The following is a 288,358-nucleotide window of genomic DNA, read 5'->3' on the forward strand; positions in this document are numbered from 1 at the left end:
AGCTGCTTCTTCCCCCAGAGCCTACAGTTGTTTGTAGAATGCAACTCATCCAAGAACCCATACTACCCACGACTTCACGGAATTGTGCTCCTCTGCTTCCATGATGCTAATGCAGCCACTACAGGGAACCCACGTCTAGCTGCTACCCAGATGCCACAGGAGCCTACTGTTATGAGAAAGGGTACAACAATCTGCCGGTGCCACCACTGCCTGAGCTAGAAGATTGTTTCTGTCTTCCTTTAGCTTTCCCATCTCTTGCATATGGCCACAGTTGACAGAACTCTAAACAAAAACCCTGCTGCCAAGAGGGTCTGAAGAAACTTCTAGGTTTCCCAGCCCCTGCGATAAAGGTGTGGGTGTGATGCTGAACACATCACAGTATCTGGAACATGGCATTATAAACATAGCTTATAAAAGGAATATAGTGATTAAAGCTCTTGCCATAGTTCTGTCCAGACTGGAATTTTAGGGTGGAGGCATTTCTGTCTTATGCTTTAGATATTTGATACAGTAAAAACTCTTTTGAACCAGTATCTAGAACTAGTTATGCTTTTGGAGAACTAAGTGATCTTAGGCAACTTTCAGCTTTAGTTTTCTTACTAGTATATTAGAAAAGCTGTGTGACTTGGCAGTCTTTCAAAGATACAGAGGTGGAAGGATCTTTAAGGCTTATCAGGGAAAAAAATTATGTGTACTTATAAATGTGTTTGTGTATAAATGTACTGATACATGCATAGTATATTGTGTGACAAAAAGAATACTGTATTTTGTGAAAAAAAATTTTTTTTTTTTTTTTTTTGCGGGGTTGGCGCTTCCCTGGTGGTGCAGTGGTTGAGAGTCCGCCTGCCGATGCAGAGGGCACGGGTTCGTGCCCCGGTCCAGGAAGATCCCACATTCCGCGGAGCGGCTAGGCCCGTGGGCCATGGCCGCTGGGCCTGCGCGTCCGGAGCCTGTGCTCCGCAACGGGAGAGGCCACAACAGTGAGAGGCCCGCATACCACAAAAAAAAAAAAAATTTTTTTTGCCACAATAGTGACTGTATTATTTTGGTAGAATACTGGTTAAAAGTTGAAATACAGCTCCGCTAACGTTTATTAGGCATAGGAACTGTGCCGAGAACTAGGAACACAAAGATGCATATTATACACCCCAATTCAGTAAATATTTATTAAATATCCATCCACTAGGTACTAGGTCTACCAAGATGAATAAGGCCAGATTTTTTTTCCTGTGAGGGCCTCATAATCCATAGGGAAAGACTGGTAAGCAAGTGATCACAAAATTTTGATTTGTGTTGATAAGAAATTGGAAGTAGGACCAAAAAATTGAATGGTGGAATTTTAATTGACAATGAGAAACTTGGACTTTACTTAAAATTACTCAAGAAGATGCCATTTCTAGGGGGGAAAATATTGGTTCTTGAATGAAAAACATCTCAGGCAGTTAGAATCGAGGGTTTTTTGGTTTTTAAATGTATGGAAAATACTCACTTTGGGAAATACTGAAAAGTATTTTGAAAAAGATATATAATCTCACCACAAAGACAGTCACTGATAACATTTTTATGTATTCCTTTCTAATCCAAGGACATATATATATATATATATATTTTTTTTTTAATGGAAATAAAACCCCCAAAGGGAGGCCTTGGAAGTCACAACGCATGACAGATTGCATGTAAGTTAGAAGGAATAAAAAAAGGAAAGAAGGATCCATTTGGGTGAGGTATTTCACACTTCAGAATACACACCTGAACTCAGTATCATTTTCCTAATTCTCATTCCCCCACTTTTACTTGCCCTGTTTAGGAATGGCACCACCATCTTCCCATTCTCCCAATCAAAAACATCCAGCCACTGTCAGGAGTAATCCTAACAATCAAATTTGATCATTCCTTTGATCGAAATCCTTCAATTGCTTCTATTAGACTTTGAGATCAAGTGTCACTTTCCTATTTCAGTATATATGGGCCCTTCACTATCTAGCTCCCACCCACCTCACTAGCTTGACCTGCCCTCCACACAACTCTCCACTCTAGCTTCATTAAAATGTTTGTAGTTCCACTTAGGTATGGTGGTAGTCTCCAATCATCAGTGTTTTTCTACATGCTCTTTATCTAAAACACCATTACCCACCTCCACGTTTTCTCTGTTTAATTTCTTCTCAAAAACTCAAGGGTTGCCTTTCAAGATGCTGCAATCTATTCTATTCCCCCACTGCCCCATACATGTATCTCTAACATAGCATTTGTCATGCTGTTCTGGAATTATAAGTGTATTTTTATTCACCTCATCCAAGAGCTCCTTGAGGATGTGGACTGTGTCTTGATGATCTTGAGGCTCCCACTTCTATCACAGTACCCAACATACAGTAGATGTTATAAATATTGATTGAAGGAAGCAGTGTAAATTGGTAGATAAAAGGGCTGGTGAGTTTTTTCATTAGTGATCTTCAGGAAACACATTTAGGAATTGTAGCGAATATTGGTTAGTTGCTACCCAACAGCCATCCCCTCTTCTTTTTTGTTATCAAAACTCAAGTTTCCATGTGGCAGTGCACCCCAGGGCATGTAACTTGATAGATGGAAAGCAGTCATGGCATCCCATATTCCCCTCTGCCAATAATACAACTGGGTTGGGCATGATGGGGCATAGAGGGAAGCTGTGGAAGTTTCAGGGAGAGGTCTTCTTCCTTAAAAGGAGAAACAGTCACTTTTTTTTTCTTTCTCTCTTCTCCCTTCCTGCTATGTTTACTGTTCTGTAAGGGATGTGAAGCCTGGAGCTGGGGCAGCTGTTCTGTAATGATAAGGCAGCAAGCTTGAAAACAAAAATAACATGCTGAGAAGTGTGGAGGGAGAATGGTGGAGAGTCTAGGTCTTTGATGAGATCATTGAGCCACATCATTTCTAAACTGCCTGTTGCATACAGACTTCTTTTTATATAAGATAATTAAAATGGCTTCATTGTTTAAGCCACTATGTGGTTGATTGGTGGCCCTAATAAAAAGATATATCTATGTCCGAACCCCTAGAAACTGTGCATGTGACCTTCTTTGGGAAAAAGATCTTTGCAGATGTAATTAGTTAAGGATCTTAAGATGAGATCATCCTGGATTATCTGGGTGGGCCCTAAGTCTGATGACAAGTGTCCTGTAAGAGATACACAGAGGAGAGGAGAAAATGGACACAACGAAAACAATGTGAAGACAGAAGCAGAGATTAGAATTATGCAATGACCAGCCAAGGAACATCTGGAGCCACCAGAAGTTGGACGAGGCAAGGAGGGATTCTCTACAGCCTCCAGAGGGAGAACGGCCCTGCTGACAACTTGCTTTTGAACATTTGACCACCAGAACTGTGAGAAAATTAATTTCTGTTGTTGTAGGCCACCCAGTTTGTGCTAATTTGTTATAGCAGCCTCAGGAAGTAATACAAACCGTAAGTCAATTCTTCTGTTGGTTGCAGGCAAAGATATCTTAATTAATGTAAGGATTTTTAAAAAATTTCAAACTAACCGTATGAAATAATTGGTAATAATTGATACTGGTAGTAATTCAGGAAAAGATCCTAGAGTCCCTGAAAATTCTTTCCATAGGACTTAAAACTAAGATTGTTACAAACGTTCAGGTATCCCAGGGGTCAGGGGTTAAGAAGACACTGTCACACCTTTATATAAAACCGTGGGGCATACCTATTAAAACCAAATAAAACATAGTAATTCCTCTGGGATTCCATTCCAAAGAAATAACCAAGTGCACAAGGATAGATAATAGATAGATGTAGATATAGTTACTGCAGTAAACATCTGTATAACAAAAATTTGGTGACTGCACTAACTAATCATTTTTAACAGATGTTCTCTTTTCTGTTGGATTGGCCAAAAAGTTCGTTCGGTTTTAAGTAAAAATATGTTTCACTGTCACCCAGAATTTTATTGAACAATGTATTCATTAACCGAATGAACTTTTTGGCCAACCCAATAATTAACTATTAGGAGAGTGGATAAACAAACAGTGATACTCTCTGCCACAAAATACTATGTGATCTTTTATTTATTTTTTCCCAGGTTTATTGAGATATGATTGACATATAACATAGGTAAGTTTAAGGTGTACAACGTGATTTGATCATGTATATATTACAAAATGATTATCATAATAATGTTAGTTAACATCTTCATCCTCTCACATAATTACCTTTTGTGTGTGTGTGTGGTGATAACTTCTAAAATCTACTTTCTTAACAACTTCCAAGTATATGATACAGTATTGTTAATTATAATCACCATGCTATACATTAGATCTCCAGAACATACTCATCTTGTAGCTGGAAGTTTATACCCATTGACCAACATCTCCCCATTTCTCCCACCTCTAGCCTCTGGCAACCATCGTTCTACACTCTATTTCTTTGAGTTCAGCTTTTTTAGATTCCACATATAAGTGAGAACATACAGTACCTGTCTTTCTCTGTCTGACTTATTTCACTAGCATAACTCCCTCAAAATCCATCCATGTTGTTGCAAAAGGCAGGATTTCCTTCTCTTTTGTGGCTGAATAATATTCTTGTATGTGTGTGTGTGTGTGTGTGTGTGTGTGTGTGTCTCATATTTTTCTTTATCCATTCATTCATCAATGGACGCTTAGCTTGTTTCCATGTTTTGTACTATGTGATCTTTTAAAAGTGGAAAATCAGTGTGGAAGTTATCTATAATTTATTTTTGAGAGAGAAAAAGGAAGATGCAGAATAGAACGTATACCATGACCTCCTATGTGTAAAAATAGACCTAAAATTCGTATATGCACAGGATGAAAGGTCAAGAAGGCCTAAAATTGTTAACATTTCTAGGAAGTGGGAGTGCAAAGGAAGACACACACTTTTGTACTTGCATTTTGCTTTTTTTTAAATAAATGTGCATTGCTTTTATGATTAAGTAAAACCATTGAGTATCAACACCTAGAACATTGTGGGTGATCTCCAATTTAGGAAGGACACTGGGGAAAAGCTGTAGAATTAAAGCCTGGAGAAAAGCAATTAGGAGAACAATAGAGCAAGAAAAACAGCTTTACGATGAACGATGAACGGTCTAAGGGCCTTCTTCAGCCAAGACGGGTGTGAACCCAATCTCAAAGTTATGAACATTATGACAGTAAATATAAAATTTACTAAAGCCCAAAATATTGGAATAAGAGGAATACTTTTTGAAGGGAAAACACAGTATGGGTTCTGTTTGGGAAGTACTACTTGGCACAATGAAAAATTAACTTATATAATTAATTTAGATCTGGTTGCCAACAAATAGACTTAACAAAGCTTTCAGCAAATTGACAGATGACAGATCCTTCAATAGCAACCAAGAAAGGACTCCATATGCCTAACATGTGATGATGATTGTAAGAGGTAACTATGTGCTGGACATTTATTTATTTGGGCATTTTATATATGTTATTTACGTAGTCTTCATAATTCCCTGTAAAGTAGATGTTATCAATGCTTAAGGTAGTAGGAAACTGGTTAAGCTCACATTAAGTAACTTGTCCCAGGTGATATTGGTAGGAATTGGCAGATCCAGGATTTAAGGATATCTCTAACTGACTTCACTTCACTTTCCCTTACACCACTGTCCCTCAGGGAGTAATGACTGATAGCAGGAATGAAAATTATGCCTTCCTTAAGACCATTTTTGGTAACAATATCCAAGGTTAGATTTATTCCTGGTCAAGCTCAATATGGGAATTTTTTGTTCCTGTTTTTAAATATAGTCAAAAGAGATTGGGATTTGAGGTAGCTTCAAAAATACGTATACTTTGAAAAATAAAAATAAACGTTTAAACATCAGGAAAAGAATTAAAAAATCAAGACCAGGAAGAATTTCAGAATGAAGATATGCAAACTATCAGATCTTACATAATTAAAGTTGCAAAATTGAAATTACTAGGGGCCAAAGCAAAAAGAGTTAACAATTACTTGATTCATGTTGTCCTTAAGAAGAAACACATTAGTTTCAAGTATAAGGAAAGCTTTGCTTTTCCTGGCACTTATTCTCTAAGAAATTAACCATGTGTGTTTCAATTTAGAGGATCACTTCCTCTAAGAAGTCTTCCCTGATGACCTCTTCCCTCCACATTTGGTACCACTACTATGGCTTGCCATTGTATCACTGGTAAGATCCCTACAAGACTGTAAGCTCTTTGAGGGCAAAGACTGTGATTAGCTTACCCTTGTATCCTCGGTACATGTTCTGTTGCCTGGCACATGGCAGTATTCAGTATTCGTTGAATAACTGGATTCATGAGGCCTTGTGTTGTGGAGTAGGAGAGTCTAGTTCCCATTCTAACAGTGCCTTGAGTTATGATCCAAGCTGCAAGTGGTACCAGAGTTCTTTTTTTAATTATTAAAAAGAAATACAATATTATATTAGTTTCAGGTGTACAACATATTCAATATTTTTATACATTATGAAATGATCACCACAATAAGTCTAGTTACTATCTGTCACCATACAGAGTTATTATAATATTATTGACTACATTCCCTATGCTGTACATTATATCCCTATGACTTATTTATTTTAAAGCTGGAAGATTGTACCTCTTAAATCCTTTCACCTATTTCTTTCCATCCCACCCCACCCCCAGCAACGACTGGTATGTTCTCTGTATCTATGAGTCTTTCTATTTTGTTTTGTTTGTTCATTTGTTTCTCTTTCTAGATTACACGTGTAAGTGAAATCATGGTATTTCTCTTTCTCTGACTTATTTCACTGAGCATAATACTCTCTAGGTGGGACAGAGTTTTCCTTAGAAAATAGTTTGGGATTTGTTCTAGGACATGAAATTTCATGTCTTCATGACATCAACAGTTAAAGCCTGTTTAAAATTATTTTCCCCTACAAAATGTTCAAAATGACCTCAGTAGCTGCTCTCTGAAGTCATAGAAAATTCTCAGTCATGCACACGTGGAACATGGCTTTTTTTTTGTTTTTTGGCCAGTCCCGCAGCATGTGGGATCTTAGTTCCCCGATTGAACCTTCAGCCCCTGCATTGGGAGCGTGGAGTCTTAACCACTGGAGCACCAGGCAAGTCCCAGAACATGGCTTCCTGTTGAACCCAGCTGAACCTGCTTATCAATCTTAGTATTATTTAAAGCAGGACAACCAGGCAATCACGTGCCTTCTAATATGATCCATATGAAAGTGACAGTACTACTAATGAGGTATTCTTGCTCCCCAAAAAGTTGAGTCTGAACGTTTCTAAAGCTAATTTCCATTGTAGGAAATAGAGGAGATAATGGAACACAACGAGGAAGCAACAAATCCAGAATGTGGGAAATTCTACAGAACAACTGAGCTGGTCTCTGCAATCAAGTCAATGGCATGAGAAAAGAGAGGTGAGGGAGAAGAGACTGCTCTAGATTAAAAGAGGCTTAAGAACAACCAAATGCAATTTACATTTAAAAATATGGGGCTTCCCTGGTGGCGCAGTGGTTGAGAGTCCGCCTGCCGATGCAGGGGACACGGGTTCGTGCCCTGGTCCGGGAAGATCCCACATGCCGCGGAGCGGCTGGGCCCGTGAGCCATGGCCGCTGAGCCTGCGTGTCCGGAGCCTGTGCTCCGCAACGGGAGAGGCCACAACAGTGAGAGGCCCGCGTACCGCAAAAAAAAAAAAAATATATATATATATATATATATATGATTTCAACAAACCAACTGTAAAAAGATAACTTTGATACAATTAGGAAAATCTCAATAAGATCTGGGTATTAGATGACACCAGAGAATTATTATAAGATTCTCAGTTTGGGTTCTTCCCGACGCTGAGAAAAGATTCAAAGGCAAGTAGCATATACAAGAGGGGAACTCAGGAAACACTGGAAGAGGAGAAGGAAGTGAGATGGGGAAGGCATGGAAGCTAATAAAAGCTGTGCTGTTAAGCAAATTAACCCCTGTGGGCAAATGGAAATTAATCTCACTGATGTGCTTTGGGAAATAACTTAGAATATACCTCAGAGCTAATCTCCACCTCCCAGGCCAAGGGAGCTGAGGCAAATTATACACTGATTCCTATCAGACCTTGGTTGAATGCTGCTCCCACAGTGGAGGGAAGGAGGGCCCTGGACCTTCTGGCCTGCTCTGTGCAGGCAGAGTGGGCTCCAGGGGTGAGAGAAAGTCCTCAGCCAAGCACGTACGCCGAAGTGGGAAGGACCAAGATGTTATGGGAGAAAGCTCCAACACCATGTGCTGCAATGCGATGAGAGCACAGTGGTCGTGTGAAAGCATGTCCTTTCTTTAAAAATAGACTGAAGTATGTGAGAGTGAAATGATGTCTGAGATTTCCCTTAAAATACTTTAGCAGTGAAGAAAATAAAAGGGACAGATGAAACAAATATGGTAAAACTTGATAATTATTTAAATCAGTGATGGGTATATGGGAGTTAATACTAACTTCTGTGTTAACTCCTGTGTATGCGAGAATTTTTTGGAATAAAAACATTTTTTAAAATAAATTTATTTATTTTATTTATTTTTATTTTTGGCTGCATTGGGTCTTCATTGCTGCGTGCAGACTCTCTCCAGTTGCGGCGAGCGGGGGCCACCCGTCGTTGCGGTGTGTGGGCTTCTCATTGTGGAGCACGGGCTCTAGGTTCGTGGGCTCAGTAGTTGTGGCTCACGGGCTCTAGAGTGCATGCTCAGTAGTTGTAGCACACGGGCTTCGTTGCTCTGCGGCATGTGGGATCTTCCCGGACCCGGGCACGAACCCGTGTCCCCTGCATTGGCAGGTGGACTCTCAACCACTGCGCCACCAGGGAAGCCCTATACTGTTTTTCATAGCATTGAAAATATGAACTATTGAGGAATAAATTTGACAAAAGATGTTGAAAACCTGTACACTGTTAAGGACAAAACATTACTAAGAGAAATTAAGGAAGATCTAAATAAATGGAAGATATATTCATGGATCAGAGGACTCAATATTGTTAAGATGTCAATTCTCCCCCTATAGATTCAATACAATCCCAATTATTAAAAAAGGTCAGCAGAATTTTGTGTAGAAATTGACAAGTTGATTCCAAAATGTATATGAAGATGAAAAGAATCTAAAACAGTCAAAACAACTTTGGAAAAGAATAAAGTTGTAGGACTTACACTATCTGATTTTAAGACTTATAGAGCTATAGACATCAAAGTGATATGGTATTGGTGTAAAGATAGATAATAGAGCAGAGTAGAGAGTTTGGAATTAGAGCCACACATACATGGTCAATTGATTTTTCATAAATGAGTGATGCAAATCCATGAGGAAAGGACACTATTTTCAACAAATGCTACAACAATTGGATAGAGCCATATGTAACAGAATGAATCTCACACTATATACACCCTATATACCCTTATCTCACACTATATACAAAAATTAACTCAAAATGAAGCATAGACTTAAATGTAAGAGCCAACACTTTAAAATTTCTAGGAGAAAACATATAAGAAAATCTTTATGGCCTTGGGTTTGGCAAAGATTTCTTGAATAGGATGCAAAAAGCATGAAAGAAAAAAATCCATTTTGTTCATTATCTACTGTTTTGTAACAAATTACCTCAGATCTCAGTGGCTTAAAACAACATACATTATAACCTTTGTGAGTCAGGAATCCAGGCATAACATAGCTGGGCCCTCTGCTCAGAGTCTTTCACAAGGCTACAATGAAATTGTTATTGGACCTGTGGTCTCATCTGAAGTCTCAGCTGGGTAGGGGTCTACTTTCAAGCTCACTCATGTGGTTGTTGGCAGGATTCAGTTTCACAAGGGTTGTTGAGAGAGCCTTAGTTTCCTGCTGACTATTGGCCAGAGGTCACCCTTGATTTTGCCAGGTGGGCCTTTTAATACAGCAGCTCACAACAGGACAGCTTGCTTCATCAGATGAAGGATGAAAGAAGAGCCAGAGAGAGGATATAAGCGAGAACAAGTCACAGACTTTTGTAGCATAATCTTGGAAGTGACATTTCATCACTTTTGCCAAAGGCTTTTCATTGGAAACAAATCACTAGGTCCAGCTCACACTCAAGGGGGGGAGATTACACAAGGGCATAAATGCCAGAAGGTGGGATCATTAGATGCCATTTCAGAAGCTGCTTACCATAAACAACAAATTGGACTTCATAAAAATTAAACCTTTTGTTCTTTAAAGACACTTTTATGGGGTGGAAAAAGATGTTTGCAAGACATATATCCAAAAAAGAACTGGTATTTAGAATATATAAAGAACTCATACAACCCAATAATAATAAGAAAAATGATCCAGTTTTTTTTTAATGGGCAAAAAATTTAAGTGGTTACTTCACCAAAGAAGATATATGAGTGGCAAATAAATACATAACATGATGCTCAACATTGTTATTCACCAGGGAAATGAAAATTAAAACTCCAATGAGATACCAGCGCATATCCACTAGAATGTTCAAATTAAAAAGACTGATTATTCTAAGTATTGGTGATCATGTGATGCAACTGGACCTGTCATACACTGCTAGTGGAAACTTAATATGGTACAATCTCTTTTTACAACAGTATGGAAGTTGTTAAAAAGTTAACTGTAAACCTACTATATAACCTAGCCATTACATTTTATTACATAATTTTTATATTGCTGCTGTAACAAATTACCACAACCTTAGTGACTGAAAGCAACCTAAGTTTATTATCTTACAGTTTTGGAGGTCAGAAGTCCAAAATCCATTTCACTGAGCTAAAGTCAAGGTGTTGGCAGAGCTGGTTTGTTCTGGAAGATCTAGGGGAGAATCAGTTTCCAGCTTCTAGAGGCTGCCTGCGTTCCTCGGCTCATAGTCCCATCCTCCATCTTCAAAGCCAGGAGCACAGCATTTTCCAGTCTCTCTCTCTGTTCCTCTACTCCATTGTCACTTCACCTTCTGTCTGACTCTCTCTCTACCGCCTCCCTCTCGTAAGAATGCTTGTGATTACATTGGGCCAACTTGGATAATCAGGATAATCTCCCATCTCAAGATTCTTAACTATCACATTTGCAAAGTACCTTTTGCCATATAAGGTAACATATTCACAGGTTCTGAGTATTAGGACATGGACATCTTTGGTGGGTCATTATCCAGCCTAGCAAACGCTACTAAAATAATCATTCCCCTAAAATGAAAGCATATATTCACACAAATACTTTTGTACAATTGTTCATAGTATATTTATTTGTAATATTTACAAATAATTAATTTGTAAAACAAAAAATAACCCAAATGTCCATCTAAGTGAACGGATAAAACAATTGTGCTATGTCCGTACAATGGAACACTACTCAACAATAAAAAGGAATTAACTATTTATACAGCAATAACATAGATGAATTCAAAATAATTATACTGAGCAGAAGGAGGCAGACAGTAAAGAGTATGTATATCATAATTCCATTCACATAAAATTCTAGGAAACACAAATTTATCTATAATGAACAGAAGCAAACCAGTGACTGCCTAGGGACAGAGCTGGATTGGGGGAAGAAGTTTTGGATTACAAAGGGTCACATGGCACTTTTGGGGACAATGGATATATTCATTATGTTGATTGTTATGATTATTTAATGACCATATATATATATATATACATGTCCCTTTAAAAATGTACAGTGTTATATGTCAGTTATACCTCAATAAAGCTTTTAATACAAACAAAAAATGATTAGTTCTATTTGGATTAAATATAACAAGGCATTGGGGCATTGCTGGAAGATGAAACTATTCCTCTTGACTACTCAGGAATAAAACCGAATTTGATAAAGAGAGGGGTGATAGAATAAATGTAGCCAAAACTTCCTCTTTTTCATTTTTCGCTTCACTTTTTGTTTTTCCATAGAAGTTGTTGAAATCTACCAGAAAGATTGCTAGTTATCTTAAAGATTCTTTCAGAGAGCTCTGTCTAGGGAAAAGCTTCTTTGCTTTCAAAAATATCTAGTTAATACTTGAGGCTCAAAAATGCTTATTCTCACCTAGAATTCTTTACTTTTCTTTTTTTAGTTGTAGAGTTCATCATAGTGCATATTTCTCTGTTTGGATTTTCATGGCAACAGGAATATATATCGTGTTGCTGCCTGATATTTGCCGTACCAAGTGGGCTGTAGTCTGTAAGGACTCTAAAGTATGGCCAAGAGAAAGAATTAAAAAAAATTAGAGTCGTTAACTTCTTACACAAAGTAATGGAAAATTCTGTTATATTTCAGATTTAACACTCCTAAATGAATGTCATATTTACATCACGTCCTAATATTTACATGTCCTAATATTATACTTAATATTTACATAAAATCCAAATACTTATCTAATATTTGCAGATGATAAATTCAACAGAAGAGCAGTCCTGCAAATTGTAGCCAAAGTCAAGTTTCTTTTGCTCACCACAGGGACAGATTGTTTGCTTCTGTGTAGTGAAGCATTCTTGCCGTTAGGTGGCAGGCAAAACCAAGGTAATGATTAAACTCCCCTATCTATGTTTAATAATGATTTGCAATTTGTTATTCAGTGGATATGTTTCTGAAAAGTTCTGTGAAATTTGAAAGACATTGTAAATGATCCAACATTTTTTGAAACCAGAGTTGTTTTACAAGGCAAATAAGTGTCCCTAAGAGATCAGTTTTTTTTAAAAATAAACTTTCTAAAAATTGAAGTATCACATATAGGAAATGCCCAGATCTAAGTACTGCCAGTTTGAAGTATCGCTACAAAGTGAAAACACCTGTATAAGCATCACCCAGATAAAATGAAAGAACATTACCAGCACCTCAGAAGACCCACCTGTGTTCCCTCCCAATCATTACCCTCCTCCTTCTCTCCAGAGATAAACAATATCCAGACTTCCAACATTATAATTTAGATTTTCCTGTTTTGAGAAATTATACAAATGTAACTGTATTTTATATTCTTTGTGTCTGGCTTCTTTCATTCAATAATTTTTTGTTACTTTTACTTGTTGATATATTTCATTCTTTTTCTTTGTGGTAATATATTTTATTATATGAATGTAGCTCTATTTATCCATTCTACTACAGAAGGAAATTTGGGTTGTTTCCAGTATTTAGCTATTACAAATAATTGCTGCTATGTACATACTTGTACATGCCTTTTGTTGCACATATGAATGTATTACTTTTGAGTATATATCTAGAAGTAGAATTATTGGGTCATATAGTATGTGATATCTGATTGTTCCACATTTTCACCAACACTTGGTATTATCAATCTTTTTAATTCTAGCCATTCTGATAGACATATAGCAATCTTTCATTGGGGGGTTTAATATGCATATCTCTGATATCTAATAAGGTTAAATACTTTTTAATATATTTATAGACTACTTGAATATTTTCTTATGTGAAGTGCTGATTCAGGTATTTTGCCAATTTTCTATCATGTGTTCTATTTATTGTTTTGTAGTTCTTTACATAGTCTAGATATGAGTCTTTTGTTGGGCATTTGTATTGCTAAATATTCCCTCATTCTAGGCTTTTCATTGTCTTAAAAGAACTTTTTGATAAATTTTAATATACCCTAATTCATCACTTTTTCCTTTATGGTTAGTGCATTTTGTATCCTGTTTAAAAAATTTCCACCTATACCAAGTCATGAAGATGATCTCATATGGTATTTTCTAGAAGCTTCATTATATTAATTTTCACAGAGCTAAAGTCTACCTGGAATTGAATTTTTTGTATATCATATGAGGTAGGGGTCAGATTTATTTTTTCCATATGGGTATTTTGTTGATGTAAGACCATTTGTGAAAGAGGCTGTAGCTTTTCTACTCTGCAGTGCCAACATGGATGTTTTACGTTCAGATTTTTTTAAGCTGTATCAGGTTTGTGTAAAGTAGAGTACGTCCATATTTAACAAAGTTCATCATTTGGTAGAGCTTTTCTGGGGAAAAAATGCCATTAAAATCCTTTAATATGTAGACAGTTTCACGGCTTTGACAAAACCTGAACACATTTGATTACAATAGGGTGTAGTTTCATCATTATCCAAAATGTATCACATTTTCTGGGGAGTTTAAAACTCTCCTTTCTTGGGGGAATTTAAAGTAAAGGGTAAACAAACAACTTTCTTGAAGTGAAGCAGATTATATAGGCTTAAAAATGATCCTGTTGGCACTTTAAAATCAATTAATCAACCTCAAAGCTTGTATTAAACATCCTTATTACTGACCTGATGCAAACCTTTGAAGATGTTACCATCAAGTTGGGGAAACAAGAACACATTCAACCATTAGAAAACAAACAGAATAAAATAAATAATATAAAAACAATAATATAAAATCAAGTGTTTTCATTCCTACCTCTTCACAGTAGGCTTGGTAAAGAAGAAGAAAACAAACCAACCTTGAATCCTGTCCCCAAATGTTTAAAAAACAAGACTGTGTGATTTTAAACAAGAGGTATTATATTCTAACATTATTTCTGTACTTTATAATTTTTTTCTTGAATGTAGATTAACTCATTTACGTTTTTTGAAGTTTATGATTGTATATTTTCACAGATGGCCTTATCTGGCTCTTTCTATTTAAGCCTTGTCAAATTATCTCTTGTACTTAAATATGTTTAAATGTGTTATTTTAATTCAGTATATATCTGCACATATACTTCCTCAGGAAAGCAACAGTAGAAAAAGATAACATGTTTAGATTAGAAATTTGGGAGTCATAGTTGAATTGACTTTCTCCCTACTTAAAAATAATCAGCCTTAAGCTGGCCTCATTTTTTTGTTTTTTGTTTTTTTTTTTGTGCGGTTCATAAGCACTTAACTCACCTCAGCTGATCTTTTGCCAGGAATGTGGAGGTCATGGTTGCTTTCATGGTCTTTCTGAATTCCCTTCATTAATTTTTAAAGTTTCTTTTAATCTGGATTTCTGAACAAGTTTTAAAACGGTAACAAACTGATGCCATTTTACATGCAATTTCAAAAAAATTCTAATTTATTGGTAATTTGAAAGCAAATAAATTAAGAATGAGATAACAGGTATTCGACATAAAAGAATCTAAAAATCAATGCTGGAAATATGACTTACCTTTATCTATAGTCAACTTTTTTTTTTTTTTTTTTGTGGTACGCGGGCCTCTCACTGTTGTGGCCCCTCCCGTTGCGGAGCACAGGCTCCGGACGCGCAGGCTCAGCGGCCATGGCTCACGGGCCCAGCCGCTCCGCGGCATGTGGGATCTTCCTGGACCAGGGCACAAATCCGTGTCCCCTGCATCAGCAGGCGCACTCTCAACCACTGCGCCACCAGGGAAGCCCCATCCTGCGCTCTTTTAACCAACGAAATATTTAGGATCCATCAAGGGAAAATTTGGACCACTGTCTTCCAAAGAATCAATGAAATATGACCTCAGAAATTAAATTTGGAGGCTGAAGAAGGATTTCTAAGAATGCCCAGGACTACTGTCAATAGAAGAATACCAGACACTATTTTCTACGACACAGGTTCATAATAACATCCAGAGTTGTTTTTGTAAATGAACCAAATGCATTGCATACATTGTGGGGCAGTCATGTAATTTGTGGCCTTCATTTCCTCTGGATACAATGGACCTAAAATAGAACACTAAGAAAAGGGAATAAAAATTAATTTTTTCTCAGATTTTATGTTTGCCAATTTTGCTGAAATGGAGAGAAGCATGGGTAAAGAAGAGACACCATTTCTTTAGGCTGATTTCAGGAGAATGACCCAAGTACTGCTCTAGCACACTCAGGTGGGAGCAGTTTTCTCTTTGCAGATTTAATCCTGAAAACTGTAGTCATTCGCTGAACATTGAAGGACATCTGCTGAGTAGTGGGTAGGATGAAGTTGTCAAAGTTCAGAAAGAGCCAAAGTAAAACCAATGAATCACTGAAGTAGTAATTAGTAAAAGTTTATTGTGCACACACCAAAAAAACAGCCTGCAAACCAGGAGCACTCAAACCAAAACATGGAATGAGGCTCAGCGGTATATTATTATAAAGCAGTTTATATAGTGAGAAAACAATACTATTTGTTCTTTGCAGTGGTTCGTTATAATATTAAAATTTTCAGTGGTAACGTCATATCAACCTTGGGAAACAGTTCAAGTTTTGCTTATGATTTCCAGAGGCATAAGCAAGAAATGACCCAGGTCGGCTTAGTCTCCCCCAAACAAGCTAAATTAAGCTTAATTTCTATGCCAAACTGATTTTGTCTGCTAGGAATTTTCAAGGCTGGTCTCCTTTTGTTTTAACAAGGTAGATTGTGAACAGGTGGGGCTGTCTCCCGACCCAGGCTGGTAGAATTCCTATGATTCCTGAACACTAAGAAGAGTTTCCAGGAGTGGCAGATTCTTGCTAAGCCTGGCCCCACCCACTAGAAGTGCAGAAAAGGCAGGTTACTTAATAGAGGGGTAAGCAACTCCTCAATTACTCCATGGTGTACTCCAGTGGCCCAAAACATTAATCTGGAGTCTGCTCTTTGGAGCCTTCAAATTAAACATCGAGCTGTTTCCTGTCTTACCACCCCAGAGTGTGGACGGGTTTGACTCACCCCCTGTCAGTTCTACACAGATACCCTCCAGCATAGCTAAAGTGAGTCATTCATGGTCTGGGTCTTTCTTGGGAAATACAGGGAATGGTATGTGTGTGAGTGTGGAGTGTGTATATTTGCCTTTTTTTGGGCAAATTCCATAGAATAGTGTATGTGTGTGATTTCGATGTATAATCAAAATACTTTGGGGAGTTAAAAAAAGAAAAAAAGAACCACAGACATACACAAACATTATGGCCCAACCACTGGAAATTTAGAAATTCTGACCTAATAGGCCTAGAGGCCTAGGCACTGTTGTTATTTTTGTAGTTTTAAATAGATAACATGTGGACAATATAATAAAATTAAATGGTACAAAAAAGTAATACTGAAAAGTAAGACATCTTTTTACCCCTGTCTCCAAATTCCCCTCTCCAGAGGGAACCACTACCTTCAGTTTCTTGTGTGTCCTTCCAGAGGTATTCTCTGCATATATATGCATATTTAAAAATTCCTCCCTTTAAACAAAAATGATAGCATCCTCTAACCACTGTTCTCAACCTTGTCAGGCACAAAATTTTTAATAAACTCTCCAAGAGATTTTGAAGCAAATTCTTCGTTAAGAGCGACTGAAAAAAGCTATGCTTTTGTTCCTCAGAAAAAGCTATAGACACATTTATTTAAAATCTTTTACATCCAATTTCAAGTGTTTACTGATTTCCTCAAACCCATGGTCTAAATTCATCTGGTGAAAAGTCCCTGACCTAGGGTGTTCAAGATCAGCCTGAGTACTTAGCATTGACAGATAAAGTACAGGATGCCCAGTTAACTCTGAATTTCAGATAGAAAACAAATAATTTTTTACTATAAGTATGTCCCATGTAATATTTGCAATATCTGAAACAAATTTAACTGGGAGTCCTGTATTTTTATTTGCTAAATAAGGCAACTCCACAGAAAATTTTGATCCACTGGAAGCTATTTCAACTAATTCTCTCTAGAATGTCCTGTATTAGAGATGACCTAGCTTATAATTATAGGACCAGGCTCTTCAGGCTAAAGCCAAATACTCAGAGTTTAACCAGAAATTGGATAGCTGTTGGCTTATTTCGAAATACATGGCTTTAACTTGCTGTTTTACCTAATAAGATACAACTGTATTATACAATAAAGTGATCACTGAAATAAAAATACCTTGAATTTACATATAGTAGATTATTTTACTTTCGAAGAACTTAAAATATCTAAGGTCTGAGCTATTTTGGTCCTTAAAATGAGCATTAAAATCTTAGCTAATTGGGTTTGGATAAGGATGAAGAGAACCAGCCTAGAGGTAAGTTTTTGTTGTTGTTGTTGTTTTTAAGTGTAACTGACATACAACATTATATTAGTTTCAGGTGTACAACATAATTTGACATTTGTATACATTGTGAAATGATCACCACAATGTCTCATTAGAGGTAACTTTTCCTTATTAATTATTTAAATCATTTTTATTATCAACAAAAGTAATATTAAGCATCGACTTACTATTACTTGATTAAGCATGGGTAGTATAAAATCCTGACATGGAGGATGCAAAATTGTGATTTATGACTTTTAAAGTAAATCAATAACATATTAATAAAAATAATAAATATCAAATGACAAAGACTTACAAATGTTAGAATCCTAATATGAAGACAGTAGAAACAAGGGTTACCATAATGGGTATGATTCTGTTACACAGGAAATGAAGAAAAAATTATAATCTGGTTAGATCCTGAGTATTCCAAATACATCTGAATGGACTCAGTAAAATTAAATTTTATTATTCCATTTTGGAATTGTTCTCACTTAGTAGCTAATAATATATTTTCATTTCCTTCACTGTTAATCTGCATAGGATTTCGACAGTGGTGTGCTGATGTTTAGCAATTAGTTCTCCAAGGGAAAAACCAACCCTGATTTATAATATTTGCCAATTTCCATGGGGTCAGCACTCTCACCATGACAGATGCTAATCTAACATTTTTAACAACCTGTTTGCAAAATTCCTGAAAACTTAACAGTGGCTCTTAAGAGCCTGTAAAAGCTGGTTGTATTTCTATAAGTGCATGTGATACACCTGATTGGATTTCATAAAAAGAAAATAGAGAACTAGGTGTTCTTTTTGTTAACTGATGTGCATATCTTGAAATTTTGTCAACAAGCCCCTCACTCAAAAGAACCCTACAACAGCAACAGCAAGAAAAGGAGCACTTTAAGAATTTAATCAGTGGAAATTTTGGATGGGTTTGCGAAGGTTTAATAAACACCTGAAGAAATCTGCTACTTTTGTTCTATCAGGTCTCCTGGCTCTAAGGAGAATTTAACTTAAATAAATACCTAAATGCTTTTAGAGTTACAAAGTTCCATAACGACCAGTGGGAAAAAAACAATCATCATAGAAAACCGGAAATGAGTTACCCCTTTAAGCAAATCTATTCCGTTTGATTTATGTGGAATTTTCTTTTACTTTTACTTTTTGCCAAGTTTCATTAGAGCTGTTATATAAAATGCTTTAACTGGATTCAATAACGGAGAGCAGAATCCCCAAAGACAAAACAGTAGGTGGTTTTCTTTCTTTCTTTCTTTTCAGTGAGCCACCTTAAAGTATGCTCTTGACGTTTTGAATGTCTTCCTATTCTTGGTTAGGAAAGCTGTTAGTGCAGAAAGTAGTGGTAACTGTTAACTAGCCAGTACCATTCTTCATTTGGCTGTGTGGATCAGTATTCTAGTATGATCCCATTCCTGGTGTGGTGCTCCATTTGAAGCATTAAAACAGAGGTGCCAAGTACCCTGCCTTGATATTCTTCCTAAAGGTAATTTTAGCTTGATTGTTCTGGCCATCCTATGTAGGTAATAATCCTATTTGTGGACACTGCCTCCATAGTTTTATTTTTAAGACATATTTTTAAGATATTTAAATGACAAGAAAGGAATTGCCATTGTTTATGCCAGAGATTGTTTCCTTTCAATGGTGGAAATTATGTATGATTGGTAACCATTTGTGGATGGGACATTGATGCACATATGCATAGGAATGTTCTCTATGCTCCAAATATTAAGTTGATCTAAAGCTTTGTTTTTTCTTTGGAAACACTTTTCAAAAAAGTGTTTAAGACATTACTAACTTTATACATGGAATAAACTTTTGCAAAAATTTAATTTTGACAAGAGATTGATTTATGGTTGGAGGTTGATACATTTGGACAAGTAAATTACTCTATATTCCAGAACGTAGCAGTGAACAACTGTGTTTCACAATTTGACTTAATAAGGAAATTCATGCCAGGAATTTTTTTATTGAGGTATACTTGATGTGCAATATTACATAAGTTTCAGGTGTATGACATTGTGATTCACAATTTTTAAAGGTTACATTCCATTTATACTTATTATAAATATTGGTTATATTTTCTATGCTGTACTATATATCCTTGTAGCTTATTTATTTTATACATAGTAGTTTTTACCTCTTAATCCCCTACCCCTACCTTGCTCCTCTCCCTTTCCCTCTCTCCACTGGTAACCACTAGTTTTCTATATCTGTAAGTCTGTTTCTTTTTTGTAATATTCACTAGTTTGTTTTACTTTTCAGATTCCACATATAAGTGATAAAACAGAATTTGTCTCTCTCTGTCTGACTTACTTCACTTAACACAGTACCCTCCAAGGCCATCCGTGTTGTTGCAAATGGCAAAATTTCAGTATTTTTTTATGGCTGAGTAGTATTCCATTGTGACATATATATGTGTGTGTATATATATATATATATATATATATATGTATATGTTTATCTGTATCTATATCTGCTATGAACATTGGAGTGCATGTATCTTTTCAAATTAGTGTTTTTGTTTTTTTTGGATATTTACCCAGGAGTGGAATTGCTGGGTCATCTGTTAGTTCTATTTTTAGGTTTTTTTTTTTTAAATTTATTTCTTTTTGGCTGCGTTGGGTCTTTGTTGCTGCGCATGGGCTTTCTCTAGTCGTGGCGAGCAGGGGCTACTCTTTGCTGTGGTGCGCAGCCTTCTCATTGCAGTGGCTCCTCTTGTTGTGGAGCACAGGCTCTAGGCGCGCAGCCTTCAGTAGTTGTGGCACATGGCTCAGTAGTTGTGGCTCGTGGGCTTTAGAGCACAGGCTCAGTAGCTGTGGTGCATGGGCTTAGTTGCTCCACGGCATGTGGGATCTTCCTGGACCAGTGCTCGAACCCATGTCCCCTGCACTGGCAGATTCCCAACCCCTGCACTGGCAGATTCCCAACCACTGTGCCACCAGGGAAGCCCTAGTTTTATTTTTTTGAGAAACCTCCATACTGTTTCCCACAGTAGCTGCACCAATTTACATTCCCACTAACAGTGTGTGAGGGTCCCCTTTTCTCCACATCCTCACCAACATCTGTTATTTGTGTTCTTTTTGATGATAGCCATTCTGACAGATGTGAGATGATATTTCACTATGGCTTTAATTTGCATTTTCTGATGATTAACGATGTTGAACACCTTTTCATGTGCCTGTTGGCCATCTGTATGTCTTTCATGCCAGGAAAAATTGAAACTAAAAAGAGCATTAGCTAAATATTTATTACATAAAGAATTATAAAAAGGGCTTACATTTGAATTAATACATGATAAAAATATGCAAAAGAAAATGCAACACTTTAATGGCTTATCATGGAGTAGAGTTCAAGTATATGCCTGAGGATAAAATGCATTAAATGAAAGTTATTTTTCATAATTAATAAAAAGACAGTATAATACTTTTTAAAATTGCAATAAGCTTGTGTAATTTGAGCTCCTTCAAGTTTACTTGGTATAGTGGCTCCATTGTAAAAATATATAGAGAAAGTTAGAAGAATATTATTTCCTCGATTCCTTCTTAGTGTTGATTACCTTATAAAATATGTAATTTGAAACAGAAACTATGTGGTGATGGATTGCCAAAATAGGTCAAGTAGCAAAAAGATACAAGATAATTGGTTGGACAGAATTTTATCACTTGATGCAAAATATGATTTGGGGGTAGTATCTGGAATGTATTAATAATAGATTGCTGTTATACCAAAGAGATTTTGCTTTCAAGATGCTAAAAGTTATGTTTTACCTTTTTTAGAGATAAAAATGATGTGTTTGAACTGCTCACAAAATACCTTGTCATGGGTCCATAAAGAATAAATCTTATATACAAAAATAATTTAGTACCCAATGTATTCTGATTATGTTAAAAATCAGCAGCCTTATAAACTGCCATGCTGATAATATATATTTGTGTATGTGACTATATATGTGTGTGGAAAACACCTCTGATGTTTGTTAGCTAAAATGCCCCTATACTATTTTAGAGATTTGTTATGAAAAGGAACACTCTGAAATCTGATTGATCTTCATTATTTTCATAACAAAATATAACACAAAACATATATATTTTTTGTGATAGTTTCCACTTTTAATAAGTTTTGCTTAAAGAGTTTGTTGAAGTAAATAGTGAATTTCAGTATCATGAAATAATTTTGTAAGTTAAATAATTATTTGGGGATTCTCAATTTAAGTTGCTTATATTAATTATATTTAAATTTATGATAATGTAGACTAACAGAATTTTTTTCTGAATTTGATGCCCCCAAACCTAACTTTTTGAAGAGAAATTAATTGTTCTAAGTGTGGAGTTCTGTTCAGAAATTTTGGAAGAAGAAAATGCTCATCTAGGAGATAAAACTTTATGTTCAATTGGGGAATTGTGTAAACAGTATGGTTGAGGATAATCTTTACTGTGAATGGTAGATTATTTTACTTTGAAATGGAAAGCACAATTTTTTTTAAAGGGGTAGGAGAGGTAGATAGTAGTATAAGGTGACATAAATAACCTTGAAGGAAATAGAAAAATGTTGGAAAGAGAAAGTGTTTAGTCAATGCTTAACAGCCTTTTCAGTGCATAGCACATGAGCATTTAAATATTGGTGACAACCCACTTGGAAGAGGTATTTGTATCCTGGAGCTGGACTCAGAACTGCAGCAAACAATTTAGCAAGAGTCGTGGCTGGAAGGTCAGGAGGGCTCAGGATATTTGCCTCAAGGCCAAGAGGAAGTACAGCTAGGCAGGGACAAGGATTAAAGCGGAAGAGATTGGGGCACCTGAGCAGGCCCTATAATGGGGGGGAGTTTCGAATGCTGACTAGCCGGTTGGGAGAACTTAAGACACAGCTGTCAAGACACACTGAGGAGTACTTTACTACTAGTAACTGGACTGAACTCTGTGTGTGTGTATGTGTGTGTGGTGTTTCGGAGACAAGCAATTAACGCTCAAGCATAGGTTAGGGAGTTGCTAAGCGTACTTGATGTCTTAATAGCAACAAGTCAAACTTGCCGACTGCAGTTAATGATTATTCAGAGAGGCCAGGAAGTAACTCCACAGAGAAACAAGGAAATGGTGGACCTGCATCCAAGGTTCCGATATTCTGAGTGAGAGATATCTGAAGTTCGGAAGAGGCTCTTTGCACTACCGGTTAGGAATCTGCCTCCCATCCAACACCTCCACGCACGAGGTGCCCATTCCAGAAAGGGGGCAAGCTCAGTTCTCCTTTCCCTTTAGGTGACAGCTCGGGTCACATTTGTGCATGTTTTTCATCTCCTGTCATGGCAACATTCCCAAATGAATGCCGAAATATCTGCCTCTTTTTATGATTTCCTGACAGGACTTACAAAATTAAAATGTTTTGTTAAAAACAGAATCGGGCAAGTTGCCTTCTCCTTTGACGCTCTACACGTTTCGGTGATTCCCAAGATCACTTTAACCATTAAGACTTTTTTTTCTTATAAATAGACTACAACTCTTCACAATCTAAACCCAAGGATTTGGATGAGGTTTCTTTATCTGGGTTTCTCCCAAGTGGAGGAGGCAAGAGGCAGGAAGGAGTTGCCTCATTTAAGGGGCTCAGGGTAGAGAAGGGCTGTGGGCGACTTTTCCTTCCCTCCCTTTCCTTCTTGGAGGCAGATATTCGAATGACGGCGGCGGTGGGATAGTCCTAGCCAGGAGGTATGAGAAGCAAGAGACTGGACGCGAGGGAAGAGCCGAAACCCTTCGGCGAGCGGACCCTACCAACCTCCGCCAGGCGAGAGCGGGTCCGCCCCAATCCCAGGGTGCATCGCGCCCAGCCCCCTCCCCTCTCCGCGTCCCGCCTCCCCGCAGCCCGGGCCCCCTCCCCGCAGGCTTCGGGAGGCGGGGACGCGGCGTCGGCGGCTTCTACAGTCGCGTCTTTCTCCCTCACTGGGGAAACCGGCGGTGGCGGCACCTTCGGAGGCTGAGCAGCTGAGCCGCGAGCCCGCCAGTGGGAGGTCGGACAGACTGACTGCAGAGCCGACAGACGGACGGACAGCGGGGCAGCCAGACGGCTCGAGTCGCCTCGAGTTCCGCCATGAGCTGGGGCACGGAGCTTTGGGTGAGTCCGGGAGAGGGGCGCCCAGTGCGAACCCCGGCCCCGGAGGGGCTCGGGCTGGGCAGGCGCCGCTGGCCGTTGGCGGCCAGAGCGCGTCGGGCCATCCCCGGCGCTGGTGTTGGCGGAGGGTGGGGGTCCCGCTCCTCTTTGTGTGCAGACCCTTCTTCCCTCTCGGCCGGGACTTGAGAGGCTGCTGGTCCGCGCTCCCGTCGTTGCCGCGGCGGTGGGGCTGAGGGCAGAGGCTTGGACGGCTGGGGGAGCGGCCCGCGGGCTGCCGCGTCCGCCGCCATCCTCTCCTGTCCCCTCTCCCTCCTCCGCCTTCACTTTCCGGACGCCTGGCTCCGTGCCGGGCCGCGCTTCTCTGCCTTTGTATCTCCCCTCCCGTAGGCGGGGGAGGGGGCCCATTGTCCCGAAGGGGCGCTGTTGGCGGGCGGGGAGGGGGCTCGCCGCGGCCCCTCGCCCTGGCAAGGGTCCCCGGGGCGAGGGCGTCGCCGGGCTGGGGCGACGCGGGGAGCCGCGAGGCACCGCCCGCCGCCCTCGCCCCAGGTAGGGGGAGCCGGGAGGCTTTGTTCCGAGCCCGGCCTCCGGCCAGCCAGGCCCAACCCACACGCCCATTTCCCTCTCCTTGTCTCCGTTCTCTGACCGGGGTAGCTTCGGGGACTCCGGCTGGGCCACCCTTGGCTGCTGCCTTGGGCCGGGGGGTTGGCATTTGGGATCTGAATTAAATTGAGTGATCGATAGGGAAGCCAATTTTGCCAAAAGGAGCGTATGGCTTCCCGATTGCTTTACTTCCCTTTCCGTTGTCCATTATTCTCACTCCTTCTCCCGCTTTTCTTTCTCTTTTCTCCTTGCTTGTCTTGGGCGCTGAAGGCTCCAGACAATGACCGGTCTCTGGCCAGGTGCGGGTGGACTGTAATAGGTCGGAGAATTCTCTCGCGACGCCTCCACAGAAGGGTGGAGGTGTGGAGGGCAGTGATTTCTCAGGTGCTGCCGAGGGACGGGGAGCTGGGGGCGCTGTCCCGAGAGCCGCCTCATTTCAGCCACTCCTCTTTTTATCCCACCTGTGTATGTTTTCCGTGCCTTTTGTTAACCAGGATCTCGTGAAATCACTGCAGAGAAAAGAGGAGAAAGAACTTTTTCGTCTCCAGGCATACAGTTAGGGTGGCAGTGAAGGCATATCGGTTAATTGATCAGCCTTCATTGGGCACAGTGTTTTATGTTGTTTTTCACATTTTATTCACAGATTGGGAATCTTAGAATTGAAAGAGACTTTAGAGTTCGTCTAGTTGAACACCTCCTTAGCAAGCCCAGGAATCTGCAGCGTTCTGGACAAGTGTTTGCCCAGTCTGTAAACACACCACCCAAGAGAAAATATCTAGGAGCCTCTCCATTACGTTCTTAGATAGCATTAATTGTTCTTGTATTGGGGGGGATTGTATAGTAAATTATGTGAGCTTTAATCTTTTACTTTGGTTAGATTCTCAGGCATTATTGATCTCTTCCCTTTGATTTAGTACATTCTCTAATTGATTATAGTATTTCCTAATTAAAGGAGATGGATATATTTCATTTTCCATTTTTATAATTAGAAAATATTTTTATTTTTACATACTTGTATGATCCATGTTTCAGAGGGAGCAAAAATATAAGCAGAATACTTTTAAAAAGTACAAATAATAAAACAGTGGAGGAATATTATTTAGGTGTAACTCTTAATTTAGATCGGAAAAAATTGCTTTGTATCACACTGTAGAAAAGCAGTTTTAAGGAGGAACAAAATATTTTAGTGAAGACTAAAATGTGATTTTTAAAGCTTTAAAAAAATTTTAATTTAAGAATATAATACAATCAGAAGCAATTACCCATCTCCTGTAGTTTGGTTATTTACGTTCAGCATTTGAGTAGTTTTTCAGCAATTTAAAAAGGTAAACCATAGAAGAGATGGGAATTTCTGTTCTAACTAAAAATTGTTTCGTATCCTTTTGAAAATTATGAAAAATTTTAAAATTAATTTTTCTCGTAAAACTTAATATATCTCCATCTTTTAAATTTTTTTTAGTGGTTTGAGGATTTGAGGGAAACATTTATTAGGAATTAAATAATGTGGAATCAGCTAATATCAGTTGGATGCTTACACCTTACATAAGTAGAAGTTGGTGTAGAGAGGACTATTGTTGGGACCAGAAGAGACCTTAGAAAAATTTGACTAGATTTCCTATTTTTTACTAATCTCAGTTTTGAAAAAGGATATTGTGTTTCCAGTAGATTGTAACAGACACCTGAACTGTGCTCTTGCCATTGAGAAATTTGAGGTTGGGAAAATTATCTTGAAAATTTGAATTTAGAAACCAGTTCTTATATTATTTTCATGTGTAGGATCACCTTACTGTCCCAGAGTTAAACTTTATTGATAACATGTTACAAAAAAAATTATGATAAAATGCAGTTATGCACTCAAACTTAAGTTTATTTCTTATAATACTCATTGGCATTTATTGCTATCTGTCTTATGTTAAACTTGAGAATAAAGTAAAAAAATTAAAACCACTCTAATAGTGACTCTGGGGGACAGAACTGATAGTGATAGGCTAAATTGGTTGTGTCAGACTTTTGTTTGTGTAGTTGTGAGGGGATATGAATCAACTGGTAATAAATTTGAACTGTGCTTTAAGGGATTTCTTGTGTTCCGAATGAGCATTTAAGCAAAGTAGTGAATATATGCTAGAGACTCAGTTCTGGGTAATATAATGCAAAGAGGTGACAGCGTCTTCATTTCTTCAGGATGCATTGTTTATTGTGTTGAATTCTTTATTACCATAGGAAGAATGGTTGGATTAAGAAGTCTAAATATGAATTAATGATTTTGCAAAGCATAGATTTTGTAATTATTAGCTCTTTTTACAAATAAGGAAATTAGAGATTGGAGAAGTCCTATGTTTAGTCAGTAAGTTTTATTTATTAGGAGATAGGCTTTTAGTTTTTTGAGGAGCCAGTTAAAGTTCAATGGAAAAAAAAATCAGTGTATGTATGGACTGCGAGTGTATAGATAGGAAAGAAAATGGCTGAGCACATCACATTCAAATCATGATTTATTAAAAAATTCCCCTCCCTTACCCCCGCCGGGAAATGAGGGGACTAGTCTGGAAATTAGGAAGTAGGTTCAAATGTCTGACTTAATTTATAGGAAACATATAAACCTTTTTTATGCCTTAGTTTCCTGGTCTATGATTTTTGGTCCTTAGTTTTCAGAGTGTATAATTTAAAAGCCATTGCTATTTTCATCATACTTTTTAGCTAGGTGCATTTGACAAAGCTCATGATATCTTTTTGGAAGAAACTGAAAAGTGTGCATTGCATGATAGATTCAGTGGATTCTTTATTTTACACTCCTAGTCTTAACCCTTTAATTTAATGCTTCTTTATCTTTTTTCTCTATGTAGCACTTCTATTTTAACACTTATATTGTAAATGTACTAGACTTTTTGAGTCCTTGAGTGTAGGGACTGGGTTAATCTTTTTGTTTTCTCTAATACAGTGCCTATTGCTGATCCTACATGTTTTCGCCCAATTGAATTAGTAGTTCATTGCATTACCCAGAGTACTGATTACTGATTAATAATTGCATCCTTGAGGAAGTTTTTATGGTTCTGAAGGCCTTCGTAGGTGATGATAAATTAGTGGTCTAGTTAACAATTCAAGAAGGTTTTAACAATCTGAAGCCAAAATGATGAAGTTAAGTTTTAGTATTTTGGTTAACAACTTTTACAGATTGGGGAAGAACTGACCTCTAAAGGTAGTTGTTGTGAGTTTACCTGATAGGCTGATGATGTGACTGCCACAATAGCCAATGAATGGTAACTCATCTTGCCATGGTGATCATTTTGAAATGTTTAGAAATATCGAATCACTATGTTGTGTAACAGGAACTAACAGTGTTGTAGGTCAGTTATAGTTCAAAAACAAGCTCATGGCGAGATTAGATTTGTCGTCGGGGGAGGGTAGGGAGGAGGGGGAAATAGATGAAGACAGCCCAAAGGTATAAACTTCCAGTTATAAGTAAGTACTGGGGATGTAATGTACAAGGTGGTAAATACAGTTAACACTGTTGTATGTTATATATGAAAGTTGTTAAGAGAGTGGATCCTAAGAATTCTCATCCCAAAGGAGAAAAAGGTTTTTTAGTTCTTTAATTTTGTATTTGTATGAGATGATGGATATTCACTGAACTTATTGTGGTAATCATTTTATGATGCATGTTAAGTCAAATCATTGTGCTGTACCTTAAACTTATACAGTGCTGCATGCCAGTTATATCTCAATAAAACTGAAGGGGGGAAAAAACCCCAAATAGCTGATGAAATCTTAGGCCACATGTAGATTTTTCTAGAACAAAGGAATTTGGTCCCATTGTAATCTGTAGTGGTTAGACCAAATCTTAGTTTTACTTAAGATTTTTTTAGAAGGTGCTTATCTAGAGGAGTTCGACAAAGAGAACCCCTTATCATGAGTTGAATTGTTTTTTTCAAAGGCCATGAAACTAGTGTAGGAATTTGGTTTAAAAAATGAAATAATTATTGAGTGTCTATTATGGGGAAGCACTGTGTGATGTATGGTAAGATTTATTAAGGCTTATAATGTCAGACCTGCTGTGAAAAATCTTAGAGTCATTTTGAGGTGATATTACTTTCCTAACTCTAGAATATTCCCTTACATTGATATCACTGTTCAGAATATCCTTTGTTGACCAGTTCCTTCCCACCCCTTCTTCCTTCCAGAGTACACATTCTGGATATTATCTTTCTTATGGGACTACCACCTTATATTTATTTCTTATATATTCAAATCTTTGGAAAATAGTAATGGTATAAATATTTATATCTTACATCCTTTTTTTTGGGTAGAAATTGTTGTGTTCAACACTGTATTACAGATATTGTTGTTACTAGTTAAGGAGGGTGACAGGCAATCAAGACACCCATTTATGCCACCATTTTGCCCTGACGATGATAAGGTGGAAGCTGGAGAGCTGCCTGTAACCAGTATCTCCTCTTCATCGCTAATTCTTTAAACCACTCATTTCTACTTCTCTTCCCTGCCTTTTATCTTAAAAAATGCACTCTCTTCTTCCCCCAATCTATAAAATACAGGTTTGGCTAGAAACTTAAAAGCCTGTTTTGCCTACTTTTCCTTATCAGCTCCTGTTTGCAGTCAGGAAATAGGACAAGAGAATAATAATGGTTTGTAATTATGGAACATCTTCTATGTGCACCTACCAGTGGTATCTTATTTAATAATCTTCAACTTTAAGCATTTTCATCTCAATAGCAAAAAACAAAAAATTCTTTTTTGGGGAACATAGTCATGTGCGTATTAAAAATGAGTAGGAAAATATTATGTAAAGGTTTTGTTTTATAGGAAGCAAAAACTTTTTCCATATATTAGCAATTTTTTAAGTTCTTTTTTTTTTTTTTTTTTTTTTTGCGGTATGTGGGCCTCTCACTGTTGTGGCCTCTCCCGTTGTGGATCACAGGCTCCGGACGCGCAGGCTCAGCGGTCATGGCTTACGGGCCCAGCCGCTCCACAGTATGTGGGATCTTCCCGGACCGGGGCACGAACCTGTGTCCCCTGCATCGGCAGGCGGACTCTCAACCACTGTGCCACCAGGGAAGCCCTTTCTTAAGTTCTTGATCGAGAACTAATCATCAGACTTTTAACAATACCTTGTGAAATATGTGAAATATTAGTATATATTTGTTACATGTTGAAAAAACACAAATGTATAGAATCAGATTTTCCTATTTTTGGCACACCATTATTTTGTTGTTTCTAGAGCATAAAGTCATCTGTTTTATTCCTTTTGTATCCCTGTTGTATTCCTAATTTGTAGAAAAGGAATAGGCATATAATAAGCAGTGAAATATTTGTTGAATGAGGGAATCAATGAATTGTTAGAACTCTATCATCAAACTATGTTTTGAAAACTAAGGTTATTTTAATGTTTTTTTCCCCAACATGTATGTTTCATACCTTTCTTTAATCTTAGGGATCCTTTTTATAATCTGAAATTTAATTACTTCTGTCTTTTCATATGAAATGTTTCTCAATTTATTTAGGTGTTGAGTTCTCATCTCCTTAAATTATTTGAGTACAAATGATTATCTTATTTATAGCCTATTTTGTGGCCCTTTGGATTCTAAAAATGAAAACAGTGTTGTTATATGCTTTGACATTAGGGTTGTCATGTATAAATGATATAAATGTAAATGGTCTGAGACTTAATGAATTGGGAAAACATAAAAGATTGATTTTTCAGAGAGCACAAAAGTTACGGTGATTCTGAGAGATTTTTGAAAAATGTTAACGGATGAACCGGTTTGCAGGGCAGAAGTTGAGACACAGATGTAGAGAACAAAAGTATGGACACCAAGGGGGGAAAACAGCTGTGGGGTGAGGATGGTGGTGTGATGAATTGGGCGATTGGGATTGACATGTATACACTGATGTGTATAAAATTGATGACTAATAAGAACCTGCAGTATAAAAAAACAAACAAAAACACAACTAATACTAAACTTTCATTGGGTTATTTTAATGGAAATATGTTAATATAAATGTTTCAGACATTACATGAAATTTCTAAAAATCTTGTATGTTCTGGTATAATGTTATAAGTCATATTTTAGTTATTACTTTAAAATGTATATCTCAGAAATAACTAAAAAAAGATAAAAAAAATGTTAATGGTGGCTAGTTGAGATTTTTTTCCATTATAAATTATAAAAATCAAAATCATTGAAAATGCTATGGTAAATAGCAACCATTACTTTTGAATCATCTTCTAGACTTAGACCATGAACTAAATTAACATCCTTTACTATTTGCGAAAGCTGAATATAATTAGTATTTGTTAACTTATTTAATTTGAAAATTTTCTAAAATTTTAAAATAAAAAGCTTTTAAAATAAAAGCTTCATTAAATTATAACATTTAAAATAAAAGCTTCATTAAATTATAACATTCATACATTAAAGTGTACAGTTTTTATATGTACGTTAAGATTTGAAAAAATAAAATAAATGCACTCATTCATGTCACTCCCAACCAAGAGCAAGATATGGAAGTCTCTCTTACGCCATCCCCAGTAAATATCCCCCAAAGGCAATCAATCACTATTCTGAGTTGCATTGCCATTGATTAGTTTTGTAGGTTTTTTTAACCTCACAAAAATGATAATATGGTATGTACTTCATCTGACTTCTTCCATTTAATATGATCCCTTTGAGAATCATCCTTCTGTGGTTAGTTTGTAGTGTTTCATTGTATATGTAGGATTTGTATTTTCTTCTGCCATGTGCCTGGGGTCACTCCTAGTCTGGGACCACCTTAAAACAAGTTTAGGGCTTGAAATTCCCTCCTGTGGTTGTTGGATTTTGTTTTTGTCCCCATAGCTCTTGCAATGTTATCAAAACAAAAAATCCAAAATATCCTCAGGGCAAAAATAGGTGGTATATGCTTTTTTCCCTTTCTGGATTCTCATTTTTACTTCACTTGTGACTTTGTAATTCCTTATTGTCTTGGCTTGTTTTTTGGTGCTTTAAACTTTTTGGAATATATTTTATCCATATTTAAAAGTTCTTATCCAGTGGAATAGTGATAGTTGATCCAAATAATCTAGCCCGACACTACTGGAAACTGGAAATTCTTACGCTGAGATTTTCGTTTTTGCTATTATATTTTTAATTTCTAAGAGCTGCTTTTTGTTTGTTTTCTGAACATACTTTTTTTTTTTTTCCTTTGGCCATGCCGTGCAGCTTGTGGGATCTCAGTTCCCTGACCAGGGATTGAACCTGGGCCACGGCAGTGAAAGCACTGAATCCTAGCCACTAGACCACCAGGGAACTCCCCCCGCCTTTTGTTTTTATCATTAAATTATTATATAATTTAGACAGTAAATATGGTGTATTTTTGCTTCTTTCCAATAGAATACATTTGATCACTTTTTTTTTATACAGCAGGTTCTTATTAGTCATCAGTTTTATACACATCAGTGTATACATGTCAATCCCAATCGCCCAATTCATCACCCCCCCACTCCCACCCCCCCACGGCTTTCCCCCCTAGGTGTTCATACGTTTGTTCTCTACATCTGTGTCTCAATTTCTGCCCTGCAAACCGGTTCATCTGTACCATTTTTCTAGGTTCCACATATATGCGTTAATATATGATATTTGTTTTTCTCTTTCTGACTTACTTCACTCTGTATGACAGTCTCTAGATCCATCCATGTCTCAACAAATGACCCCATTTCGTTCCTTTTTATGGCTGAGTAATATTCCATTGTATATATGTACCACATCTTCTTTATCCATTCATCTGTCCATGGGCATTTAGGTTGCTTCCATGACCTGGCTATTGTGAATAGTGCTGCAGTAAACATTGGGGTGCCTGTGTCTTTCTGAATTGTAGTTTTCTTTGGGTATATGCCCAGTAGTGGGATTGCTGGATCATATGGTAATTCTATTTTTAGTTTTTAAAGGAATCTCCATACTGTTCTCCATAGTGACTGTATCAATTTACATTCCCACCAACAGTGCAAGAGGGTTCCTTTTTCTCCACACCCTCTCCAGCATTTGTTGTTTGTAGATTTTCTGATGAAGAACATTCTAACTGGTGTGAGGTGATACCTCATTGAACTATTGATTTGTATTTCTCAAATAATTAGTGATGTTGAGCAGCTTTTCATGTGCTTCTTGGCCATCTGTATGTCTTCTTTGGAGAAATGTCTATTTAGGTCTTCTGCCCATTTTTGGATTGGGTTATTTGTTTTTTTAATATTGAGCTGCCTGAGCTGTTTATATATTTTGGAGATTAATCCTTTGTCCCTTGATTCATTTGCAAATATATTCTCCCATTCTGAGTGTTGTCTTTTCGTCTTGTTTATGGTTTCTTTTGCTGTGCAAAAGCTTTGAAGTTTCATTAGGTCCCATATGTTTATTTTTGTTTTTATTTCAATTTCTCTAGGAAGTGGGTCAAAAAGGATCTTGCTATGATTAATATCAAAGAGTGTTCTTCCAATGTTTTCCTTTAAGAATTTTATAGTGTCTGGTCTTATATTTAGGTCTCTAATCCATTTTGAGTTGATTTTTGTGTATGGTGTTAAGGAGTGTTCTCATTTCATTGTTTTACATGTAGCTGTCTGGTTTTCCCAGCACCACTTATTGAAGAGACTGTCTTTCCTCCATTGTATATCCTTGCCTCCTTTGTCATAGATTAGTTGACCATAGGTGCGTGTTTTTACCTCTGGGCTTTCTATCTTGTTCCACTGATCTATGTTTCTGTTTCTGTGCCAGTACCATATTGTCTTGATCACTGTAGCTTTTAGGTATAGTCTGAAGACAGGGAGTCTGATTCCTCCAGCTCAGTTTTTTCCCCTCAAGACTGCTTTGGCTATTCGGGGTCTTTTGTATATCCATACAAATTTTAAGATTTTTTGTTCTAGTTCTGTAAAAAACGCCATTGGTAATTTGATAGGGATTGCATTGAATCTGTAGATTGCTTTAGGTAGTATAGTCATTTTCACAATATTGATTCTTCCAATCCAAGAACATGGTATATCTCTTCATCTGTTGGTATCATCTTTAATTTCTTTCATCAGTGTTTTATAGTTACTGCATACAGGTCGTCTCCCTAGGTTGGTTTATTCCTAGGTATTTTATTCTTTTTGTTGCAGTGGTAAATGGGAGTGTTTCCTTAATTTCTCTTTCGGGTTTTTCATCATTAGTCTATAGGAATGCAAGAGATTTCTGTGCATGAATTTTGTTTCCTGAAACTTTATCAAATTCATTGATTAGCTCTAGTAGTTTTCTAGTGGCATCTTTAGTATTCTCTATGTATAGTATCATGTCATCTGCAAACAGTGGCAGTTTTACTTCTTCTTTTCCAATTTGTATTCCTTTTATTTCTTTTCCTTCTCTGATTGCCGTGGCTAGGATTTCCAAAACTATGTTGAATAAGAGTGGTGAGAGTGGACATCCTTGTTCCTGATCTTAGAGGAAATGCTTTCAGTTTTTCACCGTTGAGAATGATGTTTGCTGTGAGTTTGTCATATATGGCCTTTATTATGTTGAGGTAGGTTCCCTGTATGCCCACTTTCTGGAGAGTTTTTATCATAAATGAGTGTTGAATTTTGTCGAAAGCTTTGCTGCATCTATGGAGATGATCATATGGTTTTCATTCTTCAATTTGTTAATATGGTGTATCACATTGATTGATTTGAGTATATTGAAGAATCCTTGCATCCCTAGGATAAATCCCACTGATTATGGTATATGATCCTTTTAATGTGTTGTTGGATTCTGTTTGCTAGTATTTTGTTGAGGATTTTTGCGTCTATATTCATCGGTGATATTGGTCTGTAATTTTTCTTTTTTTGTAGTATCTTTGTCTGGTTTTGGTATCAGGGTGATGGTGGCCTCATAGAATGGGTTTGGGAGTGTTCCTTCCTCTGCAATTTTTTGGAAGAGTTTGAGAAGGATGGGTGTTAGCTCTTCTCTAAATATTTGATAGAATTCACCTATGAAGCCAGCTGGTCCTGGACTTTTGTTTGTTGGAAGATTTTTCATCACAGTTTCAATTTCAGTGCTTGTGATTGGTCTTCATATTTTCTAATTCTTTCTGGTTCAGTCTTGTAAGGTTATATCTTTCTAAGAATGTGTCCATTTCTTCCAGGTTGTCCATTTTATTGGCATAGAGTTGCTTGTAGTAGTCTCTTAGGATGCTTTGTATTTCTGCAGTGTCTGTTGTAACGTCTCCTTTTTCATTTTTAATTTTATTGATTTGACTCCTCTCCCTCTTTTTCTTGATGAGTCTGGCTAATGGTTTATCAATTTTGTTTATCTTCTCAAAGAACCAGCTTTTAGTTTTATTGATCTTTGCTATTGTATTCTTTGTTTCTATTTCATTTATTTCTACCCAGATATTTATGATTTCTTTCCTTCTGCTAACTTTGAGTTTTGTTCATTCTTCTTTCTCTAGTTCCTTTAGGTGTAAGGTTAGATTATTTATTTGAGATTTTCCTTGTTTCTTGAGTTAGGCTGGTATAGCTGTAAACTTCCCTCTTAGAACTGCTTTTGCTGAATCCCATAGGTTTTGGATCGTCGTGTTTTCATTGTCATTTGTTTCTAGGTATTTTTTGATTTCCTCTTTGATTTCTTCAGTGATCTCTTGGTTATTTAGTAATGTAGTGTTTAGTCTCCATGTGTTTGTGTTTTTTACGTTTTTTTCCCCTGTAATTCATTTCTAATCTCATAGCGTTGTGGTCAGAAAAGATGCATGATACGATTTCAATTTTCTTAAATTTACTGAGGCTTCATTTGTGACCCAAGATGTGATCTATCCTGGAGAATGTTCCATGCACACTTGAGAAGAAAGTGTAAAAGCTCTTTTTGGATGGAATGTCCTGTAAACGTCAATTAAATCTATCTGGTCTATTGTGTCATTTAGAGCTCTGTTTCCTTATTAATTTTCTCTCTGGATGATCTGTCCATTGGTGTAAGTGAAGTGCTTAAGTCCCCTACTATTATTGTGTTACTGTGGATTTGCTCTTTTATAGCTGTTAGCAGTTGCCTTATGTATTGAGGTGCTTCTGTGTTGGGTGCATATATATTTATAATTGTTATAATCTTTTTCTTGGATTGAGCCCTTGATCATTATGTAGTGTCCTTCCTTGTCTCTTGTAATATTGTTTATTTTAAAGTCTATTTTATCTGATATGAGTATTCCTATTCCAGCTTTCCTTTGATTTCCATTTGCATGGAATATCTTTTTCCATCCCCTCACTTTCAGTCTGTATGTGTCCCTAGGTCTTAAGTGGGTTGCTTGTAGACGGTATATATATGGGTCTTGTTTTTGTATCCATTCAGTGAGCCTGTGTCTTTTGGTTGGAACATTTAATCCATTCACATTTAAGGTAATTATTGATATGTATGATCGTATAACCATTTTCTTAATTGTTTTGGGTTTGTTTTTGTAGGTGCTTTTCTTGTGTTTCCCACTTAGAGAAGTTCCTTTAGCATTTGTTGTAGAGCTGGTTTGCTGGTGCTGAATTCTCTTAGCTTTTGCTTGTCTGTAAAGGTTTTGATTTCTCCATCAAATCTGAATGAGATCCTTGCTAGGTAGCGTAATCTTGGTTGTAGGTTCTTCCCTTTCATCACTTTAAATATGTCATGCCACTCTCTTCTGGCTTGTAGAGTGTCTGCAGAGAAATCAGCTGTTAACCTTATGGGAGTTCCTTTGTATATTATTTGTCATTTTTCCCTTGCTGCTTTCAGTAATTTTTTTTTTCTTTAATTTTTGTCAATTTGATTACTATGTGTCTTGGCCTGTTTCTCCTTGCGTTTATCCTGCCTGGGACTCTCTGTGCTTCCTGGACTTGGATGGCTGTTTCGTTTCCCATGTTAGGGAAGTTTTAGACTATAATCTCTTCAAATATTGTTTTGGGTCCTTTCTCCCTCTCTTTGCCTACTGGGACCCCTATAATGCTAATGTTGGCGCATTTAATGTTGTCCCAGAGGTCTCTTAGGCTGTCTTCATTGCTTTTCATTCTTTTTTCTTTATTCTGTTCTGTGGCAGTGAGTTCCTCCATTCTGTCTTCCAGGTCACTTACCCGTTTTTCTGCCTCAGTTATTCTGCTGTTGATTCCTTCTAGTGTATTTTTCATTTCAGTTATTGTATTGTTCATCTCTGTTTGTTCCTTAATTCTTCTAGGTCTTTGTTAAACATTTCTTGCATCTTCTCGATCTTTGCCTCCATTGTTTTTTTGAGGTCCTGGATCATCTTCACTGTCATTCTGAATTCTTTTTCTGGAAGGTTGCCTGTCTCCACTTCATTTAGTTGTTTTTCTGGGTTTTATCTTGTTACTTCATCTGGTACAAAGTCCTCTGCCTTTCATTTTGCCTGTACTTCTGTGAGTGTGGTTTTCCTTCACAGCCTGCAAAATTGTAGTTCTTCTTGCTTCTGGTGTCTGCCATCTGGTGGATGAGGCTATCTAAGAGGCTTGTGCAAGCTTCCTAATGGGAGGGACTGGTGGTGGGTAGAGCTGAGTGTTGCTCTGATGGGCAGAGCTCAGTAAAACTTTAATCCACTTGTCTACTGATAGGTGGGGTCTGGGTCCCTCCCTGTTGGTTGTTTGGCCTGAGGTGACCCAACACTGGAGCCTACCCAGCTCTTTGGTGTGGCTAATGGTGACTCTGGGTGGGCTCCTGCCAAGGAGTACTTCCCAGAACTTCTGCTGCCAGTGTCCTTTTCCCCATGGTAAGCCACAGCCACCCACTGCCTCTGCAGGAGACCCTCCAACACTAGCAGGTAGGTATGGTTCAGTCTCCTATGGGGTCACTGCTCCTTCCCCTGGGTCACGATGCGCACACTACTTTGTGTGTGCCCTCCAAGATTGGAGGCTTGTTTCCCCCAGTCCTGTCAAAGTTCTGCAGTCAAATCCCGCTAGCCTTCAAAGTCTGCTTCTCTAGGAATTCCTCCTCCTGTTCCTGGACCCCCAGGTTGGGAAGCCTGACGTGGGGCTCAGAACCTTCACTCCAGTGGGTGGACTTTTGTGGTATAAGTGTTCTCCAGTTTGTGAGTCACCCACCCAGCCGTTATGGGATTTGATTTTCCTGTGATTGCGCCCCTCCTACAGTCTCATTGCTGGTTGTCCTCTGTCTTTGGATGTGGGGAATCTTTTTTGGTGTGTTCCAGTGTCTTCTTTTCGATGATTGTTTAGCAGTTGTCATTCTCGCAGGAGGGAGTGAGCGCACATCCTTCTACTCTGCCGTCTTGAATCAGCGTCCCCATGCATGACTTTCCATTTTATTTTATTTTTTAATTTAATTTGTTTTTATTTTTTAATAGAAGTACAATTGAGGTACAATATTACATAGGTCATAGGTGTACAATAAAATGATTCACAACTTTTAACGATTATATTCCATTTATAGTTATTATAAAGTATTGGTTGTATTCCCTGTGTTGTACAATATATGTTTTTTTAAAATTTATTTTTTATTTTTTACTTTTTAAAATTAATTAATTATTTTTGGCTGCATTGGGTCTTCGTTGCTGCATACGGGATTTCTCTAGTTGCGGCGAGCGGGGGATACTCTTCGTTGTGGTGAGCAGGTTTCTCATTGTAGTGGCTTTTCTTGTTGCGGAGCATGGGCTCTAGGCATGCGGGCTTCAGCAATTATGGCTCATGGGCTCTAGAGTTCAGGCTCAGTAGTTGTGGTGCCTGGCCTTAGCTGCTCCGTGGCATGTGGGATCTTCCCAGACCAGGGCTCAAACCCATGTCTCTTGCATTGGCAGGCGGATTCTTAACCACTGCACTAACAGGGATGTTCTCTTTTTTTTTTTTCAACATCTTTATTGGAGTATAGTTGCTTTACAATGGTGTGTTAGTTTCTGCTTTATAACAAAGTGAATCAGTTATACATATACATATGTCCCCATGTCTCTTCCCTCTTGCGTCTCCCTCCTTCCCACACTCTCTATCCCACGCCTCTAGTGGTCACAGACCACTGAGCTGATCTCCCTGTACTATGTGGCTGCTTCCCACTAGCTATCTGTTTTACGTTTGGTAGTGTATATATGTCTATGCCACTCTCTCACTTTGTCCCAGCTTACCCTTCCCCCTCCCCATATCCTCAACTCCATTCTCTAGTAGGTCTGTGTCTTTATTCCTGTCTTGCCCCTAGGTTCTTCATGACCATTTTTGTTTTTGTTTTTTTTTTAGATTCCATGTATATGTGTTAGCATACAGTATTTGTTTTTCTCTTTCTGACTTACTTCACTCTGTGTGACAGACTCTAAGTCCATCCACCCCACTACAAATAACTCAGTTTCGTTTCTTTTTATGGCTGAGTAGTATTCCATTGTTTATATGTGTCACATCTTCTTTATGCATTCATCTGTTGATGGACCCTTAGGTTGCTTCCGTGTCCTGTTTATTTTAAATAGAGCTGCAGTGAATATTGTGGTACGTGACTCTTCGTGAATTATGGTTTTCTCAGGGTATATACCCAGTAGTGGGATTGCTGGGTCGTATGGTAGTTCTATTTGTAGTTTTTTAAGGAACCTCCATACTGTTCTCCATAGTGACTGTATCAATTTACATTCCCACCAGCAGTGCAAGAGGGTTCCCTTTTTTCCACACCCTCTCCAGCGTTGATTGTTGGTAGATTTTTTGATGATGGGCATTCTGACCAGTGTGAGATGATATCTCATTGTATTTTTTTTTTTTCCCTCATTGTAGTTTTGATTTGCATTTCACTAATGATTAATGATGTTGAGCATTCTTTCATGTGTTTGTTGGCAATCTGTATATCTTCTCTGGAGAAATGTGTATTTAGATCTTGTGCCCATTTTTGGATTGGGTTGTTTGTTTTTTTGTTATTGAGCTGCATGAGCTGCTTGTAAATTTTGGAGATTAATCCTTTGTTAGTTGCTTCATTTGCAAATATTTTCTCCCATTCTGAGGGTTGTCTTTTTGTCTTGTTTATGATTTCCTTTGCTGTGCAAAAGATTTTAAGTTTCATTAGGTCCCATTTGTTTATTTTTGTTGTTATTTCCATTTCTCTAGGAGGTGGGTCAAAAAGGATCTTGCTGTGATTTATGTCATAGAGTGTTCTCCCTATGTTTTCTTCTAAGAGTCTGATATTGTCTGGCCTTACTTTTTTAGGTCTTTAATCCATTTTGAGTTTCTTTGTGTGTATGGTGTTAGGGAGTGTTCTAATTTCATTCTTTTACATGTAGCTGTCCAGTTTTCCCAGCACCACTTACTGAAGAGGCTGTCTTTTCTCCACTGTATATTCTTGCCTCCTTTATCAAAGATAAGGTAACTATATGTGTGTGGGTTTATCTCTGGGCTTCCTATCCTGTTCCATTGATCTGTATGTCTGTTTTTGTGCCAGTACCTTACTGTCTTGATTACTGTAGCTTTGTACTATAGTCTGAAGTCAGGGAGCCTGATTCCTCCAGCTCCGTTTTTATTTCTCTAGATTGCTTTGGGTATTCGGGGTCTTTCGTGTTTCCATACAAATTGTGAAAATTTTGTTTTTATTTCTGTGAAAAATGCCAGTGGTAGTTTGTTAGGGATTGCATTGAATCTGTAGATTGCCTTGGGTAGTATAGTCATTTGCGCAATGTTGATTCTTCTAGTCGAAGAACATGGTATATCTCTCCATCTATTTGTATCATCTTTTATTTCTTTCATCAGCATCTTATGATTTTCTTCATACAGGTCTTTTGTATCCTTAGGTAGGTTTATTCCTTGATATTTTATTCTTTTTGTTGCAGTGGTAAACGGGAGTTTTCTTAATTTCACTTTCAGATTTTTCATCATTAATGTATAGGAATGCAAGAGACAGCTGTGCATTCATTTTGTATCCCACTACTTCACCAAATTCATTGATTAACCTTAGTAGTTTTCTGGTAGCATGTTTAGAATTCTCTGTGTATAGTGTCATGTTATCTGCAGATAGTGACAGCTTTACTTCTTCTTTTCTGATTTAGATTCCTTTTATTTCTTTTTCTTCTCTGATTGCTGTGGCTAAAACTTACAAAACTATGTTGAATAATAGTGTTGAGAGTGGGCAACCTTGCCTTGTTCCTGATCTTGGTGGAAATAGTTTCAGTTTTTCACCATTGAGGATGATGTTGGCTGTGGCTTTGTCATATATGGCCTTTATTATGTTGAGGAAAGTTCCCTTTATGCTTTCTGGAGGGTTTTTATCATAAATGGGTGTTGAATTTTGTCGAAAGCTTTCTCTGCATCTTTTGAGATGATCATATGGTTTTTCTCCTTCAGTTTGCTAGTATGGTGTATCACATTGATTGATTTGTGTGTATTGAAGAATCCTTGCATTCTTGGGATAAACCCCACTTGATCATGGTGTATGATCCTTTTAATGTGTTATTGGATTCTGTTTGCTAGTATTTTGTTGAGGATTTTTGCATCTATGTTCATCAGTGATATTGGCCTGTTGTTTTCTTTCTTCGTGATGTCTTTGTCTGGTTTTGGTATCAGGGTGATGGTGGCCTCATAGAATGAGTTTGGGAGTGTTCCTCGCTCAGATACATTTTGGAAGAGTTTGAGAAGGATAGCTGTTAGCTCTTTTCTCAATGCTTGAAAGAATTCGCCTGTGAATCCATCTGGTCCTGGGCTTTTGTTTATTGGAAGATTTTTCATCACAGTTTTAATTTAAGTGCTTTTGATTGGTCTGTTCATATTTTCTGTTTCTTCCTTTTTCTGTCTCGGAGGGTTGTGCATTTCTAAGAATTTGTCCATTTCTTCCAGGTTGTCCATTTAATTGGCATATAGTTGCTTGTAGTAACCTCTCATGATTCTTTGTATTTCTTCAGTGTCAGTTGTTACCTCCCCTTTTTCATTTCTAATTCTATTGATTTGAGTCTTCTCCCTTTTTTTTCTTGATGAGTCTGGCTAATGGTTTATCAATTTTTTTTATGTTCTCAAAGAACCAGCTTTTAATTTTATTGATCTTTGCTATCATTTCCTTAATTTCTTTTTCATTTATTTCTGATCTGATCTTTATGATTTCTTTCCTTCTGCTAACTTTGGATTTTTTAATTCTTTCTCTAATTGCTTTAGATGTAAGGTTAGGTTGTTTATTTGAGATATTTCGTGTTTCTTAAGGTAGGATTGTATTGCTATAAACTTTCCTCTTAGAATTGTTTTTGCTGCATCCCATAGGTTTTGGGTTGTCCTGTTTTCATTGTTATTTGTTTCTAGGTATTTTTTGATTTCCTCTTTGATTTCTTCAGTGATCTCTTAGTTATTAAGTAGAGTATTGTTTAGCCTCCATGTGTTTTTATTTTTTACAGATTTTTCCCTGTAATTGATATCTAGTCTCATAGCGTTGTGGTCGGAAAATATACTTGATATGATTTCAGTTTTCTTAAATTTACCAAGGCTTGATTTGTGACCCACGATATGATCTCTCCTGGAGAATGTTCCCTGAGCACTTGAGAAGAATGTGTGTTCTTTTGTTTTTGGATTGAATGTCCTATAAATATTAATTAAGTCCATCTTGTTTAATGTATCATTTAAAGCTTGTGTTTCCTTATTTGCTTTTATTTTGGATGAGCTGTCCATTGGTGAAAGTGGGGTGTCTCCCACTATGATTGTGTTACTGTTGATTTCCCCTTTTATGGCTGTTAGTATTTGCCTTATGTATTCAGGTGCTCCTATGTTGGGTGCATAAATATTTACAATTGTTATACCTTCTTAATTGATCCCTTGATTATTATGTAGTGTCCTTTTTTGTCTTTTGTAATAGTCTTTTTTTTAAAGTCTATTTTATCTGGTATGAGAATTGCTACTCCAGCTTTCTTTTGGTTTCCATTTGCATGGAATATCTTTTTCCATCCCCTCACTTTCAGTCTGTACGTGTCCCTAGGTCTGTGGTGGGTTTCTGGTAGACAGCATATGTACGGGTCTTGTTTTTGTATCCTTTCAGCCAATCTGTGTCTTTTGGTTGGAGCATTTAATCCATTTATGTTTACAGTAATTATCGACATGTATGTTCCTATTACCATTTTCTTAATTGTTTTGGGTTTGTTATTTTAGGTCTTTTCCTTCTCTTGTGGTTCCTGCCTAGAGAAGTTCGTTTAGCATTTGTTGTAAAGTTGGTGTGGTGGTGCTGAATTCTTTTAGTTTTTGCTTGTTTATAAATGTTTTAATTTTTCCGTCAAATCTGAATGAGATCCTTGCTGTGTAGAGTGATCTTGTTTGTAGGCATTCTCCTTCATCACTTTAAATATATCCTGCCACTCTCTTCTGGCTTGCAGAATTTCTGCTGAACGACCAGCTGTTAACCTTATGGGGATTCCCTTGTGTGTTATTTGTTGTTTTTCCCTTGCTGCTTTAATAGTTTTTCTTTGCATTTAATTTTTGATAGTTTGATGAATATGTGTCTTGGCATATTTCTCCTTGGATTTATCCTGTATGGTACTCTCTTTTCTTCCTGGACTTGATTAACTATTTCCTTTCCCATATTAGGGAAGTTTTCAATTATAATCTCTTCAAATATTTTGTCAGTCCCTTTCTTTTTCTCTTCTTCTTCTGGGAGCCCTATAATTCGAATGTTGGTGCATTTAATGTTGTCCCAGAGGTCTGTGAGACTGTCCTCAGTTCTTTTCATTCATTTTTCTTTATTCTGCTCTGCAGTAGTTATTTCCACTATTTTATCTTCCAGGTCACTTATCCGTTCTTCTGCCTCAGTTATTCTGCTACTGATCCCTTCTAGAGAATTTTTACTTTCACTTATTATGTTGTTCATCACTGTTTGTTTGCTCTTTAGTTCTTTTTTTTTTTTTTTTGCAGTACGCGGCGTCTCACTGTTGTGGCCTCTCCCGTTGTGGAGCACAGGCTCCAGATGCACAGGCCCAGCGGCCATGGCTCACAGACCTAGCCACTCTGTGGCATGTGGGAACTTCCCGGACCGGGGCACAAACCCGTGTCCCCTGCATCGGCAGGCAGACTCTCAACCACTGCGCCACCAGGGAAGCCCTGCTCTTTAGTTCTTTTAGGTCCTTGTTAAACGTATCTTGTATTTTCTCCATTCTATTTCCAAGATTTTGGATCATCTTTACTATCATTATTCTGAATTCTTTTTCAGGTAGACTGCCTATTTCCTGTTCATTTGTTAGGTCTGGTGGGTTTTTGCCTTGCTCCTTCATCTGCTGTGTGTTTCTCTGTCTTCTCATTTTGCCTAACTTACTGTGTTTGGGGTCTCCTTTTCGCAGGCTGCAGTTTCATAGTTCCCGTTGTTTTTGGTGTCTGTCCCCAGTGGCTAAGGTTGGTTCAGTGGGTTGTGTAGGCTTTCTGGTGGAGGGTACTAGTGCCTGTGTTCTGGTGGATGAGGGTGGATCTTGTGTTTCTGGTGGGCAGGTCCACGACTGGTGGTGTGTTTTGGGGTGTCTGTGGCCTTATTATGATTTTAGGGAGTGTCTCTGTTAATGGACGGGGTTTTGTTCCTGTCTTGCCAGTTTGTTTGGTATAGGGTGTCCAGCACCGTAGCTTGTCGGTCGTTGAGTGGAGCTGTGTCTTGGCATTTAGATGGAGATCTCTGGGAGATTTTCGCTGTTTGATATTACGTGGAGCTCTGAGGTCTCTTGTGGACCAGTGTCCTGAACTTGGCTCTCCCACCTCAGAGGCAGAGCCCTGACTCCTGGCTGGAGCATCAGGAGCCTGTCATCCACACGGCTCAGAAAAGAGGGCAGAGAAAAAAGAAGGAAAGAAGAATATAAGATAAGATAAAATAATAAAATAGTTATTAAAATAATTATATTTTTTTAAAAAGTAATTGAAAAAAGAAAGAAGAGAGCAACAAAACCAAGAAAGAAATCCACCAATGATAACAAGTGCTAAAAACTATACTAAAAAACCAAAGCAAAACAAAAAAAAATGGACAGACAACGCTAGGGCAAATGGTAAAAGCAAAGCTACACAGACAAAATGTCACACAGAAGCATACACATACACACTCACAAAAAGAAAAAAAGGGAAAAAAAATATTATTGCTCCCAAAGTCCACCTTGTCAATTTGGGATGATTCGTTGTCTTTTTATGTATTCACAGATGCAGGGTACATCAAGTTGATTGTGGAGATTTAATCCGCTGCTTCTGAGGCTTCTGGGAGAAATTTCCGTTTCTCTTCTTTGTTTGCACAGCTCTTGGGGTTCACCTTTAGATTTGGACCCGCCTCTGTGTGTAGTTCTCCTGAGGGCATCTGTTCTTGGCTCAGATAGGACAGGGTTAAAGAAGCAGCTGATTCGGGGGCTCTGGCTCACTCAGGCCTAGGGGAGGGAGGGGTACGGATGCGGGGTGAGCCTGTGTTCTGTAGGAGTTGTTCCACATGTAGATGTATTTCTGATGTATTTGTGGGGAGGAAGGTGATCTCTAGGTCTTATTCTATCGCCATCTTGAAGCTCCGTACCATGCATGACTCTTTCTTTTTTTGGGTGGGAGTACGCGGGCCTCTCACTGTTGTGGCCTCTCCCGTTGCGGAGCACAGGCTCCGGACGCGCAGGCTCAGCGGCCATGGCTCACGGGCCCAGCCGCTTCGCGACATGTGGGATCTTCCCGGACCGGGGCACGAACCCGTGTCCCCTGCATCGGCAGGCGGACTCTCAACCACTGCGCCACCAGGGAACCCCCTGTGCATGACTTTGAATTCTGAATTTTATTACAGAATTTAGTTAATGTCCATAACTATGCTATTTTGACTTTTCTACAGTTCTGTTCGAAGAAGAGTAATAGCAATATTCTTTTTTAGTGATGCAAGGCTACAAATGCTGCACTGGTCCTTATTTACTCATTGTATTGTAGGTAGACTGTTAGTTGTTCTGTTAGTGAAAGCCACATCTTTGTTTTCTGTTTCTTAGTATTTTGACTCTATTCTAGATTGAGAACCTAGTTTTTTCTTATCTATCCTAATTGTTTCCGGGTTAAGTTGATCTCTTTCTACATTGAACTTCTGATAGTCCAGAGGTTATTGATTTATTTTGTGGATTTTTTACAGTGTATTGAACAACAGCAACAATAATTCTTATTTCAGCCAGCTGTTCATAATTTGGCCAGTTTGGCTTGGAGATTCTGATTCATTAAGTTCTGGGGGTGATGCATGGTCAGCCATCTGGAGTTCTGTAAGACTTTGTTGATGATTGTGGTTCTTACCAGGGCCGAGAAACATTGCTGTTAACTAGCAGTCCTTAAATCTGCATAACCATTAGGAGCATCTCGGGAATTTAAAGGCAGTAAGCAAAACAAACTCCCAAGCCCTACTCTAACCTCCTGTATCAGAATCTGGGAATGAAGCCCAGGAGTTTGTATTTTTGAAAAACACCCTAGGTGATTCTGATAATATCAGGATTTGAGAACCATTGCTTTACATGCTCTAAAATCTTTGTTTATGTTAAGCCAGGACGTTAGGAGACTCCTTTTACTTGGATTGCATCATATTCCCTTACTACTCCCATTATATTGCTTTCAGCAGTATTACTATGAATAATTGAATGATTATTGAATACTTAGTATATTTGAGGCAGTGTATCTTACTTTTGGGGGCTCAGAGAGGTTAAGTGTCCAGTCTAAAACTACTTCATAGTAAGTGGCAGAACTAGGATATGAATTCTGGTATTTGTATTCAGAACCTTCATTCTTTGCCATGAATATTACACTCACTACCTTTATCGAATTGCTTGGTTGAGAAGCCAACCATCAGTGTATGTGCAAAGAGGTTATTTTTGAAGGTCCTAATAATTTGCCAGTTTACCATAAGGACTTTGTTTAGAATATTGTCCACTGTGTTGTAATGTGTCCTCTATGAGACTCATGGGAGAAATTTCAAGTTTTTTTGTTGTATAGAAACTGTTTCCTATGACTATTTCGCATTTCCCATTTTGAACTTGCTACTAGAAAACTTACATTCAGATTTCTGGTTCACTGTCGGCAAGTGTAAAGGGTTTTTTGTTTGCATTCTGTTTACAAGTTCATTCTTGTTATCTTAAATTTCTGTCTCCTTCATTTTTTTCATCTCTTTTAAAATTATTTTATCTTGCTGTGTTATTTTTATAAGTCATTTTAAAGGAAAGTGTTAAGAAGTAATAAATTAATAAGTGATTTCAAGCCATTTTATATAATTCTGGCCAAATGTCTTTTTGAAAGAGTTGAATTTGGGGAAGGGAGGAACTGAGGATTTGGAACATATCTGTGTGTCAGGCATTCTGGTAGAGATGTTTTATTTTCATGCCAGCTCTATGAAGTAAGTGGTGGTATTCCCATTTTATAGAAGTTGAAACTAATAAGAAAGGTTAACCTTTGTCATGCAAAGCTAAAGGTTTGTGTGACTCCAAAGCCCTTTTTTTTTTTTTAAGTGCTTCTAATGGATCTAATTTACCCAACAACTTCTAAATACTGAGGGTCATTCATACATTCAACAAACATTTGTTGATGACTTACGGTGTAAGTCATCTTCAGCTTAGCATATCTTTGAATGGACATTGTATCAGGGCCCTGGTAGGAAATAGCACACTTGAAAGGGCTACATGGGAGAGTTTAATAAAGATATTAGTATTTATAAAGGTGTGAGCCTGGTCAGGGGAATCACGGTGGATGGTGCATTACCCTGGAGTTAGTAACAGTTGGGAGCTGTTATTACTTAGGTCTTCATGGGCAAGGAGAAGGAATAGTTACTAGACCCTTAACAGGAGCTGTAAGTTAAGACTGCCTGATAGGGTCTCTGGCCTTCAGTAGAGGAACATAGGAAATTTGTACTTACGTGGCAGGAAGAGAGTTGGAGGAATAAAAATCTTAACCTTATTTTCATCCTGCTTGTGCTTCCTATTGACTGAACCCAAGGAGAAGTTAGAGGGCAAGGAAACCCATTGATGCAGTCAACTGGGTCCATAGAAATATGAAAGGTAGAGTGTGGTTCTGGAGGGGGAAATAGTGAGGAGCACAGACATGGTCACTGCTCTGAAGGAGTGTGTACCATCCAGCAGGGAAGATAGGTATTGAGCAAATTGTTACAAGTGTGATGAGTGCTAAGTACAGAGTACTGTGGAAATGTATAATAGATGTACCTCGTCTGAAGAGTCAGAGGGCTTCTCTGTGGAATGTTCTTCACACATCCTGGTTCTTTTAAAACAATTCAAAAACCAAACAGATTCCTGGTACCCTCTTCCAGAGATTCTGATTTACTAGGTCTGCGGTGGGGTTGTGGAGTATGTTTTTTTAAAAAAAATCTTACCCAGGTGATTCTGTCAGTTATTTTTTAGAGTTACTGAGAGACCAGTTTGCCTGGGGCTTAGAGGTTTGGGCAGAGAGTGGTGTGAGATGAAGGTAGAAAGGTGATGGGCAGAGCCTTGAAGGCAATTCTTAAAAATTTTGGACTTTATTCTTAGATAGTAGGTAGACATTGGGGATTTTTTTCCCCAAGCTACCTTGCTAACTCTGTGTCTAGCTTCTTCTTCCTCTCTCCACAGCACTCTCATTCCCACACTTGGCTTTTTTTCTTAGATACCTGAACCTCTAATTTCTCAGTAGGAAATAGATATTAAGGAGACTGAAGAAATAAAGTTAAAATTAGTGAGAACAGTAGCACTGCTCTCTTCTGAGCCCTAGAATAGTAATTGCGTTCTAAAGCTTGTTAATTTCCAGTGGAGGCTAGAGCTGCGGCCATTTTGGGTTTTCTCAAGTGAGCAGAATGTGAAGTGACCTCTACCTATTTAAAATTTTTCTTTGTATCTAGAATCACAATACATATTAAAACCAAAAAACTATAACATCTGCAAAATAATACCTGCCATCAGGTGAGATTAAATGAAATGTATAAAGCACTCAGGGACTTCCCTGATGGCGCAGTTGTTAAGGACTTGCCTGCCAATGCAGGGGACACGGGTTCAATCCCTGGTCCGGGAAGATCCCACATGCCATGGAGCAACTAAACCTGTGCACCACAACTACTGAGCCTGTGCTCTAGAGCCCATGAGTCACAATTACTGAGCCCATGTGCCACAACTACTGAAGCCCACACACCTAGAGCCGGTGCTCCACAACAAGAGAAGCCACCGCAATGAGAAGCCTACATACCACAGCAAAGAGTAGCCCCTGCTAGCCACAACTAGAGAAAAGCCTGCGCAACGAAGACCCAACACAGCCAAAAAAAAGAGCCTGCCACACAATGCCTGGCACAGGTGTCAGTTATTATTCATTTATTTAATTGAACAAATGATTGAGTGTTGAGCTAAGCACATAATGTGAGCAAAAACAGGCATGGTGGAAAGGATAGCTATTAGGCAAATAGTCACCCAAAGCAGTAAGTACTATGACTGAAAGGAGCAACATTCTTTAAGGTGATAGTGACATAAAAACCTAACCTAGCACTAGGGAGGGCCTCCCTGTGGAAGAGATGTTGACAGAGATCTGAAAAATGATTAGGATCTAGTAGGCAACAAGTGTATGTGAGAGAGCAGAAGGGTGAGTTCAGATAGAGGCTGTAGCTGTGCAAAGGCCCTCAGACGTCAGGGCGTGTGGCCCTTTTCTCAAATGGGAGAAACAGGGCTTCCCTGGTGGTGCAGTGGTTGAGAGTGCGCCTGCCGATGCGGCGGACACGGGTTCGTGCCCCGGTCCGGGAAGATCCCACATGCCGCGGAGCGGCTGGGCCCGTGAGCCATGGCCGCTGAGCCTGCGCGTCCGGAGCCTGTGCTCCGCAACGGGAGAGGCCACAACAGTGAGAGGCCCGCGTACCGCAAAAAAAAAAAAAAAGAAAAAAAAAAAGGGGAGAAACAAAACAAAACAAAAACCTTCCAGAATGGCTAGAACAATAAGATACAGATAAAGATGTGGTTGAGGTTGATGAGGTAGACTGCCATTCACAGAGCACTTACATTGTTAGTTCATTTAATCCTTATAATCATTTAAGAATCACATGTCCATTCTACAGATGAGGAAACTGAGGCAGAGAGGTTAGGTGGTTTGTCAAAGGTGACACAGATAATAAATGGCAGAGTCTAGATTTGAATCCAGGTAGCTTGGCTCCAGAATCAGTGCTCTTAACAATTGTATTGTATGACATGATAACTTTTTGCATTTTGAAAAGATCACTGTAGCTACAATTGAAAAATGAATTAGAGGATGACTAGAAACTTGAAGAGACCAGTTAGAAACTACTAAAGTATTCCAAGAAAGGTAATTGTAATTGTAGCTTGGTGTAGCGTGATGATAGGGAAAATGCAGAGAAGTAGGTGGTTTACTGTTATACAAAGTGTGTCCTGGGTGAATAAATGAAAAATTAGCAGAAAAGTGAGTCTGAAACACATGTATAAATATGGCAATATGCTGCATTACTATATGTTTTTTATAAGCAATAATTGCTGAATTATCTGTTGGAATAAAAATTGTGAGGCAGATAAAACCCGTTTAGATTTACTTATGTTACTACCAACCAAGATTTGTATCTTAAAAATGTGAAAAGATGTTAATCTACAAAATAATAGGTTGTATGTATTCATTCTGTAAACTTCTTGGTGTACTTGAAGCTATAAAGCTCTTTCCGTTCTTATTAGGCCTTTAAGTACTCTTTCTTTTTTTTTTTTTTTTTTTTCTGCGGTACTCGGGCCTCTCACTGTTGTGGCCTCTCCTGTTGCAGAGCACAGGCTCCGGATGCGCAGGCTCAGCGGCCATGGCTCACGGGCCCAGCTGCTCTGCGGCACATGGGGTCTTCCCGGACCGGGGCACGAACCCATGTCCCCTGCCTCAGCAGGCGGACTCCCAAGCACTGCGCCACCAGGGAAGCCCTAAGTACTCTTTTAAAAAAAAAAAATTATTATTTGGTTTGGCTGCGTTGGATCTTAGTTGCTGTGTGTGCGGGCTTTCTCTAGTTGCAGCGAGTGGGGGCTGCTCTTTGTTGTGGTGTGCAGGCTTCTCATTGCCGTGGCTTCTCTTGTTGTGGCGCACGGACTTTAGGTGCGTAGGCTTTAGTAGTTGTAGCTTGCAGGCTCTAGAGCACAGGCTCAGTAGTTGTGGTGCAAGGGCTTAGTTGCTCCGCGGCATGTGGGATCTTCCCGGCCCAGGGCTCGAACCTGTGTCCCTTGCATTGGCAGGCGGATTCTTAATCACTGTGCTGCCAGGGAAGCCCTAAACCTTTAAATACTCTTAACACAAAAATAAATTACAGTACAAAGCTATTATTGCTTCTAAGATATGGGAGTAAAGGAAAAATGATCTAAATGTAAATATAAGTGAATTTAAAGGAAGAGATAACTCATTGTAAAATTGAGAATCATAGGCTTCCTGAGCAATAAAGGCAGATGGGCAGAAAAGAAATACTTTGGTCTAGTTTGAAAAATCCATATTTCTGTTTCAGACATCCATATACACCCATATCCTGCATTAATGCATTTTGTGGTTAAAACATTTTTATCCCAGAAAGCTGGAAGGTGTAATAAGACATTAACATCTATTTTTAATGTTCTACCTTTTGTTTCTTTATTCTAAACCTTTCTATAATTCTAAGTACCATATAGACACAGACTTCCTAATTATTTGTGAGAAACTTTATTTTTTAAAATGCCTATCTGTAACACACTCAAATTCACTTTGGTTCTAGAATAAGCAAAGTAAATGAATTAAGAATCCTTTGATTTAGGGATAAGCAGGGAAGAGATAGATGGGGGATATAAAATAGAATCTGAGGGAAGGGGACGGTGGCATCAGTCTAACAAGGATGTGAAGGCTGAGTACAGTCAGGAAGATATCTAGGTGGGGAGTAGTGGCAGTAACAGAGGGAGATTGGTTACGTATTAGGGATTATTTAAATGAGTAAATAAATATATTAAGGATAAAGGGAGCCAGGTTTTTCACTTTGCAGAAGGGAATTACAAATATTGAAAGGGAGTTGGTGGTGTTAGATTGGAATTGGAGGTAATTGGCGTGAACTCAAGGTTTTCAATATACTAAATAGATAAAGAGGTAAATGTGTGTATATGTCTGTATCTGTCTACCTGTGTGTATGTGTGTGTACATGTATTCAAGGTCTGTTCATTGAGAGGGCCTTGGAGTAGTGGTACACCTATAGCAATCAATGAAATTCAACTCTTGGCTTCTGAAAATCTTTTTCCAGTAAAAGGAACCAGAGTTCCTTGGAGAAATAGCTCTTTCCAGGGCTGGGACAGGGAAGGTAAAAGACGAGCCTGTGTTAGAAAGTGAGGAAGTGTTCAAAGAACGATGAGGATATGTCAAAAACAGATGTCAGGGCTTCCCTGGTGGCGCAGTGGTTGAGAGTCCGCCTGCCGATGCAGGGGACACGGGTTCGTGCCCCGGTCCGGGAAGATCCCACATGCCGCGGAGCAGCTGGGCCCGTGAACCATGGCCACTGAGCCTGCGCGTCCGGAGCCTGTGCTCCGCAACGGGAGAGGCCACAACAGTGAGAGGCCCGCATACTGCAAAAACAAAAAACAAAAAACAAAAAAACAGATGTCAGCTTAAAGGGGCTCCCACTGACCAAATATGGGACAATTTGAACATCAAAATAAATAATGATGGTTATGAATGATAGTCCATGGAGTAAAATAGGAACCCATGAGTTCATGCTGATATAAATAAATAAATGAATAAATTGAAAGTTTGATGAGGAGAAAATATTTCATAGTTTCAAAGTTAATTGCAAAGGTAAAAAGTAATTTTATACAGGAAAGCCCTGGCATTTATCCCCTTAATCAAGTGATCAGTTAGCATCACAAGTAATGGGACTAATTAAAGTCATTTGCCACCTGATTGGATGCAATGAGAAGGATACTCCATCATTTCCAGCCAAAGATGCATAATTTGAATGATAGGGAAAGATTAGATAAACTCAAATCAATGGTCATTCAATAAAATAACTGGCTCAGAACCTTCAAAAGTGTCAAAGTCATGAAAGATAAGGGAAGACTGAGGAACTGTTGTAGATAGAAGGAGATTAAAGGAACGTGACAATAATTGTAACATCTCGTTCTAGACTTGATCCTATTGTTGTAAAGGACATAGTTGGACCAGTTGAGAAAACTTGAATAGGGTCTGAGAGTTAGGTGGTAGTATTGTATCAGTGTTAATTTTCTGATTTTGATGTTTACATTTTTGTTATGTAGGAGAATGTGCTTGTTTGTAGAAAATACACAATAAAGCATTTGGGGGTGAGAAGAAGTAAGTGGGAAGTGTGAGAAGTAGAAACAGCAAGTACACAAAACAACTATTTGGAAGAATTGCTAAAAAAGGAAGTAGAGTAATGGAGCTATATGAGGGCTTGGAGTAAGGGACTTACTTGGTTTTTGTCTTTTTTTTTTTTAATGTGGATGATGTTACAGGATATATGTTTGGGAATGAGAAAGATGTAGAGGAAAGAGAAAATGATGATACAGGAGAGGGTATAATTTCAGAAGCAGTGTACTTAAGAAATGGTATGGGATCAGTGCACAAATGAAGGAATTGATCTTAGGAGCAGGGACCAGTGGAACAGAGAAGGCAGAGTACAGGCTGATAGTTTAATGATGCAAAGATGAGGTAATTATCTATAGTTATCTATAATTATATACCTATAATTATAGGTAATTATCAATTTTCCCAGTGAAAAAATGGAATCTAGATTAACAGCTGAGAATGAGGAAAGGAAAGATGGTACTGGAGGTTTCATGAGAAAGAAGTGGCAAATAGTCATTGTGAAGAGTAGGAGAGTGAACAGACCAGGAAAATATAATGGGATTGAAAGGTAACCTGAAGGCCCTCATGAGGTTTGTGATCAAAAATTTAAAGGTGACACCAAGCAGTACGAATGGCTGTTTTTCCTCCAGCAACATTTAGCTGACTGGATATGGTCATCTGGAGGAGCTAGATAACTGGATATTGTCTAGTTCCCAGGGTTGGGGTTTTATCAAAAGTACATCAAAGTGAGAGAAGGACAAAAGAGTTAAGGGTGCTTGCAAGGGAGTGATTATTATAAATGACTAAATGAGACTACTCACTACTGACCTCTCCCCCTTGATGTTATATCAGAATGGGGACTTATTTCTCATTGACTCACTTATTCTAAGACTCTCATGAAAAGAGGTAACTAGTTTGGCTCTTCCCAGCGGTTACTAACTAATCAGACTTCCTACAAAGTGCTAACTATATTAAGGTTACTTTTATTCAATTCATTATAGAATGCCTGGGAATCCAAATAATTATTTCCTCTGTTAAAAAACTGAGTAAAATTTAAAGATCTTGCTGGCTTTATTCAACGATTCATGAATCAGGCAGCATTCAGCCTAGAAGACAGAAAGGAGCTCCAAGGAGCTGTACAAAATGAGACTTTTATAGGTAGAAGGGAACGGGAAAAAGTAAGTTATACTAGGCAAAAAAGTGGATTGGTTATTGCAAAGTTACTTTCCTTAGGTGATGTCAGGGGTCTGTCAAGCAGATTATATAACTTGTGCTGATCAGGCAGTTCCTGATTGACTGGTTTAAGATTCCATTTCTGTGATAGTCTGAAACTGTAAGTGAAGTCTTGGTTTGGTGACTTGGGGCCTAGCATAAGGAACTCCATTTTGAGCTTGTTGTCTTGTTTTTAACACCCTCCCCTCTCATCTCTTTTATCTTGAGGCAGAAACATTAAATAGTACCTCTGGATGTCTTACAGTTTTGAAATTGTTTAATTCTAAGATTCTGTTTGCTCGTACCAAAAATACTCATCATGGAGGTCAAGTGTCTCCCTCACTAATGGTTCTCAACATTCAGTGCTCATTTCCAGTTCCAAGTTTTGGCTGCTATCATTCCTCTTTAGCATCTTACCCAGAATCTCATCACCCCCATTTTCATCCTTTAAAAAGTCTAACTTAAAACTTTTGGCTTCGTCTTATGTATGTGTCTTTTACATCTGTGAGGGCTCATAGAAGGCACAACTGCTTCTCTTACCTTCTCTTCCCACACAGGTCAGTTCTTCAGAGCATTCCTGTTCTTTTAAGTAGTTTAAAATAATGTCTGGGCTTTCAGTCTCTTCTAGAAGAAGGGTAGATTAGGGTTTTCCCACCATGGCTCCATAGACATTTGGGTTGGCTATTTCTTTGTTGAAGTGGAGGGGGAGCTGTGTATTCTAAGAGGTTTAGCAGCATCTTTGGCCTCTGTCCACTAGATACTAGTAACAGTTCCCCGTCTCTCCTCTCCCGGTTGTGACATCCAAAAATGTCTCCAGGCATTGCCAAATGTCCCTTGGGTGGGGAGGGGTCAAAATTGACCCCGGTTGAGAATTGTACTGTAGATTGATTGTTTTTTAACTAGTAAAAATTGTGTATCTATCAATTCTGGCATATATCTACCTGTATATAAACAGATTGGTCTTTAAATCTTAATGAAAATTTGGATACAAGCGTAATTTTTATGAATTTAAGTCATTTTAAGTGAACTGGATGAATATACCTCTAATATGATAGCAGGCCCAGATAGATTTTTACTGACTTGAAATGAGTGAAGACAATGTATTCTCAAGGAAATCTGCTAGGAGTTCCTTCTTAAAGCATTAAACCTGTCCATTTAGTTTTTGTAATTAAAAAAAATCTGAATTTCTTCAAAGAAAGTGTATACATACGCATATGTAATGACTGAGCAATAGTCTTTCTTAACTACCATGAATGAATCTTTTTCTGTGCTCAGTTAAAGCCACAAGATTGGTCAGCATCTAATACTAATATATTTGCTATTAGGAGATGAAGTTTCTCTGTAGTTTCTGTACTTTTATAGCTTCTATATTATACCTTGACATTAGCAAGAACAGAAAAGTAGGAGTCAGAAAAACAACTTGATTTGCTTATAATTAAAAAATTTGACAATATTTTTTCAAATGTTTGATAATATTCAAATACTAGTCTACAAATAGGAACTATTCTGGTTTTACAAAGACATGAAAATAAAAAAATCTGATATTTAGCTACAAAAAAATGAAAATCACTGGATGATTTAATTTATAATCTGTATCTATAGTTTCAAGGAAGGACAATCATTTTTCCTAAAAAATCTGTACCATGGAACAACACAAATCTCCTTTGGAAAATTGAAAGTCAAAAGGTTCTCAGATTAGTCAATGCTTTGCATTTTGGCATGCAGAACTTGTACAGATGTTCAAAGCCATGGCAGCTTGCATTTCCTACTATTAATTTTGTCTGGTAGCATGTTTAAGTTGACTTAGAGTTGGGGTACATGCCATCTTTTAAAAAAAGAATCTTTCAAAGTTTGTTTAAAATAAGATCAGGATTTTTGATGTATTGAAAGTTTGACACAACTTGTTTGTTACATCATTGAATATGTTATATGTTCATGAGAATTAAAAAAATTCTTATTCAGGTAAAAAAAAGTCTAAAGGTTCTGTAAAACTACAGTCAGTATTGATCGTTCCAAATTAGTGAAAGTAACTAACATATTGAACACTTATATACATGTATGGTTTACACATGTTCATTTACTTTTCATAAAAAACCCTACAAGGTAGGTTATTATTATTATCCCTTACTTTACAGATGAGTAAAGTTAGCCACAGAGATTAAGTAGTTTGAGAAAGATCCAAGAGTCAGTAAGAGGTGGAATTGGAATTCAGATTCAGATGGTCTGGCTTCAGGATCTGAACTCTAGACTACTCTGCTATTTTGTCTCCTGCAGACACTGCTGGTGGCAAATGTTCAATCCTGGATTAACCTTCATCTGCCAGCCAGATCTCCCCAAATAAACAGGTATATATAAGCTGAAAAATACACATTACTATAAATACCAGCTGAACAAAATATTTGGAAAGTAAATCTGCTATAAAAACTTAATGTTAACTGTGTTTCAGAGTCAAATATTAGGGACTTAAAAAAATCATAGACAATACTGTTTTCTTCTACAACTTTTGATAACTGAGAAAGAGCTGTGTGTATTACTTACTTTTGTTCTGAATGTTTCTTTCAACAAGGGCAAGGTTCCTATGCTGAAATCATGAGTGTGACATATTAACCTATCACCCTATCCTATTTTTAATTGTGTACATTTCCCAGAACCTCAAAATCATTTCTAGGCATGGAAGAAAAATAGCGTTTTTTTTTTTTTTTTGCGGTACGCGGGCGTCTCACTGTTGTGGCCTCTCCCATTGTGGAGCACAGGCTCCGGACGCGCAGGCTCAGCGGCCATGGCTCACGGGCCCAGACGCTCCGCGGCACTTGGGATCTTCCCGGACCGGGGCACGAACCCGTGTCCCCTGCATCGGCAGGTGAACTCTCAACCACTGTGCCACCAGGGAAGCCCCCCAAAAAATAGAGTTTTAAAAAATGTTTAAAAGTAAAAATTGACTTTATTCAACACATTTTTATTGAGCATTTACTATGCACAAACACTGTGTCAAATACTTTCTTAGCTAATCCTTATAGAGCTTTAAAATCACAGGGCTTAAAATAAATCACATTCTCCAAACCTGGGACTTACTGCAATAGTCAGTAACTCATGTAAGTAACAACACTCTATATATCATGGTGGTTCCAGTTAAAAACCTAGGTTTTTGCCTTAGTTTATTCCCAATATCTTGCTTGTGTTTAGTATTTTAATTCCCCTGGAGAACTGGCCTTACTACCCTTTCCTAGTCCCTGCCAACGTTCAAGCTCCTGGCATCCTTCTGTTCTTAGTAGACCTCACTCCTTGAAGTGAGATGTACTGTTCTTAGTAAATCTGCCAGATAAACAGGTACCTGAGTCCCAAGCACCACTCCACTTGATTTCTCAAAAGGATTTCTGTCTGGAACTTTTGTTGCCCAGATGGACTAGATTGGACATTCCTGTTACCAAGAATGCCTAAATCATACTTAAGTTTATATATACTGTGGACCAATGTCCCCAAACCCAACTATAGCTCAAAATTCCTGGACACCTTACCCCAGAGATTGATTCAGTAGGTCTGGGATGAGGCCCAAAATTCATTACCTTTAAAGCACCCTAGGTACTTCTTATTTGAGGATCAGTGTTAGGGAATCTTTGCTTTGGACTGTTGATTCTTAAATGCTGGTCCCATAACAAATGTTTCACTAATATTGCAAAAAATGAGAAAAATAAGTACTACATGGTGATTAAAAAAGTAAGCTATTAATCATAGTAATTTAAAGGACTGTCTTATTCTGAGATTATATCTTCTTTTAGGGGTTATTAAATTGTTTCTTTTATAAAATGATGGAGAGTAGAGGCACTAATTGATGTATTTTATTTGTTAAAGTAAACATGTTAAAACAGACACAAGGTTGACAATCTTTTGTCAGTCTCCAAAATCTAATATGAAATTATACTGGTCCATGAAATTCAAAAGTTCAGGAACCCCTTGCCTTAGACTACTCAACTGCCTGGTCAAGTAAGACACCCAGGCAGTTTCCCCAAGGGCCAATTTCGCCAGTTTCACTTGGCTGTTCACTCTTCATGCTTTCCACCCCAGATAGCCTGAGAATTATGCCCTATACTTTGTAACCTGGACACTTGGTTAAGTGTCTCTACTTTGGGGCATTCAAGTCTTCCAACTGTGGGAACTTCATGTTAAAAAATTAATGTATACAGGTCATTAGTTTTTTATTGATAACAATGGTAAACATTAGACTGTAAGTCAAATGAATATATGGTAAGTTTAAAAAGCAGTAATAGATAACCGACAAGGACCTACTGTAAAAAAACAATAACAAAAAACTACTACTGTAAAAACAACAAAACTACCTACTGTAAAAACAACAATAACAAAAAAAAGCAGTAAGAAGGCAATCAACTATATTCATAGAAAAGTGAGAGCCCCCCAATACTTTTCATAGGTTTAACTGTTATCAAGAATTACAGCATTATGTTTAGGGCCCAAATCCATGCTGCGATTTAGATGTTGCATCTTTCAGCTTTTATTTTAGCAATTTTATGAAAGAGAATATGCTTTTTCCAAGCCAGGTAGACACAAATATTACACAGAATTTAGCCATTCAGAAGTTCCTGGGGAGTGCTGAGATTTATGTAGCTATTTCCAAAAATCTCAGAAGTAATATTTCTTCTAATGGGGAGTTTAATTTTGGCTCAGGTTTTCTTTAATTCATGCAGTCACGATGACAGGAAAGGTGCTTGGTGATTCAGATAAATCCTGAGGTTTGCTTTCCAAAAGGCAGCCGTTGATTCATACATCAAAATTTGTAACTTTCCTAAATCTTTTTATTTTTCCTCCAGAGCACTGCAGTTCTTCACAGTTTATGATTTTACTGAACTCAGGACAGTTTACCAAGGAGAAATGAGTAAACCTCTAGTAGCCACTTGCTCCATGCACCAGCCTGAGTTTAAATACCTTGGACAAATCAATAACGCTTTTGTCTTTTTCCTGAAATGTCAAATGGAAAGACACTCTGTACCCCTCATAAATCACTTAACCTCTAGAACTCATTTCTCTATATATAAAATAAGGATAATACCACCAATGTCATAGAGTTGTGGGTGGAAGGTTAAATGAGATAATGCATATAAGATTCCTCCACACTTTGGGCACTGGAGTGTACTTCCCTTCAGGTGTCTTTATACTTTCTTACTGATGACCCTAGGGGCACTTTACAAGCTGGGTCTCTCAGGGCCTTTAAATTCTAAAACCTGCTAATTTAAGGAAGCAGCTTATTAAATCTCTTCAACAAGTTTCCACATAATAAAGTTTCCAGACTGTATTTCAAATCTTCCAATTAGCAAAAAAAAAAAAATCTTCCAATTAGCACAAGAGCAAATAATGCTTGTGAAAAAAAATCTTTTTTTTAAATCCATAATCTTGATCACTTCTTCCAATACATGATATTATTAATCTTACTTGTGTTACCATGGAAACCCTTCAGGTAAATGCTGCAGTGGAAGAGGTGCATAACTAACAAAGAGCTGAAACTTCCCTCCTTTTGTTGTAGGTGTCCCACTATATTGTGAAACAGACTTCTTAATTTCTTTATAAGCAGTTAGGCCTCAGAGGTCAGTGTTGCCCTTTTTTTTTTTTTCTTTTGGCTAAAAAATCTCAGGGAGCCATTTGTTGGGTACTACTCCCTGAATATTTTACTGAAAACATACTTCAGACCCAGTCTATCAATAGTCATTTGGCATTAACGCCATCAGAAAGGAAAACAGTATTGATACTTGAAATGTTTAAGAATATTTAAGAGGGAAAATTAAGGAAACTAATAGCCCATTAATTGGGGGATAAAATAACAGTAGTCCAAAATTTTAACCAATTTATGAGTCACACTTATAAGCATGTAATTAATTTAATTCCTATGCTAAAATGAAGGCATAGTAAAATTCAAGAGAAATTGAGGTTCAAAGAGACAATAGTTCTTTTTTTAATTTTTATTGAGGCAGCATTGATTTATAACATGTTTCATGTGTATAACACTATATTTCTACATTTGTATACCATGCATTGTGCTCACCACCCAAACCTTATTTTCCATTGTCACCATTCAGTTGACCCACTTTATCCTTTTCACCCTCCCCCCTTCCCCTCTGGTAACCACTACTCTGTTCTCTGTATCTACATTTTTTTTTTTAATATTTATTTTATTTTTTGGCTGTGTCGGGTCTTAGTTGCAGTACACAGGATCTTTGTTGCAGCACGTGGGCTTCTCTCTAGTTGTGGCGTGCTGGTTTTCTCTCGTTGTGGCACGTGGGCTCCAGAGCGTGTGGGCTCTGTAGCTTGTGGCACGCAGGCTCTCTAGATGAGGTGCGTGGGCTCAGTAGTTATGGCTCATGGGCTTAGTTGCCCTGCGACATGTGGAATCTTAGTTCCCTGACCAGGGATTGAACGAACGTCCCCTGCATTGGAAGGCAGATTCTTTACCACTGGACCACCTGGAAAGTCCCTCTACATATTTAATTTGTTTGGTTTGTTCCTTTATTTTGTTTTTGTTTGTTTATTAGTTTTTTATATTTCACAGATGAGTGAAATCTTATAGTATTTGTCGTTCTCTGTCTGACTTATTTCACTTAGCATAGTACCTCAAGATCCATCCATGTTGTTCCAGATGGCAAGATTTCATCTTTTTTTATGGTTGAGTAGTATTCCATTGTATATATATACCACATCTTCTTTATCTGTTCATCCATTGATGGGCAGTTAGGTTGTTTCCATATCTTGGCTATTGTAAATAATGCTGCAGTGAACAACATGGGGATGCAGATATCTTTTCGGATTAGTGTTTTTATATTCTTTGGATAAATACCCAGAGTGGGATAGCTGGAACATATGGTAGCTCTGTTCTTAATTTTTTTTTTTTTCTGTGTAGTTCTGACTCTAGAACATACTTCATTTTTAAGCACTTTTTTTTAAAAAAACATCTTTATTGGAGTATAATTGCTTTACAACGTTGTGTTAGTTTCTCTGTTCTTAATTTTTTGAGACATCTCCATACTGTGTCTTCGATAGTGGCTACACCAGTTTACGTTCATGAGGGTTGTCTTTTCTCTGTATCCTCACCAACACCTGTTATTTGTCTTTTTGTTAATAGTCGTTGTGACAGGGCTGAGATGATATTTCATAGTGGGTTTTTTTTTTCTCATTGTGGTTTTTATTTGCATTTCCCTAATCATGAATGATATTGAACATCGTTTTATGTGCCTGTTGGCCATCTGTATGTCTTCTTTGGAAAAATGTCTGTTTAGCTCCTCTGCCCATTTTTTAATCAGGTTGTTTGTATTTTTGTTGTTTAGTGTATAAGGTCTTTATATATTTGGATATTAACCCCTTAATTGGATATATCATTTGCAAATATCTTCTCCCATTCTGTAGGTTTTTTGCTTTTATTGATGGTTTCCTTTGCTGTGCGGAAACTTTTTAGTTTGATATAATCCCATTTGTTTATTTTTGCTTTTGTTTCCCTTGCCTGAGGAGACATATATAGAAAGATACTGCTTAGACTGATGTCAAAGGACATATTGCGTATGCTTTCTTCTAGAAATTTTATGGTTTCAGGTCTTAGGTTCAAGTCTTTAATCCATTTTGAGTTAATTTTTGTGTCTGGTGTGAGATAGTGATCTAGTTTCATTTTTTTGCATGTGGTTGTTCAGTTTTCCCAACACCATTTATTGAAGAGACTATCCTTTCTCCATTGTATGTTCTTTGCTCTTTTGTCGTACATTTATTGCTGTTACATGTGTGGGTTTATTGTTGGGCTGTCAGTTCTATTCCATTGATCTATGTATTTGTTTTTCTGCCAGTACCATGCTGTTTTGATTACTGTGGCTTTGTGGTATAGTTTGAAAGCAGGTGTGATACCTCCAGCTTTGTTCTTTTTTCTTAGGATTGCTTTTGCTATTCAGGGTCTTTTGTGGTTTCACATAAATTTTAGAATGCTTTGTTCTATTTCTGTGAAAAAATACCTTAAGGTTTTGATAGGGGTTGCACTGAATCTGTAGACTTGCTTTAGATAATAACATTTGACAATATTAATTCTTCCAAGCCATGGGCACAGACTGTTTTTCCATTTATTTGTGTTTTCTTCAATTTCTTTTAACAGTGTCTTATAGTTTTTTAGTGTACAGGTTTTTCATCTCCTTTGTTAAATTTATTCCTATGTATTTTATTCTTTTTGTTGAGGATTGTATTCTTAATTTCTCTTTCTGGTGGCTTATTGTTAGCATATAGAAATACAATACATTTTTGTATATTGATTTTGTATCCTGCAAGTTTATTGTATTCATTTATTATTTCTAATAGTTTTTTTTTTTGGTGGAGTTTTTAGGGTTTTCTATATATAAAACCATGTTATCTGCACATAGTAACACTTTTACTTCATCCTTTCCAATTGGAGGCCTTTTATTTATTTTATCTTACTTAATTGCTCTGGCTAGGACTTCCAATACTGTGTTTAATGGGAGTGGTGAGAGTGGGCATCCTTGTCTTGTTCCTGTTCTTAGAGGGATAACTTGGTTTTTTTTTTACCATTGATTATGATGTTACCTGTACGTTTGTCATATATGGCCTTTATTATGTTGAGGTATATCCCTTCTTACCCACTTTTTTCTTTTTATAAGTTTTTAAAAAAATTATTTATTTATGGCTGCGTTGGGTCTTCATTGCTGTATGCGGGCTTTCTCTAGTTGCAGTGAGTGGGTGCTACGCTTCTTTGTGGTGCACGGGCTTCTCATTGCAGTGGCTTCTTTTGTTGCAGAGTATGGGCTCTGGGCGCGTGACCTTCAGTAGTTGTGGCACATGGGTTCAGTAGTTGTGGCTTGTGGGCTCTAGAGTGCAGGCTCAGTACTTGTGGTGCATAGGTTTAGTTGCTCCGTGGCATGTGGGATCTTCCCTGAGTGGGGCTTGAACCTGTGTCCCCTGCATTGGCAGGTGGATTCTTAACCACCAGGGAAGTCCCCTTTCTTACCCACTTTATTGAGAGTTTTTATCATAAACGGGTGTTGCATCTTGTCAAATGCCTTTTCTGCATCTATTGAAATGCTCATATGACTTTTGTCTTTCCTTTTGTTAATGTGGCATATCGTGTTGATTGATTTGTGCATATTGAGTAATCCTTGTGTCCCTGGAATAAATCCCACTTGGTCATGGTGTATGGTCCTTTTAACATATTGTTGAATTCAGTTTGCTAATATTTTATTCAGGATTTTTGCATTCATGTTCATAGGGATATTGGCCTGTAATTTTCTGGTAGCATCCTTATCTAATTTTGGTATCATGGTAATGCTAGCCTCATTAAATGAGTTTAGAAGTGTTTCCTTCTCTTTAATTTTTTGGAATAGTTTGAGATGGTTGAGTATTAGATCTTCTTAGAATGTTTGATAGAATTCATCTGTGAAGCTGTTTTTTGGTTCTGGACTGTTTTTTGCGGGGAGCTTTTTGGTTACTGTTTCAACCTCTGTATTAGTGATTGGTCTATTCAGATTTTCTATTCCTGTCACTCTTGGAAGATTGTATGATTCTAGGGATTTGTTAATTTCTTCTAGATTGTCTAACTTGTTGGCGTCAGATTTTACTACTGAGCTGGAAATACAGCAAAAGTAACAGACTGCTGTCCATTTATAATAATACCTTTGTATTACATTTTTACAAATACAATTCTAATAGTCTCCTTTAAAAACTTACTTCATAGTTATAATATTTGTAAGTAATCTTTATGCAGTACAACGTTTACTCCAGTGCTGTTTTAGGAGTGAAAAAGAATCAGTCTTAACATGAATTTCTTTTAAAAAGTCTGAAATTATGTATTCATGCAAAGTACTATGCACAGTATTGGAAATGAAAGCTAGTAACAGCTACCCTACCTGCTCACAAGCTAGTTTTTGAGGTTGAAATAAAAATCACATAGAACTGATATGAAAAGAACAAAGTTGGCCATGTAAAATTAAAATAGTGTTATTAATAGTGCCTAATTTATGTTAATGTGCAAGCGAATTCACTTACTTGACCATTTCCCTTTACTCAGTGCCTCTCATCAATGTTATAATTACATTACATATAAGAAAGAATAAAGAACAGCTGTTATGTACATATTTTCTGAATATTCTTGCTTTTGCAGCTTAGATACTCTTCTGATTAATGTGGAATATTTTACTATCATATAAAAATCTGCTTTAATACTAACATTAGCTATTATATAACTTCTTAATTCTAAATATTAAGATTTTCCAGTACTACTTATGAAAATAAACCGTAAAATTTCTTTCTGGGCCAATTCAGCTTCTTCCAAAATATAATAGAGCATATATAGGTATAACTATATTGTGTCAGTATTTAGACCATAGTTATGCTAAGAGTAGCATGAGGTCACTCTTTGGAGTTATTGCCATGAATATGCCAACAACTGAGTATCTCTTTAGGTTAGATTAAAGCCAGGAAGTCCATTTGCTCTGTAAATAATAAATACAGTCTGAGAGCATTTACTTAACTAAGTGTACTGATTTGAAGGAGCAAAACAACTAAGTGTACTTAGTTGAAGGAGCAAATCAGGAAAAAGTAATTAAGACATTTGTATCTTTGATTCAGCTCTGTTACTCAGCTCTGTTACCTTGGGCAAATAGTTTAATCTCTAGGCTTCAGTTTCCTCATCTGTAAATAAAGAGTCTGATCTTTGAAGTTCCTTCTGGCCAGAGGGACCTATGATTAGATTTCACACTTACATTGCATTCCTGGGGTAGGTTAAGAGTCTCAAACAGAGGAAAGGGAAAGAGACTAGAGTAAAAAGGAAAATGAGCCTGAGGGAAAGAAAGCCAAGAAATCAAAGAGAGAAAATGCAAAGGGATGGTTAGCACTGTTCTAGAGATTTTCATGTTAAAAATACGAATGCATGTACGTAAAGACTGTCTCTACTCTTTTTTTTCAAATTGGGTTTTGATTTTTATTTTTACTTTTTAAAATTTTATTGAAGTATAGCTAATTTACAATGTTGTGTTAATTTCTGTTGTATAGCAAAGTGATATATATATATTTTTTCTTTTCCATATGGTTTATCTCAGGATATAGAATATAGTTCCATGTGCTGTACAGTAGGACCTTGTTGTTTATCCATCCTATATATTGAATGTTATAATTTGCAAGACTGTGTCTGCTCTTGACTCTCCGTTTTGCTAAACATATTCTCTGGTCTCAGTACAAAGGCTAATATGTCAGCTGCATTATTGGTGTGAGGGCAGAGGAAAAGTGGCAGGAAGTGGTCCAGGATAGTAGGTAGCAAGGACAACAATGAAAGTAGATGACCAGAGAATCTGAGCCAGGCCAAAAGAGTATAACATAAAGAAAACTAGATTTAAAGTTGTTTATCCCAAGCTGTAGTCCCTGCTTTACTCTTAAGTAGCCACTGAATTACCCTGGGCTCAAGTTTGAGATTTGGGAAGTAGTACTGAACATAGAGAGACTAATGTGAAACAGAAATGAAAATCTGTAGGATCCCCAAATTACAAAGAACTGTGAAATGAGAGGGACAGGTAGGAAGATGGATCATCAATATGGATGCCATTGTGTCATCAGAAATTGTATAATTAAACAAGGAAGATGTTAGATAATATACAGGTGTAAAGCTTGCGTCAGATCTTGCTTCGCACAACAGATATGTTCTAATAGTATGTAAATTTATTTTGGATCAGTGAAATCAGTTGTGCTAAGAATGCATACTATTTTAAAGGACTCCTTACAGAGAACAATTATACGGTAATTTTTTATAAACCCAGCACTCTTTATTCAGTTTGCTTGAAGACATAAAACGTGTATGTTTGTCCAGGTTCAGATGTACAAATCTGACCACATTTGTTAACATCACTACTGTATTTAATATTATTCTGGGAGTACCAGCCAATGAAATCAAAGAGAAATTGTGATTATTTGATTAATAACTCTTCTTCCCACTAAGTATATTTTTACTCACATTGTAGCCCTAGTGCCAAGCTCAACACTCATTCAGTTGTTGAATTAAATGAATGAATAATAATAGCCACCAGTTCTAAGCACTGTGTTGAATGCTTTATTTACATTTCATTTAATGTTCTCACTTTAGAGTCATGTAATTACTCCAGTTTTACAGCTTTGGCTCAGAGATCAAGAGCTAGTAGATGATACTGGGCTAGGTGGGAGATACAGAGAATTATAAAAAGATCCTGCATATAGAACTTATAGTCTACTAAAAGCTGAATAAATGCTTTAAGTGAACATAGAAAACATTAACATACTGTTTGTGCATAGTTATTGCAGTGTTGATATTTGGTCTGATATGCCATGTGCTTTTTTTTTTTAATTTTTGGCTGCGCTGGGTCTTTATTGTGGTGTGTAGGCTCTTCATTGTGGCGTGCGAGCTTCTCTAGTTGCGGTGCTTGGGCTCTCTAGTTGTGACGTGGGCTTAACTGCCCTGTGGCATGTGGGATCTTAGTTCCCTGACCAGGGATCGAACCCATGTCCCCTGCATTGGAAGGCGGATTCTTAACCACTGGACCACCAGGGAAGTCCCCCATGTGCTATTTTAATGCACTGATGTAGCACTATTTTTGCTGGTATTAATGCAGTTCTCTTGGAATCATTTACATCTTGAGATGTTCCCAGCTAGTTACATACTCTACATTAGAATTTCAGATTGAGCAAGGGTCAACTCCATAATTTTCAAGAGGAAGAAAAAATAATTGATAAAGCATAGCTCTGTAGCAAGAATAATTGTAATTTAATTCAAAGACTTTCTGAATAAGTAGAATATAAACATGAAAGCACTGAAAATGATATAGTAGCTGTTGGAACCTCCCATCTCTACATGAGGAAATTAAGGAGATAAAAACCAAACCAAAAATGCTTTTTTGAAGTAAAAGCTGTAGCTCCCTATCGGTAAAAAAGATTTTAGTCCCTTAAAAAAAAACAAAAAACTGTTAAAAAGATTTTCTTAAAAGTTATTCAGGTGAGACTATTTGAAGAATAAAGCATCAGAGGAAAATATGTAGTGTTAGCTTGTAGCTTTCTCCTCACTGCTCTCTTCACATAGAAAATGTATCAGCAGCTAGAAAACTTTGCATAAGAATATGCACAATAAAAATGATTGGATCTTTCCAATCATTGGATCTTTCTATCCAATCTATTGGATCTTTCACTGAAAGGTTATGTTAAAAAAAGGTCAAATGAAATTTCATTTTCATGTTTTATAATTAATGGTCAGCAGTGTATATATTTCGTTCATTTTAGAATATTTTATTACTTATGCTAGTTTATGTTAAAATAACCATGTATGTTTCACATTTTATAAATTTATGTTTGTAGTTGCCATTTTGTAATTAACTTTATATTTACAGAAATGTATTTATAATCTATATTTTAAATGCTTTAGTTTCACTTTTTTTTTAAAGGAGTTACTGGATTCCAAACACTTTAAAATACTGGGATTAAAACTGATGTTTTAATATTAAATGAAGTAAATGCCAAGATAAAGAAATACTGGTATTAAAATTAGTATTTTAGTATTAAATGAAATAAATACTGAAAATAATACTTTTGTAGTAGAAACTGTACATATTCATTGCATACATTCTGCATGTATTGTATATTTTGCAATAAAAAAGAAAAATATATAATTGAAAAAAGTACACTGCATAAACTATGCTTTATATTTGAGTATTCATAGAAAAGAGAACTCTAGTGAATTCAGTTATTTTAGAATATATGGAATAAAAATTTTAAAATTTTGTCACCTTTCTGAAAATATTGTATATCAAGCTTTATATGTGACCTGTATTTTAGAAATTTGTAGCTTAAAAATAACCGTTCAAATGCGACTTATCCAAGAACCACATCACTTGCTTTTTATGTGCTCACAGTAAAACTATTTCAGAAATTAACCAGATTTTTTGTTCTAATGAGGTGGCTACTTTTTAAAAAAGATTTCTCTATATTTAACTTAGAAGGGCATTTGCTAAGAGTAAGAAGAGTTCATGCTATTGCATCTCACAGCGTTTTTTTGTTTTGTTTTTGTTATTTTTGTTTGTTTTTTAGTTACTAATCCATCTTGTTCAGTAGAATTTGTAGATTGGCAACACAGGATTTCTGTATCATAAAATTTGGTTAACAAGGATATAGAGAATTTGGACAATAGCATACCTATTTTTGGTAGCCAGTTCTGTTATTTCTTGGAAAATGAACAGTATAGACCTAGGTGATACTTTCCATTTTGATCGTGGCTGATTTTAACAGAAGTTTTGAAAATTACTTCCTTTTCTTTTTTTCTGCTTTTGAGTATAGTTCCTTCTTCCTGGAATGCCTTCTTTTCCTGTTTCTAGGTGTCCATATCCTACCTATTTTCCAGGACCCAGTTTAAAATTCATCTGTTTGCCCATAGCTAACATCATACTCAGTGGTGAAAGATTGAAAGTTTTCCCTCTAAGAACAGGAACAACACAAGGATACCTGCTTTCATTACTTCTATTCAGCGTAGTATTGGGAGTTTGAGCCAGAGCAGTTATTCAAGAAAGGAAATAAAAGATATCCAGATCTGATCAGAATAAGTAAAATTATCTCTGTTCACACATTACATGATCTTATATGTAAGAATCACTAAATATTGCACAAAAAACTTTTAGAACTAATATAAACAAATTCATCAAAATTATAGGGTACAGAATCAGCACTCCCAGAGCAGTTGGATTTCTACACACTAACAATGAACAATTTGAAAGGAAATTAAGAAAACAATTCCATTTATAATAGCATCAAGAAGAATAAAATACCTAGGAATAAATAACCAAGGAGGTGGAAGAGTTATCCACCGAAAACAATAAAACATTGCTGAAAGAAATTAAACAAGACACAAATAAATAAAAGATGTCCCTGTATGTAGACTGGAAGACTTAATATTGTTAAGATGTCCATACTATCCAAAGCATTTTACAGATTCAATGCAATCTCTGTCAAAATCCCCATGAAATTTTTTGCAGAATAGAAAAATCAATTCTAAAATTCATATGATTTCTCAAGGGACACCAAATAGCCAAAATAATCTTGAAAAAGAACATAGTCGAAGATTTCACATTTACTGATTTTAAGGCTTATTACAAAGCTACAGTATGGTACTGGAATACAGACATAAAGACTGATGGAATGGAATAGAAAGTCCAGAATAAACCCTCACATGCATGGTCAAATTATTTTCAACAAAGGTGCCAACTCCATTCAGTGGGACCTTTTCAGCTGGGAAAACTGGATATCCACATACAAAAGAATACAGCATGTACAAAAATTAACTCAGAATGAACATGAATCAAGATCTAAATATAATAGAAGCTAAAATTCTTAAAGTCTTAGAAGAAAACATGGGAAAGTTTCATGACATTAGATTTGGCAGTGATTTCTTGAATGTGATACCAAAAGCACAGATAACAAAAGAGAAAATAGATAAATTGGACTTCATAAAACTTTTGTGCCTTAAAGAACACTATCAACATAGTGAAAAGGCAACCCACAGAATGGGAGAAAATATTTGCAAATTATATATATGAATAGGGATTAATATCCAGAATATATAAGTAACTCTTTCAAGTCAACAACAACAGAAAAACCTAAACAACCCTATAAGAAGTTGGCAAAGCAGTTGAATAGACATTTGTTCAAAGAAGATATACAATTGGCCAATAAGCACATGACAGGATATTCAGTGTTACTAATCATTAGGGAAATGAAAATCTAAACCACAGTGAGACATCACTTTACACCCATTCGGATGGCTGTATTAAAAAAAAAACAGAAAACGATTGTTGGCAAGAATGTGGAGAAATTGGAACCTTTGTGCACTGTGGATGGGAATATAAAATGTTCCAGCTGCTGGGGAAAAAACAATATGGTGGTTCCTCAAAAATTAACCATAGAATTACTGTATGATTCAGCAGTTTCATTTGGTATAGACCCAAAAGAATTGAAAGCAGGGTCTTGAAGTGATATTTGTACATCTTTGTTCATAGCAACATTATTCACAATACCTGGAAGGTAGAAGCAACACAAGTGTCTATTGACAGATGAAAAGATAAGCAAAATGGTACTATATACTTACAATAGAATATATTATTCAGCCTTAGAAAGGACATTGTGATTCGTGCTACCATTTGGAAGAACCTTGAGGACATTATGCTAAGTGAAATAACCCAGTCACGAAAGACAAATATCTGTATGATTTCACTTATATGAGGGGCCCAGAGTAGTCAGAATCATAGGGATAGAAAGTATAGAATGATGGTTGCCAGGAGCTGAAGGGAGGGGAGAAGGGGGAGTTATTGTTTAATAGGTACAGAGTTTCAGTTTTGTAAGATGAAAAGAGTTCTGGAGATTGATAGTGGTGATGGTTGTACAACAGTGTGAATGTACTTAATGCCACTGAACTGCACACCTGAAATAGTTAAGATGATAAATTTTATGTTATGTATATGTTATTACAATTTTAAAATGATACTGAAGGGAATCAGTAAAACATCTTCAGTTTAAAATTTTTTTAAAAAAGAAGAATGTCTTGGGCATTTGTTGACCTAATCGACCTAACTAATCAAATGCAGTAACTGTATAACAACACTGTGTTTAGAAATGTCTTTTTTCTTTGTGGCTTCATATTTGGAATTATATGTCCACTTAGTAACTATTTCTACTTTATAAAAGAGAAGATAACTTTGAATAACAAGTTTAATTTTTTGATTTCAGAGCTTTAGCTTATTTTTAATGAATTAAAAGATAACTTTACACACATGCAAATAGAACTCCAGTCTTGACATCAAATTCTTTTTTTAAAGCATATTCAATAAAACCCTGCCATAATGTGACAAGTGAGATCCAAAAATTTTAATCACATAAAAAGTAGTGTAAGGTTTGTGAAAATGTACTGAACTAGTGTAAAATTGTACTGAACTGACTTTTCACTGAAGTGAGAAGGTTCCAAATGATCTTGTGTTCAGTCACTTTGTACCTTACTCTGAAGGACTTTAGCTTGCTGTTTCTTGAGAACGAGAGCAGGGCAGAGGATAGGAAACAAATTATATTCTAATTTGTATAACCTGTCTCTAGAGGCTTTGCTTTTATTCAGTGATTTTTATGTTTGTTAGTCTTACTAGAAACATGATGTAAAAGTACGCTTTTGATTTTCAGAGACAAGGATTTTGTTCCCAGAGATTTAAATTTGTTGCATTTAAAGAAATTTCAGCTGTATTAATTTGGGTTCTCTGAGAAGCAACCTCCCAAATGGGATTTAACCTGCAAGAAATGCATGTGAGAGGAAATGGAGAGGGAGCCAAGTGAGACTGAGAGAGCCATAAGACCAGGATGCAAGTCTGACCCTAAAGGAGGAAGAGGTGGGGGAAGGAAGGAAGATTGAGTAGAAGTATCTTAGGCTGCAGTGAAGTTCTAAGGAGAGTTTGACAAAGTTGTCAAGGAGTTCTTGAGCCAAATTCATCTGTTGGAAGAGTCCTTGGTCTCCCTCAACCAGATCTTTCTTTATGCCTTCATATGCCACATATGCCTTCTTCATTATGTGGGAACAGCTGGTGGTGGGAAGCCTGGCAGCTGGTGCCCTGGTCAGCTAGATCCCTGTGGTTAGAAATCTGAGAGCAATATTCTCATTACCACAGCACCATCTTTTATAAGTTATTTTTTATTCTTTGTGTGGAATCTATTATGACCTGCTAAATCATTGCCTTTAAAAGACATGGCTCTATTAATTAAGGACATTTGGTATTCATTTATAAACCATACTTGGAGGAGAAGTTGAAGAATTGTAATATTTTTGTGTTGTCATATATATTATATATTTGTTTATATTTATATATTTGATGCTTATTGATTTAAATTATGAATGCAAAAGAGGGAGAGGTGCTCTTTTTTTCCCCTTCAAATCTCTAATACCTATTATATCCTTATTCTCAAGTAATGACCTTGCCTCCAATTTTACTGAAAAGGATAGAACTGATCACAAGAGAATTTTCCACAAGCTACTGCCACCAGGCTGCCTAAACCTGAGTCCATTTACTCTGCCTTCTCTCCTATTACTGCATGCTTTTAGCAAAGGTTAGTCTCTTCACTCATGCATGCATCTACCCTTACCTACTCAGTGCTCATTGCTCCAGTTCTTCTTTTTCTTCTATATTATCAGTTTTCCTTTCTTTGTATTATTTCTGTTAGCATATAATCATATTGTTTCTTCCATCTAAAATCCACCCACACTTAACCACACTTCTTTCTTTAGCTGTCATCCATATCTCTTCTCTCCTTAAAAGCAGATTTCAAAGTATGACCAGTCAGCAAGGTTATTTCTTTTTCTTTTTTTCACCTTTCTTCAGTGGGGTGTGAAAGGGTTGATCAATAGTTGAATATAAAACTAGGGTTGAAATTTGACAAAGTGAAAGGGGGCAAGGACAGTGAGGCTCTTTGCAAGGAGTGATTATAATGGTGGCTTATGGAATCCAAGCTGTGAAGATGGAAATGAAGACAGGAGTGGGGTGAGGAATAGTAATAATGTGTCAGGATCAATGGATTGAGGTCTTTAGCGGGGAGTGAAAATTATAGGCCTTGGGGTACTAGAGATACTGAGTTGACAGGGCCAGCTGAGGATGAGATTCTTGAAATTTATTGGGAGGAGAGGGGTGTGGCTAATGACAATGGAGATGACTATTGGAGTGAGTTCCTGAGGTAGCAGAGGAGAAAGTTTGTGGAGAGAAGTAAAAAATATGTAGAGGGATCTTGGAAGGATCACCTGGATAGATTTGAAGTCACTAAGAGCTTAATTTAAAATTTAATTTAAAAATTTAAGTAAAAATTAAAAGGTATCATGTGAATTTCTCAAATATATAAGTTTGTATCTTCTAAAAAAGAAAACAAAACCACAAAATAAATCCAAATAATTAAGTTGATTTTTTAAAAACTAAGAATATTCATCAGTTTACTTTGGGGGTAGATGTTGTTGACCCTCAATTGTAAATTGACTTGTCAGCACCATGAGACTTAAGCAAAAAGAAGAAATTTCCGCAGTCCCTTGTGAATCAAAGAATGAGAAAAGTCAGTTGTGTTAGATCTTAAAAATGTTTTTGGTAGTACTTTGGTGTTCAGAAGTACTGGAGAAACTTTGGCAGAAAATTGGAGCCATAGAGTAAGCCCAAACTAGGACAGCAAAGTCATTATTCTGCTTTTTAGTGAAGAAAGTTTTTTTAAACAGTTGTGACCCTTGGTGCTTTACTGAAAGCACTTTACTGGGACTTCATTTGGATGCAAGGCTGTGTCAAAGTAATTAGAGAAACAAGGATTGAATATTTAGTAGTGACTTCTAAAAAAATTACAATATTTTGTGATACATAAAATAGTTCTTTTTATTTAAACTACATTAAACATATCATCATATAGATAAAAGTAAGAAGATTGAGTAAATATAGAATTTATTACCACCCTTATTACTATTCAGTAGAATCTTGGAGCAACATATAATTCATTTGATTTATGCTGAATGGTGTGGACATTTAAGTTGGTGTTGATGCCAGCTTTAATTTAGTGTTTTCCTTTTGTTCCCAAATGAATAAGGTAAAATAACTTTAACCATTTTACAAAATTAAAAGACAGTGCCTGAAGGAAACAAGAGCTTTCTTGAGTTTAAATATGAAATGGTAACATTTAATCCCGGCCCACCTCTGATGGAGAGATACATTTCACAGAAGCTGTGGAAAGAATGAATGTTTTGGAAAAGGAAGTAAGGGGATGATTAAGGCAAGGAAATGGAAGAAGTTGGACTTGGCTATAGTAATCCAGAACAAATTCTAGAAATAAGAGCAGTGCTGAAAGTGGAAAGAATAGTGAAGTGAGGATAAGTTGCCTTTTTTGATGACTTAATATTCTTACTTATTTCTAATCCATAGGTGGTTTCAGAATAATGCTTAATTCTTTAGTTCGTCTTTCCCCAACATTTTCCATAGTCCAAAATATTTGCTGGCATGGAGCAGGGAGATGTGCGAAGGGATTGGAAGGTATTACCTTTGAAGGCCTAAATCCTTAGGATTCTGATTCTTATTTTTTTATTTAAGAGCTTTGTACTTTATTTCGTGGTAGTAGAAGTCATTCCTCCATCTCCAGCCATCTTCTGTCATGCTTCCAAGTTGTTTTACTCATTCATGGTAAGACCACTAAAGAAACGCTGAACGACTTCTTATCAGGAATGTTGTAGAGTGGTTATGGCATTCAGTGTGTGTTTGTATTAGACAGTTTCTAACTTTGAGATTTTTAATTTGTTCCTTTTATTGTAGCTCCCCAGTGATCAAAAAGTTTTTTTCAGTCTTATATTTCGCTCCTGGTGAAAGTAATGCATCATTTTAAATAACACTGTTTATAACAGTTATTCATTTGGATACTAAGAATGGCAGTGATTTAAAAACTGGCACTAAAAACTGGCAGTGATTTAAAAAGATTATCTAGTGCCATCCCATTTTGGTTGCTAGTCATCTATGAGTAAATCAGGTAAGCATTCTGGGCATCAGCTTCCATATTTATAAAATGAAGGGTCTGGGACCATTATTTACTAATAAACATTAATTACTATATACTTATTTATCAAATAATAGCATGTTGTAGTAGAAAGAAAATGAGATTGGAGTCAAAGGTTGATGTCCTTAATTTCAGAAACTTGGTTTTCTCATTTGTAAAATGCCTTATCAATAGAGTTTTGTAGGTGATATCTGGTAATATATGTGAAGACACTTTGTAAATTCAAAAGTATATATAAATAGAATGGTTATTCAATCAGGGAGTAAGTGCCTTGTATGTGCTAGGCTGTGTGTTGAAGTTCACTTTGTTACCTTTTCTGGTTTTAACATTTATTAAGTCATCGAATTCCATAAAAATACTAAAATCATTATGAACAAATGAAGCTATTTGTTTTTCTGCTTTTTTATTTTTAATTCTTTAAAATTTTATTGAAGTATAGTTGATTTACAATGTTGTGTTTAATTTCTGCTGTACAGCAAAGTGGCTCAGTTATGCATATATATATTTTTCATATTCTTTTCCATTATGGTTTATCATAGGATATTGAATATAGTTCCCTATGCTATACAGTAGGATCTTGTTGTTTATCCGTCCTATATATAGGATATATATATAGTTTGCATCTGCTAATTCCAGACTCCCCACCCTTCCCTCCTCCACCCCCCTCTCCCTTGGCAACCACAAGTCTGTTCTCTATATCTGTGAGTCTGTTTTTGTCTTATAGATATGTTCATTTGTGTCACATTTTAGATTCCACATATAAGTGATATCACATGGTATTTGTCTTTTTCTTTCTGATTTACTTCCTAGTATGATAATCTCTAGGTCCATCCATGTTGCTGCAAATGGCATTATTTCATTCTTTTTAATGGCTGAGTAGTATTCCATTGTGTGTATATACCACATCTTCTTATCCATTCACCTGTTGATGGATGTTCAGTTTGCTTCCATGTCTTAGCTAATGTGAATAGTGCTGCTATGAACATAGGGGTGCATGTCTCTTTTTGACTTATAGCTTTATCTGAATATATGCCCAGGAGTGGGATTGCTGGATCATATGGCAACTCTATTTTTAGTTTTTTGAGGAACCTCTGTACTATTTTCCATAGTGGCTGCACCAATTTACATTCCCACCAATAGTGTAGGAGGGTTCCCTTTTCTCCACACCCTCTCCAGCATTTATTTGTAGACTTTTTAATGAAGGCCATTCCGACTGGTGTGAGGTGGTACCTCATTGTAGTTTTGATTTACATTTCTCTAATAATTAACGATGTTGAGCTAATTTTCATGTGCCTATTGGCCATCTGTATGTCTTCAGAGAAATGTCTGTTTAGGTCTTCTGCCCATTTTTCAATTGGGTTGTTTGTTTTTTGTTATTGAACTGTAGGAGCTGTATAGAGGGAACATATCTCAATGTAATAAAAACTATTTATGACAAACCCATAGCCAATATAATACTCAATGGTGAAAAGCTGAAAGCCTTCCTACTAAAATCTAGAACAAGATAAGGATGCCCACTTTCACTGCTTCTCTTAAACATAGTATTGGAAGTCCTAGCCACAGCAGTCAGACAAGAGAAAGAAATAAAAGGTACTCAAATTGATAGGGAAGAGGTAAAATTGTCATTATACAAAGATGACATGATACTGTATATAGAAAACCCTAAAGACTCCACACAAAAACTACTAGAACTGATAAATGAATTCAACCAGGTAGCAGGATACAAGGTTAACATACAGAAATCGGTTGCATTTCTTCACACTAACAATGAAATATCAGAAAAGGAATGTAAACAAACAATCCCTTTTAAAATCACATTAAAAAAATAAAATAAAATACTTAGGAATAAACTTCACCAAGGAAGTGAAAGACTTATATGCTGAGAACTACAAAACATTCATAAAGGAAATTGAAGATGACTCAAAGAAATGGAAAGATATCCCATGCTCTTGGATTGGAAGAATTAATATTGTTCAAATGGCTGTACTACCTAAAGCAATCTACAGATTTAACGCAATACCTATCAAAATACCCATGACATTTGTCACAGAACTAGAACAAATAATCCTAAATTTTATGGAACCATAAAAGACCCAGAATTGCCAAAGCAACCCTGAAGAAAAAGAACAAAGCTGGAAGCATGATCCTCCCAGACTTAATACTACAAAGCTACAGTAATCAGAACAGGAGGGATGGATTGGGAGTTTGGGATTGACATATTCACACTGCTATATTTAAAATAGATAACCAACAAGGACCTACTATATAGCACAGGGAACTCTGCTCAATATCTGTAATAACCTGAATGGGAAAAGAATTTGAAAAAGAGTAGATACATGTATATGTATAACTGAGTGACTTTGCTGTACCCCTGAAACTAACACAACATTGTTAATCAACTATACTTCAGTATAAAATAAAAAGTAAAAAACAAAAAGTGTGGTATTGGTACAAAAACAGACATTTGGATCAGTGGAACAGAATAGAGAGCCCAGAAATAAATCCACACACCTATGGACAATTAAGCTTTGACAAAGGAGGGAAGACTATACAATGGGGAAAAGACAGTTCTCTTCAGCAAGTTGGACAGCCACATGTAAATCAATGAAGCTAGAACACACCCTCACACCATACACAAAAATAAACTCAAAAACATTACTACCATGTACGTCTTAAAACAAGACACCATAAAACTCCTAGAAGAGAACATAGGCAAAACATTTTCTGACATACATGGTTTGTAGCAGTGTTTTCTTAGGTCAGTCTCCCAAGGCAATAGAAATAAAAGCAAAAATAAACAAATGGGACCTAATGAAACTTATAAGCTTTTGCACATCAAAGGAAACCAGAAATAAAATGAAAAGACAGCCTACAGACTGGGAGAAAATATTTGCAAATGATGGGACCGACAAGGGCTTAATTTCCAAAATAAACAAATGATGCTATTTGAATGATTGTTTGGAAACTGGTATATAAAAATGAAAAGCAAACTTGTACTTTGTTATCGTACGTTGTGCCTTGGATTCAGAGTAATGAGACCAACTTTAGAGTGTTCCCCCCCCCGCCTTGGAATTTCAAAATTGGTCTGCTTTGAGTCCTGCTTAGAAAAATGTAAAATATCTAGTAAAGTTACAGAATTTAAAATGGACATTTGCTCACTGAATATTTTAACATTTCAAGCATGAATCTTGTTTGGATCTCTTACTATTTACTTTGCCTTTTTATTATTTATATGAATAGTGCTAAGTTAGTTTCTCTCCTCACTTCCTTTTAAGATATTAATCACTCTTGAATGTTTAGAGGTTGTCACACTTATGTTGTTTCTTAATGTATTGTAATTAAAACATCTAGTTGAAAACCCAGATATGTTGTTCAATGGGTTAAATAAAATTTATCTTAAAAAATGTTTCTTCTGTATTGAATGGTATGACATTAAATCTATATTTGACATAAAGTCTTATTTACGGTTTGTGGATTTACAATTTGAGGCAAAAAGTAATTTATAACAGGGCTATATAGTATGATAATATTTAAATTTTTCTATTTCAAGACTTCCATTTTTTAGAGGCACTTTTTTTTCAAGTCACATTTTCCCCCCAAATGTTTACAAAGCAGAGAACTTTGTTTCACTTGTATTCAAACATGTATATCTTGCTTTTATGCTGCCTTTTATTTATTTATTTTTAATTAATTAATTAATTTATTTTTGGCTGTGTTGGGTCTTCGTTGCTACACGTGGGCTTTCTCTAGTTGCGGTGAGTGGGAGCTTCTCATTGTGGTGGCTTCTCTTGTTGCGGAGCATGGGCTCTAGATGCACAGGCTTCAGTAGTTGTGGCTCACGGGCTCTAGAGTGCAGGCGCAGTAGTTGTGGTGCGCGGGCTTAATTGCTCCGCAGCATGTGGGATCTTCCCGGACCGGAGATCAAACCCGTGTCCCCTGCATTGGCAGGTGGATTCTTAACCTCTGCGCCACCAGGGAAGTCCTATTCTACCTTTTAATGCTGATTGCTATGCTTTTAGTTGGCTTTTATTGCGGATCTATTTACTGAAAAATATGTAAAGCTGTCAAATATAATTAACTTAACTATTGTGCTTCTCTAATATCTTCTGTTTGTTCAGTTCGCCAGTGATATTTTTGAACACTTTCAAAATCAACATTAAAAATTAAGAATTGTATCCAAAGAGATTTTATAGCTTGTAACTTAACCTTCACTAACTGAAAAATAAAATTTGACCGTACTTTCTCAGTATTCTGAATAGGTTAGCTTTTATATGTTTGTTATGGTGAGCAACTCTAAAAATACCTTTTAGAGAGTTAATATATAGATATAGCCCAAGGTTCTGTCCAGTTGAATTATAGTATGAGTGTTTTCAGTATTGGAGAAAATAGGAATGACATTAAAACATTTTAAATAGTCTGACACAGATCTCAGATACCAAATTCTTCTTTTTTTCTGCGGCATGTAGGATCTTAGTTTGCCCGACCAGGTATGGAACCTGCGCCCCCTGCAGTGGAAGCGGAGTCTTAACCGCTGGACCACCAGGGAAGTCCCCCAAATCCTTTAGATGATTTAATTTTTCTTTGGGAAACCTGAAAGAGCTTGAAATAGACTTAGGGGAATATGTAAATTTGGCTTAATGTATTCTAAATTTAATTTGGAAGGTGATTAACTTAAATAGAAAACTGGAATTCTATGTGGATACAACAGAAGGTAAAGATAACAGAAAAACAGTAAGACCATATCAGTAGGGTAAGGAGGACTTGATAAAGATCAGATGTTAATGCATACTTTAAAGCAGGAGTCTTCAAAGTAGAGCACAAGATGATCACTGAGAAAGGGAGAAAAGAGCTTAGAGCTTCTATTTATATGTTATCTAATATATAATAAACAGCACTTTACTTGTATTTTAAGTATGAATTGACACTGCAGTCTTGTCTGCTGACTCAACATTTTATACAAACAAACCATGGATTAAATAGAATAGTATAATGTGATCATAGGCAAATGGTAAGAAATGGCAAAACTGATGTTTCTCATGTTAATGTGTTTGAGAAAAAATATAAACAATGTTTATTAGAAAAGAAAATACAGTTGTTACCAAGTCCAAGCTCATGCTGTTCATCCCATGACAGACGACAGGCCCGTCAATCAAGAGGTGAATTGTTCGGGCAAGGAATAGTGATTCATTCAGGAAACCAGCAGACCGAGAAGATGGTGGACTAGTGTCCCAAAGAACCATCTTACCACAGTTAGAATTCAGGCTTCTTTTATACTAAAAGGGGAGGGACAGTGATTGGTTGCTGCAAACTTCTTGGTGCCGGATCCTTTGTTCTTGCAGCTATCTATGTAGGTCCAGTCACGATGTTCCTATAAACCTCCAACAGGATAAATGTTATTCTCTGTTTCTGCAACTTTTTATCTCTACATTGAATAGAAAATTGTCATACCTTGAAAGGTCAGACTGGCCTTGAGAATGGGCTATCCTGTATAATTCAGGTTATAAGCAACATTCTTAATTTGCAGTAAGAGCAATTGATAGAATACAAAGGTTAAAGTAAAAGAAATAGATCCAATATGGAGTCATATTTGTTCTTCCATATTACACAGTGGTTATATAATCATGTGGACTAGAGGTGGCCTCCCTCCCAGAGATTATTGAGAAGATTATTTGAAATATGGCCACTAATCTGTTCGTGTTCGTCATAAAACTTGCCCTGAATGTATTTTGTATCTTTTGATATCAGATAATGATAATGTGAAGCTATCATAATTATCGAGAGTTTGAAAAATAAGAATCCAGATTATGACGTCTGCATTTTTTTCCAGTTTGAGATATAATTGATATACAGCACTGTATAAGTTTAAGATATGCAGCATATTGATTTGACTTGTGATAATCATTTATGTAAGTCAAATCATCATCACAACAAGTTTAGTGAACATCCATCATCTCATACAGATATGAAATTAAAGAAATATAAAACACTTTTTCTTTGGGATGAGAACTCTTAGGATTTGTTCTTTTAACAATTTTCATATGTGCTACACAGCAGTGTTAATTATATTTGTCATGTTGTACATTATATTCCTTAGTAATTATCTTACAAGGGAATTTTGTACCTTTTGACTGCCTTCATTCAGTTCCCCCAACTCCCCCTCTGGTAACCACAAATCTGATCTCTTTTTCTATGAATTTGTTTTGTTTTGAAGTATATTGACCTACAGCTCTATGTTCGTTCCTGTTGCACAACATAGTGATTTGATATTTCCCTACCTTTCAAAATGATCACAGTAAGTCTAGTTACAACATGTCGCCACACAAAGATATCACATAGTTATTGACTATATTCCCGACACTGTACATGTCATCCCCATGACTCATGTATTTTTCAAATGAAAGTTTGAACCTCTTAATCTCCCTCACCTGTTTCTTTCCTGCCCCCATCCCCCTCCCCTCTGGCAACCACCTGTTTGTTCTCTGTATCTTTGAGTCTGTTTCTGTTTTGTTATGCTTGTTCATTGTGTTGTTTTAGATTCCATGCATAAGTGAAATCACACTATTTGTCTTTGTCTGACTTATTTCACTTAGCATAATACTGTTTAGGTCTATCCATGTTGTCACAAATTGCAAAATTTCATTCATTTTTTATGGCTGAGTAATATTCCATTGTATATGTATGCCAAATCTTCTTTATCCATTCATTTATTGATGGGCGCTTAGGTTGCTTCCACGTCTTGGCTATTGTAAATAATGGTGTAGTGAGCATAGTGGTGCATATATCTTTTCTAAACAGTGTTTTTTTCTTCAGGTAAATACCCAGGAGTGGAATTCCTATATCATATGGTACTTCTATTTTTAGTTTTTTGAGAAAATTCCATACTGTTTTCTACGGTGGCTGAACCAGTTCACATCCCCACCAGTAGTGCACAAGGAATCCCTTTACATCCTCACCAGTACTTGTTATTTGTTGTCTTTTTGATAATAACCATTTTGACAAGTGTGAGGTGATATCTCATTGTGGTTTTGATTTGCATTTCCCTGATGATTAGTGATGTTGAGCATCTTTTTTGTGTGCCTGTTGGCCATCTGTATGTCTTCTTTGGAAAAATGTTTATTCAGATCCTCTGCCATTTTATAAAACTGCGTTGTTTGTATTTTTTATCTTAAGTTGTATGAGTTCTTTCTATATGTTGGATATTAATCCCTTATTTAATATATTGTTTGCAAATATCTTCTCCCATTCAGTAGGTGGCTCTTTCATTTTGTTGATAGTTTACTTTGCTGTGCAAAAGCTTTTTAGTTTGATGTAGTCCCAGTTGTTTTATTTTTGCTTTTGTTTCCCTTCCCTGAGGAGACATATCCAAAAAAAAAAATATTAGTAAGACTGATATAAAAGAGCTTACTGCTTGCGTTTTCCTCTCAAAGCCTTATGGTTTCAGGTCTTACATTTAAGTCTTTTATCCATTTTGAATTAATTTTAGTGCATGATATGAGAGAGTAGTCCAGTTTGACTTTTTGCATGTAGCTGTCCAGTTTTCCCGACACCATTTATCAAAGAGACTGTCTTTTGTTCATTGTATGTTCTTGCCGTCTTTATCAAAGATTAATTGACCATTAAAGGGTGGGTTTCTTTCTGGACTGTTTGTTCTGTTTCATTGATCTGTGTCTGTTTTTGTGCCAGAACCATACTGTTTTTTTAAAAATAAATTTTATCTAGTTATTTATTTATTTATGGCTGTGTTGGGTCTTTGTTGCTGCGCACAGGCTTTCTCTAGTTGTGGCAAGTGATGCTAGTCTTTGTTGCGGTGTGCGGGCTTCTCATTGTGGTGGCTTGTTGCGGAGCACGGGCTCTAGGTGCATGGGCTTCAGTAGTTGTGGCACACAGGCTCAAGAGTGCAGGCTCAGTAGTTGTGGTACGCAGGCTTAGTTGCTCCGCAGCATGTGGGATCTTTCTGGATCAGGTCTCGAACCCACGTCCCCTGCATTGGCAGGCGGATTCTTAACCACTGTGCCACCAGGGACGTCCCTACCATACTGTTTTGATTACTGTAGTTCCATAGTGTACTTTGAAGCCAGGGAGCATGATACCTCTAACATTGTTCTTCTTTCTCAAGATTGTTTTGGCTGTATGGGAGTTTTTATGTTTCCATACAAATTTTAGAATTGTTTGTTATAGTTCTGTGGAAAAAAAATGCCATTGGTATTTTGATAGGCCTGGCATTGAATCTGTAGATTTCCTTATGTAGTATGGGCATTTGAACAGTATTAATTCCTCCTATCAATGAGCAGGGTATATCTTCCCCATTTGTTTGTGTTGTATTCAGTTTCTTTCATCAGTGTCTTATACTTTTATGAGTTAAGGTCTTTTACCTCCTTAGTTAGAGTTATTCATAGGTATTTTATTCTTTCTGGTGCAATTGTAAATGGATTGTTTTCTTAATTACTCTCTCCGATAGTTTGTTGTTGGTGTATAGAATTGCAGTAGATTTGTGTATATTAATGTTGTATTCTTCATCTTTACCAAATTCATTAGTTAGTTCTAGTGGTTTTTTGGTGCTGTCTTCAGGATTTTCTATGTATAGTATCATGTCATCTGAAGACAGTGATAGTTTTACATCTTCCTTCCAGTTTGGATTCCTTTTATTTCTTTCTCTTGTCTGATTGTGTCAAGGACTTCAATATTATATTGAATAAAAGTGATGAGAGTAGGCATCCATGTCTTGTTCCTGATCTTAGAGGAACACCATTGAGTGTGTGTTAGCTGTGGACTTGTCATATATGGCCTTTATTATGTTGAGATGTTTTTGCTCTATACCACTTTGTTGAGAGTTTATCGTAAATGGGTGTTGAATTTTGTCAGAAGCTTTTTCTGTATCTGTTGAGAAGATCATGTGATTTTTTTTTTATTCTTGAGATTGTGAATATGGTGTATCACATGGATTGATTTGTGGATATTGAACCATCTTTGCATCCCTGGGATAAATCCCACTTCATCATGGTGTATGATACTTTTAATGTCTTGTTGAATTCGGTTTGATAATGTATTTTTAAGGATTTTTGCATCTGTGTTCATCTGTGATATTGGCCTCTAATATTCTTCTTCTGTGATATTTTTGTCTGGGAGTTTGGTATCAGGGTGATGGTGGCCTCATGGAATGAGTTCAGAAGTGTTCCTTCTCTGCAGTTTTTTTTTTTTTTTTTTTTTGTGGTACGCGGGCCTCTCACTGCTGTGGCCTCTCCCGCTGCGGAGCACAGGCTCTGGACGTGCAGGCTCAGTGGCCATGACTCACGGGCCCAGCCGCTCCATGGCATGCGGGATCCTCTCGGACCGGGGCACGAACCTTTGTCCCCTGCATCGGCAGGCGGACTCTCAACCACTGCGCCACCAGGGAAGCCCTCTCTGTAGTTTTTTGAACAGTTTGAGAAGGATAGGTGTTAAGTCTTCTCTAAATGTTTGGTAGAATTTGTCTGTGATGCCATCTGGTCCTGGAGTTTTGTTTGCTGGGAGTTTTTTGTTTACTGATTCAATTTCATTACTGGTAATTGGTCTGTTGATAGTTCTGTTTCTTCCTGGTTCAGTCTCGGGAGATTGTACGTACCTAGAAATCTGTTCATCATTTCTGATTTTGTTGATTTGGACCCCCTCATTCTCTCTCTTTTTTTTTCTTCATAGGTCTGGTTAGTGTCTTATTTTTCATTTTAAAGAATCAGCCCTTAGTTTCGTTTTTTTTTTTTTTAAGTCAGTTTTATTTATTTCTGTTCTGGTCTTCATGATTTCTTTCTACTAACTTTGGGTTGTATTTGTTCTTATTTTTCTAGTTCCTTTAGGTGTAAGGTTAGATTATTTATTTGAGATTTTTCTTGTTTCCTGAGGTTGGCTTGTATTGCTATCAACTTCCCTCTTAGAACTGCTTTTGCTGTGTCCTGTGGATTTTGGGTTGTTGTGTTTTCATTTTCACTTGTCTACAGGTATTTTTAAAATTTCTTTTTGTTATTTCTTCAGTGATCCATTGGTTGTTTAGTAGCATATTGTTTAGCTTCCACGTGTTTGTGGTTTTTGCAGTGTTTTTCTTATAGTTGATTTCTAGTCTCATAGTGTTGTAGTTGGAAAACATTTTTGATAGGATTTTAATCTTCTTAAATTTATTGAGTTGTTCGAAGCCTAGCATGTGATCTATTCTGGAGAATGTTCCATGTACACTTGAAAAGAATGTGTTTTCTGCTGCTTTCAGATGGAATGTTCTCTATATCAATTAAATCCATCTGGTCTAATGTATCATTTAAGTCCAGTGTTTCCTTATTGATTTTCTGTCTCATTGTTTGTCCTTTGATGTAATTGGGGTGTCAAAGTCCCCTACTATTATTGTGTTACTGTCAATTTCTCCCTTTATGTCTGTTAATATTTACTTTATGTACTTAGATGCTCTTATGTTAGTTGAGTATATATTTACAATTGTTATGTCTTCTTGGATTGATCCCTTGATCATTAAGTAATGTCCTTGTCTCTTGTTATAGTCTTTGTTTTTATGTCTGTTTTGTCTGATGTAATATTGCTTCCCTGGTTTTCTTTTGATTTCCATTTCCATGCAGTACCTTTTTCCATTGTCTCACTTTTTATCTGTGTGTGTGTTTAGATCTGAAGTGAGTCTTGTTGGCAGCATGTATATGGGTCTTGTTTTTGTATCCATTCAGCCACCCTGAGTGTTTTAATTGGAGCAGTTAGTCCATTTATATTTAAAGTAATTATTGATAGGTATGTACTTACTGCCATTTTGTTGGTTGTTTTTGTAGTTCTTTCTTTGTTCCTCTCCTTCTTTTGCTCTCTTCTCTTCTGGTTTGAAGACTGTCTTTAATACTGTATTTGGATTCCTTTTTCTTTTTTGTGTGTGTATCTATTGTAGATTTTTGGTTTATGGTTCCTGTGAGGTTTATATGTAGAAATCTGTGTGTGTATATATATGTATGTATGATTATTTTACGTTGCTGATCTCTTAAGTTTGAATGCATTTTAACAACTCTGCATTTTTACTCCCCCTATCCCCCCAACGTTTACTGTTTTGACATCATATATTACATCTTTTTGTTTTGTGTATTCCTTAATTACTTATTGTGGATATAGATGATTTTACTTCTTTGTCTTTTAACCTTCTTACTAGCTTTATATGTGGTTGATTTAATATCCTTTATTTATTTATTTATTTATACTCTTGCTTTATATTTGCCTTTGCCAATGATATTTTTCCTCTCATAATTTTTATATTTCTTGTTGTGGCCTTTTCTTTTTCACTTAGAGAAGTCCCATTCACATTTCTTGTAAAGCTGATTTGGTGGTGCTAAACTCCTTTAGCTTTTGCTTATCTGTAAAACTTTTTATTTCCCAACAAATCTGAATGAAAGTCTTGCTGGGTAGAGTATTCTTGGTTGTAGGTTTTTTCCTTTCATCACTTTAAGTATATTGTGCCACTTCTTTTTGGCCTGCAGAGCGTTTCCTGAAAAGTCAGCTGATAGCCTTATGGGAGTTCCCTTGTACATAACTTGTTGCTTTTTCCTTGCTGCTTTTAATATTCTCTCTTTATGTTTTGCTGTTTTAATTATAGTGTGTCTTGGAGTGGTCCTCTTTGGGTTAATCCTCTTGTGCTTCCTGGACCTGGATGTCTGTTTCCTTTCTCAGGTTAGGGATGTTTTTAGCTGTTGTGTCTTCAAATGTGTTCTCTGCCACTTTCTCACTTTTGTTTCTCCTTCTGGGACTCCTTTAATGCAAATGTTAGTGTGTTTGATGTTGTTCCAGAGGTCTTTTAAACTGTCCTCATTTGTTTTTATTCTTTTTGTTTGTTTGTTTTTCTCTTCAGCTTCAGTGATTTCCATTGCTCTGTCCTTTAGCTCGCTGATCCATTCCTCTGTATCATCTAATCTACTGTTGTTTCCGTGTATATTTTTTAGTTAGTGTATTCTTTATCTCTGATTCTTCTTTATATTTTCTAAGTCTTTGTTAGAACCTCTAACTTCTCATTCTCTTTGTCCATTATTATTCCAATTTCTTTGAACATCTTTGTCATAATTACCTTGAACTCTATTAGCTAGATTGCGTATCTCAACTTCAATTAGTTCTTATTCTGGGGTTTTATCTCATTCTTTCATTTGGAAAATACTCCTCTCTTGCCTCATTTTGACTAACTTACTGTTTCTATTTCTGTGTGTTTGGTAAGTTGGTTACACTTCCTAACCTTGGAGATGTGGCCTTTTGTAGGATACATTCAGTGCATCCCAGCAGCACACTTTCCTCTGGTCACCAGAGCTGTATGCTCCAGTGGTAAACACTATATGGGCTGTGTGGGTCCCTCTGTTTTGGTGGGCTGACGACTCTGGGTGGTCTGGTAGGCATGGTTTGCCTTTGGTCTGGTTGGTTGCCAGGCCCTGCCTTGTGCAGAGACTGCCGACCACTGGTGGGTGGAGCTGGATAATGAGGCTTCTGGCTGCAGAGCCCTGGGTGGTCCCAGGGCTAGTGTTGGCCCACTGGTGGGTGGAGCTAGGTTCTCACGTGGGTGCTTGTGGGGCTGGGGTTCCAGATCTATTGTCTGCCTGCTGGTGTGTGGGGACTGTTCCTGACATGGCTGGCTGCAGGGTCTGAAGTGTTGCAAAGTTGGTGCTGGCCTGCTTGTGTTTGGGGCTGGATCCAAGGTTTCTCGGGGCTGGTGTCAGCCTGCTGTTAGGTGGGACTGTATCCCTGCCTGGCTGGCTGCTTGGCTTGAAGCATCCCAGTACTGGTGCTGAGAGGGTGTTGGGCAGGGTCAGGTCCCTGCTAATAAGCTAGAGGGAGGATTCAAAATGTCACTTGCCAGCACCAATGTCTTCATGGTAGAACGAGCTCCCCTAAATTGCTTCTGCCATTGTCTATGTCCCTAGGGTGAGCTCCAGTTGCCTCCTACCCCTCTAGGAGTCTCTCCAACATTAACAGTAGGTTCTGACCTGGGCTCCTTTCAAATTACTGCTTCTGCCTTGGGTCCCGGAATGTGTGAGATTTTGTGTGCATCCTTTAAGAGTGGATGTTTCTCTATTTCCCTCAGCTCTCTGGTTCTCTGAAAGTAAGCCCCACTGGCCTTCAAAGCCGAACGTTCTGGATGCTTATATTTCTGGTGCAGGACACCTGGGCTGGGGATCCCAATGTGGGGCTCCTTGGCCAGAACTTTTGCAGTTGTAATTATTCTCCTATATATCCAAGTGGGTCCACTTGGGGCTATGGGTCTTGACTGTACTGCATCTCTGCTCCTCCTACTTGTCTCATTATGGCTCCTTCTTTATATCTTTAGTGGTAGATCTTTTCTGCTAGTCTTTTGGTCTTTTTCATCAATAGTTGCTCTGTAAATAGTTGTAATTTTGGTGTGCCCTTGGGAGGAGGTGAGCTCAGGGCCTTCCTACTCTGGCACCTTGGCCACCCTGACCTCTGCTCTTTTTTTAAAAGTGATGCTTAAAATCATGTGATAACCAGTGAAGACTGTACTAAATTTCCTTGAATTTATTGACAAATATTTTTCATTGTAGTAAAATATAGGTAACATTACGTTTACCGTTTCAAGCGTACAGTTTGTTGGCTTTAAGTATACTCCCAGTGTTGTGCAGTCATCACCACCATCCGTCTCCAGAACTTTTTTCATCTTCCCAAATGGAAACTACCCATTAAACAGTAACTCCCCATTCTTCCCTGCCCTTAGCCCCTGGGAACCAACCACCTTCTACTTTCTGTCTATATGCATTTGACTGCTTTAGGTACTTCACATAAATGAGGTCATTCAGTAGTTGTCCTTTTGTGTCTAGATTATTTCACTTAGCATAATATCTTCAAGATTCATCCATTTTGTAGTATGTGTCAGAATATCCTTTTAAGGCTGAGTAATATTCCATTGTACGTATACACTACATTTTGTTTATCCGTTCATCTGTTGATGGACATGTGGTTTCCAACTTTTGCTTATTATGAATAATGCTGCAGTAAACCTGACTGACTGGAATCCTCTTGAAATTTCAGAGTTAATGGTAAAAGACAGCATGCTGGGAATTCCCTCGTGTCCAGTGATTAGGACTCTGCACTTTCACTCCCAGGGCCCAGGTTCAGTGCCTGGTCGGGGAACTAAGATCCCGTACCATCGTGGTGTGGGGAAAAAAAAAAAAGCATGCTATTAAAAATGTCCTTACTTTTCCTTTTGTGGTAAAAATGGTGATATGTGTAAAACAACATGGTGACTAACTAATGATCTCAACAAATACTGTTTGTTGAGTAAAGAAATATATTTTAAGAAAAATTATATGCTGAAAATTTGCTATACAGTTTATTATAGTACACATATTTCTAATATCTCAGCTTACAACGTTTGCTAGATTCTGTTTTGATAATGAATTATATTTTGAAGTACTGTTTTTGTGAACCACTAAAGGAAAGATGTGTTGAAGATTTATTCTCAAAAGGAAGTGACTTGAACAGTGTTTTATGAAAAAACCATGTAATAACCACTGATAAAGCAGTGCATTAATAATTTCCTTTAAAAAGGAAATTGGGATATGGTTGCAATTTATTCACTTCATCATTTATAGGTAAGCAAAGGAAATTAACGTGAGAAGTCCACAGAATATTACAGCATATTTTTATTATGGTTAATTTTATAAAAATAATACCTTTGAAATATAGTAGACTTTTTACAGTATTTCCAAATGAAATGGTGAGGGACTATTGAAAAACTTTGTTTCACACAGGTTTGCTGTTCATCTCCTGTTGTTTCTAATTTGTTGATGTTTAATAAGTGGCTGTTAGTAATATGCTTTCCTAGCAGGTACTTTTGAGAAAATCTGGTTTTTCAAGATAAAAGGGAAACTTTAGTAGTGAATGTATAGTTACTTTTCCAAAGAAACTTGAGCTATGGAAAAAGAATTTTGATGATGAATGTTTGGAAATGCATTCATCATTGTAGAATTTTGTTGCTAAAAATGATGTCACCTGCAACTACTGTATCTGCACACTTAAAACATTAAAAGAAATTTATTGCTTGTTTTAAAGTCAGTGTGAACCAAGGATGTGTGTGTGTGTGTGTGTGTGTGTGTGTGAGAGAGAGAGAGAGAGAGAGAGAGAGAGAGAGAGAGAGAGAGAGAGAGAGAGAGAGAGAATTGATTTATAAGTAATTGGGTCACATGATTTTGGAGGCTTGACAAGTCCAAACTCTGCAAGGTAGGCCCAGGGAAGAGTTGCAGTTCTAGCCCAAAGACAGTCTGTTGGCAGCCTACTGGCAGCATTTTTCTTGAAGGAGGTAGATCAGTTTTTGTTCTAGTAAGTCCTTTAACTGATTGAATGAGGCCCACCCACATTATGAAGGGTAATGTGCTTTACATATTCCAAATTAAGCAATTTAAATATTATCTCATTCCAAAACACCTTCACAGAAACATCTGATAATATTTGACCAAATATCTGGGCAGTGTGGCCCAGCCAAATTGACACATAAAATCATATTACAGTCAGTTTCAGCAGAGTTTAAAACTTCACTGAAATTATTGTTAAAATATAAAGATGCAGTGTTTTCTGATTAAGCCAAATTTTTGCATAAAAAGGAATTGGAAGGTATAGTCAACAGTGGACTTTTTCCATTTAGACCTTTTAATCTTATATCTTTGTGAGGTGTCATTTGTTTCCCCAGCTGTGACAACCACTAAATCTAAATGTTCCAGTTTAGAACCAAGGCTTTCAGATTGCTTTGCCATTAAGTATTAAACCAAGATTTTAGAAGTAATGAAGCATGCTGAATTCATTGCTCTCACTAAAATTGTTAATATTTTAAAAAGTTATGGCCCCAGGGCTTTTGTTTGTTTGTTAAATAAGTTTCAAAAAGCTATTTAAAATGATGTTTATTTCATTTTCATTCCTTTTTAAAATTTCTATTTTTGTGGATTTCATAATAACATAATAGAATAGTATATATATAATTTATAGACAAATATACATATAGGGGTATTTGTTCAGAATTTTTACTGATTAGGGTATATAATAAAAATTTTTGGAGATTTCATCTAGAAGATAAAGGAAGTTTAATATAAAATTTGATGAAGAGGATGATGGGAAGAAGGCTTTGAAGCATTTTGGAAAATGAAGGATGATTGTTTCAGCTTTAGACTATTCTTTTTCTGGAATGTTTTGTTGTTGTTGTTGAGCGTTTTTCAATTTGAAATAGAATTCCAATTTATAATGGGAAATATTACTAATACACCAATTAAGTTTACTGAGCAGTGCATTCTCTTGCTGTTTTCAAATCTACTTTGGTAGCCAAATAATAATGAAAAAGATGCATGAAAGAATAGAATTAGAGTAGTAATACCAAACTATGATAGCTAGATGAATTCTATCTCTGTTTAGATAGACTTTACCTTTATGGGTAGAATTTTATAATGATTTAAGGTAGGGAAAGAGATAAAAGGCAAAGATTTTGAGATGATTCATTTGTAAATAGCACATGTGATTAAGCCATGGATGATTTGGAAAAATAAAACAACTAGAGATATAGAAAGGGATGATATCTGAATATTTTGCCAGAATTACAGATTTTTGATATGGGAGATGTAGAGAGCACCAAGTTATTAGCCAATATGGAGATTATTCTTGAAGAATAGGAAATGGTGGTTTTTCAGGTAGAAGGGGATATCTTTTGAAGGCAAAGAGCCTTTCAGGACAGTGATTTTTATGTGTTAGTATCATGTTTACTGCACTGTATAACACTTTATGACATCAGTATAATCCTACTGAGGTACGTGATGGGACTCCCATTTTAAGATGGAAAGAGTATAAAGAGCCTTGGTAACTTGCCCAAGGTCAAAATATATGGTAAACATGCAGAGCCCAGAATCTGAACCCAAGTTTATTTGATTCTGTTCAAATTATTCTTCACTGAGAGCCTGCTGTGGTGCCAGGCATAGTGCTTGTGCCTTAGGAGTTCAGAGTAGAATAATACATGGCTTCTGCTCTCAATATAGTATTGCAAGTGAACAGACAGTAATTTATAGGGAACCTTGGGGAGTTAGAGAAAGACCACTTAGCCCAGTCTGAGATTTTTAGGGCCATTTTCTGTAGGACATAGTGCCTCATTTTCTGTAGGACATAATGCCTGAACTGAATCTCAAAGGAGGAATAAAGAGTTAATTGAAAGGAGATGATCTGTGGAGAGTGTTGCAGCCAGGGGGAACCACATGTGTAAAGATACTCAGGCATAAAAATAGCATGATCTATGCTGAAGAACCTATTTCTGTCTAGGCCTTAAAGGATGGGATTGGTGGGGACCAGCAGAAGAGCCTAAGTTTCTCTTTTCATACCTCATCGCCTGGACAGAAGCTGGTTAAGATATTTGTGAATAAAATTTTAGACTTTTCAGTGTGATTTTACCTTCCTTTTCTAGGATCAGTTCGACAGCTTAGACAAGCATACACAATGGGGAATTGACTTCTTGGAAAGATACGCCAAATTTGTTAAAGAGAGGATAGAAATTGAACAGAACTATGCAAAACAATTGAGGTAAGTTACATTTTTTTTTTCAGTTCTCAGAAATGAAATTACATGTTTAAATAGTTGGATGTTAGATAAATGTGATATACCAGAGGTTAAATTCTGTGTTTGTCATCAGAGTTAGATTGAATTAGCTAACTGGTTTGTTTTAATGACTAACTTAATTAAATCATTGCCTAGTATCAGAAGGAATATTGGCTAGCTAGATCATGAGTAGCTTTCATTCCAGAAAGATACTTAAAGTCATAAAATCAGGAAGCAATATTCCAGGAAAAAGAAATACCTGGGTATTCTGTGCTTTACAGTTTTATTCCCCTGTAACCTTTTGCTTTAGTAATCTTTGCAAAACGTTGAAGAGTTCTCCAGTTTCTCATTTCTTTAGAGTTTCGAACACTTAGAAAGTGAGTGTGATGAGCTGAGTTTCTGTCAAAAACTAGATATATAGGGACTTCCTGGTGGCACAGTGGTTAAGAATCCGCCTGCCAGTGCAGGGGACACTGGTTCGATCCCTGGTCCGGGAAGATCCCACATGCTGTGGAGCAACTAAGCCCGTGCACCAAAACTACTGAGCCTGTGCTCTAGAGCTCGCGAGCCACAACTGCTGATGAGCCTGTGCTCTAGCACTCGCGAGCCACAACTGCTGATGCCTATGTACCTAGAGCCTGTGCTCTGCAACAAAAGAAGCCACCGCAATGAGAAGCCCGTGAACCACAACGAAGAGTAGCCCCCGCTCTCCGCAACTAGAGAAAAATCCACACACAGCAATGAAGACCCAACGCGGCCATAAATAAAGAGATAGATAGATAGATATTACTGATGAAAGTGATTTTGGAATATGTGTTAGGAGATAAAAGTTTTAAAGGGAAAATTTTAATCTCAAATGGAATTTGTCTTAAGATTTTGTTTAAGCAGAAAATCGTCGTTAGACCACAACCTGACAAGTAGTTTTGCTGCAACGTATTCAATAAAAATGGTGTTTGAAGCTTGAAGACTAGACAACAATATAAGGTTCTAGCTGTAGGGGTTAGGATTCTTTATATTGCATAGTAACAGAAAAATACAACCCACAAGGCACACATGAGTGAAAAGTCTGTAGACATATTTTGACTAATGGGTCAAATGTGTCTAGGCGCCATTTCTTGGCTCTGCTTCCCCTTGTTGCTTTTATCCTCAGATTTCATTCAGTACCATCCTTTTTACCCCCATAGCTCTAGATTTCGTATCTTCATACCCCCAGATCCTGGGGAAGAATGATGGTCTTCTCTTTTGTGCATTTGGGGGAGAAGAGAGGGAAGGAAAGGGGGAAAGAAGAAAGTGAAAGGGAGAGGAAGAAGATGGAAGGAGAGCAGAGTACAAGTGTGTATCAACTTCTTTTCTCCAGAAATCCCAGCAAAAGTCTCCTTTTGTCTTGCTGGCCCTGGTTAGATTATATGCTTATCCTGAACAATTCACCGAAATGAGAATATTAGATTGATTTTTAGCTAATGGTTGGGGGAGGGATAGGTGCCCAAAAGAAATTTAAGGTAGTGGATCACAGAAGGAAGGGGGATATTTGAGTGATAAACCACATATGTCCACCATTTATAGCAGTTTATGCAAGGAGCTGACTGGGTGTAGGGATGCAATAGACTAGTATGATGAATAGGTTACTTATGTTTATAATGATATACATACTACTAATATGACATCTTTTGAAATAGTAGCATCATGCTGATTTCATGATCCATTTGCTTCCTATGTTTTTTTTAAACCAAGGAATTTCTGTATGAAAATATAAACAGGGAACCTAGTATATTAATAATAATTGTGATGATATTTTACCTGTCCAAAAGTTTTGACTTGGGAACTTTACCGTTCAGGAATCTGGAAGCGTTAAGGACCTCTGAAAAGTTAAAATAACAATAAAAAAATGTATTCATGTGTAAACAATGAAAAATTTCCCTCATTTACTTTATAATTTGATCTCAACTCTAGCACATTAAAGTTTTCTGGTTTCTAAGTATTCCAATAGAAGTGAAGAAAGAAAATGCTACAGACAGTACAGTGATGTTATGGCAGTGTGAAGTGCCAAATAATAAAGAAAAGATTAAAAGATTGCAAACAACAGATGAAAAAATTGTTTCCAGACTAAAGGTACCTGTCAGTAAGGCAATCATGAAAAATACTGTGGAATATGCAATTTGAAAAAGTCAGGTGTAGCAGCATATTTAAAAGGCTACTCAGTCTGTCAGTGTAGAAAGCAAGTTGCAGAACTGAATGTACAGCAAGACCTCCTTGCTTACTTGAGCTTGAGTATATAGCTATGTGTAAAATTTGTATGTATTCTGAAGAGGTCTAAAAGGGTACACCCCAAATTGTTTTACACTGGTTACCTCTGAGGAATGAGAGTGGGGGGATGAGAAGGGAAGGAACTTACACTTTTTACTTGTATTTTTTAATTATTGAAGTCTTTTCAACAATTGTGTAATCTTAAGCAAAGAAGATGGTATATTTCAAAAGAATCCTATCACAAATTATAGAATAAAAATTGGTAATTTATAAGGTAAACCTTCAGCATTCTGCAATGTTTAATTGTCCAAAATAACTTGGGCCTCAAGAGTTTCAGGATGGCCAAGGTTTTACCGGAGTAACAGGACTCTAATCAAATGGCACACTTGTTTGCCTTTCTGTTTTGTGACTGATAATAACGGTTATAATTTTCACTTAACTTGCAAAAAGAGATTTTAACACCACTTCTTTGAAGCAGGAGTGGCTAGAACCCACAATTCCATGATATGAAAATATAATTTTATAGTGAGAAAGTAGGTTTTGTCATGTACAGACGCTCAGGTTAAGTGATGTGCATCTTTTTTCTGTCCCAGCAGACTAAAGAAATTTAGTACATGTTCATCCTAACAGTGGCTCTCACTTGCAGTGATTCTCAGCAAGAGCAGGATTATTGGAAGGTGTTGAGGAATTCCAATAAGGAAAAGTTGGGAGGAGGCTTGTGTAACTTGAAAACCATCTACTCCCTTCCCTTTCTCTACATTGAGATTTGCTGCTTTGGATGAATGCTTAGTAAATGACTGGATTATCAGCTACTCTTTATAGTATCTGTTTTGTCCAAAGGGAAGAAGTGTACCTTGTTTATTTCTTCTTTAATGGGAAAAATTCTTTTGGTTGACTCCCTCCTGTTTTTGCTACTGCAGAGGACAGTTTCTTTTCATAGTGAGGCAGCTCTTTTGTCTCCTGAAAAACAACTATATTCAACTATATTAAACATTTACATTTCAAATATATTGCAGGATTAAATTTTGCAATATGTTTTTTGTAAATATATATTTTTTATTTGCATAAATTTAATTTGCAGTATAATTTTGGCACTCCTAGTTTATTCTCTGTCTTCTGTTTTGATGGCTTTGGTTTAATTTTATTTTAGTTTGGTATTGCTTCATTTTTGGTAGTGGTTTGAGGACAGGAATAAAAAAAAATAAAGCATCTAATCATGTTTGGAGACATAGTTATAAACAGTTGAGCCCATTGACAGATGAATGGATAAAGAAGATGTGTGTGTGTGTGTGTGTGTGTGTGTGTATATATATATATATATATATATATATATATATATATATATAAAATGGAATATTACTCAGCCATAAAAAGGAACGAAATTGGGTCATTTGTAGAGACACGGCTGGATCTAGAGACTCATACAGAGTGAAGTAATTCAGAAAGAGAAAAACAAATACCGTATATAAATGCATATATGTGGAACCTAGAAAAATGGTACAGATGAACCGGTTTGCAGGGCAGAAATAGAGACACAGATGTAGAGAACAAACGTATGGACACCAAGGGGGGAAAGTGGCAGGGGGTGGTGCTGGTGGTGTGTTGAATTGGGAGATTGGCATTGACATGTATACACTAATATGTATAAAATGGATAACTAATAAGAACCTGCTGTATAAAAAACAAAAAACAATTGAACCATGTCCATTATCCATGGATAATAAGTGGGACTAATGGTCCATGTCCATTATCCATTATCCATGGATAATAAGTGGGACTTTGAATCACTTGGTAGAATGTTTTTTGTTTGTGGACATAAAAAACTGAAATCAGTCATTCTTCTGATAAATTTATAATATTGTATTTGTATGACAGAGATTGACTAAATTTTCTTAAGTGAAAAAAGAAGCTCTATATACATAATAGTATGTACCATTTTTTTCTAGTAAAAATAATTACAGCATTAAATTCTATCATAGAGATTGCTGCATGAAATTATATTCCCCTACTTCCACCCCAGATCATTCCTTTTTGGCTCAATCGTGACAGCGTGGTACTGGGAGAGAAATAGATTGGACAATGGGAAGCCTAAAACTTACTCTTACCTTAACCAGAACAGAAATCTCTCCAAATTTCTTGGATCTTATTTTTATTTCTGTACCTTGCCAACCCTGGCAACATAGCTGGTACCTCTAGAGCTGAGTGAATGTAAGTTGAATGCATAAATAATTGAATGACCTGTGTTTCACTTTAGTTTAGAAATTAGGATCTCTAACTATATGGTGAACCTTTGACCGTGTACTGCTTTCTATCCATACTAGAGTTTATGTCATATACATCAATGTGAAGAGATTGCTCTACTAAGAGCTGTCCCAAATATTTAGAATAGGCTTAGATATAGAATAATGCAAATAAAACCAGTTTCTATTTTCTATTTAGTCTTTATTTTCTCATGTCTCTTTATCAGAATTTTCTATTCCTATCCCACTGTTTAGTCTCCGAAGAACCTAGGGAGCTCATCTTTGTACTGACTTGTGGAAAGTAGAGATTACTTTTATTCTTTGGTTGGCCATTGTTTAACTTGTGACTCTTTGGTCTCCCCTGAGTTTTTGATCAAACTGCTTAATGTAGTAAACCCTAAGACTGGCATCTGGATACAAGCAGGAGCAACTATTCCCTATATTAATTTTCTTCATAGAATGGATCTTGTGGGAACTCTTTCATTCTTGTCAGTCTCTGGTAGTTCCTGAGCCTGCCTGGTACATATCTAGGTGCCTGTATCCAGATGACTTACTGGCTAAATAGTTTTTGCCTCTTAATTCTAGAAAATAGTCTCCCTAATAAAAGATAAACTCCACAAAGGAAAAAGATTCTTGTTTGTTCTGTGCAGTGCTTATTCCTAACTTCTAGAATGGTCTCTGGCACAGAACAAGCACTTTTTGGTATTTACTTAACACTTAACATAGCATTTAATGTGCCAGCACTATTCTCAGTGCTTTTACACATCTTATAATTTATTTCATTTTCATAAAAACCCAATGAGATGTTGGTATTACTTTATACATTAAGAAACTGAGTTACAGAGAGGTGAAGAAAGAGCTAGCTGGCTCAAATCTGGCTGCAGAGTCTGAGTACTTGGTGCTGCCTCTCAGCATAGGGAGAATGACTAATTCTCATTGAAGAGGATATTTTTCTATCACCAGTACCTAGTGCCATTGAGACATCTTTGGGTTTCTAAGGTATTTTACTAGGGACAATAATAAATTATCTAAAAACTACATAACATACTCTTTCCAACTAACACATCTGTTTATAATGTAACAATTAATTATAAACAATTAAATTATAGAAATTTAATTAAATATAAATTAAATTATGTACTTCATAAATTTAGGGCTAGTTGTATCTTTTTCCATAAAGATAAGAACAGGTTAAAATAAAAGGTTAACATTTTAGAAGTCCTTCCTTTTAAGAAAATGTACTTGTCATTAAGGAAGTTTAAAAATTTAATTATGAGAATTTAAGATAAATGCTTTTTACTTTTATTATTCCTATAACCTATTATAAATTGGAGCTAGGGATAGCATAATGTTAGTTCTCTCTGCTTCTTTGCCTGTAATATTCTCCTTAACTCTATTAGCTATTTTCTTTTGGTGGTTTATCAGAGGAGAGGAAATAGCATGACAATTGGAGAACCTTTTTTTTAATGTAATATAAGTGTATTTTCTTGATATGTTTGATTTGGACTTCATATACTTATCATTACAATATTTTAGCTGTTTGGTTTTTTTGTTTTTCATTTGTTTTTTTAAATTTTTAAAAAATTTATTTTTGTTTTCAGTTTTCTAGCTGTTTGTTTTTCGATCATTGGCATTTTTCTGCTCCTATCCTTGTACTTTTTGTGTGCCGTGGAGCTCTAATGTTATCTCAGTTCATTCTGTTATACCTAAAAGATGCCCCCAACCCTCAACTTAATTATCCACCAGACTACTAACCTACATTTGCAGCAATAGGGTTGTTTGTTATTTTCAGTTTATGTAGGATGCAATCTCATTTAATCTTCACAAGAGTTTGTTGATCTTTGTTGTCCTATTTCTAAGACCTGTAGAGTACTTGCCCTGTAGTCAGCATACAGCAGTAAACTTTTGTGGAATGATTCAATCAATGAACTCTACTGCTTTACTAGTCAAGAAATTCAAGCTCATCACCTTAACAAGAATCATGAAGCCTATTCCTGATTTTTATATTAAACTGTTTTCCTTAAAAAATGAAGCAGAACCTAACAAGTAAAACATAAAGGTCTTAAGAAAGAAAATAAGTTCAACCCAGTTATGGTAAACATTTTGATAGTGAGCTTTCCAGTGAAAAGGATTTAAAGATCTTGTTTAAACAACTATAAAGAAATAAGAAGGTTGTCAATGATGTTGGCTATATAGATCACTTAATCTCTTAGCTCTTTCATAATGCCTTTAATAGGTTTATTTCTGAGTTATTTGTTTAGCCATTTGAATTGTGTAGGAGTGTCTGAAATGAGACAAAATGTTTTCGTCATCCTCTAGGTTTAAAATATAGGCAAATCAGATAGATTAAGCTGCTGACTTGAAGCTAGGACTGTGTTATATAGTTCTGCTTTAAGAATCTAATATTTAGAAGGAAAACAGAAGTTATCAACTTGCAGAACAAAATTTCTCCGAAAAGTATAATACTTAAGTCTGTGCCAATCTGCTCCTTCCTCAGTCTAAATTGAGCAATAAAATAATTTTCCTCTTTTCTGTCTTGAACATGCCTGAAAATATTCTTCTGGAAGATTTGCAGGTTGATTAGAGATCACATTGTTATGCCTATCACATCCTAAATAGCAATGAATTGTTGAATATATTCTTTGGGTATAGACTATGAAGCTGATACCATAAATGTATAGTCCCCTTCACATTTTAGATACTGTGTATCCTTGACAGGCTAAAGATCAAGCAAAATTAGGAACTGGCATTTTTAAGAAATGAAATACTTTGTTTACCTTCACATCCATTGAAGCTTGTTTGGTTTTTCTTCTAGGTCTTTCAGGCATAAATACTTAAGTCCTCTTATTTCTTCTTGTTATCGGTCTATTTCGCCATTTACCACCAGTAGAGGTATAATGAGAATGAAGCATGTCCCTTAAAAAAACAAATGCAGTATTCAGAATTTGTCTAATACTACTTGTAGTAATCACTTTTTTACATTCAATTTTTAAAAATTGTGGTAAAATGTACCTAACGTGAAATTTACTCTCTTAATCATTTTTAAGTGTGTATTTCAGCTCTATCTCAAGCTGAAATATAAATATGTATATTAAGTATATTGGTACTGCTCTGTGACCAATTCCTAGAACTTACTCATCTTGAACAACTGAAACTCTGCCTATCAAACAACTCCCCATTTTCCCCTTCCCCTAGGCTCTGGCAATTCTATTAATACTTTCTGTGTCTGTGAAATTGACTACTCTAGGTACTGCATAAGTGAAATCATACAGTATTTTTTTTTTGACTGGTTTATTTTACTTAACATAATGTTGTAAGGGTTTATCCATGTTGGGAAATGTATCAGAATTTCCTTCCTTTTTAAGGTTGAATATTATTCCATTGTACAGATAATACCACACTTTGTTTATCCATTCATCTGTTGATGAACATTTGGGGTTCTTCCACCTTTTCCATATTGTGAGTAATGATTTTATGAACATGGTGTCCAAATATCTGAGTCCCTGCTTTCAATTCTTTGGCTATATACCTACAAGAGGAATTGCTAGATCTTATGGTAATTCTATGTTTAATTTTTTTGAGGACTACCATACTATTTTCTGCAGTGGCTGATCTATTTTGCATCCCTACCAGCAATGCACAAGGGTTCTAATTTCTCCACATCCTTGCCAACGCTTAATATTTTCTGGGTGTTTTCTTTGTTTCTTTTTTCTTGACAGTAGCCATTCCGATGGGTGTAAGAAATCTCATTGTGGCTCTGATTTGCACTTCCCTAATGATTAGTGACACTGAGTATTTTTTCATATGCTTGGCTGGCCGTTTGTATATCTTTGGAGAAATGCTATTCAAATTCTTTGCCGATTTTTTAAGTTGGATTGTTTGTTTTTTTATTATTGCGTTTTAGGTGTTCTCTATACAGTCTGGATTGTAACCTCTTATCCGATATATGACTTGCAGATCCTTTCTGCCATTCCACAGTTGCCTTTTCACTCTGTTGATCATGACCTTTGATGCACAAAGTTTTAAATTTTGATGTTTGGTTTATGTATTTTTTCATTTGTTGTCTGTGCTTTTGGTGTCATATCCAAGAAATCATTGCCAAATCCAATGTTGTAAAACTTTTCCCTATGTTTTCTTCTAAGAGTTTTATAGTTTTAGCTCTTACGTTTAGATCTTTGACCCATTTTGAGTTAATGTTTTTATATGGTTGTAAGGTAGGGGTACAGCTTCATTCTTTTGTATGTGGATATCTTTTACATTCAGTTTTCTACTATAAGGAAAGATTTGTGTCTGTAAGTGTTGGAAACCCCAGTGAGCTACTTTGTTTAATGGTAAATTTATTGAGAAGAGATATTTATTGATTTATTTATTGATATCTTTTATTAATTTGATTTTTTTAAATTGATTTTTTAACTTGAGCTCAAGAAGAGGTTGAACAGTTCAGCTGCTGGAAGTCCTGGGATGCAGCTAGGTCACAGGGGGAAAAAAAGTCAGGATCTGAAACACAGCCAGAGACCTTTGTTGTCTTCCTCCCTCCCTCCCTCCCTCCTTCCCTCCTCCCCGCCCCCCCCCCTCCCGCTCCTTTTTGGGCTTCTTTTTATGTGTTGGCTTCATTCTTTCAGTGCAGACTGGCCTTTTTTCTCCACATGGCAGGAAATATACTCACCAACATTCAGTTTTATGTCTCAGAGATTCAGCTCTTGTACTGATCTCAAAGCTGTATCAGGTACAAACACTTAAAAATTCCAGTAAGAGAACTCTTTGGCCCAGCCAGATTCAGTTTTCTATCTCTGGATCACTTAGCTGAGGCCCACAAATAGGGCCGTTTGTCTTAATCTGGTAATTCCTAAGCATGTTAACCGTTAGATATAGGGACAGCAATTAAGAAAAGGGATACTAGTCAGTCTCAGATATCTAATACTACCCTTCTGCCATAGTATGATTTGTGTCCCATTTTACAAATAAATATGGTATTGATCACCTGTTAAACAGTAATTAGAGCTCAGAGCCTCTCAAATGTTGAAAGATTGAAAACGTATAGAGGTGATTTTCTGCTTAAAACTTTTTGAGGTATCTTGTACCTCATCATTTAACTGTAAAATGTAGTTTAAATAAAAATGAATTAAAGTTTTGAGAAATTATTTGGAATACTTTATAATTTTCACTAAAACTCATATAAACCTGACAAAACTAGAATGGGTAAAAAATATTAAAATCAGCAATTTAAATATAAATTAAGTAGTATGATATATTTAATATCACATATACAATTAGGATATATAGAGAATACTATAATATTTGGAGAAACCCATTACATTTAGAAGCCTTCTCAGGCTACTGAAGGAAGAGTGTTAATTCCTCTGTATCCATGGTGCATGATCCTAAGGTTCTTAGAAAACATGGATGAAACACACACACATCAAAACAAAGTATTAGCTTATCTATGACATCCATTATAATTTCTATAATATGTATTGTATCTGTATAAAACTTGGTTTTAATTAATTCCTGATTCATAACATGCTATTCAAAACATGTCTTACATATAAAAACTGCTATCATAATTGGTTACTTGGAGAATCTCTGGACTTAGAAGAGAGGAAAATTTCAAAAACAGTAGCCTAGGGAAACTGACACTAAGGGCAGATTTCTTTTTCTTTTTTTTTTTTAATATTTATTTTATATTGGAGTATAGTTTGATTAACAATGTTGTATTAGCTTCAGATGTATAGCAAAGTGATTCCATTATACATATACATGTATCTATTCTTTTTCAAATTCTTTTTCTATTTAGGTTATTACAGAGTACTGAGCTGAGACAATAGGTCCTTGTTGGATATTTATTTTCAATACAGCAGTGTGTACATGTCAATCCCAAACTCCCAGTCTATCCCTCCCCCTCACCTTTCCCCTCCCCCGCCCCAGATAACTATAGATAACTATAAGTTTGTTCTTTAAGTCTGTGAGTCTGTTTCTGTTTTGTAAATAAGTTCATTTGTATCTTTTTTGTAGATTCTGCATATAAGCAATATAATATGATATTTGTCTTTCTCTGTCTGATTTACTTCACTTAGTATGATAATCTCCAGGTCCATCCATGTTGCTGCAACTGGCGTTATTTCATTCATTTTAATGGCTGAGTAGTATTCCGTTGTATATGTGTACCAAATCTTCTTTATCCACTAATCTGTCAATGGATATTTAGATTGCTTCCATGTCTTGGCTATTGTAAACAGTGCTGCAATTGAACACTGGGGTGCATGTATCCTTTCGAACCATGTTTTTCTCCGGTATATGCCCAGGAGTGGGATTGCTGGATCATATGGTAGCTCTATTTTTAGTTTCTTAAGGAACCTCCACACTGTTCTCAGTAGTGGCTGTACCAGTTACATTCCCACCAACAGTGTAGGAGGGTTCTAAGGGCAGATTTCTTCTTCTTTTTTTTAACATCTTTATTGGAGTATAACTGCTTTACAATGGTGTGTTAGTTTCTGCTTTATAACAAAGTGAATCAGGTATACATATACATATATTACCATATCTCCTCCCTCTTGCGTCTCCCTCCCACCCTCCCTATCCCATCCCTCTAGGTGGTCACAAAGCACTGAGCTGATCTCCCTGTGCTATGCGGCTGCTTCCCACTAGCTATCTATTTTACATTTGGTAGTGTATATATGTCCCTGCCACTCTCTCACTTCATCCCAGCTTACCCTTCCCCCTCCCCGTGTCCTCAAGTCCATTCTCTACGTCTGCATCTTTATTCCTGTCCTGCCCCTAGGTTCTTCAGAACCTTTTTTTTTTTTTTTAGATTCCATGTATATGTGTTAGCATACGGTATTTGTTTTTCTCTTTCTGACTTCACTCTGTATGACAGACTCTAGGTCCATCCACCTCACTACAAATAACTCAATTTTGTTTCTTTTTATGGCTGAGTAATATTCCATTGTATATATGTGTCACATCTTTATCTGTCGATGGACACTTAGGTTGCTTCCATGTCCTGGCTGTTGTAAATAGAGCTGCAGTGAACATTGTGGTACATGACTCTTTGTGAATTATGGTTTTCTCAGGGTACATGCCCAGTAATGGGATTACTGGGTCGTATGGTAGTTCTATTTTTAGTTTTTTAAGGAACCTCCATACTGTTCTCCGTAGTGGCTGTATCAATTTACATTCCCACCAGCAGTGCAAGAGGGTTCTAAGGGCAGATTTCTTGAGAGAGATGAATTGCCTAAAATATTTTTAGTTTAGGAGGAACCTGCCTGTTTTACAGTTACATATTTAAGACAAGCCAGAGATTTATTTGACCTAATAAGCATATTACGTTAAAAATTCAAAGCAAGGATTTGTGGGACTTAGTAACCAGTCACACCTTGGTGTGTATTTTTGCCGACTTCAGACTGTTTTCTTAGAAGGCCCAACTGAGATCAGCTGCTTTGAGGGGATAAATTCTTTGGGTATGCTTTTATCATTAATTTGTTTTTAAATTAAAAAACAGTATATGATCCCTGTAACACATTTAAACTTTAGTCACTTCCCAGCCCCTCTCCCTAGAAATGAGTACTATTAATAATTTGTTGTGTCTTCTTCTAGGGCATATGTTTTCCTAGAATAGAAGTTTAGATTTAGTGGAATACAAGAACATTTTGGACCATGCTGTAGTTTTTCTAGTGGCAGGGTAGGCTTGGATGGAGTCTTAGTGGTTTGTATATGGTTTCTGAGGGCTTTATTGGGGCTTGGGAAGAGCTTCCCATAGATGGGTGACTTTACATAAGAGAGGCAAGACAAATTTTAAAAAATTGCTGAGGATTAACTGTGCATGCTCAAAAGGTAAAAGTAATATTACTTTCTTCTTCCCCTTCCCTCTTGTGGTATTTGTGCTCTTCCTCCCAGAAGCTAGAGTTCAAATTAGTGTTGTTTATGCTGTGTTTAAGCTGTGAGTACGTTAAGACTTTTGTGTTAATATCTGTGGTAGTAGTCATAATTCTTTCAAGTGTCAGAAGCCCAAGTCATATTGGTTTAAGCAGAGAAAGGAATTTATGGCTTATTTGACTGAAAAGTTTAGGGATCTGGGTACTCAGAAAAGTAAGAATTTCTCTCTTTTTCTCTTGGTTTTGTTGTCCTTTCTGTTGATTTAATACCCAAGTAGGCTCTTTACACGTGGGGCCTCCAGGATTGTGTCCTATCAACTTAGCTTCAGCATAAAGAGAACATGTTGATGAACAACAAGGACCTATTGTGCAGCACAGGGAACTCTGTAATAACCTAAATGGGATAACCTAAATGGGAAAAGAATTTGAAAAAGAATAGATATATTTATATGTATAACTGAATTACTTTGCTGTACACCTGAAACTAACACAACATTGTTAATCAACTATACTCCAATATAAAATAAAAATTAAAAAAAAAGAAAAAAACATATCTTACCAAGAATTTCAACAGAAATTTTAGCATTGACTTTGGCCTGGATTAATGGGCCTGGATCAAATAAGTGTTTCTGGACTGTTATATGTGACCAACCCACCACAATTACGTAGACGTGACAATAGAGGAGCTGTAGTTTAGGTTATGCTAGGCTGTACTAGAATAATAACTCCCAAATCTCAGGGACTTTACGCAGCAAAAGCTTATTTCTTGCTCATGCAAAGTCAGCCACAAGGCTAGGTGATAACTCTAGTAGTCCATGTGGTAACTCAAGAATCCATACTGTTTTCACCTTGATCTTAACATGAAGCCTCCACAGTTGCTTCATCAGGGAATGAAGAAGCCCAGACGTTTATGCATGAACTATAATGCTTTAGCTTGGTACTTAACACAGAGCTAACAGCCCATTATATACAGAATTAGCCACATGGTTCTGCCTAACTGCAAGTGTGCTGGAAAATGTGTGAAATAATAGGGATCTTTATTTCTTTATTTTTTTTTGCGGTACGTGGGCCTCTCACCGCTGCGGCCTCTCCCGTTGCGGAGCACAGGCTCCGGACGCGCAGGCCCAGCGGCCACGGCCCACGGGCCCAGCCACTCCGCGGCATGTGGGACCCTCCCGGACCAGGGCATGAACCCGTGTCCCCTGCATCGGCAGGCGGACCCCCAACCACTGCACCACCAGGGAAGCCCAATAGGGTTCTTTGATGAGCAGAAATATGTCTGCTACAAACTGTTACAGAATAAAAAAGTGTAGTGAGTGATGCAGGTAGGCATAGACAACAAATGTCAATTATAGCCTATAACTCTAAACAATGCTTAAAATGTTGATATACAAAATTATGTTCAGAATTTGAAACTACTTGCTCTTTGGAATGTTCTTCGCCCAAGTTTGACTTGTTTTTATTTAAAGTAATTCAGGGACTCATGGTTGAAAATCACTGACTTTAAAAGTAATTTCCAGCATGCAACCCATTTATAGGTTGGAGACTGTGGTTATAACCATAATAAGTTAATCAGTTACCTCATAATTGCTGATTTCCATAGATATTATAGTTTAAACCAGTACATCTCAAATTATTTGTGATGATGGACTAGTTTCTTTTAAAGTTTCTAGTGATGCTTTTATAAAATACAATAAAAATTTAATGCTAGAAAAAAATGACATAAAAGGAGACATGAAATACAGGCCCTACTTTTTTTTACTGTTAGATTCAACATTTATAAAACTACTCTCAACTTCTGTACTTAGCTTGTTGTGGGATAGGTAATGAGGAGTCTGGACCTTTACTGGTCCATGGATCATATTTTCAGGAGCGTGGTATAAAGGACTGTGGTTAATGCTTTGCAAATATTGTCTACTTTAATTCTCATAACCTTATGGGTTAGAGGTACTGTGTATCACCATTTATAGAAAACTGGGCACAAAGAGTGTGAGTAAATTGCCCAAGGTCACACAGAAGCCACACAAAACCCACGTAGTCCAGTTTGACTCCAGAGTCCATGTGCTTGTCTGCCCCTGATTTTGCAAAGATGAAATGAGGTAGCATTCTAGTCCGAGACTGTCAAGAATGGACATAGATACAGGCAGAGAAAGTTACAATTGGAATTAATTCATTTGCCTAAAGAAAGAGAAGGTTAAGGATCACATAGTGATTTTCATATAAAAGTAGAGTTACAGAGGATACTGACGAACTATTCTTTTATCCTGTAGTGGGTCCGCATCTGTTTACATTTTACCTTAGTTAGTATTATAATCCCTGATTTACAAAAGAAAATAATGATAGTATTTCCTTGAAATACGTGTCTTTCTGCCATAACTCCGTTTCATATACTGAGTACTTTGTTTCATATACTGAGTACTTTGTTTTTTTTATTCTTCCTCTTAATTCTTTTTAGTTTGATAGCATAATCAACCAAATTGTTACTATTACACTCGTATAAACATAGAAATAACATTTCTTTCTACAGGAATCAGTATTTTAAGGAGAAAATGTAAGTAATGATTGTCTATTATGATGGTAATAGGCAATCATGTTGCTGTCTTAATTTTTTTACATCATTAAATTCTTGATATAATGAAATTGGAAACTTTCAGAGTATTTGAATTTCAACAACAGTATTTTAGTAAATTTTAAAAAATCTTCTTCCTATAGAAATCTGGTTAAGAAGTACTGTCCCAAACGTTCCACCAAAGATGAAGAGCCAAGGTAAATTATATACCTATTTACGGTTGCATATTAAAGTTTAAAAGAAGACCTATATTTTTGTTATTTAGTAAAATAAATATTATGCCATTAGCTTTTTATAAAGATTTTTAAAAGTTTATTTTAATAAAAAATCATAATGTTTATGAAAGAGGAAACTACTGTTTTTTCTTATGAGGTTGCATACTTCAGGGGGCTTGATAATAGCTTTTTAGAATAGTTGAAGTGTGATTTCTAAGTAATAGGTGGACTGGGACTCCACTTGAATGATGTAGTCTCCAGAAGAAAAGGGTATTTTTTCCATACTTTATTTTGTAGCTGTCAGCTTGTTAGATTCTTGCTTTTACTTTTACAGGTAGTAAAACAATTTGGCTGGTTGGTTTAAAGGATTAATGAAAAGGAATAAGGTTTTCAGGGTAATTTTGGAACTCTGAATAAAAGGTTTGCCTATGAGCAAACCTTTGCCTGTGAGCTTTTTGGCATTCTTAAACAGGGGGATACATGGATAGTTGTAAAATGCAGAAACAAAAGGAGACTAGACTTAAAACAACTTTGTGTGTAATTGTCAGTTGTTAGAGGATTCTCAGGTTTAGTGTTAATGGAGTCCTAGCTGAGCTGTCCACCTTCAGCTTATGTAAGAGTGTTCCGGCAGTGTATTCAAGTAGATCTATACATTTTAATACAGTGATTCTCTTTGTTTCTCTCCTTCCCTCCACACACATTCTTTTTACCCTTATTTTTGCCCCTTCTTACCCCTCTGTGGTGCCAACCATAGCGGCACTTCAATTGCATTCAGGATGTGGGCAGGCATACAGGCAGCTGTATCCAGAGCTGATAGCAAAATTGTTCTGTAGATCACCCATCGAGATGCATTTGAGTGGTATAATTGGCAGGTTCTGTCCTCTAGAGAAAGCATATCATCTCTGTAATAGGTTCAGCTGCCAAGCCTAGGAATCCAACCAAGTTCATTCCCAAGCTCAGGGCAGTTAATTGGCAACGTAAGAGATTCCAGTATGCTAAAAGAGCCTGCAGGTAGTATTCTTATTATTTTTTGACCCCAAATATCCTTTTATTTATAAATTAAGACTGCCCGAAGATATATAAACATGTACAACTTGAGCTTAAGCAGGATTCTTTTCATACAAAGTTAATTTAGAGCTAGTAGCTGAGATTTAGGTTGAATATGTTAAAATTTGTTAAGTATCAGGCTCAATCTATACCTCACAAAAACATTTATAATGAAAGTAAAAATAAATTTCACCATTTTTAATATGTTTTTGTCAGGTTTACTTCGTGTATAGCCTTTTTTAACATCCTTAACGAGTTAAATGACTATGCAGGACAGCGAGAAGTAGTAGCAGAAGAAATGGCGCACAGAGTTTATGGTGAATTAATGAGATATGCTCATGATCTGAAAACTGAAAGAAAAATGGTAATTCTTGTCATTTTTATACAGTTATAATAGTATATGAAATATTTTCACAGAAATGAAGTAATTACTTTGCTTTTTAAAATAATGTATAGTCATACAGCATAAACTGGTTTTCTATTTCTCTAAATTTCTTCTAGCTAAAATTATCTCAAGACATTCTTGCTAATTTGTGATCCTTTTGGATTTAAGACTGAGGTTTGCTAAATTCCAGCCAGTGGGACAAATCTAGTTTACTGCCTGTTTTTGTTTCCTAGTTACCATGAGCTAAGAATGGTTTTTACATTTTTAGATAGTTGAAAATGAAAAAAAGAATATTTTATGACATGTGAAAATTATATGAAATTCAAATTTTAGTGACCATAAAGTTTTATTGGAACAGGCGCACACTCATTCACTTATATATTGTGTGTGGCTGCTTTTGCATTATATTAGCAGAGTTGAATATTTGTAACAGAGACAGAGACCGTGTGGTTTGCAAAGCCTAAAATGTTTATTTGACCCTTTATAGAAAACTTTGTCAACCCCTATTTAGATAATCATGTATTTTCCAAGAGACATCTTTAATCTGTCTTAAAGATTATATTTAAAATATTTAAGTAATAGTCTATAAAATGCATTTTAGAGAATTTTTGCCTTACTAATAATCTATTCCTAAGTCTTGATAAAGTTTACAGAATTAGTACCTTGAAAAAAAATTAAGTGAAAAGCCTTTTGGGGATTTTAGGCTTTAATTGGTATTGTAATTTAAAAATTTGTTTTGTTTGTTTTTTTGGTTGTTGTTATGATCTTCAGCATCTTCAAGAGGGACGAAAAGCCCAGCAATACCTTGACATGTGCTGGAAACAGATGGATAATGTGAGTTATAGTGTTTTCATGTTTAACATAAAATTTTGTAGCATTTAGCTCTAAATGCTCTTATGCTTCATATCTATTTGAGTTTAATATTTCTCAATGTAGTATTATTTGTAATTTGACGTTGGTGTAAGTAGAGAATATGAGACCATTTTGTCTGTTTTCCTTTTTTCTACATGGTTCTGTACTTGTACCAATTCTATAATCTTCAGATAATTGTAAACATTTAGGAAGATTCTTTTTGACTTTGCCATTGTTACTATAAAATATTGATAGAGGATAGAAGTAATAAGGAAATATTGATACATCCTAGAAGACCATGTGACTGAGACTAAGAGAAACTAGATTCTAGTTCTGCCTTTTCCTTAGCACCTGATTTTTTCTTGACTTCAGTTTTAGCAAATGAAAAATGAAGACAGTGAACTAGATTATATGAAATGTTTCTTCCAGTTCAGTGATTCTATAATTGAGTGTTTCTAGTACTGGGCTGCTGGTCATAGACTATCGTACTGTAGGAAATAAAGTACTTTATAGGGCAAAATTATAAAAGCGTAATAATTATTTACTTTAAAAACTTTCCAAAGGTACTTATTAATGTGGTTTTTCTTAAATATCCTGGCATACAGTCATTTGAAAACCAAGATGTTTACATGGAACATTTTATCTTCTTTACTTAAAACGTTATGCCAAATGATGTGCTGTCATATAAGGTTAATATTCTTTCTTGAACCCTCATGTTAGCAAGCAGTTTACTCTTTCCCTGCATACTTTTATGATGGACACTGTATTCCTTGAAAATTATGCTGAAGGGAGTTTTTCATGTTAATCAATTTAGCTTGTGGTTGTTGGAAAAAGGACAAGTCTGAGATTTAAAAAAAAAGTATGCATATACGTGTACAGCTTTCAGCTTTTTTTCTTTTCTTTTTTAAAGGCACGGATTAAAAGCTTAGATTAAATTTCTACTATATAACTGTCACTGATGTAAGATTCTAATCACCAGTACTGATTGAAAATTCTTAGGTATATTAATAGTCTCTTTTCATTTTTGTTTTGATTTTCTTTCTAATTGGTTTCAGAAAGACTTCTAGGGAGTGTTTACATTTATTAAATTTTAAATTGCCTTAACTAGCATCCTTAGTATCTGCCACCCAATGAATGTGTATGTATGTGTGTCTTTCATTTGCACAAAATAACAGACTCCTACACTCATGAGTTATTGGTCCCTTTAAAAACTGGAGTTGACACAAATCATTCCTGTTGATATGTGCTGACTTACCTTTAGAACAATTGTTAGTTATTAAGCAAAAGTCATAAGGGTCATAAAAAACAAGCATCAAAAAATGTAGGAGAGATTTCTTTAAAGCGTTAACAATATTGTGAAATAAAGGTGAGTTCAGCTCAACTCATGTTTATTGAAGGCATCTGTAACATGTATTGAGTCTGGTGCAAAAGCAAATATGATATGGTCTTGTTTTTGTGGAGCCTGCAGTCTAGTAAGAAAGAGACACAAATATAATTTCTGTGTAATATGTGGAAATATGTGCAGGATGCCTTTTATAGTCCCATGTCTTCATGTCTAATCAAGAAAACGAAATTGTAAAATTCCTAACATGTTTGCAATAATTGAGAGGATATTTAAAGAACTAGGAGAGAAAGCTTGAATTAGTGACAGAGTATTGAACATTGAGAAAAAAAAATTTTAAAGACAGTTATTAACCCAGGATAAACAAAATAGGCCCCACTGACATTTAAGTTGAGGGCAGAAGACAGTAGCCTGTGAAGAAGATTTTGAAGGAATGGTCAGAGATTGAGAAGATTGAAGCATCAGAAATGGCAGGTCTATCAGGTGGTTCCAAGTAACAGATCATAGGAGTTTATAAGAACAAAGCTCGGAAACAGGTCAGTTCTAGAGTTGGTCAGTAGCTCAGTGATGTCACCAAGGCTGCTTTTTCTATCTGTCCACGTTGCTGTCTTGTCCATGGCCTTTTCCCTCAGGCTTGTCCCTTTATGGTCAACAGTTGATTTAAGCAGCCAAGCACCACATCCTCATTCAGCTGCATGCAGAAGCAGGAGAGAGGAAGCATTTCTCTTCTGTTTCCTCTTACCAGGGAAGGAAAGCTTTCCCAGAAAACCCCAGCAGAATTCTTCATGGGTGCCTTTGACAGGATTAGATTACTTGACCATGCCCCAGCTGTGGGAAGGCTGGTAAAGCAAGTTATCAGCTCTTTTCAGCCTCCGTACAGGGAGGTGGGCTCTTCTGAGAAAGAATAGGGGAGTAGATGTGGCTGTTGATTAGTCTGCGACACAAAGGATGAAGAAAGGAGAATCTTTTCTGGAGTATATCCCTGTATTGTATAATGATATAATATCTTTCAGGGAAGGAGTATTTTTAATATTACTGTACTCATGATTCTTTTGCTGTTGCAAGGAAATTAGTAGGTAGATTTTTTTTCACAAACAATAGGACACTTAATATAAAAGTATTGTTGTGGGCTTCCCTGGTGGCACAGCGGTTGAGAGGCCGCCTGCTGATGCAGGGGACACGGGTTCGTGCCCCGGTCTGGGAAGATCCCACATGCCGCGGAGCGGCTGGGCCCGTGAGCCATGGCCGCTGAGCCTGCGCGTCCGGAGTCTGTGCTCCACAACGGGAGAGGCCACAGCAGTGAGAGGCCAGTGTACCGCAAAAAAAAAAAAGTATTGTTGTGTATGAGTTGCCTCAAATTATACCAAAATTAGTAGCTATAGCTGTTCAATTTGAAAACACAGCTCTGAACTGAGTTTCAGAGAATTAACTGTGGAAATTTAATTTTAATCTTCACAGGAAAGTGACATTCTGTATATTATGTATATTCAGATATATTTATGCTTTGACTAAATTTTATGTATCTCATTTGATATCTCATACTAATAAAAATAGTAAGTACATTTAAAATTTTTACCCTGGAAACTAAGGGTAAACTAAAAGCCAGAGCAATAGTTATGTGAGCTGATACAGTGGCATTTGAAAAGTGGTTCTAGAGGTTTTGGGGTATGGTTTACAGGACCTTGCTAAGGGCTTGGGGTTTAGTACTCACACACTGACAAAGTTTAGGTTTTAGCTCTGTATGTTTGGAGAGTTGGAACTGAAATCCCTGTATAAAGTTTGACTCTTTGAAGGACTAAACCTTTAGCAAAAGGTGGCAGGAACTCTGCCTACTGGCCAAGGGAGGTAGCGAAGAACCTTGTCTCTATCTGAAGGTCAAGGAGTATCCTGTGAGAAATTTAAACCTTTTGACCTTGTAGTTATGAGGTTTGCACTATCTGAATAGTTTTGTAATCCTCAAGACAAGAAATTGACATTGTAACTGGTTAGGTAAATAGAAAATGTTGACATCCTGTGCTTTCTTCTGAGTAATTCTCAGAATACAGGTAGCAAGGCATATATTTTCCAGACAAGAAATTGGAAGAGTCTCTTCTGTGGAATTTAATTAGTTTGCGAGGAAAGACTTAAAGATACAGGCACCATGGTTTCTCCAAGGAAACTGCCTGGCCTTATCACTGTAGAGGAAAAGGCCATAATCCAATTAGCTTTTAAAATAAGAGCAGATAGGCAGGTATCCCCAGACATTTAAAAAAAAACATCTAATGTAGACACCAGAGTATGCAGAAAAACTAGTATGCAGAAAAAAAAGCAACTTTGAAGAAACAGTGACTGTGAAAGGAAATAGAAATTAAAAAGCAAAAACAAGCAAAACCCAGAAATATTATTAACATTTTCATAGGGAATAGAGAAGTTATTACATCCATGAAATAGGAACAAGATACTATAAAGAAAGGAACATATAAAGAACAAAAAAGAACTTTATGGTAGCAGAAATGAAAAGCTCACTAGAAAGAATGAAATTGAAGAAATCTCTCAAAGTAGAGCAAAATGACAGAGATTGAAAATATGAGAGAAAATATAAGAGAATTAGAGGGACTCATCCTATAGGTTCATTTTCAAGATAATAAGCATCTTAAAAAAGAGAAAACATAGAAAATGGATAGGCAAAATTAATTCAAGAAAATTTCCCCAGAACAGAAAGACATGAGTTTCCAGATGGAAAGGATTTTCCAGGTGCTCAGCACAGTGGATTCACAGCAAGACATATCTTCATGAAATTTCAGAACAATTAGGAGAGAGAGAAGATCCTACCAACCTCCAGAGAGAAAAAACAAAACAAAATAAACATATTTTATGCAAAGGATCAGGGATCAGAATGGGATCAGGAAGCCAGAAGACAGTGGAGTGGTACTTTTACATTTCTGAAGAAAGAAGATTTCCTACTTAGAGTTTCACACCTGGCCAAATTTTATCAGTTAAAATAGATGGAAAGGCATTTTCAGTCATGGAGACTTAAACAATTATCTCTTTTAGGAAGCTTCTTTTAGGAAGCTACTGCTGAATGTGTTCTAGCAAAATAGAGAAATGAACCAAGAAAGGGGCAGGTGTGGAACTAGGAAATAGGAGATTCGAATTAAGGGAGAATTGAAAGGAATCCCCAGGAAATGGTGAAGGGAAATCCCAAGGTAACAGTTATTCAGGAGGCCTAGTTTGGTAACCAGTTCAAATTTTAACAGGTTACAAACCTCTGGGTTCTTGATTTCATTAAGAAGATAAAATTGATAGAATTCTGAATATGTTTGAATTAACTGAGGAGAGATGTAAAGAATTGGGGACACTAGGGTTGAATTAGAGAAAAGTACATTGAAAACTAAAGCAAATTTTTTAGAAAAAGACATTAACTTCAGGATAAAAAAATACACAGGAAAGTAAATATATCATATGCTCAGTTGTGAATAGGTTTTGCAAAGTCATACTAATTTGAATTAAATTTAAAAAATTTTAGAGGTCATTCTGGGCAGGTGGTATTCCTGGGACACTTGGAAGAAACAACACAAAACCACTTTGGAGGGATGTTTCCACATTCTAAGCTACATTGGGACTCCATCAAAAAAAAAAGAAAAGAAAAGAAAACAAGCAAACACCAAAACCAATCAACCAAACATATAAAAACCAAACAAAAAACACCAAACAAACCAAAAAGTCATGCTTAAGATGAGCTTAAAATAAAAAATTACAAAATACATATGATTATTTTTCTTATTATAAAGAGATTGAGATACATAATGAATATTAACTCAGTCATGCCTATGATTTTTTTTCTTCACAGTCTTATGATGTCTCATACTTAAGGCACATGGTTTGTAATAGTAAAATTCTTTGCTAATTTAGAAAAATTTTACTTGTGTAATTTTACACAGTACACAGTGGCAATACCTTAAAGTTACTTTCTTTTTTATTGAGGTATAGTTGGTTTACAATATTGTGTTGGTTTCAGATGTACAGCAAACTTATTCAGTTATATATATATATAAATTCTTTCAGATTATTTTCCAGCGTAGGTTATTATAAGATATTGAATATAGTTCCTTGTGCTATATAGTAAATCCTGTTGCTTATCTGTTTTATGTATAGTAATTTATATCTGTTAACCCCATACTCCTAATTTATCCCCCTGTTCCCTTTCCCCTTTGGTAACCATAAGTTTGTTTTGTATATACATTCACTTGTATTATTTTTTAGATTCCACTTATAAGTGATATCATATAATATTTGTCTGACTTAGTCTGCTTAGTATGATATTCTAGGTCCATCCATGTTGCTACATATGATAATATTTCATTCTTTTCTTTATGGCTGAGTAATATCCCATTGTATATATATAGCACATCTTCTGTTGTTTTTTTTTTTTTTTTTTTTTTTTTTTTTGCGTTACGCGGGCCCCTCACTGCTGTGGCCTCTCCCGTTGCGGAGCACAGGCTCAGCGGCCATGGCTCACAGGCCCAGCCACTCCGCAGCATGTGGGATCCTCCCGTACCGGGGCACGAACCCGCGTCCCCTGCATCAGCAGGCGGACTCCCAGCCACTGCGCCGCCAGGGAAGCCCCTATAGCACATCTTCTTAAACCAGTTGTCTGTTGATAGGCATTTGGGTCGTTTCCATGGCATAGCTATTGTAAATGGTGCTGCTGTGAACATTGGGATGTATGTATCTTTTCAAATTAGAGTTTTCGTCTTTTCTGGATATATGCCCAGGAGTGGGACTGCTGGATCATATGTTAGTTCTAGTCTTAGTTTCTTGAGAAACCTGCATACTGTTTTCCACAGTGGCTACACCGATTCGCATTCCCACCTTGTAGGACAGTTCCCTTTTCTCCACACTCTTTCCAGTGTTTATTATTTGTAGACTTTTTTGATGATAGTCATTCTGACCAGTGTGAGGTGATACTTCATTGTGGTTTTGTTTGCATTTCTCTAATAATTAGCTATGTTGAACACCTTTTCATGTGGCTGTTAGACATCTCTATGTCTTCTTTGAAGAAATGTCTGGGTCTTCTGCCCATTTTTTGATTTGGTTTTTTTTTGATATTGAGGTGTATGAGTTGTTTATATATTTTGAATATTAACCCCTTATCAGTCACATCATTTGCAAACATTTTCTCCCATTCCATAGGTGTTTTTATTTTGTTGATGCTTTCCTTTGCAAAAGCTTTTAAGTTTGATTAGGTCCCATTTGTTTAGTTTTGCTTTTACTTCTTTTGCCTCAGGAGACTGATCTAAGAAAGTATTGTTGCGATTTATGTCTGAGAATGTTTTGCTTATGTTCTCTTCTAGGAGTTTAATGGGGTCCTGTATTATGTTTAGGTCTTTAATACATTTCAAATTTATTCTTTTTTTTTTTTGCGGTACGTGGGCCTCTCACTGTTGTGGCCTTTCCTGTTGCGGAGCACAGGCTCCAGACACGCAGGCTCAGCGGCCATGGCTCACGGGCCCAGCCGCTCCGCGGCATGTGGGATCTTCCCGGACCGGGGCCCGAACCTGTGTCCCCTGCATTGGCAGGTGGACTCTCAACCACAGCACCACCAGGGAAGCCCTTGAATTTATTCTTATATAAGGTGTTGAGGGAGTGTTCTAATTTCATTGATTTACATGTAGCTGTCCAGTTTTCCAAATACCACTTGCTAAAGAGGCTGTCTTTTCTCCATTGTATATTCTTGCCTCCTTTGTCATAGAGGTGTGTCGTAGGTGTGTGGGTTTATTTCTGGGCTGTCTTTTTTGTTCCATTGATCCATGTCTTTTATTGTGCCAATACCATGCTGTTTTGATAACTGTAGCTTTATAGTATTGTCTGGAATCTAGAAGGGTTATGCCTCCAGCTTTGTTCTTTTTCCTCAGGATTACTTTGGCAATTCTGGGTCTCTTGTCATTCCATATAAATTTTAGTATTATTTGTTAACTTCTAAATGAGATAAATCTAATTTTATTTTTCAGCATTTTAATTTTTTTTAACAGAGTAAAAAGAAATTTGAAAGAGAATGTAGAGAGGCAGAGAAGGCACAACAGAGTTATGAAAGATTGGATAATGATACTAATGCAACCAAGGCAGATGTTGAAAAGGTAAGAAATAATCCAAACTGACTTTAATATCAAAATATTATTACTTGCATATGGAGAGTAGTTACAATATTTGTGTTGGTATTAGAGTTTCCTCAAGAGATACACTACATCTAAATCTAAGATACACAAATATTTGCATACTTTACACATAGTGGTCTGAGAAAGTAATTAGAATAAAATTAACATATTAATATCAACTGCATTCTGAGTGTATAGGAAAGACCTAGTTGCTATTAGGAATGAGTTTCTATCCTATTTAAAAATAAGATAGAAAGTCTAAGGTATGTTGATGGGGTATGCAAATAGAGGCTGGATAGTGTGCTTCCCAACTATACAGAAGGGAAAACATGATAAAACTGTCAGAAGTGTGATATCAACTATTTGTTTATTATTTGATTAAGTCAGTCGTTCATTTTGGAAAACTGAATTCTCTCTTGTCATTCACTGACTGATTCTGGGCCAGATGTTCTGTAACATTACTGTTGGTAGGATCAGCCCTGTAACTTTTGCTGCTTAGCTTCTCCTTCTCCCCTGCTGTATGTTCTTTATCTTAGGACATTTGACACAGTGATAGTGCTGAAATGTTGGGATTTTGAAAAATAGATGAACCTTACTCCATGTTTTTGTATATACAAAGGCCCAACATTAGTATATTTTCTCCTTCGAATTTTGTAATTTCCTATAGCATCAGAACAAGAAAAAGCAAGAGGAAAGGAATAATTTATTTTCTACCTTCCATTTTCTTTACCAGTTTTTAAAAACCCCAAAATCATATACATTTCAGGTTACAGTTACCTTAAAGTTCTTCTAGTATAACTTATGATGGCGTTTATCTTGTCTACCCTATTTTTAATAACATATCTCTTATGATAGTAAGTTCCCTGTTATTGGGAATATAGAGTCTTAAAATAGTCTGTTCATTTTTTTAAAAAAAATTACCATTTCCTTATATTGATCCCATTTGTCTCCCTGTTCAGCTTTAGTTTCTTTGAGGTACCAGAAAAATAACAAATCTATATTTTTCTCAAAATAGGTTTTTAGATATTTGTAGCAGATTATCTACCCCTAGATGAACTATTGTGTTTCTTCACCTATTGCACATATGAAATATCTTCAAGTTACTTTTCAGACATCTTCAAGTTAATACTTTCCTTTGGATACCAATTTAACCAATATTCTTTGTTACCTCAAATTGGGTATAGTTCAGTCTGATCATTTCTGAGTTTGATTACCTCCTTTGTTTTGAACACTAAATTTATGTTAATTATACCCTAAATGTATTTTGGGCAACCACATTGTTTGGCTTGACTCTCATTGAGTTTATGGTTAACTGAAATCCCCATGTCTTTTCACATATGGTGTGGTATAAGAATATGTGTCTCAGACAGAACTTGTACTGTTGGTCTTTTAAACGTATATGCTACATCTGAATCAATTATTAGATTTGATCCTGCTGTTAAGATTTTTGGATCCTGATTTTGATCATCCACTATATTAATTTCCTTCCAGGTATCATGTCATACACATAATGTGTTATCATTACTTGATAAAAATGTGGACCACAACACTTGCAAACAGCTCTATTTTATATATGGGAAACTTCCTTGCTGGTTGACATTGACTCCTTAAGAACTCCTTTGGCTTATTATCAAACATCAATTGAATACATAGTTTATGTACTAGGCAAGTTAGGCGAACTCTTTAACTGGACTCTCATTTTTAACTTATTCATTTTGTCTATAAAGGTATCTTTAGAGACAGGTCAGACGTCTTGAAATCTAGATATAACATGTCTACTAGTTAGTTTCACCTAACTAGTTCAGAATTCTTATGTTTATATCTTCCTTTTTTATTCTTATTTGTTTGCAACCCCTTTAATTATTAGAGAATTAGGAAAACTTTGAGGTTTTACTTTAGATACCAGAGAGTAGAGGAATTCTGTTTTAAGTGACCAGGAAGGGAAGGGAACATAGTTTCAAGTTACTACTTACGAAAGTTTAAAAAAAAAGCATAAAAAAACAGGTGAAGAGGGAGCAGGCCGAGTATCTTCCTAAAGAAAAGGAAGTCAGTTGCACAAAACCATGAATATACGTAACGCTATCAAACTGTACACTTAAAAATGATTAAGATGGTAAATTTTATGTTATGTGTATTGTGTGTTTTGCTACAATTAAAATTTTAAAAAAATTTGATGAAATATAAAAAGAAAAAGAAAGAAAGAAAGGAAAGGCAGTAGATGTGAAACCCAGAATATGCCAGGGAAGGTGTCAACTGTTTCAGCTTCTAGCCTTATTCTCTTACATAACCTGCTGGAGCCTTTCTCCCAGGCCTTGGGAGTCACAGCCAGTGACTTGGAACATGAGGAGCTTCCTCTGAAAGAACCATTGTGGGTAGGGAATATTCTGGAAACCTTTTATTCCATCATAGTTTGTGAGAGGAGGGAGAAAAGGGAAAGGAGTGAATGAATGTGTACTTAACGATCCCAGGTTAGAACTTGAAGTATTATTTTTCTGTAGAAATATTTTGGGCCATGGTGTTTAGTTTTCATAGTACTTATTTATTTTAATTTTCAAGTACACTGTGGATTAAATGGATTTTTGTGGACTTATCTGAGATCTTGACTGCCATGTATTTCTGTAGGTCAGTTTATTTCTGAGTTCAGAAGAACTAACTTGTAGACCTACTGTTAGAAGGTTAGGGATTACAATTGTAAAAACTAGAATTAGAATAATCAAGTGTATTCGCAATGTGCTTTTATTGATATAATTTTCAAAGCACTCTCATCTAACATGATTTATAGCTTGGAACACTGAAAAATTTTCAATTCTTATTTTGTTTTTTTCTATTACTTTATAACAATTGAGAAAATTGTTTAGATTCCCCTCCAATAAATCTAGATTTGTGCTGTTTGTATTCTGATGTTCTCACCAATGAATCAGTAGATGGTACTAATATTCTTATTCAAAAAGCATTTCTATAAGACCTTCCTTGAGATGAACAGAACTATATTCTAAATAAGCATTCTTTAAATAAAGTACCTGTGGATTTGTATAGCGGTAGAAATTATTGTTAAGCATTACATTATCCCCAAATCCCATTTTTACTATTATTTGGTTTCACTGTGGTTCTGGGTTGGATATAACTGGATTATGTTTAAAGAAATGTTTTACTGCTAACTTTGTAACTGTCTAAATTATTCCTGATGCTATTTTTCTCTTCTGATTAAAAGCTTACTATTTCAAACCATAATGTTGTCATTTATTTAATTAAAAAAATCTGAATTTGTTAAGGAGAAACTTTATTTTCATGGGTTATTGTAAGGGGGAGGATTTATTATTGCAGTAAGGAAAAGGGAATATTGCAACAGGGAGACTGGCCATAAGATCTGTAAGCCTCTCCTTTACTTTTAAATGATATCAGTAGTTAGAAAAAGTCGCGTTTTAGTATAACTTCTAGAAAAGTGAATTAGCTGTGATTTTGTTGCTCATCTTGTCGTTGGTGATGATTTGGACCAATTTGCCTCTAGGCTAAACAGCAGTTGAATCTACGTACACATATGGCTGACGAAAATAAGAATGAATATGCTGCACAATTACAAAACTTCAATGGAGAACAGCACAAACATTTCTACGTAGTGATTCCTCAGATTTACAAGGTAAAATTTGGAGATGTGAAATTAACCTAATTTTAGATACGGAAGAGCTAGTCTTTAAATGTAAAACTTTAAAATTTCAGGCATCAATCAGAATGTTTCTAGATTCACTAGTTAGTCATCAAGATTGGTGATAAGAAATTTATGATTATAGATGTGAAAAGTAGATTTTTTCTGACTGAAATCACAGATTTTTCTACAGATTTATTAGTAGTATATTAAACAGTTCACTCAAACAATGACATTTTCTAGATAAATTTTAATACTACATTATTAAGTCTTATGAGATGGGAGAATTCATTGGAATTGTGTATTGTAGTCTGCTCACTTAGAATTTGGAGGTAGCTTTTTGACACTATAACAGAATCATTGGCATTAGTCCAGATGGCAGAAATAAATCTTAAGAAATGCATTTGCTAGCCTGGTTTTTACCTGCTTATCTTCCTAGCTGCCAGATCATAAATGTAATTCAGGCTTATAAATCCCATCCATCATCATTTGATGATACTAATTGCCAAACGGCCCTCAGGTAAGGACTCCGGAGGTTAAATTATGTTACCGCCTATTCTAGAAAGAAGAGAAATTAGAGAAAAGGGATTTAGTGAAACAGTGTTGAAAACAGTAGTACCTGAGAGAGCAGAGCTTTTGTGAAAAGAGTGTCAGTCCAAATACACCTTTTTTTTCTTGGAGGCAAGTTAGAAGTACAAAGGAAGCATAGTGAGAGGTGGTGGACTAGAGAGGGTATCAGATTTCAGTCATTTAATCCAGAGCGTCTAGTCAGCCTGTCCTCACTCTGTGGTGCTTTTCTAAACTTACCAGCTACGCCTTCATATTCTGGGGAGACCTTAACTTGGAGATCCACTGCTTTTCTGTGTTTTGGGGCTTGATCCTTTTGTTTGTACTTTGCTATGGAACAGTCTTGCCACTTTGTGATGCTGGGCGCAGTTCTTTTGTGAAAATGCAGGTCTCAAAATAAATTCCCAGGCTTTGGGAAGTAAAGAGGAAAAAAGTAGTATGAAGGCTTTGGGAGCTAGGGGACTTCAGCAGTGTAGTTGCTTCCTATGAGAAAGAAAGGTCATTGTTGACAAATAAGAAGTGTCAAAAAATGCCTTTAAGTTATTCGGCATAATTGTGTCCTGGCATAATTCTTAGTGCCATGTGCCAATGAATTTTTGAATTGTAGAGATTCCATACATGTATCACTTTGACCTTGTGGCTTCTTGTTTTTCCTCTTGTGTCTCCAACCTTTCCATAGTCACTTTGAGCTGTAGAATGTGGTAGGTTTGGGTACCCATTGGTATGCGGTCAACTGTGGATTCTTGGTCCAGTCAGATCTTACCAAAATGTTCTGAACTAACTTAAGGGTTTAGAATGCTCACACTTGTATATGTTTTATGCCAGTTGCTTAAAAAGGAAAAAAAATGTGTCAAAATTTTGTGTTAAAATGAAACTTTTCCTAGAGCATAAACAACAATAACTGCTCTGACTGAAGAATGAACGGTGGAGGTTGTATGAAACAGAGATCTGGTAGCCTGTAGGGGGTCCTTTAGAAGGCTTGAAAACTGTTGTCACCTGGTTTTAGGATATACTAAAAGCCTTGTATATATATTTTTTTGCTACTTCACAGACCTCAAGTTTTAAGTACTTTAAGTCTGTAGCACTTGTTAAAAGGTATTTACAACAGTGTAACTGTTACGGTAGAATCTTTGTGGGTATTTTTTTTTTTTTTGGAAGGGGGCTGCTTCAGAATGAAAAGAAAATTCAGTTTTCCTTTTTTTTTTTAAATTCCTAATTATTAGCAACTACAAGAAATGGATGAACGAAGGACTATTAAACTCAGTGAGTGTTACAGAGGATTTGCAGACTCAGAACGCAAAGTTATTCCCATCATTTCAAAGTGTTTGGAAGGAATGATTCTTGCAGCAAAATCGGTTGACGAAAGAAGAGTAAGTGTTTTATAATTAATTTGAGTAATATATTTGGTTTAAGTTAGTGAAATGAATTGGGAAAGGGGGGAAGTAATTGATGGTTAGCTGATTTTAAGTTATATTCTGTAGAAGTAACTTATTGCCAGACTCCTTTGGGCTGTAAGGATCATTCTAAACACTAAAATTCTAATTGTTTAAAAGGAAAGAGTTCTAATGCTTCTCTTTCCTTTCCCCACTAATTTTTCAGTTCTACTCCAAGAGTATAACTAACCTATGAACTGTATGTTACAAACTGTATGATACTGTTAGTCTAGTGAAAGTTTAAAGAAGGAAATTGTCAGATCTAGAGTTGTAAGAGTTGCTTGTAACCACAGGAGTTGGTACTTGAGCTGCATTTTGAAGCCTGAGGAGTGTATGGAATGATGGCTCAAGAGAAAAGAAGGAGGGCATTATGAGTAGAAGGTACTGCCTTCAAGAAGCCCTGCTCCTCTTGAAGAAGTAAATCTAATCACATTATATCTTGATTAAGGTCTAGAAAAGGTCTTGTACCTGGTCATTTATCAGTAAATGTTGATTTAGTGACTGAGAAGCTAAGGTTAACAGAAAATGAGGATATGAGGGAAAAGGAAGAGAAGAGAACCAGTGTTTGGGGAGTGCCAAATATGTACTATGTATTTTAGTTTTCATGGCAAGTTGGTTTTATATGAGTGAAGGTCTTTCTTGTAACAGAATTTTGACTTAAATTTAAAAAAGGAAAGAAGATTTTGGGGTTCTTTGGGAATTCAAACATACATTTATATTTTGGTATAGCTGCATCCAAGGTTACAAATATAGTTAGGTCCTTCTCCTCTCTCCCTCTTCTTACCCTTTAGCAGATGATTGGTGGGGGTGGCATTAGTGACAAAAAAAAAGTAAGGTATGACCTAAGGATGACTTTTGACTAAATGATAGGCAAAATGTACTACCAACAGAGATAAGGAATAAAAGAGGAGAGCTGGTAGGGGTGGGCGAGGAGTTTGTAGAGATAAAGTATTCTGTTTGCAAATAATGATTTTAAGGTGTCAATAGAACATTCAGATAGAGGTATGTATGTCCAAAATCAATATATAACACTTATGTGTGTTTTAAAGTTTTGGGTAAATGGTGCTAAACTTTATTTCAGAGTTAATTTTTGCACTCAGTATTGTTTGTGAGATCTTTTTTCATTGTTCTGTTAGCATTTCCTCGTATGTCTTTAATATATTTTATTTATCCTTTCCCCTGTTGCGTAAATGAAAGCCTTTCTACTTGTCTCTTACCCTCTTTTACAATTAGATGCCCTTTCCTCTTTTCCATAGGTCATCTTCTTTGGAGACATCCTGTAAAACAGAAAACCCTTTTCCTTTAAAACTTAGAATTTCTACTTGAGAATAACCCTGAGTGAAAACATCCGTGAACATTACAAATTAATAAAGTAGTAATTTGTAAATTATTTTTCTATAGGAATTAAAATATTTATGGTTTATTACGTATTCACAGGAAGAAATTATTCACTTTAAACCTTTAATAAGTATTGTAGAATTATTTCTTTAAATTTTTATTTGTTATTCTCTAACACAGATTAAGGTTTTTGAAAGCTAATATGGTATCATAAGCAAATGAAATGGTTAAAAAAAAACATGTTTCTTGTGTATAGGACTCTCAGATGGTAGTAGACTCCTTTAAGTCCGGATTTGAACCTCCAGGAGACTTTCCATTTGAAGATTACAGTCAGCATATTTATAGAACCATTTCTGATGGGACTATCAGTGCATCCAAACAGGAAAGTGGGAAGGTGGATGCCAAAACCACAGTAGGAAAGGCCAAGGGCAAGTTGTGGCTCTTTGGAAAGAAGCCAAAGGTAAAAGTCATAAAATTCCTCTATGCTAATAATTTTGTTTTAGTTTGTCATTTAAAATGATGTAGGTATTGAATGGATAATGGTTTACTATTAATAGAGAATAAATATTTTGATTTGAATGATTCAATTAACTTTTCACTTAGTAGAAACATAGAATTTTGTACCTTAATAGTAAAAATTATTTCTGGATTTAACATTTGACTGCCATATAAAAATGAGTAAAAATACTAAATAAGCTGTTAACATCTCTTAAATTATATGCTTTTGAAATTTCATTTGTATGTAGTTTCAGTTCAAATTTTTTCAGAATCATTACGATCTGACTCTAAGATCACAAAAATTGCAGTTCTCAGGTGGAATGAATGATTGACCACAGCAATAATAAAATGTCAGATTAGGTCTTAAAGATCATACTAATAAGGTTATTTTTATTATCCATGTGAATATTTAGTGGGAAGGGCTCAATGCGTGTGTTATTTGAAGTTTAAAAAAATCTCTAGTTTACTAAGAGAATCTCTCTTAACCTCCTGTTGAAACCCATCTTTTGATGTGCTGTTTATTTTAGATAGATAAATTTAGCTCAGCAGGTGAGCAAATGGAATAGATGTGTGCTTAATCTTCTTATCAATTTAATGACTATAAAGTGTCATAATCAGGAGAATAGATACGTATTTTAATCTGATGTTCTGTATTAAAGTATACATGATTATTTTAATTCATTTTTCTGATCTTGACATACGAATGTAGATAAAATTTAACTCATTATAATATACCTGTAAATATCTTTAAAAGCACAATTATAATTAACTCAAGCTTTATTCATGCTTTTCATAATATTGTCCCATTGAGAAGTTGAGAGGTGAGACTTTTTTTAAAGTCAGATCAGAGTAGCTAGGAGAGCTTAGAAAAACAAGGAATACTGAAATTTTTTTTAAAAAAAGAGGTGCAACAGGGATGAAATAGAAACAGTTTTGAGAGGAAAGCCACAACGTAATGAAATTATTTTGCCTATTTATGATAATCAGTTACAATTTTAATATTTTATTTTAATAGACATTGACTATTTAGATAACTTTAACTGTAGCTGCTGCCTTTATCTCTGACAAGTATTATAGGTTAAGTATAACTAACTAGGTGGTGCTAATATTCTAGAAATCGGAAGAGAATTTTTTTGTCTAGGTCATATTGCTCTCTCTAACCTTATAATTTGTATACACTCTATATTTTCAGTCTGTCAGCTTGTAAAAAAGTGATGAAGTGGTACATTTTTAAAAGTAAATTTGACTTTTTAAAATGACAGTTTTGGCAAAGCTATGTTAACTTTCTTATAATATTTTTATAGAAAACTTTATTTGAGATATATTTTGTAAAAAGTATGTTGCCAAAAATAGAATTTTCATTTAGGAAAAAAAGCTATGCACATTTGGCTTATTGATTCCTTTCTTTATTTCCATATTAGCCACAGTCCCCACCCTTAACCCCTACTAGTTTATTCACATCCAGTACTCCTAATGGGTCCCAGTTTCTCACATTCTCCATTGAGCCCGTGCATTATTGTATGAATGAAATAAAAACAGGGAAGCCCAGAATTCCTTCTTTCAGAAGTCTCAAAAGAGGGGTAAGTTTAATAATGGGTTAAAATGCATGATGGCCTATTGTGTGTGTACTGTGGCTTTTAATACTCTCCACCCTCATTATAAGGCTCTCTCCTATATATATGTAGTTTAAAACACGACAGAATTAAGTATAGCCGCCCTCAAGTTTAAAACAACTCCTCTTTATAACATTTGAAATGCTCACCCATAAAAGAATGGTATTATAAAGAGGGTGCTGGGTACCATCATATTAGCTATTTTTTTTGTTGTTGTTGTTTATGTGAAGTCATATGTTCGCCATTGTCTTGTAATGTATTTACATTTTTAAGACTTTCAGTAATTTGTCACTGGAGTTACTCATGTAATAATTTGTCACTAATGACCTCTGCGAACTTATAAAGTATTATTTTGTTGGCAAAAAAAATCAAGTTCTATTTTAATTTTAATGGCCCTACTTTCAGAAGCATAAAACACAGTTTCCAATAGTTAAATAAAAAATCAAAGATAGGCATGTTAAATATCAAGATTGTAGATCAATTAAGATAATATATTAGAAAGTACTTTGTAAGTTGTAAAGCCTATAAAAATGCTAGATATTATTGAGTAATGGTTATATGGAATTTGTATTGAGTAATTGTTACAGGAAGTATTTTTTACCAAATATTTCCTTTTTTTCCCCCAATAGGCTAGCCTTTGGCATTTACTTAAAACTAAATATACTCTGCAAATGAAAAGTTTTAGAATAGTAAAAAGCAAATACTAAATTGTTTCTTAGCAACAACTGTTATACTACTGATAAATTAGTGTTACTTCATTATGTTAGTCTAATTTCTTTTATGATCTGATTTTAAGACCGTGTTTGTAATATTCATAGCTCATAATTTAGATACATTTATGAGATTTGTATGAGCATTTGTTTGGACATATAAAAAACATAGGTGTGATACTCCACCAATGAGAACTGAGAGTCTAGTAGTGTCATAAGAACTCTAATCATTAACAGCAATACACTCACTCTTGGACTCACTCTTCCTTGCAATCCCTCTCTCTTCCTTTCCTTTCCCTGCTTCTCCTCCCTTCCTCTCTCCCTCTGTTCCTTCTCTCCCTTTCATTTCTTCCTTCTTTTTCCTTCTCTGTCTAGCCTGTGTGTTTCTCACTGTTTGTAGCCCTTTCTATCTTCAAATTGCTTTAGTTGGGTTTCTCTTCTGGCCACATGTGGACAAGATACATTAATTTAGGGCAAGATTACATTATTATTTACATTTCCATTGAAACAGTATGACAAACAATTGGTATCAGTAGTGCAGCAGAAATATCCTAGTGTATTATGTTCTTTTTGGGACTTCCTTTTTTCCTATAATGACATGAACTTCTTTGCGTCTACCTTTTCTAATTCTGTATGTGAATGATATAGGTTAATTTCGTGACATTTTGAAAAGTCCCTGTGAATGAGTCTGTATTATACCTACAAGCACCATAGGTGCCTGTTATCACTTTTCAAAGCTCTTATCACTTGTTTTAAAAGACTTTAAGAAATCATACGTGGGATTTCTATTGCCTGAACAATAGAGTAGAATTAATTCCCATCTTTCTTCTCTTTGATGACTTAGACTTCATTAAATATTATGCTTTTTCATAAATCATGAGAAAGTACAAATAGTAATTTCTAGTAGCCATATTTTTGTAATCACATATGTGTCCTACATATCGAGTCTACCAGGCCCAGTTACAGTACCCTACACAGTATAGTCATAGAGGTATGAAGTAAATATAATTCTTTGAAAAAAGTTTAGGCAGTTAGAACTGGGAGCCCTGGAGAGAGAAGCTTAAATCTGTGCCATCTTCATTGTTATTGAATAAATCTATTGGTAGAATTTTATAACCGTAGAACTTAAAAGTATCTGTGGGGTCATTACTTCTCGTATTTCCACATATTGCTTTAATTTAAAATATTAGTACATTTGGCGGGGGGGTGGGGGGCTAGTTCCAGAAGGCCAAAATGGTCCCACTTTTATTATTAGTTATCATGCCAAAGAAAAAAGCAGTATGCAAGATGGAAAATATGACAGACTAACTAGAGATTGGAGAATAGAGCAGGAAGTAAAGTTTATTACCTTGGCATTGAGAAGTTTCTTTCTATTTTGATTGGTATTTGGTAGTTTACTAGATACTATTTCGAAATTATGTTTTCTTCCACTTAAGAATTTTCTCAATATAGAAAAAGAAGATAAGCTTTAAGAAGCCAGTTTATGTGTTTTTACATGGATTTCCATGTAAGTCCATTAAACTTACAAAGTCTTAAGGTTTCATAAAGCTGATGAGTTGTACCATTCAAAGCAGAAACTCTTGTTTTGAGCTATATTTGTTACATCATTTTTCCTAAGTACCTGCTTTTGGCTTTTCTAAAAATTTATAATTTCTTTTTCTCTCATTCTTAAGAAAACCTATTGTATACAGTTTGCAGTATCTTTAAGGATATGAGAAATGTTATATTGGACCAGTGTTTTTGAATTTGATGGTGGTACTGGTAGACTTTCTCTGAGGGATGAGGGTTTATAATTTCCTTCTGTGACATCAAGATCTAACCTTAAATAGATATTTGGTGCACACCCAAACTTAACTACTTAATATAAAAATGAATAATTTTTACTCTATAACTACTTCATTGGAGCTTACTGGGTACTCCTTGTTTTTTTTTTAGAAGTATATTTATCTAGCAGTATCAAGTCCATGTTTTCCTTTTAAATTGTTCATGATATTATAGACTTCTAGAGTCATTTTTGTAAGCTTTTATTTATCCAGAATACAGTTCTCAGGATTTTCCTGTCTTTAACTTAAATACACATAATAATTTGAATTGCCTGACTGATTTCCTTTTTAGGTTCCTTATGTATTTATTAAGATATAGTGGGTATGTGAAATTTTCTAGTTACAGGGATATGAAAATTGCATATGAGAGTATAGTATTTCTCTATTGAACGTGAATTGCTTAAAAAAAAAGACAAAATATATTTCTAATATTTTACAAAGAACTTTAGTTTTTAATATCCCCAAATCTAAGGTTAATGAACTGTGAATTTATTTTCTAATTGATAGTAAAACTAGGTTAGCTAAAAACTGAAGCATTTGATATTTCAGTTATAATTATATTATTGTTTTCTCTAAAACTATTAATATAGAAACTGAAAAAATAATTTGTATCACTTAGAAATTTAGCTGGTGGAGATTATCATAAAAGATAAATTCAAATGCTTTACCTATTTTGTTTATCATCTATATGATTTTGTTTTAATAATATTTATAGAAGACCATAAATATCTTTTTAAAATTTAAACCTTCTAATCTTCTTACCAGGAATTTTGTCATAGCAAAATAAGTTGTGGTTTTTGTTCCCTGAAACTACTGACAGTCTAAAGAATGTTAAGCTTAATTTGGAAAGATAATGGATAGCGTATGTCATCTTTTCTTATCATCGTAACCATTAATATATATGGCCAGTTCATCAGAGATAAAGGGTAGATATTTTTGTCAGCTATTTATTAAAATCTATATTTTTTATGTGAAGTTCTACCTGACATCTTCCATATTCTCTAAAACATCATGACTTAGAAAATAGGGACAAGTAAAAATTTTAGAGGTCGCTAAACAAATGAAATGGATATGAAGATGAACTTTGCAAAGCTCTACCGAGTATTATGGGTCACAATGTGTGTGTGAGTGTTTGTGCGCACGCATGTGCATGTATACACGTGTGGATGGCAGACAGATGCAGTGCCAGTTGCAGAATCCTGGTAACTCATAGAATGTGGGTGATATATAAATATGCATATATATATTCACAATATGAGAGGACTTTGTGCTATGTCATTTCACATTTTCAGAAAGAATAAATTTTAACCAGTTTTCTAAAAATTGAAGTTATGTATTTTTAGTGTTGCTTTTCGAGCACATGGATTTCAGAATGAAAACTGAGAAATGGAAGCTATATCTTCAAAGCAAAAGTCAACCCGTATGTTTGTGTCCATTAGCAAATATGTATGGGAAACTTGAATCTGGGTGACTCATTATTATTTTGATAATAGTGTGTTTTTTAATGTGTCCGTACATTAAAAATAGCACCTTAAAACTAAAGTAGAAATGTTACCCTTACTGACCCATAGTATATTTAAATTCAAAACAGTATTTTGAACTATAATAATTCAGATAATGGTGTTTTGTTTAATGCATTGGGAAAAGTATTCCATTCTTTAATACTACATCTAATATTTATTTTAAATGGCTAATATTAAATCTTTTATATTCACCTTTTCAAATATTAGTATTTTGAGAGTGAACAGCTATGTAAGTGAAATCCACTTATGTAAAAATTGTTTTTTAAAGAAGAAAATACGTGTTTACTGATAGAATGATTACTATTTACTTTTGCGTTTCAGTTGCACTTGGAAAATATCTGCCCATTATCATCAGTGTATATATTTTTTTGCAAGTAATTTACTTTCCCAAAAGTGTGGTTAAAATTGTTTTTCTGGCATAATTGTTTGGATTGTGAAATGTACATGATTTATTTTAATATTGTAAAAAAAAGAATAAGTTATTGCATCTTCTGTATTATGGTTTCATGTGAATAATATACCATTTCTTTCTGTTTTCCATTGAACTATTCAGTGGTCGGTGAAGATGGTAAGCCTTATGTGCTGATCTATATACTGTGCCAACATTAAATAATCACAAAACATTGTTTTGTTTAATTCAAAACAAAGTGGTAACGTACATCCCCACATGTTACCTTGTATGTCTTTTCTTTTTATAATTTAATCCATAGTCCAACACATGCCAGTACCTCTGATGTCATAAAATTTAATAATAATGTGGTTAACTGTAACTCATTAAGTTCTTAAATGTTATTGGGTGGAGTCTTTGTCATGTTACAGAGAATGAAATTATAGTTAAACGTCATTTTAAAAGTTACATGGTAGAACAAAAGTTTATGTTTTTACAAAAGAAAAATTAAACAAAAATGATTTTTCTTAACACTCTTTAAAAAGATCATATAAGTTTGATTTGTAGTTTATCACAGGAATCATTAGATTTTCCAAAATGTAAGAAAGAAAGATTTCTTGCTCGTTTCATTAGAGAGTCAGTGCTTTCTTCTTGTCTACTAATGAATGGGAATAAAAGCACAAATAACTTAAATATCGTGTGTGTGTGCGCATGTGTGCTTGTGCATGTGTGTGATGTTCCTTTATACATATGTTTCAAACAAATTAATGGAACTGCATTGTGAAGACCTAATGTAAAAATTATTGGGTGCCTATGTAGTTTCTCATTTTTGGAAAACAAATGAGTCTTTTTCAGACTATTGCAGTTTGGCCTTTTATGAATTCCCATGTAGTAGGAGAGGTTTTTAAATGTCTCAGAGTCTCCTTTACAGCCATAGGAAATAGAGTGAGTTTAGTTCTCATATTCTATAAAGGAATATGTTATAATGTCAAAATGGGATATTAAAAATGCAAGTACCTAGCTATCTGCTGTTAATAAATTTGAGAACAAGTTCGATTAATGATAAGTGGAAATCTGGAGGATTTACTTATAGGTAATTGTGAGTTTATTACAATACTATCAAAAAAACAATATTGAAATGTGTTTTTTCATTTCATTAAATTTAAAAATATAAATAAGAAAGTTTTACTTTTGGCACAATATAATAGTTTTCAAACTATTATATACCTGTACCCCAAATTAGATTAAATCTGACAACTTACATTGATAATTGACCACTAAATTTAAAGGCACCTTATAGGAAATTTTGCCATTTGTTTATTTAGGTCAGATTTGGGTGATTGACAGATTTTTATTTCTGGTGACTGGTAGATTAAAATACAAAAGCCACTTAGAAAAGATGTCCTCCTTTTTTTTTTTTTTAGACAGGCTTGTTGAATGTCCATAATGTTTAGGCCATTTGCAGAAAATTTTCTTATGAATTAAATGTTACATTTGATCATGGCTTACCTGAAAAGTGAGTTTTATCTTTTTTAAAAGCAAGGGAAGCACTCTTATAGATGGTGAAATAAAGCTATTTAGATGTGTTATAGGAGTCAGTGGTTCAAGGAGCAAGGATGCATTTGTTGTGGGAGCTCACTTCAGCAACACTTAAATTGAATTGCATATTCTTAAAATCCCCATTTTAAAGAGAAAAATGAAGAATAATAGTTGTCAGCAATTTTTGAGTATGTAAAATCTTACATAAATATGGGCTCATGTTAAATGGAATCAATAGTTGCTAACATTGGTCTGGTTGTATACTCTCTAATAAGATAACTACGGTAACAATGACATGATTAGCATTTAAGAGGAGAAAGACATCATTTGAATCAGAAGTTACATCTAAATACTAGAACTGTTTCTTAAATGATATAGTTTCTTGAATATCAAAACATTAAAAAATTTTTAGACATTAAGCATCCTTCCTAAATAAGGATTTTATCTTTCTTTGGATTATATCTTTATTTCAAGAACAACTGAGGTATGCTATTTGGTTGTACAAAGGATAATTGAAAATAAATTCCTTATTGGAATGTAGTTTCTACTTACATTTCACTTGGTGGATAGTTCTACCTTTTATTTTTTAATGATCAAGTATGTTTCGGTTCTAATGAATGGTTTAATAAATACAATCATTAAAGACAGTGTAATATTAAAATATTTTTCATTAGTTATATTGCCTTTATGAGGTAAGTTGTTTAACTCAGTTATATAAACTTTTCATATTTTCAGTCTGAACATTTGTAATATCCCGAGTATCACGGCAATAGATTTGATTTGGGAATGTGGTGCAGTATGTTATATAAAAAATACTTTGTATAAGTGAGAAATGTTACGTGTTTCCATTTCATTGTTATTGCTGTAAGAAGGTTCATCTGTATTTATTTTAACTCTGCCGAGACCTGAATATAATGTTATACTGGTAATTACCAATTATCTGTATCTGCTGATATTTTTACCTATTCTATTTCATGATTTTTTAAAAAGTGACTGGCATCTGATCTCTTTCTTCAATACGATTGTTTTAATTAACATACACATACGTATCTATGTAGATTTCTTTTTCTTAAAAGGAGGTGTTTGGGGCTAATTTGAAATTAAACTTAAAATTGATATATATTCTTACTTTATAGTGAGTATATTTTAGAAATAAAATTTCATGAATATATCTTTTATAATGATTTAGATTCTCTTTTCAGGGCCCAGCACTAGAAGATTTCAGTCATCTGCCACCAGAACAGAGACGTAAAAAACTACAGCAGCGCATCGATGAACTTAACAGAGAACTACAAAAAGAATCAGACCAAAAGTATTTTCCCATTAAGTTCTGTCTGCCATCATTATTCCTTTCAGAGTCTACTTTGAATGATATGTTTAAATGTGATGTATAAAAGGCTTAAAAATTATACATCCTAACTGAAATATCTTTTGAGGGAAAAATACAGTCCTAAACTTTGGAAAATTGTGCTCTGTCATATTTTTAAAATGAAATGTTAGAGTTTCTTAGGTTGCAGGTTACTTATTGGATGCTAATAGTATATATTTATGCCTTCCATAAATTTTCAAAATAGTTTGATGATTATCAAGGGTAGTTTCACCAACACTAACTACCTCTTATATTTTGATAAATTTTTATTTTGCTTTAGTATATAAATTGAGCTCAATAGAAATCTGAGGTTATAATTATTTTGTTTGCTGCAAGAATGTTGGAAAACAGTGTTTGATTACTTACAGCTTCAGATTCATTCGTAGCTTTAATTTTTTTTCAATTTTATTAAAAGTTTCTTTTAGTTCAGTTTTGTTTTAATGAATATAGAGATTTATATATGATGAATAAAGGGTTATTACAGTGGATTGGTAACTTACTACCTGCTTTTACACTGAAGATAAAATTGGAGCTTAAACTCTGACATGAGTGATTGAAGAGATTCATACTTGAGAATGATCTGAAGATAGGTGATATTAAAATAGTCAATTTTGTCTCAATAAAACTGGAAAAAACAAAGCATTAAGAGATCAACCTTAAAAAGGAGAACTGTAGGATGAGATGAGAAGAAATTTCTGTCATTTTATGTAACACATTTAAAGGATAAACAGAAGAGAAGGAATCAGTGAGGGAAATAATGGGACAGAGGTGAAGGGAAGGGAAAAGAAAATGTAACCTCCAGGAAATCAAGAAAGAAAAGAATATTAAGGAGTGTTAGTAATGTCAGATGTTAGAGCCAAGGAGAGCTAATTGAGGCATATATAGTGATATAATAGTGATATGGTAATAGTGATATGATTAGAGAAGTGAAGAGGATGAATGACTTGAATTTAGAGGGAGAGGGGCAAGTTAAAGATGGTATAGATGAGTGGGAGGTTGATGATGCTGTGAACTAAGATAAGGAACACCAGTGGAATAATGTGCCTGGATGAGAATATGATGAGTTTGATTTGGGACATGATGAGTTTAACAATATTGAGGAATATTCTTTCAGTCCTTGATTAAATATATATAATCTCATTTAGGAAGCAAGAAATGAGAAATGAAATCATTTTTTTTAATTCTAAATGTTTTAAAAGACTGCCTCCATAAATTACTAACTATATACATGATCAGCTTCGTGCAGATTATCTTCAATCAGGTAATGTTTGATTAAAGTTAAAGAGATACGACTTTTACGATTAGGCTGCATGTGAGTCCCCAGAATCAAATGAAACTCTTTTATCTGGGAACATGTAAAGTAAATGTTTAATTTTATGTCTTCCTGCTCATTTTCAGAGAAGCACTCAACAAAATGAAAGATGTATATGAGAAAAATCCACAAATGGGGGACCCAGGGAGTTTGCAGCCTAAATTAGCAGAGACCATGAATAACATTGACCGCCTGCGAATGGAAATCCACAAGAATGAGGTAGATTTGTTATTTAGCAGTTGTCTAAGATAAGTTCATTTTTATAAACTTCATTATGATAGATTGGGTTTTGCTAGAATTATCTTCAAATACTTTATTTTAGAGTTTATGATCTAAAAGTAAGGTATCATTATGATCTAAAAGTAAGGTACCATAATCTAAAAGTAAGGTATCATAATCTTTCTTTTTTTTTTCTGTTGGCTGAGTTGCGTCTTTGTTGCTGCGCGAGGGCTTTCTCTAGTTGTGGTACATGGGGGCTACTCTTTGTTGCCGTGCGTAGGCTTCTCATTGCGGTGGCTTCTCTTTCTGCGGAGCACGGGCTGTAGGCGCAGACTTCAGTAGTTACAGCATGCGGGCTCAGTAGTTGCAGCGTGCGGGCCCTAGAGCACGTAGGCTTCAGTAATTGCAGCGCGTTGGCTCAGTAGTTGCAACGTGCAGGTTCTAGGGCACATGGACTTCAGTAGTTGTGGTGCACAGGCTCAGTAGTTGTGGCTCATGGGCTCTAGAGTGCAGGCTCAGTAGTTGTGGTGCATGGGCTTAGTTGCTGTGTGGCATGTGGGCTCTTCATGGACCAGGGATCAAACCTGTGTCCCCTGCATTGCCAGGCAGCTTCTTAACCACTGCGCCACCAGGGAAGTTCAGGTATCATAATCTTGAGAATTAATCCCTCGTTGAAGTTTTTTTCCTTATTTAAAACTTTATGTAAAACTAAACGTACAATGTTTTTAATCAGCTATCAAGTTGATCATTGACCAAATTGAAATAAAGGTTTCCCTTCTCTAAGAATTACATAATTATAAAGACCCAAAGCACATTTTAAATGTAGAATATTTTATGAGCTTTAAAATATATACATTGGGCTTCCTTGGTGGTGCAGTGGTTAAGAATCCGCTTGCCAATGTGGGGGACACAGGTTCGAGCCCTGGTCCGGGAAGATCCCACATGCCTCAGAGCAGCTAAGCCCGTGTGCCACAACTACTGAGGCTGCGCTCTAGAGCCCGTGAGCCACAAGTACTGAAGCCCACGCGCCTAGAGCCTGTGCTCCGCAACAAGAGAAGCCACCGCAATGAGAAGCCCGCACACCACAACGAAGAGTAGCCCCCACTCGCTGCAACTAGAGAAAGCCCACGTGCAGCAACGAAGACCCAACACAGCCAAAAATAGAAAATAAAACAAAAAGTAAATAAATTAAAATATGTATATATATATTTATTGAGCTTAGTTTTGTTTTTTCCCTAAGGCTTGGCTGTCTGAAGTTGAAGGCAAAACAGGTGGAAGAGGAGACAGAAGACATAGCAGTGACATAAATCACCTTGTAACACAGGGACGAGAAAGGTTATTTTTTGCATTTTATTTGTATTTCCTCCTTTTACCCCAAACTTTTCTCACTGTTTTGTCCTAAACTTCATACAGTTCTCTTTTTTCCTACAAGTTTGGCTTTTAATAACTCAATCTTTGAACCTAAATAATTTTCTGTTTCTTTATAATAGCTACAGGTGAAGTATGAGATTTCATATTGCTGCTCAGTTCTAGTTTGTAATGCGTCTACAAACAGAGAGGTAGGAACTTGGAAAATTCTGGGAGCTGTGGTCTAGAGGCATAGGCTCCCCAGACCTGGGAAGATTGCCTTTAGGTTTAGATGGAGTTGGGTAGCTTATGCCAAAGAAAAATTTAACTGTCAAATTACTCAAAGTTTTGTGAAGGAAAAAAATTCATATTGTTAAATTGGATCAGAGCTTCCAAAAGGCATTTTACTAAATTTCCATGTTTTCATACCATTTGTGACATTTTCTCCCTTTGGGTAAATGTTTTTTTTCCCCCTCATAATAAAATCCAACAAATTTGGATTCACCTTAGAGAACAATTTGAGAGATCTAGTATCAAATATTGGTTTACTACCTAATTACATTGTAATTGAGCAAATTCATTTTTTTAAAAATTTTATTGGATTATAGTTGATTTACAGTGTGTTTCAGGTGTACAGCAAAGTGATTCAGTTATACATATACATATATTCATTCTCAGATTTTTTTCTCATATAGGTTATCACAGAATACTGAGTGGAGTCCTCTGTGCTACATAGTGGGTCTTTGTTGGTTATCTGTCTTATATATAGTAGTGTGTGTGTGTTAATCCCAAGATCCTGATTTATCCCTCCCCTCCACATTTAGCAGTTCATTTTTAATGCTCCCTGAGTCTCAGTTTCCTAAAATATAAAATAAAGATTAAAATACCTGTCATACAGGGTTATTAGTAATGAATGAAATAATGTAGGGGTCCCCAACTGCAGGGGTGGCGCACAGCAGGAGGTGAGCGGCGGGTGGGCTGGTGAGTGACGCTTCATCTGCCACCCCCATCACTCTCATTACCGCCTGAACCATCCCGTCCCCCCACCCCCGCCCCGGTCCCTGGATAAATTGTCTTCCACGAAACCGGTCCCTGGTGCCAAAAAGGTTGGGGACCACTGAAATAGCGTACATAAAGCACCTACTAGTAAAATACCTGTGCTAGTATGTGCTTGACAAATGTTAATTTCTCCTTCTCTTCCTCTCCATTATCACTTTTTGAAAGTATATATCCTTAATATATCAAGAGATAGTCACAAATACACTGGTTTTTGTTATTAGGTAAACCCTAGATTAAAATAATCTAGTCCCTCTGGTTTGTGTTATTAAGAACTTGGCTTCCAGGTATACTGAAAGTACTGCTAAATCTCATCATGCAAATTATGAAAATATTATTCAGTCATTTGATTCTTTAGCAAAATCAACATTTTTTTCTCTTTTTGAAGTAAAAATTTACAGAAAAAATGCCTTTGGATTACCTGCTTTCTGGGATTTTCTTAGTTACTAACTTTCCTCTTAACATGATTAATTGGAAATTAATTTTACTAGGAGTCTTTTGGTTTTCAGTGACAGGATGAATACTCTACCCATACTGGCTTAAACTGAAAAGGGATTTTATTGGCTGACTTCAGGGAGAGCTTGATCTAGGAACTCAGATGATATCTTCAGTACTCCGTTTCTCTCCACCTTCCAGTTTTGCCTTACACTGTGTTGGCTTCATTTAAAGGCTCTACATGGTGATCTTCCAAAGCTCTTAAGCTCATATTTCTCCAGGTTCACGTCCAGTGGAAAAGGAAGGGAGCTTCTCTGAACAGTCCCAAGCAAAAGTCTTTGTGTATCTCTCATATCTTACTGGGTTACATGCCTACTAGTGAACTATTCACTCTGGTCATACAAGTTCTGTGCTAAGATGGACCCTCTGGAACCAGGACAGAGCAACTCTACCTGAAGCCTGTGAACTGAACATGGGTCTGGGTGGGTCCCCTAAGCAATTTTAGGGTTTTCTTGAAAAAAGAGGGGGTGATGAATCCAGGATGATAAAAACCAAATGTCCATGACATTTTTCCATTTTATCTCTGGACCCAGTGATAATGAGACATACTTACTGAATACATGTTATGTGCCTAGAACATTGTAATCTTTTAATTTTTAATTTCAGGAAATTCAACAAAAGCATTTTGAATTAGAAGCCACACACACACACACACATTTCAACATTTAAGAAAATGAAGACTTAATTTGGAACTGTGTCATGGTTATTTGATTCTCTGAATTGATCCTGAGGAGATCAACTTGTAGGTAATATAAAAAGTTCCCATGTACTTGATTAGAGATAATTTTGTTTCATAGCCCTGAGGGAAGCTATACTGATGATGCAAACCAAGAAGTCCGTGGGCCACCCCAACAGCATGGTCACCACAGTGAGTTTGATGATGAGTTTGAAGATGACGATCCCTTGCCTGCTATTGGACACTGCAAAGCTATCTACCCTTTCGATGGTATGATTTTCTTAATACACTGTAATTGATAAGATTGGTTCCTTAAAGTCTACATACAGAGTCATGCACTGTAGTGTCCTTATAGCTAAATAAGAAAACTATAAGTACCAGAAAATTATAATCCCAGTTCATTAGTGTTAATATTTTTGTTTTAACTACATTGCAGGTATAGAGATTTTTCTTCCGTACATGACATTGAAAGAAAATTACCTATGTTATCAGCATCCTAATAAAGATTATTATTTAATTATCAACTTTGGTTGATACAGAATTTCCCAACTTTGATGTACTTATCAAAGTTGAAGCCGCTTGAGCATGTAGCTCAACCCAGAAAGTGGAAGGCTGGTAAATATCACTTCAGGCTGTTCCTTGTAACTTGCTAACGTTGAGCGGCAGGTACTAGGCAAATGGCATAGCTGAGTGCCACCACCATATGCTGACCCTGTAGGCCATATTTTCAGGTGAGGGAAGGAGGAAACGTGGTAGCTTCTGACTATGCCATCCTTCCCCCTGTGATAGTTGGAGGAGAGACTCTATAAGGGAAGGAAGGCATTGTGGCCCTCTCTTACAGGTTTTTAGTTACCCTTCCCTCTCTTGGACTTTGAAAAATCGTTTTCTTCATTTCACAGAGGAGCAGAGTAACACCCTTACAAAGAAGATGTTATAAAATGGTGTATGAATTTAAGGCCCTTCCCTACCCATCCATTGTTTTGGTTTTTAAATTGAGTAGTTTTTAGTTGCTGCTCATTCTGAGAAAATAGTATTAAATAAGATTTTGCTATAATTAGCTACAGAGAGTAAGGGAAGGATTTAGTGTATGTTAAATAAATATTCATTTGTGAAAACTGTTACTGCTAAGCAGGTTGGGAATGGTTGAGGGATTGGGAAGAAAGAGAGGCCTGAGGCTGATGAAGTTTTGAAGGAAGTTTGTGGCTATGATCATTCTGCTTCTACCATCACCAGAGTTGGACCTGTATTTTTCTCTGCTCTCTCCTCAAATTATATTCTTTCCTTCTTTCTTCCAACCCTCTCACTGTCTTGTTACTATTTTGAACTTCATGAATTTTCTAGATAACAGTGCCACTCAAATTTGGGGAAGGAGTTGGAGTAGTGAAATAGGAGTTAGCATACCCTGTCAAATCATACAGTGTTGTTGTAGCTCAGATACTTCATCTGTTACATGGTGCTGCTGTTAATGCCAGCCTCACGGGTTATTGTGCAGTTCAAATGAGGTAAGTATATGAAACTGTTGGGTAAACTACAAAGCATCATAGAGGTGTTGGTAATGAGAGTCAGTGGGCTCATAGTTCTATTACATTGAAATCTAGTAGGGTTCCATGTTGTTTTTTGTTGTATTTGTAACTTTTATTCAAAATTATTGCTATACTTAAATTATGCTTGTGCTCATTTAGGACATAATGAAGGTACTCTGGCAATGAAAGAAGGTGAAGTTCTATACATTATTGAGGAGGACAAGGGTGATGGATGGACAAGAGCTCGGAGACAGAATGGTGAAGAAGGCTACGTTCCCACATCATACATAGATGTAACTCTAGAGAAAAACAGTAAAGGTGCAGTAACTTACATCTAAACTAACCCGGCAGCTTTGTAACATGTATGACATAGGAACGATAACAAAATGAAAACACAGTCAATGGGTGGGAAAACATAAGAAAACTGAAAGGGCATCCAAGATTTATTGTTCACTGTGTGAGCTGAGTGTAGGCTCGATCTTAGAGATGTGACTATTACAAGAAACTGTTCTCGTGACGCTTTACCATTTGAGTGATGTTGGTGTGAAGCTTAATTGATGCCTTTTGCTTTATGTCCTGCTTAAGTCTGTGTGAAGGATTTGTGTTTTTCTGCCTTATAAATCATAAAATTTAATCTACTGGGCAGGAATCCATCCTGTAGAGGGGTAAGGATAGAAAGCTCCCTACCCCTCTACACTTTGCTTCAGGAAACACAGTGACTGTAGTGAACTCAAGTAAAACTGATCTGAAATGCTTGCTATAAAAAGCTGATGCCCAAAAGAGGGGTTTGGTCTAGGGGTTTGAAATTGTAGCTACAGTTTCTAGGAAAAATGTAATAATAGTTGGCTAATTGGATAAAATACGAATGTAATCATTTTCATTTTTGTCCTTATTCTCAACTTCAGTTTCCTAAAGGAAGAAAACAGGCACCTAACACATAATCTGTTTTAGTAGTAGGCTAATCAAGAAACGTGCAAAATAAACGGGCCTGGTCTTGCTCTTTAAGTGGGGCTTTCTTTTGAGACCCAAGGATATTTTCAGGTTTTCTAGTAATTTTCAATAATGTACAAGCTTTCTTCTAAATTAATGCTTGTATTTTTCATCTTTAAATGTCTTTTGAGAAATACCACTTTAGTGATACTAGCATTTAGCAATTGTACATAGGAAAGTGGATTCTAAATAAACTAAGAGGAAATCTTGCATGGAGGAGAAGTACTGGCAAATTTTGCTTGAAAGAAAAAATGACTTTTTTCACTAACTGGGTTGGAGGAATATATCTCTGTCATCACAGAAGGCATTTCCTCATTTTAGCTGAATCGTCAATTATTAGGAGTTTTTTTTCCAATTTTAATAAGCATTTGTTGGAAACACTGTATAATCAAGACATGTGCAGTGCTAGTTGTGTAGGGGAGTAAAGTGAGGAAGCAATTAAGAGACTGGTCCTTAATTTTGCTCATGTTCCAACATGTTTTGGTGTTTTTAATAGCTGACTATAAAATGATTTTAGAGACATTTGGGATGGACACTTTAAACTGAACACTCCTTTTGGTCTTACTAAAGGTCTTCAGTAATTGTTCTTTTCTTTTTCCTCCTGGACTGCAGGTTCCTGAAGAGGGTTTCTGAGGAAATGGGCAAGATGTTGAAGGAGGTTACATGCAGCTGCTTTTGGGGGGAGGGTATTAGAGTTGTCAGGCTCAGAGAGAGTGAGAGAAGCAAGTTGCATGAGTGCATGCAGACATGATTATTTTTTTACTAACTTCATTAGCATTTCCATACATTGTTTTAAAAAATCATTGTAATACCAACCCTTAAACTTGTCAATTACAGTTATTCACATAAAGGAAAAAAGCCAACAATGGCTAACCTTTTTTTTTTCCATTTATTTTACTGATATCCAAATCAGAAAGAATGCAGAGCTGTCCTTAAGTTTGTCATATCTGACTGTCCCAACAGGACTGTCCATTGCAGCTCTTTTAATTGGCTTTTAGACCCATTGTCTGTTAGAATCCTTGCCATTTTTGACTGTTCCAACAGGACTGTCCATCGCAGCTCTGTTTAATTGGCTTTTAGACCCATTGTCTGTTAGAATCCTTGCCATTTGTCAGTGTCTGCCTGCGTCACCTCTGTGCTTGCTTAACATCCTGTTGCATGTCTAGAGTGATCGGGTTTAGATTTTTCAGGCATGTCTTTATAATCCCTTGTTCTTGTCAAAGCCTTTGTTTTGTTTTACATTTGTAGTGCAAATCACTTTGTCAAACATCTCCAGCACTAATGTTTCCATCCTAGTATTTGTGTACGCTGCTATAACTTCCCCACTGCAAAACATTCCAGTTTTGGCATTATGAAGAAGCAGTTTGTGAACCTGAAGTATTTATGATCAGAAGAAAAAACATCTCTGCTCTAGCCTACAGCCCAGTTGAAAGAACTCTTTGAAACATGATACATCTTCAGCACCTCAGTCTGGGAAGAATCTATAGTCAGCACTGAAATCCTGGCATAATAAACACAGAAGATACTCACCACCTCAAGACAAAGGACTGTTGTCAGAAGTCAGCTGCTTCCATTCAAACGCTGCCTTAAACTAGAGTGCCTAAATCTGCTGATTGCCAACACTACCACTACAGTATCCCACAAAGGGCTTTATGTGTCAGCTCAGTGCGACCTCCATTAACTCGGCAGTGCTGCTATAGCTGCCGATACAACCTCGGTAGGTGGCTTTTAGAGCTCTACCATGTTTGTTGGTGCATCTTCAAATTTACGCATCAAACTAAAGACATGTCTGAGTCCATTTTACTTAGTGTTTTTATGAGAAGTTTTATGGCCCTCCCTCCCATTGTCTTCTAATTTGGGGTTACTGTTTTCTCACTTAATTATTACAATGATAGTCTGTTTCCAGGTGATGATTTTATTTGAACCACATACAATTTAGTGAAACTTTGTAATGATCTATGTGCACTTTTCCTTGTAAAATGGGAGTTTCTGTATGTTTATACTTGTAAATATAATTGTCATCAGTGCCCCTACGCTCATGTTGCTCATGTTGTCCTCCCTCGCATTTGTGATTCTGTTAATGACTTGTATCTTAACTAATTTCTTAGTGACATATAATGGGGAGGTGGGTGGGGGTGGGGGGATATTTGTAACATGGAAGCTTCATTAATTTGGTTCTTTACTGTTTTGAAGGAAGAAAGAACGTGAAATGGTCTGTGTATTGTTGGATTTCAAGCGATATTTTAGAAACTGTGTGACTGCTTTAATAATTTTTCCCAGTGTTATTTGAATCGTACTACCAGTTATACTAAAGCTGAATGACAATTGTGTGAAAGTCGATGCCTTCGTAAGATCAAGTACTCCCATTACACAGCTGACATGATAGTGTATTACCTTTAAGGCTAGTAAACTATGAAGTTTTAGATTTTAAATCTCGTTACAGGGTTATTTATATAAAGTGACATTATTCAGTACTGACAGACTACATAAAGTAGTTTTCAGATCCAGTGCTATTTTTATTTTAAAGGTTAGCAATGAAGAGGAAACCTGAGCTGGCTGTGTTTGTCTTCTGTACAAAGCCTGAGGTGCTTGTGCTTTTTGGCAACAGCCACAGAGGGCAAAGTTTAAGGCTTTCTTGCGAGGACTAACTGTTCTTTTCAAGCTACTGTTTGTTTTTCTTAAAGCAGGATTTGCTTCCGTAGGAGGCAAGTTCCCTCACGTGGAATAGTGCAACCTGTGTATGGGTTATTACAATAGGAAAGACATTTGTACTTGCACAGTTTAAATCATTCTTAAATTTGAATATGTGAATTGTCCAAAAGAAGTCTTTAATTTTTTCAGTAATTTTTACTCTTTTTGTGCACATGTTGATTTCTTAATGTAAATGCTTTGTTTAAGATAGTGTTCTCTGTTGAGAATATTTTCATGGAATAAAATAATCTTTTCATGGTCAGTTAAGGTGTATAGTATTATCTCTTACTGCTGTGTGAACTAAAGAGATATAATGGTTTTGTTCTTGAATATGCTAAGTTCCAGGTAATACAAAGTAGATGACCAGGTTCCACAAATGGAAGCATCTGTGTTGGGCAACAATTTTTGTAAAGCAGTTTTGAAAATTTTATTCTAGTTTTAGTTTCTCTCAAGCTTTCTTAAAGGGAAAAAAAGTTAACTTTCTTTACAGTGAATTTAAGTTAAGGTAATAATTTGTATATTTTAATCTTTGTTCTACAGTAGCTATGTTACACAGACTTTGCTTTTACACCATCTTAGCCTCTGCATCCATAGGAACTTTCCCTATACTACATAGATTGATCTAGTCAGCATTTCCCGTGCTTCTGCTTGAGTTCCTGATCGGTCAGAGAGAGCACCTGTGTCTTCATCGCATTTCAAAACATGGAAAGAGAATATTTGCCACAATTAGTGTCACATCAGTGATTTTAGGAAGTCTTAGTTTCAGAAGATTAACCTTTTTAAAAGAGCAAATCTGAAACTATGACTAGTAACTTCTAGAAACCCTAAAAGGGGGTAAAACTTAGGGTTTTATTCTGAACAATGAAAGGTTGCAACTGTTGAGATGAAAATTTAGAGATCCACGCCAAGCTTGGAAGTAGGGACACACAAAACAAAACAGCAGGAAAACAGTGTCAACCAAAAAACTCAACAATGAAAAGGACTTTTACTGTCTGAACCAAGATCAGGGAAGTCAAATCATACTTGGTAGAAAAAGATAACATCCTCATAACAGTATTAAGGAAACAGTAAAAGGAAAAGGATCTTCAGACTTGTTGAAAAGAATAGGTTTTCTTTGTGAAGAAGGTATTAGTGCAGGTGAAAAAAATACTAAAAAAACCCACCAAGCCTATTTCAATGAGCTCATATACCTGGGATCAAATATATTCCTGAGTATAGTCACTGTCTGTAATCTAAGAAACTATGGAAAATATAAGAGATGCCAAAAGATAGGGGGATGGGAAAATACACATTTAAAAAAAAATTTGTTTTATGGTAATATGGTTGATTTACAATGTTGCATTAATTTCTGCTGTACAGCACAGTGATTCAGTTATACGTATATATATATACATTCTTTTAAAAATTCTTTTCCATTATGGTTTATCACAGGATATTGAATATAGTTCCCTGTGCTATGTAGTAGGACCCTGTTGTTTATCCATTCTGTAAGTTTGCATCTGCTAATCCCAAACTCCCAGTCCATCCTTCCTTCACCCCCCTCTTCCTTTGGCAACACAAGTCTGTTCTCTGTGTCTCTGAGTCTGTTTCATAGATAAGTTCATTTGTGTCATATTTTAGATTCCACATGTAAGTGATATATGGTATTTGTCTTTCTCTTTCTGACTTCACTTAGTATGATAATCTCTAGGTCCATCCATGTTGCTGCAAATGGCATTATTTCAGTTTTTTATGACTGGGTATTATTCCGTTTGTATAGACGTACATCTTCTTTATTCCTCTGTCGATGGACATTTAGGTTGCTTCCATGTCTTGGCTGTTGTGAATAGTGCTGCTATGAACATAGGGTTGCATGTATCTTTTTGAATTATAGTTTTATCTGGATATATGCCCAGAAGTGAGATTGCTGGATCATATGGCAACTCTATTTTTAGTTTGTTGAGGGACTGCCATACTATTCTCCATAGTGGCTGCATCAATTTACGTTCCCACCAACAACGTAGGAGGGTTCCCTTTTCTCCACACCCTCTCCAGCATTTGTTATTTGTAGATTTTTTAAAAAAAATTATGGCTGTTTTGATGGGTGTGAGGTGGTACCTCATTGTAGTTTTGATTTGCATTTAATAATTAGTGATGCTGAGCATCTTTTCATGTGCCTGTTGGCCACCTGTATGTCTTTGGAGAAATGTCTATTTAGGCCTTCTGCCCATTGGAAAATACAGATTTTGAAGAGTAAGTTCTGGGAAGTTTGACAACTCTTAAAAGTGCTAGATAATTTTGTCAGCATTTAAGAGAAAATGTAATGGGCAACTGACCTAGGTCCTAAGAATAAGTCATGTCTAGTTAGCCTCATTCCTTTCTTTAGATACAAATGGGAAATTCTACAGACGTAATTGTCCTGATTTCAGCACAATTTCAGTAATTGACAAGATTTCATACTCATTTTTATAAGATTGTGAGAGCATTGTTGTAGAGAGTAGGAGCTTGCAACAAGCTGATTTGGTAGACCCGAAATGTCACCTCTGAGGAGAACTTCTTGTAGAAAACATATGTATATTATGAACCATTGTAAAATAAACATAAATCTGTCAACTCAAGAAATAGAAAATTATCCTCTCCATCTCCTTCAAAGATAACCATTATCCTGAGTTTCATGGTTATTGTTTTTTCTTCATTTTTATCACATGTATATTTTTTTCTAAACCTGATGAGCTTTCCATGTTTTTGAGCTCTGTAAAGATGGTTTTATACTCTGTTATGAGCAGGGCTCATATTCAGCCAGTGCACACTGATATAGCCACAGTTAATGCTGTAGAAATATTTCCTTACTGGTGGGTAAAAAATAATTCTGAAAAGTAGTAAAACTAGTTAATCGTATAAGTTTCACTACATGTGGTTTATCTCAGAAATCACACATGACACTGATGCATTTCTGGTTTGAGCACTGGGGACAAAGTCGAAGGGCTTACTGTAGATATACTATTATTTCAGGTGTTGGGGAATCTTCCTGGTTTCATAAACCCTTGGTTTCGTAAGCCCTTTGTAAGCCCTGGACAACTAAGCTGAGGCAGACCTCCTCTGTTCTTCCTCCAAAGAAATGCCTCATCTTGCTCAAGGGGAGGAGACACATTGAAGCTCTGGTAGCAGCTGGGGAGACTGGAAGGGAGTGTGGGTAGACACTGGTGTTTGGGGACATAGCCCCTTGTGGTGCAGTAATGGCCCTTTAGATTTTTTTTTTTTTAACATTTTGTTTTATTTGGCAACTTATTTTGTGGTGGAGGGTAGCCTGCCTTGTTCATTGAAGAGGTATGAGGAGAGGGAAACTACCAGCCTTTGTTTAATACCCAGAAGAGTATGCTAAGTGAGAGCACAACTGCTGCTCCCCTGGCTGGTCTCAGACAGGAGTATCACAGTGTCCACTCTCTTAACCTCTAAAAGTTCAACTTTACTCTCACTTGCCTGGGCAGACCAAACTGCTTGGTCTCAGGGCCTGCAGAAGCCCCAGTAGACTGGCTCAGTTTATTTTTATTCTCCCCGCTTTCTCCTTCTGCCTTTGTCCTAAATCATGACTGGCACCAACCAGCCATTGCTTATTTCTTAGTCGGCCAATGTGGGGGACACAGTCTTGGGTGTGGAATGAGACAGACATAAAACACAAGCTCCCGGTTCTGGCAATCAGGATCATCAGTCCACACCCAACTTGCTCCCTCTTTCTCACATTCTCTACTCTCTTTCCTCTAGCGGGGTGCTCCTGCCACTGTCTCTTGGCATACAGCCTGCATCCAGATGGTACTATTCTGTCCAATGAGATGAGATGAGGATCAGCTGCATGTCCTCTCTCTCCAGGTGCCAGACAACACATTAGTAAGTTAATAACTAGCAACTGAAAGGGGGAAGTCATTGGAAGAGTTTGCAGCCCTGTGTTAAATCATGGAGGCATTGTTCAGCTGATGGCAGCCATGTCGAGCAAAAAATTATACCAGCTCAACTATTTAATCAAATTATTTGGAAGTTATTAGTGATTGATGAATTGTGCCACTTTCATCACTTGATAAACAGTGTTATGTAGTTTAAAGAATAAAGGGGATTATTTTGTTGATTTGCACATTGATTTGTACATTAATTCATGATTTATGTATTATTAATATCCCACTTGTTAAATATTTTGCATATTGCATGGTGTCTTCTGAGAGTTGCTTTTTTCACTCAACAGTATTCTAAGGTTTATCCATGTTTACGCATAGTTCATTTTACTGTGTATAGTATTCCATTATATACATACACAGAATTTATCCATTCTCCTGTTGATGGGCATTTGGGCTATTTCCTGAATTTTGCTAGTGTGAACAATGCTCTTATGCACATCCATGTGCATGTTTACTGATACAAGAGTTTCTCTAAGATCTATACCTAGGAGAGGAATTGCTAAGTTATGGGTTATGGTTATCTTAAATTTAAAACGGTAATGCCGCATTTTCCCCTTAAAGTGATTATAACATTTTTATATAACTACAAGTTGTGTATAAGGGTTATTTATTCTCCATATCCTGACCAACAATTTAGGAGTAAGACTTTAAAATTTTTTTTTCTTTTTTTTTTTACAGTTCAATGGATGTAAAATAGCATTTCATTATAATCTTAATTTGCTTTTTCCTGACTATTGATGAAGTTGAACATCTTGTCATATTTACCATTTGTGTTTCCTCTTCTGTGAAAAGCCTGTTTATATCTTTTGCCCATTTTATTCTTTGGTTGGTGTCTTTCCGTATATGTTCATGGGAGTTCTTTATGTATTAAAGATGCTAATAGTATTAGTTATCTCTTGCTGTGTAACATAGCTGGTGACTCTGGCTCAGTTTCTCAGGAGGTTGCAGTCAAGGTGTTGGCCAGGATTGCAATCATCTCAAAGCTTTGACTCAGACTGGAGAGTCCACTTCCAGGATCATTCACATGATTGTTGGCAGGCCCTGTGGACCTCTTCATAGGGATGTTCACAGTGTGGCATCTTGCTTCCTTCAGTGAGTGATGCAAGAGAGAAGAACTCAGGATGGAATCTGCAGTCTTTTATAACCTAATCTCAGATGTGAATACCATTACTTCTATGTACTTGGTGATGCAAACCAACCCTGGTATACAACACAAGGATGTCAACATCAGGTGGCAGGGAACATCTGGGGCCATCTTGGAGGCTGCCTACCATACTAATACTTTGTTATTTTTATGTGTTGCTGATACCATCTTTCAGTTCTTTCAATTTATCTATGATATCTTTTGATGAATAGAAGTTCATTTTAATGTAGATTGATCAATCTTTCATATTTAATGCTTTCCTATCTAGTTTAAGAAATTCTTCATTCAAAGTAAAAAAGATATTCTGTATTTTTTTCTAAAAGTGTTATGGTTTTGCCTTTCACATGTGGGATCTTAATTCATCTAGATTTTATTTCGGTGTATGATATAAAGTAAGGAACATCCCCGCCCCCCGCCTTCATTTGCTTAACCAGTTCAAGAATTATTTATTTTAAAAAATCATCCTTTCCTCCACTGATGGGCAATGTTACTCCTGTCATATGTCAAATTTCTAATGATAGTTTCTTGATTACTGTAACTTAATCATGAGCTTTTATATTTGGTAGAACAGATTCCCCCCTCCCCCCGTCTTATTTTCCCAGGATGGTCTTGACTTCCTTGCCATTAGAGTTTTAGGAAAAGCTTATCAAGTTAGCTTGAAAAGTCGTATTGAATTTTGAGTGGGATTGCATTGAGCACTCAAATGCATTGAGTGCATTGAGCTTATAGATCGTTTTAAGAACTAATATCTTTTAATACTGAATATTCTAGTTTATGAGCATGGTTCCTTCGTTTACTACTTTTCAGTGGTTTTCAGATTTTTTAGAATAAAGTTAAAGAAAATTTTCACCAAGTTCATATTTTGTTACAAATATGCCTAGGTATCACATATTTTTAAAAATGTTTTAACGTGTTATTATAAAATATTCAGAAAATGTATAAAACATAAATGTACAGCTTAAGTTATTAGAAAGTCAATAACTTTTGAGTCAGGCAATAAAGCATTACCAGCACCTCAGAAACCCACCACATCCCTCTCACAAATTATACCCTGTTCCCTCTCTCATAATTATCCTGACCTTTTTAAAAGAATTTTCAGTTTCTATGTATTTTTATGCTTTACGCCTCTTGTAAATAGTATAAGATTTTTTAAAAATTATTTTATTTTTGGCTGTGTTGGGTCATTGTTGCTGCACGGGGGCTTTCTCTAGTTGCGGCGAGCGGGGGCTACTCTTCGTTGTGGTGCGCGTGCTTCTCATTGCAGTGGCTTCTCTTTGTTGTGGAGCGCAGGCTCTAGGCACACAGGCTTCAGTAGTTGTGGTTCGTGGGCTCAGTAGTTGTAGCTCGTGGGCTGTGGAGCGCAGGCTCAGTAGTTGTGGCACACAGGCTGTATTGCTCCGTGGCATGTGGGATCTTCCCGGACCAGGCCTCGAACCCACGTCCCCTGCATTGGCAGGTGGATTCTGAACCACTGCACCACCAGGGAAGTCCAGGTGGTTTTGTTTTAAATTTAGTTGGTCATCTCTGACTTTTAACTGGAGGGTTCAGTCTGTTACATTTATAATGACTGTGGATGAGTTCGGACTTATTTCTGCCATCTTTGTGCTGCTATTCATGTCACTTTTCGATGTCTCATATTTTTTGTTTGTATTCTCCATTTTTTTCCTCTACTAGTTTGAAACTTTGTAATTTCTGTTCTTGTAGTATTTAACCTTGATATTTTGCATACTTACTTAAAGCTAATCAGTATCTTAATCCTTCTACTGACTAAAAGAATAACACTTTATCAGAACTCTAGTAACTGATCACCCCCCTCCTGGTTTGTGCTGTTTTAATCGACTTTTTAACATCACATAGTAGATACTATTTTTAGTGTTTGTCTGGATACACCTCTAAGTTTAGCAGTTTCTCTGCTCACCAATCCTTCTTAAATCTCAGACCTTTCTTCTGGATGAATTCCTTCCTCCCCACCTCCCTTTCCTTCTTGAGCTCTGCTGAGATGCATTGGGTCCTTCTATTTCAAATCATGTAACTCTTTTAATCTTTCTCTTCTGTTTTTCCTGTTCTTATCTCTGCTGTATTCTGGGCATGGTCTTCAGGTATGTCTTTGTGTTCATTTAAAGCTTCAGTTGGATCTAATCTTCTGTTTATTATTAGCATCCATTGGATTTTTGATTTCATTATTATACATTTCTAAAGCGTATATTTAGTTTCTCTTAAACTCTGATTTTTAATACTCATTTCCTGTTTGAGTTCATGTTTTCTTTATACACATCCATATATGAGTGCTTTGCATTCAAAATATGGTAATTCCAGCATCTGAAGGTGTTGGGGTTCTAAATCTTTTTTTCCTCAGCATTTTATTTTTCATGGCACTGCTTCTGCTTGTGTGGTTTTTTTTAATTTTTTTTTTTTTTTTTGTGGTACGCGGGCCTCTAACTGCTGTGGCCTCTCCCACCGCGGAAGCACAGGCTCCGGACGCGCAGGCCCAGCGGCCATGGCTCACGGGCCCAGCTGCTCCGCGGCATGTGGGATCCTCCCGGACCGGGTCACGAACCCGTGTCCCCTGCAACGGCAGGCGGACTCCCAACCACTGCGCCACCAGGGAAGCCCTAATTTTGCTTTTTTAAAAAAATAAATTTATTTTTGGCTCTGTTGGGTCTTTGTTGCTGTGCACGGGTTTTCTCTGCTTGTGGCGAGTGGGGGCTCCTCTCCGTTGCAGCGCGCGGGCTTCTCATTGCAGTGGCTTCTGTTGCACAGCACGGGCTCTAGGCGCACAGACTTCAGTAGTTGTGGCTCACGGGCTCTAGAGCACAGGCTCAGTAGTTGTGGCGCATGGGCTTAGTTGCTCCGCGGCATGTGGGATCTTCCCGGACCAGGGCTTGAACCTGTGTCCCCTGCATCGGCAGGCGGATTCTTAACCACTGAGCAGCAGGAAGGCCCTGCTTATGTCTTTTATATATATATGTATATACACATATGTGTGTGTGTGTATATATATATATATATATATGTATATATGTATGTGTATATGTATATGTTTGTTACCACTGTAAATCAATTTCTTGGTTTTGAGTTTTGTAAATTTTGTGAATTTTACTCCAGACCTATTTGAGAACAGACTTGTAGTTACAAATCCTCACCAAAGACCATTATCATTATTTTTCTTCTTGTAGCTGTTCCCTGGGTAACCTCTCTTTGCTGGCAGATGGATTTCTTTTCCAGCCTATTAACAGGGACCCTTTAAGGATCCCTACTTAATGGAGGCATTTCATGTGCAGCTCCGCTAGGACACTGTCTCCCGATCGCTGAGTTGATGTCAGTATTTGCCTCTAGGGCCACCCAGGTTTTTAAGTTCCTCTTACAGAGTTGATTTAAATTTTTGCTGTTCCTTTTGATGGGTGAGGTGGGGAGGAGAGGATTTTTCCTTGGGGATTTCCAGTTCATTCTATCAAGCTTAATAGTGCATTAAAAGGTATGTTTTTGAAAATTTAGTTATAGTGAGAGGGTTTTCTAAGAGCATCTGAACCACCATATTGCCAGAAGTAGAAGTGTGCTTTGGATTTTTCAGGAAATAAAAAGTGATGGCTTTTAAAAACTGGGAGAAGGGCTTCATGATTCTAGGCCCCATTAATGGAAATAGTCCAGGATTTGAAACTAATATTTCCATTTTATTAAATAGACCACAATGAGAGGCTTGTACTTAGTTCTGGCAGGCATATTCAAGATGACCAATAATAGGGTGATGGTTAAATTATAGTGTAACTTCTGGAACCAGTCATTTTTTCAAAGGCTGTCAGTCATGGTGAAATTTTTGCAACTTATTTGAGAAAAGTGGGATATAATACTATTCTCTATGGTCCCCAAATTATTTAGAATAGAAAAAGCAAATTGATTGATAAGTGACAGTTGGTGGCAGAGTGATAGAAGTTTAATATTTTATATTTTAAAGTCTTGTATTCCAAATTTTCTACAATAGAAAAAATTGGGGTGGATACTGATAAACTAGAAAGTATCCCCTTTGGGAAGTCAAAAAACCTAGAAAACAAATCTGGAAAACTCATACTTATCAGCTAGAGGAAAAGGTAATTATTTTGAAATATGTGAAATAATGTCATGAAATATACTAACATCTGGTGCTCACTTTGTACCAGGCGCTGTGCTGCACACGGGACTTGACTTGAGGAGGTTAACTTGACAAAAGTCCAACTGCTAGCAAGCACCACAGCTGTTGTTGGAACCTAGGTCTTCTGGAGCCAGCTCTACCTTGTATTCACCTCTGTCCCCTAAGCCAGAAACCTTAAAATTTCCATACTGCTCTCATTGATTTTGGTTTACTATCATCAATCAGGATGTAGTGGCACGGGAAGAGGGTGCCCCAGGAAGGTAGGAGGTAGAATTATTGTACTACAATGAATTGTTTAATATTAAAGAGACTGGATACAGCTGTTTCACAAAAAGATATATTTTCATATGACTATTTACATTTTTCATATTTAGTTAAAGAATATCATACAACTGATACCTTCTGAAATGTTTCATGCTTTTAAACTCTTCTATTTACACTTATCTGACATGGAATTATTAAAACTAAAATGGTCAAATACCTCGGTAATAGAAAGCAACCAGCCAATGTAGCTGGGTCTTCACTTAAATTTGTTGATCAGCATTAGCAATAGTTACCTTAATAAATTATCATTCATTTTAAAATCAGTAGTAATTTTAAACAATTCATAAATAAGTGTGCTCTGTGCAATTTACATGTTTAATATCCTGTGGATACTAAAAGCTTGTATATTGTCAGATTTGCACATTATTACTTTACTTTATCAAATGATAAGCTTTCTCAAAGAAGAAACTGGATAAGCTTGAAATTATATCCTAAGGTTCTCTGGAGAGTTAGTTATCAAAGCTCTGCCTGCTTTATAGGAGGAGGTTCCAATTTACGTGAGAGGGCAGTTAAAATCTGGTTGAATTTCTCATATCTCTCTGTCTGATTGACTTGTGCACCTTTGCTGCCCCATAGCAATCTCATTTGGAATTCAGTCTTGAAGAGTTCACTCATTTCTTCATCTGGTTGAAAACCTAGTAAAAACAAAACCAAAAAAACTTACTTCAGTTCTGCTTGAAACAGTGTTGAAAATAGACTGAAAACTTGCTTGTTTTAAAGTAGGAGCAAAATGAACATCTCTCAGAACTTTCAAAAAATGCCCCCAAGGAAAAAAAATATAGGATCTACTCTATATAAAGGTGGGCAGAGCCCCCCCCCCCTCCCCAGGACCTGAGCACCTTCAGAGAAAGAATAACAAGTAAACTCACTAAGACGTGAATAAAATTCGTGTGCACAAGCCACCATGGGCCGTAGTGCTGTGAGAAGGAGTGTTCAAAGTACCTTTTTTTTTTTTAACAGCTTTATTGTTGTATAATTTACTTGTCATGATTCACCCATTTTAGCTGCGGTTTATACAGTTGCACAACCATCACCACCACTTTAGAACAATTCCATCAGTCACCGTAGAAAATCCTCTAGTACCTCTTTGCAGTCAATCCCTGTACCTACCCCACACCACAGCCAACCACTAATCTGCTTTCCATCACTGTTGCTTTGCCTTTTGTAGAAATTTGATATAAATGGGATTATATAACATGGACTTTTTTTAATGTCAAGCTTCTTTCACTTTGGCTTCTTTCACTCAGCATGATGTTAAGATTATTCCATATTGTTGTAGTTATCAATAATTCATTCCTTTTTATTGCTGAGTAGTATTCAGTTATGTGGACATAACATACCACATATTGTTTACCAACTGATAAGACATTTGGATTGTTTCCAGTTTCTGGCTATTACGAATAATGTGAACATTTGTGATTAAGTCTTTGAGTGGACATTTGTTTTCATTTCTCTGGAAGTGGAATTACTGGGTCACATGGTAAATATATGTTTACTTTTAAAGAAACCATCAAACTCTTTTCCAAAATGACTTTACCATTTTATATTCTCATCAGTAACATGTGAAGAGTCCAGCTGTCAACTCTTGGTATTGTCATTCTAGATAGCTCGTGGTGGTATCTCACTGTGGTTTACATTTACATTTCCGTAATAACTAATGCTTTGAACATTTTTCCATGTAGTTTATTGTCACTGTATATCCACTCTGGTGTAGTGTCTATTCAAATCTTTTGTTGATTCAAATCTTGTTTCTCTTCTCCTTGAGTTGTAAGATTTCTTTAGATTCTAGATATAAGTCCTTTATCTGATGTATGTTTGCCAAATATTTTCTTCTAGTCTGTGGTGTGCCTTTTCACTTCCTTAATGGTGACTTTTAAAGAGCAAAATGTAAAATTTTGATTTATCAGTTTTCTTTTATGGTTCATGCTTTTTGTATCTTAAGAAATTTTGCCTAACCCAAGGACACAAGGAATTTCTCCTATGTTTTCTTATAGAAGCTTTACACTTTAGCTGTTACATTTTGAGTGTATGCTGTGACGTAAAGATTGAGATTCTTTTTTTGTATATGATAATCAGTAGTTCCAGCACCATTTGTTGAAAGATTACTTTATGCAGTGAATTACCTTGACACTGTTGTCAGAAAACAATCTACAGTCACATGTGTGGGCCTGTTTCTCAACTCTCTTTTCTCTTCTGTAAGAGAAGATCTGCTCTACTTACGGCCAAGGATGCTCAGTCAACTCTATTAGAGCAGGGGAAACCTCTAGCCAAAGCGTCATGCAGGCATATGTTTCTCATCCTTGATTACTGCTGGAGTAGTTGGCTCTGTCATTAAATATATTTTCATCATCTAGATCATAGTATCTTCGTGACGGAGAGGATTATAGAAGGCTTCTATTCCATTCATCCATGTGATGCCAAAATATCTTTGGCAGATAACCAGCCAGAGGCCAGATGACAACTTCCACTCATTCAGTTAATATGCTTTGAGCCCCTACCCTGGGCTGAGTGCTGGGATATGTTGGTGAGCAAATCTCTGCCCTTACTGGGCTCACAGTCACTTCTAGCAATGAGAACTTGCTATGAAAACCAGTAGCAGGATCAACTGAGAAATACCATCAGATGCCTTTAAGGTGATTTTCTGTAGAACAGCTTAGAGCATACTTTTCTCAAAATCCACCCTAATATTATTGGCTTAGGCAACATCTAATGTAATATACTTATTGGTTTTGTATAAGCAGGTATTCCAGTATCTGGTGAGTTGAATTACAGGCTTTTATGGTTTGAGTCCTACACTGCCAACCCTGAAGAACTTTCTGAGGAAAAGAAAAGAAACAGGTATGTAGTGCTTATACCTACAGCAGACACAGTGCAAATTGTTCAGTCCCAAATTCTGTTCTGAATTAACAACTTTGTTTCAGGTTGAAATAATAGGCCTCTTCTGCCCCATATAGTTCTTAACCTTGTGGATCAAACTGTGGGCCCTTGAAGACTGTTAAAAATTATACAGTGAGGGGCTTCCCTCGTGGCACAGTGGTTGAGAGTCCGCCTGCCGATGCAGGGGACATGGGTTCGTGCCCCAGCCCGGGAAGATCCCACGTGCCACAGAGCGGCTAGGCCCGTGAGCCATGGCCACTGAGCCTGCGCGTCCGGAGCCTGTGCTCCGCAACGGGAGAGGCCACAACAGTGAGAGGACCGCGTACCGCAAAAAAAAAAAAAAATTATACAGTGAGGAAGAGAAAATAGTCACCCCTGATAACTGTGTTGGTAAAGCCCTTATTCTTGTACTTGCTTCCTAAATGGTCTTTTTGCCTGCAAGCTTCAGTCTTCCTGCCTTCCTCCACAAAGATGGCAGACTGAAAACAAATCTGACCATGTGATAACATCCTCCCATGTTTAAAACCCTTCACTGGCTCTTCCTCAGCCACAGTCCTACATGGAAGGCCTTCCCACCTGTATCCACCTTCTTCTTTAACCTAGCTGGCCACTCCTTAAGACACACTTTACACTAATACAAAGCCAAGTACTTGTGGTTCATACTTTTCTCCAAGCTCTCTCTGCCTTTGCTTATGTTGGACCCTCTGATGCCAAGAGCAGGGGAGCTCACTTGCCAGTGTGTCTGGGAAGAAATAGGAATACAGATAAGTCAGATAGAACTCCCAACTCCTCATGTTGGCCCATCACCTTTTCTAATAGTGATTATCAGAGGTACTAATGGTAAACAAGCTGACAAATTCTTTCTTGATCCTTTCTCTCCGTTTATACCACTGGCACAAGAGAGAGAGTACGTAAAAGCAAGGGAGAAGTAGGATCCCTAAGACAGGAACTAAGTAAGTAGTGATCAACCATACAGGAAATGGAATTCCCATGCCTTAATCTTTCCTACTTGGTCTCTTTCTTATTGAGAGCACCCATGCTTTTTCATTCCTTCATTCCAATTACTGTGCAGAGTAGACAGCTTACCGAAACCAGCTCTTACCTGCCAGGATCCTCTCAGCATTCATCCGGTAGCTGTCTGCAGCTTCTGCCATGAGTCGGGCTGTTGCCAAATGGTTCAGCATAATCTCACAGCTTTCGTCGTTTTTTTCCCACATGTCAGTTCCTTCAAAAGTGACAGCCTCGCGCTCCATTAAGGTCACAAGAGGCATCAGCAGTGGGACTGATATATTGTTTGGGGGAACACACGTAGACTCTGAAAAACAAGGGGTAAAGTTTTCCACGTCATGCTTTCTTTCCAAGTTAAGCGCAAAGAGCTCCAGTTGAAGATGGCAACTTAGGAGTGTCCTGGGCTCACCTCCTTCTGTGGACACACTGAATCTGTGGCTAAATATGGAGCAACTGCCTCTGGAAAAAAACTAAAAACTGTCTGAATAACTGTCCGAATGCATAAATGAGAGAAGGTCGACATCAGAGCAGGTAAGAGAGGCTGGGAGACTATCTCTCTATAAACCCCACCCCTGGCACAGTGACCCACAATCGGGAGGGAACTCAAAACCTGGTGCTTCTCCCTGAGGAGCAAAGGGCTTGAACCCCACATGGGGTACCCCAGCTTTTAAGACCAGCACCTGAAAGATAAGCCCCCAAAACATCTAACTTTGAAAACCAACAGTACTCATGTCTGCAAGACCCACAAGGCTATAATCATCTGAGAAACAGGTCTTAAAGGGCTTGCAAGCTTGGACTCACCTGCCCCAAGGCTCAGTGCAGAGGCAGCCAATTGAGAGGTGCCTGGACATTATGCAAATGAGGCTCATTTGCTAATCTTAAAGCGTTAGCCCGAGAGGCAGGCTTCTGGTTTGGCAAACAACTGGGACCTATGAGGCTCTCTCAGCAATGGAGGTTAATGGATGACGCAATCTTTGTGGTCTCCCTCTGCCTTGCTCCACCTAACTCGTATATCCCAGAAAGTAGCTCATACCCTTGTCCGGCATTCCAATATCTCCAGCTGCCTCCAAAGGACACCTCTAAATTGCCTAGCTCTGATGGCCAATGGGGCTTATTATGCCCATGGGTCCTACTGGACTGTAACCTTTGTAATGCCACAAGATAAGAAAATTACAGGCCAATATCTGTGACGAACACAGATCCACAAATCCTGAACAAAATATTTGCAAACTGAATTCAGTACATTGAAAGGATCATATACATTGATCAAGTGGGATTTATTCCAGGGATGCAAGCATGGCTCAACATTCACAAATCATTATGATATACCACATTAATAAAAGAAAGGTAAATGATTTTTCTGCATCTACTAAGATGATCAAATTATTTTTAACAAAATTCAACATCCATTTATGATAAAAACTCAACAAAGTGGGAACAAAGGGAATGTACAACAACATAATAAAGGCCATATATAACAAGCCCACAGCTAACATCATACTCAATGATGAAGAGCTAAAAACTTCCCCTCTAAGATCAGGAAAAAAAGGATGACTATTCACCACTTCTATTCAACATAGTATTGGAAGTCCTAGCCAGAGTAATTAGGGAAGAAAAAGAAAGAAAACCATCCAAACTGGAAAGGAAGACATATAACTATTACTATTTGCAGATGACCTATTATATATAGAAAACCCTAAAGACTCCACCAAAAAACTGTTAGAATAAACGAATTCAGTAAAGTTGCAGGATACAAAGTATACAAAAACCTGTTGCATTTCCATATGCTAATAACAAACTATCAGAAAGATATTAAGAAAATAATTCCATTTACAATTACATCAAAAAGATCAAAATACCTAGGAATAAATTTAACCAAAGAGATGAAAGACCTGTACACTGAAAACTGTAAGACATTGATGAAAGAAATTGAAGACGACACAAATAAATGGAAAGATATTGTGCTCCCGGAATGGAAGAATTCATATTGTTAAAATGTCCATACTACCCAAAGCAATCTATAGATTCAGTGCAATCCTTATAAAATTCCAATGGCATTTTTCACAGAAATAGAACAAACACAATCCTAAAATTTATGTGGAATCACAAAAGATGCCAAGGAGCCAAAACAATCTTGAGAAGGAACAAAGCTAGAAGCATGACATTCCCTGATTTCACACTACATTACAAAGCTATAGTAAAACAGCATGGTATTGGCATAAAAACGGACACATATATCAATGGAACAGAATAGGGAGCCCTGAAACAAAACCACACACATATGGTCAATTTGTGACAAAGTAGCCAAGAATATACACTGAGGAAAGGACAGTCTCTCCAATAAGTGGTGTTGGGAATACTGGACAGCTACATCAGGGAAGTGCAAATCAAAATCACAATGAGATATCATCTCACATCTGTTAGAATGGCTGTTATAAAAAAGACAAATAACAAGTTTTAGCAAGGATGCAGAGAAAAGGGAACCCTTGGGCACTGTTGGTGGGGATGTAAATTGGTGCAGCCACTATGGAAAATGGAGGTTCCTCAAAAAGTTAAAAATAGAGCTGTCATATGATTCAGCAATTTCACCTCTGGGTATTTACCTGAATAAAACAAAAACACTAATTTGAAAAGATACATGCACCACCTCCCTGCCCCATTCACTGAAGCATTATTTGTAAAAGCCAAGACATGGAACCAACCTAAATGTCCATCAATGGACGAATGGATAAAGAAGATGTGGACTCATGCTCTTGGACTGGAAGAATTAATATTGTTAAAATGGCCATACTACCCAAAGCAATCTACAGATTTAATGTGATCCCTATCAAATTACCTATGACATTTTTCACAGAACTAGAATAAATAATTGTAAAATTTATATGGAGTCACAAAAGACCCAGAATTGCCACAGCAATCCTGAAGAAAAAGAACAAAGCTGGAGGCATAATCCTCCCAGACTTCAGACAATACTACAAAGCTACATTAATCAGAACAGCATGGTAATGGAAACAGACATATGGATCAATGGAACAGAATACAGAGCCCAGAAATAAACGCACACATCTATGGTCAATTAATCTTTGACAATGGAGGCAAGAATATACAATGGAGATAAGACAGTCTCTTCAGCAAGTGGTGGGAAAGCTGGACAGCTACATGCAAATCAATGAACTTAGAACATTCCCTCACAGCATATACAAAAACTCAAAATGACTTAAAGACCTAAATATAAGACATGACACCATAAAACTCTGAGAAGAGAAAATAGGCAAAACATTCTCTGGTATAAATCATAGCAATGTTTTCTTAGTCTCCCAAGGCAATAGAAATAAAAGCAAAAATAAACAAATGGGACCTAATCAAACTTATAAACTTTTGCACAGCAAAGGAATCCATAAACAAAATGAAAAGGCAACCAACAGACTGGGAGAAAATATTTGCAGACACTGCAACCAACAGGGCTTAATTTCTAAAATATACAAACAGCTCATACAACTCAATAACAAAAAAACAAACAACCCAATCAAAAAATGGGCAGAAGACCTAAATAGACATTTCTCCAAAGAAGACATACAGATGGCCAATAGGCACATGAAAAGATGCTCAACATTGCTAATTATCAGAGAAATGTAAATCAAAACTACAATGAGGTATCACCTCACACTGGTCAGAATGGCCGTCATCAAAAAGTCACATATAATAAGTGCTGGAGAGGGTGTTGAGAAAAGGGAGCCCTTCTACATGGTTGGAGGAAATGAAAATTAGTGCAACCACTATGGAGAACAGTATGGAGGTTCCTTAAAAAACTAAAAATAGAGTTGCCATATGATCCAGCAATCCCACTCCTGGGCATATATCCAGAGAAAACTCTAATTCGAAAAGATACATGTACCCCAGTGGTCACAGTAGCACTATTTACAACAGCCAAGATATGGAAGCAACCTAAATGTCCATCGACAGATAAGTAGATAAAGAAGATGTGGTATACACACACACACACACACACACACACACACACACACACACACACAATGGAATATTAGCCATAAAAACGAATGAAATAATGCCATCTGCAGCAATATGGATGGACATAGAGATTACCATACTTCATAAGTGAAGTGTGTCAAAGACAAATATATGATATTACTTATGTGTGGAATCTAAAAAAAATGATACAAATGAACTTATTTACGGAATGGAAACAGACTCACAGTAATAGAAAACAAATCTATGTTTACCAAAGGGGAAAGAAGGGGAGGGATAAATGAGGAGTTTGGAATTAGCAGATACAAAGTACTATATATAGGGACTTCCCTGGTGGTGCAGTGGTTAAGAATTCGCCTTCCAGTGCAGGGGACACGGGTTTGAACCCTGGTCCGGGAAGATCCTACGTGCCACAGAGCAACTAAGCCCGTGCGCAACTACTGAGCCAGCGCTCTAGAGCCCATGAGCCACAACTACTGAGCCCACATGCCACAACTACTGAAGCCTGTGCTCCACAACAAGAGAAGCCACCGCAAGGAGAAGCCCATGCACCGCAAGCAAGAGTAGCCCTGCTCACCACAACTAGGGAAAGCCTGAGTGCAACAATGAATACCCAACACAGCCAAAAAATAAATAAATTTATAAAAAAAATACTATATCTAAAATAGATAAATAACGTCCTATTTTATAGCATAGGGAACTACATTCAATATCTTGTAATAACCTATAATGAAAAAGAATATGAAAAATGATACATATATATGTATAACTGAATTATTTTGCTGTATATCAGAATCTAACACAACATTGTAAATCAATTATAACTTCAGTAAAAAAAGAAGATGCATGTGTGTATACACACACACACATACATATATACACAATGGAATATTATTCAGCCATTAAAAAATAATGAATCCTGCCATTTGTAACAACATGAATGCAACTTGAGGGCATTATGTTAAGTGAAATAAGTCAGACAGAAAAAGATAAATACCATATGAGCTCACTTACATGTGATACCTAAAAAAAACAAAAACACCCTTTGAGCTCATGGATATAGAGAACAGATTGGTGGTTGCCTGAGTTGGGGTAGGGGGAGAAGTGAAATGGATGAAGGGGATCAAAAGGTACAAATTTCCAGTTATAAAGTGAATAAGTCCTGGGGGATGTAATGTACAGCATGGTGACTATAGTTAATAATACTGTATTGCATATTTGAAAGTAGCTAGCAGAGTGGATCTTGAAAGTTCTCATCAGAAGAAAAAAAACGTTTTGTAACCATGTATGGTAACAGATATTAACTGGTCTTATTGTGATCATTTTGCAACATATACAAATATGAAATCATTACGTTGTACACCTGAAGCTAATATAATGTTATGTAAATTACACCTCAATTTATAAAGTTAAGCACAAAATAAGGTAACTAGTAGCCTATGTCTTGTTTTAGCAACTGCAGACCTACAAAGCGATGCTGTCATCTGATAAAAGCCTTGGTGACCCATCAACAGTCCTGCACATAACTGAGAGCCTCATAATATGCCCTGCTAAATGCTTCAATCAAACCAGAACAGATATGACACTGCCAGAGCTGCCACCAGACCCCCTTGTCCTGATCCTGTGCTCACCTCTGCCTTCGTGCAGGATTTTGCTAAAAGGCTTCAGCTGTTTCTCATAGAGGATGGCGGTTTGTGTGTACTGGTGCCGCAGGGCAGTCCACGTTTTTTCTAACCTTGTGATCTGGAAGAAAGAAAGGTGTTATCGTTTTGGAAAAGGCTCTTTTTAAAACTACCTTTTTCCTTAGATTTTGGAATGGGTGATAGAGGTACATGGTAAAAACTCAAAGCAGTTGAAAGGAGTGTAGAGAGAAAAGCTAATCCCCACCCCGACCCTGCTCCACATTGTTCTAATAACCCATGAGACACACACACCTTTTACAATAAATGCGTATCATACTACACGTATTTTTCTGTTCATTGTTTGGAAATTATTCCGTGTAAGTACATATAAAACAGCATAGAACAGTCTTGTTCTGTTAAACTTTTGCCTAGTGTTCCATTTATGCATAAACCATAGTTTAACTAGTTTCCTGTAGATAAGCGCTTTAAACATATTTTTCTGTTACCAAATATCTGGAGGATAAATTTCCAGAAGTGGAACTACTGCGTCAAAAAATACATGTATTTTGAATTTTGATAGGAGTTGCCAACTGTCCTCCATAGAGGTTATACTGATGTAAGGATGTAGAATATGACATACAGCATTTTAATGTTACTTGTAAGTAATAAAGTCTGAGACGTGGAAAATTGCCTAGACCATATGATGCCACTACTCATTCCTTTTCATTTCTTTGGGAACAATTTAGTCAAAACCAACATATGCCACTGACTCTGACTGCCCTAGATAAATGGTCCCCCACTCACACCTTAAAACCAGCAAGCCCGTGTCTGACCTTTTCTACATGAAACAAGGAAGGAGGGAAGGGAACTAATATTTATGGAATGAGAGCCAACTCTGTCAGGTATTTGAGGAATTTCATTTAATCCTCACCATGCCCTATGAGGCAGGTATTTTGGCTTCATTTTACAGGTCAGAAAACAGAAGAGATTAGGTAACTTGCTCAAGGTTTCATAGCCACTAAATGGCGGAGCTGAAATTCATTTCCTTGGGCTCTAAGAGCTCCCTGTGTATTCCAAGAGGAAGGTGAGAAAGGATCACCATCAGCAGATTTGTTGGGAAGGAAAGGATGTGGCTGTTTTTCCTCTGGCCTCCTACCACCCCGCCCTCTCTTCTCTTCCCCCTCCCTGAAGCGTCCGCCTTTCTGAAAGGAGCCCTTGTCTCTGGGCTAGGCCCATCTCCTGGATGCTCCCTCTTGACCCCAGAAGCTGAGAAGAGAAGGAGCAGGTTTAGATGATGGCGCACAGAAATGACATGACTCCTCTCGGGTTTTTCCTAGGCCTGCCACTCCCCTCCCCAAGCAGGGCCCTGAACACCCTAGACGACTCTGCCCCCTCATTGCTGAAGTACTCCAGAAGGGAGGAGTCTGATGCTGCTGTGTGGGGGGAGGCAGCCATCTATAAAGGCATGTTTAGGTGCTTTGGGGTAAGTCCCTAATTGCTGAGTTTGATGTCATGGACAGCAACCATGTTAATGCCACAAAATACCCCCTTCGCTACTCTCGGAGAAAGCTCTGGGCTGGGAGGCCTATGCATACAGTTAGCCTGTTAGCCCTCAAAATTATAGGCAATTTTGGATAAGAGGAAATAAATATGATGTAAATTAAAAACACCCAAATGAAAAATTATAACTCCTGTTGGTATAGCAGAAGTCAGTATATCATGAAAATATGGCTGAACTTGCTTATTTCAAATATCACCCCTATACAGTTCCAGTGCATCTAAAGAATTTTGAAAGCTCTTGGTATATGATAATTGGCATTGACCCCTCTCAAAATTTCCTGGTGAAAGCATGAGGTTTTTCAGCTTCTTGTTTGAAAGGTGACCTCGCTTTCGTGCAAGGAAATTATGTTCCTAACATGCCCTGACTTAGCAACAGTGCCCCAGTGGCAATGGTGGATGTTCAGTGAGCACCCGGCAGGATTTCAGAGACAATCTGTGGCTGTGAAACAGACAAGCTAAATGAGCTGCGGTTTTGGTGTTAGGGGTTGCACACTGGGCTTGTGGGACTGTGGTCTCATACTCGAAGTCGCCGAGTACCTAGGGCTTAACACGACGGAAGTCTGAAAGCTGACTCCTAGCCGTCAAGACAACAGGACCACTTTCCTCTGTGAGGTCCATTTGACTTCAAAGACAGGTTTTCAGTTTTGACCCTCCTCCTAAGAACAGTCTGTCAAAGCAGATAAATTCAAAGTGCCTGATTTCAGAAACTCTGCTTAGGGGGTTATATAGCAGATGGGCCAGGAATCTGAATTTTTTAACAGCAGAGTCTGTTTTAGGTGATCTGAGGAACATACTTTGAGATAAATCACTCTAGGGATTCTTAGAGATCAGTTCCCCAAACGTCCCAGTTTGTCAGTCATTACCCCAAACTGCCCGCACGTCCGGTGACCCAGACAGAAGCAGCCTCTTTCTTATACAACACACCCACGCCAGACGTGATCATCCTAACTGGTCCTTCAGGAATATCTATAGTTCCTGAGGATGACTCTTCTTATCGTATATCAAAGAGAAAGTGTAGGTTGTCAGCAATTATCTGCTGTTTTTAAAACAGAGCCAAAATACTTGGGACACTGCTCTTGTTTGCCCCCTAATTAAAGCAGCTTTCACTAAGATACGATTTACCTTTTGAGGTTAGTTAAAATCATCTGTGATTTGCTAAGCATGGGCTTGCAGACCACTTTGCAGAACATTAAGTACACGCAGGCCCACAGGGCCGCACAAAGCAAGCGAGAATTTACCTGCGGCATTTCCAAGGCCTTCATGATGGCCGAGAAAGAATAGAGGTCCCCCATGGAGTCTTTCAGCTCCACTGCCACCTGGATGATCCTATTGAGGGTGGCTGCTCTGTCCTCCAAAGTGCCCGTGCAGCCCAGAATGTCCACCGCAATGCCGATGGCCATCGTGTTGTGTCTGAGAGGGAGGAAAACAGCAGTCAGGCCCAGGGCCAACAGGACTAAGAGGAAACGAAACCAAATGGGCCAGGGCAAGGACTGGCTTTCCACCGTTTGCTGCTATCGCCCCGAGATGTACTGGCAGCTCAGCCGGTTTGCTTGCTGATTTCAACAGAGAGATCGCCCCCATCAGGTTGACTGCAGCAGGGCCCCGGGGAGGCCTCAGTGGGTGTCCTATGGAGAGTCAAAAAAGACAGATGCCCCAGCACAGGGCTGTTCAGCCCTGGAGCAGGGGATGTGAAGAGGGCCCTCCTGGGGTGAAGCTGCTCAGAAGTGCAAGTGGCTCCTTGTACCTTCCACCATGACAGGTCTGCGGAGACGCCAGGTCCCCCAACACACTGGGGAATCCCTTCCTCAGGGAAGCCCTGGGCCACCTCCACTGAGCCCCCTGGACTGGAGGATGCAAGGGACAGAAAAATGAGAGAACATGCTTGATTCAGGAAGACGACATGGATGTCAGAACAAAGAAAGAAATGAGGAGCTAAGAACAGAGTGTCTGTGGCTCCGGTCAAGGGGCCAGAAAGGGAATGGAGATGTGGACAAAGACTCAACAGTGGACCAGCAGGACATCCCTGTAAGGTCAGACCTAATAAAATTGAAATCTTGTATCTGCCAACAGTCCTCCCTTTTCTCATCCTGAACTACACAGGTCAACCTCGCAGACCCAAAACAGGAAGCAGAATGGTCTTTTGTCTACAGACAATGGGACCAATATGAATGGGGTCGCAGAGAGGTCTCCTTCCTGGTGGCAGCAGCACAGCCTGTAAACCCGCCTCTCCTTCCTCCTGTGGACCAGGAGTTCCTGCCTTGGGCCAGAGTAGCCTCAGGTAAATTTCTCCAGGCGCTGGTACAGTGCTGGAGGTGAAGCCCTGATTCAAAGCGATAGTCGAAACAATAAGACTTTGCCTTTGAAACTGGGCCACCTTGTCCTGAAAGTTCACAGCTAAGGATGTTACTCCAAGACCATGCTTCTCTCTATGCCCACATGTGCTGGTGTCTCTCTCACTCTTCTAGAGCAGAGAGAGGTGTGATTCATCTAGTGCTTAGCATTACTAGTTTCTCTAATGATTGTTAAATCAGTAACGGGCTCTGCTGTCTGTGAGTGTTTGCACATGTGGGTATGCAGTGTGCTTGCTCTGAGTGTGACCTTAGGCTGTTACCTGACTGCTCTACTCCCCCATTTCCTCATCTCTAAAATGGGAACAAGGGTTGTTGGGAGAAAGACTGTGTGTGTGTAAAGATAATTAAGGCGCCTGGCACCACAGCACCCAGCAAATAGTAGTTACTAAAATTGTATCTATATGTGCATCTCTCCCTCTGTATCTTGGTCCCTTTTGCCTGTTGGTCTCTCTTTCCTTTTTCTGTATCTTTTTTGCTGATTTCCTATCTTTCCTAATTAATGGATCCTAAAATAGGCTTAAAGTATATTTTTATTATCTGTTGTACTTATTGAAGAGTTTTGTGACCCATTTGCAAACTGTTAAGGTTGAGCCAAACATGTTAGATGTTTAGTAGTAAACTAACTTCCCATGTTGCCTTCAACTGATTCTTTAATTCAGTGTTTTTTCCTATGTTTTAATGGCCCTTAATAAAAGACAGGCTCTCTACTTCTTTAAGACCTGGCATTATATCAACAGCTATTTGCGTAATTATATCCATTCGTTTAACCAACATTTGCCTCAAGCCTCCTGCATACACCACCACGAGGAAACCAGCTCAGCAAGGCGGCCCTACAGCAGAAGCTCCCAGGGTTGGCAGGGGGAGGCACTAAACGTTATACGAAGGATATCTCTGCCTGCTAGGCTTGGAATGGGTGAAGTGGTAAGTTTAAAATGAAGGGTAGTTTGTATTCAATTCTCAAACACAATAATGTCATTTGATCCTGCAGGACTGCTACAACCTTGGCCTTTATTTAGTAAACACACTGTAATGGAGAAAACAGCCCTCCAAGCCCTAGCAGGTAGATCCCACAGGTCAGCCCTGAACAGGAAACAAGCCAAGGAGCCAGACCCCAGGCAGGCGGCAATCAGGAGAAAGAGGAAACGGATGTAGACAAGAGTGGAAGTCAGAAAATAGCCCAGAGAGAAGCCTCAAGCCTGCTGACCTCAGCCTGGGCCTAGAATCCATGCCCAACACACCTAATGACACTGATAAAATAAGGCCTGCGACTGGGCAGTTTTCAGGCTGAAATGTATCACGTGAGAAACTGGGACGCATGGCAGCACAGCTGTCTCTGTGGAAATGATGACCACCGGACCCAGACCAGGAAGGAGGGAAAGTTAGTGGAAATGAGAAGCCCGGCCCCTGCGGCATGGGGAGGGAGGAGGACGCCTGGAGAGCGGGGCTAGCATCTAGAACAGTCTGAGCAGGGAAAGTAGGGAAATTCGGAAGTCGGACCTACAATTGCCCGAAGACACTGAACAACAGGCCAACAAGCACCCACCCTGGCCTCTGATCAAAGGCATCAGGGGCCATTTCCTGTCCTCCTGCCTCCCAGAAGTCTTCCATTTGGTACTCTCGATGTTTCCTACGGGATGCATCTGTGGCTGTGAAGCCAAGGCAATAGCAGTATTGGAGCCATTTTATCTGCTTCATAGTCAGGTAACCTTGAAAGCAGCTGTTATCGACCCTCCCAGGCTATTTAAAATACAATGTTCACTTTCTAGGGGCTGACAGCCTAGGACTGCACTGTCCACTAGCCACATGTGGCTACTTACACTTAAAATAGTACACAGTAAAATAAAACACTGCAGCCTTCAGTTGCCACATTTCAGGTGCCCGGTAGCAACATGTGGCTAGTGGCTGCTGTAATGAGATTTCTGCCATCACAGAGTGCTGCTGTACTGGACAGCGCTGTGACCCAGAACATCACGGAAAGCAATGGGCAGGGGATGACGGCACTCAGGCCCCCGGCCCCTGAATCACCCCTGCCCTCTTCTCACAAAAAGCCAGGGCCCTGGCTGTCCATTAAAGACCACATGTGTGTTGTGGCAATTGGGAACCTGGTTGGAGAAACAGAAAACTTAAGATAACAAGATAGTCTCACACACAAAAAACTATCTTTTCTTTTGTGTCGAAAAGGCCACCTTCTATGGTAATATGAGAATCTAGTCTAGTGCTTCTTTTCTTAAAAACGTGCCTCACTACTTCTATCTTTCTAATTTCTCAATATCCGACGTTCAAGTGAGTGGGTTTTAATGGACAGCCAGGGCCCTGGCTTTTTGTGAGAAGAGGGCAGTGATGCTTCAGAGGCCGGGGCCTGAGTTCCGTCATCCCCTGACCTCTGATCCCCCATCTGCCCTCCCTTCAGAGAAAACATTGTTCAGACTCTGTTCTTCCCAACTCCCCCACAAACTCCCACTTAATTCCTAAAGCAGTCTTGAACTCCGGAGACAAGGGGGCTGCAGCTCAGTGAGCCGGGCTGGAGGTGGTATGGCGTCCGTGCTCCGTCTGCCTGCAGTACTGCTCCCACCCCAGGCTGGCAGGGGCCGTGGTGAGCTGTGCTCCCAGGCGGGTCGTCTGTCCGCTGCTCCACCTGCTCCTGGAGCAGGGACGGGAACGTGCTCTCTGTTCCCTGACTTCCTCTTTGCTGTCTCTTTGAGCTTCTCCAGGAATTCTCTGGCTACGGCTTCTGGGCCACCCGCCCTCAAGCGAGGCAGAACTGGGGTGGTGGGTGCCTGGCCTCTCCCAGCTCTGAAACCTGTGGCTGTGCAGCCTGTGGAGTTGAAAGTGCTGTAAATGCAGAGCGGCACTGCTCACCTTTCGATGATGTCCAGGCGCAGCTGGTGGCCATAAGGCAAGGTGATGAGCTCCAGCCCTGAGCTCATGCCCATGTTCTTCCTCATCTCTTCAGAGACTTCAAGTATCCTCGCGACCTGTCAAGAACACAGGTTGAAATGAACTGGACCAGGACGTGGGCTTGCTGCCAACACGAATTTATCACATGGAAAGAAATACACTCAACTGGAACAGTGTGGATGCACTTGACTTGTTGCATTTCTTTTTAAGCAGTGGCATCTTAGGATACAGTTTTAATATATTTGGAGGATTTTAATACACATACTGGAATGTAAAACCTGGGAGGAAAGCACCTAGATTGGTCTGCAAAATCTGCAGATTTGGTGTTTCTGCCCGGTCAGAGAATGGTACAGTTCTTCAAGCTTTTGTCTAACACAGGCTGGATCCTGCTGTGATGTTTTGCTGCCAACAGCAGGGCTGTGTGTGCACACAGCAAACGAATCCCCTGCAGTGGAAAAGCAGAGCTGCGTCCAAATGCTGCTCTGCTGCAGGCTCTGCCGTTCATGTTCTCACTTAACGGCAGGGCTGGCTCCTATTACCCTTAATTACACCTCTCCTGGGCTCAGGAAACGCAGTGTACGTCTGGAAACCATTAGAAACGTGTATAGCGATTTGAAACCCGAGGCCTCAAACACACCCACTTCTCCCCTCCACCACCCCGAGAGGTCTTCCTTAAAGGAAATCTGGTTTGTTTGTCCCAGCCAGCTCTCCCCATCTCAATTCTAGTGTGTGATCACAGCTTATTGGAATCAGGTATTAGTTGACCACTTAGGGTTATTACATGCTACCTCCAAATACTACAACTGAGTTAGGCCGTCTCTAAAACGGGGCTGGTGACACTCACAGAGCACTGATGTACTAACAGTGCAACTAGCAGATACAGTGGGTCAAACCAACCCTGGACACGTGGCAGGCGCGGGACAATCCCTCTCCTTGAGCCAGTGTTGTCCTCAACTATAATTATCCCGGGTATATGAACAGTCCAGGTATCTTCATAACAGGCCACGAAAAACATCTGGAAGTTCAGCTGATATTATTAACCTTGACCCTTAACTTCGGTGGCTGAGCAGAGGCACCACTGTCAGCCCCGGGGATGAACTGTCCAGCACAGACTCCAGACTAGGATGCAGGATTCATACTCTGCTCTCTGGGCCTCAGTTTCCCCTTCTCTAACACAACGGCTAAGTTCACCTTTCTCAAAGACTTTGCCAAGGATCAAATGGCCCTAAAACCCCAGCTATTTAAAAAAGTCAAGTTGTGAATCGTTGGCCACGTGGAAGGGGGAAGAATTCTGGCCAGATCTCTGGAAAGAGATTTACACCTTGACCATGGCAAGACAGCCCTAATGCACACCCCGGCCACCTGCAATCACACACATTTTGCTTGCTTGTTTAGACACCTGTCCTGTCAGAGGCTCCAAACCCAACACATCCAATTCATGCACACTCTGTGTAACAAGAGTCAAAGGCTTGTCATTGACTCAGTTTTATTCTGGAAGCTGTTTTCCTTTCCAGTCTGTTTTCCTTCAGTGTAAACGTGCAATCCCCTGGTCACTTTCCTGACGTATTACCAGGAAATGCTGACACCTGCTTGCCCCAAGGCTGAGCTACGGAACAAGGGCGTCGTGAGGTCACAGTGCAGAGCCTGGATTAGGTCTCCTGGAAAAGCCTGGGGCCGTGCAGCTCAGAGATGCAGAGGAGGGATGAACACTTGTAGAGGATTTACTATGAGCTGGACCCGGCAGTGCAGGGCGACATCAATGCCCCACGATGAGTTATTCTAGCCACCCTCTGCTCTTCTGATCTCAGCCATCCTAGCTTTGCAGGATCTCAGAACTCTGCTGGATCCTTATCCCATTGCCTCGGGAGTTGCTGCAGTGACCCAGGGGAGCCCTGAGAGGGGCCTGGCCCTGCTCTCCTCCCAGCTGCCAGGGACCTTCTCCATAGAAATGAGATTGCCTGGCTCCACTATCCGTGTCTGTTGTCCTCTGCAGAGGACTCTGATTTGCACTGTGCTCTTACGGGCCTGTCTCCCTCACTGAACTGCAAAGTTCTTTGAAGGCAGCAACCTGGCACGAGCCCAAAAGTAGACTTAAAAACAAGAAGGAAAGACCCCAGGCCCTCCCCCAGCTGACCCCATGTGCCCTTCACCACCCACACAGGGTGAATCCTCCATAAACCAACCCCTCCCCCCACGGCTTTTGACCTCTGAGTCTCCGCACGTGTGTGTTGCCTGCCACCTGGAAGATGCCTTTTGTGTTCTTCATCAGGCCAACTCCTATTCAGCCTTCAAAACTCATCTCAGACATCCCCACCCTGACTCCCTCCCTCCCCTATGTTTAAGACCCTACCTCAGAGGCCCTGCAGGTCCTGTGCTTTTCCCTGCAGAGCATTTCCCACCTGGGCTGTGGTCTGAATTTCTGTCACTGTCGCTCCTGCCTCTCCCACCATGACCTGGCCTGGCTTGGCCCACGGTTGGTGCTCAACCAAGGCTCAGTACAGAACACTAGTGAACACTTACTTAGCTTCACTCTGGGGCAGGCATGGTATGAGGGCTTTGGTATTCACAACCAGCTGGGCTATGGCATTGTTCTCCTTTTAGAGACACCGAGAGGCAGGGGGAGGTGGCATTAGACTCAGGCAGTTCATCCCCAGAGGCCAGGCCCTTGGCCGCTGGGCCTCCCTTCTAGCTTCTGCAGAGCCCAGCAGGTGAGTGAGGCCAAGGCAGCGCCCCTTTGCAGGGTGGGAGGGGCTCAGCCCGGGGAGGGGCTCATACTGCTGGGCAGGCAGCCTCCAGGCGCTCAGGGCCATCCACCTGTCCTGACACCCCAGGCTCTGTGCACAGGTGGGAACCAGCACTTGGGCCCCAGATGCTGCCCAGCACCTGCTCTCGGCTTCTGGTGGCCCCATCTGGTTGCATTTAGAGTCAGTAACAACAGCCTTTGTTTTGTTTCCCTCTTACAGACACTAGTTGTGCGTGATTTGTTGGCAAAGCCCTGAAGTCAGTGGTTCAGGAAGAGAATAAGGAAATGGCAGGGGACTCTGGAGGGAGGAAGGAGGACTTAACAGCCTGCCCTTGGAGGCTGGGAACGGGGGTCAGTCAGGGGGCTCCTGCTCAGGTCTCTGCCTCGCTGCTTGGGGGATCTGTCCAGCCCCTCTTCCAGGGGTGCCTGAAGGCAGACGGGAGTGGGACCCTCACCAGGAGGACAAAATGCAAACAGAGAAACAGAACAAGAAGGAGGGCAGGCTGCACATTCCTTCAGTTGAGAACAGACTTCCAAGGCAGTGGGAAGGTTCCAGACTCTCCTGCAAAGGGTGGTCAGGCATCTCACCTCCTCCTAGACTACCACCAAGCCCCGCCTGAGGCCACAACAGGGAAGGATTCATTTCCTCCTGGAAATTAGGCTGTTCTGTAAACTCGGACCCATGGTCCCACAAGGAGCTTCCTCCATGGAGAACCCAGACAGGTTCACGCCAGGCTCCTGGGCTACTGGTGTGGTTCTGCTCTCAGATCCAGGGCCCAGGATGAGAGCTACTTACTGGAACAGGAGACCTAAATCCTCTTCCTGCCCAAACAGGTTTAGCTCACATTAAAGTGAGGTAAGGTCTTAACAAGGCAAATTATCTGACCACTTGGGGCACTGCCCAAGGACACCCAGCCAACCACGGGAACAGCCCTTGTTCTTCCAACACAGCCCCTTTCCTGGCAGCCCCCCAGACTGTTCACCCCAGAGCAGCCAGCACCTGCTTAACGTTCCTCATTAAGGAACATTGGGAGGCCCTCTGCGCCCCCGTGAGCTTCAATCAACTGAGGAACTCACTGGGGGAGTACTCGGAGATTAGATTTCCTGCCATGATTCATGACCCAGGAAATTTATTTAGGAAAACCCAATTCCTCAATAAGCCCTGATCTTTGAAGCTAATTGACTCCACTGAGCTACAAATGAAAAAGGGCTTTAAATCTCTCTAAGTCCTTATCTGTTGCTCAAATGAAGGGATCTGTCTCCTTATACTGAGGCATGGGCTAAGCACACCTCAGCCTTAAACACCTACTTTCTAGAAATTTCTCTCTGAAGGATGAGGTTGTCTTGGGGCCAGCTATGAACAAAAGCCACCCATATCTAAAAGAAATGTTTCCTATCAAAAATGATGATGATGTAAACACAGATTTATGTAGTCACATGGAAACATAGTCATGACATGTTGTTCGATGGAAGACAAAAAGGGTTTGGAATGGTATGTGCCATGGCATAGTATGTGCCAAGGGTTTGGAATGGTATGTGCCATGGCATAGACCTGTGCCATTTCTGTGGTAAACAAATAGATATGCATGCAATTATTATTTACATGTACCTATTTGCAGAATAAATGTTAACAGTAGTGATCACCAAGAAGCTGGATTTTGTGTGACTTTTATTTTTTCTTTTCTCTTAATCTGTATTGTATAATTTTTCTAAAATTGTATCTTATAATTGTATTTTATAATTTTTCTAAATTGAGCAAGTAACTTTAAAAATGTTTATCCTGGGGCTTCCCTGGTGGCGCAGTGGTTGAGAGTTCACCTGCCGATGCAGGGGACACGGGTTCGTGCCCCGGCCCGGGAAGATCCCACATGCTGCGGAGCGGCTGGGCCCGTGAGCCATGGCCGCTGAGCCTGCGCGTCCAGAGCCTGTGCTCCGCAACGGGAGAGGCCACAACAGTGGGAGGCCCGTGTACCGCAAAAAAAAAAAAAAAAGTTTATCCTAAAGACCATTTTTGTAACAATAAAACAAATATATAATGTACATATGTAGCATGTACAATGAAAATAAAAACAACCAAGGCTCTGCTACTCCAGAAACTACATTTTCATCTACAATCTACTCTTCTTTGGACTTGACTTCACCAGTTCTGATGGAGTTGAGGCTGTGGGAGAACTTGAAAATCTACGCCAGCTGGGAGAAGGACACAGCAGGGGTGGGAGAGGGAAGGCACGGCCCTGGGTAGCAGCCTGTGTCCCTCTGTCTCAGGTGAATTGTACAAGCTTCCTGCCTGGGCAAGGGTTGTCCCGGCCTGTAGTCCCCACCCCTTAAATAAATCCCCACACCCAGGTTATCATCTGAGTTTTCCTGTGAGCAAAGCAGTCACAAGGTTAAGGCAAAATGAGGCCCAGATAGATCCCCCTTCCAAACATTCGGAAGTCTGACCAAACCCACCCGCCGGGCACCTACCTTGCAGTCCATGCTCAGCATGTGCTGGGCGATGACCTTGGGGTCGTTGTTGGTGAACAGTTCTTTCGCACGCTTCAGCATCGCGGTTTCCAGGGGCTTGTTCTCAGGAGGAAGGAGCTTCGACTCAAGGTCGTTGGGCTTGAAGGAGGAGGCAGTCTCCAGGAGGGGTGTCACGAATGTACCCTCGTCCTCCTGCCCCTCGTCCCTCTGGGTCGGCAGCGGCTCCCAAGGCTTTGCCCCATCATCGTCATCAAGGATCAAGTAGCTGGTGTCAGAGTTCCGGGCAGCCGGCCCGCCGTTCTGCTTGGCGGTCAGCAGGTCCACGTAGCTGTCCTGGGCACAGAAGGGCGGCCGTGCTGCCCCATCGCAGCCTGCGGCCAAGGCTGGGTTCAGTTCGCAGTAGTTGGCCTCTGAGTTGAGCCAGGTGGACGGAGACCGGGGAGCCTTGAGCATGGGCGCTTTGCAGGGCTTGGGGGGCGGTTTGGGGCATAGCTGGCTGTCTGAGCCCCTCAGCGCCCCCCCTGCCCTAGCGTCCGAGGAGACCCTCCGAACCACTGCTGGGCTCAGGGTGGGCTCGCTGCCTGTCCTAAAAACCGGTGAGTTTGGGCAGGGTCTTGTGCCCACACCTGGGGACTGAGGGGGCAGCTTACCACCTGTGGAGGATAAGAGAGGGTCAGAAAAAGCTCAGCTGTGCGAAGAACATGAAACGGACAAAACTAGAGTGACAGCTCCTGGCCCTCAATTCAGGCCCTAGGATTTTGATTTTCACCCACAAAAGATAAGTCAGTATGACCACCGCAGGCCCGATCTAGAGCAGTCTAGAGCAGTCTAGAGCATGAGCAGTCTAGAGCATGTCAAGGGCTAAGATGGCCGCACCCCACTTCTGGGGGAATTCTAAATCCCAGCGACCACCGACAGCTGGGCAGCAATGTCATTTTATGGTCACAGAAGGTTAGTACAGGCAGAACAGGGAACTACATTGAGCTTGGAGGGCAGTGAGTAATCTAACCTTGCCCTAAAAAACACAAGTCTCTAGCCACATAGCATAAAGGGGGGGCGGGCCCTGATTCACTCTCAAAGCCAGGGTGGATCCCAGCCAGCTTTAAGAAAGAGACAGAGACACACGGGGAAGGGAGAAAAAGACAGTGAGATAACCCACATCCAAGCGGTTTACAAAGGGGCAGCAGGAAAATCAACTTGTGGTTCCCCAAGGCAGGTCAGTTACAAAAATAATGAAAAACAATCCCGTCACCTATTAAGATAATTGCTTACTTGATTTCCCCACATTCCATACCATCTCACTCTTCTGGTTGTGGCAGGAGAATGGAGAGGAAGAGGGGTCTCTACCAGAAGCCCCAGGACTGACCCACTCACCATCTGCCCAGGGAGGAGACTAAGGGGGAGGTGCATTCGTTATGAAGACCACCAGTTAGCAATTGGGCTTAGAATCAGGAAACCTGGGTTCAAATGCTGGCTTCACCACTTACTAGACAGAAGAATCTAGGCAGATCACTTAATATCTGCGCCTCAGTTTTCTCAGCCACAAAGACGATAACCATGCCCACCTTGAAGGCTTGTTATGAGGCTTAAAAGCTAGCGCCCATAAAGCGTCCAGCTCAGTGATTTGCATCTGGATATAGTTCTACAAACCCCTCATCCTACAGCCTGCAGACATGGAGTCTTCTGTCATTCCCAAATTAGGTGACCAGATGGGGCAGGGGAAGCAGCCTGAAGGAAGTCAGGGAAACACTGTCACCCTCTCCCTCCCAATTTCCCAAAGACCTACCAATTGGCAGGTAACTTTCCGACTGGTGGGCTTTGAGGGACAAGGCTCTTCTGTCCTGCATGTGATCCAGGCAGGCTGGCTGGCTACCACTCTTCTCTCTATTTCTGAAGCAAAAGACAAGTGGGGCAGGAACATGTCATTAAATCGTAAAACCTTTAGGCAACGTCATGGAAAGTTTAAAAAAAGAAAAGATTGCTCAGAATGAGAGTGCTCCCGCACAGCCTAAGAGTAAAGGAATGTCTGGTGGAGGGTGGAAATTACTGATGGAGGCGATTAGTATGTGACTCTGCCGTGGGCTCCGACCCTGCGTCCCCAGGACCAATCCAGTTAGGTCCTAGGCTGCCTCCTCTGAGCCTTTCCATCCTGTTGAGCAGATCAGGGTAAAGGTTTCAAGATACTCTCAGGAAAATCTGATGAACTGGAATGTGTACTTTTAACGGTGCCTAAAATTACTTACAGACCCAGAAGGAAAGACTTGTGTAACTAACATGCATTCTCCACCGGGCCTCACAGTGCCACGGTTAGGAAGGAAGCTGTGGGGCAGTTTCCATTTCAGTGCAAATCTCAGCGTCCCCCAGATAACCTGCAGGGTTGCCCGAGGAGTCTGTCCTATGCATCTAGGAGGATCCCACAGCCAGCCTCCTCGGGACGACTTGGGAAAAGGGACTTGGCGGGGTCACCAAGCAGCGGCTGCGAGGCACGGAGCACAGCCGCACAGGGAAAAGGTGGAACGAAACAACAAGATCAGCTAGCATTCCTCTGTCCCTTGCCGATCCAGACTGGGAATTTCTCTAATTAGCACCAAAGAACAGAATTTCTCTTTTGCTAAGACAGAAAGCACTGCACCAGCCAAGTCGTAATGAACTTTAATCGGCCTCCCCCTCTCCAACGCCCCCGACAAGCTTATGTTACAGACATCGCCAAGTTCTTTCCTACCTTTGCAAGCACCAAAGAAATAAAACAAAACAAACCACCCCAAACTTCCAGCAACAGAGAAATTCCAGCAACCCCTCAGAGATAAAGCAGGGCAGAGGGCAAATTCCAAAAGGCAGTAGCTTCAGCGAGGCGATATTTAAGCAGTGATCACCGCCAGCGGTCGGACACCAGGGCCCCATCACCGGCCCGGAATGCAACCTGGCAGAGCGCACGCCTATGCCGGCGGCGGGTAGCCAACCAGCAGGCCCGACGTCAGGGAAGGTGTGGAGCCGCTGACGCGGAGGGGCAGGGCTTCGGGGCATCTTCCGTGCTGAGCCCACGCCACCCCTACCATTAGGCGTCTCTGAGCCTGCAACCTGTGCCAATGGGTGACAAGGCTTAGGGAGCTCTGCTCTCAAAGCGCAATCCGAAGAGTGGCTCTGTTAAGTTTGTAACGTCGACTCAGTGACTTTCTCAGCCTTTCTTTTATTTCTTATCTTTAAAAAAAAAACACAAAAATCTGTATTTTAAATCCAGGCTGCTGAGGGCTGACCAGGCGGCCTTCCTCCCCAGCACCGTTCCTGGCAGGGGTTCTGTGGGTCATCCTGGCTCTGTTCACGACACTGACTGCCTGCTCACCAGTTCAGCAGCCAACCCCCGCCCACCACCAAAGAAACAGGAGAGGCCCCCTTTTAATATTTTAAGGGATCTCACTTCCGATCTTATTACCATGAAAAGGAGAATTTCTAAATGTCAGCTCCTGCCTCCTTCCCTGCAACTGCCCTGAGTCCTGCATTCTACTGCTCTCCAGAAAACAATAAGCACTAGGATTATGAACACTCACCTAGCACTTTCTATGGGCCGGCACTGTTCGAAGCACTTTGCAGATCTTAAACCATTTAACCCTCAAAAGCCCCACCTTTCCAAAACACGGAGGCCCAAGGCAGGTAAGTAGCTTGTCCAGGGTTGACCAGGTCAGGGGTGGACCAGCGTTGGAGGGCAGGCGGCAGGGTCCACCGCCAGACGCTGACTAACATCTACCAGAGCTTCCTAGGAGCACACAGCCGTCATTCGTATTACTCAGAGTCCTGTATTTTGCTTCTGAATTTTTGCAGTCTAGAGATTACAGTTTATGACATTTCCTCCTGGCCCAGAAAGAAAACCAGTGAGTGGATGAAAATGTGTTGTGCAAGCTTGGACGCCAGGGAGCCGGAGAAGGGGACCCGTGTAACTGAGCGGCCGGGACCCTACCATGCCTGCCTCTTGCCTGCTTTCCTGTCCTGACAGCTAGATAATAGGCACAAGGCCTCCTCTCTCCATGAGAGACAGGTCCTGTATTAACACAGGGCGCACCACTCATAGTCGACAGCGGGGCGCCTCAGCGCGGCCTCCGCTTCTCTGAACTCTTCTCCCCGAGATCCCCCGAGGGTCAGACTGCAGCCCCCGGGCTCTTGACGCCTCCTGTCTTAGGAATCTTGTCTGTTCCGACCTAGTCAACCACCCTCTCCCTTTGGACCAAGGCTTCATCTAAGCCTTCAGGCCTAACTTCCCTCCTGAACCCCAGAACTGTTGCTGGACACTGGCCCTCAGCAAGCCCACAGTCGCATCTCAGATGGAACAATTGGTTTTTCCTCCGAAGTCCACGCTCTCCGGTCCCTCCCGCGGTATCTGACTTGCCCTTCTCCACCTTCCCCTCATGCAGAAGAGCCTGGGGAAGGCTGGTTCTGAGTCTCCTGACCCTCGCCCTACCCCACCCGCACAGTCTGACCCTCCGCGGCTCACTGGCTGCTATCCCTGCCCTCCCCTTCCTCACTCCTCTCGCACAGCGCTGTCCCGTCCAATTCTTAGGACATCCCGTCCCCCACATTGAGTCTCTGAGGCTCCTTCAATCCCCTAGCCTGGCATTAAGGTCTCCCCGATCTGGTGGGGGTCAGTCACCTCCCTAAACCTCCCCCTGCCAGCCCCCTGCACAGCTGCACCCTGTGTTCCAGCTCCACCAGTTTCCTCACTCCAAGCAACACTCGCCCCTTTTCTAACTCTACTCTTCTGCTCATGCTGAGCCCCCTCCCTCCCTGGGAATACCCTTCCCTTTGCAGCATCTATCCACATTTTCCCTAGCCTTCAGACTAGCCGGAATCCTTACCTCCTTCGCTGGGAGGTCTCTCCCGGTCAGCCGTCCCCTTCCTCAGCAACTGCCTCATTTATTTTTGGCACCAACTCAATTGGGAACTAATCACGCACTGCCTTGTGACAGTTATTCCAATGACACTTGACATTCTTCTTAATGTCGTTCATGGTTCTTCTGCTCCTGGGGGAGCACGCCCGCCTAGCTAAGCCTGGTCCCGGCCAGAGGGTCCCCCACACTCCCAACACCGACCCAGGAGGCCCTGACCCACCTGAGGAGGTTGCCCCTGGGCAAGCTCTGCTCTCGGGCCTGGGGGCTGCCCATGGTGAGGCTCAGCCTCTTGGCCACGTCCGGCCTTCCATCGACGAGGCTGCCCTCCTGGGCCTGGCTGGGGGAGGTGCCGTACTGCTCCTCCAGGCACCGCAGGGGCACCGTCCTGTTGATGGGCTGGAAGATGATGGCTCCGCTCTGCTGGGAGATGGGCCGCCGGTTGCCCACATAGCAGCGCACCAGGCCAGGGATGGAGTCGAAGCTCTCCATCTCAAACTGGTACTGCACTCGGCTGTAGGCCTCACTGAGCCGCAGGACCGTCCGGCGGATCTTGAAGTGCTGAGGGAGGTTCTTCCACTGGCAGGTCAGGACAAAGTTTCCGGGGCTGGACAGAGAATCACGAACCAGGAAGTCACCGTCTCGCTGCACGAGGTTTTCTGACACCTTTGGGACAAAACGGTGCGTGAGGAGTAGGCAAGGCAAGCTTAGCTGCGCTGCTCCCCACTTCTTTGGGCCAACAGAGGACAATGCTATTATGTCTCTTCTTCCTCAGTCGGCTCTTTATCAAATGCCAAATTCTTAGAAGACCCACTAATTCATTTAAGAGCTATTTGCTGATCACCTACTATGTGCCAAGTACTACTGTAGGCACTGTGTTTACAGCAGTGAATGAAGCCCACGAGAGTCCCCGCTGCCTCAGAGCTTCTGTTTTTAGTGGACAGCTTCTATTTTAGTGAGGACAAACAAGCAACAGGTACGGTATGTCAGATGTTGTCAAGTTAAGGAAGAAGTAAATCAGGATGAGGGCTGTCCTCTTAAATACTGTGGTTAGGAGGGTATCACAAGAAGATGATATTTATGCAGACCTAAAGGATATGAAGTGATGGAAAATAAATAAAATTTGTGTCTGGTGGGTCTGATTCTCCCCCTTCCCCCAACAATTGGAGGAGGGTGTTTGTTGTCATCTACAAGTCACCCTCAGAGCCCTCTCCTAAGACACCCCTCTCCAGGCCTGGTCGATGGGGGAGGAGGATCCACATGCAGGTGGAGTCCAGGCACTGTGGAATCGACCCTTGAGTGTGGTTCTGGGCACACCGATTACTCTGGAGGGCCTGGAACAAAGAGGGCCAGGTCTCTCATCTCACAATGTTATTGAAAAGATTATATACCTGCATACATACTATATGCAAAGCACTAGTACAGTGCCTGGAACATAGCAGATGCTAAAAAAATCACTAGCTATAATGATGCTGATGTTTATAATAAAAGGAGAATTTATACTGTGTTGTAGTATGGTTGTTCCTGTAGCTAACCTGCCTGGGTTTGCATTCCGGCTCGTCTGGGTGACAAGTTACATGGACAAGTTACACTCAGTTTACATCATCTGTAAAACGGGGATAATATCACCTACAGGATAGCTATAAAGGTTTAAAGGACTAGAGTGTTGGCTATAACTATCGTTATTATTGTCACAGTCTTTAGTTATACAATCGGGAGTGATGTATAGCTGAACATTTACACTCATGGCAAATGGGAAACAAATTTTATGATCACGATAAGGAGAATGATGGTGGTGACAGACACCAGATTTATAAACTTTGATAAGTTTTCTAGGACATGCCAACATTTGATCAGCTAGCTTAGAATAGTATGCTACCATGGTTACCTTAAAATTGCATCTTAGCCTTAAAAATGTTTTCACACAGAAATTCCATTTCTTGGAATTGAGCCTGAGGAAATAATCATAGTCATGAACACAGTAGTTATCTGCAAGGATGTTGGGGAGAGTGCCCAATACAGAATGCAGAAAGCATACAGTGGACACAGACAATGGAGACTGGTGTAGGAGAACATTTCAGAGCAGGAGAAAATTCCCAGGAAATAGCATTAAGGGAAGAAAGTGGGCTGCAAAGTTATATGCAGCATGAGCTCATACTTGATTTGGAAAAGTCTGGCAGGATTTATATCGAAATGTTCATAGTGGTTATCTCCAGAAGGGAGAATTACAGGTAAGTGTTTAATTTTCTTCTTTTTACTCTATTTTCTACAATCGATTTTACACTAAAAGAAGAAAAAAAAAAAAACAAAGTTAGGATCAGGATTATTTCTTTGATGGTGCTGAGAAAGCTGCTACGTTAAAAAAAAACATCCACAACACGATGCCCTTCCCTCACCCTCAGCCACCCCTTTCCTGTCATGTTGTCCTGCGTGACTGGTCAGATCAGGTTACAGTGAAAACCCAAGAGAAACTCTATACCTCAATTCTGCACTTATTCTATTTTTCAGTTTCTATACTATTAAATACAAAAACATCATTCACGGCTATGGCCCAAAGGACTATCACACAAAGTACATGCTGGCCATGAGACTGTGGTCGCTGGTATGATTCCTCTTCTTTCCCACCCCCCGGGCCAGGGGCCGGGGAGGGGAGGGATGGAGAGTGGATAAGTGCCAGCCCCACTAGGGCACAGGCGGCCTTGTCGCTCTGGGTCGCCCGCCCTGATGATACCCCCTCTTCACCTGAAATTAAACCGCTGCCTTGAGAAGGAAGCAGGCTCCACGGGGTATGAGGCTGCAGGCAGTCGGCCAAGAGTTCAATTATCTGAACAACAGCCCAGCCTGATATTCCCCTAGGTATCACCCTGCGCGGCTGCCTCCTGCCTGCGCCTTGTTTACAGAACCACAGAACAGCTGCTCTCCCTTCATCCACTCACCGGCCACGGGGAAACGTACTTTGGATTCCCGACCTTAGCTCTTCTCAAGGTCTCCTTAGAGACGCGCCTACATTAAGTCACCACAGGCCACCCTGTAGTAGTGCGCTCTGGCTGAACCGGGGCTTGCGCCTGGTAGCCTTGGGCGTGTGACCCTGCGCGGGGGCGGGTACCTGTCGGGGGATGCGGCCGTGGTACCAGGCATGGCTGCGCAAGTCCTCGCTGCTCAGCAGCAGCTCCTCTTCCAGCTCCTTCTTCAGCCTCTCCTGGGTCCTGTCCATGATGTGCCTCTCCTTGGAGAACTGCAACACAGGGTCACCAGTGATCTCCCAGCCTGCTGGGGCCGCGAGCCCAGGCCAGCCGGCTGGAGACGCCAGCCTTGCGGTCGGCTGCTTTGCTGATCAAACCAGTAGATGCCCAAAGCCCTGGTCAGGTAGAGGAGCCTGGATAATGATTACAGTTAGCTGTGAACTTTCATTTCTCTGGCTGGAGAGAGAGTGGAGTAAAATTTTCACCTGCACTCGGGGACTATGATAGGAGAGTAAGCCAAGCCGTTCCTTTTATCAGTCTACTCAGGTAGCAGCTGAAAACATGGGGAGCAGGGCAGGGGGCGCCAGGGAGAGATGTGCCAGGCCACCCAGAGAGCTTCCTCATCCTCCTTCAGAGCTGTCCTAACACAGAGCTGGGAAGGACAGAGTCCCAGCCGGCCCCTGGTCCCCGGCCTGCAGGACAGTGCTGCCCAAAGTGCAGTCCCAGGGCGGTCGTGATGGCTCTGAAATCTTTGCTACTGGCAAACTCCAGTTCAGGACCGAGTTTGCCTTTAGAAACGTTTAGAGCAATTGGACAGAGTAATGTCTCTTGAATCTACTAACAGAAGTCTGAGTTTGTATTTTGTATGTGATTTTAATTTCATTTTTCTGCTATTTCATTTTTTACGACAGATTGGAAAAGGAAACTTAAATCAAAACAAAGAACTGGCTCTTCACCTCAAGTAGTTTGAGAATCACTGAATCTAGGTCACTGCACAGCGGCCGGGACAGGAGTTCTGGGTGGGTAACACTTGTTCCGGGTTTAATTTAGAACCCACGCCCACTTACAACATGTGAACTGAACTTGGACACCTGCCTGGTTCCCAGCAAAACCGGGCTCAGGGACTGTGGCTGAAGGTCATATGAGCAGGAAAAGGCTGTGTCCTTGTGTTTTCTCAACTTCCCCAGCTGGGCCTCAAAGGCCTGTAGGAATCACAAAACTGTCCTCATCACACTGCCCTGCACCTTAGCAAGGAAAGAGCCCCCCAGACCTCCTCCACTCAAGAAGAAGAAAAAGACCTGGGATTTTATAGCTGGATTCTGATCCTCAGCCCACGAGGGCACTGGCCGCAGAATGACTCCCGGGCTGTTTTCAAGGTGGGGTTCTGGCTTACTAATTATTTACTTCTCCCTCCACCTCTTCCCCACCACTCTTCTCACAGTGCAGGACCCCCCCCCCCCCCGGAGTGTTTGACAGATGAGCTGAATTCCTATCAAAGAGATACTGATGTTGGCTGCCCACAGCGCCCGCAGGCATTATTAGCATTGATGTTTGACACTGTCGGCTTCGATCATTAATTATGTACAGGTACATCTGAAGACATTCTGAGTGCAGAATGTAGATTGTCAACCAGGCCGCATCTGCTATTTGTGTATTGTCTGTCTTGCCTCCTGCTAGGTAACAAGCTTCCCGAGACCAGAAGCCCATCTGCCTTCTCCCCTGCTGCCTTCGGGCAATGCCTGAACACAATGGTTACTGCGTACTCACTGAATGAACAAATAACCCAATGTCTATGACTTTTCTTAGTTATGGAGGTTCTCCTGTTTCCTCTCAAATTATTTGAAGCCCTGGTTTAACCGGGCGGGTTGCCACACAGCTAAAGGATGACTGACATTCCTCAGTCTTTCTCTCTTATAGGGAGATGTGGCCACGTGGCTAAGTTTTGGCTAAGGAAGGGTAAACTGCCATGTTGGTGGGACTTCCAAGCTGAGATGTGATGGCCGGAGCTGCAAAACCATCCTGGATAATGAGGAAGAGGCCAAACCAGAGGAATAGGCGAGCAGAAGGCCTGAACGAGCCCAGGTCCCTCACAAGGGTGAGGCCAACACCCCGGCCCTGGACTGCCGGCCTCCAGGTCTTCCATGTGATCTTTTAGCTTTTTTAAGCCTGTTATTTTGGGTGTTCCTGTCACTGGCAGCTGAGCTAAATCCTAACCGATACTGTGACCCTGGCCTCTCTTCAGCCACCCTGACAGTCTGTACACCTAGCCTAAATCCCTTGTGCCGAGCCCTGGGTCCACTTCTTCTTGGTCTGAGCTCTGAAAATGCAGCAACCAGCAGGTCCTATCCTCTGTGTAACCCTCCACTGAAACTGTGTTCGCCCAGACCCCGAAAGCTATCCCCATACTCTCCTCGCTCCCTGATAGCCAACACCCAGGCCACGTCCCATCCTCCACCCCCTCTCTCTTTCTCGGCATCTCATAAACATCAAAGGTCTTCTGTAGCATTTTATATGGGACAATCTTTTACTTCAGGTTTTGAGATAATATTGTTTTGCACTTGTTACCAAAAAAAAAAAAAAAAAAATCAGTTCTCATTACTTCTGTCCTAACTCCTTAGAGGAAAGTCCACAGTTACTGTTCTCTCCCCCTGCAGACTCGGGAGCTGGGGCACTCTAGGGAAGTACCTAGAGAAGAGAGAAAAGATCCGTAAGACTGACCCTCTCACATAATCTGGGACAGAAGACCAGACTTCAGAAAATATGCCCTCAAGCTCTTGCATAATTTGTGAAAAGTTAGGGAGTTCCACAGTTGTCCACACTTGTATTTTAAATGGGAAGAGGAGAAGGGAAAGGGAGGGAGATGAAGAGGGAGGGGGTGGAGGGGGAGGGGCTTCATTTCAAGCCAGTGAGGGCTGGTTCTGCATTAAAAGGAGCCAAGGGGGCCGCTGGGAGCTTCTGCGTTTACAGATGATGTGGGCAATGTCTCCCAAACAACTGAAGAGGCAATTCAGAAGTCACCCACATATGGTCACTCTCATGATTAAAGAGTGGTTATTTGGGAGAGGATGCCTTCTAGAACTTTCACTCATTGTTTTAATCACATATATTAACGCAACTTTTATTTTTCCCAGGTGCCTATTTTATGACAGCTCCACCTTGCTGACTCTGATTTTGCCGCTGTAGGTAGGTACTTTGATGTGCTGTCAACCCCGTGGTTGGTGACGGGTGACCATATAAGAAAGCAGTTTACACTGAATGGAAGTGCAGTACTCACTGACCTTTGGACCTTATGTTCTTCAACTGCCAGAGAAAGCAAGAAAATAATTACAAATAATCGATCTCTCAAACAAATGCTATAAATATTACTAATGACCACCTTATAGTAACACAACGTTTTCTTCAAGCTCAAATTCTCTAACTATTTGCTCCTAAATTTGAACTTCATTCCTGGAAGATAAGTCTGATTCTTTGTTTCTCCAGTCTCTTATCTTGAGGGGAGGAGGGGGCAGCGAGGGGAGGACAGAGATGGAATAGGGTTTCATTGCACCAGCACGGGCCCTGGCCATCCTGAGCTCCACCACACACAGCAGCTGGGGCACAACCTCCGGAGGAAGGGAAGCTGCTAGGCTTTGGATCAAGAACATTCTGCCACAAGTCTTGCCAGGTTCATTCCAGGGACCAAATCCACCGACAGCCACCATAAGAGAAGGATGCAGGCTGGACACGTATCTTCTACTCCAAGTCTTGCCTGAGTCTGACCCATCAGAGATTTGAGAGCAGTCCTTTTTTTTTGGGGGGGGGGAGGTGTAAAAAAATGTGCTATGTATGTAAATTAAGTAATAAGTATACCTTGAGCAGGAAAGAAAGGAAAGAAGAAAGGGAGGGAGGGATGGAGGCAGGGCTTAGTAACTACTGTGTCACGGTTACCCACTCACATGGCTCCACTTCTAAAACTTCTTCCAGTCCCAGTCATTGGCTCTGGGGTCTGAGACGAGAGGTAGGTAAATGGATAACTACAGCAAATGAGGGGATGGATGAGGCCCACAACTGTCCAACCGAATTGAAGTTTAGCCAGAAAGTTCATAAATTACTATCATTGTTGCTTTTCATGGAAATCTGAGTCTAGCTACTACTTTCCTACTGCCAGCATTTTCACAACCCTGACGTCAACGGATGTGACAGCACAGTGTTTAAGAGCTCAGGCCAGCCTGCCCCCTCCATCCATAGGCCACTGTGCCACTCACCAGCTGTGTGGCTCTGGGCAAGTGACTTTCCCTCTCTGTAGAGCTCCTGGTCTGCAAAATGGGGATAATAACATATGACGACAGGTTAATAGGGATGAAATGGATCGATATCCATAAAGCGCTCATGACATACCGTGGTACACAGACCGCGCGAACTGTTCACTGTTTTTATAGGCCTATATCAGAATGCCATTCACCTGGTGAAATAAAATGAACAGTTTACGTCTGAGGTGTTTAAGGTCTGATGCACAGGCATGGTGGGTGGCTCAGTATTTGGGAGGAAAGCAGTTCAGGAAAGCAGCCTGGTACTTGTTTAAGTGCCCACTGGCTACCTCAATCCTCTGCAGAAGCCCGCTGTCCACCTGCCCCAGGCCCTCTGGTCTGGTTACACGGCCAGGACCAGTCCTAGCTTGCTGAGGCCGCCTCCGAAAATCACTCTAATCTGGAAGGAACATCTCTGGAGCCCCACACCGCAGGCAAGTCTGGTCTTGACAGGCTGGAATAGCTGGAGCCCAGGAGATGGTTGGAAAACACATTCTGGAGGCACAGAGCCAGCTCCACCGACGTGCTGGGAACCTCGATTAACAAGGAAACCCACATGTCAACAGTTCTCTGAGGAAGAAAAAGCTGTCCCGGCCCAGGGAGGAATGGAGCTCAGGGTCTCCTCTCGCGACGGCTGTGTGATGTGCGATCCTGCATTTCAAATCAGGCACAACAATGGGACCCAGACCCTCCGGAGGTTTGTGTTCCTAAGTCCGGGGGATGAGGGACGTGTGCTCACCACCATCGGTGGGAAAGCCCCAGAGCCGCTGTGGGAGACCATTGAGAGGATTAGGAAAAGATGGCATCTGCATTGTAACTAATATTTTATTCTCTCCCTGTGTGGAAGGAAAGCTTCCCAGTTCCCACAGAATTTTAAATTGTGCAAATCACCAAGAAAGACCACATCCCCAGGCTGGGAGCTGTGGATGGAAAGGAAAAGACTGCAGAGGCACCATCTTGGGGCCAACAACAATGGTGACCAAGCAGTTTGCCAACCCTCAGGCTGCTGGCGGGTGATGACAGGCTGGGTCCCTACCCTCAGGAGGGCACATTCTCCTAGAAGCCCACACAGGGAATAGTTTAACACATCCCTGAGCTCTGGAGACAGAATGCTGGGATCTCATCCCTGCCCCTACAGCTCCTTAGCCTGGGCAAGTTACGCCACCTCTTTATCCTTTGGTTTTCCCATGTCAAAAAGGCCCCATATGGTGGGGGGGGGGGGTAGGAAGGAGAAGACGGGGTATCAGGGTTGGCCCTTGAGGATAAAACTTGAGAACAGTAAGGGTGCTTTGGGCATGTGAGCTAAGAGCAGGTGGGCCTGGTCAGATAAAGGTGCTGTCTGAGGAGGAGAGGGCTAGAGCAGGCGGAGCCTCTCCCCCTAACACCCCAAGCACCCGATTTCTCTCCCCAGGAGAGCTCCATCTTTTCTCTAAGTATGTGGTTCAAACCTACCTCCCTGGACATTGCTGGCTGGCCTGGCTAAGTCCCTGACCCAAGCTGGCCTCACCAAATTTCTTCCTGGGATCTTTCTAAGGGAACTGAGTGAAGGACACCCTACCTGCTTGTGAAAACGTCATGAGACTGGAAGAACGGAGGTTGCTTCACCTTATGTTGACCCGACTGGGCTGAGAGAATGAAGTCACTGTGCAAAGAGAAGAGAAGGAGGAGGTGGAAGGGTCCGAGCGGCACACACATCCCTAACCCCAGCTGATCATGTTAACTGGCAAACTCCCCTGATACCTCAGTTAGTTTGTGCTGGACTCCTGTCACTTGTGACCAGAGAAGTCCTGACCCAGGAAGGCAGAGATCAGACAGATCAGACAGAGGGGCACTGTAGACTGAGAGGTTAGACCTTCACACTCCAGACGCTGAAGGCCATTGACACTTTCTGCCCGGGAAGGCAACAGGTACAAAAAAAAGATGCTTCTGGCTGCGGTGAGCAGAAGGGACTGGATGGGGCTGGGGTTAGCGGCACGAGGCCAGTTCAGAGTCTTTTGAAATGTGCTGATGATGGCCAAATCCCCACCTCCAGCCTTTTAGGGTTGCTGCTGTGGTAGGGATATTTACCAGAATCCACTTCAGAGCTCAGATGCCGATATGGATAAATGGAACTCATCTTTTCTGCAAAGCCTGCTCTTCTCCTTTCCCAGTCATTGGCACCTCCACTGCCCTCATTACTCAAACTAGAACCCTCAGAACTGGCTTCCACGGATCAAGAAATTCCTGATTATACCTCTCACCAAGGCCCATTCTAATCCCCGTGGAGGTCATCATGTCCTGTTCTCCCTGAACTTTCACAATATCCTCCTGATAATTTCCCTACCCCCATGTCTAGTGCTGCAACCCACCACCTACAAAGCCACAGCTCATCATATCCTCAGAGACTTTAGTCAAGGGGTGCCCCAGCTGGGGCTGACCTGAGATCCAGAGTCTCTTCTAGCCCCTCCTCCCCCAAAATGGATCGGCTTCTTATGTCTGGTTTTCGCTCTCCCAGGGCTCAGACCTGGCCCGTAAGGGACACAGACCCCCATCGCCCTCTCCTCCCAGATCCCTGAGCTTTGGACACATTACATTCCTTGAAGCCTGGTGAGCTGATGCACCGCTCTTGCTATATACGGACACCTCGTACAGGGACCCGGGTCTGAATTTGCCAGGAGGCACAGGTCACGAGAAGGCTGTGGATGCCTATGTGAGGCAACTTTGTGGGTCCCCAGAAATAAGTGGCAGAGGCTTGATGGATGGGGGAGATGGGCAAGGGTACTGCCATTATGCAGTGGGTCCATGAGTGGGGTCCATGAGTCAGCAGATTTGGGGCATTAAAGTTTTGTGGACTTTATTTAAAGGGTCCACATGTTCCAAACGGCTCACAGTATCCTACACATAAAACCCAAAGGCAGGAGATGCCCTTCTCCATCTGGCCCTGAGCTCCCTTTCTGAGGCACACTGACACAGGGCCCTGGTCATAGGACCTTCCACAGCTTCATGGACACACAGTCCCTTATGTCCCTCCTCCATGCCTTCTCTCATGGTCCAGAGACAGTGACCCACCTGCAGATGCCACTGTGTATCCTGGCTGGAGCCCAAGCTGGGGGATGGGGAGAGGCCAGAGGGGAGTTGGATGAGGCAGGCAGGGCCTTGAAGGCCATGCTGAATTAGTCTGATTTTATCAAAGGGGGCAGGGAATCCACTAACACACTGCACACAGTGGGGGCAATGCAGTCTGCCAGGCATGAGCTCCTTGAGGGCAGAGGCCATGGCTTACTTGCTTTGGGCTCCCAGAGCCTGGTGGCTAGCACGCAGCAGGTACCCAGTAAACACCTACTGACTGGAACCATGCTTGCCATTTCACCCTCCGTGTGGCAGCTTCCTTGCCACTGGGTGGGGAGAAAAAGAAAGAGTTTGGAGGTTGGTCAAGAACAGGTGACAAAAAACAGAGTCATAGGTCAATGGAACAGAATAGAGAGCCCAGAAATGAACCTACCCTTGTGTGGGCAATTAATCTATGACCAAGAGGCAAGAATATACAATGGAGGAAAGACAACCTCATCAGTAAATGGTGTTGGGAAAACTGGACAGCTATATGCAAAAGAATCAAACTGGACTACTTTCTCATGCCATATACAAAAATAAACTCAAATGGATTAAAGACTTACATGGGACACCTGAAACCATAAAACTTCTAGAAGAAAACATAGGCAGTACATTCCTAGACATCGGTCTTCGTAACATATTTTTGGATATGTCTCCTCAGGCAAGGGAAACAAAAGCAAAAATAAACAAATGGGACTACATCAAACTACAAGGCTTTGCACAATGATGGAAACCATCAACAAAATGAAAAGGCTGCCTATTGAAGAGAAGATATACCTGATAAGGCGCTAATATCCAAAATATACAGAGAACTCATATACCTCAAGAGCGAAAGACCAAACAACCTGATTTTAAAAAATGGGCAGAGGATCTAGATAAACATTTTTCTGAAGAAGACCTACAGATGGCCAACAGGTACGTGAAAAGATGCTCAACATCACAAATCATCAGGGAAATGCAACTCAAAACCACAATGAGATATCACCTCACACCTGTCAGAATGGCTATTATTAAAAAGACAACAAATAATAAGTGTTGGTGAGGATGTGAAGAAAAGGGAATCCTCATGCACTGTTGGTGGAAATGTAAATGAGTACAGATGCTGTGGAAAACAGTATGGAGATTCCTCAAAAAATTTAAAATAGAACTACCATGTGATCCAGCAATTCCACTCCTGGGTATTTATCTGAAGAAAACTAAAACACTGATTAGAAAAAATATATGCACCACTATGTTCACAGCAGTATTATTTACAATAGTCAAGATACGGAAGCAACCTTAGTGCCCATCAATAGATGAATGGATAAAAAAGATCTGGCATATATACACAATGGAATGTTACTCAGCCATAAAAGAGAATGAAATCTTGCCATTTGACACAACATGGATGGACCTAGAGGGGGTATCATGCTAAGTGAGATAAGTCAGACAAAAAAAAGACAAATACTGTATGATTTCACTTATATGTAGAATCTAAAAAACAAAACAAGGAACAAACATAACAAAACAGAAACGGACTCACAGATACAGAGAACAAACAGGTGGTTGCCAGAAGGGAGTGGGGTTGGGGGATGAGAGAAATAGGTGAGGAAGATTAAGAGGTACAAACTTCCAGCTGCAAAATAAATGAGTCAGGGGGTGAAATGTACAGTGTGGGGAATACAGTCAATAATTATGTAGTATCTTTGTATGGTGACAGATGGTACCCAAACTTATGGTAATCATCATGAATGTAGAGAAGTATCAAATCACTATGTTACATAACAGGAATTAACAGAGTGTTGTAGGTCAATTATACTTCACAAACAAACAAACTCATAGAAAAAGAGATCAGATTTGTGGTTACCAGACGTGGGGGGGGAGGGGGAATTGGATGAAGGAGTCAAAAGGCACAAACGTCCAGTTATAAGATAAATAAGTCCTAGGGATGTAACGTACAACATGATCAATATACTTACCTCTACTGCACATTACATATGAAAGGTGTTAAGAGAGTAAATCCTAGAGTTCTCATCACAAGGAAAACAATATATTTTTTCTATTTCTCTAATTTTCTATCTACAGGAGTTGATGTTCACTAAACTTATTGCAATCATTTCATGACGTATGGACGTCAAATCGTTATGCTGTACACTTTAAATTTAACAGTTCTGTATGTCAGTTATACCTCAATAGAACTGGAAGGGAAAAAAAAAAAGAACAGGTGACCCTGACCACCTTTCTAGACTTCTCTTAACTTGTGTCTGTCTGCACCTGGGAGTAATAGCGCCCACGTCACAGGACTACCTGACCTGATGCCCCTGGAATTAAAAAAAAAAAAGGAACTGGCACAGTGCCTGGCACACGGTAGATGCTCATGTGGAACAACGTAGAATTTGAACCCTCTAAAGATGCTTCTTAGCTAAAAAATAGAAAGTTACTTCACTAAAGAGCTTTCTTTAAAAACGAATTATACAACCCATCAGAAGGTTTGAGAGATATTTGGTTTTTGAGAATTTATCAATAGTTCTGATGGAATAAAAAAAGCTAGAAGTTGGAACTACCAATTTCTACTTAGGCGTAGGTATGTTTATTCTGTTTATTTCAGTTCCAGGTCAATAGTTGCTGGGGTTTTGAGCAGCACTAAACGGTTCCACCTGTGCAGGGTGACGCGTCACTGAGCACCCGTAAGAAAGCACTTTGCTTCGGCGGCACGCGTCTCAGTACTAACATGCACACGTGGTTACTCCAGCCGGCCACACGTCCACAGCACACAGGACAGAGTGGCAGCATGAGAGTGTAAGAAAGTTGTGTGTTTGGCCCGAGGGCTGAGACGTCCTGGTACAGAGATGATGTGTCCTTCAGGGCCTTGGAGGCTTAGTCATCAATATGTTTTTTTGTTGAATTTTTAAGGTTGGGATGATTTTCTAGTCATTCATTCTATGACCAAGGTTGGGAATTAACTTGCTTGAAATAAAAAAAGGAGGATGGGAATGTGTGCAAGAAAAGAGGAAGGGAGGGAGCAAGCTTCTGGGCTATTCTGTCCTAGTTCAGAGTGTCGGGCCACAACACCCAGAAAGCTATCAGGCTCTCAGACAAAAGCTTCTCTCTTCTGCCCTAGGCCGCTTTACTCAACTGAGGGAGAGGTCCACAAAAGTCCAGGCCACTCATCGGGTTGCACCAAACAACTCCACAGGTCATATTTTCCCATAAATCTCATCCAGAAATTACGATCACAAACAAAATTGTAAGTCCGACTGCATGTAAAATTGGTCTAATTTCTCAGCAAAGACCATGTCCTCTGAGGAGCCGATGGGAAACCCCTCTGAGTCCGCTGTGAACTGCCCCCGGGTGGCCAGGGCAACGCCAGAGTCCGGAAAGACCCTCATCTCAGATCCACTGAACTCCAGCGAGACATGTGATGACGTGACAGCCGTGCCATCTCGAACCCTAACGAATGCTGTAAACACCTGAAGAGGTGGAGCTCCTCCACCCTGGAAAACGCACGCTTTTGATCCCCATTACAGGAGTATTCTAAGCCTCACCAAGCCTCTTAGCATCTAGGGTTGGCTTACAAGTAAACCCGCCTAAAAATGAGATTCTTTGGGGATTTCAGAAACTCAGACCCTTTGAAACACTGCCTTGTGCTGAATTTTAAGCAGTGGACCAGTTGATGACCAAATTCCAAAGTATATCAAGGGCTTTCAGAGATCCAAGTGGTATTTTTACTGTTGAAAACCTGCATAAATTGATCACGAAGCCACAGAATGAATAAATCCCAATTACTTCTGCCACTCTTAACCCTGACCACAGGCTGAAAAACAAGAATCCACTTCTCCACCAGTTTCAGGCCCAACAATTTCTAGTACAAACCTTCAACTGTTTTAATCTGAGGTAGAATAGAATGAAAGGGGATGGCATTTGTGGCAATCCTAAGGCCTTGAAATGAAACTATTCGTATATTGGGTTCTGCGCCACCTTTGACTGACACTCGCTGGCTTTATGGCTTGCCTAAAAATATTTTATTATAATCCAAAGATAAGTGAAGAAAGGCTTGAATTTACTAATCCAACTTTTCCCACTGGGGTGCTAGGCTAGACAAATATAGTTTCTCATGCTAATAACTGTGATTAAAGTCAAAGTCTTTACCTAAGTAAAGAATTAATTTGTAACTGAAAGTCCAAAGAGAAAAAATGTCAAATTCAAATTTTATATCTCCTATTTGGTAGACAAAAGCAAATGGCGGCATGGGCAGTTGGGCATTTCAGCCTGGCCCAGAGCAGTGGGGGGTGGCCACACCGTGGCCTGGCCATTGGCTCTGGGATGCGTACAACAGAGGGACATTATATCTAAGGAGGGGCCCTTCGTAAACAGCCATTGAAAATTTGTATACCACAGCCGCCTGGCAGGTGGCAATAGAGCGTCTTGAGGAAAGGGTGCCTAATTCTAATTCACACAAGGTACTCTGTGGGCCAGCGGGGAAAGGCCCTGAGCTGTCCCAGAGGCTCTCTGCCTGTTAGGTGTTGGGCTCTTGACAAATGGGGACCTCTGGTCTCACTTGGGCCCCTTGCCTCTGAGCCTGCTCCTTTCCATCCTGAGATTAAAGCTCAGTGACGCAGTCTTTGGAGGCAGCTTCCTAACCCACACAGTACTTCACCCTGTTGGCCAAAGTTCTGCAGAAACAATCAGGTAGTTAGTTTTGTTTTTTTTTTTTAATTTTTGGTTGCGTCCGGTCTCAGTTGCGGCACGCAGGATCTTTCGCTGTGGCTCGCGGGCTCCAGAGCACGCAGGCTCAGTGGTTACGGTGGCCGGACTTAGTTGCCCCGCGGCGTGTGGGTCCTTAAGTTCCCCGACCAGGGATCGAACCTATGTCCCCTGCATTGGAAGGAGGATGCTTAACCACTGGACCACCAGGGAAGTCCCAGGTAATCAGTTTTAAATCAAGAGCTTGATAGTCACTGGAACACTGTGCCTTTGATTAAACTCAAGGACTTACCAAGTGCCTGCTGTGCCGCTCGGCCTCCTAGGCTAGACCTGAGGGGAGATGCAGACATGAGTAAGAAATATTCCATGGCCTGACATGGGCTACAGAGCCTCTTTGAGGAGACGAGACATCCGAAGGGAGTGAACAGTAATAAATCACAAGTTGTTTTGCTGAAGTTCTCAGTGTTTATCTTCTTTGAGGTCAGTGAGGGCCTTTGGCTCCTTCTGAGAAAGGACTCAGTAGCAAAGAGATTTCATAAAATTTCAATAAGTTTCAGCATTCTGAAACACTTCAATTAATTTGCTGCTAACGTTTAAGTTCCTTGAAGATATAAATTCCTCTTTTCTAAATCCTAGAAAGAATCTCATTTTCAGCAAAGATTCTACAGATGGGTTTTGATGCCATTTTACCATTTTATAATTAAACCTGAGTAATTTATCACACTTTACATCAGATTCTCACTCCAGTGCCATTAAAAACTGATTTGCAATTTGCTGTTAAATTAAGATGCTTCATTTTTTTACTTTGTGTGATTTTCCTTTTCACAGACAAATGATGATACAGGGGCCGTCAGACACTAGCACAGATAGGAAAATGCCATCAACCCCCCCAGAGAGCCCAAGTCCAAGAGATTTCATTTTATTCATTATCAAACCTTATCAAATGCTTATTAAAAGAGGCTCAGAAACCATGAATAAGAAACATGAAGAGGATATCTGTGGAACTCCGTGCTGATCAAGGTTCTGTGAAATTCGCATTAAAATTCTGCTTTCCATATGTGTAAATGAAAAAAGACTAACTTTAATTTGTGCAGACTGGAGCCTTAACGCAGCGCACTCTCTAAGCAGGCAGCAGTAACTTAATCCTCCGTTCCAAACTAATTACATTAGAATCATTCTGATTGGGACCCACGGCTCCCTTTGATGTTAAACTCCTGTTGCCTTTCATCCACAATCATTCTCTGGGCAAGATCTTCCCCCACCCTCCCATCCTGCTAGATCATGAAGCTATTGCTTTTGAAGTTCAATTTTATTTTGATGAAACACCAAGGGACTGAAAATTATTTTTCACTGAAGGAGACCGATTTCGGTCTGAAAACTGCAGGAAGAATTCTAAGTGTGACAGAATGTAGCACATCCAACACCAAGAATAGCGTTTTTCCTTCACAAAGGTTACTCACATGTGAAAGAACTTGCTGAATGCACTCATTACACCATAAGCTCTCCTCCCCTCCCCCTCCCTCCCCTGGCCCCAGTGGGTTTGTCCATCATGTTTCTTCCCCTTTTGACAAAGCATTACCCAGGGGCTCACTCAGTGCTCAACTCCAAGGGGGTCTCACCTTTCTCTGGTAATAGATAAACTGAAACACGATAAGATTTTCAACAAGCCGTTTGTTAACATCCTGCCCTGCTGAAAGCTATGGCGGGTACCCTCCCCTCCAGATCAAATGTAGGTGGTGACTTCCTGAAGCAGACATCTAAATCACCCCCATGAGGCAGCCCTGTATTCTGATTCTTCCCAGTGAGAAGTTGGATGTGCCACACTTACGATGAAGGCTGAAGGTCGCTGGTTGCACTTAATCCTTTATTGGGTCAGTGAAATGAAGGGCTTCAAATAAAAGCCAAGTACCAGTTCGACCGATGAAAACCTCCTCTAAACTGCTTTGCTCCCTTTAACTGTGTCCTCAAGTGACTTCCGATAACACGTCTCTCTCACACACACACAAGCTAAATAAGACAACGCAAGTGAAATATTAATCGCTCCATCTGGCAGTGAGATTCCATTCAGTAAGAGTAGTGTTTTGTTAACATCTACGGCGAATGAAAAAACAGAGACTGCCCTGGCTAAGGCAGACCCAGGATAAGGGTTTGAAGACCAGCTGACCAAATTTCAGAACACAAAGAGAGCCAAACCAGAAATCTTTACCATTGGTAACTCAAGCTTGTTAATTCAACATTTAATTCAAATTATGAGTGATGTGGAACACAGCTGCTCACCAAAATGGATTCCCTATTTCCTCTTCAGAATATCAGAAAATAAAAATCAACTTAATTTAAATACTATCCTTTTCAAAAACAAAAAACCACCCAAAACCCCAATTCTATCCTTTCCTTAAATTCACCTCAAATGCATGAGGCATTACTGAATAAACAAAATGCATTGTGATTGAAAGACACTAGGAGATGTAATTGGAAGGAAAAACGAGATATGCCAAACACGTGGAGGAAAATCCAAAGATTCAGAAAGCCCTTCAGTGTGCGGGTGGAATAAATGACTTTCCAAATCCTCTCTTTGCAAAACAGTACGTGACTAACAACTGTCTCAGAAAGTGCATTATAGATCAGAGCTAAGTACGGAGTAGGTTTTCAGTAAAACGAAATGACTCATCACAAAATGGGTTCTGGCCAAGCATCGACTTCACTGCTTCCAATATACACCTCACACACATGCCACTTTAAAGGCATATATTTCTCCCAGAGGAGTTCAAAGTTCTTGACACCCACATAATTCATCTAAACAAGTTTTTTTTTAAAAACACACAAACACCACGTTAGATGTCACGGACAGGATCAGGAAAGCAGCAGCTGGACGTAGAGGGACAAGATACCTAATACAACACAACTCAGATCTCATGAATCATATGATGTCCCTGGAATTAAATAAGTAGCAAGAATATTTATATCTCACAAGAGAAAACATGACCAAGGCCCTGAATTTTCGTGACTTGCTCAGACCTATGCAGTAAAGGATTGCCTGAAAACTAGAATCCAAGTCTCCCAAAGTATATGAAGAACCAGACATGTTTACGGGAAAGACCTGGGGAACATGAGGGCTGTGTTGACATATATGAAGGTTTGGGATGTTCTCGTCCCAAGATGGCAGGTCAGATATTCTTGGTTCAACTCCCTCCTGTCTTATTCCTAGGTGTCTACTCATACCAACTAATTTGGCCTCAAATAGACATGGTCATATTATGGAAGGGAAAAACATGTATCTGAAGGGTTATTATACTCATTTAACTTAAGAATAAGGTGGACATTGCAAGGTACAGATTTTGACTCAATACTAGGAGGAACTTTCTAGCAATTTAGAGTTTTCAAAAGTGGGACTGTATTGCCTTTAGGGTACAGTACACCTCCCATCTCTAGAAATGTCAAAAAGAAGGGTAATAAAATGACCTCCTATGAAGATTTAGGGCCAGATGACCAGTTAGGAAGTTACTGCAGAATTTTAAGCAGTAATAGATAATGAGGCCTGAAGTAGTACAGTACTGGTGGGAGAGACAGGAGGAAAGGGTGGATGAGAGAACAGTTTAGGAGTAAAATCATGAAGACATAACTGATTAGACATGGAAGATGAATAGGGGGAAAAGACATGGGAGCTCCTGGAAGATGACTGAGCCATCAACTTCCAGTACAGAAGCATGAGCGGGGAGCAAGTTTATGGAAGAAGATGTAGAGCCTGAGGTACCTGTGGGCCATCCAGATGGAGTGGCTCACGAGGCCATGGGATCAAGGTGCTATAGAGAAGGGCTTGAGAATCCTCAGTGTAGAGGGCGTATGCTGTCTCAAATGCCACGTAAGGGATGGGTTATAGAGGGAATATGAGAAGAGGGCTAGAAGACACTGGCTTTTTTAAGAGGCAGGCTAGAAAGAGAAGCTGAAGACAGGTGTCTTAGTCCATTTAAGCTACTATAAGAAAAATACGATAGACTGGGTGGCTTAAACAACAAACATTTATTTCTCACAGTTTCTGGAGGCTGGGAAGTCTAAGATCAAGGCACCGGCAGATTCAGTGTCTATTGAGAGCTTGCTCTCTAGTTTATAGATGGCCATGTTCTTGCCATGTCCTCACATGGTGGAAGGGAAAAGAGAGCTCTCTGGGATCCCCTTTATAAGGGCACTAATTCCATTCACCAGGGCTCCACCCTCATGACCTAATCACCTCCCAAAGGGCCTACCTGTTAACATCAACGCATTCGAGGTTAGGATTTCAACATGAATTTTGGGGGGACACAAACATTCAGTCTATAACAACACAGCAGGATGGGTTGGGCAGGATCTAAGAGAAACAAGTAGAGTTCAGTGTCCTAGAGGTTGAGAGGAGACTTCCAGGAAAGGATGGCCAACAGTGCCAAGTGCAGCAGAGAGTTCTAATAGCATCAGAATTGGATGGCAGCCACAGGACTTTGCGAGGACAGGTCGCTGATCAGGTCAAGGGGACTGAGTGGCCAATGGGAAGTGAGGAAGCAGAGTCTGTGTTAACCAGCTTTGGGGATGGAGGAAGTCAGGGACCAGGAAGGAAGACATGGATATGATGATTATTTTTAGAATGGGGAAGACTGAAGCATGTCTAAGCTAAGAGGAAAGTGCTGGTAGAGAGGGACAACCTGAAGGTGCCTGAGGAGTCTTTGGGGAGGAGGGTGGTCACGGGCACAGGTGGCAGGGCTGGGCTTGGTCAGGGAGAGGGACATTTCATCCTCAGAGGCTGCAGGAAGGAAGAGAGGGTCATGGATATGGACACAGGTAGAGCTGTAGCTCGTGGGGGCAGGGGTGCGGATGGAAAAGTATTGGGCCTGGGGCTTCCCTGGTGGCGCAGTGGTTGAGGGTCCGCCTGCCGATGCAAGGGACGCGGATTTATGCCCGGATCCGGGAAGATCCCACATGCCGCGGAGCGGCTGGGCCCGTGAGCCATGGCCGCTGAGCCTGCGCGTCTGGAGCCTGTGCTCCGCAACGGGAGAGGCCACAGCAGTGAGAGGCCTGCGTACCTCAAACAAAAAAATAATAAATAAATAAATAAAAAAGTATCGGGCCTGATGGTCTGAACTGTTGCTGTGGAGTAAGAAACAGGATCTTATTATGAGTGTTAAAAACAGGCTTAAAGAGAAGATGGAGAGAGGAAAATACGAGTGAGCTGAGCAGGGACAAGCAGAGAGGACGGGAGGCTTCAAGGACGTTGGCATGAGTTAGGGGAGACGCTGGTGACGCTCCTCAAACGCATCCTGCACACAAGGGGCCAACCCCAAACCCTCCCCCACTCCCATCCGAACTGCGTGCTGGCTCCCCGCTGCCCTGTGCCGTCTGTGCACCGACCACCTCTCGGATCTCATCTCCTTCTGCTGCTCAACTTCAGCCTGAAGTCCCATGTGTGATGCCCTTTTTCTCCCCAGGGCCTCTTCAACCTACGGCTCCTTTAGGAGTTGCCCAGTGTTACCTGCTCGGGGAAGTTCCCTGACCCAGAAATGGGTTAATACCTCTGCCCAGCACCTCGCACTGTGCTGTGTATTCTCCCTGCCTTTGCACCACCACGTGGTACCTCTCCGTGGTACCTTGGAGAGAGCTGCCTGCGTGCCCATCTCCCCAGCCGGATACGGAATTGCTCCTTTAGGACAAAAACTTTCACTCTGTCTCCCCAGCACCCACAGGCCTTTGATACACATGCTGGGCATGGGGGTGGGGGCGGGGAATGAGTAGATGAATTCTGAGTGGGAGACTGGCTCGCTGGTCCCTCAAATCCCATCTTACTAGAATTAAAGAATCTAGGATTCTAGCTTGTTGGTTCTCTCTGTATACCTGCTTTTGTAAAAGCACACACGTATTAGAGTGGACACTGGGGAGAGTTCTCCATACACACTAAAAGACTGATCATAGCTCTTTCATAAGATAGAAAAATAGGCCATGACATTCTCGTGGCCAGAGCCAGATTCCAATAGTAGCTCCCGGGGCTATGGACATGCACTGAAAATCCAGATGAGGACAGAGATGCTGCAGTGATGTCCAACCCCAGGAGGCACTCCTCTCCTCCTCTCCCCCACCAGGACAGCCTGAGTCTCCTCTGCTGCCCTGGGGACGTCCAAAATGTGCATCAGGTAAAAGGCCTCAGCTCTGTCTCTGAAGGCATCTTTAAACCCAGCGACAGAGGTCAGGGTCCTCCGTGTACTGCTGCCCTCTCACACGTGGGTGCGTGACGACCGTTGTGGCGCACACACCCCAATGACTCACCAGCATCCTTTCCAGTGTTTGGCACAGCTCCATCTCTCTGCGGTCCTGGAGGTGCTGACCCGCTAACAGAATTTTCCCAGGATCCCAGTCTCGTTTCTGCTTCCCACCCACGACTCTCCAACAAAAACAAGGTCTCAGCCAGGATCCAAGCTCCGGGGTCTGTGGTGAAGGGGGCACTGGGATCCAGCCCCTGTCAGGCACGTCCTTCCCCGATGCTGAAACCAGATCCCCGTGGCCCCCAGATGCCAATGGAATGCATTTAGGTTTCTTTTAAAAAACTGTGCTAGGCCTTTTTTTTTTTTTTTTTTTGGAGAGCAGGAGAAATAAGTGAGCAACTACTAACTGCCACAAGGAGGGGCTGAGTCACTTCGAAAGACATTTCCCCTGTGGCTTTTTCCACCTTGCGCAGCTTGTGCTGGCGATGCATCAGCCCCATGACAAAGGCAACTTAAGCCACTGTCAACACCAGGGTGTATCACCAGTAACCAACCTGTCACAACAGCAGACAGACCAAGGGATGGGCCACAGGGAAAATGAGCAGGACTTTCACTCTATTACATGACACTCCAACACAGAAAGGTAGTTTCCAATGAAATCAAGTTCTGAGGGCCCAACCCTCCACGCATGGGCAGATGAGACACCTCAGGCTATAATGTGCATTAGAGAGGCTCCAAATACTTTTTCCAGGGGCAAGGGAAATGATTTAAAGCAAAACAAAACACAACGATAGCAACCGCACGATGTAAGCTCTTCCCACCATAGGGCACTTTGTGGCTGCAAAGACAGTCACACCTCTGTACGAGAATGTAAATGCTTAAAACCCACTGCCTTCTAACAACGACTTCTCGTTGACAAGACCAGTGCCGCTGGACTTAGTGACTGGTTAGCCAAGACTTACTGATTCATTTATCCACCAACTCCCTACTCCAACCTCCTTGTTGGTGCTCTTTCAGAAAGGTGGCTATTCTGCACTTGCAAGGTAACTCCAGTCTCTTTGGTTCCCCTGAAGTTTCCTGACACAATCACACCCACCTTCATCAGGAGTAGCCACTGATGAGGCAGCAAGTTTCAGCTCCGGTGCCCCTGCCCACACACAAGGAGAATCAGGGACTCGAGGGGCCAGAGAAGTGGGCGTTTGTCCCCATGGCCAGTTCCAGAAATGGGATCTATTGTGCTTCTCCTAAATTCCTTCTGCAGTTCTCTAGGAACCGGAAGGTGGCCCTGCCACTGCTGCAGGAAGGCGACCTAGTCTATGAAAACCAGTGCTGCGTCCTCCCTGAAGTCTTTCCTGAAAGCTGAGGTTCGCACTATGCTTTCCCAGCTGAACTGTTAACTGAAGTATTAGTAGGGACAGAATCATCTTGTCAATGTTCACTGGTCTTACTATGGTATCGGAGAAAGGACACTTGGCTTGAGGCCACAAAATTTGATTTCTACTCCTGGTTCCCCACTAAATGATTCCGGAGCAGGGAGCTTCTCTAAGCCTCGGCTTCTCCTCTGTGGAGAAGGAGTAAACTACTGTCCTGCCTGATTTCAGCTTGTCTTGAGACCCCAGGGAGACAACTTGTGAAGGAACCTCAGACATTGGAAAGCCTTTTGCAAATGTAACGAAATGGCACTATGGACTAATGGTCTTGTGGGAAGTCCTTCAAAGGCAGGAACCTGCCTCAGTCATTAAATCACCCCACCCCCCCCCCCACCTAACAAAGTTCTCACACACGGAAAGGCTACGACATTTGCCATTCAGGGATTTTCAAACATCCCCACTAACGTCGTGGATCTGGAATATCTTCATGACAGACTCTTTTCCATTGGCTGTAAGCAAAATGTCCTTTCCTTTTCTTACTCGAGATCCAGAGGTCTTTTGTGAAATGAGTGCCTTGTGTGAACGCTTCTGGGATGTTAAAATCGTGACCCTTGACATGGCCTCAACTCGTGAGGACCAACAATGACTGCATATCCTTGACCTCCTCTCCATTCTTAGCCTCCCAATTAATTCTTTTCCAGGGCCTTTGTATTCAAGTCCACACAAGGCCCTTAAACACATACTAAATTCTGCAGAATCTCTGCAAATGAGATCTTATTCCCTGAAAGCGCCTGTGTGATTGGTCCCCTATGTAATGAAGGAGCTTTTATATTTTTAGTTTTCTTCCCATACAACAAACACTATTAATAACATTGTACTTTCTCCAGAGATGATATGGATTAGACCAAATGGAAAGTTACCATGGCTACCACAGTGTTATTTTTGGTATGAGAAATTCCTGCCAAGGGAAGTAGCATCATGGTCAGGAATTGGAGCTCTATTTCCGCTTTGCTATCAGGCAATCAATCCCAATTTAATTTTGAAACTCTAATTGCAACAGAAACTAATTATGGGCAGCAAGACCTGAAACCCCTAATTAAAGTGGGAGTCAATAAAGTGATGCAGCGTTACCACTGGGGCAACACTGGCAGGATGAGGGATTTGAGCACAGGTACGTTTTCTTTCCCAGGTAACTAAGCAAAACAAGACAGGGAAACATAGTCCAAGAGTCAGAGGGAAAGCCTGAGCTGGGTTGGAAGGCTTCAGGTTCTGGTGAGTGAGCAGGTCAGGTCCTCTCTCTGTGCTATGAAGATGCAACATACTAGGGTGGGATAGGAAGCCCAGGTGGGAAGGAGGGTGTTTCCACCGATGGTCAACCACCAAGAGTGGCCGTGGTGGGGAGGCCGAAGGATGGTTAGTTCAGACCAACCCCATGTGTTACTGTGGCCTTTCTGTGCAGGCCCTGGAGAAAATAACTGCAGAGGCGCAGTGGTCTCAAAACAGATCTCATCACTCAGACCCAGATATTTATGGGCTGTTTCCTCAGATACCAAATGGTGAGTTGCACTCTTCTGAATTAGCAGAAGTTGGCTTATGCGAGGACTTCTATTAGAGTGTACATCTACTGCCAGTCCCTGCAGGGCATGATTCCCTTCGGGACCTCCCCGTCTATCTCCGACAGCTTTAAAATACTGTTAATGGCATGACTTCATCTGCCCCACTCTAGAACGATCCATATTTAGGCCAGAAACCACATGCTCCTCACGTCACCCCACTGGGCTCCAGGTTAGAAAGGGGCTCTTAAATCAGGGAGGAAACACTCTTAACCTACGATTACTCACTCTCCTCCAAATTCCTTGACAAAGAGACAAAAATGAACTTGGCGGAATGGTTAGAAAGCTATTCTGAACGCTCCAAAAGGGCAGTAAAATTAGAAGAAGCCTCTCCTCTTCATATTCACTGTCTATTTTTCTACAAAGGGCTCTTTCTCCCTGTAACAGGGTCTCCTATGAAATTTTCCTGTTGTAGCTTTTTCAATGGCACCAAATAAGTCAGTCCCTTAGGAGAGGGAGCTCTGCTGTCAGGGTGGGAAGAATTCCTTGAGAGCTTTCTGATTCCTATTTCCCATGAATAAATGAGGTCCTTAGTCATGCTGGGGCCGACAGGATTTTTCCAAGGCAGACAAGCCCCCAGATCAGTGACAGCGTATACTAAATGGAATTCTTAGTTGTTGTCACAGGTGGGCCACAGAACAGAGGCTTCGTCTTGATTTAGTCAAATGAGGTTCTTTGAATATTTTCATCAAAATAAATAGTGTATTGACATATTACCTTTGGTATTGATGTCTTGTAACAAAGGTTAAGAATGGGAGCATTCTTTAAATTAAAAAAGAAAAAAGACAGTTCTGAATACGGAAACGTTTTGGAACGTGACTGCAATTTGAAAGGAGATATTTGGTGGGTTCTGTACTTATATACGTTACTGACATAATGGAACAGCAGGGTAAGTGGAGAGAGGGGCTCAGCCTTCATTACAAACAAGGGGGGAGAGAGAGAGAGAGAGAGAGGGAGAGAAAGAGAGAGGGAGAGAGAGGGAGAGAGAGAAAAGAAAAATAGTATTGAGCTACCTTGGTATAAAATTTCAGCCCAAGGAAACTGAAAGTCTCTTAAAAACAGAGCTTCATCCTAAAGCACAGACAAGGAGCTCCCTTCTGTGTGTCCCGATTCTGCTTCCAGAGGAGACATACCACTAGGGGCTCATGAAGATCCATACGTCAAAGTCAGCACGTCTGTTTTTACAGCCAGCGGCTGCAAACTTTTCTAGTGCTTTCAAGGCCCCCCCAAAGAATTTTAGATGTACCTTATCTCACACCTACCTTTACTCCAAGGAAAGACTTGCGGTGATAGAAGCAGCACAGAGCAGCCGAGAGGGCGTGGAAAGCATTGCATTCCTTAGGCATCTTTCAGTCTTCAGTTCCTGGACCACACACTTTCTTTAGGGTTAAAGGAGAGGGGGCTTGAGGCGTGAGAGCTCCAGTCCCGCTGCAGCAGCTGTGCTGCTCCAGCCCGCGGGCCGCAGGGGAGTGAGAGGCTCCTTCTCCCCGGCCGGGCTGGGACTTTCCCTCTCCGCTGAAGCCAATACGATCCACTCGCTCAATTCTGGCAGGCGGGTGTCCAGCCTGCCATGCACACAGTGCCAGAAATCCTCATGTGACCAGACTCACTTTCTGTTGAAATTCTAACCTCTTTTAGAAGAGGCTTTGGGCTTTAGCTGTCCCCTCAATTTAGAGACCCAGCAGAAATCATCATCCCCCCAGGCAACCTTTCCTCCCCAGGGCTGAAGTCACCAGGCAATCTGCTCCTAGAGGCTCTGTCTGTTTGCTTGTCGCCCCAGCACCTAGGAGTTCAAGAAGCACACATCACACCACCTTGTGATGAGACAGAGGCTCCTTTGAGAAAAGGACCCAAAGGCGAACTGGGTGTGACTTTCCCCTAGGAGCAATCCTAGAAGTCCCGAGAAACCTGGGCAGGATCCCCATCCCACTCTCTCAGCCACCCCCAGAACTGTTTATTTTTAATTAGGATGCTCCTGGCAGCCAGTTTGCAGCTGATAACGTTGGCATAGCCATCACTATTGGCAAAGCACTGTTGCCCTTAGGTGTTTAATTAGCAAGTCTGTCAGCTAACACCCTGAGCGGCGGCTGTCCACACCTGGCTGTGCAGCCTGTTGGGAGGATGGGGGACAGGCTACGTACCCTCTTTTGACCCAACTGTTTGTCCCACTCTCCTCCTTCACTTTAGACGCTTCACTGTAATTGCCCATCCCGCCTAACCCAGATCCAGCGCGCGAACCTCACGTCCAACGCCACCAAGCGCCACCAAGCGATCCTCCAGTGCTAAGAGACCTTTACCCCTACCAAGAGCCTCCCGACACCTTAGGGAAAAGGAATTGCTTTTCTTCTTTCATTCCAGTCAGGGTGGATTCTCAACAATTCTGTGTTTTTTTTTTTTTAATTTTTAATCAAACCCAGGTTTCTGCCTGTAGCGCTTCCTCTCCTACCGTTCCAAATATTAACTTTCTGCGGCTTCGGCCACTCAAAAATGGAATGTGTCCTGAAGCTTTCTAAAACTTCACACAGGCAGAAACTTGTAATGAGGAAGAAACAGAACCTATTCAGTCCAGAAAGGAACAACACCAGATGAGGCATGAGGGAGGTATGAGAAATATCCAACAGGATTAGTGTCAAATCCTCAGGAGGCCTCGGCCTTTGGACTAGGTCAAGTCAGCCTGTAAAAATAGAGAACTGTTTGTTCAATGCCTAGTGTGTGGCTTCTGTGCTTAAATGAAGGCTCTGGAGAGCGGTAGATCTCACACTCACCTCAAGGGGCAGAGGCTCAGCCTAATAAACACCTCTAACGTGGGGATGGAGCTACAAAGGGCCTGTCGTCACAGGAACAACCAGGGAGGCTGACTTCCTTTCTGCTTCCTCAACTGGCTCCCCACCCCCCATGATTCTGGGGCCCAGATGTGCAGCCCTGGGTCCTGGGAAGTCTACCTGAGACCTTGGAAGCAAGCACCACGGGTGGTAGAATTCACGGGGTTTTTGAGCTGGAGGGGCCCTTGGAGATGGTCCAGTTGGTGGGTCAAGACTGTCCCCCAAGGTCCATGAACTGGACCCATGAGGAAGCATTTTCTCTGTTTGCCCTCATTTCCATTAGATGGGGTTCAAAGAGTAAGTCCACGTGAGCAGCCAGGGCCCACGGCCCCAGGAGTTTTATGGGGATGACTCATCAATCAGGCCAATAGCCACCAGGTAAGGGCCCCAGTTTGCACCTGTTGTTCCCCTTTGACAGGAAGTGACAAGCTCTGTCAGAATAAGAAACTCCCGGGACTTCCCTGGTGGCACAGTGGTTAAGAATCCGCCTGCCAATGCAGGGGACACGGGTTCGAGCCCTGGTCCAGGAAGATCTCACACGCTATGGAGCAGCTAAGCCCCTGCGCCACAACTACTGAGCCTGTGCTTTAGAGCCTGAGAGCTACAACTACTGAGCCCGCGTGCCACAACTACTGAAGCCCACGTGCCTAGAGCCTGTGCTCCGCGACAAGAGAAGCCACCGCAATGAGAAGCCCGCGCACGACAACAAAGAGTAGCCCCCAACCGCCGCAACTGGAGAGAAAAGCCCCTGCACAGCAGCGAAGACCCAACGCAGCCAATAAATAAGTAAATAAGAAGAAACTCCCCAAGAGGCTAGCATCCCCAGCTCAGAAAAAGGGAGGGAAGCAGCTCCTTAAATCCTGCACAGAAATTCAGTGAGATTAGTCAGCCAAAGCCTCTGAATTCTGATACCCTACCCACAGAAAGACTGAATGAAGTGCATTCTTGAAAGAAAATATACTTAAAATAACTCAGACATGTAAATCACATAGAATTACGTAGTCAAGTGCTCCAGGGCCAGGTAAAAGCAAAGCAAAAGACAGGTCACTGCAGAATCACAGCTCTTGTCACCTGAGGCTTTCCCTGTTGACTCTAAAAAATGTCTCCATAATGCACGAAGAATTGGTTCTGTCAGCATTAAACAGTGAGCTAATCTTATTAGGTAACTGTTTCCTAAGCACTTTTTATTTTTTTGTTCCACACAAAAAATAATTTCTAAAGCAGCACTCAAAGGTTTTAATCAATTTTCCCCTGAAATGGCCAAGGAGAGAGACTAAAATAACATGTTGTTATTGCCACTAAAGATGATAGTTGCATGAATTCATAAAGTGCCCTTCACTGACTTATGTTTTTTGATGTCTCCCATCCACACCGATCAACTCCCCCCCATTCTCCCCACAATGATGATTCTATTCTAGTTACAAAGAAACAGAGGACCAGAATGGCGTGTCATGCAGCAGAGGACAGACAAAGGACCAGGAACTCCAGCCTGTGCTTTTGCCAGAACCTGGTATCTGATCACCAAATATGAGATTTTTTAATGTCATATAATTAAACAGGTTACTGACACAGCCCCATGAAAAAGAGTTGTGACCTGGGGTAGGTGGCCATTGTCTGATGATTTGGTACATGTGATCTAGGACCAGTCAAAGTTTGTATTCAGGGCTTTCTAAACACCATGCTCTTCTGGGGACAGGGGTCAGCATCTCTAATGCAACCCCAGGGACTGATGGAGGCGGGGTGGCCCGGAGCAAGCAGCACAGAGCTCTGGGAAAGCGCTGTGCTCTCCAGCGCCCCCTCTGGCCTCCTGGGAGGCTCACTCCTCTGAACCAAGAAATACACCTGTGAGAAAAGCCAAGGCTGCGCAGCCAGGTGAACCCTTGAAGAAAATCCTCGTGACCTCCCGTCAAATGTTGCCCACCCTGTCTGGGAATGGGGTTAAAGCAGACCAGAGGAAGGTCCCTGCACAAGCACTGCCATCAATGCTATTTTTGCCTTGGGCAGCCTTAATATTAACCTGCCCTATTTAGTAACCATGGAAACAGGGGGTGCCTGCCAGTCATATTCCACAGACAAGTGCTTCTTGTCAGCAGCAGCCCTTGGGCTGGGAGGGGCTGAGAGGCGCACCGAGTCCCTTTCCCAAAGTGCCACAGTCCGCACTAGAAGCTCAGCCTCCCCGTGAGGTAGACCCTCTCTCCAACACGGCATGGGGTGGGGACGAGGTCTCTGAGGAGGAAGATGTGCCTACCAGGTACCTGCTTTTCCCTGTTTCAGGGAAACCGAGAAAATAAAGCTGCCCACACCTCCACTCCCCTTCCCAGGGCCAGCCCGGAATCAAGGCATCAAGCCTTAAACAACACCAAGGTGCTCTCGGTCACTGTCAAGCAGCCCTGCAGACAGCGACACTGCCCGAGGTGGGCGGCAGGCTTTGATCAGAGGGCACTGATCCAAGGCCACGAGGCCCAGCTGGTCTCTGCCCACAGGGGACACACTCGGAACATGAGTCAAGAGATCAGCACAAGTCTACGTGGTCAAAACAGCTCCACCTTTGGGGCAACTGCCGGGACTCCTCACCTCCCTAGAAAGATCCATCCTTCCTGGCTTTTTGCCTCCACTAAACCCCAGTGATCTGGCTCTCAGTGAACAAAGACAGCTTTAAGGAGTTAGGGAGTAAGACATTCCTCCTGGTGCCCTAGAAGCAGGAAGATTAACCCAGGCTGGCCCAATCCTAAGGATCCGAGGCCGCCTTCCGCAGGCCCTGCTCCCTGAAGAGTGTCCCGCCTGGAGGGCCCTGGGCTGCAAAGGGGCACGTTGATCAGCAGCCCTGCTTCCCTGCGTGATTCTGATCACAGTAACCAGGAGGTGAGGTGTTAGGGGAGGAGGTCAGGCATCCGAGCACCTGCCCTCCCATAAAAGCCACAGGGCTCGAGGAGAAGGGCTGGGAAACCGCTGAGGGAGGAGGACGCCGTCGGGAAACAGGTCACCTCCTCCTCACGCGAGACTCAGCAGCTTCACAAGCCGCCAAAGACCATTCAACACATTTTCCTATATGCAAACGCAATTGATTTCCTGCTCCAAAAGGGAATGCAAACTGGACAAGGCGAGAGGAGGGCAGGAAGTGCCGGCTGAGCTCTTAGGGCCGGGTTGTGTGTCGCTGGCGAACACAGAGGGTGCATTTACGAGCCTTTGCTGTACGCCCCTCCTCTCGCTCTGACGGTTCCCCCAGATTCCTCAAGGGGATGAAAGAGTATGGCTGTTAAGTGGTCTCTCTCCGGAAGCGGTATTGATCTGCTTAGCACATAAAGAGAGACCAAGGACAGTATTCACAAACAGATTGCTCCCTACCGAGCCTTCCATCCCCTCCACAAATTTGTTTCTCTAACCGGCTATTAAAATTGTATAACTGATAACATGAAGCAAAATCAGGTGAGCATCCAGCCCTGACTGCTTTCTCGCGCTGCCGCGTACAGTCCCGTCCCACACATCCCTCCACCACCACCGCCACCTATTGCCTGATATCACCCCAGAAATCCTATATTATGCAAGCTCAATTTTCTATTTTTAGCATTACGGCCAAATTAAAAGAACATGCACAGGGCGTCATTCCAGCCTCTCCAACAGCAGACTCAGACTTTCTGGCGGCCTCAGCCTTCTTTGAGAGTCTGTGAAAACCACGGACCCTCCTCTCAGAACAAAAGGCACATATTGCAAAGTTTTACATATAATTTCAGGGGATTCCTTGTCTCCTGAAGCCCAGCCTTACACCCGTGGGAGTCTAGCTCATCCAAGATGATCCGCCACCCACCTCCCAAGCTTCCTTCCATTCTACACCCGCTGTGCAGGCGACACACCCAGAGCACTCATTTGTTCTCCTGTCATTGTAGCGCCTAGGCTTTCTTTGCTGCACGCTTCTCTCTTTCCCCTTCCAGCAACTAATAGTGACAGCAAAAGCCCCTCAGAGGCCCCTCCCATGCAGAGCACCGCAGAGATGGCCTGAGGGGCATCCGCGAAGCCAGAATGTGCAAAGGCTCACCAACCAGATCCAGCGTGGGCTCCCATCTCGGCTGCCACGGGCTCGCCCCTCTCGCAAGCACTTCTGCAAAATGACATCTGCCAAAACTGAGCTGTGAGACACATATCTGCACGTTTCAAGTGCTGCTGGGAGGTGGCAGGGTAGAGGGAGAGCCAGGGTGGGTTCAAGTCTTCATTGTAACACTAGCAAGCTGGGTGACCTTGGGAAATTTCTTAACCTCTCTGGGCCCCAGTTTCCTCCTCCAACTTACTGGGTTTTTGTGAGGATCAACACAGATAACACATAAAGAGCCTGGCAACACAGAGTCTAGGCACTCAGCAAACGTGAGCCTCCCTTCCCCTCCAAAGGAAGGGACCACAAAACCTGTTTCTCCGGTCCATACCTCCTACAGGGCACATGCCCAGCTGCACCCTAAATCTCACCCAAAGGGCAGGCTATGGGACCCACGTCCTGCAAGGAGAGTGTGGACAGCACCACCCTGAGCCGCTGACCGACCCCAACTGGTACTGAGGTGACTCCTGAGCCTTGAAAGCCAGGGAACAATGAGGAGGAGTTTAAGAGGTTTCTTTAGCCTTAAAATATTTTCTAGCCTTCAGATTTTAAGACTGTGTATTAAAATCGGTTTGAATCACACTTGCTCAGATACCTAAGATGATTTTCTACTGCAGACTCTCTGTCATTTGGGGAGTTAACAGGCAGCATGTGCGTCCAGAGCATCTGCCCACTCGGCCATCACCCAAGGGGACTCCTGGGTCCACCTGCAACTACCAAGCTCTCCATGTCCCACCACTGTCCCAGCTAGTCTGACTAGGGATCCCGTGGCCCCTCCTTTCCCATTGTCCCCACATCAACTGACTGCAGAGCTGGGCTTCAGCCTATGTCCCACCTGGATGCCCTGCCTGATGCTCCTCCAACCTTTCCCCCTACCCCCTGCCTGGCTCTCCAGGTTCCTGCCCTGGGACTGGATCTTCCACTTACGTCTAGAGTCCCCAGAAGGGCCACCTCTCATGTGCCTGACTCCTTCATACTTCACCAGTCCATATTACTAGGTACTCTGATGCCAACCATTTATACAATTAGGACTGTGCCTGGGATAGCCCTTGGACGTGCCTGCCTCGCCCAGCTACCTTCTCTGTGTCATCTCTGATTCTGCTTTCTGCCTGCACCTCCTGCTCTCCAGCCCCTAATGGCAGGGATCGCCAGAGTTACAGTGCACTCTTCCAAGGCCACCACACACCCACCTCCCACCCAGAAAGGGTACCAAAGTTCTGAGTGGATGAAGCAAACTGTGAGGGATGCCTGAGAAGGCAGGAACCCTCGGACAGAGGGCAGGGTAGGCACCAGGTAAGAGGTGGAGCCAGGACTACCTCGACTCATTCCAGCCTTGAAAGCTGTGGCCAAGTGAAAGAGAAAATGATCTTAATGAATCCCTTCTTCTCTGTTTTCAAGCAAATTCCAGCCACCTGAATACAATACTTCAGTGGGAAAATATCATTTTTTCATGGTCATAAACTGATAATGGGTGTCATCTGAGAGACATACCAGATAATTATGCATCCTGCCCAAAGAGCTATGAGAACCAGTCAGCCTAGGCCAGGAATTCTTAACCTCTGGTGGGATGGGGCTTCCATGAACCACTGGAAATTGTATATCAGCTGCTGTATGAGTACTGTTCATTGAGGTGAGGGGTCCGTGGCTTTTACCCAAGAGTCATGTGACATAACAATCCCCACTGATCCAGAAAGACTTTCCGTAGCTCCTAAAGATGTAGCTACTGAGGGTCTTAACTTGATCTTTTTTCTAGTGGAGAGGGAAGGGCAGAGGATACCCTGGTCATCACAGACATGGGCAAAGACAGATAGCCCCCCTTCCCTTAGTCACCTTGGACACAGTCAGGTCTTGGCAGGGCTGGGGCTGGTAAGAGGAGGAGATAGAGAGCTTTGAGGCAAGCAGTGCCACGTCCCTTCCTGCTGTTGGAGTAGCTTTAAACACCTGCGAGAGGAGGAGAACCCTTTCCCCCAGCTGGCGGAAGAGCCTGTCTGCATGCAGTGCTTAGTAAACGCTTAGTGAGACCCTCAGCATCCCCTCCCCAACCACAGACTCCAGGGATGCGGTCCCTCCCATTAGACTGCAGCAGTCACAGACATCGTTCCAGCTCTCAGCCGGGCTCCTCAAAGGAGCCTTCACCACCCCATGTGCAAGGTCCCCAAGAGCCAGCATTTATACAGAGGACTTTTACCAGAGTGTCTATTTAATACTCGTGCTAGGAGACACGTATTATTATCTCTATTTCACATATGAGATCAAAACAGTTCTTAGAGTTAATAATTAAAACGACTGTGAATCAGAGTGGCTGGCTCTATCGCATGTGACCATGGAAGCATGGATACCACCTGGTGGCCTAGAGTACCTTATCTTGTGCAAATCCAGCAGGCAGAATTATAGCTGCCGCAAAAACCCTCTCCCTCCGACCGAGTGACAGATATTTTTGGCAACATAGACAGCTGGTCTCTGAAATATCCCTGGTCAGAAGTTCTCAACATTACTGATGGGAAAGGGCAGGACATGTACAGATGGATACTGAGGCCAGAATCTGAGAAAAGCCAGGAGGCAGCAAAGCCCCATCACACAGCTGATAAATGGAGGGCCAAGGGACAGACCGTCTTTGTCGTATATGAAGATGTCAGCTGGGTCCATTTCTCTACAGGAAAAGGCCGAATCAGAGGGTGAGCTGCACGGGAAGGACTGTACTGATTACCAGCTCCTTTCTTCCCTTCCTAAGGCAGTCAACTGCTAAGCCCAATGCCACCTCAGAAGTGACATCCAGGCAGTCAGCATTCATGCGGGTAATAGGTTCCTTCTGTCAGTGGCTCAAAGGACAGTACAATCCCTGGCCTTACATGCACACCCAGAGGAATGGGAAGGCGGGGGAAGGAAGGGAGAGTTACCAGGGAGGCAGCAAGAACTCATCTGGATCGTTCTTGAGGATCAACACACCTGCCTCAGGGTTAGGCCACTTGTGACAACAGATGCAGGAAGTTTTCCAAAGTCAAACTAGAAATCAAGGGGAATTCACAGCCCCTCTGCACCACCTCCTCACCTCCCACCTATAATTTCTCTGTAACAGTAGGGGAATCTGGGGATCTGCCTCCCAATTAAACTGGGAGGCAATGGATATCCAGCATACAAATAAACCAGGAGGGAGATAAGCTAGAGAAAGGTGAGTATATGACTTGAAAATATCAAAACAAAAATATCTCTGTAAAACCTAGCATGCATATGCCAACATGCGCCAGCATTTTATATATGTATGCTGAGTAGACAGAGACAATTAGAAACATAGCCTAATAGATTCTCATCCTAAAAGTTCAGGGAGAAAAATGATGTAAATAGCAGATAGTGGTTATTACATTTAAAACCTTTACCCCAGGGCATGTGTATTCATGCTTGTAATGGTTGTGAAATCCAATCAGAATACTGAACACCTAATGGTCCAGGAGTGGCCATGTGACCTAAGTTAGACCAATCAGAGTCCTTCCTTGGGATTTTTCAAACCAGAGCAGAGGTAGAGGTCCCCTTTTCCCTTTGGACCATAAGCTTTAAGATTATAAGCTTAGAATAGCCAACAGCCATGTGCCCCCAACTACATGGAGAAGTTGATCTGAGAGAATGCAGTCAACATGCTGAGAGAAGCAGATGCAAGGGCTGAGAGTCCAGACGTGTTTTCCTTCCTGAGAACAGTCATCGACCCAGGCCACTCCGCCCCTGCCCTTCCCAGTGATAAATTTCCTAGCTCACATCATCAGTTTGAGAGTTTACAGGTTCACCTTATCATTGTGAGATTAGGTAAACGCTTGAGAGTGAAATATAACACACTGTGTTGGGCTCTGCTAGAGTTCACCTGTATAAGACACAATCCCTAAATCTGGAAATGCTAAAAAGGAGCCAATATAAACTGATGCTACACGAAAACACGTATGATACATGCCCATTAACAACAGGGTGATACACTCATGTTGCAGGGATGGGTGGATATTAATAGTGTTTCATAGCCTACTCCAAGGACACTCCATTATAGAACTGGGTTGTCTTGAGTTCTCAAGGATAAAGCAGACATGAATTTGCCTGTAGGAAAAGGGAGAGGGATTCACAGAGTTAGAACGTTCTGTGCCACTGAGTATAGGTGTAAGTTTTGCTCCCACAACCAGCATCCCGCCTAGGCTACAGGAAACTACTAATAAATGGCTCTCTCAATCCTGCTTATACAGGCAACAGCAGCATCTTATGTTCCTGGAGAACATTTCCAAAGGCTATTCTGTTTTGTAGAAAGCCAGAGGACCTGATTCAGAGGCAAAGGCTCAGACATTCCCTTACAAAGGAGAACTTCACCAGGTACGATGGATTACCTGGGAGGGCAACTCTCATGACTCCTAGATCAAAAGAAAGGAAATTTGCATCACTTCCAAATTATATTTACATCTTCCCAAATTTGTTCCCTATGTAGTCCTTAGGTGGGCACGGCCTGGAAGGAGCCACGGATCCCTGGTTCTCAGCCTGTGTGGCCCTGTGGGGCATCCTTCACCCATTGCTCTTGTTCTATTCATCCCAGTGAGGAGCCTCAGCCCCAAACCTGTCTTCCAGCATCCAGCTACTGAAGCACTAATTAAAATGATGTGTCCTTGTCTGGTGGCCTCAGGACCCAGGCCTCAGTCATCATCTTCACTCCAATGCCCAGTACAATGCCAGAACATTTGAAGATAGCACAGGGATTCTCAATCTCGATCCACAAACACCTTAGAAGATGCACAGTAAGCGTGTGTGCATAGTTGTAGAGACAGGTTTCTTATTCATCATATTTGCAAAAAGATAGGGGACCACCCCCTAGACAGTTAAGAACCACAGAAGCATGAGACGTGAATTGCCACATGGGGGTTGCTGTCCTCACTGGTGAACCCACCTTGCCGTCCCTGTGGCTGGATTAGGGCTGGTTCCCACTTCATCACTTAGAAGCACTTTACTCTTTTAAACTGTGACCTACCCGGGTTCCCAAACGGGAAGAGGCTACCAAGACACAGTAATTCCCCACTTCCACCACCTGCTCTGAGTGAGCAACCGTAGAATGCTCTGCAAACTGGGAGAGAAGAGGATACGGCACTGTTCTGCTTAGGCTCCTGCCAGTAAAGACCATGGGAAGACAGAGAGAAGGAGACTGGACCACGATGGACACAACTGGACCACACAGCTCCTTTCAAAAAGCACCCACCTGGGCCTCTGAAAAATAAGGATCCAGTTGGAGACTGGTGGCCACAGGAAACAGTCCATCAGCTTTATCATTTCTTCTGTACAAAAAGCTCTTTTGAGAGTGTGAATGGGGGCTTTATGTAGTAAGTTCTCATCCACGAGCTAATAAATATGTGAAATAGCCTCTCAGACCAGGTTCTTACAGCCTGGACACTGAGGTCATTCAAGGAACAATTAGATGCCATCTGGAGAGAGCTGGAACTCGAAGGGCCAAGAGGCATGCTCTGGTTCCCAGGGTCTGACACATCCTTATCTTCACTGACAGAAAGGATGAATGGAGTCAGCTAGCTAATCCATGCTGGGAGCAGAGAATGGGCAAATACACAGCAATTAACAAAAGCTTAAGGATCAGGGGAATGTTGAGATCAGCCTGCCCCAAGCAAATATACCCCTCGACTGCATTCACACATCCAAGCTGAGCATCTCTGCCATAAACCAGGCATTGACCTCACCAAGCTCTGGGCTTTCATGGTTTTAACATAAAGCAATTAGAGCAGAACAGCAACTGCTGTGGCCCAGCTCTTTACAGTATATAATGAGCAAGGACTTGATCGTGTGAAATAGATTTAGTACTCACTGGGGCTTTACAATCCACTCAATTGTAAAGAACAGGCAGACAATTGTGAACCCTTATTTCTGGGAGAGACCCTCAATTTTTTCTTAGTTTTAAATGAAAATGGATGTCTCTTCTCTATTAATAATCAGTATTTTAAATGTAAATGCTCTTGTTGAGCACGCTGGGTTTTTTCTTAGCTCGAGAAAAAATATGTATTTAGATAAGCAGACAGTGATTATTTGTATTCGTGTTTCTGCAGCTTTATAACAGCTCTTTAGTAGCAGGAGACCCTCTAGGACGGCAGTGCTCAGTGTGGTCTGCGGGCCCACGGGAGCCTTTCAGGGAGTCTGTGAGGTTAACAGTATTTTTGTAATAATACTGAGAGCTTTTTTTGCCTTTTTCACTGGGTTGACATTTATGCTGATAGAGCAAAAGCAATGATGGGTAAAACTACTGGGGCTGTAGCAGCAAGCATGGGGGAGGCACCAAACTGGATAAGTAGTCACTGCATTTCTTGACCACCATGCTTTTTAAATTTATTCTTTAAATATTAGAAATTAAAAATATGTATTTCTTTAAAAAATAGCCAGTTCCACTTAAGAAGTCCTTGATGAAGCAGTAAGAATTACAATAGTCTCCCCTTATCTGCAGGCAGTATGTTTCAAGACCCCCAGTGGCTGCCTGGAACCACCCATAGTACCAAACCATATATATACTATGCTTTTTCCTATACATACATACCTATGATGAAGTTTAATTTCTAAATTAGGTACAGGAAGAGAATATCTGAATTGCCAACATCACTACTCTTGTGCTTCGGGGCCATTATTAAGTAAAATAAGGGTTACTTGAACAAGCACTGCAATACCTTGAGAGTCAATCTGATAAAAGATGGCTACCAAGTGACTAACGGATGGGATGCATTGGACAAAGGGATGATTCATGGGTTAGGCAGGAAGGAGATTTCATCAGGCTACTCAGAGTGGCACACGATTTAAAACTTACAAATTGTCCGAAAAAGAAAAAAACACTTATTAGAAAAGATACATGCACCCCAATGTTCATAGTCGCGTGACTTAACAATTGCCAAGATAGAAACAACCTAAGTGTCCATCAACACTTAGGATGGATAAAGAAGATGCACACGCGCGCGCACACACACACACACACACACACACACACACACACTGGATACTACTCAGCCATAAAAAAGAATGACATCTTGCCACTTGCAGCAACATGGATGGACCTGGAGGGCATTATGCTAAGTGAAGTAAGTCAGACAGAGAAAGACAAACACTGTATGATATATGTGGAATCTAAAAAATACAACGAACTAGTGAATGTGACAGTAAAGTAGACTCACAGATATGGAGAACAAACTAGTGGTTACCAGTGGGGAGAGGGAAGAGGGGAGGGGCAATATAGGGGTAGGAGATTAAGAGGTACAAACCATTAGATATAAAATGAGCTATAAGGATATACTGTACAACACAGGGAATATAGCCAATATTTTATAATAATTATTTATGGAGTATAACTTTTAAAAATTGTGAATCACTGTATTGGACACCTGTAAGTTATATAATATTGTACATCAACTATACTTGAGTAAAAAAATATTGTACCACCACATAAAATAAAACTTATGAATTGTTCATATCTGGAATTTTCAGACCATGGTTGACTATGGGTGACTGAAGCTACGGATCAGGGGGACCACTGTATTCACTTTATTACATCCTGGCCCTTGAGTCCATGTCTCGAAATTTCTGTGTGGTGAGACAGGAAGCAGACATACAGCACTTCTCCTGCACACCCAGCACAGTGGTTGTCTCGAGGGAAAGCAATTGTGCCATTAAGTTGTAGGCTGCACTAGCTGCTTTTTCATGGAATGCCATTTTTACTTCAAAGAACGTCTGATAAACAATGGTTATGCAGACACGAGTATTTATTTGGCAGACATTTTCTACAAAATGAACAAAGTGAGCCTGTCACTTCAAGGAAAACAACTGACAGTGTTTGTTGCCAATGCTAAAACTTGAGCTTTCAACTGAAAATGAGAATTTTGAGAAACGTGTATTTACCACCGTGAGTGGTAAATACTTTAGTGATTTTTTTCATGAACGACGATAATAATGAATGTGAGTTTTGGGTATTGTATAGTGAAATATGTTAACATTTGGAAGATCTGCATATCTCAGCAAAGCAGTATTTTTCAAATGACCAATGCACGATGGTACAAATCATGCATGGGTAAGATCCATTCACATGGCCAGAGAGACCAATGGATGTTAAGGGAATAGAGTAAAAAAAAAAAGTTCATTGATATGATTTCAGATTCCACACTGCAATTAACATTTACGGAACTGCAACTTTTCAAGTTTTAGTATAATAATAAAGAAGAATATCTCTAATGATCTGAAAAGGCTATTAAAATACTATTCCTAGGGGATGAGGAGTGAGCAAAATGGGTGAAGGAGATCAAAAGGTACAAATTTCCAGTTATAAAGTGAATAAGTGCTGGGGATGTAATACACAGCACGGTGACTATAGTTAATACTATATTGTGGGCTTCCCTGGTGGTGCAGTGGTTGAGGGTGCGCCTGCCGATGCAGGGGACGCAGGTTCGTGCCCCGGTCCGGGAAGATGCCACATGCCACGGAGCGGCTGGGCCCCTGAGCCATGGCCGCTGAGCCTAAGCGTTCGGAGCCTGTGCTCCGCAACGCGAGAGGCTACAGCAGTGAGAGGCCCGCATACCGCAAATAAATAAATAAATAAAAAATAATAATACTATAGTGCATATTTGAAAGTAGCTAGCAAAGTGGATCTCAAAAGTTCTCATCAGAAAAAATTTTTTTATAACTATGTATGGGGACGGATGCTAACTGGTCTTATTGTGATCATTTTGCAATATATACAAATATCAAATCATTACATCGTATACCTGAAACTAATATAATGTTATGTCAATCATACCTCAATAAAAAAAAGACTATTCCTCCCTTTTTGAATTACATTATCTGTGCAAGACCAGATTTTCTTTAGACTTCAACCAAAATGATGTAACACAACAGACTGAAGGCTAAAGCAGACACGAGAATCAAGCTTGTTCTATTAGACTAGACACTAAAGAGATTTGCAAAAATGTAAACCAATGCCATTCTTCTCACTAAATTTTGTTTTGGAAAATGAATATTTTTTATAAAACATGCTATTTATAGTCACATAATGGGTTTAATATTGTTATTTTAAATGAATTAAATAAACATTTTAAATTCCTACATTTTAATTTCTCATACAATAAACCAATAGCTAAAACCCACATAACAAAAGCTCTCTGGGGTCCTCAATAATTTGTAACAATTGAAAAGGGGTCTTGAGACCAAAGAGTTTAAAAACTTAGGCTCTCATATATCTAACCTACCTGTTTTACATAATTTTGATTAAGCCATAAGTTTTCAGCATCAGATCTGTGGAGTAGACTAAGGTATATAAATAGAGGAGTATCTATTTTTATAAGTAACTATCATAAAAGCACTAATGATTATCAGAGGAAATTTGGAAACAGAGAGAAATGTGAAAAATAAAACAAAACTCCTTAATTGCCAGGAAGTTAATTTTGACTTATTACCCAACACTCAATCATTCTACTCATACGTGTTTATCTTACAGAAATTCTCGCACAAATGCACACCAAGCCTTCTCAGTGAGGCAATGTATCCTTCCAGTACTGAGCTTCACGCTTCTTTTCTCCCACCCATATCCAGCCCCTCTGGAAATCCTGAGGCTCTGCCTTCATATTTTATGTCAAGAATCCCCCTTCTTCACCACCCCTTCTGCCATCACAGATCCAAATCATCACCATCTCTCACCTGGACGGTCACCACGGCCTCCCATCTGATCTCCCTGCTCCTACCCTTGTCCCTCACAGTCTGCCAGCAACATACAGGTCAAAGTGATCCTGCGAAGGCTCCCCATCTCACTCTGTAAAAGTTAACATCTTTACTGGGACATCCAGGCCCTGTGCAACCTGCCTCATCCCCCTTCCTCATTCTCTCACATCAGCTTTCACCACTCTCCCTCAAGGCCACGCCCTCTGGCCCCACTGGCCTCACAGCTGTTCCTGAGTGGAAGAGGTGAGCTCTGGCTTTCACGGCCTTGCCCTTGCTACATCCTCCCCCCATCAGACACCACTCTTTTTTTTCCTTTTTTTTGGCCACGAGACTTGCGGGATCTTAGCTCCCCAACCAGGGACTGAACCCGGGCCCTTGGCAGTGAGAGTGTACAGTCCTAACCATTGGTCCACCAGGGAATTCCCCAGACACCACTCTTGACTTGCCCCTCCACTAGAAAGTCGCCCTCTGGGTGAGGCCTGCCCTGGCCACCCTACTTAAATTCAACATCCCCTTAACTCCAACATTTAGTAGTTCTTTCCCCTGATGAATTTTTTTCAGCTCAGCACTATGTCTACCGAACGTGGTGTACTCGGTTGTCTTCTCTGTCTTCTCACCATTCCACCCCATAATATGAGATCCATAGAGGCAGGGACATTGTTTTCTTCACTGCTGTATCCTCAGGCCCTCGAACAGTGACCAGCAGATGGCAGATACTCAATAAACATTTGTTAAACGACTATGCCATATATAACAAATATGACTATATTTGTTAAATAACTGCAAAACTGTTTTTAACAAGAATCCAAATGTCAGTAGGAAATTGGTTAAATATAATTGTATTTCACACAATGGAATACTGGATAACCATTCAAAAGAAGGAGGTAGGGCTTCCCTGGTGGCGCAGTGGTTGAGAGTCCGCCTGCCGATGCAGGGGACACAGGTTCGTGCCCCCTTCCGGGAAGATCCCACATGCCGCGGAGCAGCTGGGCCCGTGAGCTGTGGCCGCTGAGCCTGCGCGTCCAGAGCCTGTGCTCCGCAACAGGAGAGGCCACAACAGTGAGATGCCCACACACCACAAAAAAAAAAAAAAAAAAAAAAAAAAGAAGGAGGTAGACCCACATGTTTAACAGGGAATGATGTCCAATGAAAACAGGAAGTTGCAAAGCAATATGTAGTTATACACAATTTTTGGCAATCAATCAAACTGTTCCCCAGCTCAGCATTCTTGCTCTCTTTAACAGTTTGACCATCTCAGAATTTCCTAGGAACACTTGAAGTTTCCTCACCCTTCCCATTCAATAAATATGAGAGTCCCTACTCTTCCCAGAAGACCCCGCCTGCTGTTCTCTCCTGCCACAGTCAGCCTGGGCACACACTTCCCCGCATGCTGGGGTGATATCTGTCTTCTGCCTCACCTAATACCAGCTTCCTTCCTGTCAAGTCACCATTTTTTTCAGCTGTCAAGTCACAATTCAAATATAATTTTTTCCAAGAAAACTTCTTGGTAATGACATGTGAAACTTCAGATCGATGCCAACTCCCCCTCAAAATGTACATACAGTATTGCAGCATCTTAGAGCTGTTAGCCCAAGAACGTTAGACAATTAATTCTAATAATAAAATGCCTTGACAATTTTAATGTCTTATATGGAGCTAATGAAAATGACTTGCCTTCTTACATAATTTAAACACAGACCTTAGTTCTGAGGTTGTAAATATAATGCTATGGCACACTCTTACATTTAATATTAAAAGCTCCCAGAACACACAGAAACTGTCTCACAGCCAAACGCTGTGCTGTTGTGTCATTCAGTTACCACTAGAGGGCAGAGCTTAACAGCAAACGATTCCAATGCTGAAGAGCCTGGCCTCTCATTTGCGGGTTGATGAGTTACTGGGCCCTCACAGCTGATAACAAGATCCCTGAGCTGAGGATTGAGAGATCAGAGCCATAGAGGTTGCCAGAACCACTTTTTAAAAGTGTATACCTCTGGGCTTCCCTGGTGGCGCAGTGGTTGAGAGTCCGCCTGCCGATGCAGGGGACACGGTTCATGCCCCGGTCCGGGAAGATCCCACATGCCGCGGAGCGGCTGGGCCCGTGAGCCATGGCCGCTGAGCCTGCGCGTCCGGAGCCTGTGCTCCGCAACGGGAGAAGCCACAACAGTGAGAGGCCCGCGTACCGCAAAAAAAAAAAAAAAAAAAGTGTATACCTTTGCCTACATGTGTGAGTATTTAAGATGACAACAGTGATTCTGCAGTTTTTATACTATACCAGGTTGGCAAGAGAAGACAGAGTGAGGTTAGGGGTGGGAACCTCCTTGCTGTCATGAAATAAAATCACTGAAGAATTTCTGGAAAATGTTTAGAGATCTGTGTGTGACTTACTTCAGGAAACTTAAAGATCTTTGGGACAAGCTCATCCCCTCGCCCCTGAATTTCAATGCCCTTCCCATCTGGCTGTATATGGTCATCAGTCAGTTACTAAATATTTATTAAGAGGACAAGAAAGGGTCCTTGCCCTCAGAACTCACATTCTAATGAGAAGTGGTTATTGTTGTATTTAACTAAACAAATAGAATTTGGCACAAGTGCTGTGAGGATAATACTCAGAGTGATGAGGCTGCGGAGGCTGCTTTTAGCAGGGGGGTCAGGGAAGGTCCCTCTGAGGCACTGACATCTGAGTGGGGATGCACCAGCCACCGGAGAACTAGGGTGACAGCTACAAAGCCAGCATTTCCAGAGTGCCATCTACCTAGCAGGCACTGTGCTAACAACTTTGTGTGCATGAACTCATTTAAGCCCTACATTCTCCCATTTACTGTTAAGGAAATTGAGTTCCAGAGAATTTCAGAAACTTGCCCAAAGTCACACAACCAAGAAATGGCTAAGATGGGGCTGTGCCTCTGTATTAGTCTCCTAGGGCGGCTGTAACAAATTACCACAAACTGGATGGCTTTAAAATAGAAATGTATTCTCTCACGGTTCGGGAGGCTAAGAGTCCAAAATCAAGGTGTCGCAGGGCCACACTCTCTCCGAAGGCTCTAAGGTGGGACCATTCCTTGCCCCTTCCTAGCTTGCGGTGGTGAACACTGGCAATCCTCAGTGTTCCTAGGCCTGTGCACACAACAACCCCAATCGCTGTCATCACATGGCATGCTCCCTGGGTGTCCAAATTCCTCTCTTCTTATAAGACACCAGTCATTGGATTAGGCCTACCCTCACCCAGCATGACCTCGTCTTAATTTGATCACATGTGCAAAGACCTTATTTCCAAATACGGTCACATTCACAGGTACTGGGGGTTATAGGACATCAACACATCTTTTGGGGAACACAGCTCAACCCACGACAGCATCCAAGCACCCTCTTCAAACCACTCAGCTGTTCTACCTCAAAAGAACCTTCCAGGCTTGAGGGAAAGGCAAAGACCCGGCGGCAGCAGGAAAAACCAGCATGGAAAAGTTTGTGAGCAAGGTGGATGGCAGGAGATGAGCTTAGAGGTGAACAGGCCACAAGAGGATGGCTGCGAAGCCCAGTTATAAAGCTGAGTCTGGTCAGAGGCCATAGCTTCAATCCCTGCTTACATGTTAGTTCTCCAGTCTCTTCACCAACTCTCTTACTATTGGGGATCTCAGAGGAGTCCTCTTCCTTCAGCCAAGGATGAAAGCTGCAGCACAGAACATGAATGTGAACCTGCCGTTATTCCACTCACAGGCCACCCCGGGCTCCCTCAAGCACCTCCAGAGGGCAGCTCCAGGGTCTGACCTTGGGGAATTCACTTCTGACTTGGGACACTGAGAAAACACATCTCAGGCTGTACTGGCAGAGCAATATCTGGCCTGAGGAGTTATCCAGACAAGCCCCAGGCGAGAGCAGTCAGGACTCAAGCTATTTCCGCACACCTGTTCACCCAGAAGAGCTGAAGATGCTAATGCGACAGGAGAGATGCTGCCGCTCAGAGCAGACGGGTCTGCCTGATGGGAGGCTGAGGTGTGTCCGGATCACGCAGTGTTGCAACAGCATTGTCTCTGTGATTGTGCAAGATCACACAACTTGCACAAGGACTCACTGCTGTGTCCTCGGGCAAGGTCAAGGTGATGTCGATGACCCACGGCTGCATCGTGGAAGAGGTAGCATGGAAAGATGGGATATTTTGTGGAAAGCCTACTACGTATTGTTCAGAGGAAAAACAAGGACAGTGTACGTGCATTCACTCTAGAGCAGGGGCCTACAAAACTTTTCTGTAAAGGGACAGATAGTAATTAGTTCAGGCTCTGTTCTGTCACAACTACTCAACTCCATCATTATAGTCAGAAAGTGGCAATACATCAGTGAATGGATGGGGCTGTGTTTCAATAAAACTTTACGCACATTGAAATTTGAATTTTACAACTTTCACATTCTTCTTTTGATTTTTTAAAAACCCACTTAAAAACATAATATCCGTTTTCAGCTTGTGGGCCTACAATAGACAGCAGGCCACATTTGGTCGCAGGCTGTAGTTTGCCAACTGCCCACCCCACACCCCTCCCCCAGGCTAATGATATCCCCAGCTGCTCATGAATTAACTTAATGTCATCGTGGTAACAAGGTCTCCAACTGGAAATCTTTCCTCCCCTAAAATCCTTACCGGCTTTTGGCAAGATGCCAGGCATTGTGTGAACTCTGGAATTGCCCGTGGCTTCCTCTCTGTCACCACCTCCATTTAAGTCCTGCCGGGAACTGTCAACACACCTTATAAAACAGCTCTTAATTCTGTCTCTAAAAGGCCTCCGGCACCTGCCCTGACTTTCCATTCCCACTGCCACTATCTTAGGTTAGGCTCTTGATGGCACTTTCCTCCTACTCGGCCTGACTCGACTGAACAATTACTAACACATAGAATCTGCCCCAAACTATCTGTCGAACGAACAAAGGCAGTAAAGTAGCCACAAGCTCAGCACTTTCTCCATCTGATCGGCAGTCTGACGTGGCCCATCTCAAAACCAAAAATTTCCCCTAGTGAGGCGGCAGCGCTGAAGGGCTAAACTATGATAAGCATTTAGCTTGCTTTTTTGAAAGTCAGGCTCAGCTGAGGTATAATCTGCCAGGAGTAAAAGTCACCCTTTCTGTACAGTTCTGTGCGCTTTGAAACGACCCCAATCAAGGAATTCCAATCATTGCCTCGCAGTTCCCTCATTCCCTTTTGCAGCTGACCTCTCTCTCTACTCCTTTCAACCACTGATTTGTTGTCTGTACTGTACGGTTTTATCTGCATCCAACAGTCCAGTTCCTTTTTATGGCCGAAGAGGATGCTGTTGTGTGGGTCTGCAGTTTATCTGCTCACCAGTCCAAGGACGCTTGAGCTGTTTCCAGTTTTTGTCAATGACAAATAATGTCACCATCGGCATTCACATACAGATTTCAAAATGGACGTACGTTTTCATGATGAGGTTTTACTTTGTATAAATGGCCACATTTTCACAGACCTGCAGGATAGGATTCCATTGAATGAAGGCCTGTCCTCCATCCCTATTCTTCTGCCTTCTCACCCTGCCTCAGCAATCTTTTACAAATGCAGTAACATTAAGCCTCCCGAGAATATCTGCAGAGAACTTTTTGGGGTGGGGTGGGAGGAGCTGGATGGGAGCTGTCTTCGTTGCTCCCAGGATGAGCCCCAAAGCTGCTCCCCACTCATGGCGGGCGGTGTTTGGCCTTCTCATCCACAGGGGGCGGTGCTGGCTCTCTGGGTGTGCAAGCTCAGGCAAAAACCTGCAGAGCCAGCCATCGGGCCATTATCTGCTTCATGTAACTCGTTAAAATCTCATGGAATGCACAGCGCACCATTGTTTTGGTAAGTCCCTTTCATGGCTTTGTGAGCTGGCTAATTCAGAGCAGACTGGCCTGTTTTCCCCGCTGGAAGAAAAAGACTCTCCTCAAAGACGGCTATTTAACCGTGACCATGGCTGCAGCCATCTTGAGCACAAAGGTGGGGGGGGGGCGCTACAGCCCCCGCCGCCCCCGCCCCCAGCGAGGCTCCCACAGCCCGGGCACTTATTCTTGGCGCTGGAATTCGCATAATGACTCCTCTTTTAATCTGCTGGGTGACCTCATGTAGCCCCGGCGACTGCAGGAAACGGCCTTGCTGAGATCTGAGCCTTGGGCAGTCTGTCAAGTCTGTAAGACCCTCTTAGAAAGCATTTTCGGAGTGTTAACCCCATAAGGACCGATCTCCGGGTAGCTCTGGGCTCCTGAGCTGCTGGTGTGCACCCCAGAGGAAGGAGAGGTCCAAGGGCGCTGGTCGCCTCTCGAGATACCGCTCCAGTCCCATCCCTTCTCCTAACCCACAAAGCAAGCTCAGAAACCGCAAATCATCTTAGAAAAGCTCGCCAAGTGGTTCCAGCAAGAGTCGACCAGGGCTGACGACAAAAGAAAGGATATTCGTTCACTAGGGAGCTCATGGGAACAAAAGGCTGCATTCAGTCCTGACACTTGCTCACTGCAGAGCCTGGAGAGCAGGCTCTGTCCGAGGGCGCCGTGCTGTTCACAGCCTGGCCTTGCTACACCTTGCTTAATTTGAAAAAACAGGCTTCCCAATGTCTCCTCGACTTTGCTATTGCTATATTTATTTTTCAATTTGTCTTTCTTAAGGACAGTTTATTTTAAAATGAAAAAATCTATAATAAACATTTCTTCTAAAAGAAAAATCACAAAACCGTAATAAACATTTCTTCTTAAAAAAAAAAAACCACCCAGCTCTGCTGTAGCTAATCACCTCCTCCTCTAAAAAATATACTTTTAAACCACTCTCAGAAAAGAGACTCTATTACTATAACTGTAAGGCTGTGTGTGAAGAAGCTAGAAAGAATTTGAATCTTCATTCTAAAAGGAAGATAGGTATTAAGAGGAAGAAGAAAGGAAATACTATAAATTTATAGTTTAGTGAGTATGCAACTCCCAAAGGTTAAAGAAGTAGCCCCAGGAAAAAAATGAAAAGAATGATAAAGAGTGAAAATGAAAATAGGTTTCATAGGTTCAAGAGGCATCGCTAAAGTGAAAGCACGGGGATCATAATAGCAAATGTAGGAGGGTTGCGGGTAAATCTCCAACCTTTTGAGGTAATACGATGGGTGGGCACTTATTATCTGCCACATCCTTGGTCTCAATGTCTGAGACACAACATAAAATGCCACCCTTGTTCCAATCGATGTGGCAATTTTATGATCAAGAGTGATAGATTAATTAAGAACCCCTTATCACTTGCAAAAACCTTTCCACTCCGGCTTATCACAGGCAGAGGGGATCCTAGAAGTCTTAAACTAGGAGGGACATTGGCCCATCCCCTGGTTTTCTAGTTGTCGGGAAGATGGAACCGATCTCGAATGGTCTTGGCCTGCGGTGGCTTGAAGCAGGATTTTGGTTCCCCGGCCAGAGACTGAAGTCAGGTGGCGGCAGGGGGAGTGCTGAATCCTAGCCACTAGACCATCAGGGACAGTGGCCAGTGACAAGGCCCTGGCCCATCAGCTTTGTAGATATGAATTCCCACAAAGAGACAGAAAGTAGTGAAATAAGTGTTCATTAGGAGGAAAAAGGATACATGTGAATAGACTCATACAGGCAGACTCAGAGGAAGAGTCATGCCCTCATGGTAGTTTGAATCACTTTTACGGGGCATTTCTTCCAGGCTTCCTTTGGCCAATCATCTTGCTTTGCCTGGTTCTGAGTCTGTATTTGGTTTATCTCAGGGTCTTCCCCTGTGTGTGTGCGCGCGCATCTCTTAGCCAAGATGGATTCTAGCAAAGAGACCTATATGGGTAGGTTGACATCACCTACTATGGTGTGGTGCCCCCTCCTTTCCTGACCTCCGAGGATCCTTTCTGCGACTGTGTAGTGGGGAAGGTCTCCTTGACTTCGAGGATGAGGAATATGGGTCTCTTTATCCCTTATCTGGGCAGGGCTCATCTTCTCCTCCCTGCTGTCTCCCTAGAAGGGGACAAACTCCAGCTGCTCAGCCTGGGGCCCACCTATCTCCTGCCTCAGAACCCACAGAGAGAAGGTGGAAAGTCCAAGGTCATGACGCTAATTAGACCAGAGCGTGGACCAGGCTCCCCTCCCTGGAGGGTCTTAGGGGCTGTGTAACTTGGAGTCTCCTATTGGAATGCTATCTGGGAAGGATAACACACTGAGCTATTACCATGTATTCACATTTTAGTACAATTATTTTTATCAAATGTTCTAAGCAGCTACCTGACACAGGTCTAAGAAATTAGACACAGAGTAAATACATTTTAAAGGCAGTAAAAATATAGCAAAGACTAAATGGGGGGCAGTAAGCAGGTAAAGCAGCCCAGAAGATAAACTCTACTGAACAATTTTGCCTAGGGCTATTTCCTCTGTTTAAAAAAAAAAAAAAAGTTGGTTTTTATCTAGGGTAAGGTATGCTAGGTACGCGGAGGAAAATTCCAGAGCTGCACACTACTAGCCAAAGTCACTACCTTAAGAGCAAGAGGAAGGTGCAGCTGCTTGGAGGTTTCTGCTTTCCAGTCTGGAAGAAGAGGTCTTGTTCAGATATAGTGAAAGAGAAACAATTATATTTGATTACAGAAAAGGATCTCATGACTCTACAAAACAGTTAAACTCATACCTTCAAGATGATCATGTTTTAAGCTACTGGGTCGGTGGGAGTGGGGAATGTGGAGAGAGAAGGGGGCTAGGGACACAAGGAAAAGGTAAAAAAGAAGAAGAAGAAAAAAAAAAAGAAAACTCCCCTCGCTAACAGTCAGAATTAAAGAGACAGAAACAGTGGAGAATAAGATTCCAAAATCCCTGGGGGTTCTTTGGATCTATTCAAATTTTCTTATCACATCCAAGCAGGGAATTCATCACTTAGGGTAACCAGGTGCCACTGGGAGGCTCCAGCAGGAGGTAAGCCTGCTGAAGAAATGAAAGAACTACCAAACAGCCCTAGGGCTTCCCCGCCAAGCACTTTTCCCTCCATTCCTCACACAGAGGAGCTCCTCGTAACCTAGCAACCACCTGCCGGGTTCCCTTTCACGCTGCCTTACTGACGTGCAGCAATGCCAACTGTGGGAAGTGCTAGGAGGACACAGAGTACAAACTGGACACGACTGAACTGTGGAGTCACTCCCTCTCTCCTGCCACGACACAGCAGCCCCATCACCCCATGAAGTATGGGTCAGCTCAAGTGCTTCCTCTCGCTCAGACACGAGGAACCAGGGGTGGTCCCAGACCTCGCTCTTAATCAGAGCACTGGGAAAACCAGGTGAAGACGGTTAGAAAGTCTCCATGGTAAGGGAGACTTGGGAAGGCGGCTCCTAAAAGGATGAGAACGGCTGTCAGTTGGCCCCAACTGGGTGCTTCTACTGCCGAGATGATACCCAGTCAGAGATCTGCTTGCTCCCCGCTCCCCCCGCCCCCATTCTGAGGTCACAATGAACTGCTAAAACTCTGACTCTACCAGAAAGGGCCCTACAGGAGGCAACATACTTTACATAGAATACGTTTGTCCGTGCCCGAGAAAGGGGATGATAGGGAAGAAACAGCTCAAAGTCAGAGGGCCAAACTGCATCCACTTTATCTGCACCTCTCACCTCCCTCAATCATCTTCAGCCACCCTCCAGGCTCTAGGCACCAGCTGGCACAGATATACGAGGGCTTGGAGGCATGGGCTGGTCAGCAGGGCTCAAGAGGGTAGCTAAGTCTGAAATGCTAGGACGGGCCTGCGCTGGCCCAAGACAACTGACACGTGGGTCCATTCAGACCTTGAGGCCCAAGGCCTCTGTGAGTGTGTTTTCAGAGCTTTAGTGCCCATGGAGGCAAATGAAAATACCCTACATTCACTCAGCAAATCCCCAAGCCATTCCTCCAAACCAAGGGCAAAGTGAGAAAGAAAAAAAAAAAAATGCAATGCATCAAGGAGGGACGTAGAGATTTCATCTCTAAAGCTCTGACCAGATTCAGATGAGGATGGGAGGAAAGAGTAACCTTCGGAACACCTCAGCGAGTCCTCGAAGAGGGTGCTCCTGGAGCCACCAAGAGCAGTTCTATCACTACCAGGGAAGGCAGGGGGAGCCCAGCTAGATGGAAGCACCGACAACCTCACACCTCTTCTCAGTCAACACGACAACTCACGATGACCAATATTCATGCATGAGATGCAATAGCTTAGATAATACTAAGTAAGTCAGTCCTTCCCAAAGCCTCTGCTTAGGTTTAGAATTCCTCATTGGATTATCTTAAAAAGCTGGGACTTCAGTGAAAGAAAAAACGGAATTATGGAGTAAGGGGAGCAGGTGAGCACAGCTTGAGTGAGCCTGCAGTGGGAGATAGCCAGTTTCTGGAACATGGCGTGCAGTGAGTTCTAAAGGACAGCTGTGATTTACACACTGCAGAAGTCTAGGGCACATTTTTTATGTTATGGTCAAGTCAAATCGTAGTTTATGTGGATAGTGTCCCCAAATTCCTTGCAGTGTACAACCTGCACAAAAGCGTATGTGATGCCGCCAACACATCATTTATAAAGCCCTGACCAGAGTCTGACACAGCAGCCCTGCTGGCTTAGGATTACACGTTGGCTGCAGTTAAGCTACAGCTCAGACATAGTGGGGGTAGAAGAGAGGGGAAAAATAAAATCCACCTCCATTCCAACAAACTTCATTATGACTGCCTCCAGTGGCCACGTGGTTCTACTAGAGTTTTCTCCTCTAGGAGAAGCTTTAGACCTTCCATTCTCTGGTCTAAAGGGAAGAAATGCCAAAACCCTGGGGCAGGCACAGTCACAGGCACACAAAAAGCAACAGGCCTAAATACTCCGAAGCCAGGATGCGGGAATAATAAAGACAAAATGTGGCTCCTAGGAGGCAAGCACCTTAAGTCCTAACTTGTACCATGATTTCTCCTAAAATTTAATGATATATTTTTGTTATGAGAAATCCGAGTTCTCTTTTCTGTTGTAGGTGCCAGACGTAATTACAGTTCTCGAAAATAAAATAAAATAAAACAAAAATACACACCTGAAAAATGGGGGGGGGGGGACAGAAGTGAAAAGCATCATTTCTTTCTGTTCAGAAGATTGTTTAGAAGCGTTGAGTATTTGGACGCACTGAATGTCAGCCCCACTGGAAAGTAAAGTATTACACAGCTCATGGTCCCAGATTAGCCACTGAACAAGAGGGTGGCTGCTGAAATGGAAAGGATGGCTCAGGAAGCCTCAGGGAGCCTTCAGTCCTCCAATGAAGGTAAACACAGCTTCACAACTCCTGTCTGCCATTCCAAAATCCAAAAACTCTGAAAACTGACAATTTTAAATAATTCATTTAGCAGCAGAACAAACCCAACCTCATTTGGTGGCAAAATGTGACCTGAACTAGGTAAAATCATTTGTAGTCTATTTATCCCACTTCACGTGAACATTCTCACATTTCACTGCTGAAATGATGGGCTTGATTGTGGGATGCTGACCCCAGCTCCCTTTGGGGGTGTTATATATATATGTACCATATTACCTTTCCGAAAAATTCTGAAGTTTTAAAACACATCTAGCCCCCAGGGTTTCAGATAAGGGGAAGAGTTTGTAAACTTAGAATAGGGTGACATAAGACCCCTGCAAAGATTACTAAAAGCCCAAAACAGTCAAATTACATCCTGGTGGTTTCAATCTAACCAGCTTCCTACACAAGCCAGATGGTGACATTATCTGGCAACACTGTGTTAGAAATGGGAAATCTATTACCACAGGCTCCCTACTACACGTTAAATCCTGGTTTCCTACCTTCACATATTCCAGAGTTGGGTCCAGAAGATGCTGATCCCTGAAAAGAGAAAATATAAATATGAGAACAATTGGGAACAATGCAATCTTACCCTGGGTAAAATGTACCCAACATTATTTCACCCTGTTCATTCACATTATTAAGATGGCCCCACCTCCCAGGCAATACCCACAGCAGACAGATAAGGAAGTTAGAACAGACAGAGATTTCTTTCACAGGTGTCTCCACGGGGTGGAGGACGTATAGGATACCACCATGACCTCAGTCTAGAAGCTCCACATGTTTTCCTGTCAAATTCAAGCTCCAAAAGTTAGACTATTCATATGTGGTAATTCTAGATTCACTCTGAACATAGAAATTAGCCTAACGGTCCGAAGCAAAGAGCTGTGAGAGATGCGAGTAAAGCAGGGCTGGATGCCCAAACCTGCAACACTTTGGACCAGGCAACTGTGTCACACCCACTTTGACAGAAAACGGAGGCTCAGGTGGGCAGATCGGCTGCTCAAGGTCACCCAGCACCCGGGTGAGTGAGTTCTGAACCCAGCTCTGCTTCTAAATCACCTTTCTCTTTTGCTGTCAAGCTGAGCAATTCATCCTAATTTTCTTTGGTGCCCCGGTGTTTTTTCTCTCCCCATTTAATGTCTGCTCATGTCTATCATACTGTTAGGATTAACCAGACAATTAAAAGTAAACAGCAGTGGTGTCACCGAGGAGGCTGACTTATTATAGTGGAAGAGGATCTAAGGCAAAGGAAGAGAGGGAGAGACATGAGAGCTGACGTTTCCAGCACCAGCAGAGTTACAGCAAAGTGCCCCCCTTAACAGACTATGTGAAAAGACAGCTGCCTTCAGAGACTTAAACTCCACAAAATCAACACATCACCCTGCAGAGACGGGATCATTTTTTAAAGGACAGAATGGCTCTGTAGCCGATAGGAGTAGTCTTCTTAAGGTGGGGGCGGGGTGTCAGTATACCTAGAAAGTGGACGCATCCTTCAGAAGGCGGGGGATCACTACCGGCAAGCAGCTGCCTCTGGAAGGGTGAGCTCAACCCCAGACCCTCGGGGGCTTGGATGCTTCCCTCTGTGGAGAGACTGCAGCCCTTCTCCCCTGAACAGGGGCAGCAGGACCCCTGCTGGGACACAAGGAGTCGATCCCACAGCTCAGGGGCACACCATCTTGTTGTGAAATGGATCCAACCCCCAAAGCTATTCCTGGAGTGGTCTGTCCACTTAGGGCTGCACACAGGGCACACGCACAGAGGCAGGCTGGCTTCGGAGATGCTCCTCTCGGATGTGCAAACAGATTAGGTTCTGAAATGAGTCCCTTTGTAAGGCCAAAGTATCCGAGAAGGGCTTAAGCTCAAAGTCCCTGGTGCATTTCCATCAAAGAGGGGTATAAATCAGTCTTTCAGAGCCTGAAAACCAGGCATACTCTTTGCCTCCAAGCTTGTGTGTGTTAATCAGGCATCTTTTCCCAAAGCAGCCGAGTCCGTCTGCTGTGCTGGGTCACCACCTCTTCTGCTGCAGTCTGGACATTGCATTGATGTCATCAGACTTTGTGACCATGGGACCACCCGGCTAGTGACTAAAAACTTTGTCAGCAGGGCTTTGGTCATACTCCCCTTTAAATTCGAAAACTCCTGGTTTTCTACTGAATTAACATTTTAGGCTTATAGGCATCCAGTCTTATGCTAATCATCTCGCCCAGTGGCCTGGCCCTGGGAGTGCAGAAAGATGTTAGAACCACTGAAATGCTGTTTCTCATCTTCTTCACGTTTCTATTTTTATGTAAGTTCTAAAATGTACATTATATACATTCAGACACATATGTCAATGCATGGATAAACCGTGTAGGTGTGTGCTTTTTAAGCCAATGATTTGGTCTCGGGTTCTCTTTACACTCTAAATAATTGAGGACTCTGAAAAATTTTGTTCATGTGGGTTATATCTACTGATTACTGATATTAGAAATTAAATCCGAGAAACTTGCAAAATATTAATACATATTTTTAAAGTAAACCCATTATATGTTTAAATAAATAACGTTTTAATGAAAAACAGATATGTTTTTCATAGCAAGAATTTAGTGAGAAGAGTGACATTGTCTTACATTTTTGCAAATCTTTTAAACGTCTGGCTTACTAGAAGACAGGTAAATCCTCACATCTACTTCTGCATTCAATATGTCGTGATACGTCTTGGTTGAAATAAATGAAGAAAATCCACATTCACAGTTATGTAATTGGAAAGGGAGGGATATTTAATGGACTTGCATATAATTATGGATGTTCTACTTTGATAACATGCCAAAACTTGACAAGTAGTAGTTTCTTAAAGGTTAGCTGGGATGTGGAATCTGAAACCACATCTCTTACTCTTTTCCATCTGTCCTGCACTTTGAATGGACATTTTGTCCATGTGTGATTCCATAACCACTATTCTGGGAAACACTGGTTCACTGAGTTATACAGATTTTCCAAATTTTGACCCATTTCATTATCATGTAAAAGAAGAATCACATTGGTTAATACCATCACTGATCTCATCAGAAGTTACTAGGTACTGGGAATTGCCAAGCTTACGGTAGAGGATACAAGTCTTCTAACTTGAAAGCTTGAATTTTTTCATTGGCAACTAACATTGTCAAATATTTTCCCTGAGCTTCATTTCATTCATTTTGGGGAAACTATCTGCCAAATACCAAGACCACACAGTCATGATCGGCAATTTTAACTCTTTTTTTAGGTGATCAAAGGTCATTCTTTTAGTAAATTCTTTTTAGAATTTTGTCCAGGATCTGCTCTTCTCACCAGATTTAGCTGTAAAAATCCTTTTCCTTTTACCTACTGAAAGCTGAGGTGTACTTTCTCTAGAGGTGTACCTGAAAACTCTGAGCTAGTTCTCTCAGGATAGACCCCTCAGACTCTCTTGGGGAGGGTGTGGGACAACCAACACGAGTGCTGTGTATGAGTGGCTCCTGAGGCAGCCCCAGCTGCAGCAGGGTCGCCGCTCAGAGATGGGGTCACCTCAAGGCAGGGTGGCCCATGTGAGACAGGCGGGGACCTGGGACCCATTACTGCAGTGCTTGCACCTGGACAAATATCTCCTGGAGCAACGGAATATAAAGAAACTATAAAGAACTAAAGATAACTGCACACGTGCACGGTTGGGGCAAATTATGAATAAGATACAAAAAGGCCAAAACCCAGCTGCCACTTCTCAGGTGCCAGGAGCAAAAGCAGGGTACTGCGCGTGAGCCCTGCACACAGCGCCACCAAGAGGATGGGCAGACCACCTAAGCCACTCTGGCCCGACCCACCGATCTGCGCCTGCGCTCACCCCGTTTAAGGGACCAGCTCTCCCCCACTGAGGGAGCGAGCAAGGGTACCTGTTACTTGTTTTCACTCCCTCGTGCTGCAGCACGAGTCCCAATAAAGCCTTGCCTGAATTTCTTGTCTGGCCTCTCATCAATTTCTATTGATTAAAGAGTCTGAGGACCCAAGTCAGTAACATACCTGCTCTCCCCACCACCCTGCTCTCCTGCCCAGAGACCCCGGCACCTAGGAGCCTGGGGTGTTCTCCCAAGTGTCTCCCCAGCCTCGGATGAACTCCCGTGTTCCTATGGCGCTCCTCCACCACACACACCTCTTTTGGCAAAAGAGAAGGAAAACAAGAGCTGCTGGTTAGGGATAAAACTGAAGTCCCCTCTTGACCCCGCCCCCAAATGAACTCTGCTAAGGAAGCCTTGCTCATTCTGTTCCCAGAGCAGAGGGGGATCCAAGTTCTAGTTCAGTGCACCAAGGGGTGCCCTAGTGGATCCTTGTATTCTTCTACTCGTCCTTTTTTTTTCCTTTTTTTTGCGGTACGCGGGCCTCTCACTGTTGTGGCCTCTCCCGTTGCGGAGCACAGGCTCCGGGAAGCGCAGGCTCAGCAGCCATGGCTCACAGGCCATGTGGGATATTCCCGTACCAGGGCACGAACCCGCGTCCCCTGAATCGGCAGGCGGACTCTCAACCACTGCGCCACCAGGGAAGCCCCTACTCGTCCTTTTTAGAGAGATGAGGGAAGATAAGGAGAGTATGATAAAACTGAGTGAGTGTGTTATAAATCCAAAAGCTTTAAAAATCATTGCCTCGAACCAAATTAAAATTATATTTAAATGCAGAAGTGCTGTGTCTCCTTTCTCAGCCAGCCTAACCCTAGCCCTAACCCATCTAACCAGAAAGAAGACATGAGCTGGAAAACATAGCAGTTGGCCCTGTAGCCCCAGCCTCTAATTTGAAATAGAATACCCTATTATTCATACAGGACTGTGCCACAAACACTCCTTAAACCATATCTTTATATTCCCCAAAAGAGATCACTAGAAAACAAACACAGAAACTTGGCAATGTAAATGAAAAGCTTTTTTAATCTTTTTTTTTTGCTTATGTCAATTATGAATCCCCACCCATGTGAAACCGTGATGTTGTGTGCATCTCTCTTTACAACTGCAGAGTCTGGCAGGCACCGTGTCCCCTCTGTCGGGCAGGCTGCCCCGCTGAGCGCCATCCACAGACCGCAGGAAAGCAGCAGGATGAAACTGGACTCTCCTGTTATTTTGTTCTTAGGTTTATTAAGTTTTAAATAACATCACTGTGTTTACTCTGGTTAAATCATTCTTTCCAGCATCCCACTTTCTTAAGTTCATACTGAGGGATGTTTAGCTGGGAGTCACAGAAATGTTATACATATTTACTATTTTGGTTTGTTTCTCATCGGTAACCAGGTTAATAATATCCTCCCTCTTAAAAGGACACTTGATGTATAAGTGGTTGCTATTTTGAGTGAAGAGGTTTTCTGTCTTGAATACACAAACAAAATTTCACTAACATAGATCTTTTCTGAGCAGTTCGAATACAGATGGAGATGGAAGTGCCCTATGTCTGTCTTCAATTAGAGAATGTTTTAAGTGAATGGATGTTTCCTTATTTAAAGACTATAGACTAACTTAATGGCTAATGGTGTTGCCACACAAATGTCCCTTTGGATAAAACATAAAACGGAATTGCTTGTAATACATGATTATTTCATACAATGGAGGGATGTGAGAAACTAGATCCAGCTATTCCAGACTGAGGCTCCCCTTAAACTCCACGCACAACAATGATGTGCAGAGCTGGCTGGCACACTTCCTCTGTGCAGGTGGCATGGTGTTTCCATGCATGTTCACTGTATGTTTATTTATTTATATATGGTCTCTCCCTCTACAAGGTGAGCAACCCAAGAGTAGTGATGTGTCTACTTCATGCCCAGTATGTCCCACAGTTCTTGCATTCATCCCACAAACATTATCAAGCATCTACAATATGCTATGCAGTTGGCCAGACAACAGAAATACAAGAACCAAAGACAAAGGCCCTGCATTTAGAGAGGTTGCAGGCAAGTGGGAAACACAGATCAATTGATCCAGCACAATTCAACCTAGTGAGAGTGTCAGTGGGAGGTTTGAGGGCTGAGTAGGGACTTGTCCCAATGAAGAAGCTGTGGGGTAGGTGGTGATGAGACATGCCCAGGCAATGAGAGAAGCACGTGACAATATGGTACGTCTGAGGAACCACAGTGTTGTGGAGTTAATTCCCCGCTGGCCCAGGCCACCATCATCTCTTCCCTGGACCCCTGCATTACCCTCCCCAATTCTACTCCATCTCCACAATCTCCACGATAGCAGCCGTGCTACTACTCAGATCACTCCCCTGCTCAAAATCCTCTAACATCTCTCATCCAGTCAGAACAAAACCCTGAGGTCCCCACCGTGGCCTTCAATGCCCTGGTTGGCATGACCCCAGCCAGCTCTCCAACCTCATCGTGTTAGGCAGAATTTCAAAGATGCCCCCTCCCAAGATTCCTGTCCCTTGGTGAGTCAGTCAAACACTAATCTAGGTACTGCTGTGAAGGGATTTTGCAGATGTTATTAACATCGCAAGTCAGCTGACATCAAGACAAGGCAATTATCTGAGGGGACCTGACTTGAAGAGGGAGGGGAATTTGACATGAGGGACCCTGTTGCCAGTGTGATGTTATGAGAGGGTCTGTGATGAGGCCCAAGACACCGAACCTCCAGGAGATGGGAGCTGCCCCTGGCAGATGGCCAGGAGATGGAGACCTCAGTCCTACAACTGCAAGGAATTGAATTCTGCCGACGACCTGAATGAGCGTGGAAGCAGATTCTCCCCCAGAGCCTGAGGTGAGAACGCAGCTGCTGACATCTTGAGTGAGACCCTGAGCTGAGAACCCAGTTGAGCCATGAAGGACTTCTGCTCTACAGAAACTGTGAGGTAACAAACAGGTGTTAAGTCACCAGGTTTGTGGTGTGTTACTCAGCAAAAAAACGCTAATATGCTTGTCTATTCCATCCAAGCCCTACTGACTTTTCTTTCTGTTGCTCAAACACATCAAGCCGGCTCCTGCTGCTGTGGCTTGGCACTTACTGTTCCTTTGCTTGGAATAGTCTCCCCAGATATACTCGAAGGCTCACTCCTCACAGCTCTCAGGTCTCTCTCAAACATCGCTTCCTTAACCATCTCATCTAAATGAGCACCATCACCCTCTATCCCCTTTTCTGGCTTCATCTTTTCCCACATTATCTGATATTATATGAAATGTTTATTTGCTCATGGTCTGTCTGTTTCCCAGAATATAATCCTGCAAGAGTGGGGCTTTCTCTGCTTTGTGTACCTTGGTGTCCCCAGTACTTTGCACATAGCAGTTGCTCAGAAACCACTTGCTGAATTAACGAAGAAAAGAACAACTAACGGAAGCACAGGGCTGGGGGAAGCAGCAGGACTGGTGGGGGTTGGGAGAAGAAGAAGAGGCAGAGCCAGATCATAAGGGGCTTGGATGCCACGTAAACACATTTAGACTTTATCTTGAAAGCAGTGGGATTTGTTCAAGGCTCTTAAGCTGGAGAATAACCAGAGATTTGTGTTTTAGAAAAATCCCCCTGCAGCAGTGTGGAAAACAGATTAGTGGGGGGCAAAGCGGAGTCAGGAAGACTAAAGGAGAGGGTACTAAAGGGGTCTGGGTAAGAGATGATGAGGCCTGGATTAGAGCGATAGAGGGAGTGGGGGGATGGTGTACAGACTTGAGAGACTTTTAGAACTGTGAATAGATAGACCTTGGTAAATGGCAGGATTTGGTGGGCAAAAGGGAAGAAAGAGGTAAGGACACTCACTGAATTCTTTCTAAGGGAACTGGGTAGATGGTGCCTAGCACTTGGCAGGGACTCCATACATTTGTTAAGAATGAATTAGCAGGGACTTCCCTGGTGGTGCAGTGGTTAAGAATCCGCCTGCCAACGCAGGGGATATGGGTTCGAGCCCTGGTCCGGGAAGATCCCACGTGCCGCGGAGCAACTAAGCCCGTGCGCCACAAATACGGAGCCTGCGTGCCACAACTCCTGAAGCCCACGCGCCTAGAGCCCGTGCTCTGCAACGTGAGAAGCCTGTGCACCGCAACGAAGAGTAGCCCCTGCTCGCCACAACTAGAGAAATCCCGTGAGCAGCAACGAAGACCTAACACAGCCAAAAATAAATTAATTAATTAAAAAAAAAAAAGAATGAATTAGCAAACACCTCTGCCTCGAGCACCATACTGTACTAACTAGACTACCAGGTTCTGAATTAATAGGACTTTACCTCATTACCATCCATGTTCCAGTTAGCAGTCCACATAATTGCTGCCATTTAGCTACTGAATGTCTCAAATAAGTTTTCCTTCCTTCTCAACAGATAAATAAGTTACTTTCAGGAGAGTCTTTCACACCCCTCAGATTATGAACACATAAATCTTTCCCTTAAAGTATGATGAAATATAACATTTAAGGGACCTCTTCACACCAGCAAAAGTAGTTAACTCATGAAGGAAAGCCAGAGAACAGCAAAGCCAAGTAGCTGTGCAGAAGTTAGACAAGAGTGCCCGATTTTGGGCTTCCCTGGTGGCGCAGTGGTTGGGAGTCCGCCTGCCGATGCAGGGGACACGGGTTCGTGCCCCGGTCCGGGAAGACCCCACATGCCGCGGAGCGGCTGGGCCCGTGAGCCATGGCCGCTGAGCCTGCGCGTCCGGAGCCTGTGCTCCGCAACGGGAGAGGCCACAACAGTGAGAGGCCCGCGTACCGCAAAAAAAAAAAAAAGAGTGTCCGATTTTATATAACCCTTTGGTCTTCTCCATCACCCCCACCTCAGTTGCCACTGCTTGCTTATGTCTTTTCCGCAGGACTGTAAGCTCCCTGAGGTCAGCGGCTACCTCTGTCTTGCTCACCAATGTGAACAAGCACATACAAAAGTATTTGTCACACAGCAGCCAATTAATAAATAAACAAGGACAAAAATGCACAAATGAAAATATAAACCACAATTAATCACCCTTGTATCTATATAATCCAAATAAGGCCTCAGAAAATTCGAAATTTCTACGATGGGACCTCCCTTTGCTAAATCTGGTAGACCAGATATTCTCAAAATTAAATGATAATCAAATTACAGATGTATTTCCAAATACAAGAAAGGGAAAGTCTCAGGAAACACATACAAAACAGATACAGAAACAGAACAAGTCAAGAACACAAAACGTGAACAACAGCAACAAAAAGGTAAGGAGGAAAGCAGGGAGGCTAAGCCCTGGGTTCATACGAGTGAGCAGCTAACCCCAAAGCCCCACATAAACCCACCTGAACCATCAGAACGGGACTACACCACCCACTACAGAAGGAATGTGCTAAACACAACACAACACGAAAGAAAAAACAAGCTCTAGCAAAGGGAACCAAGGAGAGCTACTGTCTCCACCACAGATTCCGATGGAAAAAAATAATAATAGTCTCCCCTAAGAATCTGTAACCACAAGTAAGCCTTTGGGATTCATATTTATATGACCTGCTTTGACAGAGAATCCAAAACTGAAAAAAAATTAAAGCGTCTGGGTTGGTGGCACCATTAGCAAGGAAACAATGTAAATCCTTTCTGGAGGAAAACTAGATCTGCAACAGAAAGCTACTCAGGATATCCACAAGTTTGGTTAAATACAAAAATTCCCTTTCAGAAATAACCACATACATGAGAAAACAAGCCCCAATGACTGAAAGTTAGTAGAAATGACAATAGATTGAGATCCCCAAAGACTTCAGATATTGGAATTTCAGATATAAGCTATAAAATAATGATGTACGATCAATTTTTTTAAAAGATGGAATAAAAAAGTGACCTAAGAAGAAACAGGCAGACATAAAAATAATCTACTATAACTTCCAGAAATAAAAAGCTAATTGATCAAAATATCTAGATATAAAGAATTATAAAGATAACCTTCTAAATAACTTAGACATGACTAGAGAAAACATTTATGAATTAAAACAAATATATAAAGAGATTATACAAAACACAGCTCAGAGAGAAAAGGTGAAGAATAATATAAAAGAGACATTGAAGGTAGAATGAGAAGGCTTAATTAACCAGAACTCTAGAAGGAGAGAATTGAGAGAAAGGCAAAAAGCAATAGTCAAAGAAATAATGATGGGAAATCTTCAAAATTAATGAAAGATACTAATTATCAGATTCAGGCATCCCATGAGTCCTAAGCAGTGTAAACAAAAATAAACACATTGTAATGAAACTACAGACCACCAAAAACAAAGAGAAGATCTTAAAAGCAGCAGAAGAGCAAAGAAAGGCTTCCCCGAGATCAATGACAATTAGACTGACAGCAGATTCTCATCAGTCAAAAGGGAAAGTGAGGAGCACAAAATTTCTTGCCCAGCAAACTACCTAGAACAAGGGTGAATAAAGACAATTTGAGACAAATGAAAATCGAAAATACCCTTCAGGAAGCAGGAAAAGGATGCCAGAAGGAAAGCTTAAGATCTAAGACTGAATGATGCACGAAGAACTGGTAAACACGTAGGCAACTCTAAACCAGCACTGACAGTGCAAAATAAGACAAATATCTAATAACAGTATGGTGGTTCTTCAAAAAATTAAAAGTAGAATTACTACATGATCCGGCAATTTGCCTTCTGAACATATACCCCCAAAACCTGAAAGCAAGATTTTGAAGAGATATTTGTGCACACATGTTCGTAGCAGCATTATTCACAGAAGCCAAAAGGTGGAAGTAATCCAAGTGTCCATGAGTAGATAAATGGATAAACAAGGTGTGGTACATACACAATGTGGTATATGTACCATGGAATATTATTTGGCCTTAAAAAGGAAGAAAATTTTGACACATGCTACAATATGGAAGAAACTTGAGGACATTATGCTAAGTGAAATAAGCTTGTCACAAAAAGTCAAATAACTGTATGATTTCACTTATGTAAGATATCCAGAGTAGTCAAAATCATAGAGACAGAAAGTATAATGGTGGTTGCCAGGGGCGGGGGAAGAGAGAATGGGGAGTTGTTGTTTAATGGGTGCAGAGTTTCAGGTCTGTCACACAGAGTGAAGTAAGTCACAAAAAGAAAAGGAAATATATTAATGCATATAAGTGGAATCTTGAAAAATGGTACAGATGAACCTATTTGCTGGGCAGGAATAGAGATGCAGACGTAGAGAACAGACATGGGGACACGGTGGGGAAGAGGAGGGTGGGATGAATTAGGAGATTTGGTTTGACAAAAGTACACTACCATGTGTAAAATAGATAGATGGCTAGTGGGAAACTGACGTATAGCACAGGGAGCTCAGCTCGGTGCTCTGTGATGACCTAGATGGGTGGGATGGGAGGGTGGGAGGGAGGTCCAAGAGGGAGGGGTTATATGTATACATATAGCTAATACACTTCATTGTACAGCAGAAACTAACACAACATTGTAAAGCAATTATACTCCAATAAAAATAAATAAAATAGGACTTCCCTGGTGGCTCAGTGCTTAAGAATCCGCCTGCCAATGCAGGGGACACGGGTTCGAGCCCTGGTCCAGGAAGATCCCACATGCCACGGAGCAACTAGGCCCATGCACCACAACTACTGAGCCTGCGCTCTAGAGCCCGCGAGCCACAACTACTGAGCCCATGTGTCACAACTACTGAGCCCATGTGCCACAAGTACTGAAGCCTGCACGCCTAGAGCCTGTGCTCCGCAACAAGAAAAGCCACTGCAATGAGAAGCCCATGCAACACAACGAAGAGTAGCCCCCGCTCGCAGCAACTAGAGAAAGCCCGCATGCAGCAACAAAGACCCAACACAGCCAAAAATAAATAAATTTATTTAAATAAATAAATAAATAAAGATGAAAAGAGTTCTGGAGACTGGTTGTGCAACAATGTGAATGTACTTAACATTACTGAACTGTGCACTTAAAAATGGCTAAGATGGTAAATTTTATGGTATGTGTATTTTACCACAATTTAAAAAGACAAACTAAAACACAAGGCAACATTGACGTATGAGCCAAGTGGAAGGTATCCAAAGCTTATGTTCTAAGTCCTGCATTGCTCAGGAAAAAGGAGAGGTATTGTTTCACTCTATTATGTTGTTTAAAGTCACATAAAAGTATTTTTTAAATAACCACTAAGTGAATAGGAATAGAGTATTTTTTAAAAGCCAATTTAAAATAAGGCAATTAAAAAACCCCATAGGTTAGAAAAAATGTACAAACAGGACAGACATACAGAATAAGAGGCAGCTATAAACCCAAATGTATCACCAAACATGGTAACTGTTGACCAGATTAAACTCACAAGACAGATTTTCAGAATGTAGGATATAGTACCTGTAGGATACAGTTAAAGTGGTATTTTGGAGGAAACGTAGAGACTTAAATGCTTACTTTTAGAAAAGACTGAAATTAATTCAGTGTCCAGCTTAAGTTAAGAGAACAGAACATTAAAAAAAGACTAAAGATAAAAAGAGCAGAAATTAAATTTTTAAAAAATGATACAGTAAGGGAGCAACAAATGAAGCCTGGTTCTTCAGAAGCCTAGTAAAATAAACCTCTGACAGATATAATCCAGGGGGAAAATGAGAGAAGGCACAAAACAATAGAGAAATGAAGTGGGAGCATAATCACAGATAACAAGAGAGCACTGTAAGAGAATACTATGAACATCTTATGCCAATAAATTTGAAAGCTTAGGAAAAACAAATTCCTGGAGAAATAATACTAAAATAGACTCAAACAGAAAATCTGAAGAGTCCTATAATGAGTAAAAACTTGAATCAGTTGTTCAATATCTACAGACCTGGATGGTTTTTCTAACCAGGAAGTTCTGCCAAACTTGGGAACTTATTACTTTGAAAATGAGAGACCTGAAAAAAAGGATACTATAAATTTGATATCAAAAGCACACCAGGTCAATAAAAGAAAGCAAAGGTAGCCTAGGCTAATCTCACACATGAATAGATACGAAAAAAATCCTAAACAAAATATTGACAAACCTAATCCAAGATGTACAAAAATACATCATAATCAAATTGGGTTGACTCCAGGAATATAGGGTCAGTTTCACATGAGAAAATCTATTCACCACATTAACATTAAAGGATTAAAGGAGAAAAATCATTTTGGGCTTCTAATTGATGGGGGGATAAGGATTTTAAAAAATATCATCATCTTTTCATGATCTCAGCAGGGAAAAAGCTAACTCTTCACAAAGTAGAAATAAAAAAGGACAAGTGTACCTATGAAAAACCTCATTCTTAATGGTGAAGTATGAGAATCACTGATAAAATCAATCAATCAAACAGAAACAAGACAAGGATGTCCACAATTACTGCTTCTGTGCACCACTGTCCTGGAGGTCCTAGTCAGTGCAGTTAAATAAACAAAAGAAATAAAAGGTATAAGAATTGGAAAAGGGAGAACAAAACTGTCATGATTCTCAAATGATGACTGTAGCACACACAGAGAATCTACACGAAGCTGCTCAGTACAGCAGGGTTCCTGGATATGAAAGCACTGTGCAAAAATCTTCAACTTTAAAACTTAACTCAGGTCAGGGACTAGAAGGCTTATGTGCCTGGGATGGACTTCTTGCTTATGGGTGTTCATTCATCACAAATGAACTCATTCCTAGAACATATAACTGAAATGCAGCACAAAAAGACTTAAGATGGGTGTGACCAGCAGGTTGTCTCTCTGTTTACATACATGTACTAGTAGGGCCAAGGAAGACCAAAACTGCAGCCTAGGGGTCTGCTGGTTCACCATTTTTAACCAACCCATGTACCAGGGCACATCAACCATCAGGAAGGGTGAACCCAACGACCAGGAGAAAGTTCGCCCTTCACTGGCAACCTCAGCCTCTTTGCATGTGGATAGGGCCTTGGAACTTAGAGCTGTCAGTCACCCTTTGTTCTCCAGCATGACGCTCAATTAACAACTCAACATCTTGGGGAGATGTGGGGATGGAGCGACGGGGCGAGGAAGAGACAGCAACAGGCTTTAAATCTACTAAGATTTTGCTTCCACCGGACGATATTCCTGACTAGACCACATGTTCTTTTAGGTAAGATTAACACGTGGGAGAGTCTAGCATTCTCATTTTAAATTTTATTAGATGATATCCGGGGTTCGAAGGCCTTGCCTATCTCACCAGCCTCATCTCGTCACCTTGTTCCTTTCATTCCAACAAATCTAAACTATTTGGAATTCCCTGAACCAAGAAGCCTAGAGTCCCCATCGTCTTCCTATTCATTCCCATCTTCTCTGACCACTGTTTCCCCTGCTTTCCTCCCTCCCCAGCACCAACCCACAGAATTAATACATCTCCTCAGCACTTATTTTCTATGCATTATAAAACCTTATTATAATAATTATAATTCAATACGGCATATGTACTCCTGTCTATCTCCCTTACTGGACTATGACCTCACTGAGAATAGGGACCATATTTTATTTTATTCACCTCTATCCCCAGAGCACAGTTGCTCAATCAATGTTGGTTTGAATGAATGAACGAGCATGAATGTGTGTGTGTGTGTGTGTGTGTGTGCGTGCGTGCGTGCGCGCGCGCACACGCAGAAGATCTAGAATCTAACCCCTCCCATCCACCACACTCCATGGGTTCACCAAGGGAAGAATAACACTGGAGAGAGAGAGAGAGAAGGAATAAGAGAGAAATGTTGTTCTTGGACTGATGGGCCTCCACATGAAGGAGATAAGTTAGCCACAGGCCTGTGACTGAGCCATGATGGCCTCACAGAACTCCCTCAGCAATGGAAGGTCACTGCTGTCAGGGCAGCGCCTGGCTCCCCAGCCCCCCTGAGACTAGATGTTTTCAAAGTGGTCTTGAAAGGCTGGCTGCTTCAGCTGAAAATGAATCTCTCTGGATACATTTGAAATGCCAGGGAGGAGGTCAATCAGGGAGATAACCAAGAGGACAGAGAGTGTACTACAGGGCCATTTCCAGCTGTTTATGGGAAAATGAAGAAATAGATGGTTAAAACAGGGTTGGCCTGGCGGACAGAGATATGATATCACTTGGAAAAATATGAGCTAGTGTGTAGTTAGATGGACAGTTTCTCTGCTGATACTGGCAATCACATTAAAGTCTCAATAAAGAGTTACTTTCTCAATCGAGGTGGGGGCATATTATGTGCATTGCTTTGAAAATTAAAAAAGGGATGTAGCCTGTCAACACTTAAATCAAGTCTACTTGGATAAAAAAAAAAAAGCCGCCCAAGGGGAAAAAAAGAGAAATCACCCCAAAAAGCCAATTCTGGAATTAATTATAAAATATAATAAAATATGCATATGATTGTGCTTTGGAAAAAGGGATGTAGCTTTTTTCTTGAATTTTTGAATTTTATTTTATTTATTTATTTTTTATACAGCAGGTTCTTATTAGTGATCTATTTTATACATATTAGTGTATACATGTCAATCCCAATCTCCCAATTCATCACACCACCACCTGCCACCTGCCACTTTCCCCCTGTGGTGTCCATACATTTGTTCTCTGCATCTGTATCTCTACTGCTGCCTTGCAAACCGATTCATCTGTACCATTTTTCTAGATTCCACATATATGTGTTAATATACGATATTTGTTTTTCTCTTTCTGACTTACTGCACTCCGTATGACAGTCTCTAGGTCCATCCACGTCTCTACAAATGACCCAATTTCGTTCCTTTTTATGGCTGAGTAATATTCCACTATATACATGTACCACATCTTCTTTATCCATTCGTCTGTCGATGGGCATGTAGGTTGTTTCCATGACCTGGCTATTGTAAATAGTGCTGCAATGAACATTGGGGTGCATGTGTCTTTTTGAATTATGGTTTTCTCTAGGTATATGCCCAGTAGTGGGATTGCTGGGTCATACAGTAATTCTATATTTAGTTTTGTAAGGAACCGCCATACTGTTCTCCATAGTGGCTGTATCAATTTACATTCCCACCAACAGTGCAAGAGGGTTCCCTTTTCTGGGATGTAGCTTTAAAAACAGAGAACTATAACACTTCTAGATGTGCACTTAAGAGAATATATTTTGTTTCATCACCTTGCAAAGTAAATATGAGATTTACTCTTCCACATCTCAAGACATATTTCTTATTTGTTAAAGGAGGCTCCCTAGCAGTTGACAGGATTAAGTTTGGTGCTTATTTTCTATTCTTCTCCCAGGGTTAACACATGACATGAGGAGTTCCTTTTCGCTAATACAAAGAAGCTGAGGGGTATTCCTTAATGATTAAGCCAACAGATCTGCTTTAGAGCAGATGAGTGGTCTAGCCAGAAGGTCACTGCTCTGTAGTGGGGGAATTCATCTTCCATTTTTGTTGTTTAGACCTAAAAACAATTCACCAGATGGGATCTGGGCAGCCAAGTGTGACCACTTCCCTTGGTCTGATTATTAAACTTCAATTAATGCTTCTAAAATCACATTAGCTTTTTTGACAACCATAATATACTGCTGACTCATTCTGAGGCTGCAGTTACCTAAATCCTGAAATATTTTTTCACATGTGGCTATTAAGCTGAACCCCTTACTTTTACTTTGTTTTTTGGACTCTAGTGCAAGTCTCTGTTTCTCCCCATAGCCCTTCTAGGTAGGTTTGGTCTGTTGTTTCAAAACGCCAAGATCTTTTTTGGATCTTACTTCTGTCACTTTGACATTAGTTATTCCTCCAAGATTCATACCATCCACCAATGTGATCTTTATGTCAGCACCACTGTCTAAAAGATATTTTAAAGTTGGCTAGAAAGGGGCTACGGACACAGCCTACAGCGTGCTTTCTGTACCATCATCTGGCCCGAATCTCTCTCATCCTAAGGAGATCACCGATGATTGACATTTGCATATACACTTTCTCAACATTCCTCTAATCTACCAACAAAGTAACTCCAGGAAGGAAAGTTAATCTAGTCTGACTTGCTTTTGGCAAAGCCCTGCTAATTACTAATGGTTGTCGCTTCCTTCACCAAGTATTCAAAAATCATTGTTCTAATAATCCTTTTTAGAATACTTCCTGAGAAGGATGACAATCATACCATTTTATAGATTCATTTTATCTCCCTAGTTCCGTTTTTGAAATTTAAATACTTATCTATCTGCAATTTTCCTGTCGCTCTTGGTGATGCCAACATTTCTCCAGTGTTGTATGCTGGTTTGATGGTCTCAGCCTCAAGCTCCCTCTGTCTTCTTGGGCCTTGGGGCTTCACCTCATTTGGGGGCATCACAACCTCTTGTCACGGCCTCATCTACTCTCTTCCTTCACCTCTATCCTACCCTTTCCAATCAGAGAAGTCATTTCCATGGCAGAAAAAATGCAAGCCAAACAGCAGCTCAGCAGTTTGGTTTCTCTCACATCCCCCCTCTCTTTGGTTTTATTATTCCAAACATAATTTTTGAAAGCCCTTTTTGTTACCTGTAGCATTTTTCACAATCCTCTGCTCACTCCGCACTCTGGTTCTTTCACAGCCCAGAAGCCACCCTCTGATATGGGCCTCGGCTGCATGGCCCAACCTTTCCTAAGTCTGGGGCCAAGGCCAGAACAGCACAGAGGAAGTGGCGGCACAGACGAGGCATGCCCTGAGGGAAGGGTTACCTAGAAAGCACAGCCTGCAATCATCTGGTCAAGGAGAAAAAGTAACACAGATACCTGGAAAGATGTTAGGGTCAGAGGTCAAGAAAAGCAGAATTGCTTATCAAGCTAGTGGAGTGATACAGAAGGCTAGCTACACTGTGGATGGGAAGTTAGGTCAGCAGCAAAGAGAGAGAACAGGTGCAGGTAAGCTCAAATGGTTCCAAACCCACATCCCCTTCTCCCTGGGCTATGAGTTCCTCAACTGGACAAAAGCCCTGGACTGTCTTTGAATCTCTAGCATAAAGCCTGTCACACAGGTGCTCAACATACTTGTCAATGAATTCATCAGATTGGCCCTGGCTCATCAGACCACACTGGGGGGATCCTGTAAATGGATCGGTCCAGGCTGGAGACAGTTCTTCCTACACATCCTTAAACAAGAGAGCTCCCTGGATGGTCACATACCTGTTCGTCCTTTGAACTGTGGGCAGCATGTTGTTGTCACTTGTCCTGAAATGCGTTTCCCTTTCAGAGCCTCAGACCATGAGATCCTTGGTATTATTTCTCTCAACTTGGGGAATCTTTCCTCCTACAGCCCAGGGTAGACTGTGGATGAGGACACGATTCTCTCCCTGGCTACCAGAGATCCCAAGGCCTGGTTGCTTCTCAGACTCCTGCTTCTCTCACTTCCAATTCCTGCTTCTATGAGTCAGTTTCTATCTCATCTGAAAATACAGCCATGCCTGATGAATGTGTTCATGACATATTCTAAAAGAATGGCAATTAAACCGCCTCCTCAGGCAGATTCCCTAATCATGTTAAAACAGCACCATTTAAATATCCTACGTATTACACTGTGGTGAGTCTCTACAGGAATCCAAGGCTAATACAAAGTGGTACTGGTTGATGAAGGTTTGATGCGGTCATGGGTTAACTTGTGCTCGGCAGAATTCTAGGACAGCATTAAGTTAAAAGCCACTGTTGAAACCTTAACTTGGCGGCAGTCAGTCAAACTGAATAGAGTAACAACAAGAAAAGCCGTATCAAGGCCACTATGTCTCTTGGCAGGCACAGAGGGTCTGGAATCAGTGAATCATCAGGCTTCAGGCTGGCTAAGCCCAAACACAGCACTTTTGATAAAAGCAGATGCTTTGTTTGCCTGGTATCTATCTGCCCCTCCTCCACTCCCACCCGCCCCGTCCACCCTGCCCCCAACCATTCCTCATCCCTTTCTAAAGAGTGTGTTTGTAAAGGTTTCTTCTCAACTAATTCAAAGGCAGAATACAAGTGCTATGGTTTTGAGTGAGCCTCCAAACCTCAGAGCCTCTGCAAGCAAAGATTTCACTCAACCAAACATATATAGGAACATACACCCTAGGCCCCTTTTCCAGGGCAGGCACCTTGGAAAAGCAGCACTCACCCCTCAGGCACAAGCCTGAATGTCAACCACAGTCGGCCATGTACCTCCTCTTGCCCACAGAGCTGTCAGGGAACGTGTAGACCCGTCGGGGAAGGAACCGCGGGCTTAATCACCTTGCTGCTGACACAGGCCCACAGGAAGGGCAGCCCCGGGGACATGTCTGCTTTAATCAGATCAAAAACTTTTTAAAAAAGAATCAAGTAATGAAAAAATGTGCGTTGTTTTATTACATGCTTAAAAGATTAGATATTTTCCTATTGAATTTTGTCTCTCATCTTAAAAAAACCCCACCTTCCTTTGAACACCAACCCCGTGAGGCTCCTGCCTCATTTCTCTGCTCCCCACCAGACGCCCAGCCTCCTCTGCTGGCTCCCCAGAACAGTCTGTGCCACGATTCCTCAGGGCTGGGTCCTAGGGGCCCTTCCCTTTATGCTTTACACAGCTCTCTCCTTTGCTGACAGCATCCATTTCTGGCTTTGATATCATTTCTATGCAGACTCCTAACTTTATAACATTTAGCCCAGACCTCTCTCCACAGCTCCAGGCTCATAATACCAACTGGTATTATGATTAATACCTCCACTCAGACACACACACATCTCAGACTTAGCACACGCAAGACGGACATCTCGATTCTCTGCAATCTACCGTCACCTCCTCCTCCCAGGAAAAAGCCGCCCAACAACCAAACGAAGCCCTGCTCTCTCCAGTCTTCTCTGTCTCCGTAAATGGTCCCACCCCTGCCCCCAGCTACCCGAGCCATACTTGACTGCCCCTCTCCGTCATCTCAGTCCTAACCCTCGGTGTGTCCGGTAGACTCTACCTGCAAAACAGATCTAGAATCCACCCACCTTCATCTCCTCCACTGTCATCCCAGAGCAGACCCCACCGCTTCCCGTACTGCTGCCATCGCCTCCTGCCCTCTCTCCAGCTTCTCTTCCATCAATCACTTCTCCACTGAATCTTCTAAAACTGCATCAGACCATGCTATTCCTTTGCTTAAAACCCTTTAAAGGCTTCCCTTGGCCCTATGGAGAAAATCTAAACTCCTTAGTGAGGTCTAGACCGGTACTGTCCAATAGAAATACAATGTGAAAAACATGTAACTTAAACTTTTCTGGTCGCCAGTTGAAAAGAAATAGATGAACTTAATTTTAATAAACTTTTAACCTAATATTTCAAAATTATCAATACATAGTAACATAAAAATATGAATGAGGTATTTTACATTCTCTTTTCATATTAAATCTTCAAATGTTCCCTCCCACAGAGAGCCATTCCCTCCTCCCAACCCAAGGAACTCAGGGCTCTCTGATGTGACCTTCCTTGCACCTCCTTATTCTGCAGTTATGTATCTGTTGATGCATTTGTCTGCGTGCCACCTAAACTGGGCAGTCCCTAAGGACAGGGCCCACATCTATTTTCTTCTCCACTGGGTACCTGGTGCCTAGCACAATACCTGGCACTAACTAAGCTCAATAAATATTCATCAAAGAATAAACAGTGAAGACACTGACATTAAGTACTACAATCAGACAATCAGACGAGGGCTGGGCCAGTCCACCAAAGGGAGGCTCTGTTCTGGGTCTCAGCACAATGGTGTGCTAATCTTTCTGTGCACCGATGTTTCTGTGCACCTGTAAGCACAAGCGGTGGCCAAGATGCACTGCTGTAGGGCAGCTCAGAGCAGACCCAGGTAGAGGGATTCCAGCCAGACTCCGTCAACACGTGGGAAACTTTCTCCCCCATTAGCCGCAGGCATGGAACGTGATCTCAGGTTACACACGAGGATTAAGAGCCTCCCAGGAGGAAGGAAGGGCGGAAACCAACATCTGAGCCCCTGCTTCATGCCAGGTCCTGGGCTAGGTGCCCTCACTTGGGATTGTATTTGACCCCCACAAGCCACCCTTTGAGGACGTGGAGATTCAGAAAGGTGAAGGAACTTACATAAGGTCACAAAGCTACCAGTCTGGTTGCTGGAATCAGCATCAAGGTCGCTAGCAGCTTTCTTTGATGTCCGGGGCTAAATCAACGTCCCAGCAAAAGTACCAATGGCCTTCAGGGTCAGGCGTCACACAGCAGAGTTGGCAGGAGAAGAATCAACAGCTCTGATCAGGTGGAAGCTGAGACCTGCTCCACCCAGAGCCCCAGAAGGCGGTGCCAGGCTCAAGAGTGAAAGCCAGAGTGCTGACACTCGGTGGAGCCTTCGTGTTTAGTGACCAGTGAACCCTCAGAGCACTCCTCAGAGGGGATTATTTTCACCCTATTTTATAGTTTAGAGCTTGCCCTAGTTCACACACCTAGTAGTGGATAAACAGGCATCTGAACTGAGACCTCTCAGTTACGTGACTCGTGTTCTCACCTCTTACCTCTTACTACGTTTGCAAGTGATTCTGGAACCGCAGACAGTCCGCTGCATAAAGGCTGGGTCAGCACGGAAGGTTTGTCAGCCTTCTGTAATTTGTCAATAACGGCACAATCCGTAAACAGGAATACCCTCAGCGCTTGTGTTTGGGGCCTCCAAGGAGAGAGAGCTTGAAATTCTGTATGCAATCCTGCAGCTAGTCTCTTAGAGACAGACTGGGTGGTGACAGCATTACAAAACTGTGAACAGCAGGGTGGCCACGGCCTGAGGGCTTATCACTCCTGTGGCTCCAGTCCAGGCCCCAGGAAGGAATCTCCTTCCAATCAACGAGAGTAACTACAACTTCTCCAGCTCCCATCTCTGGCCAGGCTGGGATGGCTCTCAAATCCACATGTGATAAGAACATGAGTAGTCTGTAACTGCAGAGCGTCTTCTGTTTACAGTATGCTTTAACCTATACTGAGGGGCCTGATAAACTCACAGTTTCTGACTCTCAGAAGACTGAAAAAACCTGACTTTTCTCAAACAGCATGCAGGAGGCCAGAAAAAAAAGGATTTAAAGCAAGTCAGTTGGGGTGGGGTGTGAGGGGTTGGGGGAAAGAGAAGATATTGAACAGCTCCACTCAACAAGGACAGCTTTGTGTAATTCTCTGACCATTCTCTTGGTTGCGGTTTGCAATCAGTTAAAAAAAATGTCCTTTCGTTTTTCCCAGAACAGCTGAGAATGCACAGATCCCAGCCTTTAGGGCTGAAATCATCCCTGCTAGTAGAGGATTTAGGACTACTGTCAGGCAGCTGGTGGACCTGCAGGCATTTCCTATTCTCTGGGCTCCCCCAACCCTGGGCCGGTACAAGATGCCCAGCAGGGCTGAGCTCACCTCTGACCCAGCTGCTCCTGGCCTCAGCACACCAGGGGCCACCGGAGCCTGGACGTGCACCATTCCTCGGAATTCACTAACCCATCCACAACAGCTGCGCTCAAACACCAAGGGGCGTTTCAAAATGTTAGTAAAACTCAACTTGAAAGTTTAAAAATAAAAATTCAATGCACGGGCTCTTACATTCTGGAGACATTCTTGGCAGTTAAGCCACGGTTATTCTGCTAACTCAATAAATGTACCTTCTATTAAATAGAATCTATTAGTCTATTAAATAAATTTGTTTCAACTCTAAACCCAACTTTTCCTCTGTGCACAAAAAGCTTCCAATTTGCAGACAGCAGACATGTCCATGTATAATAATGTGCAGATGTTTGTGTGTGGACCTTCACACTGCAGAGCCTTCTGATTACCTGTGAGCTAAAGGGTGATTTATTTGCATGTCTGGGGGAACATCTTGCTTTGCTAAGGAGAGAGCAATAGTTATAGAACTTGGTGGTTCTGAAGAGGAACACATGAAACAATTTTTCAGAAGGGGTCACCAACACAGCCCAGAGTTAGGTCTTTAAAACAGCGTTTAGAGAAGGGTCTGCACAGATCCTGCGCCTTACACTTTTCCTTTAACTTTGAAGAGCTGACACCGTGACCTGGTAGGTTACTTACTGCCTGGGAAAGGATACCGGATTTTAACTTGGGATAATTTTGCAGACTTTCTGGCCCCCATCAGTTAAAACACTTGTGACTAGTCAGTCAGCTCCACTCATGCAAATTCATGAAACACCACATTGTCCAGCCACATGCTCCCTCAGCACAAGGGGCAGAAGGAATTAGGCTCTCAGCAGCTGTTCCCCGGAATGCGTGCCTCCACGTACCCACAAGCAGGAAAAGGACCCACAGTGGACTCCAAGCGCTGAACCTTCAGCTCTCCTGGCAACACAGACCTCTCACAACAGGAACTGGTCCCCTCTCAGCCCAAGGAAGGCCCCAGATTGATATAAAAATTCATCCTTGAAGATAGATGAATCAAAGGGACACCAGCCAAACAATGCTAATGTCAAGAGGAAATCCCGTCGGCAGACCTCTCAGAGAAGCCTTGCTCTGCTTGCAGAACAAAGGCTCCTTCTGTGACATCAAGCAGCACGTTTAAGAGCGCTGGGCTTCTTGCGTTGGCTACCTTTCAAAACCACAAGTACATCCAAGGGCAGCCAAGACAACAACAAAGCCAAGAGATACAGGTCTCAGAACGAGGAGACCAACTCCCCTTCCAGGCCCGCCTTCTGCCTGCTCTTGGCAGCCAAGGCTCTATCCTCCTCAAGGGGGTGTGTCTGAGATGCTGCAGTCAGACCCCAGGGGGCCCGAAGCTTTCCACGCAAGAAGATAGCTCAGAGGATGCCCACGGCAGGGCCAGCCTTCTTGGGAGGCTACAGAGCGCAGCATCTGGGGAAGTCCCTACAGTAGTTTCCGGGTCCTAATCCCAGCTCAGTTACCCACTAGGGTCTAATCTCAGGTGCCTCAATATCCCTGAACCATTTTCTCAACTGTAATGGTGACAACACACTGCTGCTGCTAACGATGAAATCTGCTGTCCCTCTCACAGGTTATGATGTTCAAACCAGGCAATTAATGAACATATCCTTGAAGATATTTTAAAACTATAAAATGTTAAGAGGTAATAATTCATGTGGATATGACGTATGTTTATATGACAGCTTAATAATGCAAAGGTCAAAGGGGAGATTTCCTCTGCTTTGCCTGGGGCCTCCCACAGGTTGGGTATTCAATTGATATTCAATCATAATAAAGGTGACTTTTTAATGACTAACAAGGCAAACATGTTTGTTGGGAAAACAGCGAACTTGCAACTTAGAGTATTTCACAAGACAAGGAGGTGCCGTCTGAAGGGCTTCTCTCTGAGTGTAGGCAGGTCCACATGAAGAGTGGGTGGGGCCCTCCAAGATGGCTCCAACATCATCATGCCAACACCAAATGTGATGGAATGGAAGGCTTGCAGACTTGACATCTGGGCAAGTCACTCCTAGCTGAAGTTAACCCCTGAATGCACTATGAAAAGAAACAAGTAAGGCCAAAAGAGTTTGCCTGAAACAAGCCCCCCCAAAAAAAGAAAAAAAGAAAAAGAAAGAAAAAACCAATAATCTTGGGAATTCCCTGGTGGCACAGTGGTTAAGAATCCGCCTGCCAATGCAGGGGACACAGGTTCGAGTCCTGGTCTGGGAAGATCCCACATGCCATGGAGCAACTAAGCCCGTGTGCCACAACTACTGAGCCCATGTGCCACAACTACTGAAGCCGTCGCGCCTAGAGCCTGTGCTCTGCAACAAGAGAAGCCACCACAATGGGAAGCCCACACACTGCAACGAAGAGTAGCCCCCACTTGCCGCGACTAGAGAAAGCCCGTGCACAGCCACGAAGACCCAACACAGCCAAAAATGAATGAATTTTTTAAAAAATCAATAATGTTGTTAAAGACCTAACTAGTCTGAGGTCCCTAGACTCAGGGATCCAAAACTCTTAACTTTAAAACACATATGGATCCCAGCTTCCAGTGGTGAGTGAGCTCGGGTGGTGGGTGGTTGGTGTTTTCACAGCTCCACTGGGCTGTCAGAGCTGAGTTAGGAATAGAAATGCTGTTTCTCTCTCACAGTAGTTCTGTCCAGCACCTTAGTCACACTCTCCGCTCTAGAGCCTCAGGTTCTCATTCATATATCTTGTCCCCAGCTTTTCACATTCACAAAAGTTACTTGTTGACACTGTGGATTGTTCCAAAGAATAAGTGAGGCAGCTCATAATCTTATTAGGAATACTTAAAAGGATTAAAAAAAAAAAAGAATATACGGTACTTTGAACTCCTCAAAACTGGGAACACCTCAGGATATTTTTAAAATGTGCCAGGTAAAAAAAACACATTAACAAGACTGCGGAGCAGGGGAAGAGGACTTTATGATCCTTTGACACAGAGCCACTCGCCTTCTCACTCAGCCTCATTTTGAAGGATGTGCATTTGTTACTCTGTACTGACCTTCAACAATAAGATACTTTAAGTTAAGGAAAAAAGATGTGAATTTGGACGAACGTAATTCTGAATCCGAAACAAACGTAAACCAGCGGTGCTTGTTAAATCTTCCACAGCCTGGACTTGAAACTCATGACTTGTGTCCACCTCCGATAAGATCTTTTACTGAGGTCTGATCTATGTCCAAGTCAGTTTTCAAGTTAAAAAGCTTCGAACTGCTGGCAGGGTGACAGCTGGGGCCTTGGGTGTCTATCGAGAACGTCCTCAAGCTAGAAAGAGTGGCTCCATTTCCACCCTCGGCCCCTGGGAGTTTCCCCTGGTAAGAGCAGACACCCAGCCTAGACCTTAGAACTTCAGGGAATGAGTTTGTGAACCGTCTCTATGCGGTACGTCATGGATACCTAGCTCAATATAGAGTTTAACTTAATGAATAAAAAGTGGCCACAGGAAGCCAGCTGGTTCTGACCCCACATAGTGCAGCCTGGCATTTGTGCTTAATTTTGGCTAGCCATAAGTTATGGTTCTTTGCTACCTCATAATCTTCCTAAGAGGGAGCAATGATGGCTCTGCTTCTGCATCCCAGAGTGTTAGGTGCCAGTGATGCGACATTAACATTACCGTGCACAGGCATGCACCTCCACGTGCACCTGTCATCAGCAGGCCACCCGGCGAGACTCCACAGAGCAGAACCTTCTGACCCCCAGAACACGCTGGGGAACATCGTGGTTTGATGTCAGAAACTTTGCAGACTCTCCAGTGCTTTCTCCAGAGAATATCTGGGCCTCAACTTATTTTCTTCTTGTAATACTGCAACTACACAACTAAAAATAATTCTGAACTCTTGCCTGCCTAGCTCTTTCCCAACATGTGTACTATTCACCTCTCAATGTGCTACACCCCAGCTGCAGGTCACCGCAGCTTGTTTTGGGTTTTTCAAACATGCCAAACTTGTTCCCACCCCCGGTTCCTTGCACTTGTTCTCCCTAGGCCCAGAGAGCCTTCCACTAGTTCTTTTCCTCAGAGACCTGTCCACCCTATAAAAAAGATACAACCCCAATAAATCTCTAGTGTATCACTCTAGTTCCTCTACATCACTGAGTATAATCTGCAATTGTCTTGTTTATTTACTTGTATTTATTATCTGGGTCCCTCACTACAATGTTAGCTCTGGAAGGACACTGTTTCTGATGTTCCATTGTTATCCTGTTAGTTTACGTATTTCCCCACCCTGTAAGAGGGCAATGATTTGACAGCTAGAATCTCTACTGTGTCAGACCAGCACTTCAGCTAAGATACACAGAGGAAATCAGCAGAATTTTCCTGGTGAAGCAATGGTGCTTATAAAATCAATGTATTCTAATTAACACAGGTGCTCAATATATAGGCATGGAACAAATAAATGAGCTAGGATCAAAATGGCTTTCCTTGCTACAGGGTAGGACAAAAAGAGAGACACCAGGAGATACAGCAGAAGAAACCATCCCCTGCTTTACCTGATAGCATCACAGGTTGCTGGTCTTCCTCAACAGGAAAAGGGGTGCAGAGTTTCTAAACCAGCTCTAACAAGCAGGGTCACAACCAGGCCCATTACAGATGCAGAGAAGAAGCTTTACAACAATGAGGCTTATTTACCCAGCTCCCTGGTGGATAGAAGGAGAAATCAATTCTTGTTCTAAAGTATCCTGAAGCTGACCCGATGATACATCCACACACAATTTTATTTCAGCATGTTGACAACTAAATACAGGTATCCCTGCTTTTCGAGAGTTTGCTTTACATCACTTAGCTTTTAGGAAAAGACCTACGTTAGTACCTGATTTCAGTAATCGAAAGAAATCTGAGGAGGATTTTTGCTTTTGTGAAAAAAGGTGAAAAGTGAAAACAGTGTTCAGAGTCTGTTTTCAAGAAGTTGTTACAGATGCAGTGTGTACACAGAGCAGCAGCAAGAGTGGTACCACCAAGCTCCTTCTCTGGAACTACACTCAGCGTCTCAGCATCAAACTGCCCTAGCTTTGAACTGTCTGTGAGCACCTGGGCTTTATCTCCATTCATCTTGTGCATCCTTTAGAAAGATGTGTCCTAAGGTAATTGTTTCTTCATTTCACACCATTTCAGCTTGTGGAGGGTTTCACAGGAATGCTCTGGATAGTGGGGGCCAGCTACACAAGGAGAGGCAGCTCCTGATTTATAGACATCCGGGCATCTCTATAGAATTGGATGGATGAGTACCTTTTGTGAGTTATAGTCATTTTTATAAAGAGGGAAAGTGTCTAATGGGAAGAAAGTGAATGCAGATGAACTGGAGTGAAATCATCTAAATATGTCCTTGAGAAGTGACTGAGGAGCAACAGCTTCTGTTCTGAGGAAATAAGATACACTAGTTCTACACAGGGAGATAGATACACATTTGCGGTGTTTTAAAAGATTTTTGAAGACTCACTTTCAAAAAACCCTATTTCAACCACACAGTTTAATTTCTGTTCTCCGGGCTTTCGCAGCAGTGTTTCCTGGCTTTGTTCACACTGCAGCCTGACCTGGAGGTGCTTCCCCCTCTTCAACACCTGCGGACACCTTCTCTTTACTTTTAAAACACAGATCAAATGTGAAACCTTCCCTGAACTTCAATTTCCCTCCAAGAAGGAATTAAACATTTCCCTCTCCATATTTCCATAGCAACTTACATACACAGGCCTTTCACCTACAGTTGGTTTTCATATTGCAAACTGGATGTAATTAAATACATAGAGAACGTGAATGGCAGTGCCTAGACTGGCTGCAGGTTCTATTACATGATGGTGCTATGGAACTGCTGCTGCTTGTTGCTACAGAAACGTAAGGCTGAATGAATGGCTGGCGGCTCATTTTGTGAACTGGGCTGGAATTTATTTTGCATCTTATTTCACTTGTGTCTCATATCTTTCATTACAATGGGTAATAAAAGTGATAACAGTGTGTATAAGAAGTCCTGGTTAATGATAATATTGTGTAGAGCTAGGAAAATAAAGGCCATGACTTATGCAAAAGTCAAGGGTAATAAATTCTTTGAAAAGATTAAAAAAAAAGAATTGGATGGACGTAGTTCATAATCTGATGTTATGATAAAAAGAAATGCTGTGGTTCCTTTTGAGGGACTTAATGATATAGGAAGCTGGCCTTCAAAATACTCTCAAATACTGGAAGATATTAAGAAATGGTTCCTTTTTTAGATGTTAGTTATTTTTAAATAGATCTTTTTTTTTTTTTTTTTTTTTTTTGGCGGTACGCGGGCCTCTCACTGTTGTGGCCTCTCCCGTTGCGGAGCACAGGCTCCGGACGCGCAGGCTCAGTGGCCATGGCTCACGGGCCTAGCTGCTCCGCGGCATGTGGGATCTTCCCGGACCGGGGCACGAACCCGTGTCCCCTGCATCGGCAGGCGAACTCTCAACCACTGTGCCACCAGGGAAGCCCTAAATAGATCTTTATTGGAGTATAATTGCTTCACAATACTGCGTTAGTCTCTGTCATACAACAAAGCGAATCAGCCACATGCACACATACATCCCCATATCCCCTCCCCCCGAGCCTTCCTCTCACCCTCCCCATCCCACCTCCTTAGGTCATCGCAAAGCACCAAGCTGATCTCCCTGTGCTATGCTGCTGCTTCCCACTAGCACTTGGTAGTGAATATGTGTCTCTCACTTCACCCCAGCTTCCCCGCCCTGCCCCGCCCTCCTCCATGTCCTCAAGTCCACTCTCCGTATCTACATCTTTATTCCTGCCCTGCCACTAGGTTCATCAGTACCATTCTTTTTCTTTTTGTTTTAGATTCCATATATATATATGTTAGCATACAGTATTTGTTTTTCTCTTTCTGACTTACTTCACTCTGTATGACAGACTCTAGGTCCATCCACCTCACTACAGATAACTCAATTTTGTTTCTTTTTATGGCTGAGTAATATTCCATTGTATATATGTACCACATCTTCTTTATCCATTCATTTGTCCATGGGCATTTAGGTTGCTTCCATGACCTAGCTATTGTAAATAGTGCTGCAATGAACATTGGGGTGCATGTGTCTTTTTGAATCATGGTTTTCTCGGGGTATATGCCCAGTAGTGGGATTGCTGGATCATATGGTAGTTCTGTTTTTAGTTTTTTAAGGAACCTCCATACTGTTCTCCATCGTGGTTGTATCAATTTACATTCCCACCAACAGTGCAGGAGGGTTCCCTTTTCACCACACCCTTTCCAGCATTTATTGTTTCTAGATTTTTTGATAATGGCCATTCTGACGGTGTGAGGTAATACCTCATTGCAGTTTCGATTTTCATTTCTCTAATGATTAGTGATGTTGAGCATCTTTTCATGTTACAGTTTTTTATATTGTGGTTATTACGTTTTTTAAAATAAGAGTCCTTGTCTTTGAAAGACACATACCAAAATACTTACAGATAAAATGAGGTCTGAGATTTGCTTCAAAATAATACCAGAGGAAGGAAAGTTGGTGGGAGTACAGATATAGCAGGCCTGGCCATGAGCTGATAACTGTTGAAGCTGGGTGATGGGTCCACAGGAGGTAATGAACCTATCTTCTCTACTTTATGCATATATGACATTTTTCCTAAAAAAAGACTTAAAAAAAAAAAGCCCTTTAAAACAAATCATTTTCCCCCATGAAATTAAAGAAGCTACCTGAAGGTGAAGGTTTTGCCTTTCCAGTCTTGTGGTGGGTGCTCCTGGATGACGTCTTGGCTCAGAGGTGAGTGCTGCCGTGGGGATTTGGAATGGGGGAGGGTCCCCACGTGACTGAAGTTATCACAGGACCTTACGGGAGGAGGGCCTTTCTTCTTCCGTGGAAGGGTGCCGTGTATAGACACGTCTTGATAGGCATCTGTGCGATGCTCAGCGAGAGGTGACTTGCTGCTCAGGAGGTCCATGGATGAGGCCAGGGGGAACTGGTGATTCACTGGCATGTTTCTAGGAAGGCTTGCAAACTTTCCCGCAGCCATGATTCTCAACTCTAAGTGGGGAAGAAAAGAGTGAAGGTATAAATCTAAGAAAAGCACAAGAACTGATTTCCCACTTACAAAAGGAAATGGAAATAGACCACATAACAAAAGAAAATGTTCACAGAGTGTTAAAGGATAAACACTGAGTAGCATCACTCGTGACATTTAATATGATGGGCAGTTTACTCATCTCCGTTTTTCATCCTGCAGAAGAATTCTCCTGGGTTGGCAGCAGATCCGCCAATGGAAAAGGGCAAGTACGTTTCAGGGACTTTAGAGGCACATGAGCCATTTTATTACTTCAGATGACTGAAGCCGATGGAAAAGCATGACTAACAAAAAAGAATACTGAGGAAAGACTCAAGTTTCAGTAATAAATGCATTTGAGAAAATGTTCAAATATGTTAGATAATTAGCTCATGCATTCCCACCACCCTGTAAACGATAAGAACAGGTGAAGATGACTGGAATTCCTTAGCTGCTAGAACGCCTTCAGCGCCAGACCAGCCCCTCAGTTGTGCTATCCAGAGAGACAGGACAGATTCTTTCTGGCAAAGACCTGCTGCTTATAAATAAATCAATGTACGCTAATTAACGAAGATGGCCAGGGTCAGGGGTCAGGAGGTGGGCTACTCCTCCATACATCAGGGGCTCAGCGGGAGAGGAAAGCCACTGGGGTGGGGGACCTCCATGTACAACCAGCCCCCGGAGGGGTCAGGGACCTGCTTGCCACCAGCAGGGTTGAGCAATGCACATGGGTGTCTGTATAGTCAGGGAAGAGTGGGAAGGGCGGAGAAGGAAGAGAAAATAGGGTTGGGGGGCACAGATCATGGAAAGAAAAGGAAATGCTCTGTGCAAAAGCAGCCCCGACAGTTGTTCCCAGCTATGAACGCTAGCAGAAATGCTCACCCTGAGCAGAGTTAGCACCTCCGCCCCCTAAAAAACAAACTATGGTTTTGATCTAAGCCAAATTATATGACATTTTAAAGGCCAATATATAGAGATAAAGAAACACAAGACTGAATAAAAATTCGGGCTAGTCCCAGGAGACATAAGGGTCCAGAATGTGCACCACTAGTCGTGGTATCAGACTGGTCTAGAGATCACGGCTGTGTAGCTAAGCGCAAAGCACTGGTCTTCCCCGAGCCTGGTGAGGAGATCATCTCTTTGCACTGTGGTCTCTTCTCAAGCCTTGCAGCACCCATTCCTCACAGACCACCCTTTCCACTGCAAAGGGAACGATGCTGAGTGAAAATCATCACTCACTAGCACCACCGCAGAGACAGTTCCACAGAGGAACTGGGGACTTGGGATGCGGCTTGGAGACAACCAAGAAGAACACAGCCCTCCAGAAGCTGGTAGAGTAAGAGGTGGAACCAGGACAAAGACAGCAGGGTATGCAAAGGAAGCAAATGACAACACACACACACACACACACACACACACACACACACAATCCACTGTTTCTACAACAGAGACAGACACCCGAGTGCCGGCAGCTGGGTGGAAGGAGACCCTCCACGCAAGGCATATAATCTGAACCCTGTCCTCAGTTCTTTGCCAAGCCTGGTAATTCTGAGGCCTGTCTGCTCTGTGTCTAACTGGGACCACACAGAAGGCCTGCCTCCCAGCGGGTGCAGACAATGGACTGTGAGTTCCCACGTGGGCCCCTCCCGGGTCTGGCCAGTACCTGGTGCACTGTCAGCACTTGTTCAATGTTAATCATCGTTATTAAAAAAGAAACCAAACTCCCCAGCCCTCGCAGCCTGACCACAGTGGCGTAAGCGGACGAGGATTCCCTCACCCTTTGCGCACACACTCACAGCTATGAACTCTCACCTGTCCCAGCTATCAGCACCTTCCTTCTTTATAGACAGACCTGGATCATTCCCAAGAACCTGGTGGCGAGGCCCAAAGCCCCCCACAGAACCTCTTCGTGTACAAAGGCCCACAGTGTTGGTCACGTCTACCTTCAGCCTAGGACGACGGACCAGAGTTACCCTGGCTCCAGTGTCTCCAGTAGCCTGTTTCCTCTCTGCTTATCCAAGGTCTATCTATTTCAAGATTGAGCCGAAGTGCTTCAGAATGCCCTTCAGCAAGCTACCCTCACCTCAGTGTATTCTCAAGGGATGTTAACACTGCCCTTCCTATTTTCAATTCAACAAACATTTAAGTGCCTACTCCAGATAAGAGACTCAGAGAAACAAAGATGCATAAGCCTCAATCCCAGACTATGAACTCAAAGAGACAATACAGTTGACACCTGAACAATGAGGGGCTAATCTGCATATAACTTATAGTCAGCCCTGCATATCCATGGTTCCCCCATATCCACAGATTCAACCAACCACGGACCATGTACTATAGTATTTACTATTGAAAAATATCTGTGTGTAAGTGGACCCATGCAGTTCAAACCTGTGTTGTTTAAGGGTCAACTGTAATATAGTCATCAATGGGACCCTTAACATGCTGGAGTGAAGAATAATTAATTTTGAAAAAAGGGCTCAAGGAGGGCTCAAGGAGGATCTCAGAGAGGGCATCACTGGAGATGAAGGATTTTGAAAGGCTGAAAATTGTAGGGAAAAGCCCTCCAAGAGAATGCGACAACAGTAGATGCATAAGGGCAGGGAAGTGCCCCTACAGGCTCAGGAAACTGAGTCACGCAGTGTGGCTTGAGTCACGTTGAGAAGCATTTCCTGGAAGAAGCACAGCTTAGGACCAGACCATGAAATCTTGAAGGCTGTGTTGAGGTGTCTGAACCTGACTGTCAGTACTAGGGAAGCTCGGGAAGGGTGGGACGGAATCCAGTCTGTGCCTGGGTAGGGAGCTCCGGTCACTCTGGAGGGAGAGAAGGGAGGTGGGGAGGTCAGTCAGCAACAAGCCAGCAAGGAGTGATGGAGGACTCCGACCTGGGGCAGTGGCCACGGGAAGGGAAAGGAAGGGCAGAGCGAGGGGCTAGAAGCTCGAGGCCTCTGGCTGGGAGGAAGGAGGCCACAGCCAAGGGAGGACAGGGCTATGCTGTAACACACTGAGTAGCACAAGAGGGAACCCCTGCGGGCAGGCGAGAGAGTAACAAGCTCACCACTGGGGCTGCTGAGTGTGGGGTACCAGGAGGGCAGTTCCGTCTAGCAGGCTAGATACTGGTATGTGCAGTTAGGGGCCAGGACAGGATGTCGATTTTTAAGAGTCATCAACATAAAGGGAATATTTAAACCAGTGAGTAGATCCCTCCGCTTGTTATTATCAGCTGTGATAACAGTTGTGAAAATACCTCTTAAACTGTCAGGAACCATACAATATCCATGAATTATATCCTTGCCCTCTCCCACCTGGGCTGCTTCAAGCCTGTAAGGACCAACGCAAGGGATAAATTCTGAAAACTTAAATCGGCAGCTCTCAACCTGGCTGCACATAAGAGTCCTCGGAGAAGTTTTTAAAATCCCGACACCCAAGCCGTGAGCCAGACCAACAAAATTACAATCTCGGTGGGTAGGACCCTGGCACCAGTCTTGTTAAAGCTCCCCTAGTATTTATTGTTCACTGTGGAGCCAAGTTTGAGGACCACCAGGTAAGCGAGTTTCTTTGGTACAGAGCAACTGGCACCCAGATTAGTTTCTGGGTAACAGAATAGAATAACAATGAGAAAGCATCACTCAGGCAAAAGAAGCGTTCCCTCATTCATTCTTCATTCAACACACATTTAAGGGGGGCCTCCTGGGTGGTGGGGACTGTGTGTGGGTGTTGGAAACGGTGTCAAACGACTATCCTCACGAGGTTCCTACCCTGCAAAGGAAGCAGACAGTAAGTAATGACCATGCGTGTTGGTGATTCCCAGTGCCGTGGGAGCACGCAGAGTGGGGACTGGGGGCCTAGATTAATCTAGCAGCCAGGAAAGGCTTCCCGGAGGAAGGGATGCTGACCTGAAGGATGTGAAGTAGGGTTTAATTACCAGAGGGAGATCATCCAAGCTGAAGTTTCCAGAGTTACAGTTAAATTTCTCAGCTGCGGTTAAATTGGAAATACACAGGCCAGGCTCTCCTCTACAACTTGCTGCCTCTAACTTGGGACTCTTTCCCATTTAAAGTACAGCCTTGCCCTGTGTCTAGTCACTTGGAAAGACTGGCTCCAGCCTGGGCCCTATGTCAAGCTTGAATCGATCCAACGATGGGGGAGGTGGGCCCTGGCCAGAGACCTAACTTTTAACAAACAACCAACAACAACAAAAACACTAAAGCGGGGCAGGGAATGGCAGGGAGAATTATAGGTGGAAGAAACTCATTTGCAGTCTGTTGGTTGCTCTGTTTCCTACTTGAGTTTTATTCACTTTTATTTTTTTCTAGACTCCAGGAACCTGGAGGAAATCCAGGGGTGGAAGCGCATGGAATCTAGGTTCAAGGTACGTACTTTCCATTCTGACAGAGGAACCACAACCCCATTTGACCACTAGGCAGAATCTCAGCACATGATATGTGGATGGAATCTCAGAGAATCAAGCCCCTCTCTTTTTCCAGATAAGGAAAATAAACGTTCATTCACTCAATAGAGAGTCTCCGAGAGTTTACAGTGTACTAGAGCTGAGGATATAAAAAGCTAGATGAGGTCCTGATCTCGTGGAGCCTACACTGTGATGGGGAAGTCCAACCAACACAGACAACAAACTAGGTAATATCCCAGTCGTAAGTACCCTAAAGAACATGAAACAGGATGACATGATAAAATACACTTGTTGGGGATGGAGGGCTATTTTACACTACAGTGGTCTGGGAAGACCTCTCTGAAGAGGTAACAATGACATGAGACCTGAAAAAAGAGAAGGAACCAGTAAGAGAGGATCAAATGGAGTTCCAGGCAGGGGATTCAGCAAATGTGAAGGTCTTGAGGTGGGAACATGTGGTTGGAAGAGCACAGTGGAGATTAAGTTCAAGTCTCGAGTTTTTGGCTCCCATGTTTTCTCCACTTGGGGATGTTTCTGTCTTGATGTTCCTAGTCATTATGTACTTCTTATGTACTATTTAATTTTTTTAAATCAAACATGGGTTGACTCAGAACCAAGGCTTTGAAGTAAGACACAAGTTCAAATCCCTACTGTGCCAATGTCTTACTGTGTGGCCTGGGACAAGTGACTCAACCTCTCTGACAGTTTCTCATTTGTAAAAATGGGTTAACAATATCTATTTCATGGAGTTGTTGTGAAAAGTAAATACGATTGTGTATGTAAGCCCTTGACATACAGCAAGCATTCAAAAAATAGCAGGTCTCCTCTAAGCAGGGCGGGGACCATGTCTGTCTTGCTTGTAATTGTATCCCTATCACAAAGAGAGTTCACAAATGAAGTCACTGCTCTGGGGAAGACTGCAACCAGGAAGGGTGAGGAGGGAAATGTTTTAACCTAGAGCAATATACGTAACAACAGCAAACCAAGTAGAATGTGAGCATAGATACACAGGCACACTAAGTGAGCTCATATGCCGTCTTTAAATAAAAGCCCAGGTAAGACTTTGGCCATCCGACTTCCCCTCTCTCTACTGTGCAGGTAAACAGACACAGTGTCCTGATTCAGTCTAATACAAGACCTTGAAATACATACAAAGGTCAAAGACTCTACATCTTGATATGAAAACTCGAGACCCATGTGAACGTTCAAAGAGCTGAAATCCTGATAGGGATGAGAGTGAGCTCGACACACTCCCAACCTATGCGCTACCTTCCTGACCCCGGTCAGCGGCTGTACTCTGAAATGCTTGTGAACAGCAGGACTGACTCACTTGCTTTATAAAGATGTCTCAAAGAAACTGATGATCACACACAAGTCGAGACAGAGATAAGACGCCCACTTGTTTGAATTTTTCTATTTTACTTCTGAAATGAGATATTTTCAAGTTAAATTTACAGATGGTCATCTGATGTGGGCTTTAAGAACTTTCTATCATATTTTAAACTCTGGAAACGTAACCTCCTCGTTGCCCCATTATGACCATGACAGAGAATGTACAATCCAGATCTGTAGTTTTATATCTTCTCTGCAGAGGCAGACAGGAAGAGGAGATGGAAAAACCACACATATAAAATTGGCTTATCCGCTAAGAATGAAGTTTTGCTTGGGTTTAGGAATTAAGAGTATCCCTTTATTTTGAAGTAAATTATGAAGTCTAGCCAGATGATTGAAGTATGAATAATTCTTCCATGGATTGTATTTCAAGCAACACAGCACAGGATCTACATGATAAGGGTCTTAAGATTAGCATCCATTTGACAAGCAGTCCTTTCTATATGAATAGGAGATTGAGATCTTGGTTAGTCATTCTGGAAATGTCAGGCTTCTCAGAGGCAGTTTAGGGAAAGTTGGAGTCAGGGAATGAGGGAGCCATTGGCATGGCAAGTTGTTTACGTTATATTCCATACGTCCCCTTGCACACTCATGTACAACTGCTTGGCCGGTGGCTTCCCCCCGTTATTAACTGGGCAGCCCCTTGCTACTTGGGACTCTCTGAGCCCAGCCCCCAGCACCGAGGGCTCCCCCTGGATCTCGCTTCGCTCCTTGGCAACAAGCAGGGAGATTATCCGCCCTCAAACTGACCTCCCCTCCGCCGATGTGTTTTCCTTGGAGAGATCAGTGTAGCTAGCCTTGGTATATAAGGGTCAAGGTTTAAAAGAATCTCTGAATGCATGGCTCTACTTTCTATCTCAGCTAATGGCTTTAGGTGGAAGCACACATGAGGTTAGGCGAGCAATCTTTCACCTTCGCACGTTGCTTCAAGTGAATTAAAACCAAAACCAGAGTTTTCCACCCCCCAACCCCCAGCCACGACCCACTGTTAGTCCTCCAAAAACCACGCCGGCTCGTCAGCTGCTTTGGAGCCCACTTGACTTCTCCCCGACGAGTGTCTACACCTGATCAAACTTTTAAAGTGGAGGCAGCCTTAGCGGGTAAGGAAAGACGGGCTGAGACCGGAACCTCCTGCCTGTTGCGCCCACCGTCCCTTGTTTCCCAGCCTTCACCTCCCCTTCCCTCCCCTCTCCGACGCAGTGGGAGCGACACAACCAACTATTCATTCTTTCTCAACAAAGGGAGCGAGGGAGGGAGATGTCAACAGTTACGGGGCGGGCTCCTTAGCTTTCTCTGCAAACTTTCCAAGAGATTAGTGGAGAAACTCGCCTCCTCCAAGCCCAGGGCTTCCCCCTCCCCGGCCCTCGCATCCCTCGACCCCCACCGGCTTCTGGGGCAGAGAGAGATGGGACCAGGAGGCGCGGCTGGATGCGCAGGGGGTCGGAGAGGCCAGCGCCCGGCAAGATGCCGCTAAAGAGCAAAGAGCAGAGATGCTCGCCGCACGTCGCCTCCCGCCTCCCGCCGCGGGCCCCTCCTGGGGAATCCCAGCCGGTTCAGAGGCCCCTAAGGGAGCAGCCCGGTCCCCCATTCAGCCACTCCAGCCCCCAATCGCCAACTCGGCTGGGGGTGGGGTGCGCCGGCTCTACTTTCCTGAAGTAGTAGCCTGAAGTTCGCCAACAAACTTCCCAGTCTGTCCTGCAAGGGGAGGGGGAGGCCGAGGCGCCCCGAGAGGAGCCGCACGCCCGCGGGACACGCGGCGGAGACTCACCTCCCCGCGCGGCGCCCGGGCTCTCCGGCTGGGGCTCAGAGGCGCTGCTCGTTCTGCCCTGCGCCGCGGCTGCTCCCAGAGCAGGAGCCGCTCATGATCGGTGGGGCGCGCCGGCCGAGAAGCCCGCGCGCGGCTCTCTGTGCGCCCGGCGTTTGCGGCTCCCGCTCCCGCCCAGGCCCCAGCCCCGGCCGCGGCAGCTGCAGGAGCGGCTCTAAGCCGGCGGCGCGCACTCCGGCCCTCAACTGGTGATTTGCGGCTTCCCGGCCCCACCCCGGCGAGCCTATTCGCGCAGCCTTGCAGAACCCCCCGCGACATTTACATGCGCTGACCTCGCCTTGCCCTCCTCTGCCCGGATTTTAGAGTTTGGCTCTCTTCGTACCTCCCGAGAAGCCAGTCCTCAAGTGTAGATCGACCACTTCCTCAATGTACGCCTCACGAGAGACAACCCCACCTAATCCACTCCTCTCCCCTCCCCGCGCTATTTCATTACCCAGCAGATCTGCTTTGCTTGTCTGCAGACACCAGGCTGGCTTTCAGTTTAAAGGGGTTTGATGGGATAAAGACCAGGTAACCACAGATGACCAAGCCATGGGAACAAGCAAATCAATCACACCCACCTGGACATATTGAAAGCCAAGTGGGAGGTGGAAGTGGCACTCCAGTACTAGATTGCTTGGTGGGGTAAAAAATTGGAGTCTGGTGGAGGACTTACACTACCAGATATAAAGACCTATTAGAAAGCTGTAGAAAAGTAATTGGCAGCAAGGATAGACGATAGAATAGAGAGACCAGAAACAGACCTATAGTATATGGTCACTTGATTTACATTCAAGATGCTGATGTGTTGCACTGGGGAAAGTGTGGTCTGTCTTTTCAGTAAATGATGCTGGATCAACTGAACACCCACATGGAGAAAAAAGAAGAATCTTGACCTCTACCTTATACCATACCAAAAAAATCTATTCCAGAAGGATATTAACTCTAACTGTAGAAGGTAAAATAATAAAACCATCCAAAGTAAATATCAAAAAACATCTTCATGACCTTAAGGTAGGCAAAGACTTCTTAAACATATACAGCACTAACATAAAGGAAAAAAACTGATCATTGGATAACATGACAATTAAGAACTCCTGTTCATTCTAAGACACCATTAGTGAAAAAGCACGCCACAGAGTGCTTTACACATATCCAAAAAAAGGACTTATATAGAATATATAAAGGGCACTCACAAATCAGCAAGAAAAAGGCAGAAAAACCTAATTGAAAATAGGCAGAATATTTCAACAGGCATTTTTCAAGAGGGGATAAACAGGCATTTCTCAAAAAGTCAAAAAACATATGAAAAGGTTCTCAACTTATTAACTATCCCAGAAATGCAAATTGAAGTTGCAATGTGATCTCCCTTCACACCCACCAGAATAGCTAAAATTAGAGAATTTTGTATAACACTTTAGAAACCTGTTTGGCATTATCTACTATATTAACTTAGAGTCTGTGACCTACCAGTTCCATCCCTAGTTGTATACCTAACGAAGATATATACACATATTCACCAAAAGACATATACACATATTCACCAAAAGACATGTTCAAAGATGCTTATAGCATCTCTCTTTATAACAGCCCCAAAGAAACAACCCAGATGTCCATTAACAGAAGAGAGAGAAACTCTGTAGAATACTATAAGAATGAATGAACTATGTCTACACTCAACAAGATGCATGACTCTCATGAATATGACGTTGAGTGAAAGAAACTGGACACAAATGGGTACATGTAAAGTTCAAAAACAGCCAGAACATATCTATGATGTTAACGGTGAAGATAGTGGTTATCTTGAGGGGTGTGTAGTGATGGAAAGGGAACCCAGAAGAGTCTCTAGGTGCTGGTAATATTCTATTTCTTGATCCAGGTGCTGGTTACATAGATGTGTACTATTTAATAAAAAATAACTATCCCTCATTTTATAAAAATTGATTGGTTTGTGCACTGCTCTATACATATGTTTTACTCCAATTAAAATATTTTTTAAATTGTGCCATGTTGGTATACTTTGTATCCTTTTCATTCCCCTAAGAAAGAACCATCAGCAAGGCTGCAAGATTCTAAATGCAGCATTCTCAAGAATCAGTTTCTACCTTTTCCTTATGGGTGTGTTTGTGGGTTCGTCTTTATCTTCCCTGCCTCATTAGAAGCATAAACTGTTTTTGTAAGATTTTTTTTTTTTTTTTTTTTTTGCAGTACACGGGCCTCTCACTGTTGTGGCCTCTCCCGTTGCGGAGCACAGACTCCGGACGTGCAGGCTCAGCGGCCATGGCTCACGGGCCCAGCCACTCCGCGGCATGTGGGATCTTCCCGGACCAGGGCACGAACCCGTGTCCCTGCATTGGCAGGCAGACTCTCAACCACTGCGCCACCAGGGAAGCCCTGTAAGATTTTTTGATGTGGACCATTTTTAAAGTCTTTATTGAATTTGTTACAATATTGCTTCTGTTTTATGTGTTGGTTTTTTGGCCCCAAGGCATGTGGGATTTTAGCTCCCTGACCAGGGATCGAACCCTCACCCCCTGCATTGGAAGATGAAGTCGTAACCACTGGACCACAGGGAAGTCCCTAGAAGCATAAACTTTTAATTTTTGTTCGATCTTCCCAAAGTATTTAGTGCAGTGAATTTCAAACAGACTAGCTGGTACATTTCTAAACTGAATTATTAGAAAGACATTTACTGACTTCCTGTTGCTCTGAAGTGTCACTGAGAGCAATGGTAAAACTTTGGTTTTTCTTGATTTTCAAAATTCCCTGAGCACCTACTATGGGTAAAGTTTCTACTGAGTGACGCACCATGGCGAGGTAGCAATAAAGACTAGAAGACAACTTACATCCAGAGAGGCCTTGCACAAGTCACTATCCCTCTCAGTCCCTCTATTTCCTCACGAATGAGTGAGTAAATAAATGTTAGAAGTCAAGGAAATAATAAATGTGGAAGTGCCTAGCATATAATAGTTCTCATTAACTATTACTAGAACTGATGACACATCCTATTATTTGTCTTCACAATACCCCTGTGAGATAGGAGGCATCTCTATCCTGATTTATATGGGAGGAAACAGACTCAGAAAGATTAAGTAATTTCAACTACAAATTCATTCAACAAACATTTGTTGTTTACCTACTATGTGCCAAGATCCATAGCTAGTGAGAAGCAGAGTCAGAATTTGATCAGATATTTTAACTTCAAGTTCAGTGGACTTTCCACCACATCACAACTACTTTCACATTTGTATCCCCAGTGCCTAGCACATAGTAGGTGATCAATGCATTCATGGATGAGCAATAGGAGGTGTTTTTTTTTTAATTAAAAAAATTTTTAATTTGTTTTTGGCTGTGTTGGGTCTCTGCTTCTGTGCGTGGGCTTTCTCTAGTTGTGGTGAACTGGGGCTACTCTTCATTGTGGTGCGTGGGCTTCTCATTGCGGTGGCTTCTCTTGTTGCGGAGCACGGGTTCTAGGTGAGCAGGCTTCAGTAGCTGTGGCTCGCGGGCTCAGCAGTTGTGGCTTACGGGCTCTAGAGCGCAGGCTCAGTAGTTGTGGCGTACAGGTTTAGTTGCTCTGCGGCACACGGGATCTTCCCGGAGCAGGGCTCGAACTCGTGTCCCCTGCATTGGCAGGTGGATTCCTAACCACTGCACCACCAGGGAAGTCCCATAGGAGTATTTTTAATATAAGATTTTGATTGGGTAATATGGTTCATATATTACACATGGTTCACAAATTACACACACACACACACCATTTTATATATATATTAAATGGTATACAGTGAAAAGTCCCCCTCTTAACTCTTTCTCCCATCTGCCAGTCCCCTCCCACCATAGGTAACAACTGTTTTTAATATGTGTGCCTGCCAGAATTTCTCCAAGTGTGTGTGTTATTCCCCACTCCTACACAAAAAGTAACATGCTATACCCATAGTTCTTCACTTTGCTTATTTTTTTCACTTAATGTATCTTGGAGATTTCCCCATATTAGTGCACGGTATTCCTTTGAAGAGATGTACCAGAATTTATTCCATTAGTGCCCTATTGATGGACAGTTAAGTCGTTTCCAATCCTTTCCTATTACAAACGGTACTGCAATGAATAACCTTGAACATGTGTCATTGGTATGTGTAAGTATATCTGTAAGATAAATTTCCAGAGGTAAAATTGCTGAGTCAAAGGGTATATGCTTTTGTAATGTTGATAAGTAATGCCAAATTTCCATCCATAGGGACTGAACCAATTTACACACCACGGCAATATAAGAAAACGTTTATTTCCCCACATTCTTTTCAGAAGGTATTAAACTTTTGAATTTTTGCCAATCTGGTAAGTAAAATATGAATTTTAGTGCAATTTAAATTTGCAGTTCTCATAATAAGTGAGGCTGCTCATCTTTTCATGTTGAGTAGCTATTTGTTTTTCTTTTTTGGAATTTGCACTTCTGTTTTTCTATCTATTTGTAGGTCTTTTTATTATGACTTTTTTAGGACCCCCTTCCATATTAGGAAGCTTAGCTCTTTGTGGTATGAACTGCAAATATGTCCTCAATGATAATATTAAAGAAAACAAGTGATATACATAAAGTCCTGTTATTTTAGGAAGCTCATTCCGGAAGCCATAAGGAGTGAACTAGAGAAGTGAGAGCCAAGGTGGGACACTGGTTAGAAGGCTATAGCCATAGCCTTACTGTCACATGACAAGAGCTTTGACTAGGCTGGGGGCAGTGGAAATGGAAGTTAAGGACCAAAGTTATTACCAAGAAATAAATGGCAAGAGTTAATTATTAGCAATGATAACAATGACAATAATAGTAGCTACAACTGGTTTAGTAGTAACAACCACCAAGAACTATGCTGAGTGCTTTACCAGCTTTAAGCTGTGAACTGGTACTATTACTGCCCCTATTTCACAAATGAGAAAAGTGAGTTTTAGCAGTTAATGCAAATTGCATTTATAGCAGCATTTATAGCAGCATTTATAGCAGTTAAGTAACTTACCCAAATTCACTCTAGATGTAAGTGGCAGAACCAAGGCAAACCCCAGGTCTATCCGACCCAGCTGCCTCGCAGAGTGAAGGAGAATGATCAAAGGTCTGCAGGCTGAGTACCTGGGTAATGCCTGGCTTGATGACAGATGTAGAAGCCAGAGAACAGCTGCCGCTGGCTGGAGAGCAACGTGCTCACTCTTAGGTACACCGAGCATTTTTCAAAGCCTTTCATGTATATGATTACTCTTCCCACAATGTCTCTGTGAGTCAAAGGGGGTAGTATTAACCCCATCTTACTGATGAGAAGACTGAGGCACCATGAAATTAAATAACCAGTCCCAGCTCATATGTCTTATTCTCTGGGACACCTTCCCTAAAACTCAGAACAGGGCAGATTCCCTGATTATATGTGTCTTACCGTCTCCTTTCCTTCCTGGAATTTGTCACAGTTCATAATTACACATTTATTTCTGTTATTTTTGTTTAACATCTGTTGCTCTATAGTCTCTAAGATCCAAGTCTGGTTTTGCGTTTGCTTTGTTCCTAGTTTGGCACACATGATTGGCAGGCAGTAGATATATACTGAATGAATGAATGAACTCCAGGCCTCTAGACTGTTTATCCTTTCATCTTCCTACTGTATCATAAAGCTTCCTATAAGATAAATAATATAATTCCATGGATGTGGGCTGTGTTATAAACAATCTGAGGATTCAAATTTCTTTAAGTCTACAGCTAGCTTCCACATTCATGTTTAGACAGCAAAACCCTGGGCTGCTTCAACTAGAGAGACAGAAGAAGGACAACATAGCCAGTGAGTTGGAGTTGATGACTTCAGGGCAGTACACGAGGCTTTGTCAGGGAGTACTCACCCTGGAGTAGGTCCCCTCCTGCCACAAAGTAATTTGTTGAGCCTCACCCCATAACATCATTAGTTAACAGGTAGCTGGGGCATGCACTGGGCAAAATGCACTTTAAGGAAGAATAGCTCCTAAAATTTCAGCTTTGCCCAGCTCTAAATGGTAACAAGGAAGGAAAAACAGATGCTTAAGCTATCACTGATGAAGACCAAACAGAAAATCTGAACCTGAACAATCACAGAAAGAGAGACTGCGAATTCCCTGAGTTTACTATATAATAAATCACTGACCCAAAGAAGGGGCAGCTCTGACATGGACCAGAGCAGCAAATGCTGTGGTATTTTCTGAAGCCTCACCCTCTAGGCTCCTGGCCCATGAAGAGTTAGCCATGGACTCGGTGTCATGGGAATCCCAGTCTACCAAGCAGAGAAGTCAACTCAGCTTCCAAAAGGCCTGTATGATGGCTGTAAATGCCCTGTCATATTGGCTAGAGAAGTCACTGTAGGACGGCTACATTTCGATAGATCCTCAATAAATACTTACTGAATGAGTGAGTGAGTGAGTGAGTGAAAAAGCGATGGAGTTCTTGGTAACAGGCTCATTTTCTATACAAGGTGCACATTTGAACTGCCTGTTCACCAAACTCTGGACCCTCGTCCCCAGTTACTTCCTTAATCAGATGAGCAGCTTTGCATTAATTAGCTTCTCAACTTATGCAACAGTTGGAAGGAAATACTCTAAAATGCCTCTGGATAATTATGGAATACCAGGTGATTTTAATTTCCTTATTTACACAGCTCCCCCTTTCCATTTTTTTCTTCAGTAAGCATGTATTATTTTTATTATTAAAAATGCCACTTAGGGCTTCCCTGGTGGCGCAGTGGTTGAGAGTCCGCCTGCCGATGCAGGGGACACGGGTTCATGCCCTGGTCCGGGAAGATCCCACATGCTGCGGAGCGGCTGGGCCCATGAGCCATGGCCGCTAAGCCTGTGCATCCGGAGCCTGTGCTCTGCAACGGGAGAGACCACAACAGTGAGAGGCCCACGTACCGCAAAAAAAAAAAAAAATGTCACTTAGAAAACCAATTCATTGAGCCCTACCATATGGAAATTATCACCAGCCCAGAGAGAGATGAAGGTGAGTACATCAACAGGAACTTCTGTCCTTGGGGGGAATACAGCACAGGTACAGAGAGAAGGATTGGCTGCAACAGAGGTTCCTGTGCTGTGGGAAGGCAGAGGAGGGAGGGATGGGGCACAGACTCTTGATGCTGGTGAAAATAAAGAAGAGAAGTTTTGAAGAAGAAACGCTTTACTATGGAAATGAAGAACAAAGAAACAAATGTATGTGAAACCTAGTGCAATGGTCACCTGGCTGTCCTCTTGAGTTACAGTGGGGAAGGTCTCAGTTTAGATGCTGCAGACTGCCCAGTGGCAGGTGGAGGTGAACTCTGCCAGCATTATTCTAGTGCAGAAGAAGGAACCTGGACAGTTAGAGCAAATGAAGGGAGCATGAAACCTACCAGCTCCCCTATACAGGAGAAGCCAGGCTGACGGAAAAACCTCACTTACTTGGATGTACTCATTCAATCTTTGAGAGCAAAGTTGGCCTTCCAGATGAGTGGGCTTCAGCCCAAGAGCATGGTTTGTGAGATGTGGCTAAGACTCTCACACCTACCATCTTAAAAAAAAAAAGTCTTCCTAGCAATCTTATCACTTAGAACTCTATCTTTAGCTGCTCATTCCTTTGTGTGAGGCGCTGACCTCACTCTGCCATCCTCTTTTTTGTAAAACAATGTTAATCCTTAATGGATGACTTAACAGAACACAGGCTCTAAATGTGCCCTTTGCCCAGTGCCTCTACTTCCAGGAATCTGTCCTGCACAAATGCTCACTCACCTGTACATACCAAGATATTTATAGCAGCATTATTTGCAGTTTTAAAAAAGTGTTTGCAGAGGGATGGCTAAATTATAGCACACCTATACTATGCAGCTGATATGAATGAGGTAATTCTATAGGTCCTGACACAGAAAGGTATCTGTGAAATATTATTAAGTGAAAAAAGCAAGCTGCCGCATTCATGTAAATATAACAAACTTGTTACTTGTGTGGGATCATGTGTTTACATGTACAAAACATCTGGAAGAACTTCCTTCCATCAGACTGAGGGGTGAAGTGGACAGGAGAGTGAGAGGGGACTTTGCTTTTCCCTCCATGTTATCCTAAACTGTTTGCATTTATTCCAGTGAGCACTGATTGCTTTCATAATTAAAAATAATTTATACAGCACTTACTATGTGCCAGGTACTGTTCTAAGAGTTTTATGTATATTCACTCATTTAGTTCTGACAATAATCCTGTGAGGTGGCACTGCTCTTATCCCTTTTTATAGATAAGGACTCAGTCCTTGCCCAGGTCACACAGAGAGATATAAAGGTGCTGAGCTTTGAACCCACGCCAGCTGGCTCAGACTTTGTGCTCATAGATCATAGTGCCTCAAAAAGATGATGTAAATAAATAAGTAGCACTGCTTTTAGAATCCGAAACACCTGCATTTGAATCCCAGTTTCTCCTGATTAGTTGGGGGATTCTTAGCAAGTGTCTTACTTCTAGCTGTTTCCCCATCTGTAAAATGGAGATGATCGTCGCATACCTCATGAGACTGTTATGAGAACTACACAGATACGTTCAGCGCCAGGCACTTAGCAAGTACTTGATAGACTATTTCCTCTATTAAGATTAAATTACCAGTCCTTTAATGCCTGATCATTTGATTGGCTGTTTTCTTGATTGGCTGCCTGACAGCATCTGATGCTTCAAGGTAAGTGCAGAAGGAGGACTTGGGAATAAGGGGGGAGCTGGCTCAGACCCAGGACACGAAAAGTGCTGAATTAACACGTCACTGTTTTCACAGTTTTGCCTACAGTCAGTCCAGTTAAGAAAACAAAATTCATAATATTTATGTGAGTTTTGAGATCATTCTGGGGTAAAAGAGCACCATTCCATTTTGAGAATGAGGGTATTAAGTCTCGGGAATTTGTCCAAAGTCACTGAGCCAATTAGATAACAGAGGCAGGACTGAAATTTAGACTTTCTAATTCCACATCCACCCTCTTTTCACAAATCCCACTGAGTTGGTGTCGGGATACCATGGTGGGGAAGTGGTGACTGCAGCCTCTCAGAAGGAAAGTGCTAGAGAAGTGGTAAGAGTCTGGTAGTAACAGTACCACTGGGGGGAAATGCGCCACCAATTCATGTGCAGTGTTGCTGAGGGTGGGAAAGGGCCTTGCCCACACTTCAGAGATGACAAGTGTGACAGACCCACTCCGGGTGGGGTCCACCCAGCCCAGGGTCAGATTACCCTATCCCTTTCTCTCTGCCCTTTATAGCCCTTAACTTAACAGCAGTCATCATTCGACCAAACGGGACCCAAGCCCATCTGGGAGGAGACAGGGGGCCACAGGCACGTGTCTGCTGGAAGCTGGGGGAGGATCCAGAGTGCGCGCTTGCTCACACTCTCCGCTTGGCAGCCTCCTGCCTCAGCCTGATCCTTCCTTATTTTCCAAAAGCCCCGGAGGTCAGGCAGGAGCCAAGGAGGGACTGTTCTCTCCTTTTGTGAGGGTCCAACCCCGCCACCCATTTTTCAGGCTCGACCAATCCCTGTGAGGTCGGGGTCGTTACCATTCTCCAGAGAGAAGAGATGGCGACCAGAAACGGTTAAGAGGGCTTCCCTTCCCTGGTGGCGCAGTGGTTGAGAGTCCGCCTGCCGATGCAGGGGACACGGGTTCGTGCCCCGGTCCGGGAAGATCCCACATGCAGTGGAGCGGCTAGGCCCGTGAGCCATGGCCGCTGAGCCTGCGCGTCCGGAGCCTGTGCTCCACAACGGGAGAAGCCACAACAGTGAGAGGCCCGCGTACCGCAAAGAAAATAAAAAATAAAAATAAATAAAAGAAATGGTTCAGAAAGAGCCAGAGTTCTTGACCTTTTTTCCAACCAGACATGAACATGGCACAGCTCACTCCCAAGTGAGTACAAGGGGTGTGCGAGCTCAGGGCATGAGGTGTGATCTCACAACTTTCTCTTTCACTCAAGACACCCTCTGGTTACTAAAATGTGGGTAACTATTAAAGCTGGGTTTTTTATGCTATTATCTCTACTTTTGTGTATGCTTAAAAAATGCCATGATGAAATGTTAAACATTTTTAAAAGCCCTTTGGAACACAAACGTGTGAAAACAGTGTTATCATAAAAACAATCTTGTATCCACCAGTTTATTTTTTAAATAAATGATTTAGAGTCTGTGGTACTGCATTATCGGTAATGAGGTGCTTACCACATACCTCAGTACCCCAGCGGCAGAACAGCTGGGACTGCAAGTTGGAAAACTGGCCAAGGTCATCAATTTGGTCCTTTCCTTTTCTCTGATTCCTTCCTCACGTGAACCCCTCCCTCCTCATCACCCCCCTCCCCTCCACACACTCGGTTGGTGAGGGGCACTCCTTTTACGTGGTGACCATTTGGAATTCCTCTGAGTGGCCCTGTTGACGGTATTGAGGTTACCAAATAGAACACAGTCAAGCACCCTGGAATTGGCATAAGTATCTGCAACAAGGAGCAGACCACCAAATGTTCTGTGGGAGGAAACAAAGCCTAAATTTGAACGACGTCAGCTGTGTTTCCCAGCACCGGACTAAGAGCTTTACATACATCTCAGTTCATCCTTTCAGCAACCCAGAGAGGTAGAGGTTAGTAAACCCATTTCACAGGTGAGAACACAGAGGCAGAGTAACTAGCCAAGCTAACATGGCTAAGATGTGATGACCCCTCGACTGGACTCCCTGACATTACTGCCGACATCACATCATGAACCCCTGTTTCTTAGAGCGAGGAGGAGAGTTTGGGTTGAATTTCTCGTGGGGTGGGGAATAGCAACGTGATTCTTAAAAGAAGCAAGCTAGGTGGGTTGGAGTAAGACTTGAACTCACTGCCTGGCACTTGGTAGGTGTTCAATAGATATTTGTGAACTGGACTCTTGAACAGAGTTTCAGACACAGGATGGGGGTGGGTGGGAGTCTCCAGTGTATTGGGACCATAGTCTGGACCTCCACACACTCTTGAATTTCCCCCATGGCAGAAAACCACGTAGACAGGTCACAGGTGTAAGTCACAAAGTCCCAGCCTCCTGTCCTTGAGCTCTTCCTACCCTCAGTGGTCTGGGAGCCACAGCCTCGCCATCTCTGGGGGCTTGTCAGAAATGCTGAACCTCAGCGCCACCCAAGACAGACTGACTCAGAACCTGCATTTTAACCAGCTTCCCAGGTGACAGGTGCAGAGGCCCCGCCCTGGCTCAGCAACCCTCCAGCAGGGGAAGTGCTAGCAGTCATCCTGGGCATCCCTGGGCAGCCTGGGGAAATTTCCTTTTCCCTGTTCTAGGCTTAGGGGAGCTAAGACCATGTGCTACCCTATCCTCCTCCCGCTGGAAGGACCCGTCTAAATGGGAGTGGGACTGCAGTTGTCAGCATTTCCAGGAAGTTCAAGCCCCTGTGTGTTCCCCATGTGACCTCGTCTGGCTCAGGGCCCAAGAACTCGGAGGGTGTGACAGGAGTGCTTCCTCACAGTGTGACCAGGCAGTGACAAACGCGCCACATGGAAGGAAATTAGTGAATAATCCTCACATATTCTGCACTGAGTCATGTTGGCCTTTCCTGGGACTTGTGCTTCAGATGATTAGACTTGTGGTTTCTGTTTCTTTGTTCAGTTACACCATTAACGTTACACCGCTAACAAACACCTAGAGAGTGTCCCCCGAAAATAAGGTGCTGGGGACAGCAGATCAGGTGGTTTCTGACCTTGAGACACTTTATAAAGAAATAATATTATACTGTTACCACCTTTGGTAACAAAGGTAAAATAAAGGACAGGTAAGATGCTCTGTCAACACAGACCGCGATGATTTAGTAACTACAGGAGACAGAAACTAGTCAACAGGAAGTCCAGGGACCCTCCCTCCTCACCCCCACCCCCCCGTACACTCCCTCCCATCTCCTGCACTGTCCTCTCCCATTTGCTCTGGGCCCTCAGTGCAGAGTGTAGTCTATAGTGACCGATGGTGACCAGCCCTGCCCATTGCTCGAGCACCTACAATTGGCATCTCTGCGTGGTTTGGCAGTTCAATCCTCATGGTTGTGCCCTGAGTTAGTATTATTATCCCTCCTTTACAGATGAGGAAATTGAAGTTAAGTTGCCCAAGGTCACAGGTCTAGAAAGTATTAGAGGGATATAGATTGGACAGGGTTTCTAAAGCCCAGATTGCTCCTTCCACACTGGCTGCTTCAACCTCACCTGGCTCCTTGTGGTGTTTCAGGTGAGGGATACACACAGGGAGTGGGGTACAGTGTAGCCCCACACCGGGGGCTGTCACCTCCACTTATGCGCTCCTCTGGTGCCCGATCCAGGATTCCAGACGCCCTTCATGTATCACCAAGGGGTGAAAAGGGGACCCACCCCGGTTCTCAGAGGATTATCGCAGCCCATAAAGTTTGCGGGATGGTGTAAACTCCTTTTTAGAATGGGCTTTTTACTGGCTCTGTTTGGAAACAGAGATGAGGTAACTTAATAAAGCATTTTTGCATTTGAAACCCAGATGACAAGTACTGACCATCTGCTCTTGGGACCTGAGGGCCAGACCATAAAGGCATAGAAAGATGGACAGGAAGTTCAGTCAAAGGAAGAGAGCTAAACGAGCTGATCTAAGTTTCAACCACCGTGTTTATATCTGAGACGACTCCTCAGAGGAGAGGTGATCCAAACCCAGACCCACAAATGTTTCAGCTCTTCACGTTCCAGGGCACACTATTAGGTCTTCTCTATGAAGACACCAGAAATTGAGTCTGCTACACTTCTTTCACAGTAGAGCTCCCTGGGGGTGGGGGGCGGACCCTTGCTCATGAATCCTCTCCTTCACCCCTCTCCAGGGCTCTCCTATTACCTGGCCCATCTCTCCCTGCTCCTTTCACAGGTGTCTTCCAAACCTCCCCTCCATCGATGCTTCTCTAAAGCCCTCTTCTCTGCCCTGATATCAATGTTCTCAAACTTGCCTGATCATAAGAATCACCTGGGAAATTTGACCTTGCAGATCCCCAGGGTCCTTCCCTAGAGGTCTGGATTAGAAAGATCCAGGTGGAGAGTAGGAGACCAGGAGACCCCATGTTTAACCAGATACCATGTGTCCTTATAATCAGACACATTTGGGAAACTTGGATGGTTTCTGGATGGAAACCAGAGCCGGCTACAGTCCTCAAAGCCACACACTCCTGTCCTGTGACAGCACCTCTGATGCTCAAGGGACATTGACCCCCCCCAGCTCCAGTGACCTGCACCTGTACTCCATTTCCTCCGTCATCTACCATCCTATCTCTCTTCTTTCTTTCACGAAAGGCTCTGAATTTCTGCAGTTGCCTCTGCCCCAGGCCCTCCACTGAAATTATTCTCTCCGAGGCTGACAGTGATTTGCAAGGTACATGATCCAGTGGACACAATTCAGACATTGTGTTATTGACCTTTTTGCTACGTTTGACACTGGTGACCACTTCCTTTTTCGTGAATCTTTCTACCCCCTTGACCTCTGAGACATCATTTACCCCTGATTCTCCTCCTACCTCTTGCACATTTTCCAGTCTGTCTTCCTTGTGGGTCCACTTTCTCCAGCCACCTTGAAAATGGATGTATCCAGGTCCTGAACTCAGTCTGTTCTTCCTGGTCATCACACAAGCTTCCATAGTTCTAATGCAACCTGCTTCTTATGCTTCAGTTTTATACCCAAATGGCCTGCTAAATGTGGATTATGGCACGGACAGTTCAAAATTAGGTGGGGGCTACTAGGTGGGGGCTCAGAATTTCAGCCTATTGAGATGCTTCCCAGGCCCAGTGACTGTGTCCTCCCCCTCCCTGTCACCCCTTCACCAACATCCCACTCCCTCCTTCCCACTTCCAGTCATCCAAGGCCCCCATGGCCAGAGGAAAGAAGGTCAATATATTCATGACTGTGGCCCCAGCCACCTAAACCCTAATGACCCATTCCTGAATGGGCTGGAGGACATCTAGTAAAAAGAGATGTTCTCCTGAACTCCACCTGTGACCACCGCTGCTCTCAGCTGTTAACGGAGCCCTCAGCTGGAGAGCGAGGCCACCAGCTTGTGGCCGAATGCCACGTGAGAAGAGGCTGTTGAGTTTTCCCACTTTGTTCCTTTCCTATTTACAGCTTCTCCTTAACAGCATCCACTCCTGGTTGTAACTCCACGGGTTCTAACCTGCCAGGGGAACTTATAGGAGGATTATAGCCCCTTTCTGAAAGCTAACAACACACGATGTAAGGGAACCTGGGGATTGCCTCCTGCCTTTTTGCCTTGGGACAGAAGGTGAGTACATCTTCTCACCTTCTGAGAAGGTGAGAAGCCTTTTAGGCACAGTGGAGGAGCCTTTTAGACACAGATGTGGAGAGAAGGTCAAGTAGGGGGAGCTAGCTTTTCTGAGCCCCTGTTTATGCTGTACATACACGGTCATATTTAGTTCTCCAACAACCCTATAAGATAAATATCATTATCTCCATTTTACAGATGAAGAAACTGAACTTCAGACAGAAGAAATCTCCCTGGCCAGCTAGTAAGCTCTAGGGATCCATTTGAGTTTCCTGGTCTGTCTGCCTCTTACACATGTGGTTTTTTAACCAACAGAGCGTGTCACCTGTAAAGATTCTCCCCTGAGGAGAGAGAAACTCAAAATAGTGAAAAGGAACTGAAAAAGCTTGAGGAGTTTTGCTTTAGCACCTGAAGCCAATCTCCCTACAATTTCCCTTCCTATTCATACTTCCAGAACATTCTCGGGGGAAATTTCACTCCTTGCCTCTCCCACCACGCCCCCAAGGATTTTTACACAGGTGAAATCATTGCATTAAAGCTGCACCTTGTGAGGGGGAGAAGGAGTGGGTGGAAGAACTCTTGAGCTGATTACATATGAACCAGCAAGGAAGCAACCTCTTTCTCTCCAGCCAGTTTCTCAACCCCCTGCTCAGCCAAAGCATCATCTCTCGGGGAACAATTGTAAGACCCACAGTTTAGTTACTAAAATGTGAGCAGGGAGGGGCCGTAAATGTAATAGCAATGTTTACTGAGAGCTTGTTACGTAATAGCCAAGCACGCTCCAGGGACATTACGTGGAGACCCCTGTAATCCTCGCACACATGCACACAAAGTACAAAAGAGGAAACTGAGACCCAGAGAGGTGACGGCACTTGCCCAAAGTCTCCCAGCTCTTACGGTGGGGACTTGTAATCAGACTCACACAGCCTGGCTCTTAGGGCTGCCCTGCGTCCCAAAGATCGTCTCTCCTCGCTGCCCCTGACTTCATTTCAGGGGTGAGGAAACAAGTCCAAGGGCAGAGCCAGGCAAGATGCGGGTCTTCTGACTGGGACCCAGGGCTCATGCCACCACCTAGGGGCGCCGATGCACCCAAGGCTCCAGCAGTGCGCTAACTGCCCTTCACTTGGCTCAGATTTTAGATCCCAGCTAGCGCTCCGATCCAGAGAATTCTTAAATACCTATTATCTGTCTGACATCTGTACTGTACTGGAGTATCCCTAATGGGCTCATGGAAGGCTAAATATAGCTCCCCTCTCCCCTGCTCAGCAGCCAGCTACAAACAGAAGTCAGGAGGGACGGTGGCACCTCCCACATCCTGCGGTGCTTGGCCATGATTCTGAGCACCTCCTGCAAGGCCAGCAAATATTTTGATAATCTTTCCCCTCCAGGATTCTCCTGCGGAGAACAAATGGACACGGTCGGGAGCGATCTTTCAGCAGATTGCACAGGAAGTTACATCAATGGAGGGGATTTTGATTCTCAGGACTTTGGGGAAGGGAAGCGGTTTTGGAGGGAGAGTTGTGGGCAGCTGGCAGCCGACAGTGTCAAGGCGGAGGCAGCCGGGGTGGTGGGTACAAAGGCAGCCTTCAGAGTCAGCCAGACCTGGGCTTGAGGACCAGCTCTGCCGCTGGAGGATGTGTGACCTCCCAAATCGCTCTGCTTCTCTCTGGCCCCCAGTTTCCCTACTGAAAAATGGAGATGATAAGAGCATCTCCTAGACTGGCCCTGGGGAATTAGACACAATAACATCAGGGAAGCACTGAGCACAGGGCCTGGCACTTGCAGGTGCTGAATAACCGTAGATATAATTGTCCTCGTGGGATCCTTCACTTTCCTTGAAAGAAGCTCACAGGGTGTGTTGTCCGCTGTCACTGGTGCACTTTATTGAGCTTCCCTTAGGGGGCCTGACCCACAATGTGCCTTCTGGGAAGGAGGAATATCCCTGAGGGATGGGCTGCCCCTTGGCCACAAGTTCCTGCCACTGGAATAGAAGAAACTAGGGGACCCATCCCCGCAGGCAACCATCTCCCCACATGTGTCGGGTCAGCTGGGCAATGAGGACAGCCCCTCAGATTCCTGGCATGGGCCATTTCTTCACACAGGTATAGTATTTTGAAAAAGAGAAAACAAAATGAACAAACATTTATAAAAAGCAAAATAATATAAAGTCATTGAGACAAAAAAGACTCGGTACAGACTGAGTAGCATGGTGTGGAGTATGGGTTGGGCAGGACCACGGCGGGGGGGACCTATTTGACACTGGCGGCCTTTTTTGCCCCCCTTATGCCCACTTTCTGGGCCTGTCCCCAGGGCCTCTTTCCGAAGATGAATTTGTCTCTATTTCCTGTGTCTACAGGCCCTGAAGGACAGGGACACAGAGGGCTGCCCTGGGGCCCAACATTCTTCTGGTGACTCACCAATCAGGCAGTGGGCGCCTGAAGCAGAAGAATCACTTCCTGTGTCCCTGAGCCAGACACCAGTCATCCACCTGATACCTGCCCCATTGCCATCTTCTCCTCTGAGAGCACTTGAGTCACTCTCGGGGGCAGGGTGGGACCTGGCCCAGGGAAGGGGCTGGATGAAGAACCCAGGCCAGGCGTGAACCTGTGGTTTGGGGTGGGGTGAGCAGTGGACACACCGCTTTGTCCACAAAAGAAACCTCACCTTCCTAAAGACATTGACCCCTCCCACCTGAACCTGAGAGGAGACATCGTCACGGTGGAAAGTCTTGGGGCCAACACACATGCCCTTGTACACATCCCACTCCCATCACATCCACACCACCGCAACAGATGCCTTCCTGAAGCCGCACCCCTGCTAATACTTCCTTTACACGGTCTGAGACTCCTGTTTGACGTTATAGGAAGAAAGTATGTGTCTAGATGTAGTGGTGTGTGTAGGGGGGTGGGAGGATGGGGCAGATTTTATGTAGGGAGGGAGAACGTTGACCAGAAATCCAAGCACATGGGCTAGAAAAATCTGAAAAACAGCTGCAGACTGTCTCTTCTCTGTGCCCTCAACTTATCAGCTCAGGCCCAGGGTCAGGGGAGGTACGTGACCAGCTTTGCACAGCAAGCTGATCTGGTTCTCGGACCTGGCACCTGGCTTTGAGCAATGGAAGTGGCTCCCGTGGCCACCAGCTGCTGCAGAAGTCTGTGGAGTCCCTTGGCTGAGGCCCAGGTCCTGCCTGGTGGAAAAATGATGTGCCCTGTCCCTGATTTGTCTCTGCGGCTCCAGCCCCAGCGCTCCCTCAGAGGCAGCCGTGGGCCACGACACTTCATTAAGACGGAGGTCAGATAACAGCCCAGGTCCTCCTTGGAAAACACACACTGGCCAGTGGCACGGAACCGACGAGCTCCGAGCCCTCCTAGGAGCCCCGGGCATCGTATTCCAGCGCTTCTGCTTCAGCTACTCCCACAGGAAGGAGAGGGCCTGCTCCCACCTTGTTTTTAATTTCAAGAATTCTGCAGTACCCTTGGGAATACTCATGTTTTCATTACAGTCAGAGTGGCAGCTACCCGTGCACTTCAGAGGCTCTAGGGCTAATCCCCGTCAAGCCCAGAGCTGTGGTCTCTGGGAGGAAGGCAGACAGGCCCAGAGACCCGTGAAGCATCCTGCTCTCTGTGGTGAGGGATCTTATTTGGAGAGATAAAGAATACATTCATAAAATAAGAAAACTATCATTTTTTTTTTTTTTTTGGCGGTACGCGGGCCTCTTACTGTTGTGGCCTCCCCCGTCGCGGTGCACAGGCTCCAGACGCACAGGCTCAGTGGCCATGGCTCACGGGCCCAGCCACTCCGCGGCATGTGGGATCTTCCCGGACCGGGGCACGAATCCGTGTGCCCTGCATCGGCAGGCGGACCCTCAACCACTGCGCCACCAGGGAAGCCCGAAAACTATCATTTTTAAAAATTATTCACTTTTTAAAGATCAGCTTTGTGTGTGTGTGTTTGCGTGTGTGTGCACTCATGCTAGAAATTTTTCTAAAAGTGGAACACCTACACAGCCTTCCCTATTACATATGCATATAATGATAATATACAGTACATTTATATAATGCATTAAGGTTTACAAAGTACTTTTATATGCCCATTCATTCATTCTCTTCATGAGCCCCAACAAAGAACCAGACACTTTTCTTAGGCACGGCTGATGGGGGACACAGTGGTGAACGACGCAGGAAAGACCCCACTTCCACCGAGCGCATGCTTTAGCTGGGGACACAGACCACAAACAGCAGACAACAGGTCAGCAAGATAAGTTCAGGGAGAGGTGAGTGCGTTGAACATCACGAAGTCAGGTAAGGGCTAGAGCTGTGCTGTCCAGCATGGCAGCCATTAGCTACACACAGTTATTTCCATTTAAGTCCAACTTGATTGAAATTGAATAAAATCAAATATTCAGTTCTTCAGTTCACACTAGCCACATTTCAGGTCCTGAAGAGCCCCCTATGGCTAGCAGCTAGTGGTATAGCTACAGAACATTTGCATCATCATAGAAATTTCCACAG

At 41.0% G+C, this 288,358-nt stretch overlaps 2 protein-coding genes across 9 annotated transcripts; one reads left to right on the plus strand and one right to left on the minus strand.

The window, feature by feature from the left end:
* The first annotated feature begins 23,662 nt into the window (after positions 1-23,662).
* FNBP1L (formin binding protein 1 like) lies at positions 23,663-144,125 on the plus strand. 3 transcript variants are annotated; one of them, XM_079934170.1, is made up of 16 exons: positions 23,663-23,990; positions 91,952-92,067; positions 107,150-107,203; positions 108,485-108,632; positions 109,425-109,487; positions 116,859-116,963; positions 120,490-120,618; positions 122,415-122,561; positions 124,219-124,422; positions 125,882-126,040; positions 130,683-130,697; positions 133,259-133,368; positions 134,824-134,956; positions 136,197-136,291; positions 138,652-138,800; positions 140,213-144,125. In XM_079934170.1, exons 1-16 carry the CDS (start codon positions 23,967-23,969, stop codon positions 140,389-140,391), a joined length of 1,830 nt encoding a protein of 609 aa, XP_079790296.1. In that variant the 5' UTR covers positions 23,663-23,966; the 3' UTR covers positions 140,392-144,125. The 3 variants fall into 3 exon arrangements, with proteins under 3 accessions (XP_079790296.1, XP_079790295.1, XP_079790294.1); XM_079934169.1 differs by lacking the exons at positions 125,882-126,040; positions 130,683-130,697 and having other exon boundaries at positions 140,213-140,371; positions 141,656-144,117; XM_079934168.1 differs by lacking the exons at positions 125,882-126,040; positions 130,683-130,697 and having other exon boundaries at positions 140,213-144,124.
* A 9,129-nt stretch (positions 144,126-153,254) lies between these two features.
* On the minus strand, positions 153,255-269,946 carry BCAR3 (BCAR3 adaptor protein, NSP family member). 6 transcript variants are annotated; one of them, XM_079934114.1, is made up of 12 exons: positions 269,918-269,946; positions 261,624-261,951; positions 232,245-232,284; positions 182,747-182,875; positions 179,864-180,306; positions 176,553-176,656; positions 174,767-175,419; positions 169,519-169,634; positions 165,547-165,718; positions 162,758-162,869; positions 157,234-157,446; positions 153,255-153,889 (listed from the first exon to the last, which is right to left on the minus strand). In XM_079934114.1, the coding sequence occupies exons 2-12, from the start codon at positions 261,938-261,940 to the stop codon at positions 153,711-153,713; spliced, it is 2,478 nt and encodes an 825-aa protein (XP_079790240.1). In that variant the 5' UTR covers positions 261,941-261,951; positions 269,918-269,946; the 3' UTR covers positions 153,255-153,710. The 6 variants fall into 6 exon arrangements, with proteins under 6 accessions (XP_079790240.1, XP_079790239.1, XP_079790241.1 ...); XM_079934113.1 differs by lacking the exon at positions 269,918-269,946 and adding an exon at positions 269,539-269,732; XM_079934115.1 differs by lacking the exons at positions 232,245-232,284; positions 261,624-261,951; positions 269,918-269,946 and adding an exon at positions 205,126-207,355.
* Between the last annotated feature and the right edge of the window lie 18,412 nt (positions 269,947-288,358).

This window comes from Stenella coeruleoalba (genome assembly GCF_951394435.1).
Source record: "Stenella coeruleoalba genome assembly, chromosome: 1".
NCBI classification, from domain to species: domain Eukaryota; kingdom Metazoa; phylum Chordata; class Mammalia; order Artiodactyla; family Delphinidae; genus Stenella; species Stenella coeruleoalba.

What these genes read in the sequence shown, in the direction of transcription:
- BCAR3 (XM_079934114.1), bottom strand. Translation starts at nt 261,940, where the DNA reads ATGGCTGCGGGAAAGTTTGCAAGCCTTCCTAGAAACATGCCAGTGAAT. An exon ending in CAACTCTGGAATATGTGAAG is followed by an intron (nt 182,876 to 232,244) that starts GTAGGAAACCAG and finishes CCTGTGTTGCAG; the next exon opens with TTCTCCAAGGAGAGGCACAT. An exon ending in ACGGCCGCATCCCCCGACAG is followed by an intron (nt 180,307 to 182,746) that starts GTACCCGCCCCC and finishes TTTGTCCCAAAG; the next exon opens with GTGTCAGAAAACCTCGTGCA.
- FNBP1L (XM_079934170.1), top strand. Translation starts at nt 23,967, where the DNA reads ATGAGCTGGGGCACGGAGCTTTGG. An exon ending in GCTGGGGCACGGAGCTTTGG is followed by an intron (nt 23,991 to 91,951) that starts GTGAGTCCGGGA and finishes TTCCTTTTCTAG; the next exon opens with GATCAGTTCGACAGCTTAGA. An exon ending in GTAACACAGGGACGAGAAAG is followed by an intron (nt 136,292 to 138,651) that starts GTTATTTTTTGC and finishes TTTGTTTCATAG; the next exon opens with CCCTGAGGGAAGCTATACTG.